The sequence below is a fragment of the Ammospiza caudacuta genome, chromosome 4, assembly GCF_027887145.1.
Source record: "Ammospiza caudacuta isolate bAmmCau1 chromosome 4, bAmmCau1.pri, whole genome shotgun sequence".
Lineage (NCBI taxonomy): Eukaryota > Metazoa > Chordata > Aves > Passeriformes > Passerellidae > Ammospiza > Ammospiza caudacuta.
This window is the reverse complement of record NC_080596.1, coordinates 21,902,105-22,134,757: the sequence shown is the minus strand read 5'-3', so window position 1 is coordinate 22,134,757 and position 232,653 is coordinate 21,902,105. Positions and strand designations below refer to the sequence as shown.

At 41.8% G+C, this 232,653-nt stretch overlaps 5 protein-coding genes across 8 annotated transcripts; 2 read left to right on the top strand and 3 right to left on the bottom strand.

Moving 5' to 3' along the window:
• Positions 1-5,906: 5,906 nt before the first annotated feature.
• Positions 5,907-7,585, bottom strand: POU4F2 (POU class 4 homeobox 2). The gene is made up of 2 exons (XM_058804096.1): positions 7,286-7,585; positions 5,907-6,848 (listed from the first exon to the last, which is right to left on the bottom strand). Exons 1-2 carry the CDS (start codon positions 7,583-7,585, stop codon positions 5,907-5,909), a joined length of 1,242 nt encoding a protein of 413 aa, XP_058660079.1.
• A 27,840-nt stretch (positions 7,586-35,425) lies between these two features.
• SLC10A7 (solute carrier family 10 member 7) lies at positions 35,426-175,021 on the top strand. Of its 2 annotated transcripts, XM_058803459.1 has the most exons (12): positions 35,426-35,592; positions 38,937-39,019; positions 43,043-43,179; positions 47,665-47,740; positions 81,652-81,690; positions 127,173-127,208; positions 137,996-138,079; positions 148,195-148,360; positions 151,201-151,252; positions 152,780-152,853; positions 168,053-168,198; positions 171,454-175,021. In XM_058803459.1, exons 1-12 carry the CDS (start codon positions 35,493-35,495, stop codon positions 171,496-171,498), a joined length of 1,038 nt encoding a protein of 345 aa, XP_058659442.1. In that variant the 5' UTR covers positions 35,426-35,492; the 3' UTR covers positions 171,499-175,021. The 2 variants fall into 2 exon arrangements, with proteins under 2 accessions (XP_058659442.1, XP_058659443.1); XM_058803460.1 differs by lacking the exons at positions 43,043-43,179; positions 81,652-81,690; positions 127,173-127,208; ... (4 more) ...; positions 168,053-168,198; positions 171,454-175,021 and having other exon boundaries at positions 47,665-47,739.
• Positions 175,022-182,347: 7,326 nt separating this feature from the next.
• On the top strand, positions 182,348-185,202 carry LOC131557242 (acrosin-like). Its single transcript, XM_058804310.1, has 5 exons — positions 182,348-182,832; positions 183,187-183,452; positions 183,685-183,830; positions 184,297-184,535; positions 184,986-185,202. Exons 1-5 carry the CDS (start codon positions 182,348-182,350, stop codon positions 185,200-185,202), a joined length of 1,353 nt encoding a protein of 450 aa, XP_058660293.1.
• Positions 185,203-191,865: 6,663 nt separating this feature from the next.
• REELD1 (reeler domain containing 1) lies at positions 191,866-199,301 on the bottom strand. The gene is made up of 6 exons (XM_058804309.1): positions 199,082-199,301; positions 198,077-198,299; positions 196,297-196,448; positions 195,215-195,428; positions 194,497-194,554; positions 191,866-192,459 (listed from the first exon to the last, which is right to left on the bottom strand). Exons 1-6 carry the CDS (start codon positions 199,299-199,301, stop codon positions 191,866-191,868), a joined length of 1,461 nt encoding a protein of 486 aa, XP_058660292.1.
• Positions 199,302-206,731: 7,430 nt separating this feature from the next.
• Positions 206,732-213,459, bottom strand: LSM6 (LSM6 homolog, U6 small nuclear RNA and mRNA degradation associated). 3 transcript variants are annotated; one of them, XM_058804153.1, is made up of 4 exons: positions 213,371-213,450; positions 212,342-212,454; positions 209,256-209,369; positions 206,732-207,740 (listed from the first exon to the last, which is right to left on the bottom strand). In XM_058804153.1, exons 2-4 carry the CDS (start codon positions 212,433-212,435, stop codon positions 207,706-207,708), a joined length of 243 nt encoding a protein of 80 aa, XP_058660136.1. In that variant the 5' UTR covers positions 212,436-212,454; positions 213,371-213,450; the 3' UTR covers positions 206,732-207,705. The 3 variants fall into 3 exon arrangements, with proteins under 3 accessions (XP_058660136.1, XP_058660135.1, XP_058660134.1); XM_058804152.1 differs by lacking the exon at positions 213,371-213,450 and adding an exon at positions 212,996-213,219 and having other exon boundaries at positions 207,391-207,740; XM_058804151.1 differs by having other exon boundaries at positions 207,392-207,740; positions 213,417-213,459.
• Between the last annotated feature and the right edge of the window lie 19,194 nt (positions 213,460-232,653).

Below are 232,653 nucleotides of genomic sequence, written 5' to 3'. Positions count from 1 at the left end.
GCACTCTAATTACCCGCTTTATTGCTTTTGCCCGGGGGAAGCCCGGGGACGGCGGCGCAGGGGAGGACCCTCCTCTTCAGCCCCCGCGCTGCCCGGGGGAGGGGGACACGGAGCTCAGCCGGGCTTGCCTCCACAAGCACCTGGCTCCGGCAGGATTTGGGGCGGCGAGGGGCCGAGCCGGAGCCCCCCAGGGGAGCCGGAGGGCGCTGCCCCACAGCTCGCCCTCGAGGGGCGGCTTCAGCGTGTTGCACAAACGCGACCTCCTCCAGCGGAGGGGGAAGAAAATAAAAAAGGCGACAGGATAGATGGATTTTCAGATAAGCAGCGGAGGTAATTTATTGGCCTTCATGCTCTTCCGATGGAGTGGGGGAGAAGCGGCGGAGTCACGTCAGCACATCATTAACCGGGTTTACTCCGCCTCGGCCCACAGAGGCTCCCCTGGCCCCGCCACGGAGCAGGCCCGGCCCGGGCCCGCCGCCGCCGTGAGGGGCGACCGTGAGGGGCCACAGTGCCCAGGGTGACCGTGAGGGGCCACCGAGCCCGCGGTGCTTGGCCAACAGAGGCTCCCCCGGCCCTGCCACGTAGCGGGCCCAGGCCGGGCCCGGCGCCGCCATGAGGGGCGACCGTGAGGGGCGCCGTGCCCGGGGTGCTGCTCCACCGGCCCCGGGGGCAGCCCCAGCTTCTCCCCGCTCATCCAGGTTGTCCGCGGCGCACTCGCTCCTCCAAACTCATCTAAATTACATCAATAACAGAGCGCACTCTTTAATGAGCTCTCAACTTTAAAGACTTGAAGGATATTAACAAGCCGCTTGACAAATGGTGCTTAGAAGCACATTAAAGACGCTGCTAATGGAGCGCATAATGACGGCTAATTTTCGATCAGATATAAATTAGAGCCCCAACAGTTATTTGCCTTAAGGACTTTATGTAAATGATCCTGTTCTGTATAAACGGGGAGGCGAGCCCAGCCCAGCCCCGCCGCCGAGCCGCGCCGAGGCGAGCTGTGCCGCGGCCCAACGGGGCGCGCAGCCCCGGCCCCTCGGCCGCGCAAACTCCGCGGGGCTCCGCGCACGGCTCCGCCTGCCCCGGGGCCGCCCGGGGGGGGGAAAGAGGAGGAGGAGGCCGAAGGCTCGTCCCAGTGGGGCTGGTGGCGGGTTCTGAGGGCGGCTGTGCCGCTGCGGGAGTCAGCGCCCAGCGCCCGCGGGGGTCCCGAGCAGCCCGGCCGGGCAGCGCTGCGCCCCGCGGAGAGCGGGCAGGGCGGGGACGCATCTGCGGAGCGGGGTCCCGCACACACACACACGGTCCCGGGGTGTCCCAGCTGCCGCCCAGAGCGCTGCGAGCGCCTCTGCTTTCTCTCCGTTGTTTTCGTTCGAGGGTCGCGGCCAGTTTGGGGACAGGGTTGTTTTCTTTCTGTTTCTTGCTCTTAATTTTTTTTTCTTGTTTTTGTCAACAAGTGCCAGCTGAGGGCCCGGCCCCGGGCCAGGGAAGGCGTGACTGACCCCGGGCAGCGGCCGCGGCTCCTGCCCGCCCACCCGGCCCTGCCCGGCCCCCGGGATGCTCCCGCACGGAGGAGCCGTGTCAGCAGGTCAGGAATTTTCCCCGCCCCGGGAAGGGGGTCCCGGCTGTCTGGGGGAAACCGCGGGTTTTCCCGAGGGATTTTTTTGCCTGGTGGGCTGTGGTTCTTTTTCTATCCCCACCCGCCGCCCCGCTGGCTTGCGGGGTGTCCTCATCTTCCCTCCAAGCCCCTCCTTTACCTTTGCGGGGCGCGCTGAGCCGCAGCCGCGGGGCAGGCTCCCCTCCTCCGGGAAGGCTCGGGGGTCCCACCTGCCAAAATAACAACAAACCATAAAGGAGGGAGAGAGGGGAACGCTGACCCCCATCCTCCTCACCCCGCTCACCGCGCCGGGATCACAAAGCGGCCGGGCTGTCCCAGGAGCGGGCACTGCTGGGGTTTCCCCCGGGAGAGCATTTGGGGAGGGAAAACGAGGACTCGCCCCCATCCTGAGCGGGGCGGGAAGGGGCGCGGGAGTTGCGCGGGCGCGGAGGGCCCCGCTGGAGGCCGTACTCACCCGGGCGGCCCCAGGGCTGCGCCTCCTGCTCCGCGCTCGCCGCCCCAATCCATCGATTTGTTCCTGGAAAAACGCGGCGCATTCTTATAGCAGCTACGAGCAATTAATATTGCATTAACCCTATTAGGGAAAAAAAAAAAAGAAAGGAAAAGAAAGGGGAAAACCCGCACCCCGGCAAAGCCATTTATTATTAAAGCGAGGGTAATTGGAGACCCGAGACGCGGATGTGTGCGTGTCGTGGGGCAAGGCGGGCGAACACAGGCGTGACCGTGTGGCGGGAAGGAAGGGGAGCCGAGGGTGCCTAATATTTAATTTCAGGTCTGTGGTTTTCTAATTCGAGATTAAAAGCAGTCACGTCTTTGAAGCCAGACACTTGGTGTAAATGTACAGTTAAAATATTCTATTCCACAGTCCCCAGACAGAGCTCTGCTACTCCCAGGCTTCATTAAATTTTAATTATCATCCCAGACTGGAGCAAGGAAAGAGGGGGAAGACTGTCCACCTAATTGCAATTGATAAAGGCAAAGAAGCCGAGATATTTTTCCTCGCCGTGCACGCACAGCAGTTGTTTTTGTTGTTGTTGTTGTTGTTGTTGTTGTTGCTTTAATGCGGGCAAAGCCCGGCGAGAGCAGCGCGAGCATCTCCGCCTATGGATCTGCTGTTTACAAAAGCTGCACGTGAAGGAAAGCCGGGAAGTGATGCCGTAGATGGGTGTTGGAAGAGAGGGGGGGCTCCTGGAGGATCTGGCGAAAGATCAACGCAAGAGACGAGGACCCTCATTAGAGCTCGTCAGCTTATTGTCTCCCAAAACAAAGCACGCCGGTGCCTCAGCCCTGCTCGGCCCGGGCAGCGGAGGGGCTGCCCTGGCACCCGGCCCGGTTCTCCCGGTTCCCGGGCACCTCCGCACCCCCACACACCCTCGGGCTCCCGGCTCTTCCATGCCTTTTCGTTTGTTAATCATCTGCGAGTGCGGCACCGGCAGGTACCGGGAGAAGTCGGCTAATTGCCCCGGGTTTTTAATTTGGCAAACTAGAGAGCTATCTATCTCCAGGCAGTAAAAGGTAAAAAATAAAACCCACCGCGTTTGCTTTCTAAGCAGCTTCCTATTATCACATCGCCACTTAATTTTATTTCCATTCTCTCCAAGTTAAATAGAAAGCCGAGCTCACAGGGGAGCTGCCATGTGCCTACAGACTGGGGATGTCAAGCAGAGAGACTCACAGTGCAAAGTTAATTTCAATTCCCGAGGAGGATTTCACATTCTCGCTCGCTCTGACCCACAGTAATTAGCTGAGATAACTAATGATTACTTACTTATTCCTTGTAATTATCTGGATTTAATAATTCGCTGTGTAATTTATTAATTCGCCCGTAATAGCCTTTAAGTGAATGGCTCATTTAAGAGGGCGCAGCGGCGGTGCAGGGGCTGCTCTCGCCGCCTTCTCCTGCTCTGGGTCTGGGGGGGCTCTGCAGCTTTGGGGGGCCTGCCCAGCCGGGCTGCCAGACCCCGCTGTCCTGGGAGCCGCTCCCTGCTCCTGCTCCCTCCCTCCCCTCTCGAAGGAGCCCCGGGCCCGCGGGGCAGGGGACACTTCCCGCGGTGGGGGTCGGGGACAGCGCCACCCCCTCCCAAAGAGTTGGGAGCCTTGGCGGCGATGGAGGAGCAGGGATGGCTGAGCCGTGACCCTGCGGGGCCGCCACGGCAGCGACAGCGACAAGGGCTGGCAGGGCCGCGGGAGGGCGCGGACAGCGGCGCGGACACGGAGTCTGTGCCCGCCGGACCCCGGGCCGTGCCTGCGCGCCCGCGGAGCCCACGGCACCCTCGGCGTGCCCGAGCGGCTTTGAAGCTGCAGCTGGAGCTGGTGGCTGGGCGGAAATATGAATATTTAATCGCGGCTCGTGTATGATCTCCCTCCCCCCCCCTCGCCCGACGCCGTCGGGTTTTTTTCTCCCCGGCTTTTGTGAGCGCCGCGCGGGGAAATTACTTTTCCCTTTTCGAATTTGGGGGTTATTTTCGCGCCTCAGCCTCCGGGGCTCCCCCCTTGCTGGGGTTGGGGGGCACAGAGCAGGTCGGGGAGCGGGGACACCCCCGGGCCCCGTGTCCCCTCCCCGCGCACTCGGCGGGCCAGGAGCTGTCCCCGGTGCTGTCCCCGGAGCTGTCCCCGGTGCTGGCCCGGCGCTCCCGGGGCGCTGCCCCTGCCCGGAGGCGGCGCGGAGCTCGGGCAGAGGCTGGCGGGGGAAAAACAAGAAGCAGCAAACGCGCTTTGCCAATGAAACGTAAAAAATCCCGTTTTCTTTTTTTTTAATGAAAGACGATTTTGACAACATTTAAAAATAACTTATTACATTACTAGAATAAATAAACCTCCTATTAATAAAACAAAAACAACAAAATTAAAAAAAAAAAAACAAACAAAACCCAACGAAATCGCGTCATGTACAGAACTTAAGACTTCAAACAGTCTCGGATAGAATAGCGATACAGCGAAATCTGTAAGAATATATCTATATGTGCGTCAACGCCAATGAAATATTTACAATACATACAGGTACCCAACCGAGTACCCTCAGTTTATTGTTGTTGTTCCAAAAAGAAGTGTACCAAATCGGTTGTGAATTTACAAGCAGTGCAGCCTCGCTCGCTCCCCTTCCCTACAAATTTTAATTTGGCTTTTCTACAAACAGACTTCCAAAAAGGGACTTTCCTCCGTGGAAAAGTATTGCAATTAAAGGTAATAAATAACCGAACAAATAAATAAATAATTAAAAAAATAAGCAATCGGATAATTAAATAAATAACCGAGCCGGTCGGAATACCGTCGCGATACACCTTTGAAATCGAGAAAGACGGATATTGTGCTGGCAAGAAACCCGAAGCGACAATCCCACCCCGACCCTCCCCACCCCCTAGCGCTGTCACCTACGCGGCCACGTCCTTTCTCACTTCGGGAGCAGCGTGTGCTGGGGACAATATGGGAATCCCCATTAAATATGTAACGCGGTAAACAAATACCTCGGACAGTGAATCAGGCTACACAAATAACGTAAGACATCTACTATAGGGTGCCGACGTCGTACGAATAAGAATACTCGCCAGAGAAATACCTTAGGTTCAGGTGACAATTTACAAATGGCCAAAAGGGACATTCAGAAGAAGAAAAGCTCACGTTCATAAATCCTACCAACACAAAATATTTGATTCTCACTAACAATTTTTTTTTACTTTTATCAAGACTTAGATTAAAGAGGTGTAATTAATTAGAATGAGCACAAAATGAAGTTGCTAGAGAGATAAATTAATAATTTACAAGGGGTTGTTTGGCAGTAATCTAATAATAGCTTTTGAAGACCAGTGAACACAGCAGGATCAGCTCTTTCCCTAAGCGTTATAACTTCAGAGAAGGAAAAGGATAATAACCACAGTAAAAATATATATATATTTATATATTTATAATACGCAGTGTAAATGCAGAAAAACCTGCCATCTGTTTTTTAAATTATTATTATTATTATTATTTAAATCAAAATATTTTTAGACGTCTCTCGCGGTGCGAAGCCTCAACTCTAGATTCAAGTTTGGGTCCCGAGAAAGCCATGGCATCGTGGCCACCCCGCTGCCACCCGGGCGAGGTCTGTTAGCAATAAAAACCAGCGGTACTTGCCGGGCGGGTCCGGGCGCGGCTCCGCGGGGAACTTCCCCCGAAAGTTGGGCGCGGGGCGGGCGGCGGGGTGGGCTGGGGTCGTTTGGGGTCGTTTTCCTCCTTTCCTTTTTGTTGTTCCGGTTGTTTGTGGGGTTTTCTGTGGGCGGCGGCGGCGCTGGAGCTGCGGGTGCCGCCGGGCTCAGATGCCCGCCGAGTACTTCATGCGCTTCTGCTTCTGGCGCTGGTTGCAGAACCAGACGCGGACCACGTTCTTCTTGAGGTCCAGCTTCTCGGCGATGGCGGCGATCTTCTCGGAGGAGGGCCGGGGCTGCAGGGCGAAATAGGCCTCCAGCGAGCGCTTCTCGGGGGCGGCGATGGAGGTCCGCTTGCGCTTCTTCTCCGCGCCGCTGAAGAGCTCGGGCTTGGCCAGCTTCTCGCGGTGAGACTTCTCGGCCTCCTCCAGCCACGCCTGCAGGATGGGTTTGAGGGCGATCATGTTGTTGTGAGAGAGGGTGAGCGACTCGAAGCGGCAGATGGTGCTCTGGCTGAGGGAGCCCACCCCCGGGATCTTCAGGTTGGCCAGCGCCGAGCCCACGTCGGCCTGGGTCACCCCCAGCTTGATGCGGCGCTGCTTGAAGCGCTCGGCGAAGGCCTCCAAGTCGCGGGGGTCGGCGTCCACGTCGCTCATGCAGCCCATGTGCGCCGGCAGCCCGTGGGCGTGGGCCATGCCCAGCGCCGCCGGGTGCATGGGGTTCATGCCGGCCATGTGCGGAGCGTGGCCCGGCGTGGAGACCACGGCGCCGTCGGGGGCCGCCATGGCCCCCAGCGCCAGCCCCGGCGTCAGGTGCTCCAAGAGTTCCCCCTCCAGCGCCTGGTGCGGCTGGTGGTGGTGGTGGTGGTGGTGGTGATGGTGGTGGTGGGTGCCCGACAGGGCGGACGGGTGGGAGATGGGCACGGAGGAGGAGGAGGCGGCCGAGGTGCAGGGGATGGTGTTCATGGTGTGGTACGTGGCGTCCGGCTTGAAGGGGCTGTGGTGCGGCGGGTGATGGTGGTGGCTCTTGCTCGGGGAGACGATGTCCACCGCTGCCAGGGCTTCGGCGCGGGCCAGCAGGCTCTCGTCCAGACCGCCGAATATATTGCTCTGCAATTGCAAATAGAAGGCACACATAACGCTCAGCAGGGAATTCGCCTCCCCGCGCACTCCGCCGTGCCACTAAAACCTTCCCAGCATGTTAAAAGAGAAATCCTGGAGAAGGGAGGGGGGGTGGGGTGGTGGGGGGGAGGAGAGCACAGGAGAAGAGGGAGCTAGCGGGGCGAGGGAGCGGGCGCGGCGCGCAGCCGCTCGCACAGAGGAGCCGCGGCGGGCGGACGGACGGACGGACACACGCACCAGCCGCACGCAGCATCCCAGGTCATAAAAATTAATACGAGCGGCAAGAGCCGCCGCATGCATAAGTTGGGCGAGCGCCCGGCGGCGCCGGGTGATTTGCTGCACGGCCATGAAAAAATCATCAGGCGGATCCGGGGGGCCGCCGAGGGGCTCCCCTTAAAGCGGGGCGGCGGGCGGCGGGCACCTACCGGAGGGGCGGGCAGGCAGGCCCGCCGCATCGCCTCCGCGCCGCCGCCGCTGCCGCCGGGGCCGGAGCCCGAGCTGGAGCCGGAGCCGCCGCTGCCGCCCGGGCCGGAGCCGGAGCCGCGTCCGGCGGAGCCGCCGCTGCCGGTGCTGCTGGGGGAGCTGGCGGCGGGGGCGGTGGCGCCGGCGGAGGGACAGGGCGAGGCGGTGTGCAGGGCCGAGTACTTGGTTTCGTGGAGGCCGCCGCCGCTGCCGCCGCTGTGGGAGAGGCCGAAAGGCTGCTTGCTGCTCAGAGACATCATCATGGTGCTGGCCGCCGCCGCGGCCCGGCCCGCCGGCAGCCGGCCGCCGGAGGAGGGCAGGGGCGCGGGGCCGGGGGCCCGGACCCCCCGGAAAAGCCGCAGGAGCCCCGCGCCCCCACCCGCCGAAAAATTAAAAAAAAAAAAAAATTCCCACTCGTCCCCCAGCCGGCTCCCCGAGCCTCGCTGGGGACGAGAGGGAGCGGCGGCTCCGGCGAGCCGGGGATGCGCGGGGGATGCACGGGATGCGCGGGATGCGCGGGATGCCGCCCGCCCTCCGCCCGGGCGCTCGCCGCTGTCCGCCGCCGCCTCCGCTCCGGCGCCGGCCCTCGCCTCTCGCGAAGTGCCCTCCCCGCCGCCGCGCCGGTGGGTTTTACTCTCTCCCCTCCCTCCCCTCCCCTCTCGCCTGTCACTACAGCCCAACTCCTCGGGAAGGGCCCTCCGCGCCTGCCTCCTCGGCCCCGGCCCCCTCCTCCGCCGCTCCCTGCCCGCCCCCCGCCGCTCCCACGCCCACGCGTGCTCCCGCACTCACCGCCGCGCCGCGCCCCGTCGCCTCCCGGAAAGGGGAGGGAAAAAGCCAAAAAGGAAAAAAAAAAAAAAAAGAAAAAGAAAGGAGGGGGGGAAGCGACGACCCCACCGCCTCGAATCCACCTTCCATGGAAAGAAAAAAATATTTTTAAAAACGGGGGGAAAAGTCCCGTCCGGGCTCACCTACAGCCAGAGTGTCCCGCCGCTGCTCTGGCACCGCGGGGGCGGGAGATGCGCGGGCACAGCGCGGGGAAAGGCCGGGAGCGGCGGCCAGGGGCTGCCCCCGCCGGCGGGGAACCGGAGGGATCCTCCCGCAAAAGCGCACCGCTATCTGCCAATTTCCCACGCCTGTCTAATAGCAAAAGAAGAAAAGGAAAAGGAAAAGAAAAAATGAAAAGACAGAGAAAAAAAATCGGGGAAAGTCAGTTTTCCTGGAGGTGGTCTGGTTTATTTCCATGAATTTCACTTTGCAGCAGAAATGAGTACTTAGGTGTTTAATTTCTCACCCAAACAGCAGACTTGGTAATTTTAAGGGAAATAAAAAAAAATTACATTGTATCAGCTCTCACTGTCGCCAGCTCGGAGAAATGAAATAAATCAAAGTTAAAAGCTTGAGTATCATTTAATTATGGTGTGAATAGCGCTTGGAAAGAAGTAGAACAACATCTCTAAACAAATTATGGCCGGGCCAGGAAGGAATTATTAGATTGAAATTTCATTTAGGCTCGGGAGACACGGCGCTTCAATATGTAATCTGTTATGCCTCATCTGATTTGTATGCTTAATTCAGCTTGACGAATTTATTAGTTTTCATAATAGTAAAAAAATTGAGCAGCACTATGGGCTAATGCATTGTGTGTACTATAAATTGTATGTCACTGTTGAAAGGCTGAAGTCTATAGAAATCTTTTATTAATGACAACATAGGAAAGAGGATTTTCTTGCAAGCCTTTAAGGAGTTCATGCCAAACCTCCGCGCTTCGTGTCTCGGTAGGCTATTAACATATCGTCATACTAATTAGGCTACTTCATGAGTGATATAATTTCAAACTTTAAATTATGTTCTAATTAACAAGGGTTGTCCAATTTGCTTAATCTTCAAAAGGCGTTTGGCTTGTCTAATTAGTCTAAAGCATCGAGCATCTCCAACGCCCAAGAAAGAGCCATCAACAACAACATTTTGCGCGTTTTGAGGGGATGGCGGGCCGAGCCCACGCGGGGTGCGGGCAGGGCTGGCCGGGCTGGCGGCGAGGCCGCTGTCCCGCTGTCCCCCTCCCTGCGCCGGGTCCCCGCAGCGCCCCGGCCGCTCCTGCGCCCCCGCCTCCGCCGGCCGGCAGCGGCCGCAGCGCTGCGCGCCCCGGCGCGGGAGTGCCGGGAGGGGAGCGGAGAGCCGGGAAAGCTCCAGCTTCCCGGGGAAGAGGAAGGGAAAAAAATTTAAAAAAAGAAGGAAGGGAAAGAAGAAGAAGAAGAAGATGAAGAAGAAGAAGAAGAAGAAGAAGAAGAGAATACCTCGTTGGCACGGGGAGGTCCGAGGGCAGCCAGCCTGCCGGGTGCGCGGAGCCAGCCGGGGAAGGGGCTGTGCCCGCCCGGCTTTCCGAGCTCAACTTTGGCGGAGAGAAACGCGAGGAGGAAACCCCCCCTCCCGCTATACGTTTAACCCCTCCCGCACTGAGTTTAATTACTCGCAATAGTTGTTCTAATGTATGCTGTCACACGGGAGAATTGAGAACGCATATCGTTAATATGAATTAATCTTGATTTTAATAGCAACTGACAACCGATCTCCAAAACGCCGAGCGCTCATCGCCTCTCCCACCGGCCGCCGCCGGGACGCGGAGCGGCAGAGCTGGGCCAACTTTGCTCGGTGCCGGGCCCGGGGGTGACCCCGGGGGTGCCCGCGGTGCTCTCGGCGCTGCAGGGACCGCCGCGGCTCCGGCCCCGCGCTGCCGCTGTGCCCGCTGCCGGCAGCGCCTCGCCCGCGGCTCCACCGCCCAGCACCTTCCCATTCCCCCCTTTTCCTGGTGATTTTTTTTGTTTATGTGTTTGGGCGTTGGGTTTTTCCGTGGAGCCCCCGCGCTGCCCGTCCGCGCCCCCGCCCGCAGTCGGGAGGGCGCCGGGGGAGCCGCAGCGGCCGCGGAGGCTCCGCCGCCCCCCGGCACCTGGGCGGCCCCGCAGCCGCTCTGCGCGCCGCTGGGCTGCCTAAATAAAAGGAGAGCCCCCCCTCCAAGTTACCCACGCCCACACCCTGACCCACGCAGACATCTGGGGAGAAATCACTGTCGCCTCTCATGTATCCATGTTCTGATTTACGATTAAAATTTAAAGACGCGCATTCATATTTTACCGAACCTAATGCGCCCTATGAATTTTTAATCCATTAAGATGCGGGCTACACTTTGAGCAAACTCTACCTTTGTTTTGACGGCAGGGCAGCGCCGGTCCCAGCCTTGCCGCCCGGTGTCCCACTCCGCTCCCGGGCCCCGCCGCCTCCGGGACGCTCCCCCGAGGCTCCGGGCACCGGGAGCGACCCGGCCCCGCCGCCGCGGAGGCTCCGCGGGTGCGGACAGATGCTCCGGCCCGGGACGCCCCGCTGGGGCAGCTCCGCATCCCCGCCGGCGGTGCCTCGGCATCCCCGGGCCCCCCGGTGCCTCCGGCCCGGCACCGCCGCCCTCACTGGCCCCGGCTCCCCCGCTCCCAAATCTGCTCCACCTCTCCCAAACCTGCCCCCCTCTCCCAAAACTGCTCCCCCTCTCCCAAACCTGCTCCCCCGCCCCCAAATCTGCGGCCGCGCCGCTGTCGCGAGCCGAGTCAAGTCACGAAGTCAAACTTCGAGCCCGGAACGATCAATGAAGAGTTTTGCCGTCCGTGGCGCCTCGTGCTTCCTGGCACTAAAATAAATGCAAGAAATCGAAACTTAATTACTTGAAAGAAATCCAGAAATCCCTCTGCATAATTTATCCAGGCATTTTTTCGTGGCGTTTGTGTTGAATGCACGCGTTTGACTCCGCACGCTCCTGTCCCCAGCCGGTCGGGCGGGGGTGCGGACCCCCGGAGCCCCGCTGAGGGGAGAGGAGGGAAGAGAAATCCGCATTTTGCCCCTCTCTTTTCCCCATCTGAGAGCATCTCCTGGGGCATGGTGGCAAGCAGAACTTCTCCTCCCTGCCTGCAGGGTCTGAGCCCTGAGCCAGGCGTTCCGCGGGTGTTTTCTGACCAGGAGTGCCTGGTGTAACAAGCTCCTAAGCATAATGGAAAGTGCCAATAGAGTAACTCAGTTATTGTGACAAATTTCCCCCCGCATTTGATGATCCCGCCGTGGATCCTATGCTCCCTGTCACGGATGGAATATGACACCTGGAAGCTGGGGGTGGGACACTGCCTGGCCATGCAGCCATGGCCTCCTCATGGCCACCCAGCCAGGCTGATAAGAGCCCTGCCTGCTGAGCCTTTCACTGAATTCATTAGCACTGGAAGCCTGCTGGCTCGGGAGCAAACTTTATCATAGACACCTCATCGAGAACTTGAAGTAATGTTATGAAAGAATGAAAAATACATTTGGGAGCTGCCTGGAAACTGAAGTACATTTTGATTTAACTTACATTAACAGAAACCTAATGTAGAAGTGAAGGGATCTAACAAAACCATTAATAATTTAAAAATAATTACAGATAGTCTATCCTTACTATTCACAACCACTCAACATTTTAGACAAAGAAAGCTGAATATTCTTCATGGGAGAAGGATGTGAGCAGACTGCTAAGCAGGAGCTGTCCAGCTTGCATTGCCTCTCCTCTGCTCACACACACTGCCCATTCCCCACAGCACCCAGGACACCATCCCAAAACTGCTTTTCCAGCAGGGACGATGGAGGTGGAGGCAAGGCCTCTCTTTGTACAGGGCTTTTTGGCATTTATTTTGGCATGGATTCCAACCCCCTCTCTTTGTTGGTGCTGCTGTTTGAGGTGGGCCCAGTGTGGCAGGGGAGATCAAGATAACTCCTGCAGCTCCTCAGGCTCTTCCAAGGCTCTGCCAGCCCTGGAGACCTCAGGAAAGACCTTTTCCATCCATAGCCTTGGCTAACACCAGTGGCAAGGGTGACTCTCCTGCCCTGGGCTGTCTAGCTGGGATCAGCACAGCAATCACCTGCTTGGCTTGCCATGGCGCTGTGCAAAAGTTATTTTTGATACATTCATTCTAGTACAAGCTTCCATTGTATGCTTTGTACCTCAAGGGCCATGACATCCTGCAAGGCTGTGACTTTGCCTTGTATTTCTGATTGTTTGGATTTGGGGTTGGGGTTTTTGTTTTTGAGATACACTGCTGTCCAAACACTGTAAAATCAGAGCAGCCGGATATGCAGAGGGCTTCACTGCTCTCCCTTACAGATCAAGATAAAATTGGAAAGAGGGAAATTCAGACATAAAGTGGCTTCTAAAGGAAAAGAAACACTGGATAATACAAAGCAGATAAATTCACATCTAACTCTCACAGGAACACAGGATCCTACCCTACAAACAGTCTCACAGGTGGGAGCTCTCCCTAACCCCATCCCCATCTCCTACTTGTATTGAAAACATTAAGGCCTCATGGATCATTTAAAAAAATCCTATAAATCACACTGTGAATGTCCTTGGGACTCAACTCTTGCTGATTTAGACAAAACCCTGGTATCTTAGATTAGCCTTCATTAATTATTTTCATTAATTCCCTTTGTTATGGATGTATTATCACAAATCATATTCCAAACACATTCCCTAATTAAGCATGAAATTCCTCCCTCTGTATGCCATTTAACTGGAGCAGGGAGGATGTGTGTGTTCAGTCTGGTGCCTGGAGGCTGGTGCCAGGCACTCGGTGCAGCGAAAGATGGTGCTTGCATTTCAGATATCTTCCAGGGCTTGCTCTAACTTAGGGAAAATGTTGTGGTTTTAATTTGATCATGTTCTCATGGCACGTCCTCAGCTCAGAGCTCTTAGCCTTTGTAAATTTTCAGTGTCTTCCATCTACTTCCTCAGTGTTTTCAAGAAAAATATTTACTATTCTCCCCCTTCTGCCATGCAAGGTGTTGGCTGATCCCTTTACAGGTCCCCAGGATTCACCAGGCAGCCTTCTCCTTGCAGCCAGAAAGCAACAACTGTGACAGTTGATACACATTGGAAAAGGTGATGAAAGCCTGTGTTTCTGAGCAGGCACAGTTGTGTAACTGGGTTGGTGCTGTACCTCTGAGCCATTAAATAGTGTGTTAAAATACTTGTTTGGGGAGACAGGGTCATGTGGCCTGTGGTATTTGGTGTGTGCCACGCCATGGACTGTGCTTTCACAGTCTCTGTAGTTTTGGGAGGTCTGGAATGGACTCATCCATGAATGTGTGGTGGAAAATATCTGGGAATTATTCTGTTTTCTCCCTTTGATTCAATATTCACACACAGAGAGCATGGTGGACCTGGAACCTGACTGGTGGGGAAGTCCCACTAGGACCAGCACCTATCAGGATGGAAATATCAGATGTGTGCTGGAACATCCATCCGTGCAAGGCCAGGCACACTGAGCTCAGACCTAGTCCTTGAAAACCAGGCTTTAATTCCAAGTAGATAAATCTGTGCATAACAGCAATGATAGTGAGTGTGCCCATATGTAAGGGTGTCCACCTTACATATGGGCACACTCACTTGGCCAAGCTTTATTCAAAGCTAATCACAAATCCTCTTCATTTTATATTGGTTCAAATTCAGCAGAAATGCTTTCCACCTTTTGTACAACCTCTGGGCACACACCAAAGCCATTCCCCTTCCCCTTCCCCTTCCCTCACAGAGCATGGACAGGCATCCACTGTGCTCCCTCTCCTTTTTTTAAAATGAAGTATTGTACGTTTTAAAGACTGTTAATGAAGTGAAATCAAGTTGTGAAATGCATCTGCAGCTGGCATCAACATTTCCTGCTGGAAGCAGCGGGTTGGGAGTGTGTTATCACGTGTCTCCCCCAGTCCTGAGACAGCCATCGAATTCCAGTGAAATCTCTTACAAAGGCAATCAAGACGATCAATGGGAGTTTTGCCAGGAACATCAAAGCTTATTAAATGGTTCTCTGTTAAGAACTGCAAACACACAGACACGCAGGAAAGGAGACAGCTCAGAAAATGGTGCTGTGAAGGTAAAGAAAAACTGAAGAAAGAAAAAAAAATGATGCCCAGAAAAAAAAAAAGCAGGAGATTAATAATTGACAGATGTTTGTACAGCCAATCCAAAGCAGAGTTTAAAATGCAGACAACTCTGTCCATAGTATGTAACACAAAGTTCTGTAGAAGCATTTACTCACAAGATCTTCTATCCACACATTCTACTCTAAATATTTTGCTGAATTGGAATGAACTAAATTCATGTTTAACTGCTTTAGTGTTTGTTTTGATGGGGGAGACCTGGGACACCCCTAAGATGCTGTCATTTGAAACCCTTCAAATCATCAAGCTGCATGTGTGTGACTCTGTGTCTAGGGTTGTGAATATATAGAAAATGTAGAATCAAGTAATATTTTTACTTGTTAATCCCTCAGCAGTTCTGTTGCCTGGTAGGTGCCATGACATTCTGAACTTACTTGAGTAAAATGCATTTTGCTTTCCTTGTTTAGGCCAGCATGTTTCCTTGGGTAAGTGAATTTGTTGCTGCACACCCATGAGAGGAGGAAACACTTCCTAACAGTGCCTGCCTTTGAAAATGCTCCTGCTGGCTTCAGACACTCTAGCCCAAAGTAGACCAAAATGATGGGGAGGTTTTTGGCTTTTTGTGGTGTTGGGGTTTTTTTTGTTAGTTTGCTTTTTTTGTTGTTGTTGTTTTGTTTTGTTTTTTGTTGTTGTTGTTTTAGTTTTTTGTGGATAATTTTTTTTTTTTATTAAGGGTAGAGTTTCCCCTTTTTTTTGCTTGATATAATTTTTATTAATGTCCGTGCATATTTCTGAACGAGGAGGTTGGGTCTGAAGAAGCTTTTACAACCATTTGTAGCTGTCTGCTGTAAGTGCTGACAGCTGTGCGATGGCTTTTAGTGAGGGGGATGCACTCGGGAGTGCCCTGCTCGGAGTGGGGCGGGTCCCGGGGGCTTTCCAAGGCAGGGGCGGGAGGGGAGGGTGGGATGGGATGGGATGCGCCGCCCCCTCCATCCATATAAACTCAGCTGGGACAGTCAAAAAATTAAATGCGGTTTGTGGTAGTGAGTGGAAGGTTTGGGGCTTTTATGGGAGTTTGTTTTGGTTTTGTTTTGCTTTGCTTGTGAGTTTTTTTTTTTTGCTTGCTTTCCTGGGAGGTGGAGGCAGTCCAAACCCTGGAGAGGTGAGTTCAGGACCAGGATTTCCCCGGCCCTCCCGCTTCTCCCTCCATGGTCCTGGTGATACTTTGCGGCCACAGGGGCCAGCGACAGCCAGAGTTCATCTGTGTTCCCATGCCCCGGGGAGCCCTGAAAGTTTGCTGTGGGAAGGCTGACTCCTGGAAATGCTTCCAGAGGGTTGTGCTGGGTGTCCAGGTATTGGCATCTTCTGAGTACCTGGCCCTACTGCCTGTTTCTAGGGAGTTGGGAAAATTCCTCTCCTCAACCAGAGCCAAAAGCAAATCCTACTTCAGGTGCTCAGCAGAGTGTGGGACTCACCTACTGCAGGGATGGTGCAAGAGGTATATCTTGGAATGAAACGGGTTTGAGTTCTCACTTCACATCTCTCTAACCCCTGGTGCCTTTCAGTGTCCCCAGGAGGACATTCCATGGCATGTCCCAATATTTTGCAGGGCTTGTGTCAAGTGCTAAAGAAGGTTTTTGTTCAGAATAATTAAAAATGGACCAGAAGACCAGAAAAGTTCAGGAAGCTGACAAGGAAGGGTTACATGCCTGCAGGTCAAAGCCACTGAAGTTCATCAATTAGCAAGGCCCAGCTGCTTTAGATACTAAAAGGTGGTGGTGGGAAAAACCCAGGACAGGTGGGTAGAAATAACATCTTCCTGCAGGCAACTGAGAGAAAGGAAGTGATGGAAAGAGTTTTGCTCTGTTTGATTCACAGTTGTGCTCCAGCTGTGGGTGGGAGCCTGGCTTGGGAAGGGAGGCAGGCAGGGGTGGTTTGGGAGCTGCTGCAGAGGTCAGAGGGCTTGTGGGGGGTTTGATGTTCAATATTCATACAGCTGTGCTTTAGCAGGGTGAGCTCTGCACATGGCTGTCGTTTTCAGAATCTTGTAGATAAGCTGTGTCAGCACAGCTTTTATAAATCCCATTTTTACCAAAGATTTATGATGTAGCTGTAAATGTGTGCTCTGGACTGGTATCTTCTATTGAGGGTTTTAGTGAGGAATCTTATTTTTACAGGGTTAGTGCATTTATTTTCCATGCCTAAGATACACGATGAAAAATGTAATTTATAATGTGGCATAATAAAAATTGATGATGTTGCAAGGGATAGCAGACTTTCTTCTGTACCTGCACAATATATCTTTTTGGTTACATTTTGACAGTGATTTTACACATGCACTGAGGTGGTGACAACCTTGACCCTAACCTAGCCCACTATCCATATATAAAGAAGCCAGGCTGGTTAAAGGGGGAGGGAAGAAACATTAATTCAGCAAAGGTACATGACTAGCTTTTGCTTTTATTTATTCCATTTTAAGTCAGAAAAAAGCTGAGTGAATTGGAAGCATCTTTGCAGCATTAATACATGTGTGAGTGCTCCAAACATTTCAGTGTTCTTTAAAAATTCAGCCAGACCTGGGAATAGCTGGGTAGCTTTCTTCTGAGTGCTGAGATGTGCTGCTCTTTGGTAAGACTATCTGTTTTAAAGAGGCAGTCCAGTGTTCCATTTGGCTTCAATACAGGCTGCAATTCACTGTTTGAGTTTGGGTTGTGTTGTCTTACCTGTTGTAAGGTAAGATTTCATTGCAATAATCAACTTTTTAAAAAAATTATTTTCATAAATTGAACTGTGCCCTGTATAATGATGGAAAACAACAGATTTCTGTATCTGTATGAACAGATATTGCTGGTTTTCCTTGAACTCAGGGTTTAAGATGCCACTGACCTCTGCAGAGCAAAAGGAAATGAAAGAGGAAAGCAGGACTGGTGCATTTTTTGTGGGAAAGGCTCCTGCCAAGTTAAAGACCAGCTATCAAATCAGAGTTTGAGCTGAACCTAGAGGAGAGACAAGCTGTGCTAGTAGCACTAAAACTAAGGAACTGCTAAGTGGAATTTGCAGTCTTATTTTGGAAGGGATGTTTGCTTGTTATTTTTTGTTTATTTTTCCCATGAAAGAAATTGCCGATGAACCAGAGACTACAAAAACTCAGTCCTTTAGTGTGTGCACACAGTTACCTCTTGAAATCATCATCTCTCTGTTATGCAAACAGAAATTCCTATGTAAGTTAACACTTCCCTAGTTTGTTAGTAAATGTGTGTATGAATCGGACCTTAAATCCTTTACTGGCACCCATCAGAATATTAAGATTTCAGGTTATAGCATAGCTCAGGTTTGGGCTGTAATGTAATTTTTTAAAACCTTTCCAATAGTAAAGAAACCTAATCCTAGCTATAACTTAACAAAAAAATTATTTCAGGTTTTTTGATGTCCCTGCCAACTCCTCTTTCCCCCCTCTTTGTCAGTTTGTCTAAGTAGGAGCAAGGAAGAGGAAATATCCCCTTTTAGATAAATCACCACCAACAGTTTGGCTCAGGCCATAAATGAGAAAGTGAGCCATTATCTCAAAGAGAAGCAACTTTGTCCTTATGTCTCTTTTAGATTGATAAAATTTTGCTGTTCAGAACCTGAAGTCTACTAATAGTTTATGTGCAAAGAGTTTTTTCTTTTTTTTTTTTTTTTTTTTAATCCACTACTGATTGCTATAATCTGTCATGAAAAGTGAGAACAGCATTTTAAAGCAGGTAGAGGATGGTGGGATCACAGGTGATGGCAGTGCAGGATGTGAGAAGGAAGCAGATGCCTTCTGAGGGTGATTTTTGTTATTTGGAATGGTCTGTGTTTCATAGGAAAAGCAGTAGAGGACAGAGGTGTGATGGTAAAAAGTAAACAACTGCTTCCTCAGGATGAAGGCTTTTGTTCCTCTGGTGTGGTGAGAGTTGGTGCTCTAAGGAGTGGGGTTTTAAAAATTTTTGAGAAAGGAAAATCTTCCTTCAGGGCTGGTCCAAGGTATGGAATAAGCACACCCAAGAACTGGAGACTGATGTTTACTATCTACTACCTCAGGGCTCAATCACTACTTCTGACTCATGCTCATCACAAAAAAAAAAGTGAAATAGGGGTGGGCTATAGAAACATGAAAATCTAACCAGGAAAAAAAATAAATCTAAGCATTAAAAAAATACATCCTGATGAATGGCTGGGATGAGGGTAAAAGAGCAGAGTGAGCCCATGGCAGTCATTACTTGCACAGCTTAACTTAGCCCCCACAGCAGCACCTGGGTGCTCCAGTCCTGAGCACTGACAGCTGGAGAGAAGGGAGAGGTCCCAACAGGCCATGGACACAGGCAGGGGATGAGGGGTGCTTGCTGCTCCTGTGAGCTGCCAGGACCTCAGGAGGAGGCAGAGCTGTCAAGCAAGAGGATGAGTTTGCTCTGGATCAAGTTGGTGGTTCTGTTATCATAAACTCCTCAGCTGGTAGTGAAGGAAGTCTGGAGAGGGGGAGCCCTGGGAGAAGGTGTTGGCTGTTCAGGCTCAGTCTGTCACACACCCAGACTCTGGGTGGTTGGAGTCTACAATTTTTAGAAGCAATTAACACAGGGGGAAAATCCCTCTGACTTAGTGAGGTGAAGCAAATATATATTTCAGTGCTAATTCAAAAGGGTTTTTTGTCTTTGCACTTAGCTAGTGCAGTCCAGGAATTTACTTTTTATTTTTCTCAATTGGAATTGAATCAATATTTTAATCCCATTTATTTCAAGATCATGCTGCAGAAAATCCTAAACAAAAATGCTATGGCTACTGGCTGATAAATAATGGGTTCAGGATTTAGAAACCAGCTGCTGATAGCTGTTTTCTGTTTGGAGTTTCTTACTGGCTCTAAGTTTTGGGAAATTCAGACTTCCTAGGCCCATCCAGCCTGGTAACCACCACAAACTCATTTTTCCTGTTGTTACTCTGCCATGTTCAGTGAGAGTGCAATTGCAAACAGCTGAAATCGGATAATAATTCCCTGGGTGTGGAGCATCCTGTTAGTCTTGGAGTGAATTGAACACAGGAGATTTGGCAGTCGGTGGACTTGATAATTTTGATTTTTATTAGAAGCTGACCAACTTCTTATGCTGGTGGAGAACAACTCCTCTTAATTATTTTGGATCACCAAGCAGCTTTAGTTGCGAGGGTGACACAAGCATGAGGCTGCCTGCTCTTTTCCATGCAGGAGTGGGTCCTGGCAGGGTCCATCCCTGATCCCTGGAGCTCATCTGAGGGATGGTCCTGAGCTCTCATCTCTTCAGGGTGACTGCTGTCCTCTAGTGCACATTTATGTGCTGAGAAGCACAAGAAGTGCTGGCTTCTGGCTGGGGTCTTTGGAGGGCACTACAACACCGATAAGTAAAAGTTAATTGCAAATTTATTTCCACATAGCAAAAAAGGGAAAAACACTTGGGGCCAGTTTCCTTTAAAGAAAAAAGGAGGAAAAGCCTGTTCTATACCCATTTGATTAACCTGTGCTGTTAATCACTGCCAGGTTTATGAACCTCTATTATAAGCTTGTTACTCTAAGGGGTTTCAGTTCAGTGATTGAAAAACAGCTTTAGGGCCTGGGTAGGTAAGAGAAGCAAGAAGTAAAAGTAGCAGCACTGAGCCTTTGAAGAGTTGTATAAATAATTAGCAACATATTTCATGTGGACTCTTTAGTCAAGATGTCCTGTCAGAACTGGGATTTTTATCACAACATGACAAAAATGTAGAAAGAGCTCTGCATTTATTCCAGAATAACAATGTTGATATCTAAAATAATTTGCTGCGTTAGAAGCTATTTTAGGTCACAGGTAACAGCTCTGCACTGCTGAACTGCTCTATCTGCTGAGGCTTCTTGAGAAAGCAGAAGGTGTCTAAAAGGTTCTTTACACTCTTGTGTCTTTTGAATTTTTAGATCCTTATTTCACGGTTGCAAAACATCCAACGTAGGTGAAAACCTGAACTGCGTGTTAATAAAGCAAAGTGATGAATAAATAGTAACCCAGTGCAACTTCAGGGGATGGAGGGTAACACAGCAGGTAAAATAGAAAGCAAAGGTGGGAACTTCTCAAAACCCTCTAGTGGGTGGGCAGGGGTGGAGAAGAGAAATGAACAACCTCTAGGACACATCCTGCCATGCACATCCCTGCCCATGGCAGGCAGGGTGGAACCAGATGATCTCCAAGGTTGCCTTCCAACTCAAACCATTCCATGATTCTGTGATACTTGGGTATCTCACTCAAAGGTGGCAAAAACTTCCCTCTTATTGGTAAACAGCACAAAGCCTAATGAAAAATGCCTGTCTGGAAGCTGATGGTATTGCAAGTGTCTCACATACCAAGCCGAGCACTGGTTAATCATAGCTTCATTTACCATCATTTCTGTTGGTTTAATTTTGCTGTTTATTCTGTTGGTTTTGGTTTTTTTCCTGCTTATGTGGAAAAACAATTTGCTTTTTAGGGCAATTCCTCCTGCTCCCCCATTTTCAAGCACTAGTCATGATCTCTGGGGAGCAGCCCCACCTCCTTGCATATGGCTTTGCTCACTCCTACCTGGAGGAACTCAGTGGGCTTTAGTGCATGTTTTGTCCAAGGGAAAATTAATTTAATTCACTCAACATCACCCAGCACCTGCTGATATGTGTGGGCAATGTGAGCAATCCCTGCACTCAGATGCAGAAGTTATTTTAGCAGAAGTGCCTTGGTCTCTGATGCTTTCAGAAGTGGTCATGGGACTCCCATGAGGGCAGAACTTGGAATTTGGACACTAAATCCAGGATTAACTTCAGTTGTCGAGAGTACCTTCTCTATTAACTTGAACAGAATCAAGATTTCACTTCTCACCTTTTCTACCAAGGCTTTCTGCTCAGTTTTGAAGTCTGCAAGAATAAATCAAATTCAAAGAGTGAACTTCATTTTTACCTCTAGTTGAAATGCTTGGGGTGAGTGGTGGTAATCTAAGTGCAAGATCACTGACAAAGTCCAGTGAATTTTGAAGTTGTGGGCATGAGGCATTTTCTGCCCCTTCTACTTGCTTCAGGAATTATACTGACCTGTTTAAATAACAACTGCAGGTAGGTTTTTTTAAATCTCTTTTATGCTTGTGTGCATTTGTACTTTAAGAGACTAGCACTTAGGCACCAGGCAAAACACCCAGACAGATACAAAGACAGCTTTTCTCCTTAACAGAGCTCATCCTTCCCACCCTGCTTTTAACCTGGAAGAAATGCTGTAGAAATCCATGGGCATTACCAAGGCCAAGTGTATGATAGAAAAGCAGGTCTGTGGCTTTTGGTCTTTTCTGCAGTCTGCTGGAAGCTGGCATTAATGTGTGTTTTTCATACCCCCCAGTCAGTCTGACTTATTTGGTAGCCACCTCCATGGTGAGTTTGGGTGTTATTTCCACAGTAGCCCACAGGGCAGGTATTACCCTTGACAAGTGAGTGGAAGCAGTGCCACTCAGCCATTACTTTTTAATCTGCTAACCAGGGAAATGAGCCTTTTAAGTGCCTGACTTGCAGGAGGTCATCATTAGTCTGTCAAGGTATTCCTTTGCTGCCATCTTCTAGAAATGTATTTGATATGGCAACTCCCAGTTATGCTGTTTTGAGCAGACAAGACGTGCTGTTTATGAAAACAGACTTCTTAAAAGCAAGCTGTGGTGGTGGGAAAAGGAGGAGAGGTTGTTTACAATATTTTAAGCCAAACGGTTCCTTTGGCAGGAGGTTTTCTGTAACAAGTGAGAACAACAAGAATTAGCTCTCTCAGCACTTCAACAAGCAGAGATTTTTGTCTGTAATGAGAAGAATGAGACTTGTTTGACGTAAACTACAAAACAACACAGCAAAGATGAAGAAGGAGGGCAGAAATACATTACTGAAGGTGAGAAGAAACAACTTCACTGCTCTACTGTGAATTCAAGATTCTTGCTCATTATAATGTATAATTACAGCTGGCATCATTCCAGAGGAGGGGTTGAAAGAAGGTAGGTCTTACCAACTGTGCTAAATCCTGTTGGGGAACTGACCACAGCAGCATCCCACCTGAGTTTGTGTAATCCAAAAGATTCCTGTTTTATTCTTCTGTACCAGGTCCTTCTTTATGCAGATATGCAAATTCTCTTTGGGCTCCTGAGATTTGAAAACTGATTAGAATTTTTATGCTCCTTCGTTAAGGGTAAAAATAGGCTATCCCAAGATAGACAGCTCCCCAAATTATACACTGATCTGAGAAAATGGGAATAACTTACTTTAACCATTAAATTAATAACTTTCAGCAGCCATAGCTTGGTTGTGCCTCTTCTGAAGTCTTTGCTGTCTTTCTGAAATTTTTAGCTGTTTAGTGATAGATTTGGAGAAAAGGAGGCTCAGGGGAGACCTTACCACTCCCTACACTCCCTGAAAGAAGGTTGTGGCTGAATAGGGATCAGTCTCTTCTCCCAGGTAACAAGTGCCTGGACCAGAGAAAATGGCTTTAGGTTGCACCAGGGGAGGTTTAGGTTGGATATTAGGAAAAATTTCTTCTCCAAAAGTGTTGTCGGGCACTGGAACAGGCTGGCCAGGGTAGTGGTGGAGTCACCATCCCTGGAGGTGCTTAAAAGATGTGTAAATGTGACACATTAGGGACATGTTTTAGTGATGCACCTGGCAGTGCTGGGTTATGGGTTGGACTCGATCCTAAAGGTATTTTCCAACCTAAATAATTTAGTGATTCTGTGATTCTCTCAGATAAGTCTTATCTGTGGAGCTTTCCCTCTGTTTGGACACAACTGTGTGCTGCTTATTAATATTTCATTTGTGCACATGCATGCTGCTTAGAGTGGTGCTTATCTATGCATAAAAAGGCTATTAATAACTGATCCTGTATGTATTTGCCAGCATCCTATTACAGAAGCAATTATTTTTGCCCAATTCCACCCTGGTGTTAGAGGCTCCACCTACTTACACTTATATTATCTCCATGCCAGCCCATAATTTTAGTTTATGTGTATGAGAATAGCTAAGGAAATCAAGATGCCTAAGGATCTAAAAGCAACTAATTTTTTTAAAAAGAGTTTATGAAGAATTACTTGGAACTATTTATTCCTTTTATTTCCTATTAGCAATGCTATTTTCTTCACTAGAGGTAGCTGGGGAAAGTAAAAATGTGAACACTTGCAGCTGGGAGCTGCCCAGAACTATTTGCATTTCACTGAACTTTACCTCCAGTCTCTGGTGTAGATCCTGGTCTGTTATGAAGCCATAAAAAGGGTTAATGAGATTGTAATCAAAGATGCAAAACAAGGTTAGGTCTTCTAAGAAAAAAATGAGAATTATATTGAAGTAAAGGTTTATGGGGTTATTCCTGTTTATAGAGCAGAAAACCATGCATACCTTGTGTGAGCATCTGGATAGATATTTTAAAAATGAGGTGATATATGGTCTACTGGACTTAATTTTTTTGTCTATATGAGAAAAGATTTATTAAAATCAGCAGGAGGAAAATTAGGAGAATTCTTTCAATTTCAGGTGTATGGTGTCAGTTTGGAAAATGGGATTTTTTTTGTTATTGTTGGATGTTTTCCCCCTCAACACTGGTATGAACTTTAATTAAACCAGGTACCCATATGTTTACATAGAAAGACAAGTAGCCTGTTTATTTCAGCAGCTGTTTGACAAGCCACCAGCACAATCAATTAAATTAATCCCAGGAAATAAAACTTGAAATAAAGATGATATCTGAAATCATTTTTATTCATGGTTAGAGACCATGCAGATTCTTTTGACAAGTTGAAAAATCTTATGGGTGATGTTGAAAACTTCAATGTACAAGTGCTAATTCAATTTGAGGGCAAAAAACCCCTGTCTTGATAGAAGGGTTTCTGTAGAGATATTACTAGAATGGCAAACCCCCAAGCAATACAAAGGCAGCCTGAGTATTGTATGCTCATTACCTGAATTTTCAAACACTTAACAACTGTGGGAAGTATGAATATGCAAAGCTTCCAGACTCGGACCAGCGTTTTCCTTTTTCTCTTCAGTTCCTGGAATGAAAAAGCCAGTGGTTTATGTCAGTGCATGTATCTATAACTGACATTAGCACATTTTTAAGTTGCATATGATATAAGGTCACAGGTCTCTAACTCAGCAGAGCATTTAAGTAAATCAGCCTCTTCACCAGCACCTGAAATGTGTGTGAGTGCTCTGTTGAACTGGGGCTAAAATTTCAGTTCTTATGTTTTCACAGCTGCTCTGCAGGGGAGATGAAAGGTGGACCTTGCACAGACAGTGTGATATTAACGATGGATAGAATCACAACTGTGGAGATTTAAAAATGCTAAAATGGGAAGGGATTCTTGCCTTTAACGGTGAGGATCCTAAACACTTCTCTCTAGAAGAAAAGAGTGACTTAGACTGAATGTCTTATATGAGGGAATGGTTTGAATAAGAATTGCCATCCCATGTGGAAGACCTCTTGACCTCTGTGAAGATTCCAGGGACTCACTGCCAGGTTGAGTCTGAAGCCTGCAAAGGCAGTGTTAATTTGCCTAATTTTAAGTTCTGGGCCAGACCATGCAAGCTCTTGTTTGCATATCTAGTCCATTATGTCTGAATATTTTGTGGCAGCATTTTCTGGCAGATAACGTATCAGCCCTGATGTTGTGACTGGAGATGAGGAATACCACAAAGTGCACATCGCACTTACACTGGCATTGTTGCCTGACTTATCTTCTGCTTTTTCTCATGTGAGCAGTGCCACGAAATATTGATAGACAAAAAAAACCCCCTGAGACTTCTGTGCAAGCTTTGGAGTCCTGTGCTTGCTGAATGCTCCAAGCTTTAATATCTAATCTTGAACAGGGTTCTTAAATGCTAAAATCATGTTGCTATAAATAAAGGACACCAGACACTGCAGGTTAAGGCTAACAGGTCAGTAACAAATCTGTTTATATTAGATTGTATCCTAAATATAAGAAAAATGTGTTATAAAAACTAAAAAGCTGAAGAATGGTGTATTAAAAAAGCAGCTGATGCAAAATTAATGCTTTTATTTTTTTTACAGAATAAGTTTTTATTCTGTAAAAAAAAATCTGTATAGGCATTAGGGGATTTATTCTGGGCATTTTTTCCCATGGTAGTTGTAGTCTTTCTCATCCTTGCAAATTCTTGCTGGTGCTGTTTGTGACTTCTTAGCTGCTTGAGTTCCCTGATCACAGAATCATTTGGGTTGGAAAAAACCTCTAAGATCATCCAGTCTAAGTGTTCCCCTGCCAAGCCCACCACAAACCATGCCCCTAAGTGCCACTTCTACATGTCTTTTATGTACCTTTAGGGATGGTGACTCCACCACTTCCCTGGGCAGTCTGTTCTGTTGAGTTTGTGAGGTCTCCAGTATGAGGTGAGGGATGAGAATCTGACTCCGTGTTCTCAGAGGGCTGATTTATTATTTTATGATATTATATCAAAGAATAGCACACTAAAACTATATTGAAGAGAAAGGATATAGACAGGAGGCTTAACAAGAATGAATAATAAAAACTTGTGACTGATGACTCAGAGTCTGACACAGCTGATGGTGATTGGTTATTAAGTAAAAACAATTCACAGGAAACCAATCAAACATGCATCTGTTGGTAAACAATCTCCAGACCATATTCCAAAGCAGCAAACACAGGAGAAGCAATCAGATAATTATTCCTTTCATTCTTTTCTGAGGCTTCTCAGCTTCCCAGGAGAAGAAATCCTGGTGAAGGGATTTTTCAGAAAATATGACAGTGATGTTGTTCCAGTGCTTGACAACAATTCTGGGAAAGAAATTTTTCCTAATATCCAATCTCAGCCTCCCCTGACACAACTTGAGGCCATTTCCTCTCGTCACTTGGGAGATGAGAGTGACCCCCACCTGACTACAACCTCCTTTCAGGTAGCTGTAGAGGGTGGCAAGTAGATTGACATTCTAGGTTATGACAGAAGTTTTGGGGCTCCAAGCAAAACTGGAGTCCCAAAGCAAAGAGCTGGGAATGTTTTCTCTAGGTTCCCAAAGTTCTGTGGATGCTCACATTTATGGGACCTATTGGAGCATGTGTTTGCACCTTCTGTCCAGTCTGAATGCTCTTTCTGTGGGAACTAAGAGGCCAGTTAGGCACCTTGGGGTTGTGTTTCGTTGTGGAGAGAGGTGCTGATGTACCCTGGGAGCTGAGAAATGCTTCCTGGTCCTTAGGGTACTCTAAATTTTAGAGGAGGAGTGGAGGGGGAATGTTACTGCAGTCTGGAAATGTGGTTGGGATTTGAAAGGAGACTTGCTAAAAGCACAGCTGCTCCAGCATCTCACAGTGAATTTTCTCAACGGACAATTTTTTTTACTGGAATTTTTTATGTCTCCATATCTTTAATCTAAAATGTGGAAATCAGTTCAAGTTTCTGCTTAAATGTTGTCTAAAAACTGTGTCCATCTACTTGCCCACTGTAAATGTATTAAAGCATATGTATTAGCAAGCACATAGACATTTTACTGAGCTCAAGAGATTAGTTATGAGAAAAGAAACCTGGTGGTTTTAGAGCACTAAATAATTTGTAAAAAAGGCATCTGGAAAGCACGGGGGAGGAATGGTGTTAGTTTTATGTGCCCAAGGTTCAGAGCATGCCTCAGTCTTAACTATGGTGGGCACTGCTAACTACTGGCTACTGAGGGATTTAAGGTTTTAGCTGCTGTGTGGCTTCCTAGCTGAGAAGTGACAGGTAGAATGAGTAGTCATCAATATGCTGCTGCTTTCTGGAATTGTATGCATTTCCTAATAATTCAAATTTCTACATGGCTGTCATTGCTAAAGAGGACCAGAAAAGAAGGGGCTTGTGAGAATAAATGAAGCATCCTATTGCTTCAGACTCTGCTCTGTCTGACTTGTGCAAAGTGACTTGGTGTTAACTCTGGACCTCTCCTTTTTCTTAAGAAGGCTGGCTCTGTACTTTGGCATGCTGAATAGAAAATTAAAAATGCAGGCCAGTCTTCAGGAACATTTTACTTACTGTTTTAATAAACTTTTGTTTATGCCTAGAGGTGCCATTAAATTACCAGCCAGGCATTAATATACAGTACACAAGGGATCTTGTATATAAGCAATGATTATTGCTGTGTGACTCAGATGGAGCTTGCTGTGCACCCAGAGAGCTGCTGGACAGGAGGTGAACAGGGAATACCTGTCTGGATGGAGAGTGCTGCTGCTCAGGCTCTACTGGATGTGCCAGTGGCTTGGGCATGTTTAGAGGAAAGCCATTTTCCCAGAGCAGGAGCATGACTCAAGGGGACAGTGGTCTGTGTCATGGTAGAAACACCTCAGCTTTGTTTCACAAAATAACAGAAGGCAAGCACATGGTGTGGGTGGTCATGAAGCTAAAGGTATTAAGAAATTTTAAGCCACCTTTTACTCTGGACCCCTTTAAAAAAGGAGTGTTATTCCCCCACCAAGCAGCTGCTGATTCTGGCTGTGCAGGGTTGCTGGAAATGGTTAATTCCAAACATGGCTTTCTTTTTATGCCACTGTCTCCAGAGTGAGAACAGCACCTACAGAAGCAAAGACTTCAAGAATGAGCTGGAGTTAAGTGTGGGCTGTGGGCACCAGGCTGGGCAGCCTCTGAGTAACAGGGTGGAGAGGTAAAATCAGGGTGATGTGCCTTGCTGCAGGTTGTGTGATTGCCTCCTTCCACAGACAGGTACAACATCAAATGCAGCAGTGTTGTATGTTCATCTAGAAGGAAGAAATTCAAAATCCCTCCAGCTCCTGAAAAAATGTATGCCAATTAATTCTGAATTGGGATTTTCCTTTACATTTGATCTACTTAAGAATGCACCACGAGGAAAGCTTCCTATGAGGAAAGCTTGAAATGCTCTCAGGGAAAAGGCACCATCATAACTCTCCCACTTCCTAAAGGGATCAGGGTAGAGCTCTGCTTAATGCACATCTTCTAAAGGAAATAGAAGGCCCTACCTCATACAGTCTCTTTAGGTTCTGCTGAAAAAAAACAACAACCAGATGATCCCTCCCCACCACTGCTCTAACTTCCCTACTGTGCTTGCTGACTGACTGTGCCCAATAAAAAAATAAATCAGTTCCTTCCATCACTTACTGCAGCTCAAGGCTGGGGCATTGAAGCCACTTACATGGAAGGGAATGGGGGAGGTTGGATGAGACCTGTGAAATGAACAATACAAAATTGCCCAAGGATGCCTTCTGTGGCATAAACTGGATAGATGTCAGGCAGTGCTGCTTGGAAGACTTTGTCAGGCCCTGATCATGTTGTAGGAGTTTTTTGATTTGATGAAAGAATAACTCTTTGCTTTCCCTGGGAACAGGAATGAGAAGGCAGAGTGTCCCAGGTATAGATCTATTCAGAAATGTCCTGGTGCAGGTGTGGGGCAGATGCTGATAGGGTTTATCAGCTGTGTTTGCTGTGCCAAAAAAAAAGCAAGTGGGGGATATTTGAGCCCTGGATGTGACAGAGGAGCAAAAGTCTTGTCTTCTGATGAGTATGGCAGCAGTAAGGGAAATGAATTCACAGTGGAAGGAGAGCAGCAGGGTGGGAGGCTTGGATAGAAATGGCTTTCCCTTCAAGCTCTGTTCCTCATGGTGCTGTCTACCTTGGAATAGTTTGGATCCCAGAGCTCCTACCTCAGTGTCACTTTAACCCTCTACTCCCCTGCCATCTCCTTCTCATTGTTAAAATAAGCAGTTTGGGCTGAGCACTCCTGGAATAACAAATGCATCCAAAACTTCTGTCAGATAGTGCTGACTTCATGATTTGTATCTGATTAACTGCCAAAGAACCAAGGCAGTCATATTTCCTTCTGTTTGTTGGTTGGAGGGGTTGTGTTTGTTTCCATGGTTTTGTTTTTCATTTATGTCATTATTTGCCAGCAAAACACAATCATGTCCTTTGTTTTAGTTCAGCTTTATTCCCTTGTCCTCGTGTGATACTGTTTTAGGCACAAAGCGTCCCAGTTTTTTTAATACTTCATAACTTATTAATGCTGCAGATTGTGGGATGAAGAGTTGTCAGCAACCTCATTTTTTATGTATTGACAGATATAATATCTGATTTGTTATTAAATAGCTTTTAAAGGATTTCTTCCTCTCTGGTTACACTTTTCCTAATTATTTAATGTATTTCTCCATAGCTTATCTCCCCTCCTGTCTCCACTTTTTTTTCCTTCTGCATCTGCTTTATCATTTGATGTTTTTTTCACTTAAATGTGAACCTGATCAGCATCAGACATCAGACCCCATCTATTAATGGGCTCTCAGGCACATCTCTAGGAAAGAGATGTGCATGATTTCCTCTCTAGGAAAGGATGTGTGGGAACATTCCAGGGCATTTCAGGACTGGCCTATGCAGCATTTGGAAGCACTCGGTGTTCCTGTGACATCACTTCCTAGTCCAACTAAAATCAAGGCCAGGTAGGCTGGGATCAAATGCGTGTGCTTGCAAATAGTGTGGCATTTACTCCAGTGGAGGTGAATGATGGCCTTGTCAAGGTATGTGGCTGCAAGTCTCCTGTGGAATGCACTTTGCTTTTCTCCAGGCTGATGGAGTGCTGGGTCTGGGGTGAAGACGGGGCACAGCAATGAGCTGCAAAGATCCAAGAGGTGTAACAACAGGTGCCAATATTGAGAGGAAGTCAAGCTGACAAATCTCAGGAAGTGCAAAGCCTTCTCTGGCATTCTCCCTCAGGGAAACTGGTAAATTGGCCCTGTTTCTTTCAATCTTTAAACTCTTTAGTAATATTAAAATCAAATGGGACAGATGCAAGAGAAATAAGGCTCCTTTCCAGCTAAGAGAATAAAAATTTGGAGCATGGGCTGTCCATCCTCCTGGACATTGTAGAAGATTTAGCTGAAGCTCCTAAAAGCCAGCTTTCATCAACCTTAAGACTAACCTCCTAGAAACTTCTAGCAGCTGATTTCTCTCATGGCTGCTTCTTCCACACTTGACTTTTGTGACATGTTCCTGATTTCAGCACTAGAGGGGCTGGGGTGACTGCTCTTCTCTTTCTGCTTTCTGTGATTTACACACTCTTCCCATTATGAGTGGTTAATTACATTAAAAGCATTGCAAAACTTTTGCATCTGCACATCTGTGGAATAAATCCCCTGCTTCTCCCCTGTAAAAATGCAGCACAGACTTTTGTAGTGAAAATTCTCATGTTGTAGGTACTCTGGTATGATTATTCTAATATCACAAGGTCATTTTTGTAAGCATAAGGAGAAAAAGCTATAAAGGTATCCCCCTGTTATCTTTGAAGTCTTTTATTTAATAGGTTAAATGCAGTTGTTCATTGTGAAATTATCCAGGGAAGCTATTTCCTGTTCTTGCTTTCATTTTTCAGGTTGAAATATGTACAGCTTTTCATGGTTTAAAAAAAAATAATTTTTGTCTCCTACTTTTGAATTGCAGTTGAAGAAGCCCATAATTTGAACCAAGAGCTTTATTATGCCAATAGCTTTTCTTTTCCTTTTTAATTTTTTTAATGCAATCTTCTGAATACATTATAGCTTTACTGTCTACTGGGAAACTATTTCTGTGAAAAAGTGCTAAACATGAAAATTTATCCAAATTTATATGGTCTCTTGGTAGTCTAGGAGAAGAAGTAAGTCAAGAGAATAGGAGTGGAGTATCAGTAAACCAGGTTCTGTTTCTGGAAAGAACAAGCAGATTCTAGGAAAGGGATCAGCAAAACCCCCACTTGTTGTCTTTTAAATTTTCTTCCTAATGCCTGAGATTATCTCATGAAAACTTCACACTGAGCTCTTAAGTAAAAGAAAAATCACTTATTTGTTGAATAACTAAATATGTAAGAGGACCTTTTATTACCAGTTAAAAACAAAAAAGTATTCTGCATTTACGGTCCCTGGGGAAAAAAAGATCATAGCATTATAATAAACTCAGAGATTCACAAAACCTTTAATCATCTCATAGCTTCTATTTAGAAAAGCACATTCAAGTGTGTTTAAATCCCATTAAGTACTAGTCTAAATTGAACTTGTACATAATTCCTGCTACTGCATTATGCTGAGGGTGGGTAGTAAGTCCTGCAGCTGACAATACCTAAGTGTTTATAGGTATTCAATAATATTCAGTAGCAAGAACCAAAAGATCACTTGCAGATGCCTAAAGCAGTATTAGCACCTAGGGCAAGGCACAATAAAGACTTGTAAATTTCCTCTTCCACCAGGAAATCCAGCTACTGGGATCAGTACAGCAATCTTTTCTGTTTTCTCAGAGAAAATCTGAGCTCATGCCACTAAGTGCTTGTGAGAAATATAAATGTGTTGTAAACCGCCTCCCATATATTTCCACTTTTTCTCCTCAACTTTCCTATTTATAATTAACACCTCTCTTTATCTTGTTCATTCTGAATATCTTTGTTCTTTTCAAGCTAAATTATTTAATACTATCTCTTCCTCTCATTTAAGCTCCCTTTATCTGGTGATCCCTTCTCCTTTATATTAAAATCTCTCCTGTCTAAATGCATAATCAGATGACATCTGCTACTCAGGAGCATGAAAATCCTTGCACATTCAATGAAATTACTGTGCAGTTATCAGGCAATGAGGTATGTGGTGCAGATCAGAGGCTGGGCACACAAAAGCACAAAAGCAAAAGGCTCAAACCACACAAGAATGGCTGTTCAGAATGTGAAGCCAGAAATGTCCAGCCCACTCCTGAGTCTTTGCAGACATGAAATCCAGTCCCTGCTCACAGAAGCAGCCCTGATGGTTTCAGCAGGCTACCTGTGAGCAACAAAGGCCTGGTGCCACGTAACCACACATGTCACAGAGCTTTTGTATTATGCAGAAGGAAGCACAAGAGCCTTTGGAGGCAGGAAAGCATCTGGAAGCCCGGAGGTATGTTTGCAATTGAACAAAAATGAAAATTTGGTCATGTGAAATCAGAGAGAAGCTAAATTCTTGTTCCTGTACTATGTCTAAGCCACAGCCAAATATACCCCAAAATGTTTTTTGTACAATGTAACAGAGAATAAACACACACATGTACCAGACCTTCCAGGTTTGTTTGAGTCCTGGTGTTTTATTAGAATATAAGTATTATCTGTAGAGGAACATGAGGAGGAATGTGAAATGTTGCAGGAGGCAGTTTTGGATGACAGGACACACTGGATTGTCCCTCTCTCATAGGGACCAAATGCTTCTATATGGATGATAAATTCCCTGATAGCAACAGTGATGCTGCCTTGCACACAGGTTTAGGATGTGTGAGTGTCCTACCAATTACAGAATTCACATGTAGTGTTTTCTTCCCTTCTGCTCCACTCTGGTGAGACCCAACAGGGCTTACAGAGTCCTGTCCTATTTAGAAGCAGGAATGGTTTCATCTATTTAATCTAAGATACATGTATGCTTACCACAGTCATAGCAGGACAGCTAAAAAAAAAACCCAAAAACCAGCTAAAATGTCTTTGTACAAGTCCTTCAACACACAGCTCAGAATATCTGCATATAATTTTAAAGATTACAGAAGCAGAGAGCCTCATGAACCAGGGTATTTTGTAACCCAAATGGCAAAAGTTATTTGTGACAAATTCAGATCTCTTAGAAAAAAAATTAAAGGCAAAACATCCATTCAAAGCAAGAGTGCCTCATTAAAGCTTATCTTTTTTTTTTGAGTGCAGTGATGTGTCCTGATATATCTAATAACCATTTGATTTGGGGGGCTTTTCTGGTTTGTTTGTGGTTTTTTAGTATATATTTTCTTAACTGTTCTAAATGTAATATCCAGTGTGATATCTCATCCTTCTTTAGAGAAGAAGAAACAGGCTTGGGACTGTGCACAGGATGTGACCCTTTGGAGGGGAAATTGAGAAGCCCCTTCTAGAGCCTAGGGCTGAACCTGAGGCTTCTAACCTTTGCCAATTAGATTTGCTATGATCAAATATCTGAAACGTGCTGGCAAAATTAACTGCAATTAACTTGAACACTAAACAAGGTTAAAAACTTATTATTAGTGTCCACCTGCAAAGAGTGAGGGGCAGAATTACTACCATGAAAAAAGTAGGATGCAAAAGCAGGGTGAGGCTGCTGTCTTTATTGCATGATTGAATTTTATTGCCAGACTGAGCATCCTCCTTACCTGCCCCTGCTTTGCATCCCTCTGCAGCTTCTGCAAGAATTGATACTGCAGCATTTTCATTCACTATGCAATTCAGCTGCTTCTGACTTCTGAGTCCATAACTTTTGACCTAAACAGATTATTTATTATATTTTTTTTCCTGAATTATGCTGGATCTGCTCCTGCCTTTTAGCCCTGCTAGTGCAGTGTGAGGCCTCTGCATCTTGCAACCCATTGGCCTGGGTGGAACCACCAGGAACAGGGTGCAAAGTCTCCTTGCCATCTCTGTTTGGAGCTCCAGGACTGTGTACAAATTCACAAGAGAACTACTAGGGAAACCATGGACATCTCCCTGGTCTCCTGCTGTGTTCAGGCCAGAGGGCCCATGCCCCTGCTGGTGTTCTTTCAGAGCCACACAGGAAAAGGTGTGCATGCTCTGATCCATGTCCTGGAACTAGGGCCACCTGTGAGTGAGTATCCACAGAGAGATTTATCACAGTTTATATGATAAACTTTGCACATCTTCATCTGAGTTCTCTCACCTGTGCAGCAATCAAATCCTCCAAGTGATCAAATCCTCCACTCATTCTAATCACAGTTTGCTCTAGATGAACATTATGCATTTATTGTCTCCCAAAAAGCCAACCTGCAGTGGTTGCACAGGGCAAGTGCAGGGGGGGTTTGCCATCTGTCTCTCCCTCCTAAAAAGGGAGTAAGGATCAACATGTACTTCAGTAAACTTAAGCAAAGCACTGAAATGTACAATCATTTTAAACCTCTCTATTTGGATCAGCTTGCGGGTGGGAGAAGGCACGTTCCCTCCCATATCCAAACACTTCGGCTCTGATGTATCCCTCTTTCCACAAGTGAACCTCCCAGGACACTCAGGGATGTACACACCTTGGAGATCGGCTGAGCTTTCAGCTATAAGCATTTCTTTCCCTGGTAGCAGAAAGCCCGTGGCAGGGCTATTCCTTGAAGCCTGAACACATCGGCAGAGACTGTGCAGGATGAAACTTGCCAGAGATGTTCAGGAATTGCACAGCAGAGCTGCCGGGCACGGCGGACCCCTGCGGGACGGGCAGCACTGGCGGGAGCCGCTGGAAGTCAGAGCTTCTGCTGCTTTATCATCTCCCATGGGCTTGGAGCGCTGTGGCTGTGGCCGGGCAGGACGATGAATCCATCGGGGAAGAGCCGCAAGAGGGGAACAGGGAATGGAAAGCACGGGTGGAGCACCAGGATGAGGTTTTAGGACACGAGGTTTTAATGGAAGTGGTTCTAGCACTGAGGCAAACCAGGGAAGTACTGTTCGCGACAGGGGCTGAACGGGTGCCTTTGGGTCTGCCCAGAACGGCCAGGCGGGCGCTCAATGGGAACTCCCGGGCGATCCCGATCCACGTGTCCCTGACGGCGCAGCGCCGTGAGGGCGGGCGTGAGCGCACACCGGTCACAGGTGCGTGAGACGGCGGCGGCCCCCGCCCGCCGGCGCTCCTGGCCCGCAGCGAGAGCGCCACTATCGCTGCTTGCCCTGCCGGCCCCGGCCCGCGCCCGCCCTCACGGAGCGATCCCGGATCCCGATCCCGCCCCAGCGCTTCCCGGCTCGCGCCCGCCCCCCGCGCGTCAGGCGCCGGCCGTCACGCGGGCGCTGTAATGCACCCAAACAGCGCGCACTCCGCGCTGCGCCCGCCCTGCCGCCAGCGCCCGGCCCGCGCCCGCCCGCCCTGCCGGCTCCGTGCCCGCGCTCTTCCCGACCCGCCCGGTGACGGCAGCCACGGCACCGTCCCGTTCCCGCCGCCGCCGCCCGCGGTGTCCTCCTCAGCAGGGGATGTGGGACAGGGCGGCTGGAGCCGGCGGGCGGCCCCGTTTGCGCGCAGCCGTGAGGGAGGCAGCGCGGCGTTGCGCGCCTATTAGGAGGCGCGTGGTAGCGATGGCGGCGGTGGGTGAGCCCTGTGCCGTCAGCGGATCCGGCTGGCCCTGCCGGCGGGCGGTGGGGCCGGCCCCGCCCCGCGCCCGCAGCCGCCCCGAGCAGCCGAGCGGAGCCGGACCGAGCCCGGCCGAACCGAACCGAGCGGCGCCGGGCGGAGCCGAGCCACGCCGCGCCGGGCAGCGCCATGGGGCTGCTGGAGCGGCTGCGGAAGGAGTGGTTCATCTTCGGCATCGTGCTGGTCATCGCTGTGGCGCGGCTGGAGCCAGGCGTCGGCGTCAAAGGCGGTGAGTGCGGGCGCGGAGTGCGGGCGGGAGCTCCCGGGAGCACCGGGACTTCGGCAACTCCCGGCGGCCGCGCCCCGTCCCGCCCGTGCGGGGTCCCTGCCCTCCATGGGCTCCTCTCGTTCCCTGCTGCCAGCCCCTGCTCCTCAGGATCCCGGGAGCTGCTCCCGCTGTGTTCCCGTGCCTCTGCTCGGCACCGTATCTGTGCCCGGAGCAGCGTCCGGCTCCTTTGGGATCAGGAGCGATGGGAGCCGAGCCGTGGCTGGCTCGGAATGTGCTCCCGTTCAACTCCGCCAGAACTTGCAGGGCTGTGGGCGCCGAGTCCCGCGGCTCGGGGCATGGATTGCTGCCGTCTGGAGGTGCAGCCGAAGGAGTGCTGTGGTAAACTCTCGGGTGCTGTGCTCGGCCAGACCTTTTCCATCGCTTTATAGTAGAACATTTGTGTTTTAAAGTTTTGGAATTTTTTTTTTTTTGTCTCGTTGTGGTTCCCTCTTACTTCCTCATGGAAGGTGGGAGAAAACAGGGAAACTGATCCTGTGGGAAATGATGGTGTGAAAGATGCGTACACGGGGCAAAGCACATCTGTCCCTGGCTGGGCAGGGAGGGCTTGGATGTGTCCCGGAACCAGGGCTGTTGAAAGTCACTGTTATTTAAACATAAACAATGTATCTTTAAGTGTAAACACTGGGGTGAATCCTCGTCGGTTTCCATTGGAACTTCAGCTCCAGACATTCACAGATTTCAAGAACTTATTATATGTTGTATTTCTTCTTCCTAATTGTTCTCTGGTGGCCTGAGAAAAGGGATGTAGAACACTTCAACAGAATTCCTCTAGCAGTTCCATGTTATGTGAGAGGAGGAAGAATATATCTGTGCTTTTTTTAAATTTTTTTTTTTTCTTAATAGGGCTGAAGTTTGAGTACAGATGGCTTCTCACTGAGGAGCCAAACTTTTCCCTCCTCTTAGCTTCTGGGGAAAAAAAGAAAGTGATTTAAAACAATATGGCTCTGAACACATGCTGTGGCAGCTCAGGCTCTGGTACCTCATGGAGTTCAGGGCAGGCAAATTCCTGCTGTGCAAGGATCCCCTCTGACATCGGTGTGCTGTTCTGCAGGGGTGAACAGAACCCACGTGGAGCTTTTCGCAGGATCTGCGCTGTGTTTTCTGCACACCTTAGAGACAACTTGCGATTGATAGAATTAGGTGTTTTGTCCCCCTCTGCTTTGAGTGCCGGGCTGATTGTGAGCAGCCGTGTGGGAGGTCCTTTGAACTAGAACGGGAGATAATTGTTCCTCGGCTCACTTCCTGCATGGAAGCACTATGATGGAGCACTTCATTAAATTATCCTGCTGCAAAGAGATGTCAAGCTTTGAGACTGTATTGTTCCTGGGACAACTTGCTTGAAAAATCTTGGAAGGATTGATTGAAAGTAGCGAGCACTTGTTCCCCATGGTGGTATCCCTCCTCTGAAACCATGGGATCTCTGTGCTCTGAGGAAGAAAAATATTTCTTTTTAAAAGCAGAAAGAGGTGAGGGCTGGGAAGTATCAACACAGGAAAAACCTTAGTTTGTCATCTTCCAGCTGACAAAGCCATGCACGGTAATTTGCAGGGCTTTAGTGAATGGTATGGATGGTCCAGCATCCATGCCCGTGGAAGATTGTGCCATAAATAACAAAGATTTGTGTTGTTGTCACCTCCATGACATAAGCCAAGACATTTTTGTGTGTTTTCCTATTTGATAAATGAGCCCATTTAGTTCCTTTGTGAAAAGAATTTTTCTGTTGTGGCCAGAGAGAGTTCCCTGTGCTCCTCGAGTGTGTGCTTGCTCTGGTGGTAGAGGCTTCTCCTGGGAGAAGGAGTTCAGGTAGCCAGTGAAAAACCAGAAACCAGAAAAAACTGAGTCCTGGAGAACCCCTGTTGTAGCCAGATTAACCCACTGCCTGTCTGCTGTATGTGCATGTACACAGAGACTCTAATCTTTTAAAGGATTAGAAAAAAGAGGTAATTGTGTCTATAAAATACAGTTTTCTGTAGAGCTATATATATACTTATGTAATCTTTTGAGGTTTTTTTCCCCCCCAACTATTCAGTTAATGTGCCATAATTCTGCAACTAGTTATGTGCTTTGTTGCAACTGTTAACTCTTGCATTTCCTGTCTCGTTTTTACCGTAGTCTTACATCTATGTAGCTTGGTGGGGTTTTTTGATTGTTTGTTTCTTTTGGGTTTTTTTGGGTGTTTGGCAAACACAGTTTTAGTGTCTTGTCAGCAGAGTTCTCTCTGAGAGTAGGATTTGGGTTGAAATGACTTGAGATGCAAATTTGACTTGTACAGTCAAGTCCCTTTGATTTAAGGACCACTGACCCTACTCCAGTGTGACCATCAATGTGTCATTCATCCAGGGGAGCAGAAAGGTTCCTCTCTCCTGCAGTGCTGAGTCAAGGCTGCCTTGTTTGCTGCTGCAGTTTTGCTCAGGACAGTTTGGGGTCACTTGTAGAGTGAGGATATTACTTTGGTCCTAAGTAGACTGCTCGTATTTTCTTTCTAATGTAATATCTGGTTGAATGCTCATGAAAAAATGAACACATACATTTTATGCCTGGTGGCCTCTGAAGGCAAAGTGTATTAAGAGAATTTGTCATTTTTATAGGAGCGTAAAAAAAGACTATATTTTAATCTCCCTGAAAAAGTATATAAATATATACAAATGTAAGCCTTTAATACATTGGAACCCTTGGTGGTGCAGGCATCTGCCCCTGCTGCTCTCACTGCAGCAGTGTCTGAAATGTGTTATTGTGGGGCTGGAATGAACCATTTGGAACCATTTTCTGTTGTGAGGGAAATAACAGAATTGTATTGCCCCGAGGAAATGATTGCAAGGTGTGATTTGGGTTCTTCTGTGCAGGCAGCCAGACAGGTGTGTGTGGGTTGTAGGGAAAGAAGTGAGAGGGAGCTGTGTGAGGGATGTCAATGGCCCAGTTAATATTTTTACTGGGGTGTATGGTTTGAGTTTGCTGATGCTGTAGGGATAGTCTGATTGCAGCAATGTGAAAGGCTCCCCATTTTCAAATTTCCAAAATTTGTCTGTGAGTTCCCAGTGGCCTCTAATCATGGAAGTCAAATTTATATGATGACTTAACTCACTCTGCACTCACTGGTTTACTTTTATTTAAAAATGAATATAATGCTTTCTGTAACTTGAGAGAAATGCCATTCTTTTTATTAGAGACTTTACTGATTAGACTTTCTCCAGGTATTTTTTAAGTATTCTCACTTACTCTGATATATGCATATTATTTTCCCTTTGACTGTAACTCACTTTATTCTCTACATCTGTATTTTTTAGGACCCCTGAAACCAGAAATTACCATAACTTACATTGCTGTTTCAGCTATATTCTTTAACAGTGGACTCTCCTTAAAAACTGAGGTACTGTAATTTCTCATTTCTTCATTCCTGTTATGCTCTAAAAAATTTTTGTGTTCCTTTTGATCAGATTTGAATGTAATTGGAATGGTGGTGGTACTGGGAGGATGGCTAGCAAGAGAAGATAAATGTTAGATGTTTAAGGAATAGCCCTCCTTGATATTAGAAGGTGCTTCACAAGGCAATGAGGATGATGAGAGGGATATTGTGAATAAATGTCACCCATCCCCAGAGGGTGAGCGGTTTGTCTCTGCACAGCTTTAACTAAATGGAAGTGATGAGCACAATTTGGGGACTGGATGTACACCCTGATTGTGGCCCAAACCCAAATCAGGGTGGGATGCAGCTGTTCACTCCTGGATTGCTGGGAACAAAGACCTGGTGGCTTTAGGTTACCCTGTTTGGTAGGGTCAGGGCAGCAGCTGGGGTCAGCACAGAAGGGTTCCTGTGCAGATACAGTGTCAATATACAAGGGCAAAGTCTTGGTAATGTTTTCCCATAGGATTTTGTTGTGGACAGGTGGACTTGAGGTACCTGCACTCTGGTGCATATCACAGGCACTGGAATTTGTTTAAAATTTTGTGTCACTTGTTATTCAAAGAGGAACAGTCTGGGATTCAGAAGAGATGAAGGAATCATGGAGAAAGGAGATGATGGCTATGTGCCAAGAAGAGAAGGAGCAGCCAGAGTTGAAATGAAACACTGCACGTCTCTGCTAATCTAGTTTTTTGATTCCTTTATGCTGTTGACTAACAGGGGATGCTATTCATAAGTTGCATGATACTAATGCCTGAAAGAATCATCACAAATTTATCCAATTATCTCCTGGTGAACTAGGATTTGAGTGAACACTGTGCACTCAACAACAAAAAAAGTCTCTCCACCTCCATTCTCTCTTATGGTTGTAGTGGTGAACTTTCAAGTGGAGGAGGTGTTTGAGTTGATGGCTGTCCTCTCCTTTGCTGTCTCCTGACAGTTTTGGCACTAGGACTTCTAGTTCTGCCAGGACACAGTGTAAGTGAACTTGGGAACTTTAGTCACCTCTGTAGCAGCCTTGTGGGGATGCAGGAAGAGCCCTGTTATCTGTTTGCCTGGAATGGTAACTAATCCTAATGGAAATAGGCTGTGGAGAGGCATTCTCTTCCACAGAGAAGAGAACTCAAAACACAAACCTGTGTAGTATTAATAGAGTGGACTTTTTACTCTTTCAGGCTTAGGAATCTTTGCATGCAGAGAAAAAAATATATTTTTTTCCCTTTCACTAGTTTGTATCCTTGAAACCATGTTTTTGTAAAGCAGCTGTGAGAAATCAGTAGCATTGTCAAAGTCTTGATTAAATTCTCCATGCTAGCTTACATCTAACTCCTTCCAGTTAAGGTGATGTGACTGCTAGTTTTCTAGGCAATGTGTCATGTCTTACTTTGAACTTACATAACTTTTTTCCATCTGTGGTATTAAAAGCAATATATTGATATAAATGAAGTTTTTACAAGATGTTTATGTTCAGGGAGCTGATCTCAGATTGCTTTGGGAGCAGCAGTCAGGGCTGGTGCTGTCATCCAGCTTCATGAATGAGCTAGGCCTTTCCTGAATTTCTGCCATGGAGATAGAAGCCAGAATTAGAAAATAATTTCTCACATTGTAGCTTGTGCAATAACTTTCTAAAGCGTATGTTAAAAACAATCCTTATATGTGTTAGGTGGCCAGGTCATGTTTTTATTAAAATACTTTGAGGCATGTTTTAGTTGTTTAAAGCACAACCTAAAGTTGGTATTATTACTCAATATGCCTTTTTATTGGATTGCAAAGTATATGGTTTTTGCTTTTGGCTTTATTTGTTCTTGACCTGTGTATCAAGTGTTCTACCTTAGATAATGTATTAGTTAGATGGAAACTAGTGTTTGTATGCTTTATGACAGGATGAAAAGTTTGTAAGTGTTAACAGAGGCCTTCTGATAAATCTGAAATAGTTAGAAATAATTTTGAAATAATTAGAAATAATTTAAGGTTACACTTCTGGTTTAATCTGCTGTGTAAATGCATGCTCAAAAAATTTTGCTAGTGTGTTCGGAAAGCATTTTACAGAATAATTGGCAACATTCAAGGAGTGCCTGTCTGTGCATGGCCTTGTTACACTTTCAGAACCAGAGGTGACCAAGGTCCTCTTAGATTTGTAGAAACACTCAGTGTTCTCTAACAAGAACATTTCATTCCACCTTAATATAATGTTATTTCAGTTTGCAGTGACTGGATAGCTTGCTCTTTTAAAGCAAATACCTCCCATAGGGCCCCAGAAATTAAATCACATACTTGAGTTATCCATTTCAACGAGGAATTTGGCGAGGCACTGAAAACACTGTTGGCTCTGTGTGGGTATTTGCTCAGAGGAGTCCAGCTGTGACTATCAGAAGAGTGCCTGGATGGCAACAGGGACCCACACCAGCCAGGGGGAGGCTGGGATGGGCTCCCTAAAGGGTGTGAAATACTGGGGAAGACAAGGTAACCCGTTCTGTCTGGTGTGCAGAAACACAGTCCTCACCAGCAGCTTCCAGCAACTTTTTTGAGGTGGCAGATGTATTTTTGGATAAGTCCTTGTAAATTGTTTAAGAGGGTGAAGGCTGTTTGCTTTATCACAGTTTATGCTGTGATCATCCAGTCTAAGGCATAATATTACAATAATATTATTGTATTATCTAAATAATTTATTCTAATATTATCTAAAGAACTATTATTATTCTCAAAGGCAATCACTGGAGACATTTTCAAGATTGGTAATTTAGATCTGCAAAAATTTGTTCCATCAATACAGCATTCCTCCATGCAGTAGATTGGGTGTGTTGTATCACCTTCCTTGCTCCCTGGAAGTTACAGTGAGGCTTTCTTTCTGTCTTGAGTTTTGGTTTGGAGGTATCACAGAGTATTCTTAAAACCCTCTGGTTTTGAGGCATTTTCCAATTGTAAAAATATGATATTAGGGTACTTCTGTATGTAAGATACAGATAGATAGATATGTTTAATGCATCTGGAGTGTCAGCTGGAGAATCCCAGCAAATTAGATTTTGAGTAAGAGTGCTGTCAGTTCTTTTGCGTTGTTTACTTGAGAAAAGTGCAAGTTACTGTGAGAGAAAGGAAGAGGGATTTTTATTCTCAGTCTGTGAGATTTGAAATGAATTGAATTTCCTTGTGCTCAAAAACCTGTGTGGAAGGTCCTTGAAGTGCCTGAAAAGGGAGAAACAGACACAGAGGTAGCAGAAGAGTTTTTTTTCTTTAAGGGTACTTGATCACCTCTCTGGAGTGCTCTTACACTATTTAAAATTAAGTTTTTCTTTGTTGTTTTCTGAGTCTCCAGTGGTATTTTAGACTTTATTTCTCTGAAATTTATGGCTTAACAGTTTTTAGCTTGTTATGGTCTTAGCATTCTTTCTTTGTTATTCTTCATCAGACTTCTTTTTGTTCCTATAAATTTCCTTTTGATACAATAAATTATCAAAGTCTGCTACTTTGCTTTTGGGGAAAAAACATCAAACATAAAAAAACAACCCCTGACACCATAAATGAATGGTTGGAGATACAAACATGCATAGACATCCTTTTTTTTCTAAATAGTATAAATGAGAATCAGCATATGTGGCTCTCTTTAGACAGAGGAACCTGAAATCTTGTCCTCACTACAAGTTTTCATGATTCCTGCTATGGAAAGTCAGTAAAGTAAACAGCCATCAGTGCAGTTAACACAGGTTTGAAGCCATGACAAAGTGCTAAGGCTGCCTGCTGAAAAGCTGCAGTTCTGAGAGCTACACTATTATTGAAGTGCTGGACAATTCTTGTGGAAAAATGCCCAGGAGCAGACAGCTTTTATGTTGCCTGGATGTACTTCATTATTAAAGAGATCAGATGATCCCTAAAGGTGACTTTTTGACATGCACTCCTTTTGTATGGTAAAGCTGATCCTAGTTTTAAAAGCACAAATATGATCTTACTTCAGCTGTTATGACTGCAACTTCCTCTCTTCTTTTTCTCTTGCAGGAGCTGACAAGTGCTTTGATGCATGTGAAACTACACCTTTTTGTCCAGATTTTTACACTTGTGTTCTTCCCAACAGCAATATGGGTCTTTCTTCAGCTGTTATCAATCACACCTATAAATGAATGGCTTTTAAAAGGGTATGTTTAAGTATAATGGAGTGAAATATATTTGTAGCTGTCATCTTAAAGGTCTGCTTATCCTGCAACTGGTATTTTGTGGTACTGTGAACAGATTTTGCTGGTTGTGTTTTGTGCTTCAGCGCTTTGCTGTTGAAAACAAAGTACATGCAAAGATTATCCCTTCAGGAACCTGCTCTCATTTTCAGAAGGTCTGGACAGTCTTATGTGTGGGGTTGCAACAGATTAGCTTTCTTTTTCACAAAACACAGCTGAAGTGATGGGTTGGGTCTCAAGGAAGGTGGGGAGGAAAGAAAAGAAATGCTGAAGGAAAAGCCATGAATATGAATAAATAAATATTGTGTATGCCACATACTGGTCTTCTGTTTTTAAGTAGTTTGTGTTGAGCATTTCTTGCATGGCTTCAGTATCAGCTTCCAGCTAAATTATGGGGAAAAAAAGAGTAAAGTTTTTATAGGACAAGAACTTTGTGATGAGCAGAAACTAAGGTACCATGAAAACAGTGTGTTTTAAATCTTACCAATGTGCAAAGCTGCATGGATGGTGTACTAGGGATAGATGTTGTGTAAAAAAGAAAAGTTAAAAGGTTTTTTTTTTTTTGAAATGGGAGTCAATACTTAGTGCCATGCAGGTATACTGGAATGTCTGAATGTTAAAAATCAATTATTTCAGAAAACTACTGAAAGAATCCCCATTGTTTCTTACTGCTTGGTGAAACATTGCTTGGGGAGTTCCTTGTCTTAAAAGTTTAATGAAAAAGCTGCTCATGTTGATGTTTCTACAAGGCCTAAACCTAAAGAGCATTTCATTTTGTTTGTAAGAGGCTTCTCCTGATGCTCCACCAAGTGTGAATTGGTCCAAATAACACTGAAAAGGTGACACTGAGACAACATCAATTAAAAGTTAACACTTTTTTGCTTAACAGTGTCAGTAAAGCAAGGAAATAACAAGATTGAGATATGATGTTCATTTGTATTTAGCTATTTGCAGTAAAGGGTATTTTTTACAATAAAATAATAGTGAAGTTTTTCCTCAGCTAGGAGAAATATGTGATTTTCCACAGTAGCCAAAATTCCTTCCTAATCCTTTCTGAAGTGCAAGGTGAAAGAGATTTTTGTGGGGTTTTTTTGTTCCATGAAGCATGTCTCATTCCTTCTTTCCCATGAGTCTTATGCCCCTTTGGTTCTTAGTACTTGAGTGACATGATTTGTTGCACACCTGAGTATAATTATATGTATATGCATGCACACTTGTAAAACTGGTTGTAACACTTGGGATGTATGTGTTTTTGCAAAGAAAAGAAATACTTGTGCATTTGTCTCTCTAAATGTGGAGCCTAAACCAGGCTCATGTGTCATGAGAGTGTGTCTGTGTCCTACTAGTGAGCTGCTGCACTTCTGTGTGCTTCAAGCTGCCTTTCAAGCACTTGTTCCTTGAGTACTGCTTCTGATTTGGCTTTTTTATCTTTTGGTGCAGTAACTCTGTATTGAGGCTTCATTGAAAGAATTATCAGATTGAGGAGTTCAGTTAAGGTGGTTTGGTTGGGGTTTTTTTTAAGAGTGCTTTCTTTAGAAGTACTGCTGTTCAGGCCATGCTCAGAGCTGTACAGGGTGATGCAGGTGAGAAAATATTGAGCTCTGTCCTAATTTAGAATAACACATTTCAAAGCATGTGCCTCTGTGTGTGTGAGGGACTGTGCTGTGGCAGCTCTGTGTAAACAAAAGTTCATTCTCATGCCCCACAGCTGAAGTTTTTATTCCCTTAGAAACACTAAGGAAAACAGGGAAGGGAGCAGGTTTGGGCAAAGTTGCTTCCTTATCACCATTTAGCACAGCATGTGGTGGAGGCTGCTTGGTAGCCCTCCAAAGGGCTGGAAAAACAGGCATGTGCTCCCAAGGGCAGGCAGCACCCTTGGCAGGGTGGCTCCCTGGGCCCTGCAGCTCTCCACTGCTCCCTACCCAAGGTTATGCCTGAAGGGCACAGCCCACAGAACCTTTTCCATCTTGCTTCACAATGCATGGTAGCTTCTCCCATCCTCTCTAATGGTCTGTTTTTACTGTAAGTGTTATTTGAGAGGCAGGTTTGGGTGCTTGTAGGGGAATAGAATATAGGTAAATAAAAGTAGTATAGAAAGTAATCTTATCCCCTAAAGAGTTGCAGCTGAGCCAATTGCTAGAGATTAGGAACAGGCCTGATGTTAACAGGCCACAGCTGTAGCCAATAAGAACAGTGTTATAAAAGAGTGGATTGGTTGTCTGAGGGGAACTGGAGTCAGTTGGTGACTGTGAGGATAAGGAAGAGTCAGTGCTTAGAGGAGATGCCTACAAGAAACATCAAGGAGGTACAAAACTCTAGCAATATGGAACCCTTGCAATATACTGACAATAGAACTCTTGCACTATAATGACAACAGGTGGTACCAGCTTTTCATCTGTGTTTCTTCAGCTGAGGGGGATTTTTTTCTTTCCCCCCCCTCTCTGTCTGGGATGATATTAGGAAGTTTATTGCTTTGCAATTAATTTGAAATTTATAAAATAGAGGAGAAACTGACATCCTCCCAAGCATCTTATAATTTAATTTTTTTGTTAGTTGATCGGGTTTTGCATTGACAACATCTATTTGAAAAGGAGCATGAAGCAGGTTATTAATTATTTTTAATTAATATTATCTGTATGGACAGATTCACCTTTTCTCCAGTTTAGCATGTAGCATTTACAGCACAGGTGGTGAGGCATGAGATGCAAAGATCAGGTATAAGGTACAATTTTGGAGCTTTCACATCTGAAACCTGTGACTTCAGACTGCTGCTCAGTTGTCTGTAGTGATATCAGCAGAAGAGAAAATGTCTGGCCCCTGATGTTAGTACTCACAGCATGGCCTGATCCAGTGGAAAGTAGGAGTTGGTTGGTTGTTATCTCTGGTAGTCTGTTGGCCATTAGAGGAGTCTGTTTATATATTGGTAGAATTGTGTGGTTGATACAAACTGAAAAAAAAGTTTACAGGCACATATTTCCATACACTCAATTAAGAATATATCCTTTTAGTTTGTACCAGTTTTTTTTTTTTTTAGATTAATATTGCTTGATAGGGATTTTTATTTTTAATCCCAAATATGTTGTTTTCAATTTGAGAGGGTTAACAGAGGTTGTATGATTAAATCTTTCCCTTATAGTATGGAAAATCCCTGCCAGCTGAGATGAATGCTCTTGCACACATTTTGTACCTCTCTGGATAACTCTGAATTTAATCCACTCCTTATTAGAGCAGGTGAGAAGTTTGAGGAGCTGGCTGCCACACAGGAGAGATAACTGTATCACAGTGTAGGAGATGGATATCAGGACCCATGTCTTTGTTTGCCTGCTGTATATTTTCCTCTATGTTTCCAGACTTTGCTGCACCATTTCTTTTTCCTGTATTTCATTTCTTTTCAATGTGAGCTTATTCTGCTATGTGCTGACAACTCTCTGCTGCCATAGCTTATTTCACTGTAAGTTTGCTCTGTGCTTCCAAGGTGCTGCTTGGCACCTTGTGGTTGGATTTATGTAATGCTTACATTGGCTGCCTCTTCTTTTCCCACAGTGTCTGTAGCTGACAAAGGGAATGCTGTCATTGTCACTTACCTGTTTCTTCTCTTTAAGCTTTTTGTATGTTTGTAGAATATTAATTGCACTGCAATGTGCACCCTGGTGCCTGGGTTTAGTACTTCTGTTTGCTGCAGCTTTTTGGCATTGCCTTTCTTGGGGGTTATACTGATGTGGTTACAAATGCAAAGTAGTTTACCACTAGTAATTGATTGTTCTGAATTAGAATCTCAAGCTCTGATGCTTGAAAACATATGTAGATTCCACACTTTTGGGGATTTTTCAATCTATTTTATTCCATTCATTACTGTTCCTTCCAAGTCAACACAGTTTTTCATTAGAAGCCCTATTTTACTTAGCCCCAGATTTAATTGTAATTTATCATGGTGTGATTTTGTGGGCTGTCTTTGAAAACAAAGGAAAGCTCACCACTTCTTTCTTACTTTGAAACAGCATTTATTGTGCAATTCAATAACTTTGCTGCACAAACAATGCTACGAAATGACAATAATAATAGGGTACCTTGGATTTCTAAAGTGTGAGAGAAAGCTGTTGATGCTTTGATGGCAGCCAGGTGATTTTATCTGGAAGTCTGTGATAGATGTATAGAGACCTTTGTGAATGAGAGCTGCAGGACTACAGATGGGGAAGTGGAGTCACAGAGAGGTTAAGTGTTTGTGCTTTTTGCATGGTGACATGACACTTCACTGTGCTGACTGGTGAGAGATGGCACAGAAATGCTGCCAGCAGGAGTGCCTTTCCTAGTACAGGGCTGGAAGTGATTGGAAACTGATTGCACTGCACAGGTGATAGGATTTTACTTGGCTCTTTGGTATTTTAAGGTAGCAGGTTGCTTTGTGTTTGCCTCCTGTAAGGAATGTAACATTCTTTTTGTTGTTTTCAGCTTGCAGACAGTGGGCTGTATGCCACCTCCTGTGTCTTCTGCTGTAATTTTAACCAAAGCTGTTGGTGGGAATGAGGTGAGTTTGCATTTTGGCTTTTTTAAACATACTCAAATGAGTATTTATTGATGATGAACTCAAGTGGCAAAGCACAGGCAGAAATGTGACGCTACTGTGGTTTGTAAAGCATTCTGGAATGAGGGGTTGGCTGTTGACTTGGTGTTAAACAAGGAGAACAGTGATATGTTACATGCTGGTATGGGTGAAACTGAAAGAAACTCACTTTTCTGAGGTGATACAAAGGTTTCTGCTAGAAATTAGTGTTGGGAGATTTCTGGTGATTGCTACACTGGAGATCCAAAACTCTATAATGTTCCTGTGCTCGGTTGTAGTTATTGCATAGACCAATAGATTTGCAGTGCAGTTGTGCCCTTGCAGAGATTCTTTGGGTGTATTCAGTATTAGAGGTCCTGTAGTAGGAGTTTCTCAAGCTTGAAGCTGCAAATGTATCAAGGGACATGGCAATACAAACATAGATTTAAATCTTAGATTGTTATTTGAGACGGCATGAAGTGAAAATTCAGGGAATGTGGAGTTCTCTGACGGGGATGCAATGCAAAGCTCTCAACAGATAGGAAATCCTGGAATAGAAGTTGTTGGTATAAACTCAGCTTGGTAGTGATAAATTTCTGCCTTAAAATGGCATATTCTGGTATAATTTCAGTCTCATCTTTATCCACAAAGCACTTGCTGTTTTCAGGAAGGCCAGATAAATGGCATTTAGGAAATTAATCCAGCTGTGCTAATTAATGAGCTTGTTTCCTTTAGATTTCCTTCCTCCTAGCTGCTGAAGGTGGAGGAGACCTGGTAGGTGAAGAAAGGAGGGAATTAACATTGACAGATGGGATTTACACCCGGGGCTGTTGGATGCTATTCTGAAGGGCTAAAGGCAAATCTTAATTCAGCCATAGAACTCCTGTGTGAGGTTGGGTGGTTCGCTTCAACCACATGTTTTAAATATGGCCATTAGTTGTGAACTTCTCATTTTCTGAGTTCAGGCTCTTGGGACCGATTAATGTCAGCTTTGAAAACACATGATAGCACTGAAAGAGATTGAAGTTGTACTTTGTACTGACAAAGTGCTGTTTAATTGCTTTATCCTCTGAAGAGAGACCCAAAGTATTTCAAGTCAACCATCTCTAATTATGGGCAATCCTGATGCACATCACTGTCTGCCAGTTTGCTACCTTGAAAAAAGAACCATAAAATTGTCTGATGGAGGTCCTGGGGAGTAGTTACTATGAAGAAATAATTCAAGTGCCCAATAGTGATCAACAGAGAAATGAGAGGTTTTCCAGTTATGATTCTACATGTAGATGCTGTAAATTACAGCAAGATACCAGATAGTGAACAGTGAGGATTAATTGAGTGAGTGCTCATTCAGCACTGTTTGTACTATCCTCGGAACAGGGTAAAGATCCTTTGGAAAAACGACAGTAAGATTGGTGAAAAAGAAAGCCACATCATACAGGAGGGAGAGAGGTACTTTAGTTTCTTATCATTAGAAAGCATTTTCTTATGGTAGTGTCCTTCAGGGGTGGTGAGGGTGTGTGCATTTTATACCTGAAAAATAGCTGCTTTCCCATTGTGTGGTTGTATAAATCACCAACAAGGTAAAGTTTGAACTCTGATTCTTCTGTGCCAAACTGGTGTTAGAGGAATGTAAAAATGCATACTTTGTAGTAAGTTTTACAGATAGTTGCTGACAGCAGAGAGGGTGATTCAAGAATTGGGCCTTGGGAACTGGGGGTTCTCAGTCAGGCTCTAAGAGAGTCTGTAAAGGAAAAACTCCCTTTAAAGAAGCTCAGTGTAGACAAAACATGGCAAAGTTATTTCCAGACTTGAGCACATTTCCAATGCAAGCATATTTTTGGGATTTGATGTTTCTTTGTTGTTCAGATTAATCTTTCTTCTGAGGATGAGCAAATCACATCCCTCATGCTAGGGGAGGAAAACAGTCTCACACCTCTCCTTGCCAGACTTCAGCTGAGCTGTTACTGATGTAGTTCTTGTTCTGATATAAGCAGAACACTGCATTTTTTCCCATTTCAGTTTGAATCCATTCTGAAATAGAAGGAATTTAAACCTGGGAGTCAATTGGAAATACAAATGGTTGTACTGTGAGAGTATTTGGTCATAATCATGCTTCTTGAAATGGTTTTTGCCTCAAGAAATGTGTATCCCTTACCTAGAGAAATTGATTTGTCTGAGGATGTATCTACACTGCATAGTGGAATATGAAGATGAATGAGCTTGCTCAGAAGGGATATAGCATGAAGCTCCACGGGAAGTAATTAGTCTGGGAAGTGTCCTGCTGCTGTAGAGCACAGGCACACCCTCAATAACTGCTCTGAAGACTTCTTTGGATGTCTTGAAACACAGCACTTCAGAGCTGTGGTGGCTGCCTGTGCTATGAGAGTGTAGAGGGGTTTAGGTTTCTTTGTCTAAGTAGAAATGACTGCTAATTGTCATTTTGGACTTGGGGTATTCTCAAAGAAATATCAGGCCCTGTGTCATGGGAGAAGTAGTACCCCTGGGGCTGGGGAAATGTGGTCTCTATTTTTAGCTCTCTCATCAACCTTTTGGGTAAAACAGAGTGAGTTACTGTCTCTCTGGGGTTGGCTGTGGTGCATAATAGCACATTTGTGAAGTGTTTGAAGATCATTGCTGAAAAAATCTGATATAAGATCTATATTTTATTGGCCTGGGACAGGGTAATTAAGTATTTGGTCAAGTGCTTCAAAAGTGACATACATCATTAGAGGCTACTTGGGTGGTGGATTTTGCTGCATATTAATTGGAAAATTTGGTGGTGAGATAATAAAAGGGAAACTTGCTTTCTTCTCTGTTTCTCCTTCACCCTGATTTTCCATCATTGCTCCTGTGATCTTTTCTTGTGTTACTTTCATTAACCCTGCAAGTAACTTTCTAAACCAGCCTGCTCCTAGCTTTTGTCACAAATGCACTTAGCTCATTAGCAAGGCCAGTTTCAAGTACTGAATGTTATTTTGGTACATATGAAGGCCTATATGAACAGAAAAAAGTTTCATACGTGAACTGGTGAAAAAATGAGGTGGGATCACCATAAGAATGAAAATCTAATTTGTAATTTGTTGTTTAATTTCTCAATTACATAGTTGTTTCTGTCAATCAGTTCTCATGTTTTGTGTAGAGGACAGTCCATGAAGATAAAAAAATTGGAATGAAAACCAGGAGGCCTCACATTTTTTCTTTGCTCTTGTGCTGTGAAGGGTCAGGATTTTAATGGTGTAGCTTGACAGCACTGAAGGCTTTGTTGTGTCATTTTTTTTCAACAAGTCTTGTAGTTTTTCAGTGAAATTATAAAAACAATTTCTTTAAGAGTCTGCAATAGAGAAAAATAAATATGTCATCATTTCAAGGCAGTGTTAAGACAAACCTATTAAAAGCTCAGAGATACTCAGACAGAAGTGCTGTAGAGATGCCAGGTATTACTACAAAGTATTCAGACAGCAAATGTCATACTCTCCTTAAGAATCAAAGTAATGAAGAAAAGAGATTGAAAATTAGATCTATAAGTCTATTATCAGTTTGGGAGAAAAAGCAATTTGTGATGACTTTTATGGCAGCTTAATGACATACTTTTGGAAAGTGTAACATAACAGGCAGGAGCTGTGATGGAATTGTACAGATAAATCATGGCAGACAGCTCATTTTGTTGAAGAATACTTTGGCTATTTTGCTATCTCATACACCACACAACCACTGAGGATTTTTTTGTTATTGTTCAGTTGAGCTATGGCTTGTAGAAAACATCTTGATCAACGTGCTGCTTTATTTTATTATTTTGTTTTCAACTTTAATGTGGCTCTGCTATGTCCTTATGTAAAACAAGGTGTTGCACATGCAAGACAAGATTTTGAAATATGAAATAATCTAAAATGAAGAAAGCCAGAAAGGTGTTAATGAAACAAGGTATAAAGTAAAGAAATAGTTCTATTATTGATTTTTAGATTTGATTTTTGAAGCAGATGTAGAACATAAAACTGATTACAAATTTGCAAGATCCACAACTAACCTTTCTGAGACAGAATCAAGGGAGAGCAGCAACAATTACCCAAAAAATTATATACAATAATTTTAAATGATATTTTGAAAAACATAGCACATGAATAGTTTCTGAGAAATGAAGACTGGAAAATTCCTTTGTCTCTGTGTTTTCGGTGTTCTTTTTTTTATTTTTAGTAGAAATAAAGAAAAAGTGAACTCTAACACTACTGTAAAGTCACAGGAAAGATATTGATTTCTCTAAAAATATCTGAAGTTCTTTGAACTGTATATACATGTACATTAACCTTTTAGAAAACAAAACAAAATTCATAAAAAGAAGTACAAGCTCTAATGGTTTGTGATTCATACACTGATGCACCAGTGTACCATGAGTGTTTACCCTTGGAAGGTAACACATGAACATTATGAAACAGAATTTTTTAAGATCTTCAAATAAACTGTATCATGGTGTTTAGTTATCTTCTATAATATAGTTTTTCCTCTCTAAATGTAAGTCAGTAGTGTTGTATAAAATTTGATATCCAGATTGCCCTTAAAATATTCACATGACCAGGTTTTCTTTATGAAAGGATAAGTAATTTAATGTTATTGTTTTTAAATGTGATACTGTAAAAGGAAAAGAAATATCATTATGCTTTTTTCCTTTCCTAAGTAGTAAATTTTGTCTGCCTAGACGGATTAAACAATTCTAAATAAAATTAGATAATTCTACTATTAGATACTGTACTGAATTCACTTGGAAATATGAGAAAGTTGGAGGACAAATTTAGGCAAAATGTCTGTACTTGATATGTACAAATATAAAGAACTGTGTCAGCAGAAGCTTTGTATGTACATAGGAGCTGTTGTGCTATTAAACTCTATTCTAGTATTACAGTCTAATTTTTTATGTATCCTAAGAGTTTACTTTTCTTTTATCATTGCTGTGCTTTGAGCAGATGGTTTTTTATTGAGCTATTTATTGATACTTAGGGTTTTTTCCTTCCCTGAGTGGTGAGTGCATTTTATATCCATGAATGCATAGGAGGAGCCCAAATTATGACTTACAATATGAATTTCATCACTGAAATGTGTCCCAGTCATGCAGCTCCATTAGGTCTCTCCAGAGTTCCTCATATCTTCTCAAGTCTTCCATAACCCAAAGCAATTGGGAGTCTTTGGGGTTTTTCCCTTCCCTCACTGATCTCCTTTTGTTTATCAATAGTAGCTGTAGTACAAACCCACTAGTCAAACTGCTGAGAGGGAGGGGGATTTTCAAAGGAATACAGCTCTGCTCTTAATTTAGTGGAGCAAATCCAGGCTAACATGAGATGTGTGAAATCCCCAGTCAAGCACTTCAGCTCCAAGCTCTTTACTTTGTACAAGGATTCTCCAGCACCTTTGAAAAGCAGCTGATTTACTAACCCAAGGTGTCAGTGGTTGAGTTAGACTTGGGATAAGATTTCATTTTGCTATTACCTGTAACTGAGAGTCTTTCATATGGCTCATAAGGTGTCCAGTGGAAAAGTCCTGGGTGTGCAAGCCAGTAGGGAAGTGCAACACTCTTAGAGCTGTGCAGTTGAGATGCATGAAACAGAACTTGCAGTCTTGTGCATGTTCAGCCTTCCCTTGTAGCAGTTCTGCCATAATCTAGGATGCTGTAAAATAGCCTGTTTAAATTGCACTAAACTGGGCTGTGGCTGGAAGCTACCTGGAATCATCACAGCCTTTTGTTTTTACAGCTGTGTTTGCACAACTGTCCTAGATCTGACTTTGTAAGAGTGTTTTTAGAGGCTTTGCTGTTACTGTTCTGCAGTGCTTGGCTGGGAAGCCAGGTTTTTTGTCTACTGTGGCACAGCCACTGACCCTGAAAGCTGTTTGTGGCATAAAGAAGCCAGGACAGGAGGGAGAGTCTTGCTCTCACGCTTGACAAAAGTGGCCTTTTAAAGAAAGGTGGTTTGGAATTTGTCTTGGTCTGCAGGTTAATTCAGTCCCAAAGTTATACTGTGCAAGAGCTTCCTTTATTTAGCAGTGAGTGCTGTATGAAATGCATTGTATATGCAAAGCAAGCATTTTTATATGTGAGCAATTCAGAAATAGTTATATTAAAGTATTTGCAGAGAGTGGGGTCTAGTGTTCTAAAATTCAGGCTCTGTACTCTTCGCTGTTTGATTTTATGCCTGTTTGAGAGAGAGCAGGTATTTTGCTAGCAAGGAGAGTGTTACCCATTCTTCCTAACTCAGCCTTTGAAGATAAATACATTTTGAAGGGCAGTGAAAATTGGAAAGATGATTCAAAAAGTTGCAAGTGATTTGTTTGCAGTGGAGTGCTTTTTGCAGTCTAAATTCCATTGAGCACCTGCATTAATTGTGTGAGGGTGGTTTTTCTAATGAAAACCTTGCTTTTGGCACAGTGGTGCAGTTGTTTGCTGGCACTGGAACCCAGGGACGTGCTGGGTTCTGGTTCCACTGTCCCTCACCCATTGCCTTACAGCTCACTGCAGATACATCAAAATTAAACTAATCTATTGAGAACAAAAAATGCCATTTAGGAATTTCTTTGATGGATTTGGTCAAGGAGCATTGCTGTTAGAGTTCTGAACACTGACTTGTAAATAGATAATGTTTCATTGTTTCCTCTTTTTTGATTTTACCCTTTTTGTATTAAAATCAAGGCTTTAGCATATTTCACTTGGAAATTTTTTTCTTCTATCCAGACACTGTTTTAGCTGGCATCAATATTTTTGCTTAGTGGCTAATAAGAATATATAGAAAAGAAAGCATATTAAAAATTTACATAATTTCTTTAGCTCTCTTTTTGGGCGTGCAGTATTAAGTCTTGATTTGTGGAAATCAAAGCTCTAAAACATGAAGCAGGATTTTCAGTTGAAATTATTATTTTTTAAAAAATTCATTGCTTTTCAAGGAAATTAAATTTATTTTATTGTTCTTTTTTATCATTGCAATTATGAAAGAACATTGTGAATGTTTTTGTCTTCTAAATTGTTTGTCAATTTATTCAATATGAGTTAAGAAAATGTGTTTTACATTCTATGAGGAAAACCTCATTTGTTTGAAGACCGAATAAACTCCTAGATTACTTTATGCACAACTAAATAAGCCCAAATATGTTTAAAATTCTTTTATGGAGCAAGTTTGGATATTTTAGAAGTGTTTTCCATTTGTGCTTTCTGTTAAACTGACTTTTTGTTCATTTGTTAGTTAGAGAGTGTGGCAAAAAGTGTGGAGATCAGTAGAGCAGCAAATTTTTACTGATTTCAAAACATTTTTTGGGCTCCAGTTTCTGGAAAATATTGGCTCTATGATGAAGTCTGAAAAGAACAAGCTGCTGATAAACTGTTTCTAGACATGTTGAAGCAAATCCATGTGTTTCCCTGGAACCCTTTTCCAGGCATGCAGACTCCATGCTCAGGTGCTTTCCTGCTCAGCCATGTAGGAGGATACAGTATGGGTAAATGAAGGTGGTATAGAATGTAATCTTATCCCCCAAAGAGTTGCAGCTGGACCAATCACTAAAGATCAGGGGCAGGCCTGATGTTAATAGGCCACACCTGCAGCCAATGAGAACAGTGTTATAAAAGAGTGGATTGTGGGATCTGGAGTCAGATGGCTGCTGCAAGGACCAGGGACAGTCAGTGATTAGAGGAGCTGTCTGTGAGAAACATCGAGGAGGTACCAAACTCTGGAGATGTGGAATCCTTGCACTATAATGGTAATAGAGCTCTTGATATATAAGAGAACACAGCCAGGATTTTTGCTCATGTTCCCTTATTAATATGTCCTTTCCTATTTGAAATCCAGTACTTTGCTGCCACTTTTAAATTAGCAGAGGGAGAGGAAACAGCAGCACTTCTGTACTTAAGCTGGTGCAGAAGCTTAAACTCTTGTGCTCACCTGGGAAGCTCCTGTGAGAAGCTGAAAGTTTTGAAGGGCAGGAGACTGGTGAAGGAGTGCCCTGGAAGTGCAGCAGCCCCTGAAAATTCATCTCTGTGGTGGGGAAAGAAATTTCCTGTGAAACGTAATCTTTGCCAGCCCATCCAGTGCCTCATGGTGTATACCCCCTACACAAGCTGCATTTACAGGCCATTTGCTCCTCAGCCTGACCCCCCAGGTCTGTGCTGTCTGCCTCCTCATCCGGCCCTGCCCTAAGCCCCTGGTGCCCAGGGAGTTGGCACCAGGAGGAATTTCCCCCAAGATTCAGGGGAACAAAAACTTGCCTTTAATTGGGGTGGATACAGTAGGTCTGGCTTTGTCTATTTGTTTTTAACAGTAAAGACATGTTTAGTAAGACCTGCCTAAGCAAACAGAGTTTTGCTTATCAGCAACGAAGTCAGCAGCCATATGGTAACCAGTAATGCAGTAATTCTGGTAATTATGTGGCACATGAGCTAAAGGGAGTATTACTGGGCTTGAACTGAACTGTGTTTGAGCTGGTAAATTGACAGCAACAGTGTATTTCCTGAATTAGTATGCCAATTTATGTGTGTTATTTTAGTGAAATTTTGCAACTTCCTGTTCTAGCAGATATTGTGGATTATTGCAACAGGATTCCCAAAATGTTGAATTTCTAGTGTGTGAATGACTTTGCTTAGTTAGACCTATTTTTTTTTAATGATCTAAATTCATTTTGTTTAATTAAATGATTGCAAAATGTCTGTAATATATATGGCAATGTATACTTGAGGCATGCTGTGTGAGTGCTCCAGCTCCAACTGCATATCCAAAACCTTTTAAAAGGAAATCTCAATGAGCCCTATGGGACAAAGTAAATTATTACATGTGGTGAACTCTTAAGTCATAGACCAAGGTCATGGCAGTGAAAGTGTATTTCAAAAAGGTTTTATCTGTGCTTGGAAAGCAAATGAAATCTCTCATCATTAACTTTAGAATTATAGTTGTAAGAGGATTTTCACTAGAGGTGAAAGATCAAGTTCATGGCGGACATAATGGAGTCTGAAAAGTTATTTCTGAGCCATAATACTGGAGTGTGAAACATTCACTGAGGTTTTCATGTTATTGAGTTTACAGCCTGTAATCTGGATACTGAAGATCAGAATGGTTGTCATCATTGCTACTGTTATGGCTTTATTTCAACCTCTGCAAAGGGGAACATTTTTAAATTTTTAAGACATTATATTGTAAAGGCTTTTAAAAAATATCCTAGATTTTCAGGTGTGTCAGTCTCTGCCATTGCACACTGGCTACCTTAATAATAGTAATAATAATTCTTCTATAGGAAGATAATTTAGAAAAGCTGAATGATCTCAATGACTCCATCAAAGCACATGTGCATGCAGTGATGTGATCTCTGTCCTTATTTGCTGATAGCTCACATAAATCAGGAAGAACAAACGGTGAAGGGATGCAGGGTAGAAAAGCCTAAGTAGAATTAAGGTTCTTAGAGACTCAGATTTTTATCCTGTCGATGGCAATGGATATTTGTTTTTCTGTTTATCCAACCCAGTGTTCTATTTTACTAAACTTTGCATGTGTACATCCATTCCAGTGGCACCAATGGGCAAAAGAAACCTGCCCAAGAGTGGAGTCTGAACTCTGTGCCTGTGCCTTGGGACTGGTTTTGCAAATATCCCTGCCTGTAGCAGCGCTCACTTGCTTACAGAGTTTGTAGTGCTCAGCCCGTTTGCTTGCAGAAGTGATGAAATCTGCCAGTGATATTTAAAAGATGAACATTAAACAATCATCTCCAAAAATGAATCTGCTTGTGCTTTTGCTGGCATGAAGGTGATTCCATTTACAGCAAAGTTTCAGCTGTTGCAGTTTTATTCAGAATAGTCTGCTTAGCCCTTTTTTCATGCCATTTCACTTTTGGGTTAAAATTCAGTGTTTTGCTGTTTTGTTTTGTTAAATCCTTCTATCTCCTTAAGAAAAGGTATTTGTTCCTCAAGTTACAACTGCAAATGACAAGCACATTACATATTCTTGGCATGCGTTATTTTAATTTCTTTGAATTAAAAATGAAAATTTAAAAAATATTAAAATAAAATTAAAACAAAAATTAAAGTAAAAATTACTTTGAGCTAATTCTACAGTAGTAAGATTTTTGTAACTGGAACTACAGCTAGTTAGCTCTAAGAGTGGCTATCGAGTTGTATTCTACTTGAGCCAAGTATTTTGTTTCAAAATGAATGTGTTTCTTGGGAAACCTTTCATATATTCACTGCTTACAAGATTACTTAAAAGTCCTATAAGAAGAGGAAGCATAAACTGGCTTGATAGGTTACCTATAATTCAAGAAATGCCAGCATTAAAGTTAGACATAAAATCTCAGTTCTAATCTATGCATATGTTTTATGCTTCTGTTTTAAAATTGTGGTCCTGCAATTTAGGAAATATATCCTATAAACACTTCTTTCTGTGCTGTTAATATCACATATGTTATCTCAGAAACACTTGCTGTACTTTCATTATCCAAATGGCCCAGAATATCAGTGTTGAGTAAGACTTTCTGTGTAGGTTATGTCCTCTAAGGCATATATTTTAATAATTTAGTTGATGGCCTCTCTTATTCCTTTTCTTCTCAGCCAGCAGTGTGTGTGCAGTTGTGAGGCATTTCTGTTTCTGAGCCTGGTCACAAATGTCTGTGACCTGTTGATGCTGGGACGTTTCTGCTGTTTGCAGCACCCGTGCTGATGGCTTCTGCGTGGCTTGGTTCTCTGTAATTTATGATCTGAGGAACTCAGAACAACAGATGGGATTTGTAGGTATGAGATACACAGAAAAATACACAGTATTGTACAGTGCTGTCCTCAAATCCCTTCTGTGAACAAGTCACTCTGGGGCGCCTCTGCTTCAGAAGGGGTCTGCTGTCATGACCCCTTGGGTAACGAATGCCTCTGTTGCTACATTTGGCTTTCCAAACCTTCTTGAAACTCCCAACTGATAAAACTCAATTTTGTCTCGTCTTCTGCAAATAACAACAAAATATGTACCTTGTAATTTTGGTTTCTTTGCTTTGCTTGATTCCTCATCATTTTAATTCAATTTTCTTGAAATTTATGTTCTTCTATTAAATTAACTCTGTTCTATAGGTAACAATGTATATACATACACAAATTTAAACCACTAGCCTACGTTGTAGTTTTGTGTAACTTTGTTTTATGTAAATATGATCTTGTAGAACATAAGGATACTTTATAACTGAGGTACTTTGTGAGTCTGACAGCTGCGCTCTCTCTGTGATCAGGATTCAATGTGCCTGTTTGCCTTAAAAATGTGTAAAATCTTCCCCATTGTCTTAGCAGCACAGTTATGCCTACCAGCCTCCCAGTTCTTCCCCCCTCTGGGATTTTTGTGTAGTATAAGTCCTTGTGCACATTGTGGGAGCATTCTGTCATATCTCCCAGTGATCAGACTGATTTTAATTGCTTTCCTCTTCCAAATCATCAGCCAGTTGCAGCATGCTGTTTGTCACCTTCCCTACTAGTATAAACCCACAGTGTAAATCTCTAGCAGTCTTCTGGTTCCCTGACTGTCTGGTTTTAATGTCAGTGTTTCTTCCATATTGCAAGAGGATTTTACACTCAGACAAATGACTTGCCGTGCTAACTTAGCACACAGTATCTTGAGAGGTGGATGGCTTATTTAGCAACACTTCCAGCAGGCTGTGTTCATGGTTTCTTTATCAGCTTGTGGGTGTTTTTGTTTGGTTTGTGAGTAGTGGGAGGCAAGAGTATCTTTTAATACTTTTCCTTTTTAATAATTTTTTGCAGCCTAATGCAGATCTGCCATACAAGCAGATTTTAAAGAGATTTCCTGTCTTTCAGGCTTCAATTTCCTTCTAAATTGTGTGATGCAAGGCAATAGAAAATTTCATTTTGTCAGGTTATTTCCTCCCGTGGAACATATTGTAATATACTGAGACTTTATTCTGAGCCATCTCATTTCTTAGATGTTTTTAGAGAACTAAAAATAGTTGAGTTGGGTTTTCCTTCTAATTAGCACATGCCAGCTGCTTCCAGCAAAAGAACACCTGTGTTGCTAGTGAAGGTACCTGGAAACTTGGGCATGATTTTTCTCCTTTATCCTCGTGTAAATCAGGCATTCTTCTGTTGAACTCAAAGCAATAGGGGGTGGATTAGTGTAGGTGAGAGTCACAAAGGAAAATTGGATCTATCTGATTTCTACTAGGTGGGTTCTAGAGGCACTAATTGGTCTGAAGTGGTTTCCTTATGCAAAAGTGTGCAGCTGACATAAGTGCCAAGCAGATGCAAAAATAAGTAGAGCCCTGTATTTTTTTCCAGTGTGTTTTCATGCTAGATGCTGTATTTTTGAAAATACAGTCTTTATTTCAAATAACTGAAACTGTCTGTAATTTTAAAATAGAGAAGTAAAAACAAGTATCAGTACTGTTCATGCTATAAGTGGTTCTAAAGATGGAGCTTTATTTATGGGCTAAGTTTGTCATTATCTTGAAATTAGAGTAATTGTACTTATCTCTAGGAAGGGTGTTCCTCAGGAAACATCACTAAGCTTTCCCTCTACTATCTCCTTATGCAGGTATTACAGGACTGTAAAGTCATTTTATTAGCTGACAAACTGCTTAATTACAAGATAAGAGGTAGAGCCTTGCTCAGTGGAAGATATGTGTAGTTCTTCCATCTACCTTCAGAAGCCTGTTAGCTCCAGCTTTCATTGGAGGCACAGGCAGCCTCCAAAACCCAGGAGAATTTAATCAAAGTGGTTTATGGATGTTTTCTCCTGGGTTTGTTGAGACAGACAGAAATGAAACTCAGAATTGAAATACCTAAACCATGAAGAAGTCCACAGTATACAGGTAGAGCGCAGTGAACTACAGAGCTATACTGTTAAATGCACTAACTTGGGAAAGAACATGTGCCAGTTGTACAGACACCTTTCAAATATGTTGGTTGAATCCTAGTTAGGATTTAGTACTTGGGGGGATTAATGGTTCTGCAGTGAGATCAATGCTTGAACTATATGCCATTTAAAATATTACTCATTAAAACCTTTTTTTTTGTGTAGACCAACTAGGTGCTTGGAGGAGTTCTTGTTCATGGTGGTGTTACTAATGTCCAGAATGGCTTTGCCTCTCTCTGTTCCATTGTAATGGCAGCAAAATGGGGACTACTCCATTTGCAAATTAGAGGTGTTAACATGGATTTTGTTTGAAGGCCACCTTTCTCTGGAGCTTGTTTTCATATTTTATTTGCTTTTGTATGGATATCTTGGCATTCCTGTCATGCTACAGAGCTTTCTGCTTCCAGCTGTGGAGCTTTTGGAGAAGGGCTGTGGGGCGCTTTATTCACTATTAGAAACCCTCAGTGAAGAGCTGTAATTTTGTAATAGATAGTGCCAGGGCAGTGTTAGCTACTGATGTTTGGATGCCCACAGAACATAAATCAATACTTAGAGTCAACAGAGGAATATTTATGTTCTGGAGCATTTGCTCATTTGCTGTTGGAGTCCTGGTGATGGCATATGGTGCTGCAAATAAGGCTGTAATACCCATGTCTAGGCTGTAACTGCAGTATTTAACACAATCTTGCAAAAATGTGGCTTTAGGCACGGTGAGAAATGATCATTAGAACTTGTATATAGTTTGAATTTTACTATATTTGATATGTAAAATTAATGTGAGATTTCTTTGCTTTTTGACTGCCTGTTTCTGTGAGTTTCTGTGAAGTAGATAATGTGGTTTTTTGTGGAGTTTGGTTTTATTGTTGATTTAAAAGTAGTAGAGAGAAAGGCAAGTGAGTGGGATGCACCATTTGAATTCTGTGGCTGGTGAAGACAAAAGGTATTAGGCATCTGCAGTGCATAAAATACCAAAATTAAAATTCTGCCTAGTTTGCACTTCATTTTTCATTACTTATATTGATGCCAACTCACCAATAAAATCACATGCTTTTTTAAAACACATTACTTTGACCTGTTCTCTCTTGCAGCACTCTTCTTGTTACACAGCACCTGGATTGTACTGCAGTAGACAATGTATTGATAAGTACAATACAAGTTTTTACTGTGATGATGTGGAATATTTCATGACTTTTTCTTGTTTCTGTTGTGTGAAGCATCATAGCTACTTGCAAGATTCAGCAGTCACAGAAGTCATCAATTAAGCTCTAACAGGCTGATATCATAGCAAAGCTTTTAAGAGAAACATTTGTTCAGCACATGTTACATAGAGCATAAAAACCAGTTTATGTTGTTCTTGTGCTGCCAGTATTTTAAAATTTAATTATTTGGACTAATCCACATTCACTCTAACACACCACACAAGCAGAGGAGAATTTGCTTAGTTCATATTCAGAAAGAAATAGCTTAGCATCTTTCTGAATATCTCACAACTATACTGAATTTTTCAGGAGTTAATTTACTCTTGATATGATGCAGCTAAAGCCAGTGGTGCCCAGGTTCTTTTCTTATTGGTCCAGTTGTTACAGTGCATTAGGAAACTGCTTAAATACTTTGGGATAACTTTTTAGTGTTGTTTGTCGCACTGGGAGGGGAATGTTGTCTCTGGAAGGAGGCAGGATAGCTGTGGTGTGAGAAATGAGGAAATAAAGGGAGTAGGATGCTCTGAAACAGCAGGATCACCAGTAAAGCACATGATTTTCAAACTGCTGCTGTCTGTAGCACTTGCTGAAGGTTTTCTTAGGGAGCTGGTGTGATATGACAGATTATTCAGAGGTTTTTCCATAGCTTTGTTCTGAGCACTTTGAAAATATCCCGAAATGAGGCAAAGTTAAATCATATGGGCCTGCCTTTAGAAAAGCATTAGAATCTGTTTTATTTCATGTCCATTCTTTTTAGCTTGCCTTTTCCAATAGAAGGGGGGGAAAAAAGGTGTGGTGGCTGATTTGAAACAAAAGGACAGCCACACAGAAGTGAATTCTTGCTGTTATGTGGATTTTAAAAGCAATGCCTGTTGGAAGTACATGGCTCAGATAATGTTCATAGTTATGGGCATGTTTAATTGCTCTCAGAAAAACACATGTGCGATTTCTGTTTATTCCAGCTCTAAGTGCTCTGGTTCCTCGTGTTGCTGAGTGCAGGCAATAAGGGAGCACTGGGAACACCTGGGATGTGGGAGCTCTGCTGTAGGAGCAGGAGAAGAGCCCTCTGCAGGGATCCCTGCAGCAGCCCTTGTCAGCTACCAGTGGCACATCTGATGTGACCACAGCCATTGGGGCAGGGTGGGAGGCTGGACTAGAGGCTGTGGCAAAGCCTAGGTAGCCTCTGATGGTCAGAGAGCCTGGCCTTGGGCTTAAACTTTCCTTTGGCCTTGGATTTAAACCTTCCTCTGTCCATGTTTGCTGCCCATTTGACCCCTGTGGGCTCCCTGCATCATGAGCTGCTCAGTGTCTCAGCCCAGAGCAGCCAGCCAGGCACTCAGCTGGATCTGTTGTGGCTGTCAGAGGGTCATTCTTCAGGGATAACACTGCTGGCAGCTAAAACCTGTGAATGACTCAAAAATAGAGAGTTTGAGGTGTTGGAGTATTTTTAAATAGGTTGGAAAAACATTGTTTGATCATGCAGCATGTGTTGGTCTTTCAAGAAAATCTTCATTAAATCCACCCAATCCTTACAGGATTTTTTTTTTTACTTCTGTTTGCCTTTGTCACATGTTCTTGCCTGGATTATCATTCATTAGCTTCTCCAAAGAGATTAACAGTTCCTTAAAACAGGATCATGTGCATTCTGGTGTTCTGTGTGAAAGCAGTGCTGGAGAGCAAAGAAGCCCTGGGATCCCTATAGAAATTTGCAGACAATTTTGATACTCTAGTCCACTCAAAAAATCTGCTGATACCGTAATGTTTTTTCCCTTGCCAGGACCCTCCTTGCCTGGTGTCATTTCTTGAGCTCTCCTGGGATGAGATTAGTCTAAAACAACAAAGTAGCCAGATGTCTGGTTCTGAGAGAGTCCCAGAGGCCAGGCTATGGTAGGCAACAGTAATCGCTGGGGGCTGAAGATCAAAGATACCTGAGAATTACTTATGGGCACATACTATGTGTCATTCCCATTATTAACAGTCTGAGAAAATTTGTATCCCTAATTAACCCTTTTGTTGGTTAAATTTTCTTGCCAGTACAGTCCTGCCTGTAAGAACTATTTGTCCTTTTTGGTGCCATTACATGTTAGTTAAAAATAAAAAGGAAGAAAGAGTAAATTAAATACTCTCGGAATAGCAAATTTATGAAACTCATTCAGATGTTTTTTATCATGGTCGTTTGTAAATGTCAGAAGTGAGCATGATTTCTCTTTGTTTACTGTGCCATCCTTTGGGCTGGTGTCATTCCTATCCAGAACTGTGTAAATAATGGTACTTAACTTAATCAGGGTGGTGATTTTAGTTTATTGCTTCCTAATAATCTAAAATGAATTAGTATCTAATTCCAGGGATGGGATGTCTGCATATCATTGCTTTCCCCCTTATTGGTATTTCTAATTAAATGCCAATTAATATTTTTAGTAATCAACACTTGTTTGTGTTACGCATTCTGAAATAACAAACTGAGACTATAAGTGCTGATTGAATTCTTGTAGTGCTTTAGGAATAAGTAAGTCTGAGAGAGAGAGGAAAACCTGATTGCGGCCTTCTGTGCTTCTCTTTTTTTATCCTCAAGTAAAAATAGCAAGGTTGTGAGTTGAATATCTATTTTACTAAGTTATAACATTCTCGGTTGTTGTAGAATTGAAGACTGAACAATTTTCCCTAACTTTTGAGAAATAATATATAATTGTTTGTTTGTTCTGATCACTACAATTTCACTATCTTTAACATTATATAATATTTTGTGGGGCAAATACTGTATGTGCACATTTGAGTGTGAGTTTCTGGTCACACTAAGTTTGTGTTTAATGTGGTTTAATGTCTATATTGCAGGTGTTTAACAATTATAACAGGCATTTTTGAGTGAGCAGTAAGTGAAGATCCCTGGAGTGCTTTAAAGGGTTGAATTGATTTGTCTGTTTCAATCTTGACAGTCTCACTTCAAACCATTTTATTTGAGCAAGAAACCCCAAAAGCTGACCTGTCTGAAAGTCGATTGTGGTGTTTTTGTACTTCCACTTCTGTCACAGGTGGTGTGACAAGGTGCTGTCTGCATCTTCCAGCACAGCCACAGCTGCTGCTCCATTGTGCCCATTCCTGTTCAGCTGCACACCCAAAGCTTTGTTCAAAGCAAATTGCCATCTAAAGAAATGGGAAGGAAAAGCTTTCCTGTGAGCCAAGGTTGTTTAATCTGTGGCTACCAGCGGGTATAGCCAATCATCATCTGGACATTTCACTGAGGTTCATAACATGAATAGGATGGAGACAGGTACTGTGCTTCTCAGAGCTGCACAGGAGTGGTTTGCAGGCAGTAGCTGTTTTCATAAGGCTGCTGGCACCCTGGATTTTGGAGCGTTTGTTGCCATTCCTGTGCCATAATCCAGGCACAAGCACTGTGGCTGCTTGGCAGCTGCCTGCTGCTCAAAAGATTCTGCCAGGCTAACAGAAAGAAATGAGGTCTTCATAATGTTTCAATTCTGTTTTGCACAACCCTTGTGGGTTGCTTTTTTCTTTTTTTCCCTTCTCTGTTGTTCCTTTGGGAGGTGTTGCAGCAGTTTAGTTTGTCTGCACTGCTCTGTTGAAGGTTACAGTTAGAGCTGGAGTAGGTAAAATCCAGGTGTCCATGAAGTGGAGTCTGTGCAGGCCAGTGAGTGTGACCTCCCTGTGAGTTACCTCACACAGGCAGCAGGGTGCTTCCCAGGAAGGTGTAGAATCCCTAGGTGAGGTTTTGGGGAGAGCCCTTCTGGATGGATGTACAACATATCTGAAACAGAATTCCTTTTACTTCATTCTCTTTTGTTATCTTCCTGAAGATCTTGGAAGACATTCCACTACCGTTAACAAGGAAGAATGTGACACAGTCAGCAAATACTAGATGAGTTTACAGAAGGAGAGGCACAGCCATTTTCTGGTGTTTTCAGGCTGGTAAAATTCATATATGTTGATCACTAGTGCCACCTCACCAGTTTAAGTAAAAAGGTGACTGGGTCTGAGGTGATGTGGGAGATTCCAATGCAGTGCAGGAACAGAGCAAAGCACTGCAGAACTACTACTCCCTACCATGCTAGCAGCTTTTTATGTTGAGAGATGGAGTTAGGAGACACTCGTTGTTATTAAACAAGTACTTGGAGTTTGGCTCTGGTGGAATTACTGATATCTTCTGCAAGTAGATTGTCCCCCACTTTCTTGTGCATGTGGCACATTTCTGTACCATTAAATGTCATGAGGACCTGTAAAGCAGTTCTTATTTGAATTTACAGAAAACTGGCTTAGAGCAATGCAGGTCCTTGAGTGGGCTCAGCAACAGGTGTAAACACCTTATGCAAGTGTTTTGGATTTGTGTGGCAAAGCCAGGGTGCTACAGGGTATGGTCTGTGAGAAGCTGCTGGAAATGTCTCCCACACCCAATGAAGCCAATGCCCGCTGGCTCCAGGGTGGAGCAGCCACTGGCCAAGGCCCATCAGCAAGCAGGTGCTTGCTGGTTGTGCCTCTGGATAACATTGTTAAGAAGGGGCAGAAGTCTCTGCACAACAGCAGCCAGGAGAGAGGAGTGAGAATATGTGAGAGGAGCAGGCCTGCAGACAGCCAGGCCAGGGCAGAAGGAGGGGCAGGAGGTGCTCCAGGTGCCAGAGCTGAGGTTCCCCTGCAGCTCCTGGTGCAGCCCATGGTGAGGCAGCTGTGCTCCTGCAGGACCATGGTGGAGCAGAGATCCACCTGCAGCCCATGGAGAAACCCAACTGGAGCAGGTGGGTGCCTGAAGGAGGATGTGACTCTGGGACAAGGCTGCCCTGGAGCAGGCTCCTGTCAGGACTTTCAGATCCATGGAGAAAGGAGCCCGTGCTGGAGCAGGTTTGCTGGCAGGACTTGTGACCCTGTGAGAGACCCATCTTGGAGCAGCCTGTTCCTGAAGGACTGCAGCCATGGAAAAGGATCCAGGCTGGAGCAGTTTGTGAAGAACTGCAGCCTGTGAGGAGGACTCATGTTGGATACCCCATGAGCAGGGGATAAGACTGTGAGGAGGCAGTGTGTGATGAACTGACTATAAGCCCTGTTTCTCATCACCTTGCACCTCTGGTGGGGAGGAAAAAGAGAATTTGGGAGCCAAGTTAAGCCTGGAAAGAAAGGAGGGGTGAGGGGAAAGTGTCTTTAAGATTTGATTTTATTTCTTGTTATCCTGCTCTGATTTGATAAAGGAAAAAAAAATATTTCTTCCCAAAATTAGAGTTGTTTTGCCCATGACAGTAAATGGGTGAGTTCCCTCTGTCCTGGTATCAATCCACCAATGTTGTATTATATTTTTCTCCCCTGTCCTACTGAAGAGGAGAGTGATAAAGTGGCTTTGGTAGGGGCCTGGCATCCAGCCAAGGTCAACCCACCACAAAAAGCTGAATAAATTTGAGTACATTAAGGTGTTACATTGCATATTAATGAAAACTGCTTCATTCTGGGTGCCTCTGTTACCAGAGAGTCTGTGAATTTGAAATAACTTTTGTGAAGGAAAAAATATAGGAAGTAAAGACACAGTCCCCTAGAATTCTGTGGGAGCAGTGTTCTCTGGTTAGGGATGGCAGGGATGCCCTGCTGGCACAGCTGTGTAGGGATGAAAACAGTTGTGTCACCAAGGTGCTCCTGTCTGGTATCTAAGAATAAAGCCTTAGGAACTATGAAAGAGGAAGGGCTCTACAAACAGTCAGCAAGAGTGAGTGTTGTCAAAGAAAAGAAATTTATGGTTGAATCGAAGGGCAAATTATGCAGACAATTAAAACACAACATCTGCATGGACTTAGTAGTTGGTTACTTCAAGGGAATATGTAGGTGTTTTGTGGTTACATTTCATCTGACAACATATCTGTATATATTTTGCTCTATACTGTTGTTGTTATATTTAGTGGATTTGGGGCTGTTTACTGTTTTAAATAGCCCATGACAACCCAACCTGTATGAGAAACTTAATCCACAGTTTCCCTTTTTACTTACCTGAACCATTATGACCTTGGGTAGTGTAAAATGAAATTTAAAAAATCTCATATTGACATAATTGAGGCAGGGACATGATCTAAAGCTCATGTAATGAGATAAATAGGAAAACCTTTATTTCCACTCACAAGTTTATTTCCAGTCTTATGTTCCATTCACAACACTGGAATTCATTGGAAAAATGAGGAATGTAACTAACGTGGCAACTTTTTAAAAGGTGTCTTCACGTGACAACATGTGAATAATCACAAGCAAAAGCTGCTTGGTGACTTGATTATACTCAAATTCTTGGCAGAATTCTTTAGAATATCCATGTCAATAACAACTTGCTGTTACTTTAGTTTGCGGAGCTCTTGATTTCTAATGTGGGGAAGAAAGGAAATTAATTAGAACAAACTCCAGAAAGCTGTGAGTGTTCTTGTGATCTCTTGTAAATAAAAATGTCAGCTTCTTTTCCTGGTTTTTGGATGAGCAAAGCCATCTATGTTTAGAGATGTTGAAGGAGAAAAGCTGTAGTGAATTTTCCAAGTGTATTCAGTTTTATGCCAACTATTATGGGAATTGGCTTGTGTGGCAGAGGAGATGATGGAAGGATCAGAAGCTGGTTGACAAAGTTCTTCCTGTCTAAATTGCAGGTCCTAAAAAAATCTACATCAAGTCATAGTAATATATGAGCTTGTGGCTGTATAAGAAGTCTCCTGACCATATAAAGTACTTAGCAAACCCCTGGGTTATCCTGGTGTTTTTTTGGTGACCCTGTGACCCAGCATAAATTCAAGGCAAAGGACTGTTTTAACTGTGCCCCCTTCCCAGCTCAGAGGGGTGTGCTGCTAACAAGTCATGGCTGTGATGGCAGGAAAGAATGTCTGTGTTGGGAAAATTGCTTGTAAGCAAATGATTTTAAAATGTGACATGGTTTTCATAATGTATACTTTTTGTTAGTGTTATGTGTTTGGGGAATGGTAATAGACAGAGCTTGCCTAAGGATTGCTTTCTAAAATATTTAAATTATATAGCTAATGCTATTTTCCATGGTCTTTCTCTGACGTCCACTGTGACATGGATTACTGTGCTTAACACTTCTTTGTACTGATAATATAACAAGCATTTAAAATAAAATGCACATTTGCTGCTGAATATTTCCTTCTCTGAGAGGGCTAGATTAATGAAAATTAATGAGGTTAGGGAAATTTTGCTTCACAAGTGATCAAGTAAATTGGGCTTTGCACAGTCTGCAAAATGTTATTTTAACAAGACTGTATTACATTTCTGTTGTGCCTTCCATTGTTAAGGGTAATTAGAGAATATGTATGTTTTAATGAGAATAAAAGTTATATTAGAACCAAAACCTTTTCTCCTAGTAGTCTCTGAGGTTGTCTTGTATAATATGAGGAAAATACTGGTTTTTAACTGGCAAGTGTGTTTATTTTTCTTTTTGTTAAGTACTTTGTACAAGCAGCATGTATACTGTAAATAAAGGGTTTTTACAGAATTACATGGAAATGCACTACATAATATATTTATTTAAGGGCTTTTTTTAAAGGTTTGAAAGAGGGTATGTGCAAATTAATATTCTGAGTTCTAGTTTGCTACCAAAAGCATTTGAAATGTGGGTATATTTTTTAGGTGTTAAGACATGTTAGTTGGGAAGAGTAGTACTATTCTAAGCCTTCTTTAAATTGGATGTTTTCATAGGTTTTGTGTCTGAAATCAGCATTATAGTGATTCTTGGAAATATCTTATATGTGTGTTTGTACACTGAAATCTTGTTACAGGCTCTGCTCCTTAACCAGTAGCTGTGTCCTGTGGGGTGGCAGGCCTTGTACCAAAGATTGTGAAATGACTTTATTGCTGAAAATCCTCCAGCGTTCCAAACCCCAGCAAGGACAAGCGAGCCCACCCTAAACTGGTTTCCTTGGGTGGCACGGCACAGAAATAACAAAGGCATGACTCTTGGGTTTTTCCTGCTCTTTCTTTCAGGGAAGAATCCAGAGGATAGGTAGGGCTGAAAGCTGCATCTGGAGAGCAGTACTTTGTATTTGAATTCTTGTTCCAAGGTCTGGATCCTGCTGGCAGCAGCAGTAGGTGCTGTTCCTATCCCTACAATTTCCAGAAGTCAAAAGGCAGGGAGCGAGTGGGCTGGAAATGGCACGGCGAGGAGCACTCGAATGGAGTGCAGAATAAGGATGTGCAGCAGGCACGCTGAGGTGTGGAAATGTCTTTGTGGGAAGGTAATTGGGATGGGGGCTTGGCAGGAGCTGCCTCGGCCCATGTGGGGGCGGCTGCCACAGGTTGATGGGCAGGTGATCCGGCAGGCTGGCCGGGCACAGGCGCAGGAGGGCTGCCTAATATGCTGTGTGCCCTAAGGGCCTGGGGAACACAGTTGGATTATTATGTTAATGCCTGAGCCTGCTGCCCTCTTCCTATCCCAGCTGGGCTCCCCGTTGTTAGGAACTGCTTTGCTCTGACAGTGGAGTAATATACTTCATGATTGAAAGGGCAAAGGGGCTCGCAAGGAAAGGGAGCAGGCCTGCACAGATATGTAAATGAAGGGGGGAAGCCGTAGGAGGCTTTGCATGTAGGTGTGGGTAGGAAGTTTATTAGGAAATGAGTAATATAAATCTGCTAATTGAATTGTTATTTACAAGTCCCCTTCCCTGATTTGTTTCTTTGTGCATTACCCCCCTAATGCTGATGTACAGTGAATTTGAAGTGCTTACCAAAGCAGGCACTTAGGTTGATTTATTTGAAACCGAGGTGCTATAACACACTGGTACCAGTGTACAGTGCTGACAATGGTGTATTTTTCAGGACTTTGATTACTGTTTCATGCTCTGCCACTCTATTGCTACTCTATAGCTTATAGTGGTGATATGATTCTTTTATGTATTGTAGATAAGTATATCACTCTGAATTTTGTTGATACTTTGAGAGTAGGATATAGATACGGATTACAGGAATACATTTGTTATGGTGTTAGAGCAAATTGAGCTTTGATTCAATTAGATGGTGACGATGTTGTGATATTTTTCTGAGGTCTTTCCTACAGTACAATTGACTAAACAGTGACTGGTTTTAGAATGAATATATGTGAGAGATGAAAATGTGTTCCACAGACGGATGGGGGGGGCTTGGGCTTGGTGTTTGATTGGGGTTGTTTTTTCTTTATGATGATACAGCCTGATGTACTGAGTCTTTCTCTGCCTTTTATCAAGCTTCTATCAGTGGCAAAATGTAATTCAAAATACCAGTCAGGTGGGATTTCTAACATCCTTATTTGTCTGCTTTACATCCCAAAGTGCTGATCACTGACTAGTCAAAGAAATTGCTGTTCTCTAAATTGAACTTTTGAAAGTGAAAGCCATTTTTGCAAAACACAGCTAGTGTGTCAGATATAAAGTTGTTTAATAGATGAGGTGCTGCTCATGGAGCTGGTACTTGGTGTTTGTCAAAGATGTGATTTTTGATTGCTCCTGGTGTATAAGATGTCTTTTTCTGCTCTTCACATGTCTGGGTATCCCAGTTCTGCTCCTTCTCTGTGTTCACATGCATTGCTGCTCCGTCTTGCTCTTAAGAAGGTCTTGGCATGGGCACCTCCTGCTGTGCAGCAAACCTGGCAGCTCTCACACTTCTGACCTGGCAGCTGAGAATGCTCTTCTTGCACAGTGCTGTCCACTTATGCACCTTATGCTACTGCAGTACTGTGTGGTGAAAGAGAACTCTGGATCTAGACTGCTTCTGCAGACTTAGTGCAGATACAGGATGTTCTGTGCATGACTGAGCATTTCTATAGCCCTTGCCTCACTGGGTGACCATGAACAACCATCACAGAATAGGAATTAACATTCTGTGTCCTGCTGGAGCCCTTGCACTTAACACAAAATTATTGATTTCTTCATTGAGGTGTCCCTGGTGTTCTTTGTAGGCAAATCAGAATGTGTTGTACCTGTCTTTACAGCTTATGAGTTAAGATAAGAAGATAGTTTTCACCACATAATGGTGAAAAATAGGAGCATTGATACAAAATAATTGCTTTCTTGTTGAAGGAGTGTATTTTTCAAAAATTGTATTTTTGTTTTTCTTTCACATTGTATCTACACATAGTTCTTGAATAACATCTCTGTGAATATGGAACTTGAGCTACATACTGTCTCAAATTGGGAATGTTTCCTTTCTTGTGCTTTTTGGTGTTTTTGGGTTTTTTTCCCCCTCTTCCCCCTATTTATGCAATTTAGACTTTGCAGAAATGCTGTATGATTCTTTCAGGAAGATGTGTTTGTAAATATTTTGTTCCAGGTCAGGTTAACTTTGGTCAGTTTTGCAAACAAATAATTTTCACATGGCCCAGGTTTTTCAGTAGAACTTAGGTGTTCCATGTTTCCATTTCTCATGGTAAACTGATCTCCCTGGCTGTGTATTCTCAGTGAGAATTTGTTAACAGTGCTGCATTGTGATCAGCTGGAAAGCTTTGTGTGGCAACAGTAACCGAGGCCATCTTCCACTAGGCATGAGAGAAATTCAGCTGAAAGCAGAAAAATAACAAAAGGAAATGGTTCAAATAAAAAATATCAAACATGGGGCCAAAAGTAGTGATTCTAAAGGTAGGGAACCTTACTGTTAAAGCACATGTTTAAATGCTGCTGTATCCTTTACCTTACATATTCCAGTTTTCAGCCAGCTCTGGATGTCAATGGAAAATGTAGTGAATGCTGCCACAAGTGCATGTTCAATGTGAATGGCAAGTTTTTAACTTTGCAGTAAAACAAACTCTCAGCCATCACAGCTTTCGGTGATCCTCTGCTCTCCACAAAGCATGAGTAGAATTTTATACATGAAACCCATAGGTTTTAGAGTTTTCTCTCCACCTTTTCTTTAGAGAAGTAGTGGTTATATAGTAATCTATATGACCCATTAGAGAGTCAAGTAAATTACTTTAAGGAAGTAACAAAAATATCTTCAATTTAGTTGCTAATGAGTTGCTATGTATTTTGTTTATATGTTTACATAATAAATATATACATATATGAAGGAAAATTTTAAAGAACAGTTTCAGCACCTTTGTAGTTCGTGATGTACTCATGCTGCTTGTCAAGTAATTGTGAAACCAAGTTCCTGACCTAGACTTGATTGGCATTTGAGTATTAATCCTTGCACTGCATGGAAGACAAGTCTCTTCTACCCCCTTTGGATTAGAGGATGTAGCAGTCCACTTGAAAAATGGGGCAACCATCTGAGTAGAATTTAAAGATGTTTTGGGCATGATTCAGAAGAAGGGTGCTGTTAAATACCAATGCTGTAGTTAATTTGTTGTCAGAGAAAAGTAGATTGGACCTTCAGTTGTTACTGATCCACCACTGAATTCCTTGGGCATATTTTGGGGATATGTAATATATAAAGATGCACATTTAGGCACTTTCTGACTCTGTGAATGTGTAAGTTGTAGTTATATGAATTGCTAATATAGAGGGTGAAAGTAGCTGAGCAGCATTTCAAAGAATGCAGTTGCATGCATCAAGATTGATCCTTTTTATCTTTTGTGCAGTGGCTGTTATGCTGGTCTCTTGCATATTGTATGCAACTTTTCCTTCTCTCTCTACCTCTGCCACAATATTGCAGCGTGCAGGATTTTGGCTGCATCATAAAAAGGGAATTTCCAGTACCATATAATATTGGCTTATAGTAAAGCCTAACCTTTGGGCTAGGTTGAGGAAAAATAAATTGTTCTTCTTTGAAATATGGACATTTGTTGATGAGATGACAAATTCTGACATGAGCTCCAAAGCTCAGGATTCATGGATCTGTGCAGAGGGCCACACTTAATTTATATTTTACAAAGCTGCTGCTTCAGGCAGCCTCCCCATGCTGTGGCCTTCCTTGCACTGCTGTAATGTTTCCCATCTCCTGGCATTACACAACTGATAGTGAAGCTGCTGCCAGTGGTGGCAGTGACAGGGACTTTCATAACAATGCTATTCTGGGCTGGTTTGGAAGGCATAGCAGTTAAAATGTCTGGTTCTGCTGCTAACTGCCCAGAAAGCAATATGAGTGGGATATTTATAGAAAAATACTGGTGCAGGCACAGCCTTACAGTAAATGCAAAGGGCACCTTTTAAAAAGTGGCCTTGTGCTTTCATTTCACTTCAACGGGGAAGTAATACTCTTTGGAGTTGTGGGATGTATTGTTTAACTAGACCTCTAATCATGTTATGGATGATGTGTCTCCAGGAGAATCAGGGGACAAGACCTTTAAGTGTTTTTATCACATGATGGAAATGGGCTTTCCATTTGGGGAAAAATATATACAAAAAGTTTGGCTACATGTCCTTCCAGGAACTCAGAGCTTTCTGGTGTGTCAAAGCCACATGAATTTTGTGCAGGACTAAGATGCTGGAGCGTGGTGTTTATGCACGTGTGTATTTGGTGTGAGAAAGTCTGTGTTGTAATGAGCCTGTCAGCTTTAAATCATTGCTTGTGCCAATGTTTACACTGGCACTGGGCAGTCATCTCAATGTTTGCATTTGCAATTTTTAAGTAGAAGAGGGGAAAAAAGAGAAACTGCCTCTGTTTATTCATGTTGGTATTCAAAAGTCCACTGTAGGTGCTCAGGTCACTGAGCCCCGTTGGGGTGGGTGACGTAGGAGCCAACAGCAGAAGGCACAACTGTGTCCTATGAGCGTGATTTTGTGTTTTGAGCTGCAGCTGGCAGGAGGATGGGAAAATCAAATCAGATCTTCAGAATGCTGCTGGGCTTGGGGTATGACTGTCACACAAGATGGGGTGAGAGTGTTGGTGGCTGTCTCTACTCACATTGCTGAAAGGATGAGGATCACAGTTGCTAGAAAGACTCCCTTAACCTTGGTAGCTGAAGGAATAGATGAGGCTTTGTGTGTGGCCTACATTTGTGTTTCTGAATCTGGCCTAGATGTCTTTTTTTCCTGTTTTTCTTGTGAACATCACACAAGTTTTTTTCCCCACACAGGCACAGGATCATCTGGTGTGGGTAAATCTTTGCCATTTAGGATAAAGCAAAGAAATTATGAACGAAGTGACAGCATTGTCCAGCTGATGGCATGGGCTACTCAGGCACTGTGCACTGTTTATGAAGTCTCTCATCTCTTCTGTAGCTGAGGAGACCAAATCTTGCTTCTTTCAATGTGAAAATGGACGTTCCAGCTCCTGACAGAGGTTCTTTCCTCCTGGCTTCAGTCATGTGATCTTTCTGATGACAAAAGCTTTTATTTTCATTGAGCTCAGTTTTACAAGTAATCTCAAGTAAAATGTGATACAGTAGTCTTGCTTTCCAACCTTTGCTAAACAGGGATTTCCTGTTACTCATCTATATATTAGAATTGGTGGAAATTTGTAGAGTGACACATAAGTGTTCCTGAGATCTGAATGATTAATGTTTGCCATTTGCATTGTTAGCAAATGTTTACATTCTGATTTTTCCTCTCTAAAAATACACCTCATTTTAATGCATATACTCTTCTGGTTTTCATTCTTTCTTCACCTCCTCCTGCCTCTGAGTGAGAAATACCATCCTGGCACTCCAGAACTCCCTTGGGCCATCCCAGTTGCTGTCAGTAGAGACAAGTTAGTATTTCTAACAAAAATAAAGTGAGCAGGATAGTTTTCTTTATCTGTCTTAGTATTCCTAAAATTATTGGTGAAACAGAGAAATCCTTCAATGAGAAGAACCACATACCTAAATAAGTGTGTCCAAGAAGCTTTCCTTTTACCAGATGTTTTAGTATTTGTAAATATTATTTACCAAAAGGTGGTGATGGATATGAGGAACTACAAAAATTGGGGAATTAAAGGCTGTTTTTCAACAGAAACAACTTTGCTGGTAAGGGGCAGTAACTCTGCCAGCAGAGGCCCCAGCTTGTTTCTGTGTTCTGCTTGTGGCACAATGCTGTGCCTGCCTGAAGCAGCACCAACTTCTGCTCAAGTGATGGCAACCTCTGGCAGCCTGGAACAGAGGGTACAGCCCTGCTGAAATGAAAACAAACAACAGATGAGTTATTCTGTTTCCATTTTCTGGTGCCTTTTCAGTGCCATTTCCATAGGACTCATGGTTTTTGAACGTGGTTGAAATAAAGCAATGTTTTCGTATTGTCAGCACAGTTCTAGGGGTGAGTTGGGGATTAGGTGATATCTTTGCTATTTTTTCTCAGTCAGCAAATTATGTTGGACGACAGGGGACATGGCAGTGGATAAATACATAATCCCCTCGATACTTTGGGGTTTTTTGGTTGGTATTCTGGAGGCTTCTTGGTTGGTAAGTGTAGTTTTTGTGTGTGCATATATGTGATTCTCTGGATTTTTTGATTAATTTTTTAAAATAAGAGCATAAGGTTGTGCACATTTCTACTCTACTAAAATAATTAGAATAATGTGGTATTTTTATAAGAGACTTTTTGAACATCAGCACACCTTTTTGGAAGATTTCTTTGGACTCAAAATTTAGTCAGTATCAAAGTTTTGTGGGGTTTAGTTGTTTTGGGAGGGTTTTGTGTTTTTCATATTTTGTGTGTTTGGGTGGTTGGTAATGTTTTTTGTTTTGTTGTAAACATGGTACAACTGTTGTGTTGCCCTATCACATGTGCAGCACATGGGCTGGAGTCATGTCTAAGGTGTATTCTCCAGCTTCTGAGAATTCAGTATGGAGTGTACATACATCAGAGTCAAATCTAGACCCTATTTGTTTCCCAGAGATGATGCTGGAGTGTTAAAAAGGCATGTGCTTTGCCTCGGAGGGGGCAACTGGCTTCTGGAGATTTGGCTGAGCAGTTAACACTGCCTCTTTCATTTTTGCCATGCTGGAGCAGGATTTTTATATGCATTTTAACAGTTATTTAAGAGTCCCCATATGCTTAGAAAGGAATCTGAATATATGTGCCTTTTTTAAAGCTGCATCATAACGAGGTTATTCCATCAATACAGTAGAATGACTGGGAGCTGCAGTTGGAACAATATGTAAAAATACAGCTTGTAAAAGATTTCCTTTATTAACTGTCATCATCCACAGAATATATGTTCAAATAAACGTTGTGTAATAACTAAATTTGAGATTAATAGGCCCCTTAAGAAACAGGGAAGTAATTCAGGATAGTCAGTGAAAAATAGCCTGTAAGACTGTAACATGCACATATTGTCCTGCTTACATGCTCTCTCTGGTGTCATTGCCATTTATCAATGTCGGCACGCTCTGTTCTCATTAAAACACTCTTGCACAAAAGCAACTTAATTTTCTTAAGAGAAGAGGACACCTGATTCAATTTAGTGCTCAAAACCAGGAACTTGAATATATTTTTTTTCCTGTCTGAACTCAGATGAATAGTTATGAACAGCAACACAGATTAAACCTTATTAGGCATATTTATATTCTGTTTGCAATAACAGTGCTGTGGCAAATAGCTTTCTACAGAGATGTAACATCTTGTTATTGGAAACAGCAGTTAAGACATGAGCTGTGGTAACACAGGAGATTTTATTTTTAAATAGGAGATTGAAGGAGTTGTTTAAAGGGACTCTGCCAACTCATTCAAGTTACTTCTAATGTCCTGCCTTCTTCCACCTTTTCAAACTACACCGATGTTTTTGGGTAGATAAGATTTCCTTTTCTGTCCTGTTTGGTCAAATAATTTCCAGCACTTTATTTAGTCTTTCTTTTTTTTTTTCCCCCCTTTCCTCTTCTGTCAAATGGTTGTATTAAAATTTGCAATAATAGTATCGATGCTGTAAAATCTTACACTACCATGTTGTGTTCTCTGTCCTCTATTGCATAATCCTGCACTAGAACTGTGAGAGTCCTTGTCTCTTCCCAGTTCTTTTCTGCTCTTCTGGGTTTTTCTTTCTCCTTCACTGTGCCTTGTGTGTTAAATAGGATAATTAGTCTTATTGCTGCTGCTTGAGCTGCATATCCCACTAGTATGTGGTACATCCCCCTAGTGCTCAGGTTTTAACTGCAGGGAATGGCAGACAGACACACAACAGCTCTGGGTGATGCCCAGGCTGCTTTCTTCCAGGATGTTCTGGGGCTGTTTGCTTTCATTACTCTGCATCTGTGGCCTTGACCCTGCAGTGTCCTTTCCTCAGAGCTGGGATGGCTTGGGGCCAGCCAGGCCCTGGTGTCCATGGGGTGTGCTGTCCCAGCTGTGGGGTGCCTGGGGGTGAGCATAGGTTTAAATACATCTAGGAAGGCTGTCTTCCTAAGGGCCGCCAAATGACACTGGAGAATCAAACGTTTTGGTATTGAAGCACTACACACATATTGGTGAGAAAATCTCTTACATTTTCCTCTGAGGTCCACATACAAAGCTGTGAGACACTGCACTTTCCCTGTGCTCTGCAGTAAAGTTCCTGTCTAGTTGTGCATAACAATTTCTTTGGAACCCTACTGATAATGATAAAATGTTGCTGCTTGGCCCAGGTGTTCCGAATGTGGCCAGGGTGTGTTTTCCTGTTGTTTAATGTAGTCTGGATATGTTATTATCAAAACAATGTCTAGCCTAATAAATTCCATGACAGTTTAGTTTGGTACCAAAGCCAAGGCAATGAAACAAAAATCAGAATATGTTCTGTGTTTAATTCTTGAATTCTGAGCACACTTGTTTGATTTGCTGCCCAGTCACATGTACTTGACTGCTGCATGTAACTGATGCTGCATTTGAATACACACCTGGAGGGACAGGCTCAGCCCCTGGGTAGTGGCTTTGCCCTTTTCTTCCATCTTTTACCAGCCTTTGTTGCGAGGAGGACTTAGATCTCATTGCTGCCACTGTAGAAATCTAAGCAGTGTTTTCTATACATGTATTCCAGGAAAACGGGGAAGAGATGAAGGGCTGAAGGTTTGGGCTAGACTCTGGTGTAAGAAAAGTTTCTGCCAAGTGCTGCCAGATAGGTGTCCTTCCCAGGTGGCCTGGTCATTTCTCATTTGGAATTCTCCTTGGAAATGTAGACCCTCAGCATTATTCCCTAAGCCCAGTGCCATGCAGAGTTGTCTGAAATTGTACCTGCCCAACAATAAGTGAATTTGTTGTTTAATGGAGCTAATATGTACAGTTGTTAACTCAAGTGATGCTGCCCATGCTCTTGTACTTGCCTGTTGAGAGTCCTGGCAGAGACTTTCAGTTGTCTCTTGAGTTGGTGCAAACACAGAAATTTGTCATGTGGTTGGTTCTGCTGCTTTTGAACGTGGTCTGACCTTACATTTCAATACATGGCTATGCACTCACCTTTTGAAAGGTCTTCACTGTGGATTTTATAGAGCTCTCCCCTCATACTAGTAGTAAATGCAATGAATGGTTTGCAAACACATGCAAATCTGAACTTGGAGTATTATAAAGACATCCAAATGTTTTCATGTTTTATTGTTTCATTTAAGCTGGCAGCAGACAGTTGAAGCACAAAAAGAGCAAACACTAAAAAAAGTGATGCAATAATAGTGACTAATAAATGTTTCAAATAGAAAATGAAGAGCCTGGCTGTATCATGTGTCAGCAGTAATGTTTATTTGTATCATCCCTCTAAGGATTTCAGAGTGCTTTCTAAGGAATGAATTAATTTTGACAATGCCCTGTGAGGTATGTATCCCTTTGATAGAAGGGAGTTGGAAGCACAAAAGTGTTTAAATTCTACAGGGTTATGCTACTAGTTATGCTTAATTACAAATTGGAGCACTTGATTCAGTTTACTACCAGTTTGTTTAAACTGAACCAGAATCACAAATATAAGCCCCAGGTTTGTGAGTATGAGAAGAAATTACTTCTAAGTTGGTTTTGCAGGGAAAATGTTTACAAAGAAAACTGCAGATAGAGTAATTGACATATGTAAATCCTCCCTTGCTGAGGCAAATAATCTGGATAATTGTATTTTAATATGCAGTCTTCCTGTGTTTTTTTTTTTTCTCTTCTTTTGTTTGTAATGAGTGTTTAATCATCTGCTCTGGATAATTTCTGACACTGCAGAGAAATGGAGTTAAAAATTGTAAACTAGTGCACTCCAGAACTGGTGGTGAATTGTGACTTTTGCACATGACTAGTTAAACAACTGAAGTATAAAATTTGTCCAAGGTTATTATCTTAGTCCCTGTTATATGCTTGAGATTATTTAAAAAATCCAGATATCTTCCAGATGGATCAGGAAGGAATAAAAGAGGTTTGATAATGGGCAAAATACCACCATCTAGTATCTCTTCTTTGCACCTTTCCAGACACAGAATTTCTCCTGAAAGTGGAATTGCAGCCTGTTTTAAGTAAAATAATGTGATATCTCTAGATGATCCCCAAATCAGGATTGGTAGCCATGTTCTAGGTTTGTGTGGATGGGTACAGCGTGTCTTTGCCTTGCTACATGAAGGCGTCTGTTGCACAGCTTCAAAGACAAGTAGAAAATCCTGATTTAATTCACACTTGTTGAAGAATTGTTTATACTACTCATGCTTCCTTTCAGCTATGATCTCTGGCAAGAGAAGCTGTTTGGACTTGTGCCTTCTTTTTTTTTTATGCTCAAAAAAGAAATGCTGATGAGAGAGAGGTGTTAAAATATGTTACTGTAGTTTACAACTGTCAACTATAATGTTTTATTTAGCTGTATCTACTCAGATGCTCCCTCCACAACATGGAGTGCCATATGCCATTGTCCCTGTTAGTGAGCAAGTCAGCAAGGGTTTCCCAGCCTGCATTTGTTTTTGTATTTGGGCCACTGAGGAGCTGTGGTCCAGTGCCATCTTTTATTGATAGGGCCAGCAGAGGAGGAATCTAATGAAATTATCAAAGCTTTGAATTAATTATGAACTTGAATAAGAAAGCTAAGCTCTCTAGAGCCAAGGATCTCATTACCCATTCATTTTCATTGCATCCTCTCATGGAGCAGAAGGCAGGTTCAGCTACTGCTCCTACCCTGATTTTGGACTTTATTCAAACTTGCTCAACTCACTAACAGCCTCTTGTTATTAATCTGTGGCTGGAAGTGTCCAGGGTGATTAATTTGACTCTAAACTGGCACGTAAATGTAGATTTCCCTCCTCCCTTTCCTCTTACCTTTGCTGTGTGGCTTTTCATCATCAGACTGGCTGCCACACAAGAGTTTCTGTTCTTTCTTGGTAATTGGGGAAAGTTATGCAAGACTCAAGTTTTAACTTCCTGGAATTTAATGAGTTCATAATAAGAAATAATACTGCTATCTTGTATTTCCTGGATATTTAGGTAAGCACAAACACTTCTTAAGTCATTATCAAAATTGTTTATTTTCTTATTTTAAAAGACTTTGGAGTGAAAAGTAATGACATTTTGGCCTCAGTAGTCCAGGAGATTGTGGGATTTCTTTTTGTTGGGTTTTTTGTTATTCCTATTTTAAATTTGTTTGTCAAGCTATAGGAAATTCTCTCTGTCAATACTTTATTATGATGAACTATTAAAGTAGTTTATTTACCAGATTAATATTTCATTAATATTTTTTAAAGTGTATAAAAATGCAGTATTTTAGTTAAATCAGCTAATGTTCATTTTAATTATTAGTTCAGTGTATGAAAATTATGAGAGCACGAGTAGTGAGACCAAGCTTCTGTGTAATATTCTTAGTTCTTGTGGATATTCCTTTTCAGTCTATCGGCAAAGATTTTCTTCTCCTCCTGCTTTTGTCCCTTTCAGCACATTATTTATGAATGCATAAACCAGAATCCATCAGTCTTCATAAGTTACAGGCGACTGGCAATTTTTTAAGCAGTGGCTAACTGCCTAATGGTCTCTGTGTATGTGTGTATTTGGAGACTCTAATAGCTTGGTGGGTGGGGGAAGGACATTTTGTTCCTGCACTGTAGCTATTGCACCATTGGTGATATTTATCATTTTTTTCTCTCTAGGCAGCTGCAATATTTAATTCTGCTTTTGGAAGTTTTTTGGTAAGTAACACAATATTTCTAGCAAGTGCTTTAATAGTCTCATTTTTAACAGTATCCTTGGTGTGTTTGGATTTTTTCACATAATTGTTGGTGGATTCAGATGGCAAAAATTTGAATCATCTTCCAGTTTATGTCACCATGCCCTTAAATATGGATATTGCAATTTCTTTTCTTTTTGTTAAACTCTTGAGAAAGGTAGTGAATAATTCTCTGCTCATGGTAAATTAATAATGTGTAAACACATCTTAATTTTCTCCTTAATGGGTTAACAGAATCTATTATTATGCAGATGTTTCAGACATGGGCATCAATATATTGATTTTTCTAATAAGGCCCATCAAATACTCATTATTTTCTATCAAGAGGCCGTGGATTTTGAAAAGAAAACATGACCCAGCTGATCAGAGAATAGATGCTAATTTACTCAGTGACTTGTCATTTGTTTAGCATATTTTAGTGTCAGTGAAGCCACTCGATGTCTCTGAGGAACACACTAAAATAGCTGGATATGGGAAAGCAATCAATCCAGCTGGAAATATAACTGTTTCTTTAAAAAGCAAAAGCAGTATTTGTGGTCCTGATGGTCTACAAACATTTGGAAATGACACAGTAAAGAACACTAAATATATTTATGAAAAAAGGAAGAATAGATTTCTTTTACTGATGTATTGCTTAGAGAGATACTAATGAATGTTAAGTAAAAAATTATTTTATGTGTTGACTGATTGTTCATTCAGGCAGCTAATAATTGAATTTGCTCTTACTAAAATTTATGCATGTTTAGGAGAAAGTGTTTATGATGCCAGTCTTGTGTCCCAGTTTTATACTGTGATGTATAAAATGAATGAATGCTAAAAGAATCCAATTTGCAAAATTGAAATAAAAATTGTGATACAAAATAACTCACTTTTAAATTTTTTTTTATTACTTTTACTTATTACTTATTATTACTTTTTACTTATTATTTACTTTTTTTTTTATTCATGCTTTTTTTTTTATTTTGTGAAAAGCTGACTTTTAGAACCTTAAGTATATGGAACTGTACTAGCAAGAGACAAAGTCACATGGCATTTTGCGGTTGTGTTGTGCTGCTGCATTTTTGAAGGACTAGGCTGAAATTAGGAAGGTGGATATATGTTTTTTGGGTATGGATGACCTCTTACCCTCTAATATTTAAAATATCAGTTCCCAACTACTTGTCCTTTGTGTTACCTGTAATATTCTCCTTCTATGGGGCTGCCTCAAACTGTGGAAGTGTTGGACAAGCTCTGAAGTCTGAGAGTGTTATGTGAATGATATTTTCTCTTTGTTGCTTGGCACGAGCTCCTGGTTTCCCTGCTGTCTCCAGCTTTCAGGTCAAGAGGTTTCTGTGAATACCCAAAGGCTCAGTTCAGCTGCCACTTGGAGATACTTTTTGGCTTCAAGTATGAATTTAGGCTCCACTGCATCTGACTACAATGCTGGCTCCTTGTAAATCAACAGAAACATATTTTCAATTTCTATTTGCAGTTCTTTGAAGAAATCTGAGCTCAAGAAGCTGAGTTAGTTTTGTTTTCATGTAATACTCCTAATTTTGGTTTTGGTCTTATTTCATGATCCTTGGAAAGTTCTGCTTACACGTAATTACCTCATTTCACTTTTTGTTCCCTTCAGGTCTTTTTGCAAATGTTGGAGCAGCATTGCAGTAAGCATTACTCTTACAAAGTTCCCAGAAAAGCCTTTTCAAAAATATTAAAGATCAGCTAAAATGAAACCATAGTACCAGCTGATTTTTTCTAATTACAGTTTTTTGTTTTTTGTTTTTTATTTTTATAGAATAACATGGTAAAGACACTGGTTGCTATTAAATTACAAATATATCGACACATTTGAACATTTGTTGTGGTAATTCTACTTTAAAATCATGATTATGTAGGGAATACATGTGTATGACACAAAGGAAATCACAAATATGCTTACTGAGTGCTTTGTTCTTACAAACTTTTCCAGTTATGAAGTTGATAGGACAGACCTTGTGGTTGACATGTGGTAGTAGGCCAGGGTCAGCAGTAAGCAGAGTTGTTTTCACAGTGGTGTGGGTCTACATGACCATGAATTGAGCTGCTCCAGATATGGAGCACTGGCAAGCATGTGGTCACTCACAAAGAAAGCTTGCTGTTGAAAAACTGCCAAAGCATTAAGCACATATGTGTTTGTATATGTGTATATATATGTATATATATATTTCTTTCTTTGAAGTCAAAACCGTTCTATAAAATGTAAAAATAATTGACTTGTTTCTTCCAACATAATGGAAGTGGTTTTGGGAATCCATCAGTTTGTATTGGTGCCTAACTTATGGATTTGGCTATGGGTGGAGAACCTATGTCCTTCCTGTATCTTCAATTCAGGATGAATCTAAATCACATCTGCATTTTTCTTAGGAGTGTCTAATGATGAGCTGTGTGTGGACAGGCTTAGATGGAGTTACAGACCTTTGTGACCCAAACTTTATGGGGATTATTTGGAAGGCTCTGACCTCAGCAAGGCTGAAGTTTTTCTGTGTTCCTTGTCTCACCATGTGTAGCACGTGGGCAGGTTGTGGCACTCGTGACAAAGCCAGGACGGTGTTTTCTCTTTTCAGACTGTGCCCTGTGGGCCAGTGCCTGTGTGTGATAGTGTCAAACAGGCTGATTTAAATTGGGCTGAAAGATGTGCTGTGCTGATTGCTCTCCTGCCCCCACCACCTTTTTTTTCCCTTAAGACTAGGAAATAGTGTTGAGAAGTTAATTTAAAGTTAGTTGTGGAACAAAATGTTTGCAGGAAGATACTCAGTATAATGTTAGAATGATACTGAGATCAGCTTATTCAGATGAAATGGAACATCTTGTGATATACAAGATGTAGAAATGCCAAATATGTCTTGATGAGCAGAAATACACTTAGATTAAGGACCTGGGGGTGTTTCCATTGGTAAAGAGATTTACAAAAACTGCCAGCCAACCACAAATTAATTCCTTTTTAAATCCACCAAAGTCCATCTTCCTATAAATATACAGACAAAACCGTACATGGAACGATACACTACATATTTACATTATTTTATTGACTTAGTTTAATAATGTCTCAGGTCTAATTAAAACCCAGTGTTTGAAAAAACTAATTGTTACAGAAAAGTGTTTTTATATAGCTAGATTAGTAATAACTAACGATAGATGAATTCAATTTACATAAATTTCAGCCAAGAGAATATTTAGGCTCATACCATAGAGGATTGCTCTGAGCTGGGTAGTTAATATCATTATCTCCTCCCCTCGTTTAAGCAGTTTGCTTTACAATAATTGTGGAACATAAGTGATTTCAAATTTTCCTCTTAAAGGGGTTGTAATATACTCTGGTAGTGTTTTACTCATACAGAGTGGTTGGTTGTCCCAAGGTTGCATGCACGTGCTAAGATAGAAAGCACTGTGTTAGCTGCTTCCACTTGGAGGAGAGGATACTTTGCACCTGAAGGCTGAAGAAATTGCCTGGAATGTGAAGTGTAGGTCTACTGGAATTGTTAATGTTGTATGCATTGTATGCTTCCTAAGCATTTCAGTTCTGCTTTTAAAAGAAGACGACAAGTCCTTGCAAATCACAGAGCAATGGGCCGGAGACTGTAAAACATGCTGTGCTGCTGGTTCTTCCATGGTGTTTGCCGGAGTGGTTCAGCTCCTTTGACTTTGTCCAGCTGTCACTGAGGCTGCTCCTGCCCTGGAGATGTGCTTGGCTGAGAGCTGCACTCAGTTTGCAGTGACAATGTAGTGCCTTGCGTGTGGGACATGGACTTCCAGAACTCTGTGTCCTCACAAAATGCTCTGCACTGCTAGACTGGACCAGTCTTGGTAATCTTTGTGTCTCATGAATCTCCTTTCTGCTTGGGACTGTGGGCTGGGAATCCCATAAGAATATCCAGCCTGTGGTGTTGAGTCAGTGTAGGCTGGTTCTTTGGTACCTTGGGCTTATGAACAGTTGGTGTGAAAGGAACAACCATCAGCTTCACCTTCCACAAAGAACTGAAACTGAGATCTGAAGGCCTGTGGGGACAGGAAGTCAAGAGGAAAATAGAGAATTCTGGGGGCTCTGCTCTGGTGACCACTGGGCTCCTGAGAAAACAGCAAAGCGTTGTTTAAGAGTTCCTCCAGTGCTGCTATGGACTAGATTTTCTTTCTTTGTTGAAACATAATAGATGAAATGAGACTCGTGTCAGGTGCCCATCATTCCATTAATCTCCTTTGTCCAAATTAAGTCTGTGTGGGTTTTTTCTGTTATCTGACCATTTCTCAGAGGGGACAGAGCTGGTTTGTGCCGTTCAAAATGCTCAAATAATTTTTGGAGCTGCCACATGGTTCACCAAATCAAGGCTAGTATTTTTATTTACATTGTCTTCCAAATGCAGGCTAAAGCTAGCAGAGAATAAAGTTAGCTTGTCACATATACTCAAAGCTTAGCTGGTTAATGAAAATGTATGGAATTCTTATCTAGTCTGCTTTAGCAGGCATAATGATTTACACAGCCTGACAGCACTAGTGCTGCAAGTAAATGCATTAGTCATAGTGTCCATTTTTCTTGCAAATTTGTGACACAGATTTAATTATGGGAATGACCAGCAACTTACAAATCTAATTTTGGTAGGCTGAGCCAACTTTTTTATTTTAATAACAATGGATTTTTTAGCAATGATTTCATTACCATTTAAAGAAATCCAACCATATGGAAATAACCAATTGGCTGAATTTATTTACTTTATTTTACCTTAGTGGATGTTGAATGGTTTTGGTTTATTTGGGGCTTTTTTATTATCACTTTTAAAGTCTTATTTATTTTTAGGATAAATATCCTTATCTGTCTTAAGCATTTCTAGTATAAACATAGTAAATATTTTTCTAAAATCAGGCACATGTTTGTATACCCCTTTGTTCCATCTTAATTGTGTCTTTGCAGTATGAAAAGGGGCAGAGCAGTCATCTGGGATTCCCTTTTTACTCTGCTAGCTGTTTACAAAGAAATCTTGCCAGGAAGTCTGTTCGCAACAGGTGCTGAATTCTAGATTCAGTCTTGTTTAATTTCAAAGTGGAGCTGCTTTATGGAGAGCCACTGCACTCTCAGAAGTGTCTCCTCTTGCTCTGTGAGCAGGGATGCTGTGGGTCTATGGTCCAAATTTGATCAGGGTAGTTCTCCAAGTCCTGAGCAAGTTCTCCCTCATAATCAGCCACTAGGGAAGGCACCTTATCCTCGGAGGATTGTTTCTTGCATCAGTGGAAGGGGATGGCACATCTCTGCAGCAGTGAGTGTTTGGACCAGATAGTATGGACCAGGCAGGAAAAGTAATTTAAATAATCTTGGGAGCCTCTTATGTTGCCTTACTGTAACTTATTTCATGGTTGGTGCTCAGATCTCTTTTTGTTGTTTAATATCCTCATTTTGATTTCTGCTAGATGGAGCTGAAATCTCAAAATAAGCTTGGGCATCATTGGCTGTTTCCAGGTTTTTTGCCAAGTAACTTCTCAAAGCATGTAAGACTTCACTCTCACCGTGTACTCAAAGTTCCAGTGTACAGCATGCTCAGTTGAATACCTAAACTTGAGTTAGTTTGCACTGTTTTGGTACAAGCAAGGCAGAATAACAAAGCTTCCTGTGAAAGACAGCCTTTAGCACAGACTTAAAGACATGCATGATTATTTTCAGGGATTGTTGGGCATGTGCACCCATCCCAGTAGTTCTTTATTGATAATCTCTCTCCCTCCCAAAGCCAAGCTGACAGAGTGGGTGTGAGATAGAATGAGATGTAGAATTTTTTAATAAATAAAACAGTAATAGTAAAATCTGCCTGTCTATGACTAATGCTAAACACCTTTTAAAAATTATAAAAAAAAGAAAAAGTATAAAGGTGCAGTTCTCCAAAAGAAGTAAATGGGATCTTCCTCCCAAGGGATTGAGAGAAATTGGGTAGAAGGATAGGTGGAAATGTGAGTATTCTAACACCCACTGTGTGGTCTCACTGATGGCACAGTTGGTCTGAAAAGAGATTTAAGTCAGTAGGGATTTGCAGAGCCAGCCAGCGCAGAGAACCAGTTAACAAATAACACTGCTGGTGGTTATCTTTGATGTGTTACAGAGAAGGAGGGTAGGTAACAGTAACCAAGAGAAAGAAAATGTGCTGGCAAGGTCTCAAAAAAGACAGTCCTCTAGAAGGCCAATGATTAGTTCCTGTATTTTTTTTTCCAGTGGTCAAGAGGAAAATGCCTTGAAATCTACCTAATAACAAAAAAATGAAACCATTAGCTGTCAAATGTGTAGAAATTATGTGGGCTGTAACTTGTCTCAGGGCTTTCTCAGTTTTCCCATTAGCTTTTGCTACTGATCATTTAATTCATCTTACTTGGTCTTAGGCGACTCAAGCAGTCAGTTCTGCCAAAAAAAGTTTGTTTAAAGATAGCAATAAGTAAGGCATTAAATACATCTCTTTGTATTATCTTTGAGGCCAAAAAATAAGCAACTGCTACCTTTCTAAAGATAAATATTCTGCTTTTCCCATTTCCTCATATGATAGCAGACAGGTAGGATTTTTGTTTTCTTGCACCTACTTTTTTTGGTCAGCAACCTCATCCAGTGCACTGCTAGGCGTGGTATTCTGTGATGGCTTTGGAGACAGTAGGTTGCCTGCCCACATCATTCCTGTTTCCATGGATTAGCAGGATTTTGGGAAAAGAGGGAGCTGAAGATATATGTGCCAGTAGCATTTCTTGAGTTACTAAAACAAACAGCAGAACTGGATGTTGCTGGAGAAAATTCAGAGGCAGAACTCAGCATGTTTGTTACACTTTGAAAAGATGATGTGAGAGTTGGAGCAGCTTCACTCTTCCAGTCCAATTTTCAGTTCAGGAACTGCAAGGTAGAAGGGAGAGAAGATTCTGTAGCCAAGACTAGAAACTCAAAGTGTCTTAAACTTTGTGATCTGGCATCTTTCTTCTGATCACATAGCATGGGGAAACTGAACATGAAATGTCTCTGTGGCTGTAGTGCAGTCCATCACCACAGTCATCGTTGTTAATGGAGAATGGGCACTGGAAATTTGCAAGAAGCTTGATTCCATTCTAAGTGGAAGCTAATGAGTTAGACAATCAAGGGTGCCACTCTTTGGTAACTATTATTTGGAGAACATCTAGAGAAGGAAATATATGTGTTTAATATTATATATGTGTTTAATATTATATAATTGGGTGATTGCTTGGATTAGTATGCAAGTAAAATCTGCTGGTACAGTTTTAGCATAAAATCAGTTTGTCTAAGAATACTTATGTCATAATTATCAATTTGTCATTGTCTCCACTGGTATGAAAATATTGCATTTTCTGTCAAAAGAATGTTTATTTTGGGCTTTTTTCCCCCCTGGATTTGCTTACTATGGTTTTTGGCCAGAACTTGAAAGAAAAAAAAGAAAAAAACAACCAAAAACCACAAATAAAAACAATTGTCTCGAGGTTGAAATTGTGTACAGAATTGAAAGGTCATGGGTTTAGTTTGTAATGCTTTCTTGTCTTCTATACTAGAATGGTTTCCTGTGTTTTCACTCCAAAATAAACAAAGTGAAACTAACAGAAAAAAATATCACCTGTTCTGCTATAAAGTAAGATCAAGGTGTCTGACTTCTAATTAAGTCACTGAACTTTGTATCATGGAACTGTGTCACATCACTTGAAACTAGTTTTAAAAAATGTTTGCATTGAAAAGCTGCTTTATTTGCTTCTGACAACTCTTGGAGAAATATATCTGTGCTTTTTAAAAAGTAAAAATGTACACTACAAAACTTTGAACAGTTTATTTGTAAAGCAAGAGATTTAAGATTCTTGCAAGAATTTAGTTGTGTCTGTGGGAACCAAATGTTTGAATTTATTGGTTCTTTATGTTAGGTAGGCTGGTTCATCTAGCAGAAATTGAGAAGGGAAGCACTGTGAAAGACAATTTGGTTTCTATTTTGCCCTCTCTAGTGTCTTTTAATACTAGAAGAAGCATTCCTCTGCATTCCTCTAGGGCTGTGGTTGTACACAAACATGTAGTCATTTGGCCTGATTTAAGGGTAAATGTTCCCTGCAGACAGATTTGGAAATGCACAAAATATGTAATTTTCTCTCTCACTTTTAAAAAATTCATCAAAAGGAAATGAAAATGTTTTTAGAATCTGCTGTTAATGTTCTCCCCCAAAGTTTTAGCTTCTGATTGAAATGGAGCAATGTTCTTTTCTCTGTGCTGCAACTTTTAGTCACCTGCATAAGAAAAGTGTGTGTGGAGTGAGAGGGAGTGGAAAGAAATCATCCTTTCCTTGGGAATAGGGATATTTAAGCTCCTGTTTTGTGCTTGATTTGGACTTTGAACTGGTGCTTCTGCAAGGAGTTGTTTCACCCAGCAGCTGTGTGTGCTGTAAAACACCAGCTGCTGTGCTGAGCAGTCACCTACACCAATCCATCGGGGAGCATGGAGCTCTTTCTCCTTCTCTGGCCCCAAACATGGATTCAGGAGCTAGCAAGAGTTGAGTTCTAGGCTGTGGTACAAACAGCAGTACCAGTGCTGTATGGTTCTGTACAAACCTCCTTTTACCTTTAGTTAACTCTTTGTGGGAGGAACATATCCAAACCACATTCATTTATTAAGTTTTTTGGTCCAGAACAGGTTAAATCTCGCCTGGGTTTTTGCTGTGGCTCTTCTCTATGTGGCTGAGCAGTGCCTGCTCCAAACTCGGCAGTGCTCAGTCTCCAGGGGTGAAAACAAGACGGATGTCATTATTACTCCAAGTTGAGGGGCTGGAAATCATTCCCCTTGCTGTCAGGGTGACAAATACTGTCTTAGAGGAGGTGCCAGAGGTTAGGTCAAAAGCTCTCTCAAAGTCTTTAGCTCAACTAGCAAGCAAGGCATGGTAATAAAACTGGAGCTTCCTTTGGAAATTGTGTTTATTCTTTATTGTGGGCTTTTTAAAAGTCAGTTTTGGGAAGCCATCATGACCTTCAGTATGAGCCAGGAGTAGTTAATGAATTCTTTTTTCTTTAATAGCTGGACTTGTGCTGTTGTGGAGAGGTTCCCTTCATTATTTTGCCTTGTCTTCTTTGTAGGTATCAAAACAATCTACAGCTTTCATCCTTAATGGCTCATACTTAAAAAGACCAGTGATTGTGGAGGAAGGAGGGAACTGTTTTAGTTTATGATCTGTCATTATTTGGCTTCTTTTAACACTGTTCTGTCAGTGACATAGAGTTTTCATTTTAATTTCTTGTAAAAAAAAAAAAATCAAATGCCCAACAAAAAAAGAGCACTCCAAAACACCAGCCCAGCAACATCCAAACCATCTTGGAGGTAATGAGGCTCAAGCTTGCTTATATAGTTTATCATCTTTTTGGCATGGCACATGAGCAAATGCACTTCCCAGCGTCTTGTTTCCTCCACCTTCATTCCAATTCTCCACCCAATTCTCCTCCAGATACTTTCCTGCAATGATAAGTAAATTGTTGTAAAAAAAGATTGTATGACAAAATTCTTTTTCTGAGATATTTTCTGATGGTACCTTCTTGGTTGCTCCAGTGTAACTTGTTGCAGGGATGTTTATGTGCTGTGTTTCCCTGAGAGCTGGTGGAAGATCAGACTAGATGGATATCTGACTTTATGTATTACAAACTCAGTATGCTCTACAAAGGGTGAAATGACTGAAAACTTGTCATTTTTTATTTTCCAAGAAAAAGAATTATTTATACTTGTATCTAAATTAGGTGACCATGTTGGATAGAAAATTTTGCCCATTGATATATGAAGGTGGGTTTTTCATGTTATCTTCTGTCTTTCAACCAGTGCACTGAAAGCTCAGTGTGGGACACTTTCCTTGGATGTATTTATTGGTATTGAGTGTGTAACTTGGCTGAGACTGTGCATGACTGGAACAGCTTTTTGCTTCACATAAACCTACTAGATGAAAGCTGCACATAGTTTCACCCCCTCTGCCTACTCTTTCCACATGCCCTTGTACTGTGGTAGCTGCAGGTGCCAGCATTGATGCCCCCCTGGGTGGAAAAGTCATTCTGGCTTCCTCCCCCTGGTGCATTTGAGGCAAGCTCTGATAGACTGAAAATGCACACCTTGCTATGCCTCATTGCTTAGTTGTGGTCTGCTTTCTTAACCACATTTTTACTACTATATGGAAAGCAAATGTTAACTATTTGAAGAACTATATTACATAGAATTAGATGACATGAATAATGGGAAAGGGTTTTTGAAAAACTCAAAGCTTTTAATAAAATGGAATGTCAAATATATGTGCATGTCTTTCAAGCAGTGATCAAAAAACGTGTGAAAAGTTTCATATCCTTTTAAAAGTCAAATGATTATCCAATATCATAAATTTTTTTTGTTGGATGGACAGTACAAAGATGAAAGAAAATTTTATAGATAACATTGCACTTCACAGCTGACTGAAGCAGGTGTTAGAAATGCAGATTAAGTATACTGACTAAAGACTATATAAATTTGAAGTGAAAATGCCACTGGTCTACTTGCAGCGCTTTGCACATGTGAAGTTTCAGGTAGTTAAATTATTAATTTTATTGTGTGAGATAGTGCAGCAGTTAGGGAGAAGGTCCTTGTGCATTTATGATTTAACTTTTCCATTGTAATCTTTTTAATGTTAGGTGATAAGCAGCTGACAGAATTTGCTTCTGTGTTGAGTTTTGCTTGGAAAGAGAATACATAATACAGGTAGATAAATCCACACTGTAGGTTTATTTGCCAGTTAGGTGTTTTACAGGAGCATGCAGTGCAAATACACAGTTGTGGGTAAATGCAATTTCTGTAAAGGAAGGAGACTGAATGTTAGCAGTGTTGCTGTACAAATCTGCAGACACTGGGAAATCTGAATCTGGTCCTTCCACACAAAGTGGCACAAGGTGTTAATTTGCAGCTCAGTCTTTTTTGGACTTCACAGGTTTTGTGTAGACATTATGCTCCATGATGTACAGGTACCTTATTGTGTGGGTGGTATGAAGCATGGGAGGAAGGCATTGGGAGAGGAGTGAGGGTGTTTCCATCCAACAGCTCAGTAACCTGCTAATAAACTGTACTAGACTGTGAATTTAATTTTGTCATGACTTATCAGGTGCCTGGAGCTAGTAATCAATCTGTAAGAGGTCTAATTCTTGAACAAATTAAAATTGGAAGTAGATTGGAAGACAGAGTCTCTTAAAGTGAGGAGCAGTACTGAGGCCCCTGCTCAGCACAGGGACTGCCAGGGCTGTTCTCACTCTGAACTCCTGCTAGAAAATCTGGTGGGACCTCACAATAGCCCAGCATGACTAGCAGGGGAGACAGCTACAGGGACATGGCGCTGTCCTTTGTCACCTAGAATGACTGTGAGGGAAGGAGAGCTTTTGCAGGGTTTATTTCTTAAGTAGTCCTTGGATTTGCTGGTTCTGAAAGTATGCTGTAGTGCAAGAACGGCCTCTTTGATTTTGGTTTTTTGTTTGTTATGTTTTTGGGGGTTTTTTTGGGTTGTTTTTTTTTTTTTTTTTTTTTACATAGACAATGCTGTTTTGTCCATCAGCTCACAGGGCATGGTATTTGTATTGGCAGCAGTTCTGCTCTGACTGGAGGAACTTGGTCTCTAAATATTCTGTATATGGTTGTGGAAGTTTGGTTGTAATAAGTGAAACAGATATTCAAGAGCATGTCCAGTACATCCTGGGAAGGAGACAGCGTGCAGCTGGCAAACCAGTCTTTGGAAATTTGAAAAGGCTACAAAGGGGTCTAGGATTTTTACGTGCATGTACTTTATTTTTTCCATAAGAACAAATAAATCCCAGAGGTGGCACTGTTTTCCATAAGCACCTAGACATAGCTCAATTCCTTTCTTATTTCTGATAACTGGTGCTTAGAGACACATGCTTTTGTTCCTTCTGTGGTGATCATTGGATCTTTCCCTGTGCTACAGAATGGAGTTCCCTACAGTGGGTACAGAACCATGTGAACTTTTATTCAGTCCCCAGAAAGGCCACTTAGTGCATTTGTAACACAGATAATGCACTACAATGAAGCCTTTAGTAAAATAAGTGTCAATTTTACTGTAGCCTTAACTCTTGTTTAACATTTTGGTAAGGTTTTTGTGGTCATTGACTTTGAGAAACGGCTTCTATCCATCTTCCTGACTTTGAAGGCCAATTAACACAGAATAAAAGACTACAGATTCATTTTATAGACTGTGTAGTGTCCCCAACAAAGAACTGGTACATGAACTCATGTATAAAATATATTTATTACTATTGCTTTCCATATTTTAGTAGGTAGTTAAAATACAAGCTAAGAGCATCACTGTAACACAAACAGCTTGCAAAATAATAAAATCTAGATGAAACCTAATATTTATAGAGTACTGCCTAGTTTAGTCACTCAGTTAATAAAAGTATGGTTTTTACTGCATGCTTTTTCTTTTTCCTCTTCCCCCTCCCTTCCCAGTTACAGTGTGGGCTTCCCAGCAAAGCTGACCCATCTACCATTTGTCTTGCAGTTTCAGAATCCAGTCAGTGTGTGTGTATGAAATCAAGTCAGAGAACTAAAATAGAATCTCATCATTATTATCATTTCAGTTTGCTTACCCTGAAGCAGAGTTAGTGGAGGGCTGTTCCTCCCCATGTACACGAAAGTCTGTCAAATTGGGATCTGTCACTCCAAAGATATTTGGAAAAATATATTATGAGAGTCTTACTACGTCAAGCTGTGGCATAATTATTGCACCATAAATGCTTACAAAGCATTATGCTGCATCCATTTTATTTTTCAATCAGATTTCTCTTAACTCTTGGGATTAAAATTGTTATGCTAATTCAGACAGCAGCACAGTCCAGTGCCAGCTGAACTTGTATTGAGACCATCCCAAGCCAGTGTTATCAAATAATGCACAGAAAACTATAAAGTCTGTAATATATGGTAGGAGGTATAATTTGTTTTATTTGCTGTTGGAATTATTTTGTAAGCTGTCAGAAACCCTCCACAGCCTCTTCCAAATAATTACTGTGCTTTCCTGTAGGAGCAGTAAAGTTCCATGGCTGAGAGAAAAAAAACATTATGATCTTATCAATAAAGCTGTTCAAACACTCTGGAATAGTGAGAAATAGATTAGGACTTGGAGGTGTATCTTTTTCTGCAGGGGTGCTTGCTGTCCCTAGGCTGTCCAGTTAATGTTTTGATCATGTGCTTGGGCCATGGATTTCCTAAAACCCTGTCAGAGTAAAAAGTTTCTTTCTCTTTGGAGAACTGGCGAGGGGATGATCTGTCAGACATCAGAGCTCGGTCAAGCACTGAAATGTCCAAGTGGATTAAAAAGAGGTTTGTGACAAAGCAGGATTTTGGGACAGGAGAGCCCTGGAGAGCAAGAGGTCTAAATTAAGATGATCCACTGGATAAGCAAGAGAGGATGGGCAGATCTCTGGGGATTGTGCTGGCTTCCATGCAGAAGGAAAAACAGCAAGTTCTGGCTCAGCCTGAACCAGGGCTGTCCTGAGGCAGCCCCGACCTGGGGGCTCCTGTTTCAGCAGCAGATTGCACACCCCTCAACTGTCCTGCAGATTTGTTCCCTCTGCACCATTGCCACACATCCACTGCCTATCTGTTGTTCCTCACTCCTGAGGTTCCTTCTTTTTTTCACCTGAAACACAGAAGGCCTCATCCAGGTAATCATTTGGGATCCAGCACGAGCATAGTTTGTTTATGCTGAGATGGGAACGTAGCTCTTCAGGGTGTTAACCTCAAGTAAAAGCTGCTACAGTGAAAAACTCTTGAATTACTTTTTCCATACTGATTCTGTTTACAAATATCCCAACAGAAAAAAATTTGTTTTATGGCATTACATGATGAAGTACTGTTTTCATGGGCAATCAGGCAATAATCTTGTAGAGGATTTGGATGCTGTTCTCTAGGTTTTACAGGAGCTATCTTAAATCATGGTGAAAAGCTAATCAGCTGGACTAAGATGTTGAAGCCTTCCTTGTGCCAGTAAGATTCTTTCTGATCACCTATAGATTCATATTATTTCAATGCAAATGTAGCAAATTTAGCAAATTAAGGAATTGTTTTAGGGTGTTCACCTGCACTAGCTCCCCTAGTGCCTGATCTTTGTAGGGGAACAGTTGTCCTTCTGCCACTCAGGAGCTGTGAATGTACAAATCAAATTGTAAATTCCTGGCATAGTGAGGGTGCAATTAAAAGCATGTGGACAAAAATGTCTTTCAAGTTTTTTTCTGCAAACTAATTCTGTAGTCCAAGAATTAGGGCTTGGTTGCAAAAGGAAGGTTTTTCTTGTCTAATTATTTCAAAGCCTGTTTGAGTGAATGTGTCCATGTCTAGAGTTTACCTTAGATTGGCTACTGCAAAAATGCCTGAATTTACCCTGTATTACACACACATATATATACCACAAGCATTTCAAAAGAATTTGTTCTTTCTGTGCTTTCCACTGACATGTGCAAAAGGGGATTTTTGCTCTGCCATCCAGTAGTTGTGCATGCAACTGACTGTGTTATATACAGAGCTATTAGCTTTGCACCAGTATAAATATTTGAGTCATACAGCTTTACTTCTTAGGCCATAAGCTCATACTGTCTGTGCTGGCAGTAACATCTTACATAGACAACATTATTCTCAGGAGCTGTATTCCTTTCTTCCCATCCCATTTTATAATGTGTTGAAAACACCACTGTACATGCACAAGTAATAGAGGGGAGGAGAAAAGAAGCTTTTCAGTGTCGTTCTTACAGTAATGTCTTTATAGGACCCAGGATTTTTTTTTTATTAGAAATGCTCAGAGTTTTTTTTTGTGTAAATAACAGAAGAAAAATTCCTGAAGTCCTTAAGAAGGAACCATTTTCCCCTGCATCATGATAAATGTAGCAATTGTGTGTGTATACTAGAATAGATCATATTGAACATCCCCTGAGCTCCGTTTGCAGACAAGTCCTATCTCCACCATGACAAAATTCCCAGAAGAGTTTAAATTATTAATGCTCTGGAATCTGTGGGGTTCAGCAGATATGTTCAGCGTTATTGATGGCAAACTTTATCCCTTTATTCCTAAGACACATAATGAAATAGGGAGTCCCTCAAATAACTGCATTTCGTGTTTAGGCTAATTTTGTAGAGGCCAGTAGGCTTTGCCTTAATGTGTGTAAATACAATTTTTCTGGTTTACAGCAGATTGTGTGGTAGCTGGGAATGAGACTGATTTGGCACTAATTTATTAATTCTTCCAGCATTCTCTGTGTGCTGCACCCTGTGCGGGCAAGATGCTCTAATTACACCTACTCTGTATAATGAGAGCTTTTAATGACAATTACTGATTGTAATTACAGATGTTTGGGGACCATTCTTTTCTAGCTTAAGATGATTTATTGACTTATATAAGAGAGGACTTGTATTTTCACTTTATGCAATATCTCTCTTTTCTTCCCCCAGCCTCTCCACTGATAGGCTGATTGGTGAGGCTGCTAAAGTATTGCCACAGAGAATTTTTGTTCAGTTAATTTCACTTCAGCAGATATAGTTTTTGACTCTTTTTTATTTCTGAATTCATATAGGCACTTTCACATGTTCTTTTTCATAGCTATTTAGTATTTGGAGTGATGTTATACAAGTTGCATTTTTTTTAGGTAACAAGATAAAAGTCCTTCACTCTGAATATTTCACTGCCATGTTAAGCAAGCCCATTTACAAAAGCTTAATTTTTCTCTTAATATACTGGTATAAATGGCATTTTAATATGAGGCTGTTGATTTTAAATAGGAGTAGGTTTTATCTTTGTTCCAGATTTCAATTGGATTAAATTGCTGTTCACTGTTGAAATCACTATTGAAAACAGTGATGCCACTTGCAGTCCCAGATTACAAGCTTGCTTTGCAGGGGGCCTGCACACTTTTTTTAAGTAAGGCTGTGAGACTTCTCAGTGGCTGTTGTCTTGAAATACAAATAAAGATTTGGGCAGCTTCCAGTTTAGTGGCCACTCGAGAAAGCCAGGCATCAATAATTGAAAGAGCAGTTTAACACTTGTGTGGAAGAGACAGTTTAAGGATTTTTTTTTTGCCTTTCACTTTCATTTGCTAGTTTTTAGGTGGTTTAGGGATATCTTCCTTTGTTTTGGCTTCTGCTGCTGGCAATCTTGTTTTAATATGGGAAGTGAAGCCTTTTTATAATTCCAGGGAAGCAAAAGCAGGGTTGTTGTAACACAATTAGCAGTGGGATGGGGCTGGGAGACAGACCCAGTCTGAGTATTAAAATCTCCCTTTCCATTTTGCATGGCTTTCTTGTGCTTTGTTCTGTTTTTAAATCCTGACCATGGCAGCAGTCTAGTTTGTGAGAGAGCTGTCTTAGTGACATGGTATTCCAGAACATGGGAATAGAAGTAAGAGGTTAGATGGAAAAGAGAATGCACTAGGCTGTGCTTGATCCTCGTGAGTAGAGGAAACCTGAGTCCTGGGCCGTGGAACCAGGATCTTAGTCCAGGGAACAAAAATATACAGCACAGGTGCCAGGGAAAATGGTAAACACGAGGGAAAGTGCTGGTGGCACAGCATCTCAAGAACTGTCTGTGAAAAGTGACATCTCCTACTTTCAGTGTCCTGGTAAAACTCACAATTAGTTGAAACTGCAAGAACCTCACACAAAAATAGGAAAGGGACAAAACTGAACTGCTGAGTTTCTGAATGGGCTTGTATCTCTGCAAGCAAGCTTAACCTTGGTGGAAATGCAGCCTCAGAGAACAAGGAGTTTGTCCAAGGCTTAGCCAATCTGTCCTCTATGCTGATGATTTTTAGTTTATCTCACCTCCCTACCTCTCCCCCTCTAACTTAATGATGAGTTGAGGCTTTGATTTTCTAATTATCCTTAGCAGGAAAGACTTTTCAGGAAAGCAAAGAATCACAGAATTCAGAAAATGAGTTTGTTTTTCAGAAGTCTTATGCAGCAAAAGATTTAACCTCAGTAAAATCACAGACTCCTGTTCCTTTGCTCCCCTGTCACTGCTTTTGGGAGTCTTGCAATTGTGCCAAGCCATTTTTCCTGCCTTCTTGGCTCCGTGGGCTTATTTTTTGGCATTGTTTGATTTCTCATGCTTACAAAAGAACCAGCCCATTCAAAACTGACTGATACCCAAGACTATTTATGTGCCACAAAAGATGTGGAGTGGTGGTTTCAACTCCCACCCCATGTCTCTTCAGTTCCAGTATTCCTTTCCCAAGCTTTCCACATCTAAGTAATTCAAAGTCCATGCCACAATTAGTGGAAAATATGCTGTTGTAGGGGAGAGGAGTCACCCAGGTGTGTCTTCTTTACTTGGTGGCCACACCACCCACTTGATGTCAGCCCTTGGTAGCAGAGGGAGGATTCTGGTTGTGTTGGCAGAAGGTGGTGGTGATCAGTGTAGCAATGGATCATCAATTGAAGTTCTCTTCACCATCATCCCTAATGGACAGGCAAAAAATTATATCACAAGGATTAGAGAACCACTAGGAGAATGGTGAATTTCTGTATAGGGCAACATGGTATTAGGGAGGAAATAAACTTCTGAGCCTATCCGTGTACTTATATTCTTTAGTTGCCTTTTTTTTCCTTGATTAATGGATGTTTTCTTCGTAAGGACACTAAAAATGTGACTTAAAAAAGTAAAACTGAGTGCAAAAAGTAGGCAGAGATTTTCTGTTTGACCAGAAACAATTTGAAATAAGTTGGTAAGTGGATTTAGTAAATTTGCTTGTTGGAAGTGACATCTTGGATGTCTTAATAATGGCTTTTTTAGAGACCTGTCAAATTTTTCCCTGTGACTGGAGGGATAAAAATTTGGTTTTGTCTAACAAAGATGTGGAAACCTTTTCAGGAATCAAGCTGGTGAGCAGGTTTGGGAGTCCATCCTTTGCTTGTCAGTGTAACTGGAGACTGTTAGGCCAGATTATTGTGGAGTTTATGGTGCAGGCCACAGAAAATTCTTTTTCTGGGGTCCTGCAGGAGGCTTGAGTGGTGCATGTATTATTTTGTACAGCCCTGAACAGTGATGAAATGGTTGAGAGAGAGGTATTTCATGGAATGCTTTGAATAGTCAACCCAGAGTCACTTTAAGATGAATTTGGGATCACTAGAACTGCCTTGATTTCTATAGGTTGTTCAGGTGAGCGGAATTACAAAAGTGAAAAACCATCAACCAAGTAAAAAAGTAAACTTGGCCTTTTAAAAGAAATGTTATGAATTTGGAACTAACCTTGTTCGGAGAAAAAAATGTGGCAGTAGAATGGATGCTAATGTGGCTCCAAATGGGCATTTGGCAGTTCTCTGTGTTTTGGTGAGGGCATCCCAGTGGGTCACAGCTCTCTGCTGATGCCTGGAAACACTGAAGATCACTAAACTTCTTGCTTTGCTGCTTACAGCAAGAAATGTGCTTTAAATGCTGCAGTTTTGAGGGATTATGTTTCAAATAAAGCATATCGTTTCCTAAATGTGAAATTTAGGAAAATTAGGATTAATTTCCTAATTAATAGTGCACTTCTAGTGATCCTGGTTCTGAGGATCTTTTGGTAGACGCTAGCAGGGTGCTCAGAAGGACAAATGTTTTGTCCAGCAACTGTCAGAGTTTTTTTGTAGACACTTCTGGATTTTTTTACAGTGCTTTCAAAAGGAAAGTGTGATCCAGCAAAATGGGATTTTTTCTTTTTCTCCTTCTTTTTTAATCTGAGGTGAAATTCCTCACAGACTTCTCTGGTGACAAAGTCAGTTTAAGAGGTGACAACCCTGCTTTATGCTCCTCTCATGCTGCAAAAAAAAAAAAAAGGTGCCAACATGTTGGTTTATTGGGCTGTGTTTCAGACCAGAACAGTAAAACGAGCAGAGTTCTAAAACAAAAATAAAGAGGTTTATTTCCCCCACTCAGTCATGTCTGTGATCCATTTTAGAAATGGTCTCATGTGTGACTGAAGATGAGAAGATGGTTAACTGTGGCCAAAGGAGAGGAGGCTAAAGATGACAATTTTTGCTGGAGGAGTTTGAAGTGAAACTGTGCCTTGTGTAAACTTAAAAGGTGGAATTCTGCCCTGATGGAAATTAATGGAAAGGACTGGTCTGGTGCCAAAGTGCAAGGTTTCTTAAAGTAATGTTTTGCTACAAAGCAGAAGGATTAGAAGAAGGAGTTACTTTTTTTGGTAGAATTGTTCTTCTGGGTTTTTTTGGTAGTGTATTTTGAAGTTTATCTTGTCAAGTATTGAAGTGCTGCAAGCTACAGCCAGAAAATAAACAATGAAGCGTGTTTCATATCGCTCTCATATCGACCTAATCTCTCTACAACTACCTGAAAGGAGCTTATAGCCAGGTAGGGGTCAGTCTCTCCTGCCAAGAAACAAGCAATAGGATGAGAAGAAGTGGCCTCAAGTTGCATCAGGGGAGATTTAGATGGATATTAGGAGAAAGTTCTTCTCAGAAAGGGTGGTTGGGTACTAGAACAGGCTGCCCAGGGAAGTGTTGGAGTCACCATCCCTGGAGGCATCTGACAGACATGCAGATGTGGCACTGGGGAAGGAGATTTAGTGGTGGATGTGGCAGTGCTGGGTTTAAGGTTGGGCTTCATTAACTGAGTGGTCTTTTCCAAACTAAAGGATTCTATAATTCATTCCATTCTTGCGGTTAAGAAAGTGGAAATGCTGTAAGTTGATGCACTTATCCTTACAAAGTCTTTCTGATAATGTCCTTCTCATCATTTTACTGGCTTCCCTCCCTGGTAATAACAAATCATGTACACAATACAAACAAATCATGTTCCCCTCCCTACAAATAACAAATCCTGTACTCAATATTCTGCCTTTTTACAAACAGGATGAGTACCTTCCAGCTGGAGAAATGTTACTGCTTTCAACCCCCTTTTCCTTGAATGGAACAACTGCAAATATTTTTAAGTTACATGAAATCATTTACTTTTCAAATGCTGAAGTTAAGAGTTTGGGTAAAATATATATAGTACCAAATGGAGGTATAAGTAGCACTTATTGACATTGTCTTTTTTTTTTTTTAGCTGTTTAAATCTTCCAGATTAATTTTTGAATATCTATGAGATATGTCACACAGTTTGATAGCAAAGTTAAGACTTGGTAATGTTTCTGAAAAGTACAAGTATTACAAGAAAGAATCCAAAGAAAAGTCTGCTAGAGTACCCAAATGAGATGGAGCCTGGACTCTCCTGCTTTTTGTGTAAAAAATTGGAGGAGAAATGCCCTTTGTGGGTACCAGTGATGTATCAGTTGACTGTGGGCTACACTGCTCAACAGGATCTGTATTACTATCTGATCTGCTAGATGAAGCAAAGTGGAAGAATTGTCAGTCCTTATTTATTCACAGCCAGGTCTTCTTCTTCTATCCCCTAAAATGTAAATAAAGTAACAATCACCTCTGTATTTTTCATTGCTGCTATGAACTGTGGCATACAGATGGACTGTTCTTTGTTTCTCCTTCTAGTAACCAGCTCTATCAAATGCCACCTCCTGACTTCCTGATGATCAAGCAATGGCAGTCAGCACAACAATAGCACTTTGTATTTAATGCTTCCTTTTAATCCGTTGTCTTTGCCAGCCTGTTTTGTGTTAAATGCTTTGAATGCTCTGGGTGTGCACTTTACAAAGCTCTGTCTCAATTCCTTGAGCTCTGTCTATAAACATCTACTTAATCCATTTTGTTCTGGTGCCCAAGAGCAGATAGGTGTGCTTGTTCACTTTGTGCCATCACTTGTAACTTCTGTGACTCTTAAGGGATCTCTATTAAAAACCCAGAATGAAAAAAAGCTGGGGGAGGGGGAGCCAACAAAACCAGACAAACCCCATCATATATCTATCTGTCTCTTGGCTTCCTTTTCTGTCCTCTGGGGTTTTTTAATGTGTGTCTCATAAGCCAGGTTATAGACTTGTGGAGGAAGAGACTGCCTGATAAATACATGCAGTTCACCGCACATTGGTTCATCTAACCATTTAGTGCTATTGTAAAACAAATAACATAAATAACTCTGTTCTAGTGCTGAGTCTTCCCTGGTAATTTGTAGGTAAGCACTTATCTGAGTGTTTGCAGTTTTTGTTTCTCCTGTATGTGTGTATGAGGGTTGCATACAGATGAAATAGGAGACTGATTAACTGGCAGTGTAGAAAAATCAGTGCAACCAGCTACTCTGGCAGTTTGACAACCATTTGCATACTAAACTGAACAAAAAGGAGAGGTGCTCTTTAGCCTGTTTCAGTCACAGCAGCCTAATGAATTGTCCATAGCTATAGAAGTTATTAAACATAATTTGTGCTCAAGCTTTTTAAAAAAAGATTTTATAGTATTCCCTTTAAAGATCATCTGTTGGTGCTTTGGTACGAAAAGGAGGATTTATGTTTTCACTGTACTGTTAAATAATTTGAGCTTATGCCATTTTTTTAAACACACTTGCATAATATTCCTGTCTGGCATTTCATTATACAGAAGATTTGAGGTGGGTGGGAGAATGTTAAAATTGTGTATGAGAAGAGCATTTAAGAAACCTCATTCACTTGTTTGATTAATATTTAGCTGCCTGTGTTCTCTCCATATGCAATAATGGCAACATTTAAGAAAATACTGTGTTCACATATGCCAATTCAGAGAGGAAAGACAAAGAGAGTTTGCCAGGGCAAAGGGCAGGGTCATCAATTTGTATTCACTGAATGTGACATATATTGCATAAAGAGGATTTGATCAAACCTTCTTAATGTACTTTCTTCAAGAGGTTGAAAGGAATACTGCTGTAATTGTCTACATTGTATTGGCTTAAGAAGGACAGATGGTTACTAGAGAGCTCTTCACAGTTTTCCTTTCAAAGGATTGCAGGTATATGATAAGTGAAATCCTGGTTTTGAATAGGAGTGTGTTGATACCAGTAAGATAAATACATCCATCTACAGAATTCCACCTCATCCAGATGCCTTAATGTGGAACTAATTGATACCATAACTCATGTACTTGGGATTGTTGGATTAAAAAAAAAACCAACAAACCAGCCCCAATTGTTATTGTCCTTAATTTTGAGACTAAACACAGTGCAGGATGGGGATAAATAATTTCAACACACAGATGACCAAGTTTTTATGTCTTTTTGACTGCTGATGTCCATACCACTACAAAATGCAATTTTTGTCATGTTTCATTCACAATGCCATTTTCAAAAACTCTGTCAGTTTGGGGTTTTGGTCTTGCATATACCCATTAACTGGATAGTTTGCTTTTCAAGCTACTTGGAACAAGATTTTATGTTTATAGTAGTGAATTTTCTATTTCCAAGTTTTCCACACTTTATAAGAGTGAATGCATTTGTGTTTATTGTGCCTGTGTCCTGGCCATTTGAAATTGCACAGAATTTTGCAGTGCCTGAAAACCTTTCCCCATTGAACACCTTTATTATTCCACTGGGTAAGAGATTTTGTTCTACAAATATTTTCTGTCCTCATTGTCCAAAAGAATAACTTCCATGTACAGGAGAGTCTGATACATTTTGCTAGCAGGCCTGTAATACCAGAGTGCATCATTTGGGAAGAGTTTGGGGCTGTTCTCCCAGCCCTTGGGCATCTTACATCCCTCAGCCACCAGCAGTACATCCTGATTCAATGAGACACAGGGAAGGGCCAGGCTTTGATCATTCTGGAGCCTGGGAATGTTCACTCTGTGCCCACTGTGGTTCTTGGCAGGGCAAGAGGCCCTAATTGTTACAGAGATGGCATCTGAGATAATCCACACTGGCCCAGCAGTCCTGGAGGGGCAGCTGCAGATGTGGTCACTGAGGCACCTGCTGTGGAGGTGTTTATTTCTACATGCTGAGAACTTCAGTGGAAAGGGAGATTCTGTGGCATTTTGGCCTTTTAGCCTGTTTTGAGAACTCACTGTTCCTTCAGAGTCCTATCATCCTATTACAGAGCTTTCTGCTGGATCAATTATTCTTCAAAGACTTAATTAAATTGTACACTGTAATTAATCTGTCTTCTTAAATTCTGAAATTCTCCTAGTCTGTAGGTAATAAAACAACAGGGGGAGATTCTGTGGCTGCTCAGTTTTATTATGAGTCTGGGGGCAAACAAAGTATATTCCTTCAATGAAAATTACTTTATACATGGATGGCTGTAACTGTAGTGCAGCAAACAAAATCTGCTATCCTGGATTGAATATTCCTTCTCTATCAGTGGCCTGGAGCAGATAGTTAATGAGCACTGTATTTACAGTTCAGGTTATTCTTATATGTCACCTTTCCCTGAAGTTCTCACACTCTCCAGCTCTGTATTTCCTAAATTACTTAAAATTTTTGTATATGCAATTAATTTCAACATGTTTATCTTCTATGAGCTTGTCCTGTTTTCTCTTCAACCCTTATACATGCATCCTGTTTTAAAATAATAATTTTAAGGAAAGAGATGTCTGGAATGAGGGGTCTTCCATTAGACTTTTCCAGAAGATTCTGCCATTTCTCCCATATGTTAGCTGTGCTTACCTGCTGCTACTTGAGGCATTATATTGGAATGGTAGGGTGTTGGTATCTGTGTGTCTCACACATAAGTAGAAAACAGGTAACTGCACGTCTTTGGAAATAATACTACATGCAGGATAAAGGCACAGCTGTAATAGTTTGATAGGGAAGGGCATAAAAAAAACTTGCATTGATTTGCTGCTTGGTTAGGGCTGTCACTCACTGAGATCACTGACTTCAGGAGACCTGTCTAAAGTTTGGCTTTTGGGTAAGGAACAGACAGGAGCAGGTTGAGCAAAGCCTTCTATATGTAACCTGTCCATTTGTTCCTTGTAACACTCCATTGTAACTCTGCTTTGTCCATTTGTTCCTTTAACTATATCCCTTCTGATATTTTCAGCCATGTATCTTGATTCTGCAAACAAAACTTCTGTACAAAACTGTATCTGTCAGCAGTCAAAAGCATGTAATTTCAATGATAGCTTTGAAAAAAGGTCACATGTTGCTTGTGTGCACTGACAGGCTTATCTCATAAGGATCAAAATATGTGGGGGGTTGGTTTGGGGTTTTTACGTAGCTATTGATAGCAGAGGGGAATACAAATGTAACAGAGAATAACTGTGCAGGCTCTTTGCATCTGACTTCACAACAAACATCAAAGAAAAATGCACTGCCACCTGTTAACATGGTCTGAAAGGTTGCAAGTGTGCATTGCTCTCTGCTAAATTATTTTGCTGTGTTAAATCAAAGCTAGCTAGTTGAGAGACTGTTATTTTAATAGGTGCCTCTTTTAATTGTATTACTTCTGACATTCTTCGTGCTGTTGTTGGGCTGGAGATACTTTTCAGTTTTGTGCTCATGTAGTCCCTCTGAGGCATTGAGCAAGATGAGATAATAGCTTTGTTTTGTTGGTTTTTTTTAAATCCAGTAGTCACTACAAAAAGTAAGATATAATTAAGCACAGTGCTTATAAAAACTGTTGCTGATCCTTTCAGTCTGTGCTCACTATTTTGAGCATGTGCTTGCTAACAGAACTCATAAATATCTTGTATGATCTGTGGGGGAGGGCAGGAAGGGTGACAAATCTGAAATGCCTCAGGCCAACATAAAGTTTGTTTAGTCTGCACATTCTGTAGTTCAAATACAACTGTTTTATTGATATATTTCCTTTGTTTCATTGTATTGTCAGCTCAATTTTCATAACTTTACGTTAGACATTAAAAGCCCGAAGGTGTGGAAGGTTTTCATTGGCTGGCTCTCAGTTCTGTATTACAAACCTGTGTGTAATTCTGAGATCTTTGCAGGATAAGGGAAGAATGTCACTGACAGGGAGTGCCAGGCTCAGGAAAGATGGGCAAAGCCCAAAGCATGACACCAGCACAGGGATTTGATCCAGAATTCCCATGGATGTCAGGTAGAGAGCTGGGATGAAGGGTTGTCCAAGCATCAGAGCTGTGGCTCCAGGGGCCCAAGGTTCAGGACAGGGGGAATCTTCTTTTCTGAAGAGTGGGCAGGACTGAAATTCCCTTTACTTGCTGACTCACAGGTGTCCAAACACCCAAACTAGAGGTACTCTGTATTCCACTTCTGGTGTCTGCAGGCAGATATTCTGTCACAGCTGAGAGTTAGTTATGCACTTTGTACAGCTCAGACATACATGAGTGTGAGCTTTCATGTGAAACCCTCCTGGTTCTTCCCCTTTCCATTCCTCTGAACAAGGCAAGGTTGCATCAGGTTGCCTATCTGTACTTTCAGCACCCATGTGAAATGGAATGTGTTTGCAGAGAGCACTGTGATAAAGACAAGCTGCTTTCTCTCTCCCTCCCTGCACCTGAGTGCAGGTGGGTAAATATCTAATGCAAACATGAGCTCCAGAAGCCAAGAACAGCAGCTTCTCCTAAGCACAATCTCAAGATAAGCTGAAAGATAAATGGATTTCTTTCTGTGACCACACTTGACAGCACAGTAGAGATAGCAAATGACTTGAAGCATATAAGGGAAACACAGGTTCTGCTTGCAAATATAAACTACTTCTTTCATGAAAAGGTATGAAAGGTAAAAACCTTAATTTACAGGGTGGTTCAAGTTACATTAACAGGATAGTGAAGAGAAAATGTGATATTTCTCTTGTCTTCAAACCTCCCATTGTTTTGCTCATTAGCCCCATGTAATTTTAAAGTAGCAACACACAAGTTGCATCCTGATTTGACCTTAGGAGCCTCGCTGTTCAGCTCAGTGGTTTCCCTGTAGAAACAGAAACTGACACTGCCTGGCTGGAATTTTCTCCAATCAATATGGTGTGGCACAGTACAAACTATACAGCACAATGGTATTAAAGAAAAGCTCATCTATTGATACAGCTGGCTAGAGAAACAGATTTTTATTTAACAGCTTTCAACATATTTTTTACAAGTAAAATGGGACCCTGTAGAATGACTGGTGTATTTTTTTTACTTTTAAGATGCAGTCATTCTTTTCAGCTGGTTTTAACAGTGTGGAATTCCTTTGTATTAGAGCCTGTGTAGTAAATAATTGTTATTGTACGTCTCAAATGTAGCTATATAACAGTATTTATGCATATATTTCTGTAATTTTTAGAACAAACCCTCAGAGGTTAGGTATTGTGTGAGTGCAAGTCTACAGCAGCCAAACTGTTAATTTGCCTGACTAGAAATATTAACCATACTATATCAAATAACTGCCAGGAACAATTCCCCACCATTCCCTGTGACTTCATTTTAATTGATTTTTTTTTTAAACTTCCAGCTTCTGAGATTTTGTTTACTCTGACAGAATGTTTATTAAATGTGAAAAAAGAAAATTGTTTTGTAAATTGTTTCTGAGAGTGCCTTTATGTTCCATAAATTGGTGGCTCATTCAACATTTTCCACCTACCTTTGTTTTCCACCCCTGTGCTCTGCCTCATTTGTTTCCTTATTGGATTTGGTGATTAAATACTGATCAGCTGCTGGTCTGATCAGCTGTGCATATTGCTGCCTTTTAAACATTGTTCATAAACACCCTGAGGACAGGGTGATAAACAGGGTGGGGGTGTTCAGTGGGACCCTCTGATCTGTTTTACAAATGATGGGGAGCTCCACAATGGACATTTGCAAAACTGGTCACTGAACACAGACCTCTCTGTTACAGCAGAAATTTGTGACACCCAACTGTCCAAAAGGGCTCTCAGTTGGGAGATTGGCATTGCAGAGGTGTAGTTTGTGTTCAGGCCTCTGATGCTAAACAGAGATTTGGTAATGCTTTTATTAGGTTTTTTTTTTCTGTCTTGTTCCCTTTTATTTTTCCTTTAAGATACTTTATTTTCAGTGATAATACTGTACAGTCTGTCATGCATTGCTGTGACAATCCATGAAGGAACATGGAATTTCCATATGAATCTAAATGATTATTTTTCTCTTTGAAAAGCAGAGATAACATATGCAAATGCTACCTCTGAACAAAAAGAACAAATCAGGATAGTAAAGGAAATTGTGTAAGGATTTAGACTGTACTTCAGTTGAAATGTCAGGCTATTTGCTGGGAGATATCATAATATTTTATTTCTTCTTGAAATAATTATTTCTGAGGAACCAAGTTCTATGAAATCACTGGAAGTGTAACAGGAACAAAAGACATGTTAAAAGCTGGTATTTTGTACAGTGAATTCATAGCTTTTGCTAGCCCTCTTCCAAGGACAGTTTAAATCTCTTGGGTACAGTAATGCTGGTCTGATGGCACTAAGTTCTTTTGCTGTCAAGATTTCAATACACTGAGATTTTTTGCACGTATTTACAGTAAGTGTGATAATGAATATTATTTCAGGAATTCAGTGTCTGTTGAAGCACACAATTAGCTTTTGTATGCTTTGTAAAGTCATGATAGGTACTTTTCAAACTTTTCAAAGTACCTAATTTGGTTTCAAGGGAAGTTTAGCTTCTGAGGTCCTGATTATATTTTTGTTTTTTTTGTTTGGAACGTTTCTAGGGACCTCTGTCTGTCTTTAGTGAATTGGGTAGCTTCAAGAAATCCAGTTGGTGGGAGTTATGCATTTAAGCCACTTGATAACCTAAGGAGCAAGGTGTAGTCATGATGAACATAATTTCACTTCATTTTGAAATGCTTGGATCTGTTGCAGATGCTGAAAGGCATTGCCTGACTCTTGCTTCCAACTGCTAATGAGTTGGGGTTTTTATTGTTTCTGTAATGTAACATCAGGTTCTGGAACATGATATCCAGTCGTGTTAGTAAATGAGCTGCTTTTTATTTACCAAAAATTTACTAAACCCAAAGTTTACCAGATTTTGGTAAGTGACATGCTTATCACTATATGTGGAAAGTAAACACAGAGCTGCTGTTCTCAGTCAGGATGGCAGCAACTGTAGGCAAGCAGAATAGAGGAATATTGGGCACTTCTGGTATTTTACTGACATGTTATGTAGCAGCTATAGACTTGTTCACACATAGATTATGAGATTTTATTAAATACCACTTCAGATTCAGAAAACTCAATTCTGCTCTGGTAGCACCGTGGGCACCGGAACAGTTATGGCTCTACCATTTGCTTGTCTTTGGTAATGTTGTTATCTTTCTTTTTTCTTTTGATGGTTTTTTGTTTATTTGGTTTTTAGACTTTACTCATGCTGTGATATTTAGAAAATGCAAAAATTCTAGGTTCATCTTGCCTACTGCGTGGCTGTTCATTCTGAGCCAGGCAGAACAGGTGGATGCAAACAAGGACTGAAAACTTCATAACTTCAACTTGACAATGGGATCTTGAAGGTCTTTTCTAACCTCAAAGATTATGTGATAATAGGGTTTTTCTGTGTGCTGTGGGGAGAGCCATTTACACCTTCTAACTTCAGAGCCCAAGACAGATCTCTCATGGGCTTTAAATGCAGAACCTTCCTAACCTATGTGCTTAAATTATGTTAAGGGGTCAAATATCTTCCTCACCAACACATGTGTTTAATGGAGTAGCTTCTACCACAACATAAATTGGTAATTGCTTATTTTACACGTGTTATTATAGTTGTAGAAATAGGCTCAAATTGTTTGGGTTTTTTCTATAGTTTGAGCAGCTTTTCAGATTTTCTGTATTCCTAATTTCTCAGGACAATTGTATTTGACAGTTATATCCTGAAAATTATTTCCTGCTTTTATTTTTTGTTTGACTGGTAAAAATACTAGCCATGAGAACCACAATAAACGTGTTTGTGTAGCAAGTGGTAAAAGTTGAATTGAGTGGGGTTTGTGCCATCAGCTGTCAGGGCTGGGGAAGATGAGTAGTTAACTGAGTGAGTAAAGTGTAACATTACCACTGACGGAACATTTCTTACCATTAAGCCTTCAAACTCTTATTCAGCTGTCAACACATGGGCACTTTCTGGAGCCAAATTCTCTCACGCTGTGCACTGCCTGCAGCTCGCCTGGAGCTCAACTTTGACTAAAAGTGTTGATTTCGCTCCTTTTAGCCTTGTTCCCATTTAACGTTCAAACCTGCTCAGAGTTTGCCTTTCATTCTGCAAAATACACACGGATGTATCATCCCTCACACACTTCTGATGTGGAGTTAAGGCACTCCAAAGATATGCTAGTAATCTTAATGAATAATTGATTAGAGAGGAGTCTGGCAGTGTTAATTGTGAGGTGCAGCTGAGTGAATGCCAAAACAAAAGCTTCTCTAAATGTTTCCGAAAACCTTGTAAAGTCTTTAGCATTGAGCAACAGGGTCAGTGCACTGAAGTGGAATTTAAAGGAGGTTCTTGAATGTAATGGATTTTGACTTCCCTTTGTCATGTGCCTCAGTGCATCATTGATTGATCACTCATTTGTTAAATCAGCTGTATTTTTTGCCATTTGTCAGAGCATGACACTTACTGCAGCCTTTTTCCCCTCTAAACATGAGTTTCTTGTCTTAATAAATCACAGGTGTAAATTAGTTTTTATCTAAGGTGATCAATTTTTCAAGCAGAAAGGCATGTGAAGATGGTCACAGAGAAACATATTGTGAGCTTTTATTTTCTTAACTATTAGGAGAAAAGGGAAAGATCAGGGATACATTTTAGCTGGAGCATCGATAATTCAGGTCTTTAAATTCAGCTCCCAGCAAAATACTCAGAAATGATTTTATTTGGAAAGCTCTAAGTTGTGTGCATTGAAAGAGTAGTTCAAGCTTCCTGGTGTTGAGTCAGTTCTTTGAGAAATGAGCAAAGGAAAGCTCAGGGTTAAGGAACAATCGGTGTCCTGTGTGTTCGCAGCAATGAGAGATGCTCTCTGATTAGGGGAAAGGCTAATTACCTGGAGCATGCAGGACCACTGTAGGTGCTGTGCATACCTGATTAGAGTTCTGACAGGAGGGCAGAAGAAAGAGGACCTTGAGAATGTTCCAAAAATACCCCTTTTGTATGTAAGCAGATGCTATTACCCTTAGAATAGAATAGTCACTTACCTAGAATGGTTATTGCTGCTAATTATAAGAATTCTGTGGATGGGCCATCAGCTTCTGAGAAATGTACTTTTATGGTATTTAATACTGCAATTACTTGTCAAATCTGAAATGTTCATCTTGAGAATCACTGCTTGCTGGATAAATGACCAAAGCAGATTTATTTGCCAGTTGTCTGAGTGAGTTGCTAGTAGTTGTGAGGGACTGAGGACAAGCTAATGTTGGGAGGCTTTTCAATGTTGATACTAGTAATGGAGTCAGAAGGTGTTTCTTGGTCTCATGATTAAGTAAGAGTTATTGAAAAAACATATATATGGCAAAAATGCAGAGAGCCTCTGTGTCCTGCTGGGTATAGGCTTAAAGGTTAAGTACTTGGAAGTCAGCTCCTTGAAGGGTTTTTCTTTTTGGAAAAGATTTTGAGGAGAGACAGAAAGGAACAGAAAAGAATGAGCCTCAAGAAGGCTTGGGAAGGGAAAAGTCAGTCATGTTGACAGAAGAATTTAAAGCTTCTCATTAGCATTAGAGTTTAGCACTGTTACTGCCTAGATGTTAATAGAGTGAGGAAGGGTGGAGAAAAAAATCCTCAGCTCTGATAACACCTCTTTTAAAAAACCAACTTTCCTGCTAGGGGCAGAATGCCTCCTTTCTCTGGGAGGAGCTGCAGCTGCTCAGCAGCATGGTCAGGCTTGGGTCCCTCATGAGCAGCACTGTAAATTTACCACAGGGTAAATTTAGATGTGGATTTGCTGGTGAGTAGCATGGCAGTGTATTTTCAGTGAATCATGAAAAGCAATGTAATTATGGCTGTGATTTGGTAGGTATGCTTTGTTTTGCAGGCAGGTGCGCTGCAGTGACTCTGCTGATGCTGCAGGGGTTGTTGCCCCCCCAGCAGAGCCCCTTGCTCCTGGAGCCACCCTGCAGGTAGCTCAGCAGCTGTTCTCACTTTTGTTACTGTCAGGCACTGGGGACAGTTTCCTTTCTTCTCTCTCTGGCTCCCTAGGCTCTATCAAAAGTGTGAATCTGAAACAAAATAAAGCTTCAGTCCACATCTTTGCTCAGCCTTTACATGTACATTTTCCTGTTTTGAGTTCTTTTAAACTGCAGCTATCAGAAAGAATAAAATAGTGCATCACCTAGTAGAGTATTGAAGTGATCATCCAAGCAATTTTCTTCTCCCTGAAGCCAGACAGCCAAAGCTTTTTATTACCGACTGACTGAACTTCCTGTGTCTGTCTGTCTAGGTTGCTAGGCCATCTCATTGTCATGATTTGTGATGTTAGAGGCTTTTGATTGTTGGCAAACCAGAAATGCTAATTTAAGTATAATATTTACATTTGAAAACCCCTCTTACATAAGTTATATAAAAATAACTCAGCAGTTTTATCTTTTGTGTGTGTGCATGTGAAGCTCTAGTAGGCATCTGGCAAGGAATCTTTCAACTCTTTACTTCATGTACCTTCTCAGTAAAACAGCATGGCTTAAAAAAAATAAAAATAGTATGCCTTTAGATAGATTGCAGCTTGGGAGCAACCATCCCAAGTTATTGCTACTTTTAGCCTTAGAGGATGGTTATTTTTGCTCTGTGTATGAGGTAGCCTTGATATCCTTTTTGTCTGATCCAGAAAAGAGTGGGATGATGGCGTTGTGGCTTTTTAGTAATAGGGCCTTGATTTGCCCATTGGTGTGCTGTGCCAACCTGTATTATGTGCATTTGCATTGCCTGAAACTGCTTTGGAAAAGAAATGAAATAGTTGTGTGTAATTGAAAATAACAAACCCAGTTATTTTTAGCTTTGTCACTTGTGTGAGAGCATACAGTAAGACTTCAGTACAAAAAAACCCCATGAAATTGTGGCTTTTTCACATGGAAATTACACTTAAAATGAAAAGGGCTGGCAATAAACTGGTAGTGAATGAACTGGTGGGTATGAATCTGTTCTCTGAAGAAACATACATTCCACACCTAGGCAGACAGGAGGTGTGTTTCTCATTTTCAATCAGAACCAATATTTATCACCAAGCTGAGCCTGTTTAACTCCTCCATGTTGTGGGTATTGAAACTGCCCTGTAATGGGTAACTATTAGTTATTATCAGGTAATATTGAGCTGAGGGATGAGTTGGTTTGTGATTTTCACAGTGGTAGAGGGCAGTGATGTGCAATGTGTTATTAGGTTGCACATCACTGATTTATGTTACATCAATGAGGCAAACCGAGCATCTGAGAACTGCTTTGAAAATTGTCTCACTTATTTATCTTAGTATGAGTTAAATCTTGCTGCTCTCCCTGCAATTCCCATGTTCAGAGTAGGGATGGGTAGCAAGTGGTCCCGTTCAGTGTTGCACAACCTCTGTGGAGAAGTCCAGTCTGCCACCCACCAGGGGAAACAGTTCATGGAAAGTTTTAGACAACACAAAATAGGCACAAACAAATCTCTGGTTGGTTTAAAATTCCTAGAAACCCTCAATAAAACTCAAAGGCCTTAGGGATATATTTTGTCCCTTCAGCCAAGGAGGCTCTGTGAATGTGTATGGCATGTCATTTTACAGAGTAATTACAAGGGATTCCACTTTTTAAAGGAATATTTTCTTGTAGAACGAGAATTATTCTGCATCCAGAGGACTGAGGCTTTTGCAAATGTAAGTACACAAATTATTTAATCCCACACTCTGAACTTCCAGCCTTGGCAGGGGTTCTTTGGGAGGAGCTGGGGCAAAGCTTGAGAAGGAGTCCCAAAGGAGCCCCCTCTGGAGCTGTGGTTCCCTGAGGACAAAGTAGGCTGAAGACTCTTGCTCTGAGAAGGGGAAGGTAGAAATCTTGGATAACATCTTTTAGTTTTTCTCTTGTTTTACCTCCTGTAAAAAAAACCACCTTCCAGGTTAATACTGTCTTGCCATTTGAGCTGTTAAGAGCTGAAATAAAAAAACATCCTTTGTTGTGGGGGCTTTGAGGGAAGTATTTTCTGTTCCTTTGGTTCCAGTCTCACACACCAGCTCCCTTCCCTTGCCTAGACAGTCTCTGCTAGACTAGGACTGTTTTGTTTTCAGAAACAATTTTCCCCCTCTGGAAATATTCTGTTATGTTACTGAATCAAAGACCCACATTTCAGAGCAGATGATTTAAATGCAAAACCAGTATTCATATCAGAGAGGGGAAAAGCAGCCTCCTCCTGATGGCACGTTGGAGTGGCACAACCCATACAGGAAATGGAAGTACAAAGCCAAGTTTTGTTTGCTGCCTTCCTCCTACCCATTTTTTCTTTTTTTTTCCCTGTTTGTTTCCTTGTTTGGATGTGTTGTTGTTGTTGTTGCATTTTTTAAAGCAGTTTTTTAGGATGCTTCTGGCTGACATTTTTACCTTTCTACTGTTGCTTGAGCAACAGTGTGATACTGAAACAAGGCACTGGTCTCTTCTTGAATGTGAGATCTGTATCTAGTGAAAAACACACCAAAAAATGAACATGTTTGAAGCAGACGGATTAAAAAAAAAAAATCACAAGATGCTCCAAGGGTCATATGGCACTGATAACAAGAATGAGGTTTTGGCCCATTCTACCACATATGAGACATCCCCCTGCATTTTCTTGTTGCAGATGTGCATATTCAGCACATTAAAATGTGTGCTAAGTGGATTGTGTGTTCCATGGGGATATTCAAAACAAGGGAGAAGTTTTGTGCTGCCAAACCTGTGTTTGGGCAGTAGGCTGGAGGAGAGGATCTGAGCAATCACAAAACCACAAAACAATGTCACTAGGAGAAAGGAACTTTTTTGTGACTGTATAGAATTTGCAAAATTAAATATATTTAGTGTAGTCATGCTGAAGTGCATTTGGAATTAGAATTGACAAGCAACTTTTTCTGCTATGAAATAATTTTAGAATTCTTTAAATAGGATAAAATTTCTTTTGTAAGTAAATTATCTCAATTTAATCAGTTAGTTTAAACAGAATCACATTTGTGTGGTTTGGGGTTTTTTTAACCTTAGAGTGCTGGAGTGTGTACTTATGATTTTGAGGCAGTTATTTTATTATCTGCCACAGAAAGGTGGTTTATGGTCCTTTTTCCTTACTCACACTCATTAATAACATATTCAACCCATGAATGAACATTCAGCGATTTATGCACACTTGAGCTCGGCTGAATACTATAACACCCCACTCTAGCCATAAAAACAGTTATCACAAGATAACATTGGGTCAGAACCCAGAGCAGCCTGCTTAAATTGTATTATTGATTGCTGCTTTCGGAAGATTTTCCTCAGTTGTGTTTAAACCATGTGCTTATTCTTGTTTCTGGCTTCTAGAAAAGGCCTGGCAATCTAATCTGAATTGAGATGTCTTGCATGTGATGCCACGTTGGAAGTTCATGTTTATATAGTTTGATTTCTTATATAAATCACCTCAATTTGTCTAGTTCCAGGTTATTTGAAGACAAGGCTGCATCTTCAGTTGAGTCTTCCAAAGTGGAGAATATGTACTCATCTACTACAGAAGTTAATATTTCTATTAATTAAATATATTAATGCAGGACTTTTTCTGGAATTTATGCAGACATAGAAAGCAGGAAAGATTTGGGTTTACTACTGGATTTTCAATCAGTTTAGTTTGTGTGTGTCCTGTAGACATTTTGTAGTCTGGCACCCACCCTCCCCAGGGGGTGGATTGGTAGTGTACCAGCTGGTGTGTTCTGTTTGTAAAATGTGAGATAATCACTCCTGTAAGACCACAGTCATAATGTCTGTAGAAATGTATTTGGGGACATTTGAAAATAAATAATAAAAACTACTAGCACCTTTTTTTTCTTCATGTTTTCTAGCCCATTAATGAGGATCTGCATATTTTTTAATAAAGCCATTGCTTTCACTGACTGTGTCTATATGTTTGTGTGCATTAAGTTTCTTCTTCAAGGACAAAATTTATTTGATACTGAACTTGCTGGATTCCTAAAAAAAGAAATCCTTTCTCCCTCTATGTAAGCTGTGGTATTTGACTCCTCTTGAGTACGTATTCATTATGTTAAAATAGAAAAACCTTTCCTCCCTGGGCTCAGAATCAACATTATTGTTGAATTTTCAGGCCTAGGAGAATACTGGTTGCATTGCAAGCAAGTGATTCTCTAATCTATATGGCTGAGGAAAACTGTTCATTTCATACAAAAAGGGTTAATCATATTACCCCTTTTTAAATACCACTTTGCTTTGCCCTTCCTGCATTTGGAGAAGAAGACACAATCAAATGGCAGACTTGTGTTTTTGTTCCTTTTCAAAAATCCCTGACAAGCCCATGACACAGACTACTGCTGTAGCTGTACATTTCTATTCATTATTGATGACTTGGGGCCAGGCAGCAGCACAGAACACAAGCAATATAGATTACCATACTGGGGGCTGGGTTTGGGGGTTTGTGTCTATGCATGGGCTTCTGTGCACTTGGGTTGGGTTTGGCCTTGGAAATACTCAGTGCTGAGTGGAAATCCTACCTGAGAATAACAGTGGGAACAGATTAAAGGAGCTTTGTCATACATTTTATTAAAATAATTCAGGGCACTTAGACTAAAGATAAAAAAAGCAATGTATGAGTGAGCTTGCTCTCAAACTAATTGATAATAGCTTAACTTTCCAGCAGACTTGGGAATGATCTTGAAGGATCCTGGGGGATTTGGAGGGCATTTCTCACCTTACAGAGTGCAGGTAGCATGTTGGCTGATGAGACATTTTTTCTGGTAAGCCAATGTAGTCTATCTAATTCATAGCAATAATTACAGACAAACCATGCTGTTGGTTTGATTTGGGGTGAGGGGGATAGTATCTCATTTCATGGATAATGCAGATAAAACCCATATTTTGGGGGAGTGGAGAATTATGCCAGCACTTTAATGATAAGTTATAGGTGGTATTTCTGATTAGGAGGTCACCAAGAGACCTTTGCAATGCTAGGGAAGTAATTATACTGATGCATAATTAACCCTTATGGGTTTTTATTGGAACAACATTCCTGCCCATTATATAAAGTTTTATTTTCTTGCACGTGTCAAGGAGGGTTTTTACAGTGTTTATACCTGCACTGTTTGAGGTTCTTGGCTTGAAGAAGAATGAAGGAGATCAGAGTTTATTTAAACATAGTGTTTATGTTAACAAAATGTGCTTTGTTGGTGGTGTCTTTATACAGAACCTGTTCTACTTGAATAGTTTTCAATTACATGAAAAGCTATAGAAAGAAATAAGGAGAATCAATTTTGATAACAGCTTAAAACTGCTCATTTCTCTGGAATTTGCCATAGCTTTTCTCTCAGGTTTCTACAATCATTCTTTTATACTTCTGTTTTTTTGACACATCTGATCATCATGGCAGGAAAAGTGAAGGCACAGATTAGTTCATTCAAAATTTAATTGAGTGAAAGCTTATTATGTCAAAATAACTTTTTAAACATTGACTGGAATAAAATGATGTCTGTTAAAGGATGGTGAGACCCAGTCCCAAAGAATTATTGTCTTGTGAGGACCTTGCCGTTGGAGCTGTGACTTGGGACTGTTTCAATTCTGTTTTACATGTAGAACCCTTTAAAGCAAGGCTGGAGCAGAGCATAAAAACTGCATTCTTTTCCTTTGGGAAGGAGAGGCAAGAAGCCTTCCAGTGGAAGTGTTGCACTTAGCTACTCCAAAAAGCAGTGTCACTCAGAGCAGAATGTTTATTTAGTGTCTTCCTTCCATTTTTGTGGCTCTGGTTGCTTTTGTTGGGACTTAGTACTCTTCAATGTGTCTCAAACTACAGAATCAACTCTCTGGCAAATTGAACAATACAGTAACTTCTGTTTTATGAGGAGATCGTTTTCCCTGGAAGGTCCCACAGCACCATCTAGTGCCATCCTCTCCTAGTGCCACATGGCTTTGTGGGAATAGAGGTGCTTAGGCTGCCATGCTTTGCTGGGAATGGCTTCTTAGTAATTGAAATTAAGATTTGCCTGTGACTTGGCATAGATCCAAATATAAGTCTGTTTCTTCAAGAAAACACGCTTAAAATTTGGTCGAAATTACCTTTTCTTGTGAAACGTGTTTGTTACTTCTACTGCATTTTTATTTTCACTGTACAAGACAAAGGAGAAATAGTGGTGCATCCTTAACACTGCCCTAATATACTTTGCAATTAAAGTACACCCCAACACATGTAATTAGGTTTATTATGTCCTTGTTATATCTTAAACTCTTTTTCAAGGAAGGACTGTGCTTACAGCTACAGATACCCTAATCCTACAAGCTCTGTGCCTTTCCTCCTCAGTCCTACTGAGGTCATGCTCATATGGTGTGGAGCCTGCTTGCAGTTGTAGAAATTACAGGATTACAGTGTCCAAGTGATTTTTGCAAAGACAAGGGGATCACTCTGACAAGAGTAAGGATGTGGATGATTGAAAAGTTCCTTTCTCACTTTTGTCTCCTCTAACCAAGGTTTACTTAATGCCAGTGTACAAACTCCTATCCTGACATACAGAATCTTAGTGATCTTGTTCTCTGCTGACATCTCCTGTGAAATTTATTTGAATAGAAACAGACAATGATTTAATCATCTGGAATTAGGAAAAATATTTGCATAGGATGAAATTTTAAAAGGCTCCATTGAGGTGGAAATAAAGGAGAGCAATAAATTCTTGAGGCCAGAAGTGTTGGTCAGCAAAAGCAACTGAAGAGGAAATGGGAAGAGGAAAATGTAGCTCCAGCAGGCTCGACAGGATCCTTGAACTCACTGAAAATAGTAACCAGACAGCTGGGTTAAATGCATTGCACAAGAGAGAGGCAGGAAAAAATTGCAGGAGGTGTTACAAGTGTGGGGGATATGGCTTGATCCTGTTCCAGAAACGTGAGCAAAAGCTCCACTGGATCTCCTTGGTCACACACAGAGCTGTGGAGCTGCTGCAGGGAGGTTGCAGCACTTGCAAAGTGTGGCCAGAAGCAGCACCTGGGATCCCACCTGTTGTAGAAACTACTCCACACCCTGCCAGCCATCTCCCCCTCACTGATGGTTTCAGGCCATTTGATGGAAGTGTTCATTTCCACCTCTGATGAGACTTGTGCTGTATTTTGTGCATCATTCCAGATATTTCTCCTGTATCACTTGCAAAGCTCCGAGAAGTTTTCCTGGTTGGTTCAAAACTTCAGGATCCTTACTGCTGTGTTCTGAACTATTCTGTGGCTGTGTAAGAAACACATTTCTAATGTGTTTGAGATGCCCTCTGCTGGGAAAGCCAGGCAAACTGGGCTTATCGTCTCTAGTTTTACCTTCTAAAATACTCTTTTCTTATTCTTGGCTCATCACTCAATCTGATATCAGAAACTCCCCCCCTCAGCCTTAATAAAAAAAAAATGCTATTTCCTTTTTGGATTTATTCTTTACACTTCATCTGTGATAAGTGTGGTGGTGTTACTGCTGGTAGTTCAGATCATGGCATTTCTTGTTTCTCTGATCTGTTTTGTTGAAAGAACTGAACTCTGGCTGCTCACATTCCTTTTGATTCCATTTTTTCACACTTGTAAAATATGTAGGCAAGAGAAACATCTGCAAATAGTAATTATTAATAAATACCGGAAATGCTTGTGATTTCTACTGTTATCTGATGCTGGTAAGGTTTTTAATATCACCTCATCATTCTTTTTTTTTTCAAATTAATGTCCATTCCCACAACTGGGGGCACTAGTTTAATACAACAGAACAAAGGTGGTACAATGTCTGGAACAACTCACAAAGTCCTCTGAATAATCTCAGAGTTATTATGAAATCTGGTTTATTTTGCCCCCACTGATAAATCAAAAGCCATTTTGACATAGTGCTTCTAATTTCACAGTTTTGTTATTAAAATCTAATATTGGCCTAATTGGATGAGTTACAGCTATTGCTGTGGTGTTTATTTCTAATTATAGTTGAATTAGGGTTACATAGAATTGTATTTTCAATTTTGTATTGTAGTTTATAACCTTCTTAGGGTACAATATTTATCATTTTACCACAAATGTGTAAACTTCATATTCCATATTCTTTTCAATATCTCTTCAGATTTTCCTCTTATTTATTGTGGGGAGAATGGGTGTGTTAAGCATCCCAAAAAGCTTCAGTTCATAAGCCTTTGCTCTCCCCAGCTTTCAAAATAGTAATTTCATATAGAACAAGACAAAGAGCTTAATTACATATTTTATTTTGAATAATTGCAGTTGTATAAGCCTTCTCAGAACCAACAATGTCATTAGAGTAGCTGACAGAAGAGGGATGTATAGTAGGAGTTTTACACTGAAAATTATTTTGAAAATAATTTAATTGAAAACAAAAGGCAAATAATTATCTGACACCAGGAGCTTCTGTGATGTCCATGGGGGAGCAACACAGGGACACAAGTTGCATCTTGGGGAAATTACTGAAATTACAGGAATATGAGAAAGCTGTAATTTAATCTCTGAGATTGCAAGAGATAAATTCATATGTTTATGTCATTTACATGGGGACAAAGTTAGAAACAGGGGGCAAACATGTTTTATTGTGAAAATCAATTCCAACACCTCAACAGAAATTTATCGTCTCTGCTGCCATCTTAAATAAGTCAAATGAACAGCATAGCTTGTATAACCAGCATAGCCATGCTAACACAAATATTAAAAGCTATTTAAAGAACCCATAAAAAGATAGTCTCTCAAGGAGGTTCCTGCAGCCACTGGATTCAGATACTAAGGCACTGAAATGTTTTTGGAATTATTTCAGTTACAAACTTGAAATCTTCATCCTCAAATGACTTAGTACCTAAAAACTGAGATATGTAAAATTCACAGTTACCTCTGCAGCTGTTACCAGGCCCTTTTCTGTTATGCCACTTCTGCATCCAGTGCCTGCTTGTGGTTTCACAAGAACTTGCCTGGTCCCAGCCTGCCTTTCAGTGGGTTTTGCCCTTCTGGTTTGGAACCAAGTGTATATATTTAGCATAGGCTTTTTTCCTTGCTTTGTGGTGTCTGTCAAGAGGCTCTGCACAGGTTCTAAAGCTGTGTGGGGACAGGTGGAAAAAGGGAGAAGAATTGCTGAGGATTTTGGTGTGTGAAAGCCATTTTTTAGCAGATGGTATCATTCTGTATATGATATCTAAAGTTCAGATTACTGTAAAGCTGTAGGACATGGGAGTTCACTTTTAATCAGTTTGAGATGATGAATAATGTGGTATCACAGGTAATAAACAGTGTATTTACTCGGGGGTGGTGCTGTGAAGTGGAACTGTGGAGCTGTGACCAGTCTGAGGGGTGAGGGTAGTGGGAGTCTTGTGCTCCTTGATTTGAATAGACTGGGAGTTGGCTCTGAGTGCTGCTGTGCTCTTTGCAATTTCTATCGTGTTAGTGAAAACACTGAACAATCAGCTTTTCCATCCTTAGGAGTGCCCACTTTCTTTTGTGATTCTTTTTTTGTCCAATATCTGTATTCTGTCAGAACTTTGGTATTAACTGTCCTGTTGCTCACAAATATGCCTAATTCAGACCTAGAAGCACTTTTCTAGAGGCAGGGTTCTCTTTTTAAAATGTAAAACATTATAAAGTTGTCTGCAAACTCGTTAAAAATAAAGGAAAAACATTTGAAAACACACTTCTACACACAAAATCAAGGGAAAAAAAAGACATAAGAAATACAAATAACATGTATTTTGACATAAAGTTTCACTCTCATTGTAACCATAAAAACTACAGTTTTATGTTTGGAAATTTTTTTTATTTGTTTGTTGGGTGGTGAGGTGGCATGTGCAGGCTGGGGGGTTTTGATGTTATTAACTCCATATTCTGTCCAACTGAGCTCATCTTTATTTTGATTGATTTTGTTTTTTCTAAAAGCGTCAGCAACTCTTGAAATAAATACTTAAATTTGAGAAATACTGCAGCACACAGAAGAAGACTGAGTTTCATTTCTCATTTATGCTTGTCTTCTGATGAAATTATCCAGTATTCATAAGCTTTTCTCTCACACCTTACCCCATCAGTGGCATAGAAATGCTGCCCTGTAAGTTTTTATGTAACCTTGCTTACACTTCTGCTTCTTTTGTGTCCTGCTCTGATGGAGCATTCAGGAACCTCTGTAGCATTAAGCACAAGTAGGAAATAGATTTCAGAAAATACACAGTAGTTCAGAGCTTTGATACAAACTCCATTTTTCCTTTCCAGCCTTGGTTCTTTAGGCAAATCAGACATGACTTTGGTTAAGGCTTTTCTCAAAGCAGTTGCCACATGTGTGTTGTACTGATGACCTGTAAGAATGATGAAAAATTGCATGGGAAATTTGTGGCTAAAGGAAACCAAGGAAAGTTCACATGTATTTCATGCCTCATTACAATAATCCCTACTTGTCTTCTACCATGTGTCCCTCTGGATCTGTGCCCACCTCCCTCTTCGTATTTGCATAATTTCATTCTTAATGATTTGCCACCATAGTTTCAAATTCATTAGGTGGCTTCTCTTCCCTGTCTGATTTGGCAGCCAATTCCATGTACTGATTTTATATATTCTTCTGGAGGATAAACACCTCTTAATGCCTGCTCTACAGCAATGCTGTACTGGATGAAACCTATAGAAAACCTCTTAGCAACTTTATGTAATCAAAGCAAATAACAATTAAATGGATCTCCAAGTACATCCTTGCTGTTTACCTGTATGTTATGTACATGCTTGCACACACAACCTGTATTTAAACTCTCTGGAATGAAATCCATTTCATGATCTTTACTGTGGGGAGATGTTTCCAAGTATCTGACTCTTCAGACTCCTATGTTGTATCAGTGTCTCATGTCAGGCTGAGATTTTTTTCCTGCCCTTTCCACTAAAATCATTGAAATATATTCAGTCAGTCTTTCACATCAGAGGTGTAAATGGATTTCTTGAAAGTTTTTCTGCAGATAGCAAACAGCAGTCACTTTACAACTTTGACTCCATTGTGGGCAGCAGTTGGGAAGCCTAACACTCCACCCGAACTTTGAAGATGCTAAAACTGTGTAATGACCTTGCATTCTCAAGGGCAGATGCTCAGCTTTTGCTGAAGTGCTAATCTACAATCTGTTTATCTCCATACACTATGTATTTGACAGCACTTGCCTGGAAAGCAAGGCAGGGAAAAGCGTTGTCAAATTTAGTTCCATTTTCCTCTCTGATGGTCTCGGTGTCCAATGGACTTAGAAATGGTCATCTTTATTTTTATTTCCTTTGTGCTTCTCAGCCAGTTGCAATCTTAGAAAACAGCTTCAGTGTCAGTGTCAGAATATTCTCATCTTTGTGAAACCTCTGCTGGAGAATGAGCTGGGCTCTGGAGTAACTGTTTGCTTCCACATTTTCTTTATTCTTAGTGAATCGGACTTTGGGCTTTACCTTCAAAATGTAAATTGTCTCCTGTATTTTCCGCCAGTAGGCTTTAGACTCAAAGTGCTCTGTTTATTATTCTTTAGTGGATATGAATTGAGATGCATCACATAATGCTCAGGAGCACATTGAGGAGCATGTTCCTAATGAAGAGGTAATGTGCCAAAGCAGGGTGCTGTGGGCAGGGAAAGGTAATGCCCTTTGTTAGACACACACCATGGTCAGGTAAGCCCTTCTTCATATCTGGGGCAGGAACCTGAAGAGGAGGGCTCCAGCTCATAAAAGCACATCAGTGTTTCCAGGTTAACCTATAGGTGGGCTTTACATCCCCAAAGTCTGCTCTTCAGCAGCTCCATCAGTTGGTTGGGTAACAGAGGTTCCCTCCCCGAATAAATCCTGCTTTGCTTGCCCCTGTAAACCATCAGCCACCCCAGCACTACTGACTAAAGGAAAAAACCCCTTTGGTTTTAATGTAAACCCTGTGGTTTTTCAAACTGGCACTCTTTATCAAAATAAAACATTAACATCAAATTACTCTGATTCAGCAACAGCATCTATTTTTTAATATGAACTTGTCTGTTCTGTCAAGTAATTGTTTAGCTTCCCAGGGAATCGTGTGTGTGTTGCAAATGGAAAAGTTCAACCTTGTAAATCCTTTCTGCAGTGAGGCAACAGGAAACCCACTTCTGATTATTAAGATCACCGGGTTAAACAGCAAAATTTAATAACAAATTGCTAAAATTGACCTTTTGAATGCTAGATTTGCAGCATGCTCATTCAGGAATCTCTGTATGATGTATAAGAGGATTCTCTTGCTCCTCACTTACAGAATTACAATAAGTGTTACTGTCACAGAAGCGCAGTTTCCTTTTGTGGCTTTGAATTAGCAGTGGCTGTTGCCCACTGTGTTAATATCAGCAAGCTTCTGAAGTAATTCAATAGCAAGTCACAGCTCCCATCCCAAGGAGGAAGGACACAATCTTGATTTATCAACAAGATAGAGAGAAAGGTTGGTTTGGTTTGGTGTGGTTTTTTACCTTTAGCTTTTTTTTGGTAACTTATAAAACTTCACTGAGGCATGAAGCACGTAAGAAGTAGCTAATGGTGCTGAATCAATGAGTTTGTTCAGGTTCAGAGGAGAGCTGGCTGTGCTCTCAAGCTGGCACTGTGCTCTCCTCCCTGCACTCAGTGCTCAGGAGGAGTACAGGATGCTTTCAGATCACTTCCTGCTCCATCCATGCTCCTCCTCACTTGTGCAAAAGCCTGGAGGTGGAACCCTGCTGCAGTGGTGTCCTGCCATCCCAAAATCAGGGGAGGCTGAGGGAACACTCAGGCACTCGGTGATGTCTGGTAGCATTTGAGGTGTGCAGTGTGGCTGTCAATGGGGAAAGGGGGAGAAGGGCAAGGTCTGGCTCATGTGGTGTATATATATACATATATATATGTGTGTGTGAGTATAGCAGCCGCCCTTAAAAGCTGGGCTTTGGCCCTGATGTTGTCCCTGCATTACACAGATCTTGCAGTCAGCTCTTCCTCACAGATTCTGCTGTATGCAAGTGTCAGTTCAGCCCTTGATGCCTCCTCCCTTCCCCAACTTTTGTTTCTTCCTCTCCAGCTGCTGTACTTGAACACCTATATTTCTTCATATCTGTTATCTGCATTTTGGTCTAAACCTCCTGTAAATTGTGAGTGACTCCCTGAAGCAATTCTTCCTGCTTCTACTTCTCTTTTCAGTCTTTTATGATCTATCTCAATTGTGACATTTGCAAAAATATAAATTATTATGGATATCTGGGCTGTGGGGCAGTCAGATATGGCATATATTATTTATTTTGAAATATGTTTTTAAATTCTGCAGAGGCTTCAAGTTGCACAGCTTAACTGTTGCCTCCTTGATCCTTCCTGTCTGCTATAATTTGTGGCATTTATTTGTTGCATTTTGTTTTAGGAACGCAATAGGAACTCTCTGTGGCTGATAGTGTCTCTGAATCTGTGATTCTTTGTGGATCCAGAAAACAAATACAAAACTAATTGTTTCAGGCTTTTCTTTGTATTTTCTTCCAAGAGATTGAAGTAAAGCCATGTTACTCAAGGTTAAGTGAAAAATAGGGGACAGCTGGGTTTTTTGTTCAGTTGTTTTTCACTTGTAGCTAAATAAAACATAAAATGAGCACCCTCTCAGATAAATGTTTTGAACCTTTGTCCAATTTTTTTAAAAAATAAAGTTTGTGAATAGCTGAAAAGCCAGCTGTTCTTGTGACCTATCTGGATGAAGAATAGTCGTGGCCTAGAGAAGTTCTGAACCAGGTCTATGAATTAGCATCCATTAAATGATGGAATCATTTTATTGAGCAATAATAAAATATTGAAGTCAGATGGAAGGATGATGGGGAATTGCTGTTTGCAGCTATGAAAGTGATGCATGTCATGTTAACTCCCAACCCAAACAACTCATTCTAAGATTTGCTTTCATGAAACTTAAAATCCTCTATTTTGTCCAATCATCAGCTTTAAACCTGTTCCTTGTCAGTGAAGACAACAAATCTTTTTGCTTGCATCTGCCTGGGGGATGTGGAAAGCTGAGGTGGTCCTGTGTGATTAAATTAGATGAAAGACTTGCCTTCTACCAGTGAGACATGAAGTCTAATCAAGTGAAATGAGTTTTGAGATCTCAGCTCATTTCCTTGGGGAATATCTGCTTACATTACACAGTCACGACACCTAATTCATCACAGTTGAGGCAGCTTCTGCTCAGAAGAGGACCTGGGACTGGGTGCCAGGGGACTTGATCAAGTCTTTCCCTAAAGAGAAGCTGCTTAGTGAAGTTAAGATACAGCACGCTGAGGGGAGAGCTTTAATATGTTTTTTTTTAAATAAATTATCTATATTCTGTATATCAGACTATATATCTGTATATTTTAGAACAGAGGGACTTAGATGCAAAAAGGTAAAAAAAGGTACGTAGTACTGAGTGTAGTAGTTTATAAAATGATTGCTGCATGAATGTTAAATAACATGCTCAGTGAAGAGCAAAGTTGAGTTTGTTACTTAATTTCTATGATGTTAAATGATATTTGTGTATTTCCATGTACTAAGCTAAGAAAGTAAAGATTTTTCTGCCTCCTTAACTAACAGACTGTTTTGTTTGTTTCTTCCAGGGCATTGTTATAACTCCACTTCTGCTTTTGCTTTTTGTAAGTATCATGATATATTAATATATCTTTTACTGGGTAATCTTGCACCTATTAGGCATTATGTTTAAGATCTAAGTTTAGATGGTTTTCACAATGCATCAATAATGAAGCAGATTTTTCTGGTCAATATTTGAAATGAGCTGCCTCCCAGGACAGCCATCAAAATGTATCATAGTGTATGCAAACACCACCTACGCTTCATTCTGAGATGACCAAAAGATGTTGCTCTTACAGAAGTGTAAAATCATGTGCTGTTAGTCAGGCTGGGTTAAATACAAACACTTGCCAGGTAAGGAGATAACTTGGTTGGGAAAGCTCTTGGAGAGCTTTCACTTGCAGGAGCTGGACAGGATTGTCCTGATCTGAAGTGGATGAGAAGAACTGGAAAAACACTACTCAGATAAACAGAGCCTTCCTTTTGGGCAACCAAGCCCATGGGAATCTTTGTGGGACAGACAAGACAGATGACTGGAGCCCCTGTGCATCCCTAAATGGAATGCTGCTTCCTTCCTGTTAGTTCAATTGTCACCCTTCAGTGACGCCTGGGGTCCTGGCAGCTCATGGTAGACAGAAAGGGAGGAGACCAAGCTCTACCTTCATGTTTTATAAAGGCAAGGGCTTTAGCATATAATGGAGAGGCTTTTGCAGGTGGATGGTGGTGTTTGGTAAATCCCTGGTCACATAGGAAGTCTTGGTGCTTGAGGATTTGCTGGCACAGCTGGTGTGGTGCAAGCTGCTGAGAGCTGGGGCTTTGTGAAGAGTATGGAATATAGGCTGAAGCACTTCAAGACTTTCAAGGAAGACATACATTTTCTTTTGTGTTTGTCTTACTGATGGCTTTGTATGTCAGTCAGCACACTGGAAAGGGGGGGAAGTTGGTCTGAAGCAATTTGTAAGTGGCATGCAAGGGGTGCACTGTTTATAGCAAGGATGCTTAAGCAACATATGGGCTATATACAAATATAGCTGTATAAACTGGGATAAAGAGTACTGTGAGAGCGGCTGTAACATCAGCTACTGCCACACAATAACTGTGTGGGAGGAGTTTTATTTTACTAGAACAAATTTTAATTCACTCATGTAGCTGTGTTTACACACAAACTGCTTTGACCATATTCTATATATTGATACACACCAGCAAATCTTTCTCAGTACACCTGGGAGCATAGACTTACTGTAGGTTGAAAAAGATAATTTTCCTTTATAAAAAGACAGGTGTTTTGTTATTCTTGCACTGAATATGTTGATTCAGGATGGTCTGCCTCACTGCTTTCCAATCCTCTTCTCTCTTGTCCGTCAAAAGATTTTCTTCCACAGGCATTCATTCAGAGACCTGTGCCCTTGTTTCTAAGTGAAACTTCAGCTCTTTTTCCTTTTGCTCACTGGCAGCTTTCCCTGTGCTTTACCTCACTGAGTTTGGGGCAGTGAATAACAAAAGGGATATTTTATGCAGAAACTGAGATGTTAAGGAAAGATCTGTACATATTTTCTTTTCTTTGGTGTCGTTATAGGCAGATAACAAGATATTCTGCCCCGTAAATTGCAGTTTTCACTATTACTTCTCAGAGGAGGTGGTAAAACTTCATATGTATGGGAACAGGAAGGCAAATCATATCTGTGTTCTTTCTACCAGCCCTGGAAACATTTGTATGAGAAGTGTGTAAAATTCACATTAATTATTAGGTGGTTTGTGACATGACTTGGACTTGTTCTTCTTGAGGCAGATACACACATGAATTGCTTTGTCATCAGAGTGATAAACAAACTAGTCTGGGGATGAGGGGAGTTACAAGAACTGTGGGTTTTTGTCACAGAGCCCAGAACTTGAGGACTTCTCTTGTGCTACATAAATATTTAACACTTGTTGAGGTCTTTGTTGAGGGTTTCACAGATGAAGAGCAGTATTCTGGTCAGCCCTGCAGCACACCTTGCTAAGATGAAGTCTGCCTTCTCTGAAGGTTCAGTTTATCCTATGATAGGTATTTAGGACAGCTGAATGTGCACAACCCAAGTTCCCGTGTCCTGTGGCAGTCTGTAGTTTGGACTGCTGAAACCCTTTTTTTTTCATGTGAACCCCTCTAGTTTTCCTCTGAGTTTCCTTGATGCATCTGGCCTGGTGAGCACATAGTGGATTCAAGCACAGAGTTCACATGTTTCTGTGTGCTTGCTTACAGCCTGGAGCTCCATCATTTCATGTGGGACTGTGGAGTGAGAAACATGGACTAGACAAGTCCTGGTTTCCTTCTCTGAACCATTCAGCAGTTTAGTAATGCTATTTAGCCTTAATGCTTAATTAATACAGGATAGAATTTTCAACTTTCAAAATAAGTCTTCCATTTACCTCTACAATAACTGAGCTGAGCTACTGTATGCTATTCACGGGCCTTTCAAGTCAGCATCATCAATGAATTTTGGTTCCTGAATCTGGTACTCTTGAGCATTAACTCTTCCACTGAGTTGTGCTATGATTGTCTGAATGTTCGTATTTGTTATTCTCCCTGTGTACAGTGCATAAAATACCTTTAGTGCTGCCAGAAATAAAATACGTTGTTGTCTATTAGCTTGTTTTTGTTATATAGCTTAACCTGAGGTAGCAGTTATTGTTTATATTTTGCCCTGTGTGCACCAGAGAATATCATGTTCTAAGCTGTCTTTTTGTTCATAATTGCCCAGTAATGTAAATATAAATTGTCTAAACAACATTGATAAAGGCATGTTGAAGCTGTAATACATAATGCATTTAATGCAAATAATTTATCATCTTAAGTGAATGGTGTTGAAGAGGAGGTCAGTTACATTTCTGAAAAGTATATTTCTGCTATGAAACTTCTGGTGTAAAGCTTACTCAAAATTAACATTCTAAGAGGTTCAGATTAATTTAATGAAGGCCTAATTACTGGACTGTATGAGGATGCTTAGCTAAACTTTATAAAGAATATCTTTGTCACAGATACCTCTGATTAACATTTTGCCTGATAAGAAGCTGTTGAATCTCTCTTCCCAGATATGTTAATCAGCAATACCATCATCCTCATGTTAACCCTTGTTATTAACAGTTAGTATGCCATATTCCCAGCAAAGATGTTACAAATGGCCAGTGTCCATAAACTGTATATAACTGGAGCTCATATATGGGATGAGCAGAACCAAAGCAAGTTAAATCAGTGTCAGGTTAGCATGAGGTGATGCTGTTTGATATTTCTTTGCCGCATTCTCCAATGCTTCTTTAGCCATGATTGGGAGGCTGTCTACCAAAGCATTCAGAGAGTGAGGCTGTCCATCCCCCTCTTGTCACTTTGCACACTTGGAGAGTAACAGATCCATCATGAACATTTTTAAAGCAGAAAAATAAGTTTTGTTTTCTCCAAGGTTAGTTATCAAAGTAGCAGAAATCTTAAGTGTGTGAATCTATTTACTTCTATTGAAAGCCATCAAAAATGTTAGAGATAAGTCAGTATTTTACATTTTTATATACTTCACATTCTTCAGAAGCATGCCTGCAATGCAAGTAATGTGGAGTGTTAAAGACCCAATAGGAAATTCATATACATTTTAAAGATACACTTGACTGTCAAACATGGCTCCCCCATTAGCTCCTTTGCCAATAAAACTACCAGGACATTTGTGTCAAAACAGGATCTTTCCAAGGCTTTATCAGCTTGCTCCTGTTCTTAATTCCTGAATTTTTATTTTTCTGTTGGTGTTGTAGTGGTGATGTCATAAGCACTAGAAAGCAGCACTGCTGAAATAATTCAGGAGTGGACAAGTGAAGGAAATTTGGTGCAAGCAGTACAGAGAAAAGTGAAATAAATAAAGTGAAATTAGAAGGTGATTTAAATGCTGAAGAGCTTTCACTTGTATTCACAATCTTTAAATTAAACTATGGGTCCAAAAGTTGTTGATACTTCTCAGATTTTTTTACCAAGTCTACTCCAATCCCATTAATTCAGATAAATCTGTTTATTGAAAGGAGCTGTCAGTACTTTTTTGTTTTTAAACAGAACTTCTACACACTATGCCTTGTTTTTCTTCTCAAGCACTTGGTAAATGAGAGTTGATACCAGTCAAATGAATCGTTAAATATGCAAATATCTGAGTAGCTGGAAAGCCTTGGAAGTTGATAAGGAAGTTGCAGCTAATGGATTTCACTGGTATGTGACAAAAGGCTGATTACAGTGGGATGGGAAGGGAGGGGGAGCAGCACAGTGCATTAGCTATTAACAGATCAGCTCATTCATGTGGAAGTTTTAAAGTGCATCATTATTTCTACCTGGTTATTTACCTCACTGTTTCCTTTATTTTTTAATCATTGGGAAACAAAATTCTCTGATCTGATCCAAACTCTTTACAATTACCTAGAACTTTTCAATGACTGCTGTGAAATATTTACTTAATCATTTTATTGCTTTTTTCACATGCACCTTTTATGGGTTTGCTATTTAAATTGGAACGAGTAACAGAGAATAATAGGGACCCTCCTTGTTCCTGACTCACACACAAAGGTTTTTCTAGGTGCTTTTCTAGATGTTATTGCTCTTGAGATTTTCATCTCTGTAAAAGTAGGGGAGCCTTTCTAGTGCACAGCCTGCTCCAACATGGGCAGAAGTTAAGCACACATCTTTAACAGGGTCATAGAACCAGGCTACCAGGAGAATCCCATCCTGACTCACCCAATCCGCCTCTTTTCCATGCTGTGCAATTCACCTCAGAGCTGAGCATGATCCAACCTAAAAATAAGGATTTTTGCTCTCCCTCCACCCTTGCAGTGCTAGAAACTTGTGTCTCTGATGAATGTAAACTGATTTCCAGTAAGTACTGGTTAAAGATGTGTCATTCATTTGTCTTTGTTGCTAGTGTTATACATCTGAATAGCACTTCTCTGAAATTTATCACCCTGGCTCTGACTTTCTCTTTGCCAGCCTTCAGTCAGCTAGGCTAAACAAGCCATGCATTTCTAATCTTTGAATTCATAAAACAAATCCCTTAATCTGAGGTGTTTTGTGCACCTGCTCCAGGTTTAATTCCATCTTCAGCCCAGGTAATACAAACCATGCACAGTTGTGCAATTTGCTTCACCAAAGGCTTATCCAGGCCTTGTGCAACGTCTCCAGTATCCCCTATCTCCACTGATTTATTTCTTCTGCTACATCACAGTTTTCTTTTTCATGGATAAATAATATTCATGGTTCTTAACTACCCTGTATTGATTAATCTGTGTCTTTCCAGCCTTTCCAGGCCCTTGTTTGCAGCAGAATTTTTGGATGCAAGTCCTTAAGTCCCTGATCTCCAAGGGTATTAATCTAATTCCCATTTAGGTGTTTCTGGGTTGTAAACTTGATCTTGTTTCTGTACATTAACCCTCCAGATCATTGCACCACAGTTAAGTGGAGGAGTAGCTCTGGTGTATTTCAGATGAAGAATACCTATGGTTATTTTTATAGCTCTATAAATGGCTTTAAAATCCACAGGTGTGTTTGGATTGGCTTGGTATTTAATCTGTCATAGGGGAACCCAAAGGGGATTAGGCATCTGTGATCCCTTTAACAAGGGAAACCTGAAATATCATTGCCCAGCCTAGGAAATAAAGGGCAAGATTGTCAGCTTTTGTTTTTCCATACTTCTGAATGTGAAACTTTGTTTTTTTTTTGTTTTTTTTTTTTTTTTATTTGGCAACAGAACTGGAGGGTATATGTAGACAAATAAATACTTTTTCATTTGTGCCAAATCAACTCCCACAGATGCACAAGCATATAGAATATGCAAGAATTTGCAAAATATATGTAGTTATTTAGCAAAAATGGAGGATTTAAGTTTAATTTTTAAGAATAATAGTGAAAGGTCTCCTTGTTAAAATACATGACTGCCAAAGCATTGGGTACCATCTCTGTTCGAGATGGTATTGGATACCATACCCCTTTCTAAGGCAAGAGACAATTTGCAGTTTTTGACAGGTGTGATTAAAACCTTTCTTTTTAAATTTAAACATGTCCTATAGAAACCCTATTCTCAGTGATATGCCTCCCCTTTCCTTCCACCCATTCCAGGTGGATTATTTCAGTACCAGTCAATGACTGGGGGTCAGTGGGTGGGAGCTGGCATCTCCTGCACGGCTTCTGTGCCTTACCAAGGTATCCAAATGCTGTGCCTGTAAAGAGGGGTGGGAAGGGCACCCCAGTGACCTGTCAGCTCTGCTCAGATGTTATGCAGGAATGATCCCTTTCCACATCCTGCCTGAAATCTGGAGCTGGGCACTGTGGGCACAGGAGGACATCAGTGCTCTTCCAAGTGCTGCCTGCTTCCCAGAGCCTCAGCACCATTGCTGCCATGGCAGTTCCATCACAGCAGTTCCATTTCTGGGTTTCTGAGGGACATCTGGGTATTTTTCTGCTGCACTGTAACATGCTGCCATGACTGGGTCAGGGTAAGGGCTCTGGAAGGAGTCCAGAGCAAGGGAGGGCTTTGTTCAGCTGCTAACTCTTGTTCGTTGCCCTTCATCACTCGACTGGATGCCATCCACCTCTTTTCCAAAAGTGCATTGCATTCCATGGCCTTTCTGTAATGGACCTGCCATCCCCAACAGGATATAAAGGGACTTGGGCATGGGGTGTTGCAGACAGGCCTCTGAGGCGGCTGGATGAGGGAACCAGAAGCTGTGACAATACAGCATTGAATGCAAAATTTAAAAGGGGTGTCAGAGTAGCCAGACCCTTCCACCAGAATGTAGAAAAGAAAGGCTTAAAGTTGAATATCTTGTGTAAAAGAGCAGCCAGCCAGGAGTGCCTCTCCCTATCAGTTCTGCCCTCTTTTCTCCCCTGCCTCTCTTCCTGCTCTGTGCTCAGCAACTGGTGAGGCTGGAGCTGGTTGATGGTGTGTGAGGAGCACAAAGACACAAGCTGAGGAAGCATTAATTGCAGGAGAGCACTGGGAGGGTGAAAGCTGCCCCCAAAGGACAGCCTGCTCCAAAGAGGGCACAGTGTGTGCAGCACATGTGTCACTGGGCTGTCATTTGGTGGGACTGGCATCATGTGTTTCTTCTGAGCCCATGGCAGTGTAGATGTGGGAACACCCCCTGTGATACCTGCCTGATCTGCCAGAAGGATGAGAATGGAGGGTCTGGCTTGTGCAGACAGTCTAGGCTGGGAGATGGAATTGTCTTGTTTTTATGCAAGAAGTTTGGGGTTTACTATTTGTTTTTTTACTATATCCAGTTAAATATAGCCTTTTAATTAAGGATAGGCCAGTGTTTCTACCACAACCTCTTAAAGAAACCCACTAAATTATTTGGTGGGTTTTTATAAAACAGGCAGTCTCTTGAGAAGAAAGGTCTACGACTAAATTAGCAAGAATGCTGCAGGTCAGGTTTGAAGCACTGCATGGTGACAGAATTGTTTGAGAAGATTTGCCTGGGGTTATCTTTCTGCTTATCTGAGTTACCCTGCTGAAAACACTCAGATTATTTAAGTGAAAAGTGTCTTTCCCCAGTCAAGAATTTTCAGGGAATTTTCTTGAATAGTGAGCCCATTAAAGCAGGGCTGGCTTATTGCTAAACCTTTAACTGAAATGCTGCTCTCCAGAATGGTATGTACAGTCTCTTCACAATATCAAACTTTAAAAAACTGTTCCTAAATGAGCATGGACAGTATGGTGGCATGAGATTTGTGATTCCTTTTCCATTAAGTGGTGCATTTCATCTTCCATACGTCATTCCAATCAGGTAGGGGTGGTGTTTTTTCAGCTATAAATCAGGAGTTTGATTTTATGATGTTTTTGTGCCACTTCTTACAGTACATCTATTTGCCATTGAAGAAAGGTTCAGTTTTAGCCATAGAGATTATTATAATAAGGAGGGCAGCCAAAGATAGTCATCCTGCTAATAATTTCAGCCTAATAGTCATTTCTGTGCAATGCATATCATCTAGATAGTTCTTAAAAAAAAAACTATCATGACAGCTAATGGAGCACAGAACTTAGATCCAACTAAAACCTGAGTGAAATCCTATTTATTCATTCGGACAGAATATTTGCATTTTGTAAGTGTGTAGGAAGGTTTGATTAACATTATATCAAGGTTTTTATTTCCTACTTACTTCTCAAAACAAGCATGTCAAACATATCCAAAAGATAGTTCAGAGGAACTGTGGAGCCCAGGCAATGTCTGAGAGTCCATGGGACACTTAGAGTTGTGATCTGATGAATTTTCATGCTACGAATGTTGAGAAGGCCCTGGTCAAAGTATGCCTCCATTAGCTTTGGGTTCTGTAGTACCTTTGTGGTTAGCCATATGTCCAGAGTCTGGGTTAAAATGTCTTTATTTTCTGTGTGATTGAGAAGTTTATGCTTTCTCTTCAGCCTATATCTTATCTTCTGTGTCTTTTTCAGGAAACAGATTTAAGTGTAAGGTAATACAAGAGTTGATAGACATAATCTAACAGATTTTGATAAAAAACAGCCCACTGAAATTATTGTCAAAATATACAGAGGGAAACAAAGTTTAGAAGTCTGTTTGAAGATGTAGTATCAGTACCTTTAATTCAGTTTGTAATTATCTAAAACACACAGCAAAACAAATTCCAAAAGCCCCACATCCAAAGCAGAACATATCCTCATATATACACAAAGTGCTTAAAAATTCCCAACAGTTTGAAGACACTATGTTTGAAGTAGCATTTTAAACAGCTGGCAAGACTATGCCTTTTTCAGCAGTCTGTTGAATACTGTTGAATAGTTTTTCATTCCTGACTTAGAAACTGATTATGCATCCACTGAGCATAAAACTTAAAAGTAGTGAGCAAAGTCCTATCAACATTATTATAGAAAAGCACAGGAGTCAGTGCCAAAGTGTTGTAGCTCTGTGAAGCTGTTCAAGTGTCCTGGCTTGCCTAGACTGACTCCTCTGTGGCCCAGGCAGATTTTAAAGTTTAAAAATCTTCGCTTTCACTTGAAAAGGCTTCCTGGAATACACAGTAAGTAATGCTTTTAACTCCTCAGCACATAACAATAATTCCAAATACAATTTGAAAAACTAAGAACCTTTTAAAATTTCAGAAGCTTCTTACAAGAATTAAAACAACAAGGAGATGAGTGTGATGCTGGAGGTCTGTGCTCTCTGTAGGGAAACACTCAGAGTGCCCTGTGTCCCTTGGGAATGTGGCTGCCCTGCCAGACTTTGGGTTCACATGGGTGATCTGAATCCTTCTATGCAAGCTTTTACTTCTCCCTCTTGACTGGCTCACAGAGTCCCTACCTGCAGACCGAAATTCTCAGCTGTGGCATCATCCTCAGGTCCCCTCCCATGTTCCCATATCATTAATGCTGGAGGTGACAGTGGTGAGATGATGTGGTTTGTTCAGCAGTCACACTGAGTCTTAGCTGATGTTGCCAGGTCACGTAGCACATAGGAAACAGCCAGATCGTGTGTATTCCTCCTGAATCTCTCCACCCAGAGTGTATTCAGCAAGGGACATAAGAAATCTGAGGCCATTTGCCTGCACCAGAAGCTCAGTTTGCCCAGAGACATCCCCCACAGGTGTGTTCGCCCATTTCCCGAGCGGTGCATGTACAAAAAAGCAGTGCACTTCTACATTTCTGCATAAATTAAAATCCTTCACTCTATGAAATTTCTGACTTTTCTGTTCTTCAAATGTATGAAGAATCTTGTTTTATGCCAAACCCACTTGTATAGCTATATGTTGATTTTTCAAGGCAGGCTTATAGAAAGTTACTAGATTGCATGATCACCTTGTCTGTCACAAAGGTAGTTGGGAAAGGAAGGTAAGTGTGAAAAGTATCATTTATGAGAATGATGTATGTAAGAATGCTTTAGGAAATCAGCATCATTTAGATGGTGCTGAAAAGATTCTGTATTCTGTTGTCATTTTGAGAATCTTTAAAGTGAAGTGTAAAATATAAAATAGGGTGGATCTGTGAAAACCTTAATGTTGTGTTCTTTGCCTCATTGTGAAGCAAGTGGTTGTCTATGGGAGCTCTGACAATGATATTCAGTCTCCTTAGTGTATGTTTTTTAATGTGTGTTCCATTGCTGTTAGAGGTGTTAAATTGCATTAAAGGAAACTTTCCAATTACCTAGCCTGAAACAAGTCCAGTCAGAATGTATAAAATACTGTATATTTTCCTACACATTCTGAAGCAGGTTTGAAAAATCCCACTGACTGTGTGTGTTCCTGTTTTCTACCAGCATCTTAAAAAAATACTTGTAGCATTTACAATTATTGTTAGAGAGATGACTATTTGAAGACTAAGACTGTCAGTTCAATTGGCTTAATGAAAGAGTAGTTCTGTACTTCCAGTGTATCTCTTTTTAGACAGCACTGAAATACAACATGTGAATGTTTTCTTCACTATTTCATTATTTTCATTTATTTATTGGAATAACTACACTGACTTCTGTTGTTTGATGTTTGAATAAATGGTAAAATAAGTCAAGCGAACTGTTTAGTTAGGAGGATTCACTCCCTGTCTCTTTAGACTATCATCCTAGAAATGCTTATATAATTTCCTTGGCATATATGTGCAGCAGGTTTTCAATTAAATGAATATTGATGGAAATATTACCCTAAGTTATAAAATAATCAGAGATTGGTTTAGCTCTGTTTTGTAGAACACCAAATGCTTTATTGTGACTTAACTATTAAACACGTGCAGCTACTTCCAGTGCACATGTTCCCAGTTTTTATGTATGAAATGCATATTAATGTGGGATATCTGTGTATGAAATTTGTAGATAGTAAGAAAAAGTGCAATGTTAATGGTGTATCTTTATTTTGTAGCTTGGATCATCCTCCTCTGTGCCTTTTACATCCATATTCTCGCAGCTGTTTATGACTGTTGTAGTCCCTCTTATTATTGGACAGGTATGTCTTTTAAATATACATTCTTATGTAAAAAAACAAGATAAAGAGAGCTATCTTAAAGACAGACTGGCAACCTGATAAGCTGCCACATAGGAACAGCCTCAGGATAGTGGAGTCTAATATCAGGGAAAAGATGCTCCAGTGCTCCCTGGAGCCACATTGATCGTTGTTGAGATTGAGCATCTGTCCCTCACTACCACAAACACACGCTGCTGCAGAGAGAGGAGGGAGCTTGTGAACATAAAGTGGGAAAAATGGCAGCTCAGGCTGTGAGGAATTCCAGCCCCATACAAATGAGCTTGGAGAATACTACACAGTCCTTTTGTCACATGCCCTTTGCCTGGGGCTGAAGGAACTCCTTCCTCCCTGTTTAGTATCTACTAATAATTACAGGAATTAAAACAAAATCTCAACATTAATAAACATATAAAGGCTAAGTGGTCACAAGTTAAGGATGCTCAAGCCATTTTGCTTATGCTTTGCAGTAAGGGGTTTAGTTGCACAACTGCAAACTAATTTTACATTACTTCTCTATTATGTTACACTGGGTGGAAGGCATTTGTGAAATGACCAGTTATCCAACATTTAAATTTATACTCATTGTTCATATGTTCACACAAAGCCTTATTTTCTATGGCTTATGATAGAAAACTTCCACTGAATGTAAATAATGCTAATTGCATGTATAAGATTTTCTGTGATCCTTGTCTCTGCAGTGTCTGTTTGTTCATTAATGTTAATATTAGTTATGTTTTCTCCCATGTCATGGTGGGAAATCACAATAGTAAGACCAAAAGTTGTCATAACTGTTGTCACTGCTCTTGGACACTAAAATACCTTAAGTCTAATATTTACTTACTTGTAAGTATTTGCTGTTCTCAGGCACTCAGAATGCACAGAGGGTGTGTGAGAGGGATTTGCAGCTCATTCTAACACTCAGTTGAACTCTGGGTTTCAAAAATCAACTGAATTTTGTCAGCCTAAAGCAGACTCTAAAATGGAAGGCATGGTTAAAATACAGGCAAATGAGAGCAGGGGCTGTGAAGGAGGACCCTGAACAAGGTTAAGAATGTTGTCATTGCTTGTGCTACATAGGCAGTCAATCAATCTTGTATCAAACTATAATTGCACATTTCAAAATCTGCATGTACTGAAACTTAACAAATTCCTGGTGAAGTTTCTTCTGATTAAAAACACACATTGAAGTCTAATAAAGGGAAGAGCATGATAAGCATGACAGTAGTTATCAGCACCTGTGTAACCTCTCTGCGACCATATCATCTGGAAAATGGACATTAGCTATGTGTCCCTGAAGGCTGTGGAACTGCTCTCATGCTTTGAATTAAATGCCAAAGAGTTTCCTTATTAATTAGGAAAAAGGGTTGCTGATTAACCTACCTCTGTATTGTGTTCTTACCTCATCAAAAGTAAGTGTCCACCAAAAGCAGACAAGCAAAAGTTGAATCCTCTTCTGAAAGGTCCAAACACTGAAAGCTGTTAGTTGGAAGCCTTAAGTGGAAATTTCTAGGAAACAAATGCCCAACAGCAGATTTAGCAATAAAGTGTCCTATAGCCATGGAGTATCAGCATCTGTGCTGCAATGTTATAAGCCCAAAGATGATGGTAGATTGCTGGACAAAGTAATGGCAAAATTTCAAGAGTACTTTCATCTGTGTATATAATGGAATGTTACTTGGGAAAGATGTTATAGGAAATTGATATGTCAGCTAATTGGTGGAGTTGGGTGTTCTTTCAGCTGTTAAAAGTGATAGGGCTGAGATCATGAATAGCGCAGTAGGCATATGAATTAAGTGCTCTGTGTGATCACAAGATTGAAATCAGAATTGTGATTCTGACTGAGATGGATTTTAAGAGTTCTGATAAAGACTGAAAGAAAAAATACAGAATCTTAAAGCTTGTGTAACCTAATGACAAATGAATAGTTTGGGTTTTTACAAATACATTTCAACAAGAAATAGGATGATTCTTCTTTAAAAGTCTTTGAAGCAGTTTCTGGAAGTGAAAGATCAACAAAAGTAGCTCATGTTCTTCTAAGCATAAAGACTTTGTTTTTGAAGTTACTGCACTTGACTATATCTGTTCAGAGGATGTGGAGTAGAAGAAACGCTAATGAAAGCTGCAGCTCAGAAATGCCAGCAGTTTACAGTGATTGTCTTGGTTAGATAGAGCTGTACGAAGGTAACCCAGCCTGCCCAGAGAGGAATGAATAGAAACCATTTCTGAACGTAGATACCCAAAAGTAATGGGCAGGAGTCAGGGAAGACAGCAAGCAAGAAAAGGACTGATGCCAAGAGATCCAGTGATAGGTCTGCTTGCCCTTCTTCTGCTCCAATTCAATGGGAAGTTGTGTCCTTTGTTCATAGAGCACCACCAACTCATCACTGAGGTGGCACAGGGACATGTTTATGAACCACAGGTCACTCACTCTGGGGTTCCAGATGTGTTAAGGGATAATGGGCCACAATTCCTGAATGATGCCTTCAGCAATTGATTCAAATGTATTATTTCATGCCCACAACATCAATTCCTCACCACATGCAGCCATACTGTTCAGCAGAAAAGTCAGTGGAAGAGTGTCTGGTAAGGTGATCTGGTAACAAAGAGCTTGACTGGGAGGAAAAACCCTCAAGCTTGAAACCTGCCTGCTTGGAGGATTGCCTCTCCTCTGCCTTCCTAGCTCATCTGTGATCAGCAGGGGCTTTGTGCTTAAACCACATCAGTGTAAAACAGAGGAGGCTGCTTAAAGGAAACATTCTCCAAGGGCTTTCTTTTCCTTTAAAAAAAAAATCTTGCCTCTGGGAAAACCTGTGTTGTCTAAATGCTCATTTCCTGAGCAGGCTGCAGAGGTGGCTGTTTGAGCAGCCTCTGGGATATAAGCAAAGCACATAAAAAGGTGCTTTTAGATTTGTTTTATTTGGGGTTTTTTGTTTGCTTTATGGCAAAATGTATCAAGAGTTTTGGTTGGTTGGCTGGCTTGTCAGAATTTTTGATGATGGCTGGGAGAAAGCAGTCACAATAGTGTAACTGATGCTTTTTTTCCTGGTTTTTGAACAGTTTTTTAGCTTTTTAGGACTACTATTGACAGGAGTCAAACATGCCTAGCTGTTGACATTGAAATGTATAAAGGGCTGCAGGTACAGGCTGTGCTCAGGTGGTGGACCATTCTTTAGGGAAAGGAAGAGCTGTTAAAGGAAGAAGATACTATGTTATCAGAAAGGCACTGAGTCTCAGATGGCAGTGATTGATAGATGGTCCCCAATAAGAATAGCTCTGTTCTTTGTCAGAGACATGCAGGTTGTCTGAACCTAAAAAATGTTGTAGCCTGTGTCCTCAGTGTGTACAGATGTGTTCTGCTAATTGACAGGCTGGTGTTGCTCAAATCAGTATTGATAGTATAATATTGCATTTGTATTTGTGGAGTAACAAATAAGACCCCTCTGACAAGAGGTCTCAAAAAGGGACATAATCTATAGCATTTTATAAAGATCTAATTTCCTGTAAGTCTTGAAGATCTGTAGTGGGTAAGAGCTTGTTATTTGTGCATCACTCTTGTATACCTCTAAGGGAATTTGAGAATACTTGTTATACAATAAACATGGTAATAGATATTTTGTGGAAAAGATTTTTGAATCTGCTCTGGCAGCTTGAAGTTCTGATTATTTTTTATCTGGGTAACAGAGTCCTGGGCTAGATTACTGCTCTTGAGCTGTTGAGATTTTGCTAAAATGATTGTTTCCCTGCCTGTAGATATTGGTAATACTTTTAGCCATCAAAATGTAAGGTTTTGTGAAATATCCAAGCAGCTTCTTCCTGACCAGTTGTGAGATTTAGCTGGAGACTGTTGTTTCTTTGCTTATTTTTTTCCTTCTGAAGTGACAGATAACAGGAACAGTGAAACCCACCACAATGTTTCCTTTCCCCTTTTTACAGATTTTCTCCGTTCCCTACACCTAAGTGCTTATGACAGACTTTTATTTTATGTTTTATATTAAAGAGCGATTTATGATTAAATGTTAATGAAATAGAATTTTCACTGTGCTTTCATTATATTCTACTAGTTTGAACATTTTTCAAAGCAGCACACCAAAACCCACTGTTTTCTATGAATAAATAATAAAAAGCTTGTCTGTACATTATCATTCATGCATTCTCTAGTTGCCCCATTGGTAATTTGTCTGCCAGCGTAAAGTGGGCACTTCACATTAAACAGACCTTAACTAAAGCTAGAATTAATGTTATGATTTTGTGCAGTTCTTCCTCCCAAATCTATAAAATGAAACCAGTTGTACAGAAATCCTCACTGAATCTAGTCACACACGCACAAAAAAAATCTTGATGTCCTACAAGTAAAGGATCTTAAGTGCCTTCTGCATCATTGCCCAAAATGTTCCAGAGGAGCCCTTTCAGCATTTGGGAGCTGTGCTTATCAACACAAGTCTAAAAGGGTGCTATGTTGCAATACAAGTTGTAAGTGAAATTGAAACTAAAAAGCTTAGCAAGGTATTTATTTTTAAAGAATGAGAAATGGAAAGGGGAAGGTAGGTGGAAGTTGATAGAAGTAGAAGGAATTATTTAACTAAGGTGGGGGAAATAAAAATTAACAGAACTGTTATCAAAAAAAAAAGCGGGGGGGGGGAACAGTGTCAAATCTGTCTCTTCTTGTAAATGAAATCCACATAGAAGGAATCCTTCTTCTCTTCAAAGTCCAGGAGAGCTGCAGGGAGGAGAGGTGCCCTGGGAGATGAGCTCTCCAGGAGCTTTTTGCAGAGGACCAAAGAAGGGGATAAACAGCCTTCAGAACACACTTCACTCCCTACTAAGACCTGACTCAGCAGGGAACAGAGCCTCCTTTCCACAGAATGCAAAATATGAAGGAAAGGTACTGATGCTGCAGACACCCTTCACATTTTTATTGTGTTGCGCCTGTTTATAAGGTTTTAAAACAACAATTGCAAATTACCTCAAACTGTGAAACTTAATTTTGAAAATGGCCTCATGTGGTTTTTATGCCTTGCTTTAAAGGTGTATATGTGACAGGAGCTATCTCTTGGGAGTAAGCTGACATAATGGAGTAAGATAGCTTTTAGGGGAGTTTGGTAAGCTGAGGGGTAAAAAGCAAGATGCTTGTAGAAAATTTTTTTTTCCTCAGATTGCAAAAAAATTTTTTTGCAGCCTGTCTTCAGAAAAAAACCCGATAGATTGTACACTCAGTAGCATAAGGATAGATTTGACATTTGATGATGTCCTAGGAAAGCAGGTGAACCATCACAAAATCTGAAACTTGACAGCAATATTCAGGAAAAGGTGGGAATTTATGCCTCCACAGAGGTAAAACTCCTGTAAAAATATCAGGACATGGTCTGGCTGAGGTGGTGCAAGTTTTGCTTTATAAAAGGGTCTGTGCCTTTGAACTGGCATGCAGACCTTGTATATTTGGAGACTGGTTTTTCTGTAGAAATCTGAACGATGTCCCTCTTAGCATCTTATTTCATTTAGATTTTTATACAACCCAATCAATCTCTCTTCCATTCTAGGAATTGATTCCTTACACTGGTTTTTACTGCTGCTGTCATCTTAGTTGATTTCCTTTCCTTTTTTTCCCCAGTTTTCTCACCTTTCATGTCTTACTGACTTCACTGACCTAGTTCCCAATATTCCCTGCAATTGTCTTTCTTGGTTTACCATCACTATATGAGAAAAGATATGGAAAAATTACAGGACTGTTGAAAATATCTACCCTGACTCCAAGATTTTCAATGGGAAATTTTGTATTTTAGCCTTCATTGCATTAGTCTGTTACTATAAGTAGTAGTAATATTAATTAAGAATGAGTTAGGAATCTTACCTTAGAAGACAAATTAAGTAAGGTAACTGCTGCATTTAGGTGTGGTTATAATCCAGCAGTTGCAGCTTGTTTGCTCATGTGTTTGAACAGAAGGAAAAGGTGACTTGTGTTTCTTTGTTGAGATGGTAAAGCCCCACCTGTTTTACCCATGTATTTAGAAGAACATACCAATACACAATAAAAAAGAGCAGAAGTGCAGTAAAACTACTGTAAATTCTGTTAAAGAGGAGTTCAGTCCAAAATAGTTGGTAGAATTAAAAAAAATATATTTTAGATAATGATGTAAATACCAAGAGAGACTCCTGTGTATAATGGAAACAGAAAAGGTGACTTCCTATCCATTTCCTTGGGGGTTTTTTGGGTTTAGGTTGTTTGAGGGTTTTTTTGGATTTTTTTTACAATTCTTGTGTTTAAAAACAAATAAGTTACAGATCTAGATAGTTTTTAGGAGATGCACTGCATGAGTAATGTCAGAAATTATTCCATTCCATATAAGGTGGGGGCAGAGCTCCTTGCTCTATTTAGCTCAGTTAATAATGAACATTAATGTATTACATTTTTTACCTTGTGTGTCCAGCACTTGGGCAGACAGGTAGAAAGTGTCTCACTGTATTTTACTGACAGATTTCTCTGGGCATACTCTGTGACTGTTCTGAAGGTACAATTAGAAAAGTGAACTGTTTTTCTGTAACACACCTTCTGCTATTTTCATGTGTGATCTAATAACAGATGAGCACTGTTTACCTGCTTTCCTGGAACAGCAGATCATGTTTCTTTGCCCAAGGATGTTAAATGAAATAAGCATTAGAGCAGTGAGCTCGTTTGCTTAGGAAGGTTGGTGTTTAGACAAGAAGGTTATGGCAGGATACAGAGCAGTCTGTAGGAAAAATACTGTGGATAGAACTATTCTGCTAGGAGAACTAAATTGAAATGGGGACACTACTGTTAACTCAAGTGTAATTACATTTCTTTGTTGTTAAAAATTAAATCCTGGGCAAGAGGAAAGTTTGAGCCTGAAACTATGTTTTGAAGTAAATTTGAGCTGATGCTTTTCCAAAACCTTTGGAGGTTGCCAGAACGTAGTCTTCAGGAGGTGGTTGCCTGCTGGACATATTCATGTTCTTTTATTTTCTAGCTTTTCTGAGTTTATCAGGAAGATTATTTATAAAATATCACCTACCCCAAAGTTTCGCTTCTCTCCCGCTGTTTTCTCCACTAAACTGCAGTTTGAGGGAAGGATTCACCTTCATGGTCTTTCATGTGCAACCTCTGGGTCAACCTTTCCCTGCTCTTTGGGGCTGGCATTTGAATCTGTATGAAAATCTTAGAGCATCACTAGCAGCATCCCTGCTGAGCTCAGCCTTGGCCAGGGCTGGATCCATCTGGGAGCTGGCTGGCACTGCCTCCATCAGCCATAAGGGAAGCTTCTGACAGCCTCTCCCAGAAGCTACCCCTGTTGCCTGCCCCACAACCCAATACATCCCCTTTTTGCTCTTTTCCATGAGTGGGATGCAGCTATTTTGGATACCAGTGGTTTATATTCACATTCAGAAATGACTGTGTTAGCTTTCACAGCATTTCAGACAAATGAAGCTTTAGTACCTCAACCCAGGCTCTGAATGTGTTGTTTTCTTGTATTTGTAGCACTTATTGTTATTTCACTACAAATATTCACAATTTTGGTCTTTTGTAGTTCCCTGTTTACCCTGAAAAGTTATAGAATTGGTTTAAGAATTAAAAGGCTTTCAAAGCATCCTTGTCCTGAAGCAACTCTGCCAGGCATGAATAACAAATGGATTGTTTTTCAGTCAAAGTGATGCAGCTGACATGAGCTTCTGTAGGGTTATTTTCTCCCATCAAGTTATACAAGAATTTAGGTTACCTTGAATCAGTGATTATAGGCTGAATTGACCTCTGGAATTACAGATCATGTTGAACCTTGTAAGAAGATCAAAATGTATGGGATTCTGTGTTAGAGAAGATGCATTTTGTCTGTGTTTTGTGCACATTTTGCATGACACTTGGTTGATTAGATTATTTCCTGAAGCCACAATTTAGTTCTTCAGGGTCTGACTATGTAATTTTTTAAAAAAAGGTAATGTGCAGTAAGGAACTGTACTGCTATTTATGGTTATTGATTCACAAAAATTCCAGGCTAGATAGAGGTGGATATTTAAAGAAGGTATCACTCAGTTGAAGATTCTGAGGAAATACTTGCAGTTTAATTTTTTAAATGTTTTTTATTTCTCTTCTATGTCAGTCAAGGATAAATATGTGTATAATATTATTATTGTCGTGTCTGGTATAATCAGACCCTGAACAGGCACAGGGTTGCAGTTTTTGGATTAAATACTTCCACTAGAAATTGTACCATGGTATAATGAGCCATCACTTTTCTTTTTCAACATCTCGTTACTTTCTATATAAATCTTCTGGAAGGACCATAAATTAATAGGTGGCCTTAAGTAGTTTTTCTTTTTCCTCAATGTGACAATTTAAGGGATAATAGGATTTTTTTTAACTTTATTAAAAAAACTTGTTCATTTTAGAAGTGAAAGGCTTTACTTTTTGCTTCTGATAATTACAGTCCCAAATTTGCTCAGAATTAGACTCATCTAAACTTCCCATTATATGTCTTTCATATTGCTCTCTGCATGGCTTCACTTTCTTGTGTCTCTTTCATCAGTGCAGCGTCCTATTCCTGCCCAGTGGCTGAAGGAGCTCCAGTGGAGGCTCTTTCAGAAGTCTGGCCTTATATTTTTTGTTATTTTCTCTCTTTAACATCTGGCAAGTGTGACATTTCGAAATTCAGTGTTTTCACCAGGGCGTTGAGTATTCCCTTAGATATTTTCCTGCAAATTTGTTATTTTTCATCGGCAGGATGCCCACAAGTGTGGGAGGTGAGTGCTGATCTTCAGCCTGCTTAGCTTGGCATGAAGCCCATGTGCCAAAGTTCTAGTGTGTGCCCTGATGGAGTCTCATTGCTGTGGTGACTGGGATGGCTGCTCCAGCACTTTCCTGCTGAGAGGCTTGCAAACAAGCCAGGAAAGCAATGAGGAAAACTGAGAGCCGTGATTCCATGGCATTTGTTGTGTGAAAGGGTCCTATGGTAGCATTGGTGATGATGACCTGCTATTAATCTTAAGGTTTTCTGTGTCATTAAACCAATGGTGGTGATGTCTGCACCACTGAGGGAAGGTCACGAGACACCTTTGGAGCCCTCTGGCTGAAGCGCTTCAGGATCCTGGGCTGTGATTTCCAGAAGAGTGTGGCAACAGAGAACATCAGGAGGCCTCAGGAGAAATTAGGCAAGATAATGTGATTGCTGAAAAATTAACACAAGTCGCAGCTGTAGGATAAAAGCTTTAAAAAGTTTTTTCAAACCATATAAAGTAAACAGAAAAACTAAAAGCGACCCCCCAGGCAGGACTAAAATAGATGCATTGTATCTGGTGAGGCTTAGTGCTATGGTATTCAGCATAATTTGAATGTTGGGGTTGCTTTAAAATTTATAGTTGTTTCTAAAAATTCTTGAAAAACTGCTTCATATTCTGTGTTCTGAAAGTGCAGAAGTTCTGCTATGTTTACAGTAGGTTTCCTTGTTTTCATGTGTTAATTCTGGTATTCTAAAAGCGTGCAAATGGCATTTGTCTTTGGATTTACAAAAACTCCAGATATTCAGAGTTTGAATTATTTAAACTCCCACAACACATGCACTTTTGCTTTTCAAGCTTGAGTTATAATTTAATTAAAAACTTCTGGTGCATCGCTAGCTATTTAAATATTAAAATGTTCCATGGATCACTTTCGATTATCTACCGTCATGAAATTCCTGAAGATGTCAGATTTTTAAGATTCCCAAAGTTGCACTTGGAATTGTCTGTTGATGCAAAGGGGACTGTGATAATTACATACATCCATTAGTATCAGCAGAGGAGATAAACTTTGGGGAGGCTTAATGGGCATGTCTCAGTGACAGCTAGCAAAGAACATTTGGCATGATTAAGGATGGATTTGAATGCACTTGAAAATATACTCTCATTATGGACGCCCAGTGGAAGTTGCACTACAAATGTTAAATTCCCCAGAAGAAGAGTTGTGTGGCAGGGAAGCTTTGAAATCCACTGTGGCCGTCATCCAAATTACTCTCTTCTCTTTGTGTCTTTCCGCTGTCAGATTCACTTTGTGATGCCCAACTTGGCTCCCTGCATCTCTGAAAAGAGACAACCTGTTGGTTTCTGTGTTTCAGATTGTCCGAAGATACATCAAGGACTGGCTTGAAAGGAAGAAGCCTCCATTTGGTGCTATCAGCAGCTGTGTGCTCCTGATGATCATCTACACAACGTTCTGTGATACTTTTGCCAATCCAAATATTGACCTGGATAAATTTAGCTTGATTATAATCGTGTTCATAAGTAAGTTCAGCCCTAAAGTGGCTCTTTTTTCGTGTGTGTTTCAGGTCTGTAATGAGCTACATGTGGTGGGGAGCTGTGGGGGTACTGGCATGGTCTTAGAGCTTCTCAAGCATCTAGTAAACCAGATTGCCAAACTTCTTAGGAGCTGGATGCTTTTAGGGGACCAAGTAAGCATTTAGAGAGGAATGAACCCTGCTATTTAGGTGGGCCTGAGGTTGCTCTATGGCTTTTCCTTTCCTTTACAAGCATTTATTGGCATTCTGGTTTTGCCCTCTTTGCTGTTGAGCAGCCATGAAATACACAGATGTCACATTCCAAACAGCAACAAAAGATTTGGGGTTGAGCTGTTACTCAGAAGCATTGTTATAATTTTTAAACTGCTCTTCTTTAGCATATTATAAACCTAGAAACTAGTTGGGAGTTAGAATGTGTTGATCTGTTTCTGTGGATGAGCACATTTCTTTGAGTTTCTTTTAGAAGCACTCAAGTCATTCAGCCTTAAATAACACCCACGTGAGAATAGGCTGCTGGTATCCTTGCCATCAGCTGGAAGCACACTGGCAGATCCCTCCCTCCCAGGGAAAGGCAGTGCTGTACAGGCACTGTCTCCTCTCCCAGCAGGGAATTCCCATTTGCCTCAGACTGTCCACAGACAGGAGTTTCAATTTGCATGGAGGAGAGGTAACTACAGGATGCTTCAGTATAAATCACATCTCATACTCTAAAACTGTGAGATTTCAAGAGATCAGACCATCACCTACTTTGTGTGTCTGCATGTGCTTCTGTCTAATAAAAATAATGTATCTTCTACAAATCTGACCTCGACTAAAACCAGTAGCAAATTTGCCCCTGCCCTTTGTGCATCAGATCTTAATTCTGTCTTAATTGTGGCTTTTTTTTTGGGCTTATGAAACTGTACATATGGATTATGAAACTATACTAAACACTATACCTATGTAAAATAATTCATGAGACTATAAGTGGTACAATATAATGTTTTATTCTGAAAGCAAAGGATTAGGAAGAAATGCTATGGAGCTTTTTTTGAAATGGAACAAATACTTCTTTGCACTGGCCAAAGAAGGACCTTGCACTTAAATCAGTGCAAAATTGTCAGCAAAAAAGAATGCACAGAGATTTTCAACTCAAATTTAACGTGCAGAGAAAACTCAGAATGAAGTAATTTTATGGTACTCTGCTGACCACTACTTTGAAAAAAAAAAACCTTTCTTTTTTATTTCAAGAAGACATGTTCTTCCTAGAACAGTTCATGTGTAGCGTTTGCTTCTGCTGCCTTGCTTGGCCTTTATTTCTCTTCAAGACAACTCTGTACTTGTGCCATGGGGAATGAAATGTACCATTTGCTGTGGAATATGCTGAAAGTCATATCTAGGTGTTCATTGCAAACTGGAATTTCTTTGTAAGAACATTAACATAAGCATTGGAACTACTTGGAACATACCAGACAATTGGTAGGGGGATTTTTTCTGGAATATTTACAAAACCAAGAACGTTTTGGAGATGGGTGTGCACATTGTATTCTAGAAGTTTCTTATCACCATTGGATGTGTCAGCTGGATGTGTGTATTGTGTTACACCAGGAAGTGAAATTAGCACGAGGAGTTTGAGGTAAAACTGAGTTTGTTATTCTGCTGATTAATGTTTCTATGTAATTTTTATGCTAATATTCTAGCCACAGCAAAATATTCACGAGGAATAATTGGTAGCAACACATGCTTATTGCTTTACAGAATTATGTGTAATAAGGGACTGGTTTTTTCTGTGAATATTAAATTAATGTACTTCATCGGAGAAAAATTATAATTCAGGAACAATGGATTGCTTCTTTAGTTCATGAAGGAGGAATTAAGTGCATGCTGAGGTGACATTTATACATTCTAGGAAATGTATGTAGGAGAATAGAAAATGTCACTGGTAATAGCTAATATCCCTGCCATATTTCCCAGTTGTAAACTGGGGTGAAAATCAAATGCATTGTCTTGACTTGCACTGCCCTATGGGGCATGTCAAGCCTTACTGCACTCACACATTTTGCAAGGAGTAGGGAGAAGACCCACCCCAGATTCTGCTGCAAGGAAAAGCCTTTCCCCCAAAACCCACAAACTCAGAAAAGGCCTGTGCAGGTCATGGGGTTTCTTCTTCAGCCTTGTGGGGATTGCCCATGCTCTCGGCTGAAGCTACTCATGGAAGCCACTGGCTGTTCCTTGTACCTCTGCAGTCCCAGGGTGGGCCCTGTGCCCCCCAGAGCCCCTGAGGGTGTCAGCAGACCTGGCAGAGAGAAGGGCTCCCCTTGGGATGCTCACAACCACCTGCACTTACAGAGCTGGCTGAGCTTGAAGGAAAGGTCTGACACGCACTGCCCAGCCCAGGAATCAGCCTTTGTCTCAGAGAGAATTCAAACATCTATGATGATCTTCTCTTCCTCTCCCCATGAATGATCATAATTAATATACCCAGGGCTGGGAATATTTATTTGGATCATCCTTACACACTTTCTCCTTTAAAATAGCAAGTCTTAAGTGCCCAGCACCCAGAGCATGTCTGACAGATATGCACTATTTCCTGCCACTCATCGTGTCAAGAAATTCTCGATTCAGAGGATCTACCCCAGGAAGAACTTGTGCAGCCATAACGTTAATTCTGGCTTGCCAGGATATATGATCTGTGTTGTTCTTCCAGGCAGTCTTTAAAGGTTGTCTGGCAATGGGTTTCTCTGGATAGACTTGGTCCAGCCTCATTTCTGCCCTGCAGTATGGGAATAAAAGGCACGGACACAGTAATTATAATTGTGATCTAATTTTAGCTTGTTTCTCTTTCAGTATTTTCTATTCAGATGAGCTTCATGTTTTTGACTTTCCTCTTCTCCACAAGGTAAATTAATGTGCTGAATCCCAACCTTTGAATATTTCTTTTGTGTGATATCTTTGGTTTGGGTGACAAAGTTTATGCAAATGTGCAAAGGCAGGTTTCTGAATAGAGGTGACCTCATTTTGGTATTTCCTATTGTCCTTACTGCATTTGCTCTGTTAGAGTTTCATAGGCTAAGAGAGCAGGACCTGAATTCTGTCCTTTCTTGTGTGTTAATTACAGAGTTGTTAAATCTCAATCAATCACTGCTGTACCTCATCCACTGGAAAAAATGGATTAGCACAGATGTCACTGAAGGTATAATTTGCCCTGCAGACATGCTGGTGACATATGAGAGAGAGAACTCAGTTTGACTTTTTACATCTCAAGATACATTTGCTGTGCTGGCAATTCACTCCTCTCTATATATGTCAAATTTGCTACATTTATATGGTGATTCTTAAAAGACAGCTGTCCTGAACTAATGTTTGGTAGAGCTTTTTTTTTTTTTTTTTTTAAAGTCTCAACCAGCAAGGGCAATTGTACACTCACTTCTCAAAAACGGGTACTGTAAGCATGGTGTTGCCAGTGGCTCAGGGCATCACTGGTGCTGGTTGGAGTAGCCACATTTGTCCTCTCACTTGGGCTTACTGGAATATTTGTTTAGCAGCACTCTGCTGAAAGGAGAGTGACACAATACAGCAGACTCCAAGCATATGCTTTATATAAATTAAACAATATCCATAAGGGAGAATCACAAAGAAGGGTACAGTGTCTTAGAGCTACTTATGCTTATTTTAGTGCCATAAGAAAATTTCTCTGTATTATATATGACAAGATCATATCCTAGCCTTAAAAGGCATTTTAAAATAACTTCTGAACTGCTAGACCTAACCTGGGGGGAAGATATGCCCCAACTGTGAAATCTAAAATACCTTAAGCAGTAACCAGCTCAGTATGGTAAATATTTAGAATCTCATAGAATTACTCCTAATTTGGAGCAAAGGGTGGTCCATTGGCCAGTCATCTCTCTCTCTATATATAGATGTCATTTTCCCACCCCTCCTGGCCTTAGTCCCAGTGTTTAAACCCTTAGATGTAGTTTATCTCTGAAGTGGAAGCTAACTCCTTAGTGTAGATTCAATATATTGTCCAAGCTGAGCATTTTGTTACTGTTCTATACTAGAAAAAAAAATAGGTCATTTTCTCTTATTTTGTGGAGGCAAGGGGCTTCTGCTGTGACATTTTTGCATGTTTGACCAAATAAACTTGTCTGGAATAAATTTGTGTCCTACACACCATGTCTTCAAAATTTCTGTCCTTCACATGGGAGTGTATTCATTAGAGAGCTTGCCACAACAGAGAAACAATTGTGCTAAAAAAAAAATAAATCAAGCACTACTGTTCATTTATGGGTGGAATTATTGCTGTCACCAGACTGATCAAGGTGATGGGAATGTGTATATGGATCCTCAAAGTAAAAATTTTGATAGATGCTGTTTTAAGAAGGTTTTTGCTATCAGAGGTTATTAAAACTCTTTTGTTTTGTAGGAATAACTCTACTTTCACACCAGCAGACACAGTGGCTATCATTTTCTGTTCCACACACAAATCCCTCACCCTGGGTAAGTCAGGAGATAAGCTTGTGAGCAAAAGAACAGTAACATTCATGCCTTGCTGTGTTGAAAAAAAAATTGGTTTAGTTGCTGGTTGTTCTGCTTAAATGGTTTTGGGTTTAGTGTGACAAGTGCTGCTACCAGTGTGATACTAATAGTAGAATAATGCTCTTGAACAGATGAAATTAATGCTTCCTACAGGGCAGAGAACACAATCTGCTCAGCTGAGATTTTTGTGCTTGTACAGTAAGACCACCTGATTTGTGGAAAGCTGTATTTTTCTTTCTGTTCTTATTCTGTTCTGTTGCCTAATCCAATGCTGCTAAAATTTCAGGTTTGTTTCTGAAGAGATGGCTAGGTGTACCTGCCCAGTTTGACAGTAAAATTTTACATCTAAAAGCTGGGATATACAAGGGGAAATCAAAGGACATAGTGTAGTCAGAAATCACAAATAGACAATACTCTTTTGCTTACCGTGAGCAAAATGTGTGTGTTGAAGTCTGCAGATACTTTGGATAGCTTTATTTCTTAGCATTCATTTATCAAAACATCATAGAGATATTTGTCACTTATGACCCCATAGTGATAATAGAATGTTCTGATGGATATTCAGAAAATACTGTTAAATCAGAAATGCTTACAGCCACTTGCTGCTGCTTCATCCATTATGTTCAGTTAGGGGCACAACTGGATTGTTTTCAGATTATAAAACCAGATGTTTGGTAAAGCATATATGACTGAATATCTGACTCTTTTCAAGAGTGTATCTGTGAAAGAGGAACACATTTAGTGTCAATGACAAAGGTAAGAGCTCAGCCTGAAACAGGGGAAGAACAAGTTGGGATTTAGATGTTTTCCAGGTTGGTTTGGTAGAGCAAAACTCACCTCAGGGTTCTTTGCTTCAGCCAGGCCTGTGCTGCAGAACTGTTAGCAAGTGCCTTTAAAAGTCTGTGGGAAATGGAGGAGTTCCTGGAAGACAAGGAAAAGTCAAACAAAATGTCTCTTTTTACAGTGGAAATGAGGAGGGGAAGAGGAATTATAGATCAGTGAGTTTTAACTTCATTTTGTAGAAAACTACTGAACCAAGTCATTAAATAAATTATTTTTAAAGTGTAGAAAGAACAAGGAAATGAGCAACAATGCCATAGCTTTGTCAAATACATAGCATACTAAACTAACCTCCCTTCCTTTCACACAGGGTCCTGTGGGTTGCAGGGAAGCAGCAAAAGTTGTGTGGCTTGAGAGTGTTATGGCTTTTGATATTTGCACAATCTTTTGGGCTCCACAATTCAAAAATTATGTGGACTAACTGAAAAGAAATGAGAAGAGAGTGCCATGAATGATCATAGACCTCAAAAATGTGACCCCAGAGGTAGATTGAGGCAGTTGGGATTGTTGAGGGAAGATAACTGAAATACTGCAGTGATCTTCAAATGCATAAAAGGTTGATGCAAAGAAGGAAGAAAGCATCTCTGTCACAGTGAACTTTGTAAAGGGAAGGACTTTGTTACAGTGATGATGATTTAAGCTAACAATCAGGGAAATCTGTCTAGTGTAAAGCAGTTCAGCTTTGGAACATGTTGCCTATTGATGTCTTCAATCTCCTATCATTGTAGACAAGCCTCAGATGGGAATTAAATAGCTGGAGTTGATCCTGCCTTGGAGCAGAACATAGATTAAATGACACTGGTCTTTTCCAGCCAAATGTGCTATGAAACTGAGCTTGGACTAATAAATGAGCTTGTATTCAGGACAGTTACTCTTGTATTTGTAGAAAGCAGCTGCACACATAAGTCATAACACGCTGCTGTGCTTTCTGTTTGGAGGTGTGTATGAACTTAGGGCACAACTGTGATACTACAGAAGAAAAGCTGGAGAAGCTGGTTGTGTTTAACAGCACAAATATGCAAGTTTGCCCTGCTCTCCCCAGAGAGAATAGTTTTATATATGCTGTTGCATATTTCTGCCAGCTTGCTGTGACACTAAGAAGATAAGCACAAAGCCTTTTTAAATATTTAAGTCCTAAAGGTGCTTGCCATCATCCCCCAAAAAATGAGGACTGTTCATTTCTTTAACTCACTGCACCAAGCATCCTTATGCAGCCTGTCTTGACCTCACTGTGCACACAGCTGAGTCAGTTCACTTTTCTTCTGCTGCTACACTCTCAATTTTTTATGTTATTTTCTTTTTTAGAAAAACTTAGTTTGAGGTTCCTAGCTCCCTTGACCTTTTGGCTCACATTTTCCCAATTCCAAGTTACTGCTCATATTAGCATAGCCTCATGAGCCAGCTTTTGCATTCTGCAGCTTTCTTTGCACGAGTACATCAACAAAAATACTTTGGTCACCTTCCACCTTGACTTCAAGGACTCCTGCGGCTTCTCCCCATCCATAAATTCCTTTTTCCCCTAGTCCAGATATCCCATGTCTAAGTGTGCAGTTTGAAGTGAACAGGTGGATAGTGGAACGTGGTACTGTGGGGCTGTTTCTCAGCTGGGTACTGTTCTGTTGGTCAGCTTTGGGGCAGACTGCTTTCCAGTCATCCTGGGAGAGGAATGGGGAAATGTTCCCTTTGGCAATCCCCTAGGAGCTCATCCTTGGTAAGCCTGAACTACCTGCTGGTCTTGTGTGCACCCCTACTCCATGGGTGTCCAGATGTGCCTGCTGTGTATCAGACTCCAGCTGGCTGAGTTTGAGACCATTGATATTTTATTCTGTTTGGAGTTTGTACCAGCTCCAGATAACATAGAGCTGTGTAAAAACAAATCTGTGTGAAAATAAGGAGTATTGGGTTTTACAAAGCCGGGGTGTGATGGGGTATGTGCCTGAGCTGATGATGCAAACAGATATGTTAACCAGAGCAGGCAGCATTTTTTCCTTCACTGGAGATGGGAGCAGAATAGGTCTAATTTGTTTTTAAGGATTAGCTGTATCTGAATGACACTTTTAAATCTTTCCCTGTCCACCCTGGTGTTAGCAGAAACAAGATAAGATAAACACAGACATTTTGGCCTTGACTCTTTTGCTGTTCTGGCACATTTCTGCTTGTCCTTAGGTGTTTATTACAAACCATGCGATGAGAGATCTGCTCACTTATGGTAGAGAGCACTTTTCCTTCTCTCTCTGTCACTGCAATGCCTGAAAGCACAAACACAGCTCACGCTCTCATTTCACATCTGTTGTGGAGCTCTGCTTTGTTTGTCTTCAAGATTCCAGTGGCAGTGTATAAATGACCCCCAACACTTGTACTTTCACTTTGGAACTGATTTCTCTCAGCTTGGCAGGTGAAACTCCAAATAGGTATGTCTGGCCCATTCCCTGGGGAGCTGAGAATGGCACCAGCTAAAGTGGGAGAAGAGCTGACAGCTTTAAAGCTTTAGAAGTGGTAATAGGAGAGGCATGAGAAGACTTTTGTAAGTCACTTTCTCCCACACCATATTATGAAACCAAGTAATTCCCATGCAGTGCATGCTCATGAGGCCAACTGCCACTTCCACTGTTGCATCCATGAATAAGTGCTTGCTCTGCACGGAGATGAGTGCTGCTCCCATATGCTGGGTCTTATTTTGTAGACAGAACAGTTGACACACTTTTTGTCTCAAAGATCACAGTGCAGGGCGTGTTTGTGTAAGGACAAATTACACAGGGTAGGTGCCTTTGTGTTCCTGAGATGGGAGCACGAGCCAGTACCTCTGCATAGCGGTGGGTGCTTCAGCAGGGTTGTGAATAAAGGGCATCACACATGCAGAAAAACCAATGTTTATTTGCATTTCACCTAAAGAGTGAAGCAGGATGTAAACTTGCAAGGAAGCCAAGATAAATATAGTATCCACAATGGCCTCTGGCTTTTTCACCCCCACATTGTTCCCTTTCTCTCCTTCCCCCTGCTCACATATATGCATGGTACATGTGAGCACACACATATGCAGACATTTGATGCATGGCTTTTATTAGTGCATTTGCCATTGATTGATTAGTACTTAGTATTAGTACTTCTTCTATTGATTGATTGCAGATGAAGTGACTATTTGACCTTTAATTATGAGCCTTACTATTGAAAATGACATTGAGCTATGGCTTCACATAATCCATCTGGAAAGCCCGACATGATGCCATTCCCTGGAGTTCATTCAGTGAGAAGAGAAGAGGCCTCAAGGAAGTGCAAAGCTATCACTGTGGCTCATTTAAAAAAATACTGCAGTTGTTGCTTGCACTTACACAAAAGTTGCAGCCAAATACAGAATGTTATTTGATTTTTTTCGGAGAGTGAATTGCTAGCTAGAAGTTACAACTCTGAAAGGAAAATTCAGGATTGTAAAAAAAATATATATCTGCTTTAATTCTTTGTATTTACTGTGTAAAATTATTTTATCAGCAAAAATCAAAGTACTGTTACCTATTTTGGCTACCACAAAGGCAAATATTAATATTGGAGGTATGATTAACAGCAGATTAATAAAACAAAACAGCAAAAATAACCCTACCTAATAATAAGATTGAGATATTGTTTGTAATGGAGGATGTATTTTTCCTCATTTGGATTCAGCAACGTAGCAGTTCTCTCACCATGAAGCCCTTCAAGTACTACAATCAGTTTCTAGCCTACCAAATACTTTCAGGCAAGAATACAGTTCATTCTAGAAGTAAAAGCCAAAACACCAACTTACTTTTGTCTTGTTTTAATTTAATTCAAATTTATTTTTTAAATACTCAGTTTCTTACTGCTCAAGTGCTTGAGCAATGGCCTGTACTTGAACAATTCCTAAAAGCCTGCTGTGGTGCAGCAATAGATTCAGAGGGGAATGTCTGCAAGGGGATCATCCAGCCTGTGGATTAATCAGCCTGTGCCTTCCCCCAAGCTGCCCAGCTGCACAGTGGGACAGAGGGCATCCTGCTGACAGATAGCTCCAATCTGCTCCCAGGTATCTATAGTTTTCTGTCATGCTTTCTGCAGATATCACCTGATAAGGTTTCTCAGGATAAATAATATATTGAGATGCTGTACTAATCCATTGTAGATTCTTTTTATTGTATAGTAATAATTACCTTTCTCCTTTAAATAGAAAAATGCTAAAATGTTCTAACTTGTGCTAAGATAAAAGGTCGGTGATTTTAAAAAGGAGGCATCTCTTAATCATTCTGTAATAGAAAGGTAAGATGGCAAAGTCATGTGTGTTGCCCTCAGCGAGTATTGAGGCTATTCTCTGGTATTTTTGGAATGTAGTGGTTTTTCTCTGCTCCTGGCAGAGAACTTTCCTCTAAGGCAGTTTTTCATCAATGTCCTCTGCCTTTCACATAAAGATATAGAAAATAATCCTGGTTAATTGCTCTCTGAAAGTTTCCAAGAGTAAGACTTTTGGTGCTGTTTTTTACCTTCAGAATTTTCCCATGAGTGTTGGACAGGAGACTTTACCACATCTGTCATACCTCTTGGTGCTGGTAGTGCTTGAATTTGCATTTATAACTTTTACAGGCTTTTAGTCTTATTCCTTCCCCTGGTTTCTGATAGGGTGATGTAAGTGAAAATGATTCAGCTACTTCTCTGCCTGGAACTGGTGGGTGCTGTCCCTTGGGCAGAAGGGAAACTGATGGGAGGAGAATGCTTCAAATAGTGAGGGTCTTCTGAAGGCTGTGTCTGGACCCCTCACTGCTGCCCAGAGAGTTAGGAACTCTCCCATTTCTGCTTCTGAGATCCCTCAGGAGTGGGCTTAGTGACTGCTAGAACCTTTTTTAAGTTTTGATACGGTGATTGTTTGGGCCAAAATGAAATCTTTTTCTCATCACTTCAGTCTTTGCCCAGCATTTTCTTGGAAGGAACATCAGGTTATTGTCTCGGCTTTTTCCTCAGCTCTGTGATTCTCCTCTCTGTCTCTGGAAAAATAAGAACCAAGGGATTTGTGTTACATGAGATGACAGTGGTGAGAACAGAAGCATCTTGATCTACTGCACTTTTCTTATGTTAGCATCTTTCTTTTCTAGGCAGATGAGTCACATTTCTTAGCCTGGCAGTCTTCTAGAGCCAACATTTGGTTCTTACCCACCTGTGTTATCAGTCAGGTTATCACCAAGTCCCTGTTATGTCTTCTTTCTGAAGACCTCAAAAAATGCCTGGGAAATGTTGTTACCTATTTCCAGTACAGCTGCAAAACCATGTATATCTGAATATAAATAATACCAGGTTTTATATAGATGTGTTTATCTATATCAGAATATTAGCAAACTGACATATAAGCAGAAGATTTCTCTAACTGGGGATAGGGTGAGTGTTTGCTACTTGCACACAGCAATCACTGTCTTGCCCCGGAAGTCAAACTGACAGTTTGGGTAGGCTGTGGTCACTGAGATTGTCTGTGTCAGAGCATCAATCTTATTTTCTCTCATTGCTCATATGTGGCTTGCCCCTGTTTGCCTCCTTCGGAGCAGGGCATCCCTGAACTTTGCAGGGAAATGTGTTGGCAGGCCAGTCTGGCAGTAGGAAATGCCATAATCCAGAGAGTCATGGTGGCTTTTGGGCACAGAATACCTGCCTCCCCCATGGTTTTTTAACAACTATCACAATCTAGTACATTTAATCTGTTGCAGTTTAGTCAAATTTGACCTCTCTGTGATTCTAGAAGGGAAAATACTACAGCAAATTAGGGAATCTCCTTTCCTTTCTGACCTGAAACATATGTTTCTTTGATTAGACCTAGAATGTGGCAAGAAATTCTGTACCAGCTCCCAGGGCTTCCTTTTCATCTGTATAGGTTTTTTATTAATATTTAGAAAGTTTGCCTGCAGCAGTACTAAAATGTGCATCAGAGGACAACAGTTGTTTACTGTGTTTGAACTGAAGGATTTCTCCCAGGAGATCTCATTCACTTGAAGTTTACATCTCTCAATCTCGACTTGCAGAAAGGGATCGATGAATAACAATTGTCATTTCAGAGTTGCACCTCTCCAATTATTTATTTGGTTGTGTGTCTTTCCAGAAGCACACATAATTGGATCAGACACTAAAAACCAGATTGCAGGTTTTTAATGACAGCAAGCTCATAACTCTTTATAATGAAATAAAAAAAGTAAACACACATATACATCTGTAAAATGATAATGACACAGGAGCTCTCCCTCCCCACCTAAAACAGTTAAAGTTAATTTATCTACTTTAAGAAACTGCATTATATTCAGCAGACAGCTGACAGGTTACCCTTGGGAAGATCCATGTTTGGACATGACTCAAGTTGCTTTTTTTTTACCTCAGGCTGGCAGAGGCTACGAGTGTCACCCATAGTAAAGCTGGTGACTATTGAAGATGATGTTGAGTCTCCCTGAGAGAGTTGTATCTACATTTGCTCTCTCAGTGCACCTTCTGGCAGCCAGTCTGAGCTGCTGACTCCAGACACTTCTAAGGCAGTGGGTGCAAAGATGTGAGAAATCAGCAGCAGCAGTGAAATCTGGAAATCTGGAAATTGCAGGAGAGTTTGGGAATCTGGAGCAGGGATCCAGCTCTAAAAGCTGCCATGAGCACTGCCAGCACACAACCCTATCCAGAGAGTTCTATAATAGCAGATAGTGTCCCAGAGGATTTCATGGTGTAGGGAGCTGTTTTCTCAAAATGCCTTCCCAAATGGAGCAGTAAGATTTTCTGGCCTCGTGTATTCTTTTTTTGGCTACAGAAATTAGATTAATAAAGCAAAATTATAGGTTTTCCTTTATGAAAAGAAGGGTTTTCCTGGTTTTCTATTTATAACAAATTTGTATGTCATGTTTTCCTTTGCATCAATGTTACAGGTGGAGAAAAAGCTTTAAAAAAATTAGTATGAAACAGGTTGGAGCATAAACCTTTCCTGCCTGTCTTTACAAACATAATAAGAAAGACTATAAAAGATTATTTTAATGGGTTTTTTTAATAATATGTGTAGATATAATGAAAACTTTAATACTGTGAAACCTTAGCCTCAGTTGTGTGTGGAAAGGCAGTAGTGTTCAAGGAAAGAATCAAATTAATCAAATCTCAGCTTTGTGGGTTTAGGTTGCTTGTCCATCTCTTTGTCCAGAATTCCTTTCATTAGTAGGTTTCCTGTACTAAACCTCTAAAAAGGGTTTTGAATTCTATTAATTTTAGCTTTGTAACTTAGTTATTGATAGCAAATTTGTAATTCATTATCAATTTGCTGCCTGTGCTTTGAGTAGGGGGTGTATATATGAAGAGTGAGCTGATAACCAAGCAATAAAAAAAGCACTAAAGTGTGAGTGTGGGCTTACAGCAGGGCTACATCCACATTGTGGTGCCAAATTAAGAATAAGTCACACATGAAAAATATGTGTTCAAATCATTCCTGAATTCCTTGTTAACTAATTCCTACCACCATATTGTCAGCCAGGTGGAGGTGTTCTGGAGTCTCAGGCACCAGTCTTCAGTTGTTGGTGCTAAATGTTTCATTGTTAGCAGCTGGTAAGATTGCCTATGCTGTTCATTAAACATCACTTCCAATCTGAATGCGCCCATTGAAGCCCCAGAAACAGAAAAACTCTACTCTCTTTCTCTTCCTCCCAGCTTTTGCAGTTTCATTTCCTTAAAACTTTGATAGTATCAAGATGTGCTGTTCCCTGGTAGCTGTACTTACATTGCACTTGAATAACAGATTTCTGTATGAGTATAGTATATATATTAATATATGAAATATATTTTTTTTTCTGAAAAGAAAGAATGAGCAAAAGCATTCAAAGCATATTAGGTTTTCTTCATTTTTTAAAATCTTGTTAGAGTTACAGCAAAAGGAAAATCCTCTTTCTCATTAATTTCTCTTCCTCCTTTACTTAAACATTGTACCAGTCCAGTCTCTTATAGCATAAATTCTTGCATCCCATAGAAGTGTATGGCTAGTATGTAGCCACATCACTGATTAAGGGCAGAGCCTCCCCAGTAATTCTAGCCCTGCAAAGAGGTAAATCATTTAATGTAATGCAAGGAGATTGTTCTTTCCCAAAGAGAGAGAAATGTTTTTGAAGATTAGGGTCCATACCTCCAAAATGAGCGAGGAGAGCCTCCATTTTGCAGTTTTCCCCTGCAGTTCTTCCAGAGTCTCTTAAAATCTCACAGTCCCTTGTGTAATCTCCCCCTCAGATGTTTGTTTGTACCACTCCATGAGCCTGGTTTTTGCTTTCCATTACACTTGTCACTGACCTGAAATATAAAAATGTACTGAAAAATTTTCTTTTTTTCCCTGAGAACATTTTAGGCATGAATCTTCTTCATACAGCATGCATGTGGTGGGCAAAAGGGCACAATTCTCCCTGCAATGTAATGTGATCTCATATTACACTGGAAGGTGCTTTCTTTGGTTGGAATGGGAATACTCAGTAGCCAGCAAATATTTGCATTGTTAGGGGTTGTCAGGTATCATTTAGCTGTTCCCATCCCTGAAAGAAACTGGTCCTTAAGGAAAAGCATTTAACCTGAATTCAGGGTGTGCTTTGGAGAGGGCATGGATGTCGGAAAAATAATCCAGTTAATTTGTCAAAAACATCTTTTTCTATTGTGATCTCAGTATGTCATAACACAGTCTGGAAAAGGGCAAGAAACATCTATCCCTGGTTTGGCTTCACTGAGGACAGGCACCAAAACTAACCACAGCAATGATTTGCCTGGGAAGAAACAGGGAAGCCCTTAAGAAAGTTTTCAAGTGAGATGAGCAGTACCTTGCTGTTCTGGCAGCCCTCTGCATGAACAACTCTTTTCTAATCCCCTAAACTGGGCACTGGCTGAATCTTCCCAGCCCCTCCCACCTTGCAGCCACTGGGCTCCAAGCAGAGCTGGTCTGAAACTTGGCAGTCAAATTTCAAGTGCTCGTTTGGCTCTGTCTTTGCAGCACAAATTCAGACCCTCTCTGCTCTGCAGTCTGGGAGAGGCTCAGCACAATATAAGCCCCTCTTTACAGGCCTTTTCTCAGATGAAATAAGAAATAGCTGTTGGACCAATAATGTTTCTTTCACATCAATCCCTGAGAGGATCCTTCAGTAAGAGAGTGGCGTGGAGAGCATCAGAGAAGCCACTATCATGCACTTGATTCATTTTGTGTATTGCACTTGAAGATTGTAGCAATTGAGGGTTCTGAAATGCATTCACAAGTACAAGGGAGAGGTAAAAATTCAGAGGCTAAAGCTTTTCTTCCAAGTATTTCCAGTGCCTCTTTGTGAGGGTTCTTTGGCATTCTGATTCCTGATTGCCTGATGGTTCCATAGCCCTAGGATGACCTCTCTGTTTTGCCCCAAATCTCTTTTCCTGAGAAGAAATGCTGCAGTGTTTGGTGATGTGGAATGTGTTTCAGTAATGTAGGCAATAAAGGTTTAGGATAAATTGTTTGTTATGAAGACATTGAAGGGAAAAAAACCTATACAGTGAAGTATGGAAGTAGAGCACTAGCAATAATTCTGCTTTGGGTGTGAGAGATAATGGCCTGTGTTTTGGTGGTAATAAAAATGTTCTATTGAGTTCTCTGAACCCATTGCAATGTGATAGAAAACAGCAAATGATGAAGCAGTGCTTTAAGGGGAGCTTACACATCCAGCAAGCATAAAATAAACATATTAAAATAGAAAAAAAACCCTGATTTCCAGTTCTTATTGTTTTATCATTTCCATCATGGGTATAGGATAAAAGAAAACTCTTACTTGCTTGTTAGAAGAAGAAAGCTCCTACTTGAAGTTCTTACTTGGCAGATGTCAGTTGAAAGCTCTGCTAAGGAATATGCTGCAATGTCAAACTCTGTTGGGTAATTTTAGACAAATGTGTCATGTGTGACATGGAAATATGGCATGCTGTACATTAGTGATTTCCCAAGTGTTTGGATCAGGTAGTAATGTGCTGAGAAAGTGCTCTTTATCTCTCCACACTGTGTACTTGTATAGCAGTGGGGAAAGGCTTTTGGTAGAAATTACTTTAGTCAGAAAAAGAATCCATTTACAATATGTGCCTTCTAACATCTTTCAGACAATGCATTGTATTAAAGAGGCATTTTTTGATTAATGTTTTATAAACATTTTTCAGCATGACAGCTTAAAGTCCCTGTAAAATTGTAAATGCGTGCATAGTGCTCACTTCCATAAAGTCAAATGCCATCTCATAAAGTCTAGTTGGATCCTGTCAGCGACAGTGACACAGAATCAGAACCTTGGAGCATTAAAATTAATTTGCTTCATTTATATTACTGCAGTGATAGCTAGATGAAAAGAGTCCTATATTTAAATTATCTTTAAAATACCTTCAAATCTTTTAGGGTTTTTTATTATTATTCTTTTACAGTTAACTAAATGTAGTGAAGTGCAGCATAATATTTTCATGGGCCTTTTAGGAAATGTGAAAATAGCAAAGGGGAAAGGGGAGAATGTGAGAGACTATACTGGGTGCAGACTGGGGGAAGGATTAAGTAGCTTTCAGTCGAGCAGGTTATTAGAGAAGCAGAGAGAAGCAGTGGCCTTTGGCCAGGGCTGATAATCCACAGCCTTGGAGCCAAGCTGGAACACCCTGGAGCAATGGAGAGCTGCAAGAGCAATGCTCTCACTCCTCCTTGCTGCTGTTGGAGGTCAAGGATAAACAGTTTCCTTTGCTTTCCTCAGGTTTGCAAAGTGCTTAATGTGGAAAAAGAAGAGCTGAGTGAGGACACAAAAAAGGGAGAAAACTGCAATGTGCTCCCTGTTACAGACCTGTCTTCTTCTCTCAGCCGCAGTGGGACTGTGATGTTGGTGCCCTTGCCCTCAGTGGAGCTGAGTGATTTTAGTGGAAGTACCCAAAACTTATATGGCTGCAATGACAAGAATCAAAGGTCTTGGGAAGCAAACCCTCGGAGGCTGAAAGCGTAGGAGTGGAGGAGGGAAAAGGAGGAAGGGAAAAAACACAAACAGAAAAAGAGCCTCTGAACACCAGGGCCAAAGAGCAAGGAGGAAGATGGGAACATGGGGGAGCACTGATAGGAGAAACATACCCAAACAAAGGGGAAGAGGGAAATTTGGGGTAAAAAGCTGGGAATACCAATGATCTTGTTTGAAAGGGATACCTGTAGAACAGTCTGGTTTTTCTCCCTTCTGCTGCAGCTTTCTGTAGTTCTAGTCAGGTGGGGTGCTGCTGTCTCATCCCACTCCTGTCTTTGGAGGAAGATGGGAAGCTTGTTAAAGCCCCACTTTGAGCAAAGCTGACCAACTTAGCACCAAAGCACAGAAGACAGCTGAAGACAACTTTGTTATTCAGGTCTCCTGATATTTATTGAGTGAGGGTCTTTGGCAGAGAGTTGAACCAGATTGCTGGAAGCTTGTAACTCCATAAACCACAGCAGCATGAAGTGTTTTGGCATGAGCCTTCAGTGTTTGTTTTTCTCCCAAGTGTTTATATATGTATATTTATATACATATATATATATGAGAAAAATGTAGTTGTTTTTGTGTTTTATTTTAAAAGAGGCAGAAGTAACTATTAGAGCATGTTTTCCCTAATTAGATATTTGCATGAGTTTTATATGTTTGGAAAACATTAGCAGTCATACTGATGCTTGCAGCTGCTACATATTGCTACTAAAAAGTTTAGATGGCATTTTTAAAAATAAATACCACTCATGCTATTTAGTTTAGCTTTGTGGTAATGTTACTGACACAAGCGTTTGGGACTACACTATGGGGATCGCTGTCACGAAATATTTTCTGAGAGTTGCATACTGGCAAAGTTGGAATTATAAAGATCAGAAAGTGCATGAAAAGGCAACAAGGTTGCGTTTCTTTTCTTTCCAATAGACTAGTCCTTACCTGTAAAAATTATTATTATTCCCTCTTCTCATCAGTTAGCATTTCCTGGTAAATAATAGGAACTTTAATTGCACATTAGTAGCTTCCAGGAAATGTTGTTGTGACATGTATTTAAACAAGCTGTGAATTAAGAACCTCTTTCTACCCAGTGATCTAATTATATTGTCACGCTAATTGTAGTACTTTGTATTTCTATTTGACAACTTTAATTTTCTTTTCCTAGTTTACAGAAATAGTTTTCCTCTAGAGAAATTACCTTTTAAGCTGGGATTTCATTTATTTCTTTCAGAAAATGTACAGTTATCTAAAGCATGTCTCAGTCACTTTGGATGCATTCTGTTCACATCTGTGCCATTAGTTTCTGTGTCATCTTAGGCTAGTCATTGTAGTGTTTCTGATTCTCTGTAGGAGCCCTCTTCAGCTTTCTAAAATGTTTTTGGATCTGTGGATGAAATTGCACTACCAAAACACCAGGTACTGTCTTACAAACAGAAATACAGCATGTTCATAGCTTGGGACTCTTGTGTATTTTTCTGTGATTACAAAATAGAAAAGGACCTGCAAGGGTCAATTTGAGATGTGGAAACAGGCAATAAAACCTTAATCTGTTTACAAAAACAGTATGATGGGTATTTGAGGTAAATTACATGCCTTAATATAATGCAAATGCCCATTTAATTTCTATCTAAATACTATTTATTCCCAAGCCCCAGAAATTAGTGTTAATAATAAGCAATTGTGTGATAGGTCCATGGTGTTGTTTTGAAGGCAATTATAATGCTGAAATAAAACATGCAAGCTTTTATTTATTTGATTTAATCCATCCCTGCAAATATACACATAGGTAAAGGCAACTAGCACAGGCATGAGATTTTAGTGGTACGATGTGATGAAGATAATAATAATAATAATTACAAGAAATGGTGCTATGAAGCATCATAAAGATTTCTGCAAGCCCAGACATATGTCAATGTGGGGTACTGGTGAAGTAATATTCAACAAATTAGCTGTTTGCTCACATAGGGACTGGTCAAGGTTATTAAAGAAAGCCTGAAGTGGTGTTGAGAATGGGCGTTTTTCCAAGATATAAATAAAAGTTTCCAAAAATATGACAGCTTTGGCTGATCTGAGGCATCTCCTCATGGGGAAATGGAGGGTGTGTGGCACAAACCTCAATGTTATGCCATTCCTGGGAAAGGAGACAAAGCAGAGCCAGGCTGGATTGGGATTGGAGCAACCTGGTCTGGTGGAAGGTGTCTCTGTGGCAAAGGGCTGGAACAAGATGGTCCTTGAGGTCCCTTCCAACCCAAAGCTCTCTGTGATTCTGTGAGACACTCAGATGAGCTCTGTGAAAAGCGTGTGCAGTCTGCTTCACGTCAAGGTTGGTGCTGGCAGAGGACTCCTAGAGTGACATTTAAGATGCGAGAGAAAATAAGGTGCACTCTCAGGAGGCTCCTGAGGCATCACAGCTGCTCTTGTTGGCAGCTGGGCAAATATCTGGTCAGGCAAGACAGAGCTGGTTGCAGGTTTTGTCCACACCTGCACTTTGTGGAGCATGCTAGCAAAGTTCCAAGATTTAAACAGGTAGTTTTGAACAGTAATATATACAAAGTAGGCATAATTGGTTTCATTACTGCAGAAGTAAATAAAACTTATTTTTACATATCACATCATCAAGCAGGAAGATTGTGCATGGAGATATCTGATAGAATTAGCACTGCTGAGTGAAAATTCCAGCTCTTGGAAAAAATGGCCCATCTCTAGGTCTTAGCACTCAGTTCTTCCAGCATCTAGCAACTTCTGTACTCCAGCTGCTGCCCAACTCTTTGTGGGCAGGATCACTTCATATTGCTCACCCAGCTGACTAAATCTTTTGTGTCTCATGGATCAGTCAAAGCAAGGAAGGCTCTCATTTGGATGCTCACCAGCTGGAGGGAATGTATAAGCAAAACATGACCCTCCTCCAGTGGAGAACAGACTGAAGAACGGTTGCAAATGTTACAAGCAGAAGTTGGGCAGGTTGGATGGAGGACAATTATGTGAATACAGAACACCCCAGTGAGAGGAGGTAGTAAAGAAGCAGTATAGAACTGTGGTCAGCAACTGAACAGTCATGCTATAGAAGAATGTACTGTATATCAAGTTTTCAGCAGCAGTTTTTATTTACTGCAATATTAGCATCATTAGAAAAGATCTTTTATGGCATTCCCTACTCCACCCTTTCTGCCACAGAACTTTCTCTGCCATCTATTTTTTGTATTCATGCTCTTGCTCATTTGGGTTGGATTTTTGATATATAAAACATTTCAGCTCATTTTGGGATTTCTTTTTTTTTTATTATTGTGAAATGTCAGTGCAATATAAAGTGCTTTGCTTTTATCTGAAGCTCAAAGTCTGAGGTGAGAGTCTGTCTCCTGTTTTTCTGCCTGCAGGGATTCCCATGCTGAAGATAGTATTTGCAGGTTATGAATACCTGTCCTTAATTTCCGTCCCTTTGCTCATCTATCATCCTGCTCAGATCCTTCTTGGCAGCCTGTTGGTACCAACAATAAAATCCTGGATGGTTTCTAGGCAAAAGGTAAGGACTGCTGGATTTGATTTATAATAGCAAGTGTACTGTGAGGGAAAAAATACCAAAAGACATGTCCTAAACTCCTGGGGTTCCTTCTGTGGTTGGGATTTTTCTATTTCCTTGCTTCCTCTACAACAATGATAAACACAGCAGTATCAAAATAAAAGTGCAGAACTTTATCCTGCTTGAAAAGGGGATTCAAGAGACTCTGAAAAAGTTCAAAGCATGAAGTTAGACCTCTACAGTTAATTCAAGTTACGAATTAATTCAAATTATGAATTCAGAATATGCCCCATAAGAATGTCTCCATCCATTATCTGCTTAATAATCACAGCTTTGGATCTCCTTTATGGAGAAGTGACAAAGATGTGTTGGCTGGCATGGGAGCTGGGGAAATGAGGTAAAATAAGGACACTTTCTGAACTGAATTGAAGCAAGATGGAAACTTTTTTCCCCCTTCCCTTCCCATTTGTGTCACTCCTTACAATAGCAAGAAATCTACAGCAGTCTGGGTCATCCCATTTCACGCGAAAATTAAGGCATGGTATAACTTGTAGGATTATGAACTATAACCTAGAGGGTTTGGAATCAACATCACTGAATCAAATTATGCTTATTTCGGTACAAACTGGAGGTATTGACATCTGACAGCCATTCTGTGATCTCTGTGAGAAGATTGCAGTGGTTTTAGTCAGGTTCTCAGAATAACCACCCTGCAAAAGCTAGTCCATGAAATCTAACTTAATGCTGTCTTTTAATGTTCTGAGATAATAAAGATCAAGAAGCTGCAGCAACTGAAGCCACCTTTGGCAGCCATTTTCAGTGAGGGTTGAGAACTACTGTGCAGCTCCATCAGCACCCTGCATTCTCCACTTAGCACCAGAGAAATTTTATTGCTAACACTCATATTTCCAATTTTCAGCAAAACCCAGTGGCTGTCATTTTACAGCTTCACACCACTAAAGTAACCTTGCTATCTTGAATGCTAAAATCCCAAATCAGTGATTTTCATGTGTTATCTGAACTGTAAAAAGCAGGAAAACTCTCAGTTTTCAGAAACTGTGTTCAGAAATCAGACCTGGTTAATATATACTGGTCTGAGTATCTGAAAATGAAAATCTGAGAATCCAGTGGCAATTATCCATCAGTCTGAAAATTATAGTTTTTCTTTTAATCAGAAATTATCAGGAGACTTTACCTGTGGTATAAAGAAAATTCCATGCTATTCCTGTAGAAAGACAGCCTGAAGTTTATGCTGCTGGTGACAGAACAATCCCTGCAATGCTGACTTCTTTTCAGCATCTCAGGAGTGGGGCTGGAGCTCATCCAGACCTCCCTGATTCTCAGGGCAGTAATGGCCTTTAGGGGCTGCTGTCAGCTGCTGCAAATTAAAACAGCCTTTAAACAGAGCATCAGAACAGTCAAGCAGTACTGGAGAGATTTACAGTTCACCAGCACTAGTTTCTTATTCATTAAGCATCAAATAAACCTCCTGTGCTAAGCAGACTGTAATGCCACTGTAGAACCACTTTGGGGGATTGTTGTTCTGTTGCTGCAGCTTCTTCAGTTGGTCTTCTGTATTATTCACAAATGTTATTTTAATTACTCTTTGAAAAAAATCAATGAGGTTGGCTCTGGTACAGTTACAATAAGTATAATAGAAGTGAATGTTGAGACTGGATAATGGTCTCCTGCTTTGAAAATAAACATGTCATCATCACCCTTGATGTTTATTTTCTACAAACACCTTGGCTTCATTTTGGCATCTCTCTTGCAGGGGGAGGCAGTTATCCAGTCAAAGTACTCAACTGCAGTGACATTCTTACTTAATTATGATAGTACATGTGATCGGGTTGTATGAAATTGAATTTAAATATTTAGAGGTTCATCTACACTAAGGTATTTCTACTTTGTAAATATGGCAGCAGAATCTGCCAAACTACAAAGTTAAAAAATTGTTTCCCCAAACAAAGAGTGGAATGATGTCTCTCTCTCCAAAGTCTCTTGCTGAATAATATCCAAAAGTCTAATCTCAAAGGGCTGGATTTAACAATAGTTAAATGCTGGTGTTTCTGGGGGGAATATATCCCATTTATTTTTAAAGGTTTGGGGTTTTTTTAAGGGTTTACATTTGTGCTGGAGTGATTTTCAAGCAGTGCTTACAAGCTTTAAGTGTACAATATTAAAGGTTAATATCTACAATAAGAAGCCCCATCAGGCATCTCTCAGACTGAAAATTGCTTGTTTAGCCAACCTGCTGGAAACAAGAACTCAGACAAATGCCAGTCTGTCAGGGCTCTTCACCCAAAAGACTTCTTCAGGAAAACAGAGGTTCCAAATTTCAGCAATTTGCTAATTTGTCTAAATTCCTCTCACCTGGGCCAATTTGTCCCACCTAAGAAGGCACAGAGCTTTTTTTTGCTGCTGAGCACACCAAGAGCTAGCATCCCTCCCAGTGCCCACACTGCTGCCCAGGAGCAGCTGAAAACCCAATGCTTTCTGAGCCTATCACATTTCTCTCCTTACTTAGAGAGGCTGCTTCCTGCCAAACTGGAAGCATGAGCACTGGGCTGAACTTTTGTCACACACTGAATAAATAGCTCAGCCACCATAATTGGCCAGCCCTGTGAGGAGCACAGAGCTGGACCCTGCTGTCAAAAAAGAAAGGGGTTTCTTTCTTCCTCAGCAACAATGGAGCTACAAAGATGTCAGGTGTCCCCTGGCATAAGATCACCTCTGGGCTGATGGACTTTGGCTATTTCTTACCTTTTCTCAGAAAGGAGGGTATAAACATCAAAGATGCATGACATCCACCACTGCAGCAGTGATTATCCTCTAGCAGGCATTGAGCTATGTGGAAGGAAGCCAGGGACACAAAGGTGTTGGCCCACATTTTCTTCCCTGTCTTTCCTTAAGTGGGTCTGAAGCTCTTTCATCTGTGCCACGAGTGGTTTGAGTGGGGTCCAAATGGTCACTTTGTAAAAGGCACCTGAGACCCATCTCTGCTTCCTTCACTGACACTGTAGCCATGGTCCTTGTGGTTCCTCTGTAAGGCTCTCTGTAAGAGCAGGTTGTGATTGGCTATGGGACACAAACATCATCTCAGAGCCCACAGCCTGTCAGCTGCACGCTGACTCCTCTCTCAGCCGCTCAGAAGTACACACAGTGTTTTGTTGCCCTTTATAAATGAGACTCTTACCTTGTGCTGTTGCTTGTCTTTAAAGGGTATAAAAAAGTGACTGTTTTGTTTCCTGTTCACAGGCCCTGAAATTAACCAGGCAGCCCAAAGCACCCGTGAAGGTATAATGGTGGAGATGGCCTGTGTCACAGTGAATGTATATATGTACTATACTGTACACACGGACAATTGACACAGCTGGGTTTTGTGAATGTTGCTTTAGTGCATATTTTATTTTTTTATCTATCTATCTATCTATCTATCTATCTATATATATATATATATTAAAAGATACCTGTTAAGTGCCTTACAGATGCATTTTGGCAAAAGCATTGTTTTCAGAAGCCACTTTGTTGGTTGCTGCAAGAGGTTGTACAGTATTTTGGAGTCCATTAGTTTATTTTTCTAACTGAGTGAATGGTCACGACTGACAGCTGGTTCTTCCATTGCCCGTGCTTTGAAGCCAGGGTGCACCAGCAGCAAGTCTCTGTTTTAAACTAGCCAAAATGAGCCTATCCCACTGCTGGCTTACCTGCTCTTCTCTTGGGGAACAGCTTTCTGAAGGTTTTTTTCTGAGATTGACTTGAATTTCTGTGTGACTCTGTTACACTCCCTAGTCATATGACTGTGACATGCCTTTTTCTTCTGAGTTTGTGTATACTCAGCATGGGGCCATCCAATGGATAGAAGCTGAAAAGCATGAATTATTTGCATTTGTTGACACAGTTGTCTAGACATTCCTTCAAAGTTAATGGTATCTCAAGAAAATTCTTTCAATTCCATTGTATGATATTGTGCCATTGTATATCTTAAATGCCTCATAAGCTTCTTCAAAGAAATGGTCTGGTGCTTGGGGTATGAGTGAAGTATTTGTGTTTGCAGCTAGGAGATCTTTTTATCATTTACCCCTGAAGAACATGAATTTTTGGTTTTCTTTTTTTCTTCGCCTTCCTCCTGTGCAATGCACAGCAACCTGCACAGAGAATTTAGGATGCCGAAACAGAGCCTTTATTGTAATAAGCCAAGCTATGTTTTCTCTATTACTGCATTGGTAATGAAGAGTAGCTTATGAGGACAAGAAAGTTGACAATTTTTTTTTTTTGCTAATTAAAAGGATCCTTATAGTAACAGAAACACTATCTTAGCTCATTTGACAATCAATCACAACTTTTAAAAAAATAATATTACTCTTTCTAATAAACTTAGGTGAAAAAAAGAATACAAAATACTATTTCTAGGCATTGAAGAGAAAGGAATGCAGGCATATATTTAAACATGCAGCCAGCACTCCATCTTGTCTGGGAGATGCAGATTTCAGAAACCTGCTCTAGTCCAGACTTGGGGCTGTGCCCCTCTGCAAAAACTGTGCTGGCAATTGTGCATTAAAATATTGAGTAAGGAAAGGAATAGGTCAATGTGGGATCAATATAAATGCAGAGCTTCCATGTGTGTCATGGTGAACATTGCAGCTAAAGGTGTGGCTGAGTGCAAACACCTTGCAGCAAGTCTGTAGCAAATGTAGGTGATAAGAGCTCTGATAAGGCTGTAAGCCTTTACACAAGCTGAAGATCTATGTGACAATAGGCATGTGAAATTCATATCCTTTTGCCTTACTGAAAAATAAAAAAATGTGCTTGGTTTACCTAGTCTGTTACTTCCAGTCCTGTGAACAACAGGAAAAAAGTAATCTGGTACCAATCCTTGGTGCTTTATGTGATGGCCACTCCCTGTTGCCATCTGTGTGAGAAATTGCAGGGAGCTGACAGCATCACCCTGCTCACAACTGGCACACCAGTAAAAGGACCATGTGACAAAGGTATGGGAGGTGGCACATGCCACCTTCTTTCCTTCCGTGGAGGGGGGATCAAGCTCCCCCTGCTGAGTAGGCAAGAGGGCTGAAGGACACTGCCCATGTCCCTCTGCCCCTTCCCACTGGGCAGTGAGCTCACAGTTTGATCAGTGCATCCCCAGGCAACACAGGCAGATCCACAAACAGGCCTGCTAGGAAATGGAGAGTTCCTGGGCCAAATTCAAGGTTCCACTTCCTTAAGCATTCTAAGTGGTAACTGGTTCCATATGGGGAAAATTCCTCTGGGTTTAAAACCCTGCTTGTAACAGGGGACAGCATCCAGACTCAGGACAGTTTCTTTATGTTCTACTTCCATAAACCTGAATTTCCAGAGAATATAAAGACTTAGTCCCAATCCCACTGAAATCAATGACTCTTTCTGTTGGTTTTAAATGGTGAGACAACAGCCCAGAGGCAGTGTTCCCTTTTCAAAATACATAGCAGGGGTTCAAGCAGACAATAGCTGACTGTGGTTGTGTCAATGCTAAATAATCAGAACACTGCAAGTACCCTTACTGAGCTACCTCTGTGTACTGAATCTCTGCCTTTCAGTACTTCCAACAACCTGCTTACATTCCATTGAAGACATCCTTTGTTTTTGGGGGGTTTTTTTCAACATTTAAGACTATTTCAAATTGGTTTACAATGTAGTTTTGTTAGTCTCTTTACAAAGTCCTTGTTGATTGCTTTGGGGCAGCTTAAATATTGTGTATGAGTGTTGGAGGTGTTGGTCTAAAGGGAATATCAAGCTAAACTGAAATACATATTTTGAATTCATACTTAATGAAACTGAATTGTGCACATCAATTCTGTTAAGACTGTTAAGATTTTTTTTTATGACTTGCTATATGTCTTTAATAAACAGAGTGGTTTTGAATTCAATTTTGTTAAAAGGAAAACAAGATAAAATTATTTATCCTTTAGGTCACATTTTTACCTCTGTTGTCTGTTTTATTCTTTTGTGGGTGAGCTTTTAAACTTTTTGCTTGTTTTTTAAAACAAAAGCCTATCTGGAAATACTTTATGAACTTGGGGAAAGAAAGTCCTAAGAATGCTGCTAATTGTCATCAATTTAAAATTAATTCATTGAACCTAAACAGTTTTTCAGTAAAGGGTTAGAACAACTCTTTTAAATAAAACTTTATAACTGATATTGAACATAATCAGGCAAAACTGATGGCAAATGAGAACTTTGCCCATGTTACATCATGAAGATTCTCTTGATCATCAACACTTTCTATTTCTGCTTCTCTATAATCCCATCCAGTGAGAGCAGAGGAAAAAAACCCACCCAAACAATAAAACAGCACTTCAGAGGTCATGGGCAATGTTAGCACTTTGTGTTGAATTACTGAAACATTTTATTTCCCTCTTTGTGCATTAAATTGAACAGCTTTTGATAACTCCAGTACCTTATCAAGATAAACAATTTTTCCTGTAGTTAAAATCAAAGATGTGGTTGTGTTTTTTCTCGTTGATACTTTAGTTATTGTGAGCAGGTTATGTGCTAGAAAGGCAGTCTGAGCAGAAGCTGCGCAGTTTGTGCTTGTTCACAGAGCAGAAGGAGCTTGCTTGTACAGAAGTAGTCCCCTACATTGCTCTGGCAGTCAAGGAAAAAGGAGCTGTTAGTTTTATTTGTTACATTTTTTGTGGAAATATCTTGACGGGGGGGGTTAGAAGGCAAGATGAAATATGGTCTGTCTGCAAGCACATTGATTTATGTGCGAGTGCATACGTGCATAAGAGATGAGCAGTTATATATGTAGAAATGACTAGAAAGGGCCAAGTCCCTGGGATACATTTTTTTTGCAAGACTGCATATGGAGAAAGAGCTACTTTTTTTGATGTTATTCTGCCATTAAAAATGAAATTTCAGACACTGAATTGTGTTTTGTATTGAATCATAATCTCATACAGAACCCTTAAAGCAGACAATCGCAGCTTTGTATTTGTAAACTGTAGACTGTTTTGCACTTAAATAGATGTTGATGCATTTGGGAATTACAACACAGTAAAGGGCTAAATCATAGTTTCTCCATTTGGTAATAATCCAAATGCATTTATATTACTATTATTATAAAGTGCCAGGAACACAGGCAGTGCCTAGCAAACACGTTAAATAGACAAGAGACTAAATTCTGCCCTTGGTTACACTTGCACATCTCCAGTGCAAGGTTGTTAAGCTGCAGAGCAGCCTCCCCAGGGAAGCTGTTTGAAGAGCCCTGCCATCGTTCTAACAAAGCTCAGGGATAATGTAGCACATGATGAGACTAAATGAAGAGTATTTTACTTAAGATTTGATGGCCTGCGCTTTCCAGCATCTTACAAACCAAATATCTTTTGTTCCTATTTCCATGGGGTAGCTCCAGTCTCCCAGACCAAAACTTACAGCATCCTGTCAGAACAATGTCAGGAGAGGGATGAGGGATGTGGTCTCCTCTCCACCATTTTCTTGCTACAACCACACTATTGCTCGTGATCATTAGACTGAGGCTTCTACGAGGAGGCATTTTGACTTAAATTCCTCCAAGTTGATGTGTCCTGTTCCTGTAAAATTCTCATTCAACAGAGAGCACCCTGCAGATGGTAAGGAATCTTCTGGAATTGCATGGACAAGCTGTGAAGGACTAGAAAAGCAATGCTGGGAAATGCAGGTTGGAGGCATTGCTCCAGGCAAGTCTGCTTTGTGCCAGCATCTAAAGCTGCAGCAGAGGTCATGAAAGCAGCCTCTGGATTGTTCCTCTTGCCAGAAAGGTGGAGAGTGAGATCTTCAGTGAGAAGTGAAATTAAATTTATTAGTGATTAAAAGGATAAGAGAGATGTGTTGGGAACAATGAATGCCAATGAGGCCTCTCAGCTGCTCCCCTAAGCAAATTGCAGTCTCGGTGGAGTATCGGCTTCTCAGCCCCCCAAATTGCAGTAATCGAGTCTGGAGCTGAGGGGAGCATGAGTCACCACTTAATTTGCTCATTAGTGGAGGCTAAGTTTTCAAAATATTTTTAGATGCATTTCCACAGAGATTTCTGCCAGCCAGTGACCTATAGAGTGACAAGAAAATGAGCAATAGCTGCTGCTGAATCAGGCTTTGCTCCCTGCCACCTACCCTTCTGATCATAGTCAGGGGCACAGGGAAGGCAGGTAAATCAAAGGCTTTTGGAATTATTATGCAGAAAAGAACCCTGCTGAGCTGGTAGGAACACCTGGATTTGTTAAGTAACAAAATAACCTGTGAATTCCTGGGCTGCCTGGTAGGTTCAGATGAACTTTGACTGGCCCCAGCCAGAAGAGGTTTGAGATTAGGAACAGATTGGGATCCATGCTCCAAGGGACAGCCCACAGCCAGCAGCTGCAGCCCATGGAAGAGGCCGTGCATCTCCCAAGGATCCCATACTCTTACACCTCATCTGCTCTTTGCCTGGGTTCAAAACTGCCACCTGGCACAACCACTCGTCACTCAGGTAAGAAAAAGGAAAAGACTCTGGGTGGCATTCCTGTGTGGGAGGGCTACATTGAGTATAATAGTCACAAAATTGAAGATTTGCAGATGTTGACGTGCTGGTGCTGGTTCATCTCTGTAAGAGAAAACTTACTATTCATGGTCAGTTTTCTTATTAAACAACTCCAACTTCTAAGGGAAATCAGCTGTCTGGAAAGGCAAGAAAATGGAAAGGAAAAATAATTGAAGGAAAGAATAAAACTGAAAGGAAATTGAAGGAAAGACAATTTCATTGATAGGATTAAAAAAATTGTGGAGGTCATGTGAGAATTGGCATTCTGCCAGGAGAAATGCAGGAAATAAAATTTGAGACTCCTGTGACAATAATTGGGTATGAAATTCTATTGACAAAATCTTTTGCAGTTCTGTGCTCCCTCTGTTCTTCAGCATTGTGACTGCAGTCTTTCCCTGTTTCTATCCTTTCTCTGCTGCACAGCCCATACTCAAGATGTCAGAAAATTGTTTTTTTTTCCAATGCCTTCCCTGTGTAGTTTTGCCACTTCTTGTCAACACTGCTTGATGAAGTAAGTGATAAAATGTCTTTTTCCCTTTTTTTTAAATTTTAGCTTCTCCCAGTTAGCTGTCCCTAACTGAACCTGGTGTCATCATCAAGATGATGCTCTCATCTGTTCTCCAAGCTCTCTTAGAGACCCTGTCCTGTAGCCAAGAAACCAGGGCAGCTTTCCAAGATGATGCTTGGGGAAGCAGAACTCAGCTTTTTGTGCTGACACTGAACAACTTAACCCATGCAAATTACAGTTCTTGTGTTCTTTGTTGGGACTTGCAGCTCCCCTGGAAGGGAACACCCACATGAAGCTCGCTGCTGCATCCATTAGAGTCACTGTCAGTCCTTTGGGCAAGCCCAAACTGCATTTGGCATATTTTGCCAAGTTCTCCAGCAAATTCTTGCTTTTTCTGTTTATTGCTTCAAATTCAAGAAGCAATAATGCTTCAAATATTGCTTCAAACTAGAGAAATGTTGGGAGAACCTCTATTTTTCTTCCTAAAAATTACAAAAACCCCTTTTTTGATTTATTTTAGGTCTCTGTTTGCCTGAAAAAATTAACTGCAATTTCCCAGAAGTGGCTCAGGACTGCTATATTTGCCTCACACATTCACTCTGCCCCTTCCCCAAAACATAGAGTCTTTCAGGTACCTCACAGCAAGTTGCATTAAGCCATTTTTTAGAAAACAGCTACAACATCTGTTTATCTGGTCCAATTCCCTGATAAATAAAATATATCCCAGAGGCATAATAGGGTGCTAAAAATAAGACTATGACACAATTGGAGCCAGCTAATCTGGTAACTCTGTTCGCTGCAGCTCACGGAGTGTTAATGTGAGAAGCCTGTATCTTTCCAGCCCGGCTGGCTGTGAGCATCGGGTGTGGATCTGCCCCAGAGCCAGAGACAAATCCCACAGAAATGTGCTGTCCTGTGCTCACAAACTTCCTCCCTCTGGCCTCTGCAGGTGTAAAAACCCAGGGGAATTGTGATATGTGAGATTTTGTGCGAGTCAGGGAGCAGAACAGAAGCGCCGCAGTCAGCGAAGCCCGACTTGTGTTTGCGATCAGGTAGCGCCTGTTTGTGCCACAAAACGTGTAATATCTCTGATTAGAAAAGGCACAAAGAGCTGTATGGACCTGCACTATCACATATCAGTGTCCCAAATAATCTCATAGTAATTATCTAACAGGGGAGTATCAAAAAAATCAACAAAATTCAAATCTTACTCATGTCAGTTTTTCAGATGACTTTTGGTAGAGTTTTTTTGTTTTGTTTTAAAGTAAGGTACATTGTATGTGAGGAAAAACTCCATGTGTATCATTGTGTATATTAAATCATTGTCCTCTATGTTCCATAATTTGATCACATATTTTTAAGAATGTATTTTGCTTATCTAACTCTCTGCTTTCAACAGCAAACTCCCTCTGCTAACTCATCCCATTTGAATTTTTATATTTCAGTTGAATAAGAACCTTGAATTTTGGTATATGCATAAATATGCTCCAGTATATGGCAAGCAGCAGCTTCCTATGTTTAAAAAATAAATTTAGTGAGGAATTTCAATATTTTTTAATACTAGTGAAAATAAGATTTATTCTGTTAAGATGGCACAGTGATAGTCTTTGAATAGATGCTACTTTGAATGTGTTTTTATTTATTTTTCCAGAAGCCTCAGTTTAGGAGCTTATTTTCTTAGTAACAAAATATTGCTCGGAATAATCCCAGAAGCATAATACATTAGTAGAAAGAAAAGAGTATTTATAGCCAGTAATTCAGCTGTTATAAATTATGACTGTAAAGAAAGAGAAAAAAGTTCCTTTTTAAAACTTGCTGCCAGATTTTGGTACAGCAATGCTGAGTAAATTAAGTAATGTTCTTCTTATGAACATGCAAGTTTTGAGTAGTTTTCATTTAAAGACTTTATTAAGCATTTTTCTCAAACTCATCTTTTTTGTTCTGTTTTGAGCAGAATTCCATCTGAATAAAACTCTCAGTGACTTTTTAGCCTACGCTAAATTCCCACTGACAAACAGATGAGAATTATTATTGATTTTCTCCAGAAGGAGCTAATAGTCTTTGCCAAATAAATCATGCAGATCCTAAGTGTACTATTCATCTCTTCTACAGATTATTGCTTAAAAGCCATGATAGTTGTCCTTTAAAAATCAAAAGTCAAATCAGTGCTTTGACTTGAAGTGAAAAATTTGGACTGATGGTTGTCCTGGGCCTTATTATTGTTTGGTTTTTTGCAGTTTGGAAAATGAGAGGGCTGGCAGGCATGGATTCTTGGTAAGTGTGGATTCCTAGTTTCTAGGGAACTCAAGCACACCTGGAGGTAACTGGTGTGTGTTAATGAGTGGCTCAGTTATTTATCTCTCCCCAGCATTATGGAGCACCACAAGTCTCCTGAGAAGCCAGAGCTGACAGTGGACTTGATCACCTTCAACTTGGACACCCTTTGTGTCTGTGCGTCTGTCTCTGTGCGTCTGTCTGTATGTCAGTCCTGGCTCAGGGCCCTATCCAGGAATATTCCAGCATCTTCCCCTGTTTCATTTCCCTCTGTTCTGGGAGGTGTAGATACTTTGTGCCCTCCTATCTTTCAAGAATACATTGTAGGTAATTATTATGTTCACTTAATTAGCTTTTTGTTGATTTGAGCTCATTTGGTGCAATCACTGGTGCTTCTGCAGCACACATTCCATCATCTGATTCTTTCCTAATTAATGGAAGAGTCTAATCACCCACTTCCAACCAATTTTTAAGTACCCTTCATTATTTCTTTGTTGTATGGGAATTGATTTAGAGTTGAAACATGTCTCAACTAACTGCAAGACATAATACCCAAAAATATGAATTAACAAATACTAATATGTACTTAACATCTGTCCTAGTTACCAGTGTTTGTACCCACACACAGAGGATGCTGCTACTGGCTGAAATTAGAAGACAGGAAAAATGTAGTTTATCCAAAGTCTGTATTTCTCTAGCAAGTTTCAAATCAGCGTGAGGCATATATCCCATTCAAATATTTATTTGTTCAGCATCTTTACCAAAAAGAGAACTTTCTAGATGACCCTTGTGCCAGCAGAATTTGTGGTTCTAGCTGATATTACTCAATTAACATTGTATGAGATTTCTCCAAATGTGTTGACTGCCCTATCCATCTTAAAAGGAAAAACAACAAAAAAACACCCGAAAAAAACCCAAACCACCACCAAACACCCCCAAAAAACACCCCACAACCCAAAACCAACCAAACAAAAAAATCCCCCAAAACAACAACAAAAAACTACCCACATCCTTTTAATTTCTCCTGTTTGTCACTAAAATAATGCAGTATAAATTTGCCAAGTCTTGCAAACCAGCACAATTTCACATTCTGGGACACCAATAATTTTCACAGGAAAATATGTGTTTAGAATCATTAGGTCTGCTCAAGCATTGAATGCAGTTATTTTTCAGTATTTTCCATACATAAAATTTAGCAACCTTGTATCAAAAATCCAGCTGTACTAGCAAACAAACAAACAAATTTTTTTTAAAAGCTGGAAGAGGAAAAGGGGGAGGAAGAAACCCCTGTGTGACCTCTGGTGGTTTTAAGACTTACTCAGAATGTTGTACCTTCATCAATGATTAAATGACTCACCCTTTTAAAATGTATTGAGCCCTCATTTTTATGTGGATGGATATTACTCCACCAAAAATTCAACCTCTCACTGAGAAAAAGGGTGATCATAAGAATGGGAAAACAACTCAGATAAGTAAAACCAACGCAAATGCAAACCTCTCACCAACTCCTTAAAAGAGATTGACAATCTGAAGAAGTATAAACACATGGGGCCTATATTTCCCAAAATAAGAAATGGTGGCAGATGCTCAGCTGGCACTGACAAATCAGACAACCATCACTCTGGGAGGACAGGTACTCTCTGAAAACTGGGAACTTTTAATAGGATTGAAAAGAAAGTGCTTAAATACTGAGGTGTCCAAAATTTAATTTGGTTTGCAAATACAGATTTTGACTCTTTTTCAAGTTTCTCATTTTTTCCTCTTTGTGTGTGTCTTTTCCTTGCTCTGTCTCAAAACAGAAAAAGGGGTAGCAAGCACTGTGTAACTAGAATAATATGTATATATACACATATTAATTGTATACAGCTGTATTAATCAGCAGGTTAATATTTAGATGCCATTGTGATTACTTTTTGGTTGGTTGGTTGGTTAAGGATCTTCAGGAGGTTTTCAGAATATATGGGCTGGCATGGAAAGCAAAGCTAGATTCTATCAGATATATCTCAATGCTTCTCAACACCATGTGCTTTCATGAGTTTTTTCTCTATGCCTTGTTCTTTGTAGGCAGCACTTAGTACTTCAGAGAGAGTGCTGACTGTGGCTGAGAAGCCATCCTGAAGAGCAGGGACACAGGTATTTTCCATTTTAGATACACAGGCCAAAATACCACATATACATGACCAAACTGACTTTTACTTAGGTACTACTTGATAGGAAAAGTCAGTCAAATTGTCATATTTTAAAGAATGAAAGCAAAATTGTCCATCTTGCTCACAAATGGATCTGTGCTTCCCTGTGCCCCAGGGCCTGTACACCTTCATCCTGCAAGCAGAGGTGCCTGCAAAAAGGCTGGAGAGGGATTTTATATAAGGACAAATAGTGATAGAACAAGAGGGAATGGTTTCAAGCCTAAACAGAGCAGGTTTAAAATAGATATTAGGAAGAAATTCTTGACTGTGAGGGTGGTGAGGCATGGGCACAGGGTGCCCAGAGAAGCTATGGCTGCCCCATCCCTAGAAAAGTTCAAGGCCCAATTGGATGGGGCTTTGAGCAGCAGCTGGTGTGAGGCGTCCCTGCTCTGGACTGGAACTGGATGATCACTAAGGTCCATTTCAACCCAAACCGTTCCATGTTGCTCCTGGTGCCCCTGTCAGAGGCTGCCGTGCCCGGAACATGGAACGGCTGCTCTGTGACATCAGCCCAGGGCTGAGATCACCAGAGGTGCTCTGAGCACTGTGGCTGTGCTGGCACACGGAGCCTTGCTCTCGTAGCTGGCACGAGCCTCGTGCAGCCACAGCCATGCTGCTGCTGCTGTGCTTCCTCGCGCTGCTGGCCACATGCAGGCCTGTGCAGGCCACGTGGAACACCTGCGAGTAAGTGGCCCCAGGCCCGGGGAGGGAGCTTGTGCAGCACTGGGGGCTCCCTGGAGAGGGCCTGCTCGTCCTCCATGGCCAGGCCGCAGCTCCCCAAACCCCACAGGGAGGCCTCAGTTCCTTGTGGACAGGCTCATACCCCGTGGCCTTACCTGGTGTGCTGCCCTACACACCTTGTGGGGAGCTTCTGCTGGAGCAGCAGCAAGCCATGGAGCAGGATGGAAATTACTTTCTACTTGCAGAGGGAGCTGCGGAGTCCGGCCCTTGACTTCCGATGAGGAACGAGGCAGGACACGTGTCGTGGGTGGCAAAAATGCTGAGGTTGGGGCCTGGCCCTGGCTTGTCAGCATCCAGGATCCCTCGGTTTCAGGCACAGGGCATCTGTGCGGAGGGTCCCTCATCAGTACACGGTGGGTCCTCACGGCTGCCCACTGTTTTGCTGAGTCCAGGTAAGCAGGAGCGGGAAACAGGGATATCCCCACAACATCAGCAGGTGCCGTACGCTTCTCCCATCTCATTTCTCTGCAGTGTGCTCAGTGCCTGGGCAATGCAATTCCCAGCTGAGAAATTGCTCAGGAGAAGGCTGGGCACATGCCACTACTTACTAGCAGCCTCCAGCTGGCATTCCCAGAGCCTGAGGTGTGCTAGAGCAGTCACCACCTCCCTAAGTGCTGCTTTCCTCTGCCTTGGGAAGCAGAAGGCTGGTGACTGCTGGGCCAATATTGGGCAGAAGGGTGGTCACTGCTGGGCTGGCACAGCTCCAGGCTCTGCTCCCTCTCACCCCTCTCTGCATATGCCTTCAGGAACATCAGCGCCATGCGCCTGCTGATCGGCGTCACCCAGCTGACAGAGCCGGGCCCTGAGGCCCAGGTGCGCCTGATTAAGCGGCTGCTGATTCACAACGAATACGATCCTGCCGACCAGAGCAACGACATTGCACTGCTGGAAATGAGCGAGCCTGTCCAGTGCAACTCCCACATCCAGCTGGTGTGTGTGCCCAAAGCCACGGTGAACGTGGCACAGCTGGATACCTGCTATGTCGCTGGCTGGGGTGCTACCACTGCAAGATGTGAGTTTCCAAAAATGGAGGGCTAGCTCAATACACTGGGAAGATGGATTGGGCTTCCTGACAGCGGAGGCCAAGGCCAGAATAAGGCTTCCCACTCCCTAAAAGCAGACAACAGGGCCCAAGAGCTCCAGCACCTCTGTAGGGGCACAGCCAAACCCTAGGGAAGGGGTTCACCTCCAGATAGGGAAAGTGGCAGCAAGCTGCCAGTCCTCATCCCTTTCTGTGTTCACAGCTCAAACATCCAGCGATATCCTGCAGGAGGCCAAGGTCCACCTTATCAATGTCCAGATCTGCAATAGCAGTGAGTGGTACCAGGGGGACGTCCATAGCCACAACTTGTGTGCTGGCTACCCGGAAGGTGGCATCGACACCTGCCAGGTAGGAGCGTCACTCAGCCCCCAGCAGCACAGGCAGCATCACCCCGACACAGGCCATCCCTTGCTTTCCCTGGCCAGTCACTCTCTTAGCCCTGGCTCCCCACCTTTGCTGGGCCTTCCCACCCATTGCCCATGTACAGGGCCTAGTCCAGGATCTCCCTTGTCCCTGAGGCCTGGCACTCTGCCCAGAAAGCCCTGCTAATGCTCTTTGCAGTCTAGATGTCCAGATGCCAATTCTGGAACAACTGTCTTCTGCACATCCAGGATCACTGTGCAGAGCTGAGAGAGAGCCTGACTTCATAGGCTCCCAACCCACTCCCAGCCAAGCTTCTGGAGGTTCCAGCACTGAACAGAGCCTTGCTCAGCTGAGAATACAGCTCTGGCAGGGGCTGTGAGAGAGAAGGAGGCAGCACCGGTGCTGACAGGGGCCACCCAACACCACCTTAATCCTCTCTGGTTCTCTGCAGGGTGACAGTGGGGGTCCACTCATGTGCAAAGACAAGGACGCTGACTTCTTCTGGGTTGTTGGAATAACCAGCTGGGGCAGAGGCTGCGCCAGGGCGAAACGGCCTGGAATATACACTTCTGTTCGGCACTTCTATGACTGGATTGCACTCCAGATGGAAATGCTCCCACAGTCATGGAATCCTTATCCAACTGCCTCACCACCCTGGACTCGTCCTACAAATGCCCCATGGCCCACTCAGAAGCCATGGACGAGACCACCTACCACTCAGATGCCATGGACAAGACCACCTACCACTCAGATGCCATGGACGAGACCACCTACCACTCAGATGCCGTGGACAAGACCACCTACCACTCAGATGCCATGGACGAGACCACCTACCACTCAGATGCCATGGACAAGACCACCTACCACTCAGATGCCATGGACGAGACCACCTACCACTCAGATGCCATGGACGAGACCACCTACCACTCAGATGCCATGGACAAGACCACCTACCACTTATAACCCATGGCCAACAACCCTGCCCACTCCAAAGCCATGGCCAACAACACTGCCCACTTCAAAGCCATGGCCAACAGCACCGCCTGCTCCGAATCCATGGCCAACAACACTGCCCACTTCAAAGCCATGGCCAACAGCACCGCCTGTTCCGAATCCATGGCCAACAACACTGCCCACTTCAAAACCGTGGCCAACAGCGCCGCCTGCTCCGAATCCATGGCCAACAGCACCGCCCCCTCCAAAGCCATGGCCAACAACCATGCCCACTCCAAAGCCAAGTTCATTACCCACACCAGTGGAAGAGAATAATAACTGCCCATATCCACTCAAGAAGCTGATGGAATTCTTCACTGAGATACAGAAGCTTCTGAAGAACCTACAGGGGATTCCAGTTTGAGCAGGAGAATGGACAGGATCCAGTGCAGGTTGCATAGGACTGTGACTGTTTCCTGCTGAGGCAATGCCTGCTGATCCAAAGGCTGCCTCAGCGCTGAAGGCCTGCTCTGTCCTGCCCACATTGCTCCTCTACATGCACACAAGTGCTAATGTTGACTTAGTTGCTGAAATAAAGTTGTCTGTGTTTGTGGTTAACCATACTTTCAGTCCAGTTTGGTCTCCTGGGCAAGGCAAAAACTTCCTTGTCCAGGACCTGCAAAAGTAGGCTGCCTCAGAGCACTTGGGCACAAAGGGAGTCACTCTAAAGGGCTGGAACTGTGTCTAGTCAGACAGAAGAGTGCTCAGAGCCACCACAGGATGAAGAAGACTGGTGCATCAAGGCTAGGAACAGGACAGGAGACAATGCCACATGCGGACAACTTGGGGAGGGACACTTTGAGGCACACAAGCTGGTGACTAGGCCTGGCAAAAGCCTGAGCTGATGGAGCAGACCTGGGAAGCTCCTGAGCATGACAAGCAAAATTTCTGACTGTCACAAAGGCAGGGAGAAGCTGAAAGGAGCTACAGTGCCCTAAGGAAGAGCAAGATTTCAGAGGTAGCAAAGGGACATTGGTGTGTGAGGTGGCCACACTTCAGAGATGTTTGAAGAAAGAGTTGGGGTCATTCTGGGGAGGAGAACCTGGTCGGAGCAGAAGGACCCAGGAAACTGCATCTGCATTGCCATGGAAGGCCAAGGTGAGCTAGTTAACAGCACCTGCAACACCAAGTCCGTTCACAGGTGGGACACACCTTGGATTCAGAGGGAAAAGAGCAGGGAGGAGATAGCAGGGAGGGAAGAAGGTCAGAGAAAGAGAGGAGTCAAGGAAGATGAGGGGGATGTGTAAGCATGGCAGATAGGGAGAAGGGAGAATCAAGGAGCCAGTCTCACAGACACAAGCTGCATCCTAGTGCCACAGGTGCCACAACTGCCCTTGTCAATGTGGGCCCAGAACAGCAGCAGCCCTTACAGACATCAAGGCCAGGGAGCCTCCCAGAGGGTGTTGCTGTGGCTGACGTGGCCAGCATGGACTGTGCCACATGCGTGCTTTGCACAGGAAGGAGGGCACTGCCTGGGTATCTTTGGCACATGTGACTGGTGCTGCACTGTAACCAGATGGGACACGTGCATGCTGTCTGCAGGAGCCATGTGCTCTAGGGGGTGGTTTTGGGAAGGAGCTTCTGGCAAGCAGCCACAGAGAGTAGGGTGGCAGTGAACTCCCCAAAGAGACCATGATGACACACAGGGTGTTTTCCTGCAAGCTGTTAACAGGAAGTTCTGGGAGCCCCTGCAAACAGAGGGGCTAAAATAAAGCTGGAGAGGGACTTTTTTTACAAGGGCAAGCAGTAATAGGACAAGGAGGAATGGCTTTAAAGTGAAGGTAAGTTTAGAATAGATATTAGGAAGAAATTCTTCTCAACCAGAGGAACTCCATGGCTTCAAAGCCACAGTCAAAGCAAATGTCACAACCATCTCCTCCTCAGAGATGGAAAAAGCTGTCACAGTCATTACCGTGACAGGAGCACCTACCAGCAGCTTCCAACTGCTCATTCAAATGCCAAGTGACAGGCAGATGTTTCCAGGAAGAAATACAGCCCTCTCAGAGCCTTGGGTTGCATCACCCACCAGGACAGCATTGCCTCAGCCTCCTCTGGCCGGGGCTGTGACCTGCTGGAGTCACTTGAGCTCAGCCGGGCTCAGCTCTGACCATGGGGCCCAGACAGACCACATGGCACTGCTGGAACTGGAGAAAGGTTTGCTTCTTCTTGTCATAAACCTCTTCCTTAGCAGGAAGCTGTCAGGAGAAGGGGACATAAGACAATTTACACCCTGCCCATTGTTTTCCCAGCGGCGTTTGTGTAGTGGATTTCTAGAAGAAAAAATCCCCACAAACTGCAGTTAGGAATTTCAAATAGCACTGGGACAACGGCGTATGCTCTTTACTGGCTTGATAACTAAGATAGAATATAAACCATTGAAGTTGAAATGCCAGTGATAATCGCAGGGAAGGATCACAAACCCTCCCCCGCCCCAGCGCTCCCCACCAGCCGGGACCGGCCCGGGCCGCGGGGCCGCCATCGCCGCGACAACGCTGCCCCCTGGCGGCGGGAGCGCGGGGAATGCCCGGGGATGGATCCCGCGGCCCCGGGAATGCCCGGGGATGGATCCCGCGGCCCCGGGGAATGCCTGGGGATGGATCCCGGCGGCCCGCACGGATCCGCCCGGGAGCGCGGGGAATGCGCGATTCCTGCCCCGAGCCGCGCGGGCAGACGCCGCTGCCGGCAGCCGCTGCCTCTGACGCGTCGCGTCGGGGCTGCCTTAGACACTGGCAATTACTAGTGACACCTCACTTCGACTGGGTTAAATATTTTCCCACTCCGGGCCGTGTGTTTGCACAGGAAGGATCAGAGAGTCACGTCTGCTTCCGTTCCCTCTGCTCCAGATGCCCGATGTCCTTGGTACCTGGCCGTCAGTTCTTAATGTACATCAACATGTGCTGATATACAGCCAGGCTGATCTTTGACTCACCTTTGGAACAGCAACACATTTTCTCAACAACAAATTATACTTTGACATTAGAAGGTGGTAATCTGTAATGGATATTGCAATCTGAAGATTGAAAGAGACTATCTGTGATCTTTGTCCTCAGCCGAGCAGGCTGGAGTCTCTCTTCCCTCCTACACTTTATTTGATTGTGGGACATAACCTTGGGATGTACTAATAATCATTAGTCAGAGCTGATGTATCCGTTACGGGCCTGCCCTGCTCAGGGAGGGAGACATTCTCTAGAACAGTAGTAAATCAGCAAAACATGCACTTAAATATACAGTAAAATGTGGTTTGAGACACGGTCCTTCATACATCATGTAGCAAAATGTTTTATTGAGAGAGTCACACACACACTAATGAGGAAGGAGGGCTGCTGAGACAAGACCTGTGGAGGGGAAGCAGTTCTGTGTGAGAAGGGGCTGGGAGAGATCTCTGAGCAGCTCCTGGTCCAGGGGAAGTTGAGACTCCCCAAGCCCTTCTCTGCCCTCTCCTAGCCTTGGACAAGCTGGCAGGAGAGAGAAGGGAAGACAAAGGAAGGAATGGAGCCCTGTAGAGCTGTCCAGACACAATGGGCCTTAAGGGCCTGGCAGGGGCAGTGGAAGGGTCCAGCTTGCCAGGAGGAGTGAGAGGTCTGTTCTGCTGTTCACCAGCTTTGCAGGTCAGGCTGCTACTTTGTCATTTGTTTTTGCTGCCAAGCAGCTGTCTTTTTGGAGCTGAATGTTGCAGAAATTGTTAGAGCTTCTCCTTTGCTTTTTTACAGGTATTTGTCATTATTATTTAAATCTGAGTGAATAAATAACACATGTATCTGCTGAATGTTTTACTCTCTGGGTTCCTGACCTTGCTGCTTTGCCTTCCTTGGTTTTGTGGTCCTGACTATTTGCAGCAACTGTGCCAAAAGGGCTGCCAAGATCTCCGAAAGGCCTGGGGCTGCATCCCACACTGATCTGGGAGAGCCTGAGCTGGCACATCCCTGCTGATTGTGATTGCTGGGCCCACAGGGCCCTGGGGCTTCTCCTATGAGCCTTGTCTCCCTTTTTGGACCTGGCCAAATTGGTGCATGTCTGGCTTTTTTGGCTTGCTAGTGACAACTCAACCAATAGGTCTCTTCCAGTCTTGAAAATTCTGTGATTCTGTGAAAAATGCTGTAAGTGTCTGTGATGTCCAAGCTTTGGATCAGCTGTCTTGCTTAGTGCAACCTCTCCACATTACATTTTGTTATTTCTAATTTTTTTTTTCTTGAGCAAGAATAGCTCAAGCATTGCAATAGCCATTTTTACTGCCAAAACTCTGTTTGATGCCTGTTTGGCTGGTGGGGAGACAGGCTCAGGATAGGTGTACATTGGCTGCTTTCAGTACTTCTGACCCCAACCCATGTCACTTCACTGAGGGATGCCAGCCTGGCGTGGCCCACAGGTGCCTGCAGGCTGAGCTGCCCTGCAGGAACTGAAATTCCCAGTTCCAGCAGAACTTCTGTGACCTGCCCAGTCATGCACCTAGAGAGGGAAATAAGGCAAGCCTTTCACTTGTCTCTTCAGTAAATATTAGAATGCTTTGTGCCTTTGTTTTCCTTATTCTGACTTTTTTTCTCAGAAATCTGTTACAAGTGTGAGCACAGACTAATTTCCATATAAGGCAAGTCAGTAAGAACGGGGATGTTTGAATGGTGTGCCTTTTAATAAATGAACCAGTGCTCATGTTTTTTACAGCATTAAGAAGAGATAAGACCTCCATTCCTCCTGTCATGGCAACTACAACAAACAGAACATCATTCAGAAGTCAAGAAAAAGACACAGGCACTTTAGGCTCAGCCAAGAGAGCTGCAAAGTAGCAAAACTCATTACTAATTCAGAGGAGCTGTGTCCCTCAGAGCTCACCATTACTGTTCTTACTACTAATAATACTGGAGCACATCAATTTAGCAGAAAGCAGAATTTGGCTGAAGGCAGAATGGTGTTGAAGTACCACTCTCCCAATCAAATACCTCCATGAGGACTTCCCTTGCTTTAGTCAGCCTAGAAAGAAGCAGAGCTGGGTTGTGGGGAAAGAGCTGAGGAGGGGAAGGTTCTGGTTTTGTAGCCAGAGCAGTCTGGTAACATTAATCCTAGAGAAACAGTGAAAGAGGCCACAGGTATTTGTAATTTATTCATAAACAGCTATGCCATCATAAGAAACTTTTTTAAATAATATGTGATAGTTCTTTAAATATTTAAGAATTTGTTGACCTATTTTCTCATTTAATTAGGATTTTTTTTTTTTTTTTGGCTGCATTAACAAGGACTTGAATGCAGTCTGGTTTAGTCACTACAGTTCAGCTGCACTGGGTTACAGAAACACGATTTCTTTCTAAGGCACATGACACAGGAGAGGAATACCATTGTAAGTGTCTACATGTGTGCTTAAAAACCAGGAGACTTACCAGTAGGTAGGACATAAGCTCAATTAATGAATATAAAACCATTCACTTGGCATCCTTCTGAGTCCTAAACCAAAATTTGTCTTTTCAATTACAGCCCTACCCCTGTTTTCTTTGCAGCAAAGGGCCATGGTGCAGTTGCTCTTCTCTTCAAAGTGCCCTGGTTAAGAGCATCAAGCTCATCTCTGCAAACTGCATTTGTGAGTACACTTCTTTTCTTACTCATTTCTTTTGCCCAGGCCTAGAAGTGGAGTTGATAAAGCCTTGTCCATGTGTGCAGCACAAATCACAGTGCAGCAGTATGGTCAGAAACCAGCTCCTTCTAAATGCTGATGGAAGCACTGTTAGCAAAAGCTGCACTCCGTGCATCATGCTGGAGCTGGAGCAGAGCTTGTGTCCCACCTGCCTCCTCTGCAGTCAGTGGTGAGGCAAGGGAGGACGTGAGAGCAGGGCTTTGACTGACTATCCAGCATGGAGATGGGCAGAAGTTGGAGATGCCCACAGGGCCCTCCTGACAGAGGGGAAGTTGTCACCAGCAAGGCTGGGTGAACCATCAGAGTCCTGGCAGTATCTGCTTGGTTCAGGGGGATTGCTGTGGGCTGTGAGTTAAGCTGCAGCACCAAAATATAAGTTTGTTCCCCGCTACATGGCTTGGGAATGATCAGCTCTGAGCTGATCCACTCTAGAAAAGGACTCCAGAGGGGTCAGTTCCTGCTCTCTGAAAGGCTCTAAAAGGTACATCTCAAGAGTATCATTATCAGGTCAATTTCTGGCTCTTTTAAAGCTGCAGTAAAATAAAACTTTATCCTTGCTGTTGTCACCTCTCCTTCTTAGGAGGTGTCCAGGATCATGCCGTTTTCCAAGAGTTGCTTTAGGGGTCTCCTGCAGAAAACCACAGGGTCAGAGAGAAGTTTGCACAAACTCAGAACACAAGGATGTTGTTAACTTTCCATGCATCCTTTGCAAGGCATCTCCAAAATGACCTGGGAAGGGTATTCTCAGTCTGTGTTTCTGCACAGTATCACTGAGCTGACTCAAAGTAAAAGACTAAATAAATGTTGGCTGTCAGGCTTCAACAAGCTTCTTCATCAGGTGCAAATGGACAGGAAAGATTTTCTTCCATTTGCACCTGATGAGGAGGCATGTTTCTTCCCCAAAAGCTGGTGTCTGCCATCCTGTGTTTCACTCCATGGATCAATTCAGCATTCTTGGGATCAATGTTCTCCACTAATGACTTATTGCTTTTTATTTTCAAATTGCAACTTGAAATCTTCTGGCAAATATTTGTCATCTGAGGGATACCAAGTGCACGGAGTCAAACCTGTAAGCTCTTAAATGAGAATGGTTGGGTTTGTAGTTCCTAGAAAGAAATACAACACTAGAAACTTTTTTTCTGAGATTAAACAGGAGTCAATACCACAGTGCAGAGAAAGAATTTCTATTTTTGGCTACACCCTTAAGGCAACAGTAGAAGTGTATGTCACTGCCACAGTGACAGCTAATGAGCAGATATACAATATTAATTGCAGTAAGTGTAACACAGTGAGCAATCTATCAGCTTCAATTTCCCCAGCAGCTGTAGTTTAGATACTTTTGCCTAACACCTCTGTCTGACCTGGCTGCTTTGGGTTTGTTTGCCTGCATGGCAGCACAAAGAGGGACTAAAGCAGCACGGTCCTGCTCGTGCTGCTCGAGGGGCTGACCCAGTTGCACGGGGCTGGCAGCAGCACGAGGCCGTTGTCCCGCGTCCTTCGGAAGCGCATCACCGCCCCGTGTTCCGTGACGGTGATGACGTCGGGCTCGGGCTCGCTGAAGGTCACCTCGGAGCGCTTGTGGCACTGCTGGGCACACACACAGCGCACGGCAGCCGCCAGCGCCAGCCCCAGCGCGGCCGTGCAGAGCAGGAGGAGGCCAAGCTGGGCTGCAAGGAGTCGGCTTCCTCTGCCAGGGCCTTCCCCTATTCCAGGAACAGCAGATTTGGGAGCAGGCCCGGTCACCCATGGCAGGGTATTCCCAGCTGCCTCCTGCTCATCCTTGTCCTCCTCGGCCCTGGTGCCTGCCCGCTCTGGCTGCGGTGCCAACTCTCTTCCTGCCATTTGCCTTGAGGCCGAGGACAAATTGCCAGCAGTGCTGGCATCACCAGGCCAGGCTATGGTTGCAGCAATGCCACCCAGGTGCGTGCGTACGTGCGGGGCAGAGGGAGACGATGTCACACGTAGGGAGGCTTTCAAGATGGTCCCACTCTCAGTGCTGCCCTTTGAAAGCAAAAACATGCCAAAACATGCAGTGAGGGAAGAGAAAAGGGGGCTGATTAAGTTCTCACTGCCTACCTCATGGAACACTTCAACTCTGTTTCTGATGCCCTTGTGTCCCCCTGGCTTTAGATTACCTCTTCTCTGTTCCCTGTTTACTCAGTAGCTTTTAGAAAATGAAGCAGATGCAACCCTCCATACCGGAGTTACCATGGGAGGAACTAGGCACCCAAGTTGGTCCCAGGGGCAAAGGCAATGTGGGTTGGAGGGGCAAAGGTGGGAGGAAGGTCACTGCTTTGTCTAACTAAACGTCTGCAGTTCCTGTTGTGGTGATGGTATTTTTCACAGGCATCATTATCACAAAAGAATATCACTTAATAAACAATTCCCACCTTGAGTGGCACCAGGGTCATGCTGAAAGGGCAGGTGTGATTTTCCCAGCCAAGCTGCATGTGTAGGCTCACATGGACCCACTGGGATTCAGTATTCCCCTTCTGAGGCTATGGAGTGGATGGACATGGGAGACTTGGGATGGCCTTTGCCATCAGCAGTTCTGGGGCATGCACATACAACCTATAAATTCTCCCCAAAGCCTGTCTTGCTTTCTCAGTTTACACAGCCAGTCTGAAATCTTATGCTCCTCTGTGTTCCTTAACCACCCATTTTAGTGGGAATGTTGGATCCTGCCTGGGCCTGGGCACTGTCTGATTCCATGCACCTTATTTTAACTGTTACAAAATGCCAGCTGCTCCACGCCAGTTCTGCAACTCAGAATTTGCTGCAGGTATCATATCATCCAAGACTAACTGGGGAACAAGCATGCAATTTAGGAGGCCCCCAATGAATTTTTCCATTCCCACTATGCACCTGAGACCCCATCCAAAATCTGCAAAATGTACTGGAGTTTTTAATTTGGCTCCACTGAGATTTGGATCTGGCCCTCAGTAGCTGGCACCTCTCCAGCCTGTCCAGCCCAGCAGGCTTTTTCACACATCCATTAATTACACCAGAGAAACTTTCACCCTCTACCATCATTAGTGATATCTAAAGCTTCCTGGGAAGGCAGTGTGACGGGAGCACAAAGCTGAGGTAGGAGCCCCGGCAAGCTGTGAAGCAAAGTAGTGGAGGGTCAGAGCATCCTTTGTGGAAGGGATGGTTTCTGAAGGTGCTAGTAAAATACAGTAGGAAATAGAAGACTTCCAGTGGCTGGACTGCAAACTATAAAGTAGCAGGCTGGCAAAGTTAGGACTGCACGCATATGGACCACTTGCCCTTAAAACGCAAACGCCATACTGTAAGGATATGCTGCCAGACTTGGACTTTGGGACAGAAAATGGAACTGCCTCTTAAGTCCTTGCCCTGTCTCAACTCATTTCTCCTTTCTTTTCATACTCCTCCCCATTCTTACCTCATTTCTCAGTGTTTTTCTTTCATTATGCTCTTCTGAGCTTACCTTGTGCAATAGCTCATCCTTCCCTTTGGTTTCCCTCTACTGCCAGTTCTCCACTTCTCTCCATGGCTACGCCAGGTGCTCATGGTACACATCTCTCCTTTACTTGTTCTCTGTCCTCTGCTCCTTCCTAAATATTTCTGGCTCATTCTGTGCTGTACATCCCCTCTTTCTTTTATTTTCTGTGAGATTATTTCTCTTTCTCCTTTAGCATTTTGGACACCAGGTCTATTCTTTCTTCTTCTTGTATTTTTCTTCTCTCCATCACCTGCATAGTTGACTTAGCCTGTTAACTCTGTGTCCTGTATGTCTAAGCACACACATTTCCAGCAGCCTGTAGTCACATCTACATAAGGGAAAGCAACTGTTTTTACAGTGGGTCTCTTAAAAACCCAGCCAGTGGGCTCAAAAGAAAAAAAAAAACAAAAAACAAAAAACAAACAAACAAACAAAAAAACTAGAAAGAGACATAAACCTCAATTTCCAGTTAAGGAAAAAAATCTAAAACTTTCAACAGTCTCAGTGTAGTTTTAGCCGCTTATGTCACCTACATGGGCTGCTAGGGTGTCCTCCCCAGCCCTGGTGCTTACCTTCCTGTTGCCTGTACACATCAAACACAAGTGTAGGGTGGCAGGACTGGCAATGCTTCTGAAATATGGACAGAGCAAAGGCAGGGTTAGCAAGTGACACCTGTGGCTCACACCACCAAAAAGTGCTGCTCCTTAGAGCAGTTTTGGATGCATGCAGTCAATGTGGATCATACAACCTGCATTTTGAATTATGCCTGATCATTGATTCCTATCCCCATCATTTTCACCCACAATATGAAATGTTGCATGAAAGCTCATGCAGCCCAAACCTTCTAAAATTTCTGAGCAGGCGTCCTCCAGCCCAAATTTCATACTTGCTTTGTATCCTTTTTTTTTCCTTTTCCCTGCAGATGGAGAAATAGGTCTGCTAAGTTCAGTGTTTCACTGAAGAGTTGTATGCACTTTCAGAAAAATGTTACAGCAGTCGATAGGTTTTATCACATCCTTCCACCTCCTGGCCAGCCCCCCACTGTGCTGAGCAACACAGCGTTGGGTTCTTAGGGGTTTGGGATTTTCTCCCTGTTACTGCCTGTCATGTGCAATATCCAAAGGATTATTTCTCAAAATTTCAGCAAACAAACACCCTCTCACCTCCCCCAGACACCTTCCTACACGCAGGCACCTTCCTACATTTCTCTTGTTCATCTGCAGGGAGGCTATTACTATTTTCCTTCCCACAAGGACTGGAGAAACAGCTTTTCCCGCCACGTAGATTTACCCATTGGAGGTGCTGTAGCTGGAGGCATTGTCCTGGGAGAGGGAACCTTGCAAGGCATCCACTATTCCCACATCTTGGGTGGGAAGGGACGGCTCCAGCCCCCGGCCTCCGGACCGGATACTCCTGCCGGGCACAGCCCGCAAAGTCCGGCCCGGCTGCTTTGGCTCGGCAACGGGACGAGTCTCCGACCCCACACCAAAACCCGGCTCTGGTGCTGGGGTTACCACCATGGCAGTGGGGCTGGCAGGCAGCAGGGAGCCAGTGGCAGCTGCAGGAGAGATGGGACCTTGGCCAGCAGGGAGACAAAACAAAAATCAGGGAGAGGAGCAGAAGTCTATTGTCTTCGGTTTGTTGATTTCAAATCCCACTCAGTGCCAAGGTTTGCCAGGAAGGTTTGTAACAGTGACTCTTTTATTTTCATGTCACTTATTTTGAAGAGGGAACACACATGGAAATTAAAGCAGCAAAGCTCGCTCCCTATGCACTGGTCAAGTAAAATAATAATTAGTGGGCCAATTTTTTTTACAGTCAAGTAAAAAAATAATTAAAACTCAGCCTTGGTGCCATACCAAGAATTTACTTATACCTAAATCAGACGTATTTCTCCTCCTGCTGAGAAATACGTCTGATTTAGGTATAAATAAATTCTTGGAGCATCTTACTGACCAGAGGCTGCATAAATACAAGCAAATATATACCTGGAGGGCAATAATGACATTTAGAGACAAATATGTTCCTCTCGTTGGGTAACATTGCTAATTGGACTTCCTTCTCTTCAAGAGCTGAGATTTTAGGTAAAGTATTTTAAGATTTGCATTGAAATCATAAGATCGAGCAACCCTATTTAGCTTCCTGGTGCCCTCCTTGGAACTGGCACCTCAAATACTGACCCACACCTCAAATACTGACCCCCACCTTCACTTTAAGGAGTTCACTATGGCCATCACTGATCTCCTTGACAGGAGTTAAATGGGTCCCCCCAGCTTGTTTGGGCCACTTTTGTTGGACCCTTGGCCAGACTAAGCTGTAAAACTACTCTGCAGGGGGTGTTGGTAAGAAAGAACAAGGTTTGCTCACCATACCTGTGGGGTGAGGGTCAGCTGGTCCCTGCAGGGGCGTGGGGGCTGCAGCCTCAGCCTTCTTGTCAGCAAGAGTCTTGTTTTGCCCTCCCTGAGCCACAACAGCAGATTCAATCTTTGCCCAGTAAACAAAGTATGACTGGACTATGGAGATGCTGTTAAAACATAATCAGGCAAGAATTTACTGGCTCTATAGCATTAATAAAACATCTGACTGTTTCTTAGCTAATCACAAAGACTGCTTTACTCTGAAGAGAGAAACAATGCAAAAGTATTTTAAAGGATTAGCCTGTCATATGTTTTCTATTACAAATAAAAGGTACCAGGAAAAAAGAAAGATTTGGGGTGAAGAACCACCACTCAATAAATAATTAAATTCAGCCAAAAAATGTGTGGGAACCTAAAAAAATTTCAAAAGCTGTATTACATTCATCATGTTGATAGAAGTACATTTGTAAAACTGGGACTAGCCCTGCTTACAATCTTCTGTAGGCAAGGAAACAACAGTGGTATTTATTAATTAAAACAAGCCAATGTAACTTGTACAAACAGCAGAATAGGTAAGGGGTAGAAAAAGTCTCTCTTCTCAGCCCTCTGATATTTGAGCCTGCCTAATCCTCTGCTTTTTGTCAGGTGCCAAAACTGTGTTGGCCAACCTTTAACTGCACCCCAAGAGCCTTATTTAAGCTGGAGATTTTGGGAGAATTTCAGCTCAGATTGCTCAGCTGCTTCTGAGAATTATCTAAGGGGAAACCAACCTGGGTTTTTCTGTGCCAGATGACACTTAGAAAGCATTTTTAAGCCTAAAAAAAACATTTTTCCTGATGCTGTGATAGAATAAAAAGGATGAGTCTATCACATACCAGCTCGGAGCATAAAAGGCCAGACTTGAAAGAAATATCAGAGTGGGGATCTAGGACTAGGTCTTGTTGGGATTTTTTTGGGTTTATTTGGGGTTTTTGTGAGTTTAGTAGTATTTCTTTAAACTGTAATAGTATTTTCTGATATAAAGCAATAGCCAAAATTTGAAATTCCAAGCAGCAATATTTCTGTTTCAATGAATTTTTCTTGAATCACAATGAGATGATCAAGCCACAATATTCAACAGGACACTTAGGTTTTGGGAAGCAGCCAAGGATCTGGCCAAGCAGTTTCTAAGTGACTTTGTAAAGTTGAAATATAACAATTTAATATCTTTTGAAATGAGAAGCCACTGTGCTTCCTCTAAGGCAGTCAGTTAGAAGATGTTTAATTTCATTCCAAATCAGAACCAAGCCACTTGGACGGTTTGGGACTTTGGTGCAAAACAGAGATGTCAAGTTTTGACACAGTGCTCACTCCCTTTCTATTGTGAGTAACTCTGTTTACATTTAACTTTTTTTTAAACTATGTCTTTTTTTCTCTTTTTTTTTTGATCTTTTTTGTTTTGTTTTTTTCTTAAGAAGTGATATACAAGATTATCCTTTAGGCAGGGAAGTCCTATGGGCTGTATTATTTACAAAGACAGGCAACATGGTCACAGTTCTGTCTTTATGCCTTAACATTTCTTTCCTAAAATGCTTAAGCTGTCATTTTCCAGTGTATCTATTCTGAGAAAACAGTGACCATGTAAATAAAAGGCAGCACTATGCAGCAGATATTAATGGTGATTTATGTACCAGCTAGGATACTGTAGCAGCATTTGGTAAGTATTTAGCTATATTGGATTCAAGATACATAAACCACTGTGCTGGACAGCCTGTAACTAAACACAAATTCCGATTAGGAACCAGGATGTCCTTACAAAAACTTGATGTCTCCAATGGGTTGGTCTGGTGCTTTCCATACGAAGGATAGGTTTCTCTTCAGTGACTTGTCCGAGTGTGTGACAGTGTCACCATCTTCAAAACAATTCAGCAGCTTGGAACCAGGAGGCAGGAAGATGAACGTGCCAGCGATTTCGTTGTTGGACACTCTGCGAGCTTGCAGCATAAAGCCCATGTAATCCCGGGTGCTTCTTACTGTCACTTTTGGAAGACAAAATACGGGACACAAAGGGATTTGTCTTGCTGTTATGTACTGAAGTGCCTGCAATGGAGTTCCCAGAAAAAACCTTGGGCAGCACTGCTGAAAACACCTTACTGTCTTTGTCCTCACAGTCTTCATGGACATGCTAGATACAGAAGGCCAGACTTTTACCTTTGGTTTTCCAATGTGTAATTGCACACAGGATTTGCCTGAGACTTCCCCCCCCTATCCCTCCCTGATGATAAGCTGTTAACCCCATTGGACCAGGCAGCATGCAGCCATTTTTACAGAAGGTTTGGACACCGCTCTGTATGTGAGCAAAAGCTTGTGTTCTGCTCTCAAAGGGGTTTTGTTTTGCACAAGGATGAATGGGCAAGTGGCCAAGCTGGGGAATGGTGCCTCAGCTCTGTCTGCATCTGCCTGAGAAGCAGCAATGCCAGGGATGGGGAATGCTGCCAACCATGCCCAAGAGTCAGGTGATTCACCCAGACCCCTTTGAGTAGTGCAGAGGGGCTGGGAAGGTGACTTTACCCACATGGACCACTGCATGTAGTGAGGTCTGTCTGGTATGGCTGAGACACAGCTGAGATAAATGAATCCCACCCAAAGCACCCGTGCTGCAAACAGAATCCCTCTGTAAATATGTCCTCATGGCAAGAGAGGTGTTGTAGCTCACTCAGAGCAGTTATCCCCCTGCCCAGACCTCACAGAGATTAATTGCATCGCTTGAGATAAGTTACCGTGCATTTTCCAGATGCAGGAGTGAGAAGCTGTTCCTTACCTGGCACCTTGTCTCCCGGGAAGAAGAAGGACATGTTGGTGTGGACGGTGATGTAGTTGCTGTTGGAGCTGTGCAGCTGCACCCTCAGGTGCCTGGGCATCATGTCGCTGCAGGCGGAACGGCTGGCGCCCTGCGAGAAGGCGGCCGCGCAGGACACCAAGCACAGGGTCGTGCAGGCCCAGCCAACAATGGCACTGTGGGCTCTCCCACCATCCTCCATCCTACAGCAGAGAACAACCTGGAGTTCACTTCAAAGCAGTGGCTTCCCAAATGGTGCCATTGATTTATCTGATCTCCAGAGCCGCCCTCCCTGCTGGCTTTAAACAAAAGGGAATAAGTGATCTCTGTGGCACCTGGAGCCACTTTGGGAATCCACAGCATTTACATTCTGAAGTGAACTGTTCAGGCTGGGAGAGGGAAGAGCCCACCACAAGAGGATGGATTTCTTGTGAAGGTGCCCATGGAGGGTGCAGCCAGAAAAGATTTGCTCTAAAGTCTTGTGGGTTTGAGGAGGAGGAGGAGCAGGCTCTGTACAGCCACACTCAGCACCCTCCACCACTCCCAGCCCAAATCCCAGCCTGATCAATAGGGGAAACATCTGTCCTTTGGACCTGCAGAGCTGCTGCAGGCCCCATCACATATGGGGCTGGTGCCCAGGGCAGAGCCTGTCCCTGCCTGCCATCACAGAGCCTCATCCCTGCAGTGACAGCACAAAACACATTTCCAGACTGAACAGAGTAGTGTGCTATTCTGCTTTTTCAAAATGCACTTTTCAAAGTGAAGATGAAGGACAAGTGTGTGGCATTTATTGTAATGGATATCACAAAGCAGGTGCTTCTGATTTTAATGTAGCACTTTCTACCAACTTCTTTTCAACATGCCTGCCTTAGATGTCATTACACTTAGTCAATGAGTAAATGCAAATAAATCAGAGGCAGCAGAGGCTGAGGAGGTCTAGTTTACACCTCCCTCTCAAGCACTTCTGAAACTTGCCAGCCGACTAACAAAGCACCACTGCAAGCAGAACAATTCATGCCCAGCCTAAAGCAGCAAGCAGATGGTTGCAGTTTAGCCTTCCACAGCCAAGCATCCTGCCCCTGCAACCAGTTGTGTGCCAGAAGATGCTTGTGAGAATCACAGGAGCCTTTGCTAACCCTCCCAGCCCTGCTGGACCAGCAGCAGGATGTCTCCTCTTCACGGAGCCAGCCTCCCTTCTGGGCACCCCTAAACAGTCCTTGCTGGATAAGATTTCTCGCAGGAGCTCACGGAATTAGCCCCGAGCTCTTTCCCTGGGGTGTTGTCCCGGCTGTGCTGTTTCCCCTCCCGCCCTGCTGTGCCCATCCCTGGGGGAGCAGCGCTGCTCCCGGGGCTGCCCGGGCTCAGGCTGCCGCTGCCGCCGGCGCTTACCTTGGGACACGCTCGCTGCCGGGCTCGCTGCCACCACTGCCCTGCCAGCCTGCCCAGGACCATCCTTTCAGGGACCTTCCTCGCCTGCTCCTCGAATGGGAAGCGCAGCAGCTGTTACTGCTAATACCCTCGGCAGCTCTCTGTCAGCGCCCAAATCCTGCTTTAATCAGATCAGGGTTTCTCTTCACATCCTACCCCTTTTTTTCTTTTTATTTCTTTCCTTTTTTTCTGGTGTGTGTGTATGTGTGTCAAATGTCCAAGTTTCTTCAATGAAAACAAAGTCAACTCGCAGGGAAGGGAGGGGGAGACCCACAGCAAATCATGGGGTTTGTGTAGGACACCCTGAAACTCCTCTGCAGAGGTGCAGGATGATGGGACTTTTTCTCACCTTGCCCTCTCCACACACACATCCCCTCTTCCATGCTGAAGCAAAGCAAAGCCACATCAGCCCCCTCCATGTGCCCCCAGCGGTGTGCCCCATCTCTCATGCTTACATGGGATTAATTTTGGCAGTAAAAGCAGAATTTTGCTACAAAGGCTTGGAAGGTTCATCCCATGTGCCAGCCTTGTCAGAAGGCGCCATCAACACCCCACAAATCCCCCGAAGCTGGCACAGGGGACCAAACATGTGATAAGTGTGACTGTCCCCCAGCACATGAGCTGTATTCATGTCCAGGCTGTCAGCCCTGCTCCTTGCCTGAGCTTTTCTGCAGCTGTGCTGGCAGTCAGTGGCAGAGCTGATCCTGTCCCTTGTCACTGCAGATGCTCTGGTGATCAGGGCTCTCTGATGACCTGGCCTCTGTCACCAGGCTCACCCTGCTCCCTGCCAGTGGCTCATTCCTGCCACGCCTTATCAGTGATCCTGCTTGGGAAGTGACCATTGTGTGAGGCTGTCCAGAGGGGGCATCCTGGTCACCTCTGCCTGGGACAACCCCCAAAAACTGGGGGCAAGTTTGCAGATGCTTCACTTATTAGCACTGTTCCCATCCCTGCCCTGCTCTGCAGCCTGTCTTTTGGAAGAGACACAAAATGCCAGGCTGGCACTGAGGTTCTGCTGCTGACAGCCCGGCTCTCAGCAGGTAAACTGGTTGGAAAGAAAGGAAACTGGTGGTACTGGGCTCTCATCAGCCTGCTCTCCTCTGCATTTGAAAGATGCCTTAAAATCACTGAATTTCAAGATATAATGTAAATCTTGTAGTTTTCTTTACTTTACTCAGGGGAAGTAGAGCACAGGTCAGAGGGAGGAAGGACAAGTTTGCATTCTTGATTCTGTTCCAGCCTCTAATTGCCCATCCTTCATACACAAAAGAGAATACCTTTATGCTGTATTGATGACTAATCCTTTCCTGAAACCAGCTAGTCTCTTATGGTTTTCTTTTCCTAACTTATTCCTAAAATCAGGGAGGGCCATTTCTCCACTGACTCCCACCTGGAAAAAAAGGAAAAGCGGCCAAGTGCAGACCCTGAAACAGCAGTGCTTGGTGTTCCCTGGAGCACAATGCAGAGCTGTGGGGAGAAGAGGCTCAAACAGATCCAATCCATGTGTAACAGCAGAGGATGTAGGGCAGGACTGAACTGTCCATGCTCACTTCCAAGGCTGCAGCAGCCTCTGGCAGGGCAGGGCAGGGCATGCTGCTGTTCACAGGTTCAGCAGCAGCAGTCAGATGGCACTGCCTGGACAGTGTTAATTGCTGGGCTGATCTGAAATACAGCCTTACACAGCATTTACCCTCACTGCCTGCTCTCAAACATAGGAACTCCGTGGCTTGAAAGCCACAGTCAAAGCAAATGTCACAACCATCTCCTCCTCAGAGATGGAAAAAGCTGTCACAGTCATTACCATGACAGGAGCACCTACCAGCAGCTTCCAACTGCTCATTCAAATGCCAAGTGACAGGCAGATGTTTCCAGGAAGAAATACAGCCCTCTCAGAGCCTTGGGTTGCATCACCCACCAGGACAGCATTGCCTCAGCCTCCTCTGGCCAGGGCTGTGACCTGCTGGAGTCACTTGAGCTCAGCCGGGCTCTGACAGACCACATGGCACTGCTGGAACTGGAGAGAGGTTTGCTTCTTCTTGTCATAACCTCTTCCTTAGCAGGAAGCTGTCAGGAGAAGGGGACATAAGACAACTTACACTCTGCCCATTGTTTTCCCAGCAGTGTTTGTGTAGTGGATTTCTAGAAAAAAAAACCCCACGGACCGCAGCTGGGAATTTGAAGTAACACTAGGACAACTGTGCATGCTCTGTAATGATTTGATAAAGATAGAATATTAACCATATAACTTGAAATGTCACTGATAAGTGCACAGAAGGATTATAAACCCCATAACATTGCAGGTTCTCTGGTGCAGAAACTCTGTCCTTCTTGCAGGCTGCTTCTACATCTCCACATCAGCAGGGCACAACAGGGCCAGCAGATGTGGAGCAGGTGCAGTGGAGATCAGTATATAATTTGGGCATGGACATAAGAAACTCAGAGCTAACACTCCAGAGCAAGCTTGTTGCTTCATTAACAGGTTTGGGAAATACTTTGCTGCTGCAAGATAATAAAGGTTTAATGAGTTAGAAGTTCCTCCTGGTCAGCTGGCAGCTACCTGAGTCCTATAACAAAGTTTGAGGGGGCTTAGGGAAGAGTGGGCAGGTTGATCAAGTAGAGAGCTTGAAGGTGGCACCAGCTGAGTTCAGATCACAAGGAACTGATCATTAAACCAGCAAAGCTGGCAGCACCACCTTATTTAAGAATATTTCAAGTAATCTTTAAAACAAAGACCAGTGTCCAGCTGAGAGATGAGTGGTTAAAAACCCATGGTAGTCCCACAGGGAGAAAGGAGAACTATCTCCAAACTCAGCATCTCAGGGGCTGACCTATGCATGCCTGTGCCTCTGTGTTTGGGGAGACCAGGATGTTTTTCTGATATTTCTGATAGTTAGGCAAAACTAGGGTTGGCAAAAGTACTGGCAGGTCCTTCCACTTTCATCCAGTTGACTCTTCTTGCTGTTCTTCTGTCACTTACTGAAGTGTAACAGTGACTAAAATGTTGTAGGGGATACAGTGTGGGTAAATGAAGGTGGTATGGAATGTAATCTTACCCCCTAAAGAGTTGCAGCTGAACCAATTACTAAAGATCAGGAGCAGGCCTGATGTTAACAGGCCACACATGTAGCCAGTAAGAACAGTGTTATAAAAGAGTGGATTGGTGGGATCTGGAGTCAGATGGCTGCTGCAAGGACCAGGAAGAGTCAGTGCTTAGAGGAGCTGCCTATGAGACATGTTGAGAAGGTAGGAAACTCTGGCAATATGGAATCCTGGCACTGTAATGATGATAGAACTCTTGATATATAACAAAATGTCACTTCTGGGAACAAACTGACCCATACATGTGCATGCAACATACATTGTGAGCCTCTTTCCCTTACAACTTGAAACCAAAATAACCCTTTATTTTATTTGGTAGCTACTGCAACCTGGGCAGCTGTTCTGCTCTAGAGGAGGGGTTGAGGGGAGGGAAGGGAGAGAAAGAGAAGTAAGGCCTAGCAATGAATAGCTTAATGATTGCTTTAATAAGACTGAGTAAGATGAGGAATACAGACAACAGGTAAAATGCAGATGCTGGACTCCTCACATGCACACAGCATTAGTCAGAGGCCGCATGGATTTCCCCACAGTATGCTGCATAGAGGAGATGCAAACCATCCATGGAGAGCTGCTCTCCCGTTTTGCCACTTGAGCTATTTTATAATTTCCACACACAAAACCAACCCTGTGTTCTAAAGGATGATCTCCGTCTCCTGTTGCTCCTCTGTTAGACAAAGGCAAGGCCAGGCAGGTGGTGTGATTGTGGCACTGAGTGGCAGCTGCTGTGAACTCCATTTGGGTGACCTGGCAGAGGGACCCTGTGGCTGAGGGTCCCTTGTTCAGGATCAATACAGCAGCCCAGGAAATTCCCCCTCCCATCTGATTTCAGGCCTTGGAGAAGAGTTTGGCACAGGAATCCAAGAGTTTGAAACTGCTGACTGCAAAGCTTGCTTGCTTTCAAAACCAACACAGGGCTGGAGCCGGCCATGGCTGTGAGCTGGGATATGAAAGATCAGGCATTGCTCTGGCACCATCAGTCACACATTGCAAGGCTGTCACTTTGCAAACACTTTCATGCTTTCTTGTCTCCCAGGAACAACACAGCTGTGGGGCACAGCTGGTTTTCAGAGCTGTGAAAAAGCCTGAGGAACTAGTGGCCAAGTCATACCCAGAAGGGCTCTCAGTAGCTGTTTTGTCATCATAACATCACAAAAAAGATAGAAAAAACTCAAGTGAATGATGTGGAGCATAGTTTGCATTAGATTCCCTTCGAACTAAGAACCAGGTGGAAACAAATTCTAAAAGTGAGTAGTCATCAGGGTATACACCTTTAAAAAACCTTCCTAGCATGCTCTGCTCCCTTTATATAGGGCAACTCCAGGGCACTCCAGGCTTTGGTAGGGACCTGGCTTGCCTCCTTCTCCCTCTTCCAGGCTTTTCTCTAGTTTCCACGAGGTATGCTGTGCTGCTGCTCCCAGCCAGGCTGTTGTTTAAGGGCATGTGCCTCAGTTTGGCTTTTCCAGCGCAAGAAACTTGTGCTGGATGTGGGTGTACAGCAAATTTACAATTACTGCTCTGCACGGTGTCTGTGAACTGAATGTGTCACTGAGGGTGGGGGCAGTGGTTGAATGGCCATGGTTTCACAGTGTGATCTCATTGCATAAAAGTTCTGACTATGAACATGAGTGCAGCTTCAGCCTTTGAAATTCAGTAATTTTTGTTAGTTTTGGATTACTTAATTTTGGGTACATTTTTCTAAGTAGAGTAATGGACAAATACTTGCAGGTGTTAATGTTTCATGGTCAGTTCTGATCTCAATGAGCTTGATCCCAAAGTGAAACTTTTTTATACACAGGTATTGGGGCAAGAGCATCAGAACATGGTAAGTGATGTCACATTAAGAATTTGTAAAACTGGAAGTCAGTGATTGTAGGAAGTAAATGCTTCATTTCTTTTGCTACTTTTGAAATTTAAATTTGAATTACAACAGCTGACCTTAAATGCAACTCTTCCTGTCTACCTCACATAGTAATGATGACTTCATGACCTAGAATACATTAAAAAACCCCTTGGCATGTAAATTACATTGTATTTATATTTATAAAGTGTGTTTAGTATGTGATTAGACCACCAGGAGTAGCAGATTACAACTGAAAAATGTTCCATAACTAGACTTGTAGAAACTAAACCAGTCAAAAAGTTAACAATGCAAACCCTTGATGTTAAATCAAATTCTGCAAAATGTGTTGCTATACGTGGGTAGGTGTGTGGAGGGGGAAAGAAAGGTGGAGAGGGAAAAAAATTAGTCCTATACTAAAACAAAAAACCAAACAACAAAATCTAGACAGTCTCCAGGACTGAAAGCAGACAGTCACCTGCCAGCTACATAGAGATGACAAGGCAAATGAAAAATTGCATGCCCCACTTGGAGGTACATCTTCATTTTTAAAAAAGTCACTTACAGAAGAGCAAGTTGGTGATTTCTCTTATATCCTGGACCTTTTTCAACCCTTGTCAGAAAATTATAAATTATTGAAGCATATTGTACAGTAGCAACTATATTTGTGTGTTCTATCATGGCTTCTGAAGTGCTTAATGTGGAAAGGTTAACTACTGATTGCAAAATAATTTAGAATTATTTCTTCATCTTGAAAACCCGTAGAATTAAAATTTGCAGTTCTCATTCTCTCCCTTTGATAACTGGAATGCTACTATTTCCTGCTTGCATCACAGCTACTTGGGAAGAATGGGACAATGCTATATTCTCACAGTTGTCTTGTGTTAATCCATCCACAACTAAAGTATTTTTGTTCCTGGAGGCATTATAAACTGTCCCAAGAATAAAGCCAGGCTTCAGGAAGCTCCTGTAAAAAATTGGCTCAATGACCTCACCAAGAGGTACATTACCCTAACTTATAACTTCATCATGAAGAACAAGAAAACATTCTGAGTGTGTGATGTTAAGTGCAGGAACACTCAGGTGAAGGAGTATCTGAATTTTCAGAGTTGGTTTGGGTTTCTTCTTGGCTAACTGCATGTAAAAGGAGAAGATACATTTATAAATTGCAATAAGTATCCATGTAAAATTGAGCTGCTTTTATTCACCATGCTTTGATTATCTACGAACATTGTTGCAAAATACACACAAACAAGTTCCCTCTCTGCCGTCAGCTCGGAGGCTCCCCCTCCCTAATGCACACCCCATACTCTAATGCACTTCTCATTCCTGGCCAGACAAAGGGAATACAGAGATGGTACCAGGTTGTGGAGGGAATGGATGGGAGAAGGAACTGGCTGGAGAGGACACATGTGGCATGTTTATAAAAGCTTTCAGATTCCTAGTGCATTTTCAGGAGTAGATTTAGGTATTAGTTAAAATTGCTTTTTACTGAAGAAGTCCATTGTGTTTGGTAGAGAAGCACAAGAAAAGGTCACCCCGAGCACAGGAAGGGTGGGGGGGTCCCCAGGCAGGAGGTGAAGTAGCTACTAGGCTGCACTGACACACCAACTGAGAGCTCTTCACCTCTGACTGACTTCCTCAGCTGGCACAGAGCTTCCTTTTCACCCTTAAGGCTTTTCTTCCATTTGATTCAATTCTTTCCCCACCCCTAACTGTTGAAGTGTCACTGTTACATCCCTTGATTCAATCCACAATTCAAGATTTTTTGGACAGCTGAACTTTTTAGCTGATGACTCTTACTAGCCTGGCATTTAAAGCTGACCCTGTGTTTTCCAAAAGGGACAGGTCATTGTCACAACACTGTTAGCATTTCCCTTCCCACAATCAGTTAAAGTATTGTTCTGCCATTAATACAGAGCTCTGAGTTGCAATTAATCCATGCCTGCTTACCTTTCAATCAGTACCTTTGTAACTGTTAGCATAATTAAATGAGCTGTTGCTTCAAATTAGTCTTGCAGCACTATTACAAGCTTCCTTTTTATTTTTCTTTTGTACAATGGAACAAAGCAATGCTTTGAAACAAAAGCATTCAGGCAGTTTACACTCACATTTACATTTATTTAAAAAAATGCTTAAATACTTGTGTATTTCACCTGTGGATTTTGAACTACAAATCAAATAGGGCTCATCACTTCAAAGAGGCTCACAAGTACAAAAAACCAGCCTCCTTCTGCCATCTTCACATCCTCCTCTTCTGGGTGCTTATGTACAACACTGAAAAAGAGAAAGTGGCACACAGAAGAGGGCCCTGGTAAATGACATGCAGAAGCCTTTTTATTTAAAACATCTTATTTCCATGGCATATAAATTGACACTGTAAGAGATCCCATTCAGGATGAACAAAGCCAGGCAACCTTTAAGTCCAAGTTTCAAAAAATGCCATTAGCTCTAAACATTATGTATTACTTTGGTTCAGTATTTATTTCATTCATAGCCCAACTATGCTCCAGCAGCTGTAGCTGAACAGAGCAGGAACAAAGGCAGTGCCCTGCAGTATTGCTGAGGGGAGCATGAGAGCTCCTCAGCAGCAGAATTACAGGTGTCAGACACTAATGCTGTGATCTTTCAATAAGAGCTGGAAATCCCAAGCACTTAAGGCAAAGCTAATGATTAGTTATGAAGGAAGAGACATCTTCCTCCTGCTTGGCTGATGATATCCCCAGAACAGATCCAGTCACAACATAAAATGATACTGTGCTCCTAAACCTGCCACACGTCTTTAGTTCTCTGTTCAGCCTGTTCTTGAGCCTTGTGCCTCTCATCCCCTTGTTTTAGCTTTCCTAACAGATTATTTCCTTAATTGATTATCCAGCTGAAATGTCACTCCAGGCCTTAGCATAATAGTCCAAATGCCAGGCAAGAAACAAGGGTTGGTCTCGTTTCAAGGATTATTTCTCCACCCAAAATGCTCTTTTACACTGCTGCCACATTCTCTGACTCTTTTTCTAACGTGGGGTTTGGTCCTTGTGTCTTTTTATTCCTTCCCTCCTTGCTGATTTCCATTTTCTTCACAAGCAAGTTGGTCACACTGCTTCATTCACCTCCTCTACAAGTCTCTTCACTTCCAGCTTGTGAACCTTTTCTATTTTTAGATACTCTTCTCCCTGGCATGTCCTGCTATTACAGCCTGATACCAGAGAGTCATTTCAGGAGCCTGGGATTGTCCTTGAAGTGCACTAAAATCCACCTACTGCACTTGGATATTCAAAGGCTCAATATTAAAGCATGAGTGGTTTTTTTTGGTTAGTGGTAAAATCTTTACTCAAAAGATGAAAATAGCCTCCAGGACTAAGGATAAGCATTCATTCAGTCCTGGAAAACTGCTTCACCAGAAAATATTTGTGTCACTGTAATATCTGCACTGTAGCATAAATTTATGCAGTAGCTTGCCTAAAAACACAAACTCTTATGGTGCAGAGGCCATCTAAGCAAGCAGTAAGTACAAGAGAGTAAGCCTGTCAAACAGGAGAAAATAAGCTCCAATAAGGCTAGAAAAGAGCATGCTTCTCTAAATGAGCTTCAAATCCAGAGGAAAAAAGGACCACAGGAATGCAGAAAAGCACAGACCCTAGAAAGTGGAACTGTAAAAGGCAAATACTGTAAAGATTTCCAAGAAAGAATATTAGTTTTAGGCTTACAGACAGCTTATTTACACCTCAGCCACCCCTCAAATTCAGAATATCAAACCACAATTTTCTCATGTGCAGTAAGAGAAGGAGCAGGAATTACCATTATTTCCTCGGATAAATGCATCTCCATATTTGTTCTTTAACTGTCCATTTACATATTCCTCAGTCTGCTCCAGAGCTATGTTCATATATCCATCCAGGCAAGCCAGGACACCTGAAAACAGTGGCAGTTTAAAAGAGAATCAGCTTGAACTTATTTTAAAATAACAAAAATGCACTGTGCTTGAATAGCACAGGAAAAAAGCCCACCCTGTATCCTTATAACAAACTAAAAACCCAAGTATGGACAGATGTCTTCAAAGAATTCAGCTGGACAAAGGAATCCCAACCACTCTGGTAGCAATGGTATCAGTTGGTGTAAGAGTTGTGGGAATAAAAACAAAAAGTTAAGGCATTATTTCAAAAGATGGACAATTTCCATATTGAAAGCTTAAGCTGTCCCTTCTCACTTGTGTTTTAAGCACACACCAAAAATACCTGGGGCATTAAGTGCAACTGGATAACCTAAGGACAATGCTATGTAAACTGAGTTGTCACAAAACTTGTGAAGGATACAGCTGAAAAACAACCCTTTTAATACAGGACAGCCTACACATATTTGTCTTCATGCTTACAGAGCTAGGAGAACACTGTCTGCAAGTCTCTGTTTTGATATCAACAAAACTCTACACATTTTTCAACAAAGGCCACTGAAATCTTCCCACAAAAATAAAATTACACTGTTTTGATAATGCAATTAAAGAAAAAATCTTTCATTTGCAATATCAGATGACTTTTTTTGGATCAGGAATATACACATTTTAGTGTAATACAGCACAGAGGTAATACAGCTTTTTACAAGTTGCTTTATCTTCCTCTTGCTTGTGGGTTTTCCTGACTTTATCCTTGCACAGACAATACTACTTAAATAACTTATTAGCTACTATAATAACTTATTATATTAGAAATATATTAGCTGTAATTAGGAAGAGGGAGAAAACTCAGGACACATTCTCATTTTTCAGAAATGTCACTGCAGGATCTTCTAGTTAATAATCAGGATTCAACTTCTTCTGCAACTTGTCATGGCTTAAAGGTTTTTATTTTCCTTCCTGTTTCTCTTCTCTGTCTCCACAGACATAGGAAAAACTAGTCACAAAGTGCCACTAAATGCCCCAAAAAGACCCAAACAAAAGTCTAGATTCTTTTCCACTCTAATAGTCCTGAGGTATCCACACAGGAACAGAAAAAAAAATATGTTTGTACAAAATTAAAACTGGACCATGTAGATTTACCTGAGCTACATACAACTCTGTAGGCCATAAATGCAGTATTTTCAAACTCTTTTGCTCCTAGAGTGCATTCATGGAGTGCAGTTGTTTCATTCTCTTCCTACTTTTCTTTGTGCTTACTCTTACACCACTAATGGCATCAACTATTATCACTGCCCATCCTGGCTAGCAATTTTCTGTTTTATCTGTATGTAGAGATGCTTTAATGTACATATCCATATTTACACACAGAATCCATACATTAATGTACCCCTGATAATTTCCCAGGGCTTCCTGACTTGGACACCTGCAGCACTTGGCAGTGGCTGAAGACAGTTCAGTCACACATCAGCACCTGCATGAGGCTACATTGGTGCTGGTGTGGAGGCAACAAAAACATCAGCAGCACAGCCTGGGGGAGAATCTGGGCAAATCTGCAACAACAGCCTGAGATGCTGTTTTGGAAATATTTGGCTTTTACAAATGTTGGTCACATTTTTGCAGAAAACAAACTAAGTGCATATTTTTCAAACAAAAACACTACACGGATTTTCTGTCACAAGAGTGCAGGGAAATAAGGAAGGGAAGGGGGGAAAATCCAGTGACAAATAAGGGTATTTAGGGAATTCTTGTTCAATTAATGTGGTGTCAGACTGTAGGCAAGTTACACTAGCTCTGCTGAGAGGTAAGTTCATCTACAGCATTTACAAATGGATCTTACCAAGGGAGAGGTAGCAATGGTCTCAATGAAAACAGGAACCCAAATCTGGTTTGGCCCTGCCTTGTGTGTACCCTCAGGTAAATGAGGACTTGCTTTAAGTGACTTAAATGAGTTCTCTCTACATTCTCCTGCACTGAAGAATTTACAGAGAGGCAGCAAACCTCTTAAGCCCCCAACGCCATCTGAAGTGGTCAGACAATGTGGTTCTCAAATGAGAGACTGCAAATTTTGTCAGCTGAGTGACACTGCAGGGAAACAGGAAGGAGTAAGAAGCCACTGCTGGCTCTGTCAGTGAACAATTTAAAACTGTCCTAGCAAAAAGATTCCTTGTCACAGCACAAACAAGTCTCCTCCCACAAGCGCCAAGCTAAGCCACTTGAAGTAAACCTCTCTGAAGAAGGGGTCTGTTGCAGAACCATAATGTTTAAGTCATTACAGAATAAAATTTCTGAGCACTGCAGAGATTAGTTTTGACTGAATTTGGATACTGCTACAAAAATTGGTCAGGTTGATACTGTTATCCTAATTGGAGCAGGACCAGGACATTTCACTGCACAGAGGAGTTTAATTTACTAGTTTTAAAAAATCTATAATCCTATATACATGAAGGTATGCTGATAGACTTGGCAAAAGCTACACTAAACTTTTTCCTGTATCTCTGTGAGCCTTGACCCAACACAGATCTAGGCAGTTGTTTAACTAAGAATGTCAAGAATGTTTTTCATCATGTAAGAATTCTATTATGAATGACAGCAGAGTTTAGTCTGAAGCTTTCCTGGATCAAGATCTGTATTACCTAAATAGAGAACAAAAAGCTGAAGAAAAATCTAGTTCCAACAAGGGGTGTTTCTGGCCGTTTCAGGAGTTGTAATTCCAGACAATCTTTCCAAGCATCAGTTTAGAAACTCAGAATCATCCAGTTAATCACCTGTGATGAAGGTCACTAATGATTTAGATCAGTAATTTTAATTTCTAAATCCCCTGTTGTTACCCCTCCTTATCACTTTCTCCAGGGTTGATTTTCTATTTTTACTGTCTCTGTTCTCACACTCCATTGTTCTGGATCACACTGTTTTTCTTTTCTATTCCATGCATCTATTCCAGCCTCCTCAATGAATTACTTTACTCACTGTGAGAGACAGATGGGGAACTTACCTCGATAATCAACTCCAGAATTTAATTTTACAACAACTGGCCTTCCAATGATTTGTTTTAGGAAGTCACTAGGGGTTTGCTTCCGTAGACTCATCTTGATCTTCTCTGGCAAGCTGAGAAGGGAAGAGAAAACATTAGGATAAGAGACGTGCTTCCACATTATTTTAAATACTCTGTACACACAGGCAGACCCCTGATTTGTAATACTTTCAGTAGGAGAAAATACTGAAGATGAAAAATACTGAGATGAAAGCAAAACTTTAAGGGTTGAGGTGGGGAGACAGAGCTCCTAAAGCTATTGCACTCAACCTTCCCTTTGGCATTTTTATTACTTGTGAAAGCATGACTCAGAATCCTTGTTTGCCACACTGTAAATCTTTTAAATTTCCAACAGTGCCAAAGGCCTTATCATCCCTAAAACCTTTTGCTAAAATTCTTTTAGAGGGCTAAGCCTAAATAGGTGTTTCGTGTCTTTAGGGGTGGAGGGGGCAGCCCATCCATGCTCTATACCCGGAAGTCTGTGCGAGAACAGACACAAACAGAAGAAAAGCATAAATACAAAAGCATGCCTTCAGATAATAAAACAGACTAAGTTAAGGCTCGTGATTAAATGACAGGGGAAAGATGCTGTGATTAAAAAGGCAGCAGGCGCACCCAGTTTGGTGCAAGACCCCTCTCAGTTCTCGCTTGACTTCTGCTCCAACATCGCTTTGTTCGGCGTTGTGAGCAAAGGCAGAAAACCCCCGCACGCTGCCGACTGCATTCCTCTGCTTCCCGGGGCAAATCGCAAGGGGCGATTGCAGCCGCGAATCCAGGGATCCTCACTGTTCGCCCATCAACACCCACCGCCGCCAGCGATGCCCGGGCCCCGCGGCTGCGTTCCCTTGCCGGAGCACACACGGGAAGCCATGAAAAACCCGCGCAGCTCCCTGACAGCGCAGCCCGGGGAGCCCCGCACGGCCCCGGGCCGGCCCTGCACTCCCCGCCCGCCGCCTCTCCCGGCAATTCCCGGGCCGGCCCCGCACTCACCGCCCGCCGCCGCTCCCGGCAATTCCCGGGCCGGCCCCGCACTCACCGCCCGCCGCCGCTCCCGGCAATTCCCGCGCCCTGCCCGCCGCTCCCCGCCCGCAGCTGCCCCGCCCCGCTACGGCGGCCGGGCGGGACAGCCCGCGCGGCGCCCGAACGCGAGGCAGGCCCGCGGCTGAGGGCGCGCCCCCTCCTGCCCGGGGCCTCGCTGGGGTTGGGCGCTTCACGACCCCCGGCCCTTCGCGGAGGTGCGCGGGTTTTTTGTGGCTTGGTGGGATTCCGCGCAAAATAACATCCCATGGGAGAGGAATCTTACAGGATGTCTTGTGGAAAAAATCTTACAGGGTATTTTGTGGGGAAACAAACCCCACAGGGTCGGTTAAGTTGGGAAAGGCCTCAGAGATCAGCGAGTCCAGCCTATTACCGAACTGTCAGCCAGACCGAGGGCCGCATCCTGGCTTTCCTTAAACACCTCCAGGGATGGTGGCTCCACCACCGCCCTGAGCAGCCCATTCCAGTGTCCAATCACCCTTTCTGTGATGGAATTCTTCCCAATGTCCAGTACGGTACTCACTATTGTATTTACTCCAATGAGACCCTGTTAATTCCCAAGTGATCTTGTCCCTGTCAGAGACGCGGTGAGCACCTCACAGGCACCCTGTCCAGGACTAGACAGGGAAGTGCTGAAGGTCATTTCACAGAGGAATCAGTTAACATAGAAACAAAAGAGGTTTTTTTTTTAAGTCACCTGGGAATAACTTGGCACAAGAGGAAACTGAACTCACCTTCTACTCTTCTACTTCTTTATCATCTCACTTGGTTTTCCTTTTTCTTCCTTTCCCCCAGCTGTCTCCTGATGTTTGGAAAATACTTCCTTTTTTCTTTCTTTTTTTTATTTTAGGATTTAGTACTGTGACGAGTTAATCATCTGTGAAAGCTTCTGGGCTGTTTTGTTTTGTTGGGGTTTTTTATCTGTCCAATATTGATTTAGTATCTTGTCAAATCTCTCAATTCTCATGATACAGAGAAAATGAACCATGGCTTTTCAGAGCACAGATTTGTATTCTTGCTTCTTTCTAGAGTTGTTTATCTTCTCTTTTTGAACGTGTCCAGTAACAATTTTTTCTCCAATGCTTAGACTAAAAGGCTTTTAAGAGGCAAGAGCTGCAAACCCGACCTTATTCACCTGCCTGTCCCAGAGTTCAGGCGCAGGCAGGGACAGGGAAGTTTGGCCACACTGTGCCTGTGTTTCCAGGCAACCATCATGTTAATCAGGAGCATCCAACTGTGCTTGATTATATCTAGTATTTGAAGCAGAAAAGGAACATAAAATAGTTACTCCAGGGAGCAGACTTGCAAAGTTTTATTTGGCTTCCTTGGCTTCAGTGAGTAATGCTTTGATAAGGGAATATTCCTGTTTTCATTGTTATCAATCTCCAGTATGAAGATTGGGCAAACAAAATTTTCATGTCTGGGCTGGTAAATTTGCATGGCAATTTTGCAAATCCAACCAGGGACACTTTGTTTTGTGAGCCTTCTTCTTTGGTTTATTTCTTACAAATTTGCCTTCAGAGCTTGTATTTTTTTTCCCGGCCATCAGCAACTGATGAGCTATTTGCCTTCTGCTCAATGGGCTGCTTTCTAGCTAGCTGAGGCTTATAATTAATTACAGTTTTGATGTGTGTGGATACTTTGATTGTCCTCTGCCAGTCACCAAAATCCTTGTGCTTTCCTGTTTCACAGCCTGTGAACCTCACAAACACATCAGATTTGAATCATGGGCATTGAGGTTGGTGAGTTCTGCATCCTTAGCTCCCTTCTTCCATACTTAAGAGACCAAGTCATGAACCCAAATCTTGGGTAGCTTTCCTTGGTTTGCCAGAGGTCTCAAAGCAGTCTCATGTGCTGTTCCTAGAGGTAAATTTGCCTTAAATGGACTCCTTAAGGATTCAAAATCTCCAAAAGTGAAAATAGAATTCAGATGTCATTGGCTAATGAGTATCTGTTGTTTGTTTGTCCTCTAGATGAAAAAGTATTTTGATCTAAGATGTTGCATACCTGGCTCTCAGTAGATTGTTTTAAATTCTGCTTTATCTTTTCCTAGTGTGCCATGGTAGAGCTTTTCCAGCTGCACAACTCATGGAAATCAGCGAGATGCTGCCCTTGTGTTTTAATCAAGATGAACTTGAAAGGTGAACATTGTAAGTGATAGAAATTATTTATAATTTGGTAATAAAAGTTTATGTCTAGCACTCCAAATTTCACACATCTGCTGTGTGCTGGCCTTGAGATATAGAACAATTGCAATTGCCTTTACATTTGGCCTCAGATGGAAGGTCATAAATTACAATGATGGAGTTTGTAGTCGTTCCCAGCTCACAAAATTTCCATATTAACATCTTCACCTCAAACATAAATGGTTACAGAGTTACAAAGTAGAGTTGTGTTGGCCTTTGTCAACTGAACTTTAAGATGGAAGTCTGTGGATGCTGTGCTATTGCTAACTCTTAAACACAAAGCATCACAGAATCCTTGTTCAGAGGACCTAATTAAAACTTTACAGTTAACTTGAAAAATGAAATGGGATTTCACTCTCACTCACTCTCTCTCTCTCCTATCAAATGCAGTAAAACCCACTTCAAAGTTAGGAAGGTTTTTCTCTCCCAGCTACTTGAAATAAAAGCATTTCCAGAGTGAGATGGCTACAGAGCACAGAATGGGTCAGAAGGAGTGTCCCGTTTCTCCTTTCCTGTGAATTGCACATCATTTATACAAGTAAAGTGCTGATCAACAACAATCCAGATGACAAAAGGATGTCTGTGGCACATTTTTAATTCAGCCTGAATAATCCCCAGCTACACCCAGCAGATGAATAAAAGCCTCAATCTTTAAACAGTTCTCACCTGAAACTTGTGTCAGAGAGAACAAATCCATTCTGGCCCAATATCACAGGATTTTAACAATTAACTTTGGTGCCTTAGGTTAGAAAAAAAGGGAAAAAAGCATTTTTAAAATTATGCAATGAAGTAAGGGTCCAAGATCAAGTTCCAAATCCAGGGGAACATTCCTTGTTCAAAGCCTCTGGGAATGGGGAGGCAGAAGGAGGTATGAGGTGCAGCAGCTCTGCAATTCAAGATTAGCACTGCTATTACAGGGTTTCCTGAGGGCCCTGAAGTGAATGGTAGTGCATTTCTGGGGGTTGAGAGGTGGAAGGCAAAATTTCTGCTCTCACTGAAACCAGCAGAAGTTTTGCTAATTACTTTGGATGCCTCTGTAAGTTACTGAAAATACACCTGAGATCTCAGGTGCTTCTCTGTAGGGGGATACAGTGTGGGTAAATGAAGGTGGTATGGAATGTAATCTTACCCCCTAAAGAGTTGCAGCTGAACCAATTACTAAAGATCAGGAGCAGGCCTGATGTTAACAGGCCACACCTGCAGCCAACAAGAACAGTGCTATAAAAGAGTGGATTGGTGGGCTCTGGAGTCAGATGGCTGCTGCAAGGACCAGGAACAGTCAGTGCTTGGAGGAGCTGCCTGTGAGAAACATCGAGGAGGTACCAAACTCTGGTGATATGGAACCTATGCATAGAACTCTTGATGTGAGACAACACTTCTCCAGGTCTTCCTTCTGGAGCTATGTTCTTTCACTGTGATTTATGCTTCTTAGAACTGTCTTTTTCTGATGTTTTGAGTGTGAGGAATAGGATGTTAAGGAGTTGAAGTGTGCATGAAGAAGCAAGAGAAAGAAAGGAGGTTTTGGGACCTTCTTCCTTTTCCTCCTCTGCAAACTTTGTGGTGGACAAGCAACTGTCAGCAGTTCTTCCAGGGAGCTGGAGAGAATATTGTAAGAACTCAGCCTGAAGCTTTCTTTCTGTCTCCTACACTTTCAGTTCTATAAAAAGGAAAGGAAGAGCCTCAGAAGCTTTCAGAGTTCACTTAACCCCCTCTGAGTTCCTGGGAGTGCTTGGCTTCCCAAGGGCCTGGCTTTTTCATGAGGCTTAAGAGGTCTGGTGTTCCCATTTGGATGGGAGAGTTCAAGCCTCTCAGCATGTGAATGATTGTCTGTGCCTATACAGTAAAACTTCAGAGATGTTTTTCTCCTTAAACAGAGGCTTACTTATCCAGTATTATCTCCCATGCTGTGCTAGGATCATCAGAGCTGACTTGAACTGAGTTCCTTCCATGTTCTCAACTAAAAGGTTAATGTATTTTTGAATGGAACCTTACTCAAAAAAGTGTTGGGTTTGAGCTATGGATTTTAGATAGAAGAGCCTAACAAAATTCTGTCATCTTCAACTTCTCACACCGTGCTCACCACCTTGGGATGTTCATCTCCTCCTGTATGGCATAAGTGACACAATGACCTTTTGTCACATGTGTGTCTCTCCTACTTTCTGTCCAGTTAAAATATAGTATGACAGATCATGTCAGGTTTCTGCTTTCTATTAAGCAAAGGCTGGAAGCCCCACTTGATTCCTTTTTTGCACCACTTAGCTAGATTTTTTCTAGAATATGATGGCGTTGGAGCAAAGTTAGACTCTATAGAATATTCATATCAGGGTGAAGACATATTCTATATTTTTTGCTTGTGGAGTATCAACAGATGACATTTTAATATAAACTTCCCCACATTCAGTTTGATGAAACTGATTCAATACTTCAGGCTGAAAACTCTGGCATCAAGATTAAGCACAGAAAGGGGTTGAAGTGGTCATTTTAAACTGACCTGCTGGTGCAAAACATCTGCAAATTGGTTCCCAGCTCCCTAGAAATGCTTCTGATGCAGACTTGGGGATATGAAGTAAGCATGAGTCAGATTTGTAGTGTGGTAACAACAATATTATACCTTGTCCTGAATTTCAGTGAAAAAGGAAGATTAAAGTGTGTTCAGCCACATTAAGCATGTAGAATAATGGGGATTATGTTGCCATCACCATTTACTAACAGGAGAGCTTGATTTCTTTAGAAATAAAATGCAATTTAATGTCAATGTTTGGCCACTCCTAGAGCATTTGTGGGCTGGTAATTTCCAATAGACCCAAATTTCTGACTATTGACTAAAAAGTCATTATTTTGTGAAGGGAACAAAGGAGAATGCAATTATTTTGTAATATAACAACAAAAATGGGTCAAATCAAAAGGGAAGACTAGAAGGCTGTATCTATATGAAATAAACTGTTTTGTTAGGCATAGAACAATAGCATAAAGTTCTATATTAAGTCAAAAGTTTGTTTTTCACAGAATACATTTTACAACACTCTTGTCTTTTTAACTCTAATATAAATTCAATGGACACACTAGTGAAAATAAAAATTTTATCTATAAATAGAGATCTGTCAATCTGCTGTGACTGCCTGTGACCCATTCCCCGGGGCCTGCAGTTTCTGAGGTAGTGTAACCTCAAACACACAGTTCAGATCTGATTCCCTGGTGTTCACACATGCCAAAAAATATTCCTCTATACTTTAGTCTTGTCTGCTTTTACAAGAAAAAATATATTCCTGTAAAAATTACATAAAACAATATTGAAGGTTAGGTACTAACTCTTGCAGATCTGCAATAACAGGTTGGGAGGAATACTATTTTCTAGGAGAGGGGAATGATGCAGGGCAACTGACTCACTGCTCCACAGTCTGGTTCACACCTTTCAGGCAAAACTGCCATCTGTGCCATCAGTGCAGCTCCGCCACTCCCAGGAATTGCAGGAGCTTTAGGGCAAAAAACAACACCCATCTTTTCTCACTCACCTGATCTTACCTGGAAAATTGAGAGGGCAGTAGCATAAAGTGCCTGTAGCCATCCAGACCACCTGGCATGAGAAATCTCGCTCTTGCTGCTGGGCCTGCATGGATGTTGGAAACGGTGGAGGATGCTATGAAAGCACTCAGCACACACAGGGTTTGTGATAGTGGAACTGCAAAGGTTCACAAGCCCCTTGTGAGCAGCAGACAGATGATACAGAAGCCGGATCAGTCCTTGCAGGCTTTGTGGCCAGGAAGGTGTTGGCAACATTGCTGTAAAATGGGTTATAAATTCTTATGACTTGGATCATTAAAGAACTACAGCTCTCATTACTCTCTCTGCTCTGCTCCATGGCAGACGATTTCATGCTGCAAAGAGGAAGGAAATCCTCTCTGCTTCCAGGAGAAAGTGGAAAGTGAAGAAGCACACTGCATTCACATGCTTTTCTTTGATCCTTGTTTCATTTTGCTTCCACCTCCACTGAGTGACATGTTCTTGGTTTCCTCCATGACATGTGCAGTCCTCATCAGGCTATGTCCCAACTGTGCCACCTCCTCAGCTAGTACATTTTTCCTACTCATTCCCATTCCTCATCCAAATGGTTTCCTTTTTTTTTTTTCCCTTTTCTTTTTTTAATCTATGTATTTTATTATGTAATTATATATGTATTTTTGTATTTATCTGGTAGTTGTTTTCCCCCATGGCTTTCACCTGCTTCTCTACTTAGGACTGACATTACCAATTGATTTCACATAATGCACACAGGACTGCCTGAATATATATTCCTGTCTCTGGATGTAGGGTTTGGACATTAAAATCAATGCCTGGGAGGTGAAAGGCTTCATCACCCATAAATAACTCTTAAACTGCTCATTTTGGTTCCTCAAACAGAGTATCAACAATGGAGGGAATAATTTGGATGATGAAATGTGAAAATAAACATGCTGTGCTCACATGCTGGAGTTTCCTCAGCTGGAGGGAATTCTGGTGGAAATGGGGAATAGCAATGAATTAGTGGTTTTGTGGATAAGGAGAGTTTTAATTTTTTTTTAATAATAAAGAAATATCTGTGATAATTTATCCCTTTCTTGAACAATGAACAACAAATGAATAATCACATGCTGTGTAAACACCTCAGGGTTACACCAACAAACAGTGCAAAGTACCAGTTTGAAATTTGGAAATGAGCAAGTCAAGTGTGGGACAAGTTAGTCCACAAAGGGAGAATCTGTTCTCACTTCTGCTGTTGAGCTGCTCTCAAATGTTGAGGCAGCTCATCTCACCTTCTCCCCTGTAAAACAGCAAGAATGATATACCTAAAGTGCTTTCAGATCAATGGTTGAAAACTTTATGTAGTAGGAGGGTATTATTAAGATCCTAATGATGCCATGGGAGAAAATGATCAATAATTATTTATATTTTCCTTTGCTGTTTAGGAGGTATTTTTCTACTGACTGTATTTTCTACAGTCAAGAGCACAAGAGTTGAGTGTTGTCACTGTCTTGCAGAACATACAAGTCTTTTTGTAGCTATATTATATAAAGACGGAAAACAGGTTAAATTCTAGTATGTCATTTCTCTCAAGGCTGGAGGGCCAAAGTCAAAAGAAAATCTACTGATTTACTGCTTGAACAAGTGCTGTGCATTATCTATGCATTAATAAATTCTACAGGACTGTATGTGCATGCTTTACTCATACTATATTTTAAGCTTGAATTTTTTAGGAATTCAGATAAAAAAGATTGCTTTCAAAAATTGCCCCACATCAAGTAATCGCTGTTTAAGGAATTATGTATTTATTTTTACAGTAACCTCATTACAACCAGACTTCTTCCTTTTGACAGTAAAGCAGAGTGCTTATCTTCCATATTTTCATAATGAAAGCTCCCAAGCACAGGATACAGTGGCAGATTTACAGCCTGTGAGCAGCAGAACTGACAGGCATTTTAATATGAAAGGAGATATGATGTCTTTAATGTACAGTGATGTCACTTCTAACAAGGTAGAAGTGTGCTTTTTGCACTGCAATCACCATAAGAAGTGAAACCTGTCTGCTTCAGGAGTCACCTTTTAACCCAGGAAAAGGTCACAAATAATAGAAAAAAGACAGGACTCTGCTTACTCAGGTGGAAGGGCACTCTGACGTTGGAGGAGCAAGGCTATTGTGGATGTGCATTAACTCCAGGAAGCTGAAGCTACAAATAGTCTAGCTCGAGCTAACCTTGAGAACAGAAGAGGAAAGGATAATGAAAATCCTCAAGGGAGTGTTAAACTGAAAGCCAGATTGCCTGTTGACCACCCTTTTTCCTTTTATCCAGCATTGATTGCACCTAATAACTTGAAAGTGATATTGACAGCAATATAGTCCACCATTACGTGGACACATGATTATTTCATTGAGAGAAAGGACAGGAACCCAGTACCAAAAACCTATTTCATTCTACATTAGACCAGAGAATTTACTACTTTGTCTAGGAAATATTTGCCAATGATTTTAAAGGCTGATTTAAAATGTGCATTTCTTAAATGTGCTCCCAGCTCCTGACTGAAAGCTTTTATCATGTCATTCTGAAGTTGCACCGTTCTTAAACATCATATACCAGAGTATAAGATTAAAAGGCCACATAGTGGCAAGAAATCTCAAGGTCCAATAAGTACATTGTGTTAGCATTGGGCTGGTGACTTTGATTAAAGACAGGAAATTAAAATATTCTGTCATATATATAGATACAATATCTCCTCAAGACAGTTGCTTCCTCCAAACTAAAATTTCAGAAAATCAACTTTGGATATTATGTCCTTTGATCTTGAAGGGATTGCAATAAGGAAGAAAAGAACAGCATAAGAAGTAATTATGTTGTTTTCTATTATCTTTGCAGAAATCCTGATTTTAAATGAAAATGGTTTTCAGGAGCCTCTGAACCATCATGTTCTCCTAACCAGGGTGCTGGGGCACAGAAACAGTGACAGGTAAGGTAAAGCAAGGAGGAAATCACAGCACTGAACAATTAGTACTGTGTTATCCCTAGCATGGTGCACTCATGTCAATACAACTGCTTGTATCTGTGTCCTGCAGAATCAGAAATGATGATTGACCTCATGAGGATGCTTGTAATATCCCACTGCTAGTCCTGTGTTCTTTTGAATTTAATTTTTATAGATTAGTATATTCTTAGGGGTGATGTGATTGGTTTTCATTTACTTTGAAACAGCAGTCTCCCTTCCTCCCTCTTCAAAATGGAGGGAAGAGAAACTGCAAACTCAGGTTTACATTTAGAAACAATCAAGTCACATTTCAGTAGAAAATGTCAGAAATACTGGCAGTATCAGTGAATTCTTGACCCCATTTTAAGCCTGTTATTCCAACAGCAGAGGTACCTTTTGAAGATAAGCCCTGTGTATGCTTAGAGTTATGATAATACTTATAATTATATTTTCCAAAAAGTAAAAATATTGGGAAATTAGATACAATGTGCACAGATCCCTATAAAAATAAATCTGATGTCATTAATGTAAGGTAATGGTTTGAAAGGCCCTGTAATAACTTTTAAAGGACCTGTGTCTGGAGAGGAAAGCAGCTTGACAGACACAAGCCATGAACTGCTTCGCTTTCCACGCTGCCTTCTATCTGTCAATATATTGGTTATGGAGCTGTGCCGAGGCCAGTCTCCAAAGGCAGACTGTCACATTTCTCAAAAGATAAAACATCCCTAAGGGTACAAAGAATTCAGGGACACAAGCTGATAGACAGGAGCAGCACTGCCACTCTAACATTTTATGGCTGAGTTCAACGAGTGAGCCCTTTACTGGATAATTGAATTGATGAAAGGCTTACAGTTGCCCCGATTAAGCTTCTTCCTTCTCCATATGTAAGACTCAGGGTAGTTTAAGCAGAAATTGAAGAAAAAATTCAGGAGAGAGACATTCATAAGCTCTTTGAGAACTGGTCTCTCATGAAAAGCTTGGCATTTGTTATGTTACATGTGCTGTTAGTCCATACAAAGAATCCTGTTGTCCAAGAAATGCTATTTGCAGCAGCCTTTTTTTTTTTCCTTCTAACTAAGGGTTTGTAAATATTTTTAGAACATGTCTTGCTGCTTCATGACTCATTCCCCTTATGATCTTTGGTATTTTTCCCATTTGTGATCATGCAGCATCCCTGTGGCATATGGTCACCTGGGAAAGTATTATTAAGGAAGAAATTAAGGGATTTTAGCTATTTTTAACATTTCTTGGAAGACTGAAATGTGGAAGAAGAGCCACATCAAAGCAACATTTTTCAATCTTCTGTTTTATATTAACCAGTCTCATTTGTTTGTGCTTTCCATGATGTATCCCTCTATTGTATCTTTATTCATAACTAACTTGAAAATTATTTGGGCAATTTTCTTTGCCTCTACAATGTGCTTGTCCAGTGCCAAGTGCAAGGGACCATTAGGTGCTATGATAATACAATTTTTAAGTAATTGTGTATTGTACCAGGAGCTCATAATTTCCTGCTGATGAAAGAGAACAGCCAGGAGATATTTAACCAAGTACTCAGGTAATGAGGACACACCTTCTAGTGTGATGAAAGGGAAAAGGAAGTATGATCTAATTCTTCAAGCCTAAACTTAGATTTAGCACTGTCAGTATTTGCAGCAGGATGCCATGGCAGTGTGAGGGTACAGTCAGAAGCAGGACTTATTTTTTACAGTCCAGCAGTAGATCATGTCTTATGTGAAGTTATAAAACTTATCATGAAATCTCTTAAATAATCTTAATAGAAATTAAATTCTACAAACACAACTTATTTATAAACACTAGCCATGGTGGGCTGCTACAGATGTACTAATGTGGAAATATCAGATTTGTGACAGGACCTCCAGATCCTGTCTTTTTACTCTGTCAGGTTTAAGGGCAATGACTGTAAATAAGCAAGTTTCAATTGCTTTTTTCACTGTATTCCTGTTGTCCTTCTGAAGGCATTAAGGGAAAGGGGACTCAATTTATACCTGAGCCTATAATTAATCCATAGGATCAACAGACTGGCAGCCACTTATTTTCAACAGAAACTCCATGGTTTGCCTGTACCAAAGCTTCAAATTTTTTAACATTTTATTTCCAAGTTTCACCTCTAGAGACAGCAAGCTACCAAGAGAATCCAGTGCTGGCATCTTGTCTTGGCAGTGTCTGTGGTTTCATTTGCTCTTGGCCTGGGCAGTCAGACAACATCCTTGCTAGACCAGGACAGTCAGATGTACCTAGATAAGCTGCACTAATCTGTGTCTCATATAAGTAACTTAATATGGCTTACAAGTTACAACACTTGGCTAGGGTGCTTACACTCTATCCCTTAATATATATATGTATATGCTGAGTATTCTGATAAATTTTTTAGGGAAAAAAATTATTTCATTCCCAGTTTATTTTTATTTATAATGTTTGGTGCAATATTTATATATGTTTAGTGCAATTATATATTTACACTACTCTCACAGGTTCATGAAATATTATACCATATGCTTAAATATTTATTTTTTTCTTTAAAGTTAGAACTGCAATTTTTTTTTCTACCCAAAATAGTTTTGGATTCCTTCCCCACATGTGGTAACATTTGCCATTCTGTTTAATTAACCAGATTGGTGAGAATGTTTGATTTTTTTAAAGATCCTTCTCTTTATGGAGAACTAAAGGTCATAGCTGGAAAACTGGCCAGCCGAGCTCAGTCATTTCTAAGTATTTTGTTAATTTTTCCTGGTTAATGATCCTTTCAAAGTCAGAGTGTGCAGTTTCTTTAGACTTGCATCAAACACTCCTCAGAACTAGCAGCTCACAGTGGGAAAAGATAACCTATTTCCTTCAAGCACTGCAGTTCTATCTGTGAACTATTGGTATCACATGAAGATTGATTAAAGTTCTGCCGACACCTAATGCACACAAGAAAAAATAAAAACTGCCCTCTTTGCCTACCAAAGGATAGCCATCTCAAATTGTAGCTGCTTGTCTCTGAGGTGTGAAACAGACTGATTCTCTTTATCAATTAGGGTGCCCATGTTTGGAGCAGCAGAGTGTGATGGTAATGAGGGCCCACAGTGCTGGCTCCAGGGGAGTACTTCAGTATTAACCTCAGTGCTGGGTCAAGCATTGTCCCCTTTAATGAGGGATGTTAGGCCTTCCCAGGCAGCTGCATCTTGAGCTGAAATGTGACATAACCTCTTCTACCTTATCATGTCAGGTGACAAATTTAAACCACAGTGGGCTGAAAAAGGCTTGCTCAGCACTATAGATAATTTAATTCCTCAGTCATCTTTCCTCTTTATCTCCTGTTGACATGCTCCAGGATAGAAAGCAATGATAAGAAACCATGTTCAGATAAACATAAACCTTATGAAGGTGTCCAGTGGACTTTGTGCCCTTCTCTTGTTCACCTCTGTGAATGGCAGATTGGGGTGCTGCTGGTGAAGAGGGAAGGGATGAAGCTAGAGTGATCTGTGCTTTGGAATCCACCTGTCTGTGTGACAGACCTCCTTCCAAACCTCAGCAGCCTTGCCCTGCCTCATGTGCAGCGTGTGGGGCTTTGTGGGGGGCTCTTGCTTGTGCATGGGGATGTATGAGTTTAACCTAGACCTTTTCTGCATGGTGTGATTCTGCCAGTCTCTGTTTCCTTGGAGTTTCTATTTTTAATATCATATGTGTGTCTCCAGAAAATTGCCTGGTTAGGCTTATAATGAAAAGTTTCCTGGGAACCACCGCCTTTTTGTCTGTTCCACAATGGGCTCACTCCTAAAATAGGCTTGAAATATACCACATTTCTCTTTGGGTTTTGGAGGATAAAAGCAGTTTATTTCATTAGTCATCAGTCAGAGACCAAACAGCTTAAAAATTGAAAGTGCTGAATCCAAATATCATAATTTATGGTTGGGAGGCATCATCATTCAGTCAAATATGCTCCTTTCCCCAAGAGTTACATAAGATTTACCGCTTTGATGTTGCTTTGTATCCTGGATAAGCCACCTAAACATTTTGTGACTCCCCTTTTATAGAAAGTGCATAATGGGACATATATTGTCATTGTAAGGGCTTGGAGGCAGTGCCAGGGCCTCTTTGCTGCACTAACAATAGCAGTGATCTTTAAGGCAGTATAGCAGTGAGATACAGAAATTGTCAGCAATTGTTGTGTAACCACAGCCAGAAACTCAGCCCCAATCCCTGGTGTGATGGGGGAGAGAATTGGAAGGATAAGAGTGAGAAAACTCATGGGTTGAGATAAAAGCAGTTTAATAGGCAAAGCCAAAGCCACAGGTGCAAGCAAAGCCAAACATGGAATTTGTTGACCGCTTCCCAAGGACAGGCAGGTGTTTGGCCATGCCCAGGAAATCCAGGCTCCATCACATGGAACTGAGACTTGGGAAGACAAATTCCATCATTCTGACCATCCTCCTCTGGTTCTTTCTTTCCTAATTTTACATGCTGAGCATGGCTCCATATGTTATGGGATATCTCTTGGGTCAGTTGGAATCACCTGTCCTGGCTGTGTCCCCTCCCAGCTGCTTGTGCATCCCAACCCCTTTATGCTGGGGTGGGAGGCAGAAAAGGCCTTGGCTCTGTCAGCAATAACAAAAACATTCCTGTGTTACCAGCATTGTTTCCAGCACAAACCAAAAACATAGACCATATTAGCTAACTTTGGAAACAACTGAGCTCCCCAAGCCAACACCAGCACACCTGCTCTGCCAGGAGCGTGGAGAGAAGCAAGTCTGTTGAACAGCTTCCAAGGCTGCAGTGCCTTGGGGATGCCAGAGAGTACCTGTAGCCACCTGGCCATCCAGGATCTGGCTTCTGCTGCCCCTGAAAGGCCAACCAAATGTAATGACCTGACACTCAGGAAAGGAAAGCAAAGCTCTCTCCTAAGAGCTAAGATCATTAGTGGGTGTCTAAAGGGGAATACTTGTTGTGACATTGATTTATGCAGTCTTTTAATTGCATTAAAATAGGTGTAGCCAGTTTGATGTTTGCACTAGAGTAAGTTTTTATGAGGCCAGACTAATGAATGAGCCCCTCTGCACCCTCTGAAATCATTGGAGTCCCTCCATTGTGTATGGATTGAAATTACAGCAGCAGCCACAGCACAAGTGTGGCAGTGCCTGGAGAGCAGGCCAGTGCAGACCCATCAGTCAATGTCCTGTTGATACACTAGCAGAAATGGACTAGTACTGTGTCAGTGTTAAATGTTGCCCTGGTTTTATATGTGTGCATTTTTCTAGAGTTTCAATTATATCCTCTATAATTAAGTATCATTAATAATCATGTGTTTTATTGAATTCAAAATGTCTGGGAAGTGTCAGTCATCTTTTTGCATATAGTACAATGGAGAGGGCTGCAGTAGATCCATATGGAGCCCAAAAGCCAGCTGAGAAAACTGGAAAGAAGTTTCAGTTAGTGGAGGGAGGTTCACAGCAAGAAAAAGATGCTGATGCTGTAAACTCCTTCATTCTGACCCTCCCATTCCACTTAGGCATGTTAGAGACAGACCTCCAGTGAAATCACTACTGAGACTGAGGAGGATAAGCAATAGATTTTCAGACATGATCTATTCCTGGTGGCTGATGGTTGATTTTAGACGTTTGAATAAATGCACTACCTTTTTTTCGAGTGACAGAATCATTTCTGGTGCATAAAAGTGTTGCATCACATGGCCACATTTCTAGAGTGCAGCAGCAGCAATAGCTGTATTTCAGGTGCCTTTCCTAATCATTCAGACCCAAGGAAAGAGCATGCCTTTGAGCTGCCTGAGGGACAGCATGACTGGCCTCAAGGATGAGCACACCTCCTGTCCAGGCTGTGGGCCCGAGCTCAGTGAGGAGCTGGTGCTGATCCGTGGCCACCTGCACACAGCTGCCAGTAATGAATGGCAGGAGAGGGCTGTGCCTCACACCACAAAGTGCCGCTGGTTAGCAGCAATGCTGTGCCCTGGGTGCACAAGGCAGGGGCTGAGGAAAAAGATGGCTTCCTTTTCTACGATGGTAGAATGCAATTGTTTGTCAAAACTGGTGGGCTGTGCATTCAGTTATTTTATGGCAGCAGTGTCAAGTGTTCTGGATGTTGTGATTGTGTTGTATAATGCTAGAAAAAGTACAGAGCTGGCAGCTGAATTTGTTTTGGAAACTGTAACCTTTACTGTGATCCAAGAAGTGTTTGTCTTGCCCCATATCAGTACTTCATTCACCATAAAACTACTCCTTTGCTATGCAGAATTACACATAAGCACTTTTTCTTGCTCCTGCATCTATGATACTTTGTGGAGAGCAATGTCAGCAGTGCTGAAGGAGGAGGATTCAGGAATGACAGATACCTCCTCTTACCTCTGCTGCTGTAATTCTGACAGGCCTGATCCAAATTCTCTGGAAGTTTTTACAAAAGGCTTCCGTTTGTTTCACTGATCTTTGCAACAAATCCCAAGAGTCATTTGTCAGCCTTTTAGAGAAGAATTTTCAAATAATGGGAGTCTCACTTTGGTCAGTCAGGGGCTAATCCTTAAATGCTGGTTTCCAAGTATTTTGGATCATATACACCTATCAGCAAAAAAATACACCCCCACTCTATGTACAATTAATTATTTATTTATGAGTTATATATATGTGCTACTGCACTTATTTATATATATTATAAAACATGCACAAAATAGAGATTTTTAAAAAGGATGAGTTGAAAATTAAATAGATTAAATTATTTGTTTTAATTATTTATCAATGAAGCACACATAAAGAATGTCTTCCTTCATCCCAATGGTCTGTCATGACACTTTGGAGTCCATCATCTTGAAAAGTCCATTCATTGACAGTGGTAACTTTACATCATCTACCACCCAGAAGTTATCTATATACAGCTTCTTGTATGTCCACCTCTGTTTGGAAACCGCTTATTTGTGTCACTTACAAGTTTGAACACTTCATAATATTTTCTATGGCAAAACCCTTCTCAGGCTCTCCATTTGTAAAATGGAAAAAGCCCCAGGGAATTTAAGAAGGTTACATACACTGCAGGGTTTTTTTGAGAAGGACTACCACTATTATAACTCTTACAGGCTTCTAAACTCTGTAGCATTTGGGTTTCCTGGACAAAAAAATATGCTTGGCAAACTATGGACATTAGTAAATGAGTCTGATATTACCCTTTTGCATCATAAGGGTGATCTCATTGTTATCATAATTTATGATGCCAGAACCATGCTTCTTCCACAAACTAAATGATTCAGCAGAGAATTGTAATAAAAAGAGGCTGTCTGTCAGATTATGGTTTAACTAGAGTTGAGCCACATTTTGAGTTCAGCCATTAAAGCAGCTGTAATCAGCCCTGGTTTAAATTCAGCTTTGTCTAAAAATCTGCTTTTGTTTTGCTTTCTTTTTTTTTTTTTTCCTAATGACCATTCATTATGGATGTGAATTTCCTTCTCTGGATATCTGTAAATATTTTGAAGCTTCTGTTTGCTGACTCCCATTATGTTTGAACTCTGCTTACTGGGGCCAAGTTCCATCAGGTTGTCTCTCCTGTGCTCCAGACTCTTGAGCTGGTTCCACCAGAATGCTGTTGTCACAAAGAATTTTCATGCTGCTTGACCCTATTTGCACATACTCTTGCCTCCCTAATTTTCCTCTCCAGAGCATATTATTAATTATATCAGAACTAAATATGCTAATTCTTCAATAAGAAAACCCCAAATAAAATGAATTCACACCATTATTAAGATATCTGAAAAAAAACACAATTATTTTATGAAGGGCACAATTTCCAGAGGTACAAAAATATTCAACATGCACAAAAGCTGCTCACCTAAATGTCACTCTGAAATTTTGGAATCTCTTTCATAGTTATCTTTCCCTTCTCTGTTTTATGACCTTAGGACAGAGAACATGTCTATTTAATGTCTACATTAAAATGTAGCATGTCTACATTGAAATATTCAGTTGTTATTGGCCACTGTAAAATCAAATGATCGCTAACTTCCTCGGATCTTGCCATTTTATTAAAATCATTAGCATCCCCTCTTTTTTAGAAGGAAACATTGTTTGAGGTGAACATCCTAAGGAAATATTTAAAAGTGAATTTCTTCCTTATTTTTAATATATATACCATTTATTGCATGAAAATTAAGTAATGTGGGGAAAAGAGGTGCAGCTCTGGGGTGTCACCTTGTTAACATTGCCATAACCAGCTTGGCCAAAAGGGAAAAAAAGTTAAGATAGTGTAGGACTCCACAGGATATAAAGTCCCAAGACCACACAAGAAGAAGTCACTGAGTTAACATGAAAGATTTCAGAATGAAACCTTGGTGTAAGAAGCCCCTTGCAATAAAGGGTTGGAACCATTGTCTCTTGCTATTTGCAATATATTCACTGGAGAAGAGCTGGAGTCTGTCCCACCATCAGCCCAAACAGGAGTTCACCACTCCCTAGAGGGGAGTGCAGTAGAAATTAACTCAGTAATGCCTTGTCTTCTGCTGTCATAGGAGCTCTGTCACCATGCTGGACTTCATCTACCAAATCCATGTGGTGAACAATCCATACAACAGCAGCTCATGGAAAGGGTGCCATTTAACAGTTACTGGTTTGTTCATGGCTGGAACAGAGCTTACCCAGAAGCTCAGTTCAAAAATCATCCAAGCAGAAGTGGGGGAAAAAACTTTACTTGGGTAAAATTAATGAAACCAATTGACTCAGAGCTATGCATTTTGGAAGAAGGCAATGAGAGGTTTTTGCAAGTTCTAGAAGGCCAAGGAATCCTCATTTAGAATATTTTTTTTCATGTAAGCGTGTGTGTGTATTTTATATGTGACATATATATTGGTATAGATGTGTATGTGTTTATAATAAAAGCAGGGCATTTCCACACTAGGCAGTAACACCAGTTAGTGCTGACTTACAGGTAACAAGAAGAAAGTGAGCAGGTGACTTGCTCCTAGCAATGTCATATTTGTCCCTTTGTCAGCCTGGGCTATTTCAGCAGCAGTTTACTGCCACTGCCATCAGGGTCAGCAGATCTCAGATCTCATGGGCTACCTACCATTGCACACATAGTTAGAACCATTACCATGCAATATTAATTCTGATTTTAAATCATCCTATAACTTTAGTAATACATGTAATATTTACACATAAATAACCTTTGCATCTGAATCTAGGTCAGCTCATTGTCTCTGTCAGGGAAATAATCCTGAATACCTGTTTATGTCAGATTGAGGAAACTGATTTTAACCACCTTGAACTGTTGCCTTTGAAGGCACAGGTTGTCAAGTCTTCCTGACTGCAACAATCTGACACAAAGGAAGTACCACTGGCAAGCTGATTGTATTTATGCATCTTGCAAGCAGTTGCCCAGCTGTGGATTTCATCTCTTCCCCTGCAGGAGCATTTTGCAGCCAATAGATACCTGCAGGATGCACAGGCACAGAACTGTAGGAGACTCACCAGGTTCCTGAGCCTGAAACCACACATATTAAAGTATGACAGTGAACTTACTGAAGTAATTGTGGCGATTTGCATAACTTAAGGCAAGTGTTTCAGATTTGGGACTGTACTGGCTAACATCAAATTTAATACTACAGAAGCAATAGATTAATTGATTCTGCATCTTTTAAATGTTCAGTTGTGTAGTGTGAAATGGTTTGGACAAAAATACTTGAATTGACTTGCAATAATGCATGGAAGAGTTAATGCAACATCAGTCAGAATGAGGAAAAATAAACCACATTGACAATTTTTTAGTAAAGAGAAAAATAAGCATGCAAATAGGAGTTTATTCCAGTTCATCATAACCAGATGTGGTCTGTAGTGTACCATACTTTCCATTATTAAAAAAAATAAAATTATGGGCTAGATAAAATTCTATTACTGTACTTGTTTTCAGTACCAAAAATATGTCCTTCATTAGATAGCTTCAATCACAAACAGTAACATATATTTTTCTGCCACCTGCAAATACAAACAGTGCTGTGTTAGGATGGAAGTGGAACAGGAATTAATATAGTTTTACAGACAAATGCAAATACATTATGAAATAATAGATTTTTGAATTATTATTTTCTAATCCCTTTTTACCAAATAATCACAGCATTAAGAATATATAAAAATTCTTCATTAATTTAAATTTAATACTTTTTCCTAATTTTTTTTGCAGTGGTTTAGTTTATTTATTCTTAGTCAAACTGGCTTGAAGTGATCCTGGCTCCCCCAGAAGCCTTCATAAACCCTGTTAAACAGGACACATATCTCTGCTGTTTAAAACTCAGCTAGGAGGGGGACCTCATTTCCACCTGTGCAGTTTGAATTTGTGTCATCTACATTTCTGCTCATGCCACAACAGAAGGGGGGAAAAAATTCCCAGATTTCTGACATTTTACAGGGAAATTCAAAACTCCATTGCTATTTAGAGGGCATTTGGATTAAGACAAGAATTTTTCATCCTGGACTTTCAGAAGCATGTTGAGTGTACCTTGAAGTATGAAGTATATGATGGGAATACTTTCATAAGGAATTACTGCTTCTGAAATGGGAAAGCTTTGTG

Coding starts and splice junctions, on each gene's coding strand:
- POU4F2 (XM_058804096.1), bottom strand. CDS start 7,585: ATGATGATGTCTCTGAGCAGCAAGCAGCCTTTCGGCCTCTCCCACAGC. Junction 6,849..7,285: donor CCTGCCTGCCCGCCCCTCCG/GTAGGTGCCCGC, acceptor TTGCAATTGCAG/AGCAATATATTCGGCGGTCT.
- SLC10A7 (XM_058803459.1), top strand. CDS start 35,493: ATGGGGCTGCTGGAGCGGCTGCGGAAGGAGTGGTTCATCTTCGGCATC. Junction 43,180..47,664: donor AATGAATGGCTTTTAAAAGG/GTATGTTTAAGT, acceptor TGTTGTTTTCAG/CTTGCAGACAGTGGGCTGTA. Junction 81,691..127,172: donor CTGCTTTTGGAAGTTTTTTG/GTAAGTAACACA, acceptor TGTTTCTTCCAG/GGCATTGTTATAACTCCACT.
- LOC131557242 (XM_058804310.1), top strand. CDS start 182,348: ATGCAGGCCTGTGCAGGCCACGTGGAACACCTGCGAGTAAGTGGCCCC. Junction 182,833..183,186: donor CACTGTTTTGCTGAGTCCAG/GTAAGCAGGAGC, acceptor ATATGCCTTCAG/GAACATCAGCGCCATGCGCC. Junction 184,536..184,985: donor AATGCCCCATGGCCCACTCA/GAAGCCATGGAC, acceptor ACTGCCCACTTC/AAAACCGTGGCCAACAGCGC.
- REELD1 (XM_058804309.1), bottom strand. CDS start 199,301: ATGGAGGATGGTGGGAGAGCCCACAGTGCCATTGTTGGCTGGGCCTGC. Junction 196,449..198,076: donor ATTGGAGACATCAAGTTTTT/GTAAGGACATCC, acceptor ATGTTTTAACAG/CATCTCCATAGTCCAGTCAT. Junction 195,429..196,296: donor AGCTGACCCTCACCCCACAG/GTATGGTGAGCA, acceptor TGGTAACCCCAG/CACCAGAGCCGGGTTTTGGT.
- LSM6 (XM_058804151.1), bottom strand. CDS start 212,435: ATGAGTCTACGGAAGCAAACCCCTAGTGACTTCCTAAAACAAATCATT. Junction 209,370..212,341: donor TTCTGGAGTTGATTATCGAG/GTAAGTTCCCCA, acceptor CACTGTTTTCAG/GTGTCCTGGCTTGCCTGGAT. Junction 207,741..209,255: donor ATTTATCCGAGGAAATAATG/GTAATTCCTGCT, acceptor TCTCTTTTTCAG/TGTTGTACATAAGCACCCAG.